The sequence below is a fragment of the Mytilus edulis genome, chromosome 3 (genome assembly GCF_963676685.1).
Source record: "Mytilus edulis chromosome 3, xbMytEdul2.2, whole genome shotgun sequence".
Taxonomy (NCBI): domain Eukaryota; kingdom Metazoa; phylum Mollusca; class Bivalvia; order Mytilida; family Mytilidae; genus Mytilus; species Mytilus edulis.
Window position 1 is genome coordinate 45,089,040 of NC_092346.1, and position 262,415 is coordinate 45,351,454.

The following is a 262,415-nucleotide window of genomic DNA, read 5'->3' on the forward strand; positions in this document are numbered from 1 at the left end:
TTTTTAATAATAATTGTATCTTTACATAATACAATTGTACCCATATACCCTTTGGACGAACGTACGGACGGATGGGTAGAACGTTAAATTCACGTGATACCCCCGCTCGCATTATCATAAATGATAAATTTGTGAAGGCCTTAATGCAAGGCTAAGAACTAAATATTCAAAATAATAGTAACCCTCAAACTCCTTAAAGTATGTCAATGAACTGTTGTCATCATGTAAACCAGGTGCTCCGCAGGGCGCAGCTTTATACGACCCCAGTGGTTGAACCCTGAACAGTTGGGACAAATTTGGTCAAAATATTCAAGCTTGATTCTATCTGAATTTGGATTATGATCAAATTTTTGACATAACATAGGTTTTTGTCACAAAATTAATGTGGTCAAAGATCTAACAAATCTATTGCACAGTATTTGGACCAGGCAATGCTCGGACTACAGATATAAAATAATACATTAATTAAAAAAAAGGAACTTCAATGGACATTGGCAACGGAGATTTCTTTATCAAATGACGAAATCAAAATCCCAAACACATCAAACGAATGGAAAACAACACTAAGTCTTGTTGATAACATTTTCGAAATTAGTAATATGCAGTTACTTCCCCTTAAATCGTATCTCAAGCATATTTTTAAAATTTGATGATATGATTTGTTTTTGTGTATAAACTAACTATCTAACATCGTTAAATTAATTAATGAACTTTAAAACAAAAATATTTAAATTAATTATTTAATTTTGTTTGGATTTATGCAAATACAAATTTGATATATTACCGTATTTTTAATAATAATTGTATCTTTTCATAATACAATTGTTCCCAATTACACATTGGACGAACGTACGGACGGATGGGTAGAACGTTAAATTCACGTGATACCCCCGCTCGCATTATCATAAATGATAAATTTGTGAAGGCCTTAATGCAAGGCTAAGAACTAAATATTCAAAATAATAGTAACCCTTAAACTCCTAAAAGTATGTCAATGAACTGTTGTCATCATGTAAACCAGGTGCTCCGCAGGGCGCAGCTTTATACGACCCCAGTGGTTGAACCCTGAACAGTTGGGACAAATTTGGTCAAAATATTCAAGCTTGATTCTATCTGAATTTGGATTATGATCAAATTTTTGACATAACATAGGTTTTTGTCACAAAATTAATGTGGTCAAAGATCTAACAAATCTATTGCACAGTATTTGGACCAGGCAATGCTCGGACTACAGATATAAAAAAAAAACATTAATAAAACTAGAGGCTCTAAAGAGCCTGTGTCGCTCAACCTTGGTCTATGTGAACATCAAACAAAGGAAGCAGATGGATTCATGACAAAATTGTGTTTTGGTGATGGTGATGTGTTTGTACATCTTACTTTACTAAACAGTCTTGCTTCTTACAATTAACTCTATTTATAATGAACTTGGCCCAGTAGTTTCATTGGAAAATGTTAATAAAAATTAACAATTTTTTTGAAAATTGTTAAAAAATTACTATAAAGGACAATAACTCCTTAGGGGGTCAATTGACCATTTCGGTCATGTTGACTTATTTGTAAATTTTACTTTGCTGAAGATTATTGCTGTTTACAGTTTATCTTTATCTATAATAATATTCAAGATAATAACCAAAAACAGCAAAATTTCCTTAAAATTACCAATTCAGGGGCAGCAACTCAACAACAGGTTGTCCGATTCATCTGAAAATTTCAAGGGAGATAGATCTTGACCTGATAAACAATTTTACCCCATTTCAGATTTGCTCGAAATGCTTTGGTTTTTGAGTATTAAGCCAAAAATTGCATTTTACGAAGATTTTTGTAAAAGATTACTAAGATTTACGAAAAATGGTTAAAAATTGACTATAAAGGGCAATAACTCTTTAAGGGGTCAACTGACCATTTTGGTCCTGTTTACTTATGTGTAAATCTTACTTTGCTGAACATTATTTTTTTTTTTTTTTTTTTTTTTTTTTTTTTTTTTTTTTTTTTTAAATTTGATCATACTTTATTGATAGTTTGACATTTGTTAGTGGATACATCAAATACCGGTACCTTATCCTGGCCTCGTTAACCGTTAGTACCATATACAAAATGTAGTCAATTTGGTTAGTATTTGTTATTTTTTTAATTTTTTTTAACTGTAATATATACATTTATAAATCATTGTAAATTATAATATATCCAACTAAAACATTATCAACACAGAATGATCAATAAATCTGAATAGATAAAAAAAATAAAATATAAAGAATAAATAAATAAAAATCACAGAAATTTGGAATTTTGGAAAAAGGAAAAAAAAAAAAAAAAAAAAAAGTATATTTTACTTACAGCATTCATAATGTATCTTGCAGGATTTATTTATTATTTGGTTTTTGTCACAAAATTAATGTGGTCAAAGATCTAACAAATCTATTGCACAGTATTTGGACCAGGCAATGCTCGGACTACAGATATAAAAAAAAAACATTAATAAAACTAGAGGCTCTAAAGAGCCTGTGTCGCTCAACCTTGGTCTATGTGAACATCAAACAAAGGAAGCAGATAGATTCATGACAAAATTGTGTTTTGGTGATGGTGATGTGTTTGTACATCTTACTTTACTAAACAGTCTTGCTTCTTACAATTAACTCTATTTATAATGAACTTGGCCCAGTAGTTTCATTGGAAAATGTTAATAAAAATTAACAATTTTTTTGAAAATTGTTAAAAAATTACTATAAAGGACAATAACTCCTTAGGGGGTCAATTGACCATTTCGGTCATGTTGACTTATTTGTAAATTTTACTTTGCTGAAGATTATTGCTGTTTACAGTTTATCTTTATCTATAATAATATTCAAGATAATAACCAAAAACAGCAAAATTTCCTTAAAATTACCAATTCAGGGGCAGCAACTCAACAACAGGTTGTCCGATTCATCTGAAAATTTCAAGGGAGATAGATCTTGACCTGATAAACAATTTTACCCCATTTCAGATTTGCTCGAAATGCTTTGGTTTTTGAGTATTAAGCCAAAAATTGCATTTTACGAAGATTTTTGTAAAAGATTACTAAGATTTACGAAAAATGGTTAAAAATTGACTATAAAGGGCAATAACTCTTTAAGGGGTCAACTGACCATTTTGGTCCTGTTTACTTATGTGTAAATCTTACTTTGCTGAACATTATTTTTTTTTTTTTTTTTTTTTTTTTTTTTTTTTTTTAAATTTGATCATACTTTATTGATAGTTTGACATTTGTTAGTGGATACATCAAATACCGGTACCTTATCCTGGCCTCGTTAACCGTTAGTACCATATACAAAATGTAGTCAATTTGGTTAGTATTTGTTAGTTTTTTTATTTTTTTTAACTGTAATATATACATTTATAAATCATTGTAAATTATAATATATCCAACTAAAACATTATCAACACAGAATGATCAATAAATCTGAATAGATAAAAAAAATAAAATATAAAGAATAAATAAATAAAAATCACAGAAATTTGGAATTTTGGAAAAAGGAAAAAAAAAAAAAAAAAAAAAAAGTATATTTTACTTACAGCATTCATAATGTATCTTGCAGGATTTATTTATTCAAATATTTGCGTACAGGCAATAGTTTAGAGGAACATACATGTAGTTATAAACATCGACTAAAACATCAAGCATATATATATAAACCAACATATAACAGTATCAAATCATTAAACATAGGTGGTGATGTGGATAAGGAAAGAAATGTACATAAAAATAATTCCGGTACATGATGCACCATTTTTTTGATAATCAACCTAGTCTTCTAAAATTGGAAGCCAGGGGTCCCAGCAGATATTGGCCATATGAAAAGGTTTTCTTTTAAAAAATAAATTCTTTTCTAATGCCAAAGATTCTTTGAGGTAGTTTTTAAGTCCTATAAAATTTACCTTTTTTTCACATAGTTTGGTTCTGTAAATATAGAATTTTGTCAGGAGTATTATTAAGTTTTTTTTCATATTATTTCCGTTGTTACCTAAATTTCCAAATAAAATAATATCTATATTAAATGGTATCAATATTTGTGTTTGGTTATACATCCAATCACCAAGTTCAATCCATAAATCTGAAATTTTATGGCATGTCCAAAATATGTGCTCAGTATCTTCAATAGCTTCATTACAGAAAGTACATTTATCTGATTGTTTTATCTTAATTTTAAATAAAAATTCATTTGTGCCTATGATTCTGTGCACTATTCTGTACTGGAACCAATGAAGTTTAGAGCTTTTTGTGGTGTAGAAAGACATATTATGCACTTTTTTCCAATCAAAATTTTTTTTTAATCTTAGAGACCATTTATCTTCACAACTAGGCCTTGTACTACTTTTTTCTAAGAAAACATTATACATATCTTTTGACCCTTTATTTGACAAAAAAAATGTTCTAATATTATTTGGAAGAATTGGTCCATGAACTTTATTAAGATTTTCTATAGAGATATTATGTTTAAGAGAATTTTGATATGATTTTATTGCTGATATAACTCCATTATAAACTAGAAAGTTAGATTTAATTTCATAAATATTTTTGCATTGCTCAAACGACATTAATTTACCCTCATTATCTACCAGATCATTAATCAATAAAATACCGTTATCAGCCCAGTCTTTATAGAACACACTTCTGCTACCGATTTTAATATTTCCATTATTCCAAAGTGAATCTGTTAAAAATTCTTCTTCATTTTTTGGTTTAAGTTTATTTAGCATTTCTGTCCATGCTTTAAAAATCTCTTTCCAAAAGGGTTTTTTACATTTGTTTGGTGGGCCTAGAAATACTAGTTTTTCAATATCAATATTTTCTGTGCTTTCTATAAGCTTTTTGAGTTTTGTATTGTTTTTTAGCAACCGTCGGACCCACGTTAATTTTAACCCTTTTATATATTCTTCAATATCTAACATTTTCAGCCCCCCAAATTTATGTTCCAGACATAATATTTCTCTTTTAATCTTGTCAGGCTTGTTTTCCCAAATAAATGAATAGATTGTACGAATAAGTTGTTTAAGAGTAGTATTGCATGGTGTTGGTAATGTTAAAAACAGATGATTTAATTTTGAAATAATTAGTGTCTTGATAATTGTTATCTTTCCCACTGGAGTAAGTGTTTGTCTAGACCAAATATTGATTATATTTTCAATTTCTTTTATTTTAGGATAATAATTCAAAGATTCCATTTCTTGCAAATTGACAGAAAAGTTTATTCCTAATAGTGTAAACCTACTGGAACCCCATTCCAATCCCCACTTTACACACATGGTGTCTTGACTATATTTTTTCTTTCCTATCCACACCACCTTTGTCTTGTCTAAGTTCATATGGAGACCAGACATTTCAGCATATTTATGTAATAAGCGGAGAGTTGCGTCAAGGCACTCTGGTGAACCGTCAAGAATAATTGATGTGTCATCAGCATATTGAGAGATCAAATATTCAGTATCATCTATTTTAATTCCCTTTATATCTTTATTTTTTCTAATTAATATTCCAAGTATTTCTGCACATAAAAGAAATATATAAGGTGATAAAGGATCCCCTTGTCGACAACCTCTTTGAATTTCAAAGAATTCAGATAAAAAAACAATTTTGAGAAACTGCAGAACTTATATTTTTGTAAAAGGTTCTTACCCATTGTTTTATAGAGGGGCCAAAATTGAAAAAGTCTAAAACGTCTTCAATGAAATTCCATGATACAGAATCAAAAGCTTTTTCAAAATCTATGAGAAGGAGCAGTCCTGGTAAATCATTTAGTTCTGTATGAAATAATATATCGTAAATAAGACGAGTATTCTCCCCTATAAATCTACCCGGAATAAAGCCAGTCTGATCACTGTTAATAATTTGAGGTAGAACTAATTTTATACGCTCAGCTATGCAGCTTGATGCTAATTTATATGTGGTATTTAGTAAACTTATTGGTCGCCAGTTTTTCATGAATTGTCTCGGTTTATCTCCCTTTGGTATACAGGTTATAATACCTTGTCTTTGAGTAATTGATAATTCCCCCTTTTCGTAACCATTAATTATAGACCGAAATACAAATTTTCCTATATCTATCCAAAAAAACTTGAAAAATTCATTTGTGAAACCATCTGACCCAGGGCTTTTTTCATTTTTCATTTTTCGCAAAGCAGTTGTCAATTCACCATAAGTAATTTCACCCTCCAAAGATTCTCTAATGGTATTATTTATTTTTTTAATATCAGTATCAGGGATTTCATTGTTTAGGTTAACATTATTCAAACTTTCTGTTTTAGTATATAGCCTTTTGTAATAATTGTTTGCTTCTTTTAATATTTTATCTTGCTCACTGATAGTGTCCCCTTTTTCATTGACTAATTTTGGAATAGTTTTATTTATAAAATGTTTAGTTTCTAAATTTAGAAAAAAGTTTGAAGGTTTTTCTCCTTCTTCTATCCATTGGATTTTGGATCTGATGTAGGACCCCCTCATCTTTTCTTGTCTTAATACTTTTAGATCAGTTTTCTTTTTTTCAGTTTCAATAAATATTTCTTCTGTCAATATTTGTTCTTCTAGTTTTTTAATATCTTCTGATAGTATTCTTTCTTTTTTATCTTTTTGTTTCTTCCTAAAAGAAGCATATGAAATTGATTTTCCTCTAATTTCTGTTAATAAAGTTTCTAGAAAGAGTTGATCGTTTATAGTAAATTGAATTTCTAAGTCATTTATCTTTGCTAATGTTTCTCTCTTGTATACTAGTGATGCGTATTGTTTCTTTAACTTTATTTAAAGTCTCTTTAACAGCAGCTGAATATTCAATGTCATGTAAAAGTGAATTGTTAAATTTCCATAGACCTTTACCAATTATGAAGTTATTCATCTTTAAATGTAACATTAATGGGGAGTGATCGGATCTATAACTGTTGAGAATGTGTATATCATGAACATGTTGATTAAGGCCTTGCGATATTAAAAAGAAATCCAATCTTACTTGTTTAATGGGATTATTTTTTCTCCATGTAAATTTTTTTAGTTCAGGGTACAATTCCCTATAGGGATCTGTTAAATCATAATTTTCTATTATATTTAAAACTTGCTAAACATTATTGCTGGTTACAGTTTTTCTCTATCTATAATAATATTCAAGATAATAACCAAAAACAGCAAAATTTCGTTAAAATTACCAATTCAGGGGCAGCAACCCAACAAAGGGTTGTCCGATTCATCTCAAAATTTCAGGGCAGATAGATCTTGACCTGATAAACAATAATACGTCATGTCAGATTTGCTCTAAATACTTTGGTTTTTGAGATATAAGCCAAAAACTGCATTTTACCCTTATGTTCTATTTTTAGCCATGGCGGCCATCTTGGTTGGTTGGCTGGGTCACGCCACACATTTTTAAACTAGATACCCTTATGATGAGTATGGCCAGGTTTGGTTTAATTTGGCTCAGTAGTTTCAGAGGAGAAGATTTTTGAAAAAGATTACTAAGATTTACGAAAAATGGTTAAAAATTGACTACAAAGGGCAATAACTCCATAAGGGGTCAACTGACCATTTTGGTCCTGTTGACTTATTTTTAAATCTTACTTTGCTGAACATTATTGCTGTTTACAGTTTTTCTCTATCTATAATAATATTCAAGATAATAACCAAAAACAGCAAAATTTCGTTAAAATTACCAATTCAGGGGCAGCAACCCAACAACGGGTTGTCCGATTCATCTCAAAATTTCAGGGCAGATAGATCTTGACCTGATAAACAATAATACTTCATGTCAGATTTGCTCTAAATGCTTTGGTTTTTGAGTTATAAGCCAAAAACTGCATTTTACCCCTATGTTCTATTTTAAGCCATGGCGGCCATCTTGGTTGGTTGGACGGATCACCGGACACATTTTTTAAATTAGATACCCCAATGATGATTGTGGCCAAGTTAGGTTTAATTTGGGCCAGTAGTTTCAGAGGAGAAGATTTTTGTAAAAGTTAACGACGACGGACGACGGACGACGGACGACGGACGCAAAGTGATGGGAAAAGCTCACTTGGCCCATCGGGCCAGGTGAGCTAAAAAGGAACTTCAATGAACATTGGCAACGGAGATTTCCTTATCAAATGACGAAATAAAAATCCCAAACACATCAAAGACATCAAACGAATGGAAAACAACACTTGTTGTTAACATTTTCGAAATTAGTAATATGCAGTTACTTCCCCTTAAATCGTATCTGAAGCATATTCTTAAAATTTGATGATATGATTTGTTTTTGTGTATAAACTAACTATCTAACATCGTTACATTAATTAATGAACTTTAAAACAAAAAATATTTAAATTAATTATTTAATTTTGTTTGCATTTATGCAAATACAAATTTGATATATTACCGTATTTTTAATAATAATTGTATCTTTTCATAATACAATTGTACCCATTTACACATTGGACGAACGTACGGACGGATGGGTAGAACGTTAAATTCACGTGATACCCCCGCTCGCATTATCATAAATGATAAATTTGTGAAGGCCTTAATGCAAGGCTAATAACTAAATAGTCAAATTAATAGTAACCCTTAAACTCCTAAATATATGTGAATGAACTGTTGTCATAATGTAAACCAGGTGCTCCGCAGGGCGCAGCTCTATACGACCCCAGTGGTTGAACCCTGAACAGTTGGGACAAATTTGGTCACTATATTCAAGCTTGATTCTATCTGAATTTGGATTATGATCAAATTTTTGACATACCATAGGTTTTTGTCACAAAATTAATGTGGTCAAAGATCTTACATTTCTATTGCACAATACTGTGCAATTGAAGATTTCTTCTTGAAACTTTTCAAAATTCGAAATTTGAAAATTTTTGAAAAAAAAGGAAGCCCTTCAAAAAATGGTAAACCACACCCCCCCCCCCCCCCAACTTTTTGAAACCCCCTTGGGGCAATAACCCTTCAACCCAATCCCATGCTTTCCATTGCAGGATTGAACCTTGTAGTACAATTTCAGAGAGATCCATACACTTAAACACAAGTTATTGTCATGATTGTTTGGGAACTATAGAAACATGCTTCTTTTTGGCCCCTAATTCCAACATATTTTGGGCATTTAATCCAAAACTTAATCCCAGCCTCCCCTTTGTTATATGGTACATTGTGGTACAATTTCAGAGAGATCCATACACATAAGTTATTGTCTTGAAACTAGAAAAATGCTTGTTTTGACCCCTTTTTGGCCCTTAATTCCTAAACTTTGGCCCCATAACCCCTAAAATGAACCCAAACCTTCTACTTGTGGTTTTAAAGATTGCAGTATGATTTCAGAGCAATTAAAATACTTCTACACAAGTTATTATCCTGAAACAAGAAAATGTTGTTTTGGGCCCCTTTTGGGCCCCTTCTTCCTAATCGGTTGGGACCATCATCCCCAAAATCAATCCCAACCTTTCTTTTGTGGTATTAAACCTTCTGAAAAAATTTCATGAAAAACTATTTATCTATAAACAAAAGTTATTATCCGGAAACCAATGTGTCTTCAGACGACGAGGACGCAGACGACGACATCATACCATTATACGATCCCAAATTTTTTTTGGGGTCGTATAAAAATGTTACAATTTTGAAATTTGCTGAAAGCGCAGCAACGATTTTATATAATGTGCAACAAACGTTACTAGCTGTGCATGTCTTATTGCTTATCAGTACAAAATCGACATTAATTTCTTATAAATAAATGCAAGAATCAAACAATAGTACTTTAAGAGGATATCCGACACAAATTAATGCTACAAAAAGGCAGAGTTATCAGGATAATATAACACCATAGACATGTAATAAGTTAAATAACTCGCTGCTGAGCCTCTACTGATCCATAGAGTTATCAGGATAATATAACACCATAGACATGTAATAAGTTATATAATTCGCTGCTGAGTCTCTACTGATCCATAGAGTTATCAGGATAATATAACACCATAGACATGTAATAAGTTATATAATTCGCTGCTGAGTCTCTACTGATCCATAGAGTTATCAGGATAATATAACACCATAGACATGTAATAAGTAATATAATTCACTGCTGAGCCTCTACTGATCCATAGAGTTAGTAAAATACAGACTGAGAGGGGGTGAGTCCCAAGGCTCATGAGTCGTCCTGAATATGCATGGCATAATTGCCACTTGATTTACCATTGCTAAACAATGTAAAATATGCTATCAGTAATTGTGGATACTTCAGAATTTTTTATTTAATGTCTACAACATCGGCATCAATTATTTCCCATATTCACGATACCTGTTCTTATAATAATTGTAAATACCAATTTACCATTCCAAGCAAATTCCAATGACTCGATTTTGTGACACCAAACATGCCTTTAAAATCGGGTACCACGATTTCCCGAGAACTACGAGAACAACATAATATCCCGAAAACAAGATTATATATCCCGAGAACAAGATTTTTTATGGTTTTATATGTGTTTTTTTTGCTTAAATAAGTGTAACAGCATACAATAATTAAGGTTTATGGCGTTCATAATTAATAAAAGTACACGCAATCTTCAGAAAATAGATTTTTATGTCTTGTTACTTATATGCAAATTCCTTGTTGAAAACAATATGGCGGACGTTATATTTTGTAAGGTAGATAACTCGACTTGAAAGCAAAGTACTGTAGTACTGTTTGCTCACTGAGGATTTTGTGTTGTAGAATTTCGTTATTTGTGATCTGGTGCATTTGCAATATCTAATTGTGATCATTCTGCATTTGAACTGTGTTGATGCTATTTCATTAATTCTAATGAATGAATTTATGATTGACTCATTGACATAGTACCACAATAAATAACGTATGCTTCTCTTTGGATATATAAAATAAGAAATATAGAGATCAGATTATTTATTTGAAGTACAAATCCAATGTATACAATGGTATAAAATACAAGAAATTTAATGTTTAAAAAAAAAGTGGTACAACATATAATTACATGGTCTTTTCAATCATAGTAACATAATTTGTTTAAGAAATCTTGAAATTATAAAAGTAACATATCAAACAAACCATTCAATTATCAAAATTCCAAAATAAGATATTCAAAATTTGCCATTTTTTTTTTTCTTAAAATTTTATATGTGTTCTCTATTATTTTTTCCCTAAATATCAGCACCTTTCTGTATAATAAACATAAACATATATAAATATTACATAGCAGTACCGTACATAGTCTTCAGAAATATATACAATAGAAACCAGTAGTTTTGTTTTCTTATAATTGTCAAAAGAGAAAAAAAAAAGGTTTTTGTTACCTCTGGTCAGCCAACCCACATTTGTATACTAGTAACACATGTTTGATTCGTTAATAAATAGAAATCTCAATACAAAGTGTTCTTATATATATGGATTCCATAAATATAAACAATAATGTTATTTACAAAGAATGTTAAAGAACTGAAAAGTATGTCTATGTACAGAAGGAAATAAAAGTCTTGTGTATTCTTATAATCGTGTGTATTATCTTTTATTTTAGGGCTGTATTATACACATCCAACTGAATCTAAATCTAAATAACAATAGTGTATTATGATGTAATACGCAACTCTTTAACATTATAATATATTATAAATGTATTTATTATATAATTGTGTTATACTTTTATTTTAAATATAGAATTATTTACATCCATGAGTTTGATTCCTATCTTTTGCGAAAATAATTTATTTTATTTAAGAAAATGTTAAAACTACAAAGGTACCCTGCACAAGGCACGGGCATACCTTATGAAGTCCGCGACAATTATTTATTTTATTTAAGAAATTTTAAAACTTTAAAGGTACCCTGCACAAGGCACGGGCATACCTGATGAAGTCCGCGAAAATATTTTATTTTATTTAAGAAAATGTTAAAACTACAAAGGTACCCTGCACAAGGAACGGGCATACCGTATGAAGTCCGCGAAAATTATTTATTTTATTTAAGAAAATGTTAAAACTACAAAGGTACCCTGCACAAGGCACGGGCATACCTTATGAAGTCCGCGACAATTATTCATTTTATTTAAGAAATTTTAAAACTTTAAAGGTACCCTGCACAAGGCACGGGCATACCTTATGAAGTCCGCGAAAATAATTTATTTTATTTAAGAAAAAACCTGATGCAGTTATAGAAAAAAATGAGGTTGTTCTATTCCCATTAGGTTATTTTCTATTCCCATTAAGTTATTTTTCTGACAAGGAAACAAAATCAGTAAGCTAATACATGGTATAAAGTTTATGACAATACAGATACATATTTAAATAATCAAAATTGTTCTTATGGTTCTGAACTGGTCTTTGTTCTTTTGAATGATGTTGTTCTTTCATTGATCTTTCGTTTTCTCTGACCAATTTTCTTTCCAAGTGACCTGGGTTTAATTACTGTCATTTTCCCATCGCTGGAAATTGACACTTTGTTGTCTTTAGGGACAAACCTCCTAAATCTGTTGAACAGTCGTTGGCGCTCCTCGCTTGTTTTGTTAATCCAAATAGTTTTGGAAATGGTAAAATGTTGGTGTGTACTAGCCAAAAGTTATACCATTATTATTCAAGAGAACAGGGTAGAAATTGGATAGAACGTCTGTTTTCCCTTTTACGTAAGTAATCATTCTTGGTTTGTATTTCTAAACGTTTTGTATTTCTGAAGAAATCTCGGTCAATAACATTGTAACTAGTTCGGACTCTATTTATACTATTTGTAAAATTTACAATTAATTTATGAATTGTAAATACTGTTCAGATGTTTATCATTCATCAAAACATTATTAACTAATCTATCTACTAACTGTAATTAATTAAACCGGGATTACAATAAATCTGAATTAATCTCAAATGATTATGGAAGTGTGCCCTATAATCAGTGTCATAAACCATTAGACAATTTCAAATAAACATGTGTCAAAGTCAGCTTGCAATACTCTCTGATGCGTATATAAATGACTGTAAAACCTAAGAGTGTCATTCAACTATTTATGGTCTTTGGTCGCTTATCTTAAATAGTTGAATTTTGGAAGCAATTTCGTAAATTTTTGTAATTTTTTTTATAATACCCTAAAAGAGTTCAGTTGCCGTTTTGGAAAGAAAGTATCGATATTTATAAATTTATTTACATCTATTTGAAAAAAAAAATATATAAGTATATATTTGAATAAGTGAGTTCCGTTTTTGAAAATTATTTTTGTTTCATTCTTTTTTTGAAGTGTTTAATTGAATTACAAATTACCATTTTATAGAGATTATATTTTACATTTTATGAAATAGTTCAGATAAATTTTTTAAACAACTATATTTCAAATTCCTCTTTAAAAATATATATTTTATTTTATTTAATTGTCAGTAAATTGAGCAAAAATATATTAAGTTCTTCATATCCGCTAATATGTTGAACGTTTTAGTACTCGGTCATAGCTATGTTGAACATTTGAGGCGTTTGTGCGAGGATAAAGGGAAACCCCACAAGTGGGAATACCCTTCCAATGCTCGTGGAAAAGTTTCGGTGCAGATGCATGGCTATCCGGGTGCTACTATCAAAAGGTTAATTACTGAAATTGAATCAGGCTTATTTGTACATTATGCGCCTCATGTTGTCATATGTCAAATTGGCTCAAACGATTGCAGTAATTTACAATTTGATGAGACTGCTTTCGAAAAGGACTTAAATACTTTTATTGGAGCTTGCCTTTCGAGGGGAGTTGCAATTGTATTCATGTCCGTTTTGCAGCGGTCTAGATTTCGCGTCCGACTCACTCCCGAAATATACAATGCCCGAAGAGACGTAGTTAATCGAATGATGTTGAACAAAGCTGTTCAAAATCCTTTAGTTTTCTATTTCAAACCGGTTAATGTATATCGAAAGGAGTACGAGGCGTTAGACGGAGTGCACTTCACGGAGAACGGGTACCGGGCCTTTCTTCTCGCTCTGAAAAAATCACGCAGTTGGTTTATTAACCGTGTTAGTAAGCGAATTGATTGATCTTTTTAAAGCGACGTTCAAATGACAGTCAGTAGGATGTGAATATGTTATATATGCTGTAAATACGCTTTTAATTTTTTTGTATTATTTATTTATATCGTAAGAGTTTAATTATTATTATTGTTGGGTAATAAAAAGTAGAATTGTATTGCATTGTGTAGCGTTTGTTTGTTTAATGTATTGCACTGTGTAGCGTTGTATTTACTGTTTGATTAATGTATATTTATAAATTTATTTTTTTGTCATTGCTTGAACCTTGAAACTCATGTCTTGTGATTTTTTGTAATGCCGACTATAACTAATAGTATTAAAATGTTATAGACCTGAATTGGTAATAAATTAATAATCTTATCTCTAGGCTTTGAATATACATGTCATAAGTGGATATACTAATTAACAAGTTATTGTAAAAGTTGGTGGACACGTGCCTGTAATCGTTGTTAATTGGAAAGATCATAGGTCATAATAAATATATCACAGATTACTTACACATAAAATATTACTCCTAAAATAGATACAAATCAGCACCAATAACACAAAGGACACATTAAATGCCATTATCGAAATATATGTAAAAAAACAAATGCCTACCTTTTCAATGATTTTACCCCGTCGAACTCTTCATTAGTGAAACAACAATTCTCACATAGAAAAGACAGGTTAGCATCAGACCATTTCTGTAACAATACATCACTCATGGGTACACATTTGGTATGGACCCATTTCTCACAGCCAGTGCACTGAATTGCATCAATGACACAATCATCAGTACATTCAGTACATTTTATACACGGATATTTCATTTCCTCTGACATTTTGGAAGAATAAGCACCAAAATCGTAAATTACTTTTTATATGCAAAATGTTACTAAAATAATACCAAGCCGTTGTCTTCATATTTCTTTGATGAACAAAATTTGAGAAAATTGAAATTTTTGTATTTTGTATTAAAACAACACCAAGCTTTAGTTTAAAAGGAGATATTTGGAGAAAATTGTCCAGTAATTACAGCATTTAATAAGAAAACAATATAATTACTAAGATTTTGGATCATTTTGAAAACATGTTATTTTAGTAAAAACTTTGACGAATCATAATTTATTTCATTTTATTAACAATAACAATAACGATATAAATAAAATTTATTAACAATAGAGACATATAATTAATTAACAACAATCAGTTTTATATGAATGTTTAACATTTTTTTTTAATAAAATCTATTTTTTCAGTACATTTGATACTTTTCTTTTCTGTCAGTTCTTCTAAGATCTTCTAATACTTTGATTTTCTTAAGTTGTCTACCTTTAGAATGTCCGCCATATTGTGTCAACAAGGATTTTGCATACAAGACATAGAAAATGATTTTTTGACCTGAAATTGCATTTTTATTGAATAAAAACGAGTATTATCTCTTATTAATATTCTTTATTATTGTAAAAAGTAGTAAAAACACAATAAAAACACCTATAACACAATTAAAAATCTTGTTCTCGGGATATATAATCTTGTTTTCGGGATATTATTTTGTTCTCGTAGTTCTCGGGAAATCGTGGTACCGTTTAAAATCAACCAAAAATGGGATGCAAAATGTCACGGCCTTAGAATAAACGATTAAATGACAATGTTAGGAAACTAAAACATGGAATATGGGATAACAACATGTTTTTCTTTTCTATCAGCATGTATTTTCTTTCCAAATGAAACTCTTCAATATTAAATGCTAATCCATATCATAATTTAAGATCAAAACCAATTTTGATATAAATTTCCAAAATGAGTGGAACTTAAAATTTTTTTTAACTTAAAACTCGAAATAATGAGATTTTTAAAGCCGATAATTTCGAGATTAAATGATTTGAAACGTTTAGTTTTTAAAAGTTTGAACTTTTTAGCTTTAGAAAGTAAACTTCAAGTGACAAGAGTGCACACTCTTAAATGTCTCGCCTTCTTTACTAATCATTGATATTATGTTGATAGTCCTAAATAAAAAGTGTATTACAACTGTCACATAACTTAACATTAACCAAGAAAACTAAACATTGACCAATGAACCATGAAAATGAAGTCAAGGTCAGATGAATAATACCAGACAGGCATGTACAGGTAAGAATTCTTCCATACAACAAATATAGTTGACCTAAAGCTTATAGTTTAAGAAAAACAGACCAAAACACAGAAACTTAACACTGAGCAATGAACAGAGAAAATGAGGTCAAGGTCAAATAAAAGCTGTGCGACTCACATATAGATCATAAAATATTTCCATACACCAAATATAGTTGACCTATTGGATATAGTATAAGAAAAAAGACCAAAACTCAAAAACTTAACTTTGACCACTGAACCATGAAAATGAGGACAATATCAGATGACACCTGCCAATTGGACATGTACACCTTACAGTCCTTCAATACACCGAACATAATAGACCTTTTGCTTATAGTATCTGAGATATGGACTTGACCACCAAAACTTAAGCTTGTTCACTGATCCATGAAATGAGGTCGAGGTCAAGCGAAAACTGTCTGACTGGCATAAGGACCTTGCAAGGTAAGCACATACCAAATATAGTTATCCTGTCACTTATAATAGGTCATTTCTGGAATCATGTCTTTCACCGGAAAAGGTTGTCAAATTTTTGTCACATGACAGATTGGTCTGAAAACGGTATCCCGAAACTGGCCTATAAGAGAGAATTTAACCTTACAAAGAATCTTAACCTTTTTTTTTCAAGTAGTCACTGAACCATGAAAATGGTGTCAAGGACATTGGACATGTGACTGACCAAAACTTCGTAACATGAGGCATCTATATACAAAGTATGAAGCATCCAGGTCTTCCACCTTTTAAAATATCAAGCTTTTTAAGAAGTTAGCTAACGCTGCAGCCGCCAGATCACTATCCCTATATCAAGCTTTCTGCAGCAAAAGTAGCAGGCTCGACAAAAACCATGTTTAATCCACCATTTTCTACACAAGAAAATGCTTGCACCAAGTCAGGATTATGACAGTTGTTTTAGCTTCTGATTTTGCCAATTGATTACAGACTTTCAATTTCTTATTTTCCTCAGAGTTCTGTATTTTGTTACTTTACCTTTTGACAGGTGCTTTTTTTTTAGCTTACAAAGTTGCAACTTGATTAGCATACCTACTCCTAGCATTCTGTAATATTAATTACAGACAAGAAAGTAAAACCATCTTATATGCTGAAGCCCATCATGATTGACAGGTGCTTCATATTAAAGACAAAGATAGTACATGTATATAATAAAGTGCCTAGAAAGAGGGTACTAAAAGGAAACATCAATTTCTTAAAACGAATTTTACAGCATTGGAATAATGTATTCCTATTATGTCCCATCTACAATAGAATAGTGTCATTGATTATTTTCTGTTTCTTCTTACGTTGTGCTAGTACACCAGTGTCCCAGGTTAGGAGACTGGTGAGTGCTCACAAACATGTTTAACCAGACTAGATTCTGTATGTGCCTGTCCCAAGTCCGGAGCCTACAATCTAGGTGTTGTTGGTTGATGTGTAATGAATTAGTTTTTAGAATTCTATTTTACCATTGTTTCTCACCAGGGCCTCTTAATAGTTGCTTTTATCAATGTCCTCTGGAGGATACTAGTCTCAATGGCACATCACATTAGTTATATATTTGGCAAACAAACCACATCACATTATTTCCATATTTGGCTATTTGGCAATCAAACCACATTACATTATTTTTATATTTGGCAAACAAACCACATCACACTATTTCCATATTTGGCAAACAAACCACATCACACTATTTTCATATTTGGCAAACAAACCACATCACACTATTTCTATATTTGGCAAACAAACCACATCACATTATTTTCATATTTGGCAAACAAACCACATCACATTATTTTCATATTTGGAAATCAAACCACATCACATTATTTTCATATTTTGCAAAAAAATAAACCACATCACATTATTTTCATATTTTGCAAAAAAATAAACCACATCACATTATTTTCATATTTTGCAAAAAAATAAACCACATCACATTATTTTCATATTTTGCAAAAAAAATAAACCACATCACATTATTTTCATATTTTGCAAACTAAAAACCACATCACATTATTTTCATATTTTGCAAAAAAATAAACCACATCACATTATTTTCATATTTGGAAATCAAACCACATCACATTATTTTCATATTTGGAAATCAAACCACATCACATTATTTTCATATTTTGCAATTTAACCATATCACATTTTATTTATATATGTACCAGTACAATTTTCTGTGTAGAAAACCAAACGATATATCAATTTTTTAGGCCTGGGTTGCATCAAGTTTGAAATTTGAAAAGTTGGTCTACAGATTTTTTTTAATAACTTGCACATCATTTACTTAAGTGTAGGGAGTTATCACAGCTGATCACAGCTGGACAATTTCAAGCCACACTTTTAAGTAAGATAATACTGAGAGCTAAAACACCTGGTGACAACCATGGTTAACTGGTATGATCTTATGTTTTTATTTTTGTCGAAACAAACAATATGTATTCTAAAATCGAAGATAAATTTATTCTCTTTAAAATGGTAATTAAATTAAATATTGAACACAATATATTTTGAGAGGATATTTCATGATTTGTATAAAGTTAATTTTCAAATATGTCTAAATTCATGTCTTTTTACAATAAATCAAAGAAACAGCTGGCTGTAGAACTCCATCATTTCCTAAATAAAAGCACCATAAGACCCAATGGTCCAAATCCAACATTGATTACTTGACAGAGAAGTAGTGCTTCAGTGACTTCATTCCTTTGGGTGGAGTCTGAAATTATACATTTCATAATCATTAATAATAGGTATGGTTTTATTTCTACCATTAATATGTTAAATAAGTCACACAGGACATGCAAGAAGTGGAAAACAGTTTTCTAAATATAAGCAGAACCTAAATTAATACATAACAGTAACACTTGATCCAATTTATTTTAAGTTATACATAACCTATTACATGTATATAACATGAGATGCCCAAATTGCACCTTTTTTGAAAGTTTTCATCTACATTTAGTAATGATCCAGACAAAGGTTTCCGTTCTGTGATTTTTTAATTATTATTTTGTAGATGTATCCTTATTACCAGATTACTATATAGTTCCACCAATTTAATTTTGAATCCATATTGAATCATAGAAAAATGGGTTTGAACCAACCTCCAAAAGATCCATGGTTCTGTCATGAGGAGTACACAAATTACATCTATGCTTAACATGCTTAAAATTCACATCTTTAAAAATCGAATAACAGATGTTTTGTTTTATTTCTTCAAACATTTAGAACAATTTAACAGGAGTCCATGCTTACAATTTTTATTTTCAAGAAATGAATGCTTGTTACATTATAGAGCATACTTTATTTGCTCATTTTCAAAAGATGACTTTTTATGGACGTCGCATGGAGAAGTTTCCGTAGATTTTACTTTTTTCAGAGAATACTCAATCTGTTGCAGGGCTCACACTACTTCAGAATTATAGGGAGAAGTGACTTCTCTTTTTGAAACTGTTTTAAATGTATGAAGCTTCATTCTTCCAAAAAATATATATATGGTGAAATTGATAGCTATTAAACCGAATTTCCAAAAATGACCTATTCAGAAATTAATTTCAGACAGAATCAGTTTATGCTGATGTTTTTATGCCCTCAGTAAAGCACTGCATAGATATATTTGTGTATTCACTACACTGTACACCAGTAACACTGATCCCATGCATGGACTTACTACTTTATTTCAAGCAACACTACAAAGGAGTTATGTGTTGTATTATATGTATATATATGTTACTTGTATTACTTAAATGTTTTTTTGGTACGTCTCTGTTAAAGTTTGACTGTATTTTCACATATAAAAATTTGAAGGAGTAATTTTAGTCTGTGTGAATAGATATCCTTACAGTAAAACAAGTTTATAGTTTAAAGGAAGACATATCTCTCTGTACACTGACACATCAATATAAAGTGAAGTCAACGAGTTTACTTTAACAAGTTTGTTTTGGCTGAGAAGAAGCAAAATCAATTTTAGTCTTAGATTTCACAATGCTGATTGCAATCAATGAGTCAATGCAAGTTATAAGCACCCTATAACTGGCACAGGATCATTGATGTGATTTGATACTTCTAAATCTAGTAAGTACAAATGTACAATGTAGTTGTTTTGCTTGTTGAAAAGCATTCAAGGTTTGTTAAGAAGAGTTGGGCATATGAAATTAATTTTGGATTTGTCGAATTTACTCCTACCAAATCAATTGAAAGAAAGCTTTTCAAATTTGAACTTTAAGCCAGCTATTTCTTAAAGTGGATTAAAATTGACTCCAGTCAATAAACACCACATATTTAATGTGCATGCTTATCTAGCACTTTAAAATTTAAAATAAACACTACATCTAAAAGAAACATGGAGAAGGACAACTGACAGTGGATTAAGAGCATGGGAAAGACCTGGGGTGAAATAAAGAAGATTGCAAAGGACAGACAACAGTGGAGAGACCTGGTATCAGCCTTATATGCCAGCCAGAAAGAAGAGGATTAGTAAGTTAGTTACCTCTTTCAGTTTCTCAGCAGTATCATCGTCTTCTTCCTGTGAATTATTTCCTCTAATCCGACAAGGTGAACTCAATGTCGTGTCCTCCTTTAATTTACTTTTCTTATTAACTTTAGGGGAATTTAAATCCTTTTTGAAGGCACTTGTGTCCTGAGAAATACTTTTAGTTTTACGTAGCCTGGGAGAACCCAAATCTTTCCTTAAGTTCGGAGACTCCGATTCCTTCTCTAAACGTTTTTTTGTTAACCAGTCCATTTTAGATTTTTTGGGACTGTTCTCTTTATCACATTTTTTGAAATTGACATTAATATCTCTGACTGTTCCCTCTTCAACCAAATTTGGAAGATTGACTGTTGGTGAAGAGTTAAATAGTTTTGTTTTAACATGTGAAGGTACTGACTTAGGCGTAGCAGCTAGCGATAATTTTGATGGAGAATTGTCAGTTGTTGATTTTTCTAGTAAAACGGAACATCTCTTTCGTGGGCTTCCAATAGGGGATGCCATTTTACTCGTTTGTAACCATTTTTGTGGATTATCATCACATTTCCAAGGACTTCTCATTACATTAGTAGTAGATGTTGACGGTTTATTTGGACTAGACAAAACAAAGTCTTGATCTCCAATATTGTGTCTTTTTCTTGGATTGTCATCCTCTTCATCGTCACACACTAATTTTCTTTTGCAGCTGACTCTTGTCATAGATTCCTCGTTACACGTAACCAACACAGACTTTGATGTACTTTGTGAAATAATGTTATCACATGAGTTATCTATGCTTTTAGTACTTTCTGTCACATTAGATTTGTTATCTAGCTTGTCAATCTTATCACAGGTTGCTTTTTGAGCACTTTTGCTCAGGAAATGAAGTATTGATGGAGATACAGTCTTAGGGGTACATGGTATTTTATTTGGTGTTATTTCCACATGTTGGCTTGCAGATATACCTGAAAAGACAAAGTTAAAAGTAAGTCAATCATCTACACGAATACTACTATGTTGGATTTTTTTATAATGAAATTTATGCACAAAAAAAAATTCATTCCCCCAAAAGTCATTCTAATTTGTAGAATAGAAGGTCTTTTATTTTCAAGGTTTGAAAGCTTTCCAGAATCAAGAATAATTTACAGTAAATTTACTGTGAACATCAGACTTATTATTACCAAGACATTATAAAGATAGCATTGTTAACAAAATCACAAAAATCCTTTTCAAAAGTACAATCAATTTTATTAAATTTGTTGTTAGTTTTTCTACCAGATAAAGATTACCTATTTCTCTGTGAGTTCTTTCAGAATATCCAGTTACTTCCCTTGGTAACCTTGGTTCCAATCGTCTGTTCAGTCTCCATATTCTCATTGTATTGTCGTCTGACAAAGTTGCAAGCTGTAACAGCAAGATAAATTTTATATAATATGTTGAATTAAGAAAAGTAAAATGAGGCTAAAAAGTGGAGCTTGTTTTAAGCACTAAACATTTATGTATATGTGATTGGAATACAATACAATCTACATTAAACATATTCTCTGATTTTAAAAAAAATCTAAAATTTGTGTCTTCAAACTAATTCTGCATTGCATTTGTCTTTCCAAATTATTTTTGAATGCATTCCACATAGATACATCCATATTACTTCAATCAGTATCCTTTAAAATGTATTTGACAGATTATATGTTACAAACTTCAAGTCAAGAAGCCTATGCACCACATTTATGATTCACGTTTTCTAAGTTTGAACTATGACTTAAAGATTTATGTGTAAACAATTTAGGAGTATAAGTTCTTATTTCTACTACTTTGAAACTTGTTTCCAAGTATGCAAATACAGACGGGTGAAACTAGTGGAGCAGAAACTTCTTACCCTTCCCAAGCACTGGATTTCACCACTTGTATTCAATCTTCAATTTTCAGAGTAGTGTTATGTAACTTTTTTCTTAAGGCCATGGTGATGTATGTTTTTCTTCTACTTGGTGTTTTTAATTGCCAGTTCAACATTTTCTAATCTGTTTTGTGATTTATGAATTACTTGTTCTTCTGCCATTTAGTTTATGCTACCAAAGACTTACCTTAGTGAAATCATTGCAATTCCATGAAACGTCTGTTACTTCAGCATTGTGACCTTTTAGAACAACAGGACTTTCATTTGGTTTGTCAATCTGAAATCATATCAATGTTCAAACTTCAACTTATATCAATTGGTATATGATCTAATGTTTATAAATTATACAGAATTAGATCAATCTTAATTTGATATATTCAGAACAAATCACTCTTCTTTATTATTTCCAGACATTTAAGGAACAAATTTATAGGGTTTTATGTTCCTGGAATTTATTTTAAGAAGAATGTATAAATATCATGTAATTTTGGTTCTTGAAGAAATTTAAGAATATATATTATGTTCCATGTGGCACACATTACTGTAAATTCAGAAATTTTTGAGTTTATTTATTATTATGATTTTGTCATTTAAGACTTATATATGATTTTAATTTTTACTATTTTGAGAAAAATCCTGTCTAATTTATATAAAATGTTTCAAAATGCAAGTTTAAATTATTGCGTTTACAACTCTGTCGCATTTTTCGCAATAATAAAAACCTCGCAATAATTTCTGACTTCACACTACAACAAAACTTTGACTTTTTTGGCTTAACCTTCAATGATATAATATTTATATGCATGAAAATGAGAACGAAATAAATGAATCACTAGGGTAGGTTCTGAAGATGATGGTTGAATGAAAAACGTTAGCAGTTCAACTATTCATTTACTGTTTGTACCTTCCAAATATAGGCCATTTCATTACTGGATCCACTAAGTAAGAACTGGTCATCTGGGCTTATTGCTGCTTTTACATAAAATGACTTGTTCTGGTGTCCTTTAAAATGTGCCACTGAAAAAATAAATCAAATATAAATTTTAAAATATGTTTTATTCTACTGGAAATATCATGTCAGTATATCTAGATCGTTTTTCAAACAACACAAACACTAGTTTAAAATTGAAAACAAAACTATGGAAACTGTTAAACAAAACTTCCATAATCCAATTATCATTTTGATCTTATCAACTCAATGTGACATGTAATAAAACTATAGATATAATTGTCTGCATAAATTTATGTGAATGATAAACAATGGAAACAATAATGTTAAGAGTATTAATGTGATTACTGTTACAAGAAATACAGGAATGGATACCTACAAAAAATGACATCAGAAGTGAGTCCAAATCAGTATAAAGCTGTGTACCTTACATTTTTTCGTTCAAAAAAAAAAACCCCACTGCAAACAAATTTTGAACTACATAGAGATGCACAACTTCATTATAGGTACAATCGTTAGTAAAATTCCAGATTACGGTTGAAAACCGGCAAAAACTTAGCAAAATTTTTAGTAATGTTCCAACATCCTTTTAGCAGAGCCGAGACAATTCAAATTGTTTTTTTTTTTCCAAGGTTTAAAATATTCTATTGGCCTAATTTAGAAATAAGTTTATACCTGGTTTAGGATCTAGAGAGAGAAGGTTATACTGGTATACTATATCATCTGTACAACTTGCAAATAACTGGGTACAACTGGAATCTAATACCAGACTGGAGTATCCTATAATAGACAAATCAAAATCTTTAACAGCTAATGAAAAATTAGTGACAATGCATGAAATGAATATGATATAAATATCAAGTACAGCTCTCAAATAAAATTGCATAGAACCTATATTTGACTTTAATTGAGGGCAATTTAAGTAACTGCATTTCTGTATATAGCAATTTGACCTACACTAGTCATATTTAAACAAACTTACCATGTGATCGTTTATTTACTCCACTGTAATTAAATGTGTGCTTGGCCATTGGATCTGGTATACTGGAGCTGTAATTTTTTCTTAAATCCCACATTTTGACACACCTTTAAAGAGTTTTAAAATATATCTATTATTATGGCTGAAAAAAATAATATTAAAATCTTCTGATCTTACACTAATGTACTTGTGGTAAAAGACACTCATGCCACCAGATAAAAGTCAAGAAACAATCCAAACATGGACCCTTCCTCATCATTAATCATCCATACTGAAGCTATTTTAACTAGTTTTGCTTTGCCTTTTTTGTTAATTTCGATACAACAGTTTTCACCCATTGCTATTTAATTTCATCCAAAACACAGAATTTTGTATCCACTAAAATAAGTCCTAAATAACCATTTTTTGTTTCCTGAATTTGCTATGAAGTGGAGTTATAAATTGTAAAACAAATTGAAAGATATGTTTATGTGTTCCCTACGTTAAGAAAAAAAAGATGAAAAGATTCTTCTCTCTAGTTATTCAAATCAATAATTAACTATTTTTTTTTTTTATACCAACCCATCAACAGCTCCTGCAGATAATAAAGTCATGTCTGTTTGGTATACTACTATAGTCACACTTTGTTGGCTATCCTACAACCAAATATTTTACTGTTTAACAAATAATAAAACATCTTTTCTATAATGGATAATGGTAACTAAGTAAGATATATAAACATAATAAATGCAAAACAATTATTTTCGTGAAATAAAGAATAATAAATTTAAGAAAATTTGTTGAATAAATGTTATCTGAACAGGACATGTAACATAACTGAATTGAAATAAAATATTATTGTGTACCTTTGTAAGAATTGTCATCATGACATAAAACTAAAGTGTTTTTAAGCAGTCACTGAAACATAAAAATGAGGTCAAGGACAACTGACATATGACAATATGAATACTTCAGAAACATCCATATACAAGATATGAAGCATCTAAATTTCCTGTATCCTAAAACAAATAGTTAAAGCCATCACAAATCTATACCTTGTCTGCTGCAATTATCTTAAGAGGTGAGACAATAATAAAACAAGTAAAACTGTGAGCTTCTGCTCACTGATGATACCCCCGTCCAAATGTGTTCGGTAAACAGGAAGTTGTCGAGTGATTAATCTGAAAACGCATCACAAGGTATAGCTGACTTATATCAAGTCTGAAACCAAATATCAGAAATCCTGGTAGTGTAGTTCCTGAGAAAAATGTGACAAAAAATATTCATGGGACGGACGGACTGACTGACAGACTGACGGACTGACGGAAGGACAGACAGAGGTAAAACAGTATACCCCCTTTTTTTCAAAACGGGGGTATAATGACTATTTTAACATGAAGAGCCTTATGAACTTTTTGTGTTTATGTCTCTTAATCACAAAGGAAGTTGACCATACAACAGTTCACAGTGTTTATACTTACCCTTGATGGGCCCAGTTTTGATTTCTTTTTGGCTTTCAGTATATGTGGAACAGAATGTGCATTTTTGATGACTTGTACAGGGGAGGTATACAATCCTAAAATATAACATATATTGTATCACAAGAGTGCACATGCTGAAATGTCTCGCCTTCTATACTAATCATTGATATTATGTTGATAGTCCTAAATATAAAGCTAAGCTTTATTACAACTGTCACATAAACTTAACATTAACCAAGATAACTAAACAAAGACCAATGAACCTTGAAAAAGAGGTCCAGGTCAGATGAACCATGCCAGGCAGACAGGTACAGCTAACAATGCTTCTATACAACATATATAGTTGACACATTACTTATAGTTTATTAGAAAAATAGACCAAAACACAAAAACTTAACACTGTGCAATGAACCGTGAAAATGAGGTCACGGTTAAATAAAACCTGCTCGACTGACATAAAGATCATAAAATATTTCCATACACCAAATATAGTTGACCTATGGCATATAGCATTAGATAAAAAGACCAAAACTCAAAAACTTAACTTTGACCACTGAACCATGAAAATGAGGTCAAGGTCACATGACATCTGCCCGCTAGACATGTACACTTTACAATCATTCCATACAACAAATATAGTAGACCTATTGCATATAGTATGAGAAAAACAGACCAAAACACAAAAATTTAACTATAACCACTGAACCATGAAAATGAGGTCAAGGTCAGATGACACCTGCCAGTTGGACATGTACACCTTACAGTCCTTCCATACACCGAATATACTAGCCCTATTGCTTATAGTATCTGAGATATGGACTTGACCACCAAAACTTAACCTTGTTCACTGATCCATGAAATGAGGTCGAGGTCAAGTGAAAACTGTCTGACAGACACGAGGACCTTGCAAGGTATGCACATGTCAAATATAGTTATCCTATTACTTATAATAAGAGAGAATTCAACATTACAAAAAATTTGAACTTTTTTTTCAAGTGGTCACTGAACCATGAAAATGAGGTCAAGGACAATGGACATGTGACTGACAGAAACTTCGTAACATGAAGCATCTATATACAAAGTATGAAGCATCCAGGTCTTCCACCTTCTAAAATATAAAGCTTTTACAGTGAGTTGACTATAGGTGTTACTGTAAAACTTTTTTTTTTACCTAAAATTCTAAATCAGTAAAAGATTAAATTAAATATGTATTACTATGTTTGAAAATTAAACTGTTTTTACACACTAAATGTTTCTTTAAAATTCTAACCCTTATACATAGTATTGTCCAGCTGCCAGTGAAACAAGAAATAGCTGCTCAGGTGTTTACAGTTTAAATTTTCAGAGGGATATGTTGTTCTTTTCTTCACATGACCCTTCAAGATTCTCATTTTGGATTATTATTTGCAATATTTTAAATCTTTTGGTGTCATTGTGTGTACAATATTGGATTTATTTTATTTGAATTCACTACTCAGATTTTTTATAGCAATTTTTCTTCTTAAAATGTGATGTGTTTTTTTCAAGATTTTATTGTCATGAAGGACATCAAGGAGGAAATAATTCATTCAAACTGTTTTGTTACATATGATGTTGTACATGTAAAATTCGAAAATAATTTTGGAGTATACCTTGCTGTGTTTTTTCTTTAAAATCTATTATAATATTAGTGGGACTTTTGTGCATAAAATGCTGTGTTTGCTCAAGGAAATTCATATTTTCATACGATGGGATTTAGTTATGTTAAAGATTAAAAAATTTCAAAACTGGAATTCAAGTAGGAGATATAGTTTGAGTTTATCCAACATGTTTCTGTGGCTTTAAATGTGATTTTAAAAACATTCATTATTAATTTGGGATCTATTACAAACTTAAGATGATTTACCATTTAAATGGGATCTTGGAAATGAAATAAAATGTTGAATTAATGCAGTGGATATAGTCTAATCTAGTGATAAAGTGAAAATGAAAGTAAAATATTCTAAAATATTCCTAACGTGAGGAAATGTTTTAAGTGAATGTGAAATTGGAAATAGTCATTATAAAATTCTGGATCGAATATTGTTTGATTTGGAAATTTATAATAGGAAATAAAATCAAATGTTTACTGTGGATATAGAAAAATCAAGTGATATATAGTAAAAATATAAATAAAATATTACAAAATATTTGTAAAGTGAGGATAACTATTTGGAATATAGTAATGGAAATGATATTTTTTTTTTTACAAGATTCTGAATTATGTATAGATTCTGCACCTGTTAAATTAGGATGTATATCATGGGAAGTTAATCAGAATTTTATACTATGGATTTAGAAAAAAATCTAGTGAAGTAGTGAAAAATGAATAAAATTGGGAATTATTTAAAAACTTTGGAATTCTGGATGAGATGTCAAATATTAGTGTAAAAAAATAAATGAAATTGTTTATTCAAATATGATTTTGATGTTTCATAAAGTGAGTGAAATATTACGATTGGATTATTTAGGGTATTAAACACTGCAAGATGAAATGTAGTGCATTTTAGGCCATGCAATTTTAAATAAACTGCAAGAAAATAACATATATGATATAGTCATTCTTGTTTGGCTTGATTACTCCTAATATTTTGAATGACAGTAAAATAAAAATCTCTCAATAGAATAATCCTAGGTAAGAAAAAGTTCAGGAAAAAGCATGCTGAAACTTTGGGTTAGGTGAATAAATTTTTTTACAGGTAGCATCAAGGTAGATTTAAATCTAACAATACCAACTGGTCAATTTAAATGTCCCTATTGTATTGTCAATTTTAAAAACAGGTTGAGCTATAGGTAAAGTTTTACAGTAACACCTATAGGCAACTCACTGTAAGAAGTGAGCTAACGCCGCCGTAGCCGCCGCTGGATCACTATCCCTATGTCGAGCTTTCTGCATCAAAAGTTGCAGGCTCGACAAAAAATAGTGAAAATTGTGCAAAAAAGACTTTGTTGTAGTCTATAAATATTTTACAATAAAAAGTGACAAAACAAGACAGCTTCAGACATTAGGATTTTGTAGAGATACATGCATTGTTTTTCCTGTTACAGTTGTTATTTATACAGTGTAGACTTAATCTAAAGCACCCTTAAGAGGCAAGCCTGAAACTGTTTGAACAATAGTGTATGTATACAAATGTATATTTCTCCTGATTTAGTGTTTATAAATCAAAACTATGTATAAAGCAACTGGCAAATAATATTTAAACAAATTATTAAATTGGATTAATAATAATTACTTTAAATATTCAGGTATAACTTTAATTTTACACATGCAAAAATGATTATCATGCTTATTATTTATGTTGCATTTAAAAAACCAAAATGGGTTTGGTTGGAAAAAGAATGCAATGTTGTTTTTTTTTATAGATTGACAATGGCAAGTTTACTTACAAGCTTCATAAACTGTAAGAAGACAAGGTAGCTGTTTCAGATTTCTATGTGACTAAAATAGTCTAAACTAGCTATTTTTCTAGGGATGTTACAACCTAATTTGCATCAATGTTTACATAATTTTAGGGACCTACAATCAACCAATATTTTATATAAATAGTCACCTTTCTTGTTACATCTTATATCCCATATCATCACATGTCCATCTCTAGATCCTGTAGCAAAAACAGCTGTAAAATAAATTCAACATCATAAAATTAAACTTTTTAGCAAAAGTAATAAATGATAAAAAGTCTAATTGAAGTTTTAAACAACATTTTGATAAGAATCACACCTTATAATTTTCACAGATATCAAGAAAGGAACCATTATTTTTGTGCAAGAACATAATTCATTTGTGATATGATTCAATGAGAATTGAAATATATAATGAAGCACATTGATTTTAGATAGATTTCAAGAAGTCAAAACAGCCACTTTATAAGAATAACCAATTCAATATGTTTGAAAACACAGCATTATCATCATGATAATATCTCCTTTTCTCAACTTGACAAATTCCTTGTGTTGCTAAGTCTTTAGTTTTCTATGTTGTGTTTGGTATTTTTATTTTTTTTTCTTTTTTAGCCATGACTTGGTCTGTTTATTTTCGACATATGAGTTTGAATGTCCCTCTAGTATCTTTTATCCCCCTTTTGAAATCATTATCCCTGTCAGAGCTAGAAAGAAATCATTTTTGAAAATGAAGTGTTAATAATAATAAAAGGTTTATCTTTGACAATTAAGAATAATGACCATAAAATAACTGTACCAATATATGTATTACTAAATATATTGTCATTGGTAACCATAATATTTCTGTTAATTATTGCCTTTAGTTAAAGTAACACTTACCTGGATCATTAGTTTTGAAATTAACAGATCTAACACTGCTTGTATGACCTTGAAAACTGTTTAGCTTTTTGGCAGTTGGAACATCCCATAATACAACAGTCTGGTCTCCTGCTGCTGATAAAAGCTTGCTATCTCCACCCATCCATGCCAGGTCAAATATAGCATTACTGTGAGCTCTCCAATCTGAAGTGTACATTTGTTTTATAACATTTTGACATATGAACATTGCAATGGAATTACTTGTCATAACTTTTGAATTTAATCAAACTGTTTTTATTATTCTACTACAAACCAAACATTTTATAACAGGGTAATAACATGAAAAGAACCAATGTTACTGCATCATATGCACATATTAAAATATTTGAAAAAACAAAAATGTTGAAGAGTTCATCAAACAAAAACAGGATCTTAAGTATAGCCAAATCTGGACAAGGGATCCGAACTTGAATGAGGGAGATATATATTCCTTAATTTGAAATGATTTTTCAACATTTCATAGCACATGTAGCAGCAAATTTCAAGCAATATCCATATTTTAAAAAATGATTTAAGAAGAATCTGTCTACATTTTTTTGTATACCTGTAGCAGTTTTTTTGTAGTTGAAATAAATTTGTTGACATCTTAAAAGCAATTCAAATATAATGAGTCGATAGTGTGGAAAGTTATAAATAAATCAATGCAAATGTATACTTCATAAGGTAAGATTTATTATACTTGCATCGACTTGTTTCTAGAAACAAACCTTTGACAATAGCTTCCTGTCCATATTTGTTTGTGTTGTAGATGACCACATAACCATTCTCATCAACTAGACCAAGGATGTGTGAAGAAGACTTTTCTGTAAAAAGTAAATGTAAATAGCTGAATAACTCATTTGTTAAAGAAGACTAATTTTATATACAAAAATATAATAAAAATGTGTACAAAATTTATACAAATTTTCTTTTTTATTACAATAATTAACAAATAAACATATATACTACAGGTTAAAATATAAGCAAATCATGCTATTTAACAATCTGCTTCATAAAAGGATTTTAAGGTGTGCAAGTTTCACAATAAAATACTGTCGTAAAAAAAATCAATGCTCCAAAGGAGGTTGTATGAATAATAATATCATGCAAGATACAGTCACTTGCCTTTAACATTCAATTTCAGACCCTCCAAAACCAAATGATTTCAATTTGTTCAGATCCTGGCCACATGAGATTTCAGAATTAGAATTATTCAGAACTTCTTTTAAAAGGTCACCTCCCTTGAGCGTTAAACTTTTGATACTTTCTAAGAATGCCTGCTTAGTATAGGTTTGACTGTACATGTATATGCAAATCTGGTGAGCAATTTTGCATTTATCATCTCAATAAATAGATATAGCTGATTGGATCTTACCTTTAGAAAATTCACATGCCAATGGTGGTACAGATGACTGTAAAAGAAATCACAATAAAAAACTTGTCCCAGAAATAATACATGTACAGTAAACAAAGATATACAGTTAACATGGTTAACAACTACCCTCATAACAGGTTTCTTTCGATCTGTGTATACAAATTAAAGAATCGTATAAATCGCATCACAAATTTTGACGCAAATCTTTCATGTCCAAAACAAGCTACTGGTAGTTCATGCATGCTTCAAAAACTTTGCATTGGTATTAATATGTGAACAAAAAGTAACTAAATATTACAATCTACTAAAATGTCATAAACTTCTTTGTCACGTGATGAAACTATAGATTTTTTCAATTAATTCTAGTGGTTCCCAAATTAACAAGTGAGACTGCGAGCTATTGCTCACTGATGATACCCCTGCCGAAATATTTCGGAAAACAGGAAACTGTTGAGTGGTGAATCTGAAAACGCATCACACAGTATAGCTGAGTTATATAAAGCCTGTAACAAATTTCAAAAATCTTTGTATGGTACGTTTGTAGTTCCTGAGAAAAATGTGACGAAAATTTTCAACTTAGCTATCATGTGTAAAATTGGTAAACCGGAAGTTGTTGAGTGATGAATCTGCAAACGCAGTACACTGTATAACTGACTTATTTAAACCCTGAAAACAAATTTCAGAAATCCTTGTATTGTACGTAGTTCCTAAGAAAAATGTGACAAAAATGACGGAAGAATGGACAGACAGAGGTAAAAGAGTATACCCACATTTTTTAAAGCGGGGTTATAATAATTTTGTACATGTACACTACAGTGGCAGTTCCAGGGGTTGCAACCCCCCCTTTTTTTTGGACGATCAATGCATTTGAATGGGGACATATAGTTGGAACCCCTACTTTTTAAATTTTAATGGCTGGATCCGCCCCTGATGTAGCTACTTACCCCTTCTTCTTCACCTTCTATACCATACTCATCATACACAGATGATTCATACTGCTCCAATAGTTGTGAAAATAAATGTGGAGAGTAGCCTGCGGGTAAAAATATCATTATTTGATCTTAAAGAAGAAATATGACTTCCCAATATTTCAGAATTTCTCTTTCATCATTGTTCATATATATTAACTGCAGTATCACATTTCATATTTGTCCAAATATTTGCTTATATTCATGAAACTAATAAAAACTTTACAAAATGTAAAACTTTCAGCCAATATAAATCTAGATTTTTCAGATTTTCAGGTGGTAGTGTGGTCATCTATGCTAGTGTTTACCGTTTTGTGTCTACAATTTCTTCACTTTTGGTGTGTACCACAATGTAAAAATTGTGTACAACAAAGAATTGCTAATAAAAATGACATATGTAAACTTTGCAATGTTTCTATTTGACTTTTGATTATAATACATGTATTTCCTTAAGTATCAAATACACGAAAATATACCTTACATGTAGGTGGATTTGATTATTATTTATATGTCCACACAACTATGACAATTACATTGTTATATATTTCCTAGTATTGTTTGTGCTAGTTATTTAATGTATACAGCTTCTTTTATTATTATTAAATCTCATAGCTTGCCTCAATAGAATGTATTACATGTATGTTTGAATTGAATGTTTCATTTTTATAAAGACAAATATCAGCAGATTTTTTTCATGTAAGGCAAAAATTCTCAAAGTGTTGCATTCTATATGCATGATATGTATTCCAAACCAAAAACTCTCAACTCTAAAGATCATAATTTATTTTTATATGTATCTTATTTTTCTCTCATTAGATTCAAAACCTACATATTAACAATGTCAAGTTCTCCTATGAATATATTGATATTATATATATTTGCACATGCATGATCTTTGTACCATTTTGACAGAATTTTATAGCAAAAGACAGTTTTGAAATTGAAACTTTTTCAAAGAGCTCTTTGAAAAATAATAAATTATTGCAGTCAATATGCTAATTTTTTAGACATAAATAAAAGTGTGCTGCTCATGTTTCAAGTTACATTAATATTGTGCTTCACTTTTCTGTTGTTTGTTTATATGTTGTCTCATTGATATACAAGGCATATTCTACATGTACACATGATGTACATCAAACAAATAACTTGATATCTGACTTTTTGTCAATCTAGTAATAATTTATTGGCAAATAATGACATTTTGTTGATCTTATAGTATCACTGTGTAATTCCAGTTTATCCAAACAGTACATGACACATTGCTTTTTTACATGCGAGTATTGGTATGTTCTATTTAACATTTCAATCACATGCAAATAATGACATCCCTTGTCCATGTATTTTTCTTTACTACATTCTTCATTTAAAATATGCAATATTGCCTTTATTAAATCACAATCTTTATGCAATACTTCAAACACTTTATCGTTATCAATCCTTCTGCAAAGAAAGCCTTCATCCTCTAAAGAAATCAACACTTCTTGAACACATTTGCGTAAAATTTTTGAGTCAAGCCTGTTCCTTATAGCCTCCAAACTCTCTAAATTTAATGCTACATTTGCAGTTATTTCTTTAATTTCTGATGATTGTAAGTATCCATACAGTGTGGTTTTTACCTCCTTCATATCATTTGTATTTAAATCATTCTCATCAGCTTTACTCATTAACTTTTTAGCAACTTTCCACGGTAGTTCAAATGGTTTATCATATTTCATTTGGTACAATTTAGGTAATTCCATCATTCTAAAAACTTCCAGCATTGGATCACTTACAATTTGATGACTTGCTGCTACAATCTGCCTTTTATCTCGAAATATACTTATTTTCCCACGTATTTGAATAACAGACCCTAAAGTATATCCACTGAATTCTTCAGTTGCGTTTGTATCTAAACATTTGAATTTACTCTGTAATTCAACTGGAAGCTTGCACATATCATTTCTAACATTTTCACAATGCTTGTCCGAGTATGAAAATTTCCAGCAACTACAGGAAATTACACCAGTACCATCATCAACTTCATACATGAAACATTTAGAATTTTGATCTACTTTAACTATCACTCCTACTACATCTATTTTGTATATTGGATGATTTTTATACATGTATGCTCCAGGGAACATTGGATATTCACTCATGGACAAAATATCACAAACGAACATTTTATTGTATGTCTGGAAATAGAAATCCAATCCCCAGTTCTCTTCTGAGTAAAATTGTAAAGTCCTGCTATCTTTTGAGCCTGGTGTATCTATTATTGATGCCATTACAAAAGGTAAATGGGTTTATGTTGTAATCTAAAACCAATTCTGAAAATATATATTTAGGTTCACTTCCTATATAGCATCATTTCCAGCAAAATACTTAAAACCAGGCATACATGTCATGCAGCAATTAGCCAACACTGTAAATTGTGATATTTTTGTTTGAATAAATAAACATGATAAATGTTTAAAGTTTAAAACATGTTGAACTAGTTTGATGAAATTATTTTCTGTCATAATAAATGTTTTAAAAGGAGCACAGGATACTTTTATACATGTACAGTACGCCCAGAGAGTATGTAATCGCGAACTCTAATCACCAATTTCCGAGTGTAGCGGTGTGACACCGCGAATCACGGATTATACTCCCAATTTCCTCTTAAGATTCTCTCCCAACACTGCGTGGCTGTTTATTGGTTTATTGCCCATCGGATGTACTGATAATTAATGACGCGTGACAAATATCATTAGCCAGATTTATTACCTTTGTACATTTAATAGATCTTGATTACACCTGTGTGCTTTAAAATACGTTATTTAAATGTCCTTTCATTGTCAGATAAAAGTGTGACATTTTTATTTAAAATAAGATAATTATTCTTGTATGTATATGTTATGACATACAACGTACAAACGTATAAAAATACGAATAAAACACTTATTTTGTATTTTCATTATAGTCCGATCAGGTCATAATTTTTGTTTTTTCAACAAAGACGATTTTACCACAATTAGAACCTTTTATGACCTACTCAGTGAGCAATATTTGGTTCATTAATAGTTCAATATTATATAATTAATATCAACTGGCTTATAACAAAATGATGTTTTTTACGGTAATATGTCCAATCTAAATTAAACCCAAGAGTTAATTTATCGGATCAACAAGTGAACTCTGTTACTTTTAATTTATTTTGAAATGTAAAATATTATGTTTCACTACCTCGGTAGATTACCGACTACAAATATTTGAATTTAAAAAAGAAACTGTAAAGTGACAAATAGTTTTGTATGCAATGTGGCAGCCCTATATTCATAAATACTGAGATACATTCGCCGCCCAGACACAACACAATAATCACAACCTTTAAATATTTAATTATATGGAGAAAAAAAATCATGTGTTTTTATCCATTATGATCTGTTATTGATCTTTAATTATTTAAAATAAAATTGGATTGGCGCAATCCGTATTTTACTGCTCATTAAAAGTCCTCGGCAAAATATAAAAAGAAGTATTTCAACAATTATAAAATAGAATATTTAAATGAAATTATATCGTGTTCTACAAGAAAGAAATATGTAAAAAAAAAAAATGTGGATCGGATTTTTACGATCGGCAAATTTGCACAGAGGATCTCTACCAACGCCCATCAGGAACTGAACGACATGCATCCTGTTTTCATCTACCATTAATATATAGTGTTGACTATGGACGTATAAATAATGTCCGGTTTTATGTCCTCTGTTGACTGAGAAACGTAAAAATAAAAGGCTGATGTTGGTTAATTCAGAAAAGGAATACAATTTAGAATCCGGTTAATCAATTGTAAAAGTACCTTCTAGAGCCTCAATCTTAACGCACACAAATTTATGTCAATCATTACAAAGCAAGTTTAAACCTTGAATGAATTTTCCCACGGTTATCCAGAAAGGTCACCTGAGTTTACTGTTACATGATACTATTTCCCCGCCAAATAAAAATCTTGTGGACAAAATTGATGTCACTATTTTTAGCATTCAATATTGTGAGCAAAGTCAAGTTCAAGTTCAACTACGCACTGTTGATCACTGGGATGCGTATCGTCTTCCCACGGCAATTAATTGCTTTAAAAATATTTAAAGATCACTGTTCTAAATACAACACAAAAGTTTACATTCATTGTGCGTAAATGAATATTATGCAACGACGAGTTGATGCAGCTATAGAAGTATTCCTGTTGTAGCTGAAATGTATTATTTATCCTAAAGTAATGCTAACAAATCGTGAAGAGAAAATGCCGTAGACTTATTAAGCATAAGGAATGGTGAAAAGTATTTTCTTTTTTTCTTGCATATACAAGTTTTAAGAAACATAATTTTCTTTCTTTCTCACATTTTATACCTTCAGCGTTAATTTCCGTTTATTTTCACGCAAGTATGTCTCTTTTCGTAAGTTATATAAATTACCCATAAAAAAACCCCGAGGTCATAATCAAGTATAGACTTTTTTTTTATAAAACTTTAATGCAATTGAAAGCATTAACAACAACCTTTTGCTTTTTCAAACTTTTATTTTGTAATCGTAAAATGGAAATGGCGTAGACTTATTAGCATAACAGATAGTGAATAATATTTTCTTTTTTACTTGTATAAAAAACTTTGAGACATGTCACTTTTCTTTAAACTACCCTAATTTATTCAGCGTTAGTCTCCGTTTATTGTTACACAATTATATCTTTTTTAGTAAATTAAATATTTATTTACTGATAAAAAACGGAAGTCAAAATCAAATATAGTTGTTTTTAAAAATTGATTTAAATGTACAGAGTAATTAAAAGAATTAACAACAACGTTTTGATTTTTATTTTAATCTTTCATTTGTTTCAAGCAATCAGATATAAACTGATAATCAATAGACAGGAAATACAATTGTTTAATTACATTAGAAATCTCGCATACCTTGACTGTCGCGTGCCGGCATAGATCAGAAGGATTAGGGCAATTTATTACCTGGTGTGACACCGCGTCACTCCAGACTGGGAGAGATGTCGCTAATACAATAAACAAAAGGTAACGGATTTACGCGGAAGTCGGAGGGAATACTCCCAAATTTCTCCGAGAATTTAGGGAGTGATGTTGGAGTTTCCTGGTGTCACACCAGGAAAAAACTCGGTGTATGGAGTTTGGGATGGCTTTCGCGAAAATTGTACTGTATAGTAAAATCATTGTATTCAGCACAAGTAAAAACTTTGTGAATCTGTGTTTACAATAAAAATCAATCATCTTAGTATCAGTCTCTGTACCCTGACACATATTTTTTTTTAATACAATTCTTTTTTGATGTGATTTCAAACAGTAAATCAAAGAGCAGATTGCTCTGAGGGATACGATTGCCGTTGTTTCATTGACACATGTATACATGACGTAGCTGGATAATATTATTTTCAAAACTAATTCAACTGCACATGCAAAATAGTTACAAAATAACCAATCCCGGATAAAAGTGTATGAACAATGTAATTAGGCCTATTCTGTTTTATTTTTGTACTATCAATTCCAAGTTTACTTTCCACAGCAGTCACTGAGACTCAGAGTGAGAGAAGGTATTTCACTTCGTATCATCACCTATTTTCCTACGTTAATTCTAGGAGGAACCCCATTTCTAACTCTTTTCAGATAGGTTTTTCAGTATAACAAGCTTCTGTCCAAGTTTGGTAGAAATCCATGATAGTTCAAGAAAGTTATTATAAAAGTTTCAAAAACTTTAACCAGAGTGAATATTTGTGGACGCTGCCGCCGACGGAATGTAGGATCGCTATGTCTCGCTTTTTTGACTATAGTCGAAGGCTCGACAAAAATTGATAAAATCCCCGACTTTACCAGACTTCACAAGATTTTATGTATTTTGGTAGAATCTGACTGAAAAACTATCGGGTCTGCTCAATAAATTAACCACATAATTTTAATTGTAAATAAATACAAGTTTTATCAAAAAGTAGATATATTTCGTCATTTGAATTGACCAAAAAAGGTGAGATTTATTTGGTGTAAAGCATTTTAAAATGGTTTGTGAATTTGGGAATGCAATTAAAGCCATTCTTTTAATACCTCGTTTGCTTTCTGTACCAATCTATGATGAAATGAATGCAATAATAATATATATTTAAAGTGACAGATTACAAGTTAAATACACTGGCATCACTTCAAAACTTAGTTTAAATTACACCCTTTTGTTGATCTTATCAGAAATTATTAGAAGTACATTTTTAACACCTGTTTGTTTCCATATTGTCTCTTTAATATCTTTGATCTGATGATTAAATCGGCTGCAATTAGGTAGTGTCAAATTCCATCAATATATATATAGCAAAATTTTAAGACTTTCTGGAAGTCATGATTATTTGGACTATAGCTAGAAGCAGGGGCAGATCCAGCCATTTTAAAAGAGTGGTTCCACCTATATGCAGGGATCTCCATGGATGAAAATTGAACGATGGAGGAACTTTCACCATTACAAACCGTGTCTATGCTGTACAGTGTAGCGCGATCGGAAGTATTTTATCCCTCCATACAAGGAATGGTGAACATGCTAATTCATTGCTTATTACTGTGCTTATCCAGTGACCTTTGGGGTATCACAATAGCAATGGCTCAAACAGTTTACCAAATTGCAGTTAGATTTCTTCTCCAACTAACTGATCAACTGGTAAAATATTTAAGCAGATTGCTCAAGTGAAATGTTGTTAGTATGAAGTGAGTGCTGTGAAATCAAAAGTAATACTTACCATCCAGATCCAGTTAGTTGATATCCTTGTCATTTGTTTCAAACACAAAAATGACTTACTATAGTATGAGTCACTGAATAAGAAGGTCTAATTTTGACATGGAAACTTCTATCATAAATAGATTTTATAAATAAATAGTTGAAAACATTGTTTTGTAAGTCTATAATTTATAGCTCCGTTTTCCAACAACAAGTTAGTGCATAATTGTAATTTGGATTTTTTTTTCTAAAGCAATTACTTATCTGCTACCATTAAAGGGAAATAATTTACATTACTGAAAATCAGCAAAATGTTGTCACAATTTTTGTCTGACAAATATCAACTTTCCTCATTTAATTTGTTTGTAACATTACTTTTATGATTATTAAACTTTTATCCTCTGTTTTGAAAAGAAACAATGAAATTTATCTTTAAGATGATTAAAATTTTGAAAAAAATTGTAGGCAAAGTCAGAAGCCAGGTATCATTGATTAAAAAAATGGAAAACAACACGTTTTATAATTTATTGCGTCCGAAGCGCTTTTCTGGATTTACCTTCATCAGGAACGCTCAAAGCCAAACATTTGAAATCCGAAGATGTATAAGTACTGAAAATCGTTGAAGAGCTTTATGTCAAAAATACCTAAAATAAATAGCCAAATTCGTCTAAAGCCAACTTTGCCTGAGGGAGTTGAAACCTTAGTTTCATAATAATTTCAAAATTTATAAACAGACAATTTTAGTAAAGTTTGTTAAATCATGTCAGTACCGAAGCACTGACTACTGAGCTGAGGATACCCTCGGGGACTGATAGTCCACCAGCAGAGGTATCGACCCAGTGATGTAAGAAAATGGAAAATAACACGTTTTATAATTTATTGCATCCGAAGCGCTTTTCTGGATTTACCTTCATCAGGAACGCTCAAAGCCAAACATTTGAAATCCGAAGATGTATAAGTACCGAAAATCGTTGAAGAGTTAATTTTTTAGTGTACAATAACTCAATAAAAATTATTTCCCTTTAATGCCAGCAGATCAGTAATTTGTTAAGAAAATATTATACGAATCATAATTACACAATAACTTTGTCTTAGAAGACAAAGCTATAAAATATACATCTACAAAACAATGGTTTGAACTATTTATTTATAAAATCTATTTATGATAGAAGTTTCCATGTTGAAATTAGACCTTCTTATTCAGTGACTCATACTATAGTAAGACATTTTTGTGTTTGAAACAAATGACAAAGATATCAACTAACTGGATCTGGATGGTAAGTATTACTTTTGATTTCACAGCACTTACTTCATACTAACAACATTTCACTTGAGCAATCTGCTAAAACATTTTACCAGTTGATCAGTTAGTTGGAGAAGAAATCTAACTGCAATTTGGTAAACTGTTTTGGCCATTGCTATTGTGATACCCCAAAGGTCACTGGATAAGCACTGTAAGATTATATATATTTGAATTTTCATTATAGAATTAGAAGTATCAATATTTTTATTTATTGCCGTTTTTAACCATTCAAATGCCAAGTCTTCATGGCCCTTAGTCGAGAATGACCAAAAGCTTTCATGAAGGTCCCCCATGTAGATTTCTTGTATTTTTGGTAATTTTTATGGGGGTTAGAAATCATATGATGTGGAGCTTATTTTTCATGGACACTGTCAAATTCAGAACCCATTACCGGTATGGCTGATTTGCTGTAACAACAAAACGATTCGTACGGGTTATGGAAAATGTTAAAGAGATTTGTAAAGCAAACGTTGACAAACGAAAAGGTTTTTAATGACTTTATCTGGCAAATTGATGCTGTGCAACATGCATCTTTCGAGTCTGAATAGAAACCGAAAACGCGGATGTATCAATTTGATTGTAATATGGACCATAATTTGGTATTCGGCCTTTGGTTTCTTTTTGTATCCTTTTTTATAAGTTCTAAAACTGTAACTTTTATTCTGTGGGTTGTGTTGGTGTTAGAATAATATTAATGGAACAATTGAGTTTTTCAAGAAAAAATTAATACATTTTGATTCACCGTTTACGTGACAGGAAACCACACAGGAAACCAATCTTTATTTTCTTTATTTCGTGACAGGAAACCACACAGGAAACCAATCTTTATTTTCTTTATTTTGCACAATATATTTCTAAAGACATAAATGAACACCATTACTAGTGTTACTTGCTTCATGTTAATATTTAAAATCTATTTTCAATGTTAAATTAAAGTTTTTTTTTAAACGCGACAGGAAACCAGGTCAAACCATAAGAAACCGAAAGCATTTTTTTAGTTTTATTTTATTGCAAAATCTGCTTAAAATAATCTGAACAGTATACTTTTTCTTAAAATCCATCTTAAATGTAACAGTATTATAAAACTCCTAAACATGTGCTTGTTTTGAAAACAATTAGTACAATTTATTCAGAAATTTCCATATTTTCTTCATTGATACAGGATACCATAATCGTTGTATCTTGATGTTTTAGCCAAAAACATGTATTTATATTTGGCTTTGAAATTCCAGTTATATACAATTTATTCCAAATCATTGGCAATGTAAAATTCTTTAAATCCAGTAAAGAAAAAAACTTTTAACTTGTAATTAAAATCTTTAAAATAGGCACCATGTGATATTTGTGACCTGTACACCATCTACATGGTTTCCACATTTTAACCTACTTTAGTGGGCTAAATTCAATAAAGTACTTCCTTTCAAGTCATGCATGGTAAAAGTTTACTTCTCCTTTGACAAGTTTATTGCGTTTCTGAAAAGTGTTTGCAGAACATGAATAAAAACTAGAGGCTCTAAAGAGCCTGTGTCGCTCACCTTGGTCTATGTGCATATTAAACAAATAACACAAATGGTTTCATGACAAAATTGTATTTTGGTGATGGTGATGTGTTTGAAGTTCTTACTTTACTGAACATTCTTGCTTCTTACAATTATATCTATAATGAACTTTGCCCATTAGTAACAGAGAAAAATATTTGGTAAAAATTTACATAAATTTACCAAATTAATGAAAATTGTTAAAAATTGACTATAAAGGGCAATAACTCCTTAAGGGGTCAATTGACCATTTAGGTCATGTGGACTTATTTGTAGATCTTACTTTGATGAACATTATCGCTGTTTACAGTTTATCGCTATCTATAATAGTATTCAAGATAATAACCAAAAACAGCAAAATTTCTTTAAAAATTACCAATTGGAGGGCAGCAACCCAATAACCAGTTGTCCTATTCATTTGAATATTTCAGGGCAGATATATATTGACTTAATTAACAATTTAACTCCTTGTCAGATTTCCTCTAAATGATTTGGGTTTCAGAGTTATAGGCAAAAAACTGCATTTTACCCCTGTTCTATTTTTAGCCGTGGTGGCCATCTTGGTTGGATGGCCAGGTCATCGGACACATTTTTCAAACAAGGTACCTCAAAGATGACTGTGGCCAGGTTTGAATTAATTTGGCCCAGTAGTTTCAGAGGAGAAGATTTTTGTAACAGATAACTAAGATTTACGAAAAATGGTTAAAAATTGACTATAAAGGGCAATAACTCCTAAAGGGGTCAACTGACCATTTCGGTCATGTCGACTTATTTGTAAATCTTACTTTGATGAACATTATTGCTGTTTACAGTTGATCTCTATCTATAATAATATTCAAGATAATAACCAAAAACAGCAAAATTTCCTCAAAATTACCAATTCAGGGGCAGCAACCCAACAACAGGTTGACCGATTCATCTGAAAATTTCAGGGCAGATAGATCTTGACCTGACAAACATTTTTACTCCATGTCAGAGTTCCTCTAAATGTTTTGGTTTTTGAGTTATAAGCCATAAACTGCATTTTACCCCTATGTTCTATTTTTAGCCGTGGCGGCCATCTTGGTTGGTTGACCAGGTCACGCCACACATTTTTTAAACTAGATACCCCAAAGATAATTGTGGCCAACTTTGGATTAATTTGGCCCATTAGTTTCAGAGGAGAAGATTTTTGTAAAAGATTACTTAGATTTATGAAAAATGGTTAAAAATTGACTATAAAGGGCAATAACTCCTTAAGGGGTCAACTGACCATCTTTTATATAAGCTTTGGATTTCAAATATTTTGGCCACGAGCATCACTGAAGAGACATGTATTGTCGAAATGCGCATCTGGTGCAAGAAAATTGATACCGTTAATGTTATTGACTTATTTGTAAATCTAACTTTGCTGAACATTATTGCTGTTTACAGTTAATCTCTATCTATAATAATATTCAAGATAATAACCAAAAACGGCAAAAATTTCCTCAAAATTACCAATTCAGGGGCAGCAACCCAACAACAGGTTGACCGATTCATCTGAAAATTTCAGGGCAGATAGATCTTGACCTGATAAACATATTTACCCCATGTCAGATTTCCTCTAAATGCTTTGGTTTTTGAGTTATAAGCCAAAAACTGCATTTTACCCCTATGTTCTATTTTTAGCCGTGGTGGCCATCTTGGTTGGATGGCCAGGTCATCGGACACATTTTTCAAACAAGGTACCTCAAAGATGACTGTGGCCAGGTTTGAATTAATTTGGCCCAGTAGTTTCAGAGGAGAAGATTTTTGTAAAAAATAACTAAGATTTACGAAAAATGGTTAAAAATTGACTATAAAGGGCAATAACTCCTAAAGGGGTCAACTGACCATTTCGGTCATGTCGACTTATTTGTAAATCTTACTTTGATGAACATTATTGCTGTTTACAGTTGATCTCTATCTATAATAATATTCAAGATAATAACCAAAAACAGCAAAATTTCCTCAAAATTACCAATTCAGGGGCAGCAACCCAACAACAGGTTGACCGATTCATCTGAAAATTTCAGGGCAGATAGATCTTGACCTGACAAACATTTTTACTCCATGTCAGAGTTCCTCTAAATGTTTTGGTTTTTGAGTTATAAGCCATAAACTGCATTTTACCCCTATGTTCTATTTTTAGCCGTGGCGGCCATCTTGGTTGGTTGACCAGGTCACGCCACACATTTTTTAAACTAGATACCCCAAAGATAATTGTGGCCAACTTTGGATTAATTTGGCCCATTAGTTTCAGAGGAGAAGATTTTTGTAAAAGATTACTTAGATTTATGAAAAATGGTTAAAAATTGACTATAAAGGGCAATAACTCCTTAAGGGGTCAACTGACCATTTTGGTCATGTTGACTTATTTGTAAATCTAACTTTGCTGAACATTATTGCTGTTTACAGTTTATCTCTATCTATAATAATATTCAAGATAATAACCAAAAACGGCAAAAATTTCCTCAAAATTACCAATTCAGGGGCAGCAACCCAACAACAAGTTGACCGATTCATCTGAAAATTTCAGGGCAGATAGATCTTGACCTGATAAACATTTTTACCCCACATCAGATTTGCTCTAAATGCTTTGGTTTTTGAGTTATATGCCAAAAACTGCATTTTACCCCTATGTTCTATTTTTAGCCGTGGCGGCCATCTTGATTGGTTGACCGGATCACGCCACACATTTTTTAAACTAGATACCCCAAAGATAATTGTGGCCAAGTTTGGATTAATTTGGCCCAGTAGTTTCAGAGGAGAAGATTTTTGTAAAAGATTACTTATATTTATGAAAAATGGTTAAAAATTGACTATAAAGGGCAATAACTCCTAAAGGGGTCAACTGACCATTTCGGTCATGTCGACTTATTTGTAAATCTTACTTTGATGAACATTATTGCTGTTTACAGTTGATCTCTATCTATAATAATATTCAAGATAATAACCAAAAACAGCAAAATTTCCTCAAAATGACCGATTCAGGGGCAGCAACCCAACAACGGGTTGACCGATTCATCTGAAAATTTCAGGGCAGATAGATCTTGACCTGATAAACATATTTACCCCATGTCAGATTTCCTCTAAATGCTTTGGTTTTTGAGTTATAAGCCAAAAACTGCATTTTACCCCTATGTTCTATTTTTAGCCGTGGCGGCCATCTTGGTTGGTTGACCGGGTCACGCCACACATTTTTTAAACTAGATACCCCAATGATGATTGTGGCCAAGTTTGGTTCAATTTGGCCCAGTAGTTTCAGAGGAGAAGATTTTTGTAAAAGTTAACGACGACGGACGACGGACGACGGAGACGACAACGACGGACGCAAAGTGATGGGAAAAGCTCACTTGGCCCTTCGGGCCAGGTGAGCTAAAAATAATTAAAAATTGTGACAAAGATACCAACTTTGTACATTCCAAGTGTAACGGTATATTAACATGTATTTTTTATTAAATTATCTTTATTCACCTAAAATATCCAGTAATATATACTGCTGAAGCAAAATCAATCCAACGAGCATCGGACCAATGATAAGAGACGTAATGTCGATTGAATTTTCCAAGGACCCTTTACATCGTTATCTGGAAACGAAGTGTGCTATAACGTCTGTCAAATCTGAAATCGATTTTGTCAAGTCATTGGGCATTTATTTTCACACAAGATCGTATGTAACATTATGCACATAGGAAAGATAATAGACCCCCGGCGCAATCTCTTTGAAAATTGTATTTTCCTTTTTTAAATAAGACAAAACAAGTCTACAGATTATGTTTGCTAACATCCCGTTGGAAACAAAAACAATGTTTAGACCTAGTATTTCATATATCTGGCCGTAAGGGCGTGATCACATGTTAGTCACATGTTTCACGTATGACCGGAAATGATTAGAACTTAACCACAAAAACAATTTTAATAAAAAAAAGAAAATAACTGGACTTCTGTTGCGTGTGAAATGTAACGCATAACGATAACGTCATTTTCTAACTTAATTATTACGAAGAACAAAACTAGAATGTAAATCATCTCTGATTTACCTGTTTGAACATCTCGCGAGAGTTCATATTTGCATATTGTTATAAAGAATTCTATTACAACAAAGCAGATTACATCATCTAAAATTTGCGTTACGAAATTGGAAACCAAAGTAACGCTAGTGTTCTTACACCTGCTACAGAAATACTTATATTGTAGTTCTCTGCATTTTCTTCTGACTATTCTTATTGGTCGATGTTCTTTATTATTTGAAAGCAAAAGTTACGAATTTGCCGGTGACGATTATCTATAAACCAGTCAGCGTTATGCACTTCGGAAGCGAAAAAGTAACGCGAGAAACGACACAAAAATACAGTCGTATAATCTTTGAAATTTGTTAATTTCAAATTTTTTTCTAGGAAAGAGTAGCATACACTTATATGTTGATAAAAATAAAGGCATCTTTAGATGTAGTTACAACTTTTCTTACAGTAATACTCATTTTTATCACTTTTCTATCGTTATAGGAAACGAGCCCAATAGCAAATTATGGTCCATATACGAAATGAATTCGGAATTACGATACGATATTTCTTTACAGGAAATATTAAAGTTTTTACTTTTAAGCTTTTAAAGTAATTCTAAATTATCATTACCATGATTACAGCAGTACTCAAGTTATTTGCGATGAAATAATATTTACTGTTTTGCGTCTTATTTTGTACTTCTCAAAAAAGGAGGATGCTGATTGCGTAAGTCAAAATAAAGCACGTGTTGGACTTGTTAAACTGTTTTCTTTGTAACTGGATTATTCAATTTATTTATCTAATCTAAATTATCATAATCATTTGCTGAAACTTAGTTGATTAATTCGACAAATGGAACGTCTATCCTCAGATAGTATTCTCCTGTCTGGTTTGTTGGTCTACCTGTACAAGCTCAGGTATATGTGATTAGCGATCTTAATCCGGATATCCCTCAGGCGTTAGAACTGTATTGAATTATAACATAAAAAGCCTAAGGGTTATGCAATTACATGCATTTGATTATAATTTATAAAAAAAATGGCGTCGGGCTACAAAAAACGATGAAGTTTTGAACAATGGCGGAAGACAATTTAACGATGGCACAAGACAATTTAACGATGGCGTGAGTAATTTAACAATGGCGCCTGTCATTGTTAAACAGGCCATGGAGATCCGGGCTGCTATATGTCCCACTACAAATGCATTGATTGTCCAAAATAAAGAGGGGGAGTCAAGAGGTGCTGAATCTACTAGGCTTCAAATTAACTGTGGGTCTCAATGCATGTAAGATACGTGGGATTGCGGATTTTTTGTAAGTGTACTATGTAACACATGAAAGTCAAATTATTGTGCCGTGAAAAGAGGAAATGAAGACTGGAAATTAAAAAAAAAAAGAGAATTGCTTACGTACATTGTGAAAGTGTGATACAGGAATCTGACAAAACAGTCAGCGGGATCTGGGATCAGAACCCCCAATGAGACACCCTTAACTTGTACACGACACGTCCAGCCCCATATTTCTAAAAATTCTATAAACTAGATATTAAAATAGGTGTTGGAAATCACTTCAGTCCATGTTCTCGGATCGTAATTTTGCATTTTTCTTGGCTGAATGTACTTTAACGTCTGGTTTCATTAACTTACATTTTATTCCTAATTTTCGACTAGTTTCTAAGTGTTTTAACAGCATTTTCTCTAAAAACACTTCCCTATCTCCCGCCAAATATTCGTTGTCTGAAAAATGTTTGTGAGCAAATGTTTTAACGTAAAAGCTTCTATTTAACACAGACAACATACATAAAAGAAAAATAATCACGGATTGTAAAACCGGAAAAAATAAAAACACACATTTTTCTTTATTATTTGATGTTTTTCAACTTTTTTACGTCATTCTCTAAATAAATAATACAGTTTTTACTCGATTAGAAAATGTGTTTCACTGGTGAAAGAGATAAAAGTAAGAAATTGAAAAAAAGGGGGGGTGAATGTTGACTTCCGGCCAACAAGAAGGATCGAGAACCAACGTGAACCAGCAGGCAAAATCTGAACCCATCAACATCATATTTGTCAATATTTCAACGGTTTATACAGTTTAAAGTAAACTAAAATGAAGGGCAAGGCAGGACCTTCGAGTAATTCCTCAAGATCTTTGTACAAAGACAAAGAAAAGCCAACTCAAATCCGTTACAGCAATATAACGGCAGCAAAGGGTTTGTTTACATTAGTTACATTCTTCGAATACACTTTATGCCAAAAGAATAATGACTTGTTTATTATAATCAACAAAGAGTCAGTAAATATTTAAGATAACATGTCTAAAATATCTTTCTCCAGCACATTTTTTTTGCAAGGAAAAAGTAGAGACGTTAAAAATGTGGGACTCATGGTAGATTTCTTTTGTGTCTGACATTTCTTTTTCTTCTTCTTCCATATAAGAGTTGGGTTCCTTGAATGAAACGTTTAAACTCTGCGGGACTACGCATGGTGACATTACATATCTAGTCCCCTAAGGCTATATACAGTATTTACAATAAAATCAGGTCCTCATTTAGGAGAGGTGTGTCATAGACCAAAGGTGATCAGGTTGGGGACAACCCACCAAATGGGGAACTGTTCCCCAAATGAGTAACAATCCCTCATTTGAGTAATCATTTTGTAGTGCTAAAAAACAAAATTTTCTGAACCGAGTCTTTTTTCTTAAAATGGCACATATTCATGAAAAATGCAGCAACTTTTCTAAAAGATGATTATCCTTATCTTAATTTACTGAGAAGAGACAAGCCTATGAAAAATCAGAAAATTTGACTATTTTCTAGGCTTCTAACTTTTTTAAAACCCACAATAAAAATATATTTCTTTGGGAGAAGTTGTTCCATTTTGTAAAAATTTGTGCCATTTTACCTAAAAAGACCTATTTTAACCCTTAGACTGCTACGTACGCGCGACTATTGTCGTTCCGATAAGACAGTCCGCTACTGCTACTCGCGACTATAGTCGTTTTCCCTAACTCCTTTGTTTACACAGTTACCATGGAATGGGCGGAGCCAATATTCATGAGATTGGGGCAGTTTCGACTTGTATGGATTCTGATTGGTTAAAAATCTGCGTTCTTTCGAGTGTCTCTTGACTTTTAATCAGGTATAAGCGATAAAACCGAAAGTGAAAATTTTTGATGAAAAAAGTGACAAAATGGCGGACATTATTTGGAGAAATGGCCAACACGTTCAGAAGTATTTCAATGATAACTATTTAACAACGGCGGCCGATTAAAAGGATTTGGACGAGAACCGAAGATATAATAGACAGAAATAGAAACATTCTATCAAAACTGCAAACAGGAGACTTTTAAAGCGAGAGTTACGGGGATTCCCAGACCTTGTTCAAAATGGATGACATGAAACAGGATTCACGATGTTTATCATTTCGCCTTTCAAATGTGAATCAATATTGACTGACATCGATAGACCCGAACTTTAAGTTTGTCAAGATTATATATTGATGAAAGCTTTAACAATGAACTTGTCGTATAAATATATTTGTACATGGAAGTGAAAGTCGGCACAGTGAAACTTGGAGGAAAATACCGGAAAATATTTGCATAAAAAGGCCGTTGGTCTGAGAAGAAACTCTTATTTTTTGATTGTTTACCTCTATTTGCACCTGTACAGGTAAAAAATGACCCAAGATTCACACAAAAATAAAATAAATAAAAAATACAGAATCTAACAATACTTTTTTAAATAACTTTTATTGATGAATATTCAATATTTACAAAGATACAGCAATTGTAAGTGAACATGTTTATTTCATCAGTGATTAAAATTTTACTCAGCATTACACAAAAGTACAATAGAAATCAATGCAGCAGCCTAAGGGTTAAGAAAATTTAGTTTTTAGCATTATGAAATGATTACTCAAATGAGGGATTGTTACTCATTTGGGGAATAGTTCCCCATTTGGCGGGTTGTTCCCAACCTAGTGATGGTTTTGCAAATTCTGTTTGGTCAGTTGTCACTAATAGGGTCTGCTTCATTCATCCAAGTTATAGCTTGATGTGATGTCTGAATTCTTGTTAGAATGTTTTGACCAAAAATGGCAGCTGATTTCTTAGCAAATGAAGCAGAGCTGCCTAGACATGTACCTTCAGTTCCAACTGAGCTCACCCAGCTAAAGATGTCTTTGCAAATGAAGTCCTACCACTGACTCAATCACTCATGTCAATTCTAAAAGCTGTTGTATCCTCTTCTAACAGATGTCTATAATTTTGACATTAAATTGAGGTCCATCCTAATTAAGTACTGACTATTGTCCATTTGACTTCTATATATTTGCAGAAAAAAATTCTTAAAAATTCATTTTTGTCGAGCCTTCGACTTTAGTCGAAAAAGCGAGACTAAGCGATCCTACTTTCCGTCGTCGGCGGCGTCCACAAATATTCACTCTGTGGTTAAAGTTTTTGAAATTTTAATAACTTTCTTAAACTATACTTGATTTCTACCAAACTTGGACAGAAGCTTGTTTATGATCATATGATAGTATCAAGAAGTAAATTTTGAAAAAATAAAATTCCATTTTTTCCGTATTTTACTAATAAATGGACTTAGTTTTTCTGCAGGCAAACATTACATTCACTCTGTGGTTAAAGTTTTTAAAATTTTAAAACTTTCTTAAACTATCCTGGATTTGTACTGAACTTGGACAGAAGCTTATTTATGATCATAAGATAGTATCCAGAAGTAAATTTTGTAAAAAAAAAATCCATTTTTTCCGAATTTTACTTTTAAATGGACTTAGTTTTTCTGCAGGCAAACATTACATTCACTCTGTGGTTAAAGTTTTTAAAACTTTAATAACTTTCTTAAACTATCCTGTGTTTGTACCAAACTTGGACAGAAGCTTCTTTATGATCATAAGATAGTATCCAGAAGTAAATTTTGTAAAAAGATAACTCCATTTTTTCTGTATTTTACTTTTAAATGGACTTAGATTTTCTTCAAGTTGCATACAGTCGGCAGTTAAAGTTTTCAAAACATTTATTAGATTCATTAACTATCCTAGATTTTTACCAAACTTGGACAGAAGCTTCTTACAATCATAAGATAGTATCAAGAGGAATATTTTTTTTGATTTTTACCTCATTTTTGTTGCGCCTGCGATTTACAGCAAAAGTAGGCGAGACACTGGGTTCCGCGGAACCCTTACAAATTTTTTATAATTAATATTTTTTTCCTCCATGTATGTTAATATATGATATATACAAACTCTGACTATCAATTTCATAATTTTGGGTCTATAATTAAAAAAGTTTCTCATTAGGTCTCTATGTTAATTTTATTTTTTGAAGTCTTCATTATCTGATGGAGTAAGTATAAGTGGTGTAACAGCCTTCCAATCAAAACAAAAACAACATACATGTGCTTTTAATGTTTGTTTATTTATACCATGTGACTTTGCTGATTAGAATATATAGATGACCTTAACTGACCAGCAAACAAAAGATTTCATGTCATGTGATTGTTTTAATTGTTCTATATATGATAGGATTCTGCATTGTTCATTTTTTGTTTAAATAAAATAGATATAGTATAAACTATTAAAACAGTACTCTATAGGCATAGGAAATGAAAATAAATATTGTTTTATATGTTTACCTTCATATGTTATGTTAGTGGACATGAGTTATGACAGGATTTATCAACTTTTCATGTTTAATTTAATGGCAGGGAAAAAAAACATTACTTAGGCTTAAATTAAAATATTGTTTGTTTGCCCTTTACCGACCGACCCTTGAAATTCGTTCCGCCTGAAAATATTTTATTTGTATTTACCAGCAAGATTTTATTTTATTTTATTTTTTCGTTCCTACCAAAAATCTTATATTTGTATTTCCCGCTCAAAACTTTTTTACCGGAATCCTCGGGTTTTATCTTTAATGTATAAGGTTCAGTCCGTTTGGTATCACCTGAGCGTTTGACATGAACACTTGCATTTGAAGTTTCAAAGCATTTGTTTGAAATCGATGTTAAACGCTTCCTGAAATCATGATATGACGTACGTTACTCTGTACCTTTATACTTAAAGAGCAGGGTTCATTTACAAAAAAGTTCGTTTGATACAAAATTATCAACGTGTGTACAAACTAATTTGTAAACGGACGTTGTATTCCATGTAGGGATGGCCTTTTGTGATCCGCAGATCAGGATGATTATGTTAACGATGCCGCTATATTATTTATATCTGACATGAATCAAAAGTGACAAAACCCTGTAAAGTGGAGAATATCTGGCAGTAAAATCGCCAAGTAGTCCATGCAGATCATTTATAAATGCGATGTAAAATACGCGACAATTGTCAGAGTTTTAAGTTTTGTAGCATTTTTTATTTGAAACAAAGGCACACACGAAATTTTTAACACTCTATGGACTTTTTCTACTAGTAATGTATGTCTGCCCGGACATATCTTACCAGTACAAAGTTATCTTTTACTGAAATCCTTAAGGTAAGTGTACAAGGTACGTAGTACAGAATATAAATGCAAGTTCAAACTCTTCAAAGTTCCAGGCATATAAACGTTGAAGATATGTGGCACAGCTCTATATTTTGATATTTGAAAACAAAATAGTAGTGCATATGAATTAGCTTCACATTCTCTGTAATATTTTTATTTTTCAAAACTAATAGTCCTAGAAATTTATTTGCAAAAACAAAACGGACAAAAATGACATTATGCAGATTTTGTATCTATAAAATAAAATATTATACCTACCTGCCTACCCATGACAAATAATATACCGAGCCAAGTTATTTTTTTTGGGAAAAAAATAAAATATCTTACCTACCTACCTTCCCTGTTTCAAAACATAGGGTCGGAAAAGGGCAAACAAACAATATTTTAATTTAGGCCTCACATCAATTTTATTTTTACGGCCATTCATAATCCTCAGTCTCATCTCCATCACTAGAATCATCCATTTCACTCTCAGATTCAGAATCAGATTGAATATGTATAACAATTTTTTGAATTTCTTCCTGAATTGCATCATTTTTCCAATAGCTCGGTTCAATAATATTTTTAACATGATCACATGATTTTAACCACTTAGTTCTATCAATTTGTTCACATCCTCTTTGAATAAGTGATTTAACATCATTAAGTTTAAATGTTGAATTTTCTTTACCAATAAATCCTTTCAAATCTCCCCATATAAGTTCAATAGGGTTTAAATCACAATGGTAAGGGGGGAGTCTAAGTATGTCATGTCCTTTCTTTTTAAGGAATTCGTCTACTTTATATACAGGGGCAATTTTCTTAGATTTTATTATTTCATATAACTTTGGTTTTGTAAACTTGCTATCAAATTCGAGACCATGTTTATTTAAAAAGTCTTTCATATCGCCTTTTCGGGAGTTTGATGTTGGATCTTTTGTTCCATCAACACGAACACTGTGGTAGGATGCATTGTCCATTACTATAAGACTTTTTGGTGGCAAAGCGGGAACTAGCTGTTTCTCAACCCATTGTTCAAATACTTTGCCATTCATTTCTGTGTGGTAATCTCTTCCATTGGTGCTCATTCCTTTGAACACTAAATCGCATCCTTTTAAAAAACCTGTTTCACAACCAGCATGTAATACAACAAATCTTTGCCCTTTACCCAGAGGAATTTTTCTATTTTGTGATTCATCAGGACTGGTCCATTGATGTGAAGTAGTATGATTGGTGTCCACCCATGTCTCATCCAAATAAATAGGTGTGTACCCTTTTTCGCGTTTTATTTTAATTGTTCTTAAAAACTGTATACTGTATATATGATGTCTTTCCTTTCGACAAGACCTTTCCTATTTTTATCGATTTTTTTATATCTTAATCCCAATCCATGTAGGGTTTTCCATAACTTATACTTCGATAAAACAAGATCATGATCTTTCTCCAATATATTTTTCAGTTTTTTTAATGTAACACATTCATTTTTTCTAAATTGCTAATGAACAATAGTCTTTATCATGTCTTTGTCAAACTGGTCAAGGGTATCCTTTTTTGGTGCAATTTTTGAATTTTGATTTTCTCCTGGCCTATTATTTAATTTGTTTATAAAACTTTCACTTATCTTTAAACATTGTGCAGTTCTTTTTGTGATTTTATTCCAGGAATGAAAAGGAGCTCCTCGCTTTGGCTCTGCATCAAAATAATTATACACTTTTAGGATTATATCTTTTTTCTCTTTTGAAATTTTGGGTGGCATTGTAATTCCTTTATTTTAATTTTAGTAGGGGAGACAATTGTTAACAATAAAAAACTGAAAGATTTTTTTCACCCACAAAGGTTTTTATTAAATGAAACAATTTGCTACTTTCAAAATATGAAGTTCCTTTTTCCTTTTTTTAAAAACCATATTTTATTATTTTCTTAAATTGTTTACTTCCAAGATGTGCATTTTGCACATTGATAATAACTAAATGTATATTAAGTTTAGTTCGTTTTTTAATAAAACTTTTCAGAGCCTCTTTGAATTGGTTATATGAAACTCACTATGCTAAAAGCATGAAAAACTTGTGTATAGTAAGTTTACTTATAAAATGATTTAAAAATCAATAATCAAAACTATAAAGTGATGATCATTTTCATTGGTGTTTTTCAATATTTAAATATACAAAGTCACATGATACAAATAAACAAACATTAAAAGCACATGTATGTTGTTTTTGTTTTGATTGGAAGGCTGTTACACCACTTATACTTAACTTACTCCATCAGATAATGAAGACTTCAAAAAATAAAATTAACATAGAGACCTAATGAGAAACTTTTTTAATTATAGACCCAAAATTATGAAATTGATAGTCAGAGTTCGTATATATCATATATTAACATACATGGAGGAAAAAAATATTAATTATAAAAAATGAATTTTTAAGAATTTTTTTCTGCAAATATATAGAAGTCAAATGGACAATACTGTAACTTGAGAAGTTGAATTGAAAGGATTTTAAGACACTTGACCTGATTTATGCCATGCCTTTGACCTTTCAAAACAAAATATGTTATGTGAGGTGCTTCTTCTTGCCTACGGTTCTTCATTTTCTTCAGTTAATCTTTTCTGTAGTTTACTCTTGTATTGTTGAATTATGATATGCTTAATTGATAGGAGGAAGAAATATTTCAAACTGTTTCTGACCTGCTATAAAGAAAATATACTATAGTATTATGATGATTCCTGTCTGGTTCATTTTACAATTGGAAACACTCAACTTAAACCATTGTAGAAAAGTAATTTATATTGGGACATGGCATAACAGACCACGAAGTAAAAAATTAAAAAAAGTAATGTGCTAACACCTACATTTTCCAACAGAGTTCTCATTACAGAAGGCAAACTCGAATACTCCACATGTTGATATCAAAGTGATATCTTCTAAAGTTTAAACTAGTACCTTCCTCAGTCACACTTGAACTGATTGCACATGTTGAAATGGTATTTCAAAAATTAATATAATTCATAGAAAAGATGACAGGAAGTACTGAAAATATAGACAGTGACAAGATTACAACATATTTGAACATACTCTAAAGTGCGTATGTTTTAACATATGTAGGACTCCAAAGTGTGATGGGGACGCTAAAGTACGATGGTCACGCTAAAGTGCGATGGTCTATGCTAAAGTACGATACCTCATGCTAAAGTGCGATGGTATGGGAAAATATAGACGTAAAAACGTAGTTTGATTATGACGATAACAGTCATTTATATTAACTAAAAATTGAACACACCAGAAGATAAATTACAAATATATATTTAACACCTTTAAAACCAAATGTCAATGACTAGACTATTTTGTACCCTTTTGCCATCGCACTTTAGCGTGATATTCCATCGTACTTAAGCGAACACACAACCATCGCACTTTAGCGTGAAACACCAATGTACTTAAGCGTAGACGATGTACTTTAGCGTGACCATTGCACTTTAGAGTACCATCGCACTTTAGAGTCCTACACATGTACCAAACAAATCTCTAAGACCTGAATCCCCAGAAAAAGATGCATACTAAGATTTACCCATACTCCTGACAGCCTATTTTTATAATTTTATTTTTAGCTGTAGCTGATGCTATCAGGACAAGTCTTGGTCCAAGGGGAATGGACAAAATGGTGAGTTAAATATTATTTATACTACATGTAAGTAATACAAAACTTTCAAGTTTGATGCATTTCCATTAAACATTTTTTTTTAGTGAACATCTTTAACACGTTTATGGGCAAGGTCAATTCTGTTCCCATGTTGAGCGAGTGGTTGGAAAATTGTGATGCTATCTTGCTTGAATTATTTATGTATTTTATAAGGAAAGATAAAAAAAAAATATATACATGTATGTAGATAGTTAATATCACATGATGAAAGAGTACAAAATTTCAGAAAACTTGTGAGTAATATCAAGACTTGGAAAAGTGTACTGATTGTTGAATAAATCAATTTTCTTTCTTTAGATACAATCTTCCAATGGAGATGTAACTATCACTAATGATGGAGCAACAATCCTGAAACAGATGCAAGTTCTTCATCCTGCTGCAAAAATGGTATATTTATATACATGTATTATGAAAAGAACATAAAATTATTCATACTTTTTGATTCCTAAGGTTTTTTTTAGTGTGTGGAATTTTTTTTTTTTATTGATTGAAAAATGAAAGTTTCCTTACAGAGAAATAATTTTGTTTTTAAAAAGTCTTAAAGGATATTTGGAAGTATTATGGTATGATGATGTCTATCTGTCCATCAGATCTTCTAATCTATGGATGTAAGCCCCATTTGTCAGATTTGAATATTTGGGGTCATTTCAGAGTAATGGGGTAATAGCCTCAGATCTAAGATAATATATACATATCTTTTTATGCTTATATCCCAGAACAGTTTTTTTATTGAATTCCCACACTGCAGAACAATTTCTATGTTATGATGACTATAGTTGTTCATGTATTTTTGTCGAGCCTGCGGCGGCGTTAGCTAACTTCTTAAAAGCTTTATATTTTAGAAGGTTGAAGACCTGGATGCTTCATACTTTGTTTATGGATGCCTCATTTTACGAAATTTCCGTCAATCCAATGACCAATGTCCTTGACCCCATTTTTATGGTTCAGTGACTACTTGATAAAAAGTTAAGATTTTTTGCAATGTTAAATTCTCTCTTATTGTAAGTAATAGGATAACTATATTTGGTATGTGCATACCTTGCAAGGTCTTCATGTCTGTCGGACAGTTTTCATCTGACCTTGACCTCATTTCATGGATCAGTGAACAAGGTTAAGTTTTGGTGGTCAAGTCCATATCTCAGATACTATAAGCAATAGGTCTAGTCTATTCGGTGTATGTAAGCACTGTCAGGTGTACAGTGCTTCCATACACCATCAGGTGTACATGTCCAACTGGCAGGTGTCATCTGACCTTGACCTTATTTTCATGGTTCAGTGGTTATAGTTAAGTTTTTGTGTTTTGGTCTGTTTTTCTTATACTGTATGCAATATGTCTACTATATTTGGTGTATGGAATGATTGTAAGGTGTACATGTGTAGCAGGCAGGTGTCATTTGACCTTGACCTCATTTTCATGGTTCAGTGGTCAAATTTAAGTTTTTGAGTTTTGGTCTTTTCTTCTAATACTTTATGCAATAGGTCAACTATATTTAGTGTATGGAAATATTTTATGATCTCTATGTCAGTGGTGCAGGATTTATTTGACCTTGACCTCATTTTCACGGTTCATTGCTCAGTGTTAATTAAGTTAAGTGTTTTGGTCTGTTTTTCTTAAACTATAAGAAATAGGTCAACTATATTTGTTGTATGGAAGAATTCTTACCTGTACATGCATGTCTGGCATGGTTCATCTGACCTTTACCTCATTTTCATGGTTCATTGGTCAATGTTTAGTTTTCTTGGTTAATGTTAAGTTTATGTGCACATGACAGTTGTATAAAAGCTTTATATTTAGGACTATCAACATAATATCAATGATTGGTAAAGAAGGCCAGACATTTCAGCGTGTGCACTCTTGTTTATATATTATATATTTTTTTCATAAGTGAGTTTCCGTATATTTCAGTTGGTAGAATTATCAAAGGCACAAGATGTAGAGGCTGGTGATGGCACCACATCAGTGTGTGTTATTGCTGGTAGTCTGTTAGATGCTTGTCACAATCTCTTGGCCAAAGGTCAGTTTATTTCATTTATATTGTTGCTAAAATTGACTTAGTACTGTATTTTTAAAAAGAATGAGCAGAAATCAAAAAAAATAGTCAAACAATTCAATGAAATGCATTTACTGTTTGGTAAAAGATATATATCATTACAAGAAAGTACAGTATTTTAAAAATCCTGCAGAAAAGAGCACTTCTACACATGGGATGTCAAGTTAAGATCACAATTTTAACAGACTTTAAAAAATATGGTTCATGATTTGGGATTAAATGTAGGGACTGAGTAAAGAGTATAAAATAATAATAAATATGTAAAAACTTTTTTCTTCTTATACCTTCAGGAATCCACCCTACAAGTATATCTGAGGCATTCCAGAAAGCTTCAGACAAAGCTATCAAGATACTTCAGGGCATTGCTACACCAGTTAAATTGTCAGATAGAGAATCTTTATTGAAAAGTGCATCCACGTCATTAAATTCTAAAGTAAGTAATATACAAGACGGGGACCATGCTGTGCGTTGCCAATGTCGCAATTTGCGATTTTTTGATCTGACGACTAAATACGGCTGCTGGCGATATTTCTGGCGCCAACATTTTCTTATGTAAAAAAAATCATTTCTTGACAATATCGATCTCCATTTTAATTGGTAAAAGTTTTAAAAAAAAAGTAAATTTTACACAATTTTACCTGTCGACAAGTTTATGACTTTGTTTACGACCCCAAGCTAATCAACAGTTACAACAGGTGTCATAATCTGTTGTTACAGGTATTCCATTTATCGGACCACTGGCCTGTCAAAAACTCATTTTCAAGAATTTTTAAGAACAAAAAAATTTTGCTCGCTCGCCCCATATTTTTTTAGAGCAAATGTCCGAAGAACTATTTATCAAATTGGTGTGGCCTTAGTATTACATGTTAAATGATGTAAAGTGCAGGCTGAGTGCATAAATTTTTTTAATTAATCATAGTTTAAATTTTTGTAGAAGAAATAAAGACTAGCTGGTTCTAAAGTTTGCTCCAAGTTTTAAAACTGGCGATTTTTCTGGCTTCAAATTTTTGGGAGCCAGAGCAGCCCCTGCAAGATATTATTATTTTTTACTGTGCTGGATTCAAAAGATTTGGCAAACATAATGTTCAAAGATAAAGTGTCATTTCTCAGTTTGATGGTAACAAAAGAATACAAAATATATAGAAGTTTAAATGTCTTGTCAGAAAGTTGAGCTTTAAAAAGAAGATATCAGATGCAACACTTGAATTTTGTGTTATTATGATTGCTAAATAAGGATACATTGAATAGTTAGTTTAAATTCCAAGGTTTAAGAAATGCACAATCCAAAAAGAAAACCGTAGAACAAACTTTCCAGACATGAAACACGTACATTCTAAAAAAGAAGACGTATTGAAGCTTCTAACTGTCAGATTTTACAGTGGTTGGTTTTAAGAACAAAACATAACTTAACACACCAACATTATCAAGTGTCGGTAGAAACAAACAATATTGTCTTTGAATCCATTAATTTTAGTAAACATTACTGCACAGTATATTTTACTTATTCTACCAAGGAAATAGACTCATATGATTATCATGAATGCAACAAATACTTGATTTTGTCATAGGTGGTTTCTCAGTATTCAAGTTTGTTGTCACCAATAGCAGTTGATGCTGTGATGAAAGTAATAGATCCAGCAACAGCTACCAATGTTGATCTTCGAGATATTAAAATGGTGAAAAAGTTGGGGTAAGTATGTTTGTTTCTGATAATAAATTTCTGATAATAAATTTACTTCCTTGAAAAGTGTTATCTTTTAACCTTTCATAGTGATCAATTTAAAAAAAAAAGTTGTGTTTATACTCCTTGAAACATTTGTAAGAGGCTAGTTTTATTAGTTTCCGACTATGAATTATGTCTTTGGAGTGAACTGTTTCCAACTTTAATGTCTTACAGTCGAAGGTAACTTAATTTTGTTTCTATACCCTCCTTAAAATTAGATTAATATCCTGGACAAAACCAGGAAAAACCCTATTACTTTTTGTTGCAAATGAGTAGGAACCCTGATGCATGTATTTAGTTAACTATTACATGTTTGCTATATGAAGAAATTTCCAGTGTCACACTAATTCCTGGATTTTCATTTCTAAGAACATGCATGCCTTCTTAACCATGATATCTTCATTATTGTGTAACCTACTCAAAAGTTGAATTTGGAAAAATAGTTACTTATGTTTTGATTTGTTTATATTAACAAGTTTTTAATTTTCACAGATCTTTGTCTTTTGATTGAACTTCCCATCTCACACACTTGAATATTGTTATATGAATATAAAATACACAATAATGATTAAACTTTTTTATCATTAATTTTCATAACAGAGGAACAGTAGATGATACAGAGTTGATTGATGGATTAGTATTCTCACAGAAAACAACTGGTGCTGGTGGACCAAATAGAGTGGAAAAGGCAAAGATTGGTCTAATTCAGTTCTGTATATCACCACCTAAAACTGATGTAAGCTTCAATACAAAATATACCACAATCTGCTAGATTCTATGAACAACTACTAAAACATAACATAAACATAACGTGTCCAATGTGTGAGGATATAACTAAAATCCTAGTTAACCAAATGTATTGATCTTATTGTGTGTTCAATATAAAAAGATGTGGTATGATTGCCAAGGAGACAAATCTCCACAAGAGACCAAATGACACAGAAATTAACAACTATAGGTTACCGTACGGCCTTCAACCATACCTGCCAATTGTCTCGTTTTGAGAGGAAGACTCCCGCGCAAACAAAGAAATTGCAGAAATCTTCCTGTGCGGGAGTATAAAATCTCCCGCTTTTGGATATTTTGACCTAGAATAACCCGCGTTCGTTATTCTCTTGCTTTTTCATTACTTTCAATAGAAATAAACAATCAGCGATCATTTGAAAACTTTGGTCAGTAGTTTTCATGTTCGATATATAAGTAATTGAAATTCAGTTCTGCTATGTCAACTCCAACAAGATAGAGGTCTTTGTCTGGACCAAGCGACAGTGTATTAAAAGAAGTAATAGGTAACTGCAAATCGAAATGTCAAGCAGATTTGAATGAAAGATTTTAAATTTTTACGACCAAGTTCACTTGGCAATGAATCTTTTAGCACATCATGTTCAATCAACTTTTCGATTTCTTCTGGTGGTATGTACAATGTTTGAAAGCATGCTTAGTGTGAGACTCACAACAAAATCAAAACATGGAATGTTATGAGTCATGAGATTCGGAGGTATTGAAAAAGGCTAAAATAAAAACCACCTTGTATAGATTATAACCAAAAAAAGAAATAAAGTATATCTATTAACTCCTATTGGTGTTTTGTAGATGACTACATAAACAGTTCATACATATATTTAACTTCAAAATGTCGTTTGTGCAAAATCTCCCCCTATGAATGTTTCAGAAGTTGGCAGGTATGTCTTTAACAAAGAGCAGAACCCATACTGCATAGTCAGCTTTAAAAGGCCCTGCAATGACAAATGTAAAACAAATTCAAACGAGAAAACTAACAGCCTAATCTATGTTCAAAATAATGAACGAAAAACAAATATGTTACACAGCAACAAACGACAACCACTGAATTACAGGCTCCTAACTGCACATTTCTGAATTTACCTTTTTCAGGTAAAATTCTGGAAACCAAAAATCTATATAAATGCATGATGAGTTTTTTTTCAAAAACAGACTTAAAAGGAACAGCATTAATCATCTAATACCACTTTCCTTGAGGAAATTCCCAGATTTATTATAGCACAGAACAGAAATTTCATTGTTAAATTATAAATATTAAAAAAAAAAAAGCACATTATTAGTGACCACATCTTTTTTAATTTTAATACAAATTAATCAAAAGAACAATGTTGCAACTTATCTGTTCTGTAAATTTTAATTTGAAAAATTGCTATAACTCTTGACTGGCAAAAAAGGACATTTTCAATGGAAAAAAAAATACCAATTTTTTTGTCAATTATTCATGGAAAAGCTTTTAAAAAATGTAAAAGGTTATCACATAGTAGTAAGGAAAAAACAAAAAATAGTCCACAAACCATTATAACAAAAAGCTATAATTATTTTTTTTATTAATGTACCTAGTCTTTAAAACTTAAAGTGACCTCAGTTCTATACAGACTTATGCAGTTTCTTCTCTACTGGTTGTACTTGTTTTTTTTTAAATTAAGTATCCTACCTACAACCATCAATTAAGCTTATCTGCACATTATCATGAAGTGATCTATTGACTCAATAAAATACTGAAGACATTAATTTCAGTATAATCATACATTTATTCACAGATGGACAACAGTGTTATTGTATCAGATTATACACAGATGGATAGAGTTTTACGAGAGGAAAGACAGTATATCTTGGATATTGTTAAAAAAGTAAAAAAGGCAGGCTGCAATGTTCTGCTTATACAGAAATCTATTTTAAGGTTAGTAATTCAAAGTATAGAAAACATAATGTTGCCAGATTTAGATTAAGGAAATAGTAGTATTGTATTGGAAGATATGAGGTTATCAAATTGCAAATTGATGGTCACTGAGTTTCATGCACTGGTGTCTGTGAACTGATTGTGACTGTTGAATCCTAAATTGGTATCTGCAAATACTTTTCTCACCTTTCTAATGCAACAGAAGGAAAACTTGCTAAATCATACATTATAAAATCAGTCTCATGACATCTGTAATTTTGTGCAAAATTTCAGACCATCAATCTTTGAAAACATGCCCTGAAATGTTTTTTTCAAAATCAAATCAAAACAATGTTGTATTAAAATTCGACTTGACAAACTATAAGTATTATCTTCTATACCAGATGTTACTTTTACAACTGATCAAGAAATTTCAATAAAGAAATGAAAGAACAAATGTTCAGTTTTTCATTCCTGTTACATTTGATAGTCAAGTTCATAAATTGTATCTTACAGACATCTGAAACATACTGTATATAAAACTTACACTTGATTATGAATTTTAAATGTTCTATTTTAGAGATGCTGTTAGTGATTTAGCTCTACATTTCTTAGCAAAGATGAAAATTTTAGTTGTTAAAGATATAGAAAGAGAAGATATTGAATTTGTTTGTAAGGTAAGACATTGATTTAAAAGAGACATTTCATGTTAGAGGCCTAGCAATGGACTTTATGATCTGAATGATCAATAACTTTTTTTGTGCATTTTCAAAATCAGAAAAGAAAGGATATTGGGTGGATGAACTTGTGACAAAAATCTCTTGTTATATTTGTGAAAAGTCAACTTTCATATTAGGATACCTATATTTACATTCTAGTTATATTTTTCAGTCAGTAGGATGTAAACCAATTGCAAGTATAGACCATTTCTTACCAGAGAACATGGGTAGTGCTGAATTAGTGGAAGAAGTACAGACAGGATCAAGTAAAATTGTCAAGGTAATTGTACTGTACAAAATTCTCTATTTTCTTGTAGCAACAAAACTAAAAAAAAATGATACATAAAAAATAAAAGGATATGGAGTAAATGTACATGGGACAAATCGCACACAATACATAGAAAAAATAAAAATTATCAATGAACAGGGCTTTTATTCCTGTTCTTCATCTAGAAAAACTGGGTATAATATTAACAAAGTACACAAAGATACACATGAAAAGCTGTCATACAATATCAAACAAAAGGGAACTGTGTTATGCTACTGAATTGATTACATTTAAAGTATAGATGTTTTTTATGCCCCCGCCGTAGCAGAGAGGGCATTAAGTTATACCCATGGTCGTCTGTTCGTACGTACGTCCCCAAATTGGTTTCTGTTCTTGCCTCAACCAAATATTATGAAACTAATACACAATGCTTATCACCACAAAACACAGATCAAGTTTGAATTTTGGTGGCCTCACTCTAACCGTTCTAGAGTTATGCCCCTTTATAAATGTAAAAATTGCAAAATTTTTAGTCTGTTCTCTAACTTAAGTTTGCCTCTACCAAATGTTATGAAACTTATGCACAATGCTTAATACCATCAAATACAGATCAAATTTGAATTTTGGTAGCTCCACTCTAACCGTTTCAGAGTTATGCCCCTTTATAAATGGAAAAATTGCAAAATTTTTAGTTTCTGTTTCCTTACTTTAGTTTGCCTCAACCAAATGTTATGAAACTTGTACAGAATGCTTTTTACCACAAAATACAGATCATGTTTGAATTTTGGTAGTGTCAATCTAACTGTTCAAGAGTTGTGCTCCATTATAAATAGAAAAATTACAAAATTTTTAGTTTTCGTTCTATTACTTAAGTTTGCCTCAACCAAATGTTATGAAACTTACACACAATGCTAATTACCACAAAACACAGATCAAGTTTGAATTTTGGTGGGGTCACTTTAACCATTCTCGAGTTATGCCCCTTTATAAATGAAAAAAAAAAATGCAAAATTTGTAGTTTTCCTTCTGTAACTTAAGTTTGCCCCAACCAAATATATGAAACCTATACACAATACTTATTACCACAAAACTCAGATCAAGTACAAATTTGGGTAGCTTCACTTTTATTGTTGTAGAGTTATGTCCCTTTATAATGTTGTATGCAAACGGGCATCATCTGTGTCCATGGGGACACATTCTCCATTTATTTATTTGTACGTAACATTAAAAACCTATTCCACATTTTCAAATATAATTGTGTCAAACCTCTGATCTGAAAGTGTGATATTTTCAAATAAAGATGCAAAATAAGAATGAAGACAAAGTATATTTTGAAACGTACCAACCAAGCTATTTAAATTATTATCCTGAATACAAAGTTTAAGAAGAGTGTATATGTTTGGAAATCATTGCAAAGACAATTTGTACATCATTAGACGGCTATCTATAAGTAGAAAATAGTAAATGATTTGAAAGGAATGCATCGATTTAAATCTTTTTTCAGATTACTGGAATGGCTATTCCCGGGAAATGTGTCACAGTACTTATGAGAGGATCTAACAAACTTGTGCTAGAAGAAGCTGATAGATCACTCCACGATGCCCTGTGTGTCATCAGATGTCTTGTCAAAGAAAGGTATGGTGAAGATAATAAATATAATGGTTTTTTAAATCGTCATGAAATTATGATTTGCCAAATGAATGATTACTGGCTGGCAGCCTGAAAAGCTTTTTAAGAAAATTTGAGTAAGTTTAGTTTTATTTACCAGCTATGAAATTTTTTTTCAGTACAGTGATTCCAGTGCCAACAACATGTGTTAGTTGAATAATTTCATCGAAGACTCGCAGAAACATGTCATTGCATTGAACACACACACTTTGTATAATACTTTTCTTGCTATTGCTAATATAAAGAGTATAGGCATCATGTTTTGGTCGAGGTTAGAAATATATAAACGGCTTATCTAGTCTGTTTTATTGGACTGTGTCCATTAAATAGAATAAACAATATAAAAGATCCTTATAACTTTTTGATAAGAATTTGATAACAGATGAGTTGGCTTGACTGAAATATACCACAACAATTTTTCCTTAAGTATGTATTGTGTTAATTTCAGGTCCATTATTGCTGGAGGTGGAGCACCTGAAATAGAACTATCTCTACAATTGATGGAATATGCCAATACCCTGTTAGGAACAGAACAGTATTGTTTTAGAGCATTTGCTGAAGCATTAGAAATCATCCCATTTACATTGGCTGAAAACGCCGGATTAAATCCCATTGCTACAGTTACAGAACTCAGAAATAGACATGCTGAAGGAGAGAAAACAGCTGGTATTAATGTCAGAAAGGTATGTACATTTAAATTAATGGATTTTCAAGACAGGTGTATTGAAGAAAGATTTTGAGTTTTATATTAAAGTAAGAAGATGTGGAATTGTTGCCAATGATACAGCTCTCCACAAAAAAACATAGAATTTACCAAATATAAGTCATCGTACATCCTTTCACAATGAGCAAAACCAAAACAATGTAGTCAGCCTCAAAACTTCCTGAAATGACAAATGAAAAACAATTCATTCAAGGAAACTAGCGGCCTGACTTGTGTAAACAACAATGTGATGGCCATCTCTAGAAATCTATCTCCACATTATAAATAAAAACAGGATTATGATATACCTTTGCTGTACAGATATTTATTGTTCAAATATTCAAGAAGGGACTATTATTTTTAGACAAATGTATTGCGTTTTAGCCTCATACTGCTAATTAAACTGATCATTAGTAATAGTTATACTTTATAATTATTATTGAAACTTGTATTAAAGCATCATCATCTTGTATGTGCACATAAATTTAATTCCAATTTCTGTTTCTACAGGGTGCAATTACCAATATCTTAGAAGAGAATGTCCTACAGCCACTTCTTGTATCAACTAGTGCCATTCATTTAGCATCTGAGACTGTAAGAAGTATCATGAAAATTGATGATATTGTAAGTATATAAAATAGAAGATACAATAAGATTGCCAATGAGTAACTACTTGATTTCTAATGGCATAGATTTAAGCTACTAAAGATCACAGTATGGCCTTCAACAATAAGCAATACCTACATTGTATAAGCAGCTACATAGTTGTGACAATTCAAACAAAAATAAATTAATAAACAGCCTGATTTCTGACAGAAGAAAATTAAAAAAATAAACAAATATCACAAACAGCAACCACTGAATAACAGCCCCCTAAATGGATAGGCACTATATAATTTAAATGGTCTCATAATTCCTATTTTCATTATCTGCTTCATATTAGTTTCTTAAAACAGATATTGCATATTTTGCCTTCATATTCTTGATCCTATTGATGCCACAAAATAGTATTGAATTTATTTGTGCTGAGGGCTGTTACAAGTATTTGGGGTTGTGGGAGTGGTTTTCTTTAAGCATGATATGAAATTTTCATTTAATAAACTGAAACCACCCACATTTCATTAGTTTTAGTGTCTCGTATCACCCAATCTAGAATCCTTATTATTCCAAACATAGCAATGAAAAATAGTTTATAACAATTTATAAATTTGAAAGTAGAAGCTATAAATTAGAATTTATATATGCTAAATGTTTATGTTTCAGGTGATGTGTATTAGATAATCATCTTTTGGACCATGCTGGTGGTATATAGATACATGTGACACATAGGACACTCATCTACAAACTCTGGTCATAAATCTATCATCCACTAAGTGTTCAGGACAAAGCTTTTTATATACCCTTTATTGATGTGATCTAATGATAATTTAAAATAAAACTGGTACCCTGTGTACTCCAGTTGGTTATATTTATTTACAAAATCAATTTGCTTTTCCAGTCTGATACATTGTGAATATTTCACTTATAAGTATTAAACATTGAATTTACATACAGATTGGATAACTTTTTTCTAATCAGCTGGAAATTAGCATGTGGCTTTAGTTTTATTATGGAATAACAAACTGTATATATTTAATAGTTACGGGAAATTTGACTTGGTAGTCAATACAATGAATCTGTAAATGTGAATTTCTTTTGATAAAAACCGAAAAAGAAGGTAATGAAAAGCAAAATTGCTGTTTTATTTACTTCTTTAATAGTGCTATATAAACAATACTTGTTCGTTTTAAGTATCCATGTTAAGAAATGGGCATTATGAACAAATTTTATTAAAAAAGAAGAAGGAAAAGGCTCAATTTTTTCAGTTAAGTTATTTACAGTGAAATCTTTTTACAGAAGCTTATGTATGGACACGATCAGATCTTAAATTATTATTACTTAGTAATTGTAGATTCCTACACAAAAGTTCACTTTAAACAAGTTTCACACAAATGTATGTCTCAGATTCCAACAAACTTTTTATATTTTTCTTTTTTTGATGCAATTCACATGATATTTATTATTTGTAATATACAAAAAATGTGTGAAATAAATTTTTGTACTGAATTTTGTGTCTGAATTGTCTGCCTAATATTCAAAGCTTTGTAAACATGCAGAAAGATGGTCATGTCCTTAATGTTTCTTTGTGATTTCCATTCCATCATTTATCCTGATTTTCCATTGGCATTCAATAATTCCAGGACCTTCGTTCTGAACTGCCTCTATTACAGGACCTACCTATTGGATTTATTGTTAATTTCTTCTCATCTTTAACATGCATGAAATATTTTCCACTGGACTTTAAGCAATCAATCTACTCCATCAAAAATCAATCAATGTGAAACAGAAAGGGATTTATTTCTTCTGAGTCTGAACCTTGGTTTCACATAAATATTTATTACATGAATTGGGACAAGTAATTAATCCTAAACCTATTCATTTTAAATGTAAACAACCCTTACATTGTGGATGCACTTTTAAAGCATTGATTACATTCATTGTATCAAAAATATGAATAAAAGCATATAATGTGTATATATCAACGAGAGAGCAATCCAACAACACAAATTAACAACATCTATGTCAATCTATAGCTTTTAACAAAAGAAGAATGTCCTTACAATATCTAAGAATAAAAGGTTATTAGCAAAACTAGATAGCTGTCCATATCACATTCTTCATTAACAATTGTAATACAATGTACATGCTGAGAGTATGAAACCAAAACCTTAAAAAAAAAAGATATTTTGCTGCTTATCTGCCAACTGCCAAGTGTTAATGATTTTGTCCATGTAGGTTGATATTTCGTCTATAAACTTTCTTTGTAAGCAGGTACATTGAAAACTCCACTCAGCAATAAGTCTAGAAAACTGGCTATATGCATTTGATGTTAAACTGTACTTCATTACAGGATTGTATAATAGACCAGTAAGATAAAAGGTGTAGGATACACAATTACTTTTACTGATATAGATTGATATTAAGTATGGGAAGACCTAGTTTAATAATAAGTTCAAATAATAAGTTCAAATTAGTTTTGAACTAGCTTTCAGTAACTTAGACTTCTAAATGGTACTTTGTTTCTTTCATCTTTTTGTCTATAGTGTTTTATGTTGAGCTAGGGATAGTAATCCAGCGGTGGCGTTAGCTAACTTCTTAAACCTTTATATTTTAGAAGGTAGAAGACCTGTATGCTTCTTACTTCATATATAGATGCTCCATGTTACAAAGTTTCTTTCTATCACATGTCCATTGTCTTTGACCTCATTTTCATGGTTCAGTGACTACTTGAGAAAAAAGTTAAAATTTTTTGTAATGTTAAATTCTCTCTTATTATGAGTAATAGGATATATTTGGTATGTGTGTATCTTTCAAGGTCCTTGTGCCCATCAGACACTTTTAACTTAACTTCAACTTCATTTCATGGTTCAGTGAACAAGGTTAAGTTTTGGTGGTCAAGTCCATATCTCAGATACTAAAAGCAATAGGTCTAGTAAATTCGTTGTATGGAAGGATTGTAAGGTGTACATGTCTAGCTGGCAGGTGTCATCTGACCTTGACCTTATTTTCTTGGATCAGTGGTCAAAGTTTTTGAGTTTTGGTCTTTTTTTAATACTACATGTATATGTAATAGGATAACTATATTGGGTGTATGGAAATATTTTATGATGTACATGTCACTCAGTACATTAGGTTTTATGTGACCTTGACCTCATTTTCACGATTCATTACTCCGTGTTAAAGTTTTTGTGTTTTGATGTGTTTTTAAAACTATAAGCAATAGGTCAACTATATTTCTTCTATGGAAGAATTGAAAGCTGTACATGTCTGCATGGCATGGTTCATCTTAAAGTTTATGTGAAAGTTGCAGTAATTAAAAGCTTTATATTTAGGACTATCAACATAATATCAATGATTAGTAAAGAAGGCAAGACATTTCAGCATGTGCACTCTTGTTCTTGCTTTGTGTCAATTTGATGAGCCGAGCCTTTTTATACGACCGCAAAAATTGAAAATTTTTTGGTCTTATATTGGTATCATGTTGGCGTCAATGTCGTCCGAATACTTTTCGTTTTCGCACTCTAACTTAAGTAAAAGTGAATAGAAATCTATGAAATTTTAACACAAGGTTTATGACCACAAAAGAAAGGTTGGGATTGATTTTGGGAGTTTTGGTCCCAATATTTTAGGAATTAGGGGCCAAAAAGGGGCCCAAATAAGCATTATTCTTGGTTTTCCCACCATAACTTTAGTATAAGTAAATAGAAATCTATGAAATTTAAACACAAGGTTTATGACCATAAAAGGAAGGTTGGGTTTGATTTTGGGAGTTTTTGTCCCAACAGTTTAGGAATAAGGGGCCCAAAGAGTCCAAAATTGAACTTTGTTTGATTTCATTAAAAATTGAATAATTGGGGTTCTTTGATATGCCGAATCTAACTGTGTATGTAGATTCTTAAGTTTTGGTCCCATTTTCAAATTGGTCTACATTCAAGTCCAAAGGGTCCAAAATTAAACTTAGTTTGATTTTAACATAAATTGAATCCTTGGGGTTCTTTGATATGCTGAATATAAAAAAGTACTTAGATTTTTGATTATTGGTCCAGTTTTCAAGTTGGTCAAAATCAGGGTCCAAAATTAAACTTTGTTTGATTTCATCAAAAATTGAATAATTGGGGTTCTTTGATATGCTAAATCTAACTGTGTATGTAGATTCTTAATTTTGGTCCCGTTTTCAAATTGGTCAACATTAAAGTCCAAAGGGTCCAAAATTAAACTAAGTTTGATTTTAACAAAAAATGAATTCTTGGGCTTTTTTGATATGCTGAATCTAAACATGTACTTAGATTTTTGATTATGGACCCAGTTTTCAAGTTGGTTCAAATCAGGATCCAAAATTATTATATTAAGTATTGTGCAATAGCAAGAAATTTTCAATTGCACAGTATTCAGCAATAGCAAGAAATCTTCAATCGCACAGTATTGTGCAATAGCAAGAAATTTTCAATTGCACAGTATTGCGCAATAGCAAGAAATCTTCAATTGCACAGTATTGTGCAATAGCAAATATTTTCAATTGCACAGTATTGTGCAATAGCAAATATTTTCAATTGCACAGTATTGTGCAATAGCAAATATTTTCAATTGCACAGTATTGTGCAATAGCATGAAATATCTAATTGCACAATACTGTGCAATAGCAAGAAATTTTCAATTGGAGTTATCTTTCTTTGTCCAGAATAGTAGCTGAATCAACTTAAATCATTGTTTTATACATTATACAATGTATATTCACTTTTACTACCAACTGATAAATTAAAACAATCTTTACTATTCAGTGATAGCAAGCACTTTATTTTACATTTTAATATTTTAGGATGTATTAAATGAGTAGTTATTGTTGCAAACTCCATTAGAAATTTGAATTGAGATCAGTTTTGGAAAAAGGGAAAGGGGGATGTGAAAAAAAAATGTGGGGGGGGGGGGGGGGGGGTTAACTTTTCTCATTTCAGATTTCTTAAATAAAAAGAAAATTTCTTCAAACATTTTTTTGAGAGGATTAATATTCAACAGCATAGTGAATTGCTCATAGGCAAAAAAAATATTTTAAGTTCATTAGACCACATTCATTCTGTGTCAGAAACCTATGCTGTGTCAACTATTTATCAAATCCAAATTTAGAGCTGAATCCAGCTTGAATGTTGTGTCCATACTTACCCCAACCATTCAGGGTTCAACCTCTGCGGTCGTATAAAGCTGGCCCTGCGGAGCATCTGGTTTAAAACTGAATTTATAAAAATAAGAAGATGTGGTTTCATAGAGACAAAATGACATAGAAAATTAACAAGTATAGATCACTGTACTGTCTTCCGACAATGAGCAATACCCATACCGAAGTCAGCTTAGTTTATTCTTACATTGTACTTTCAAAATATGTGTTTTAACACTAATTCGAGTGACTAGCACATATCCTGTAGAGATTCACTGACTTTCAGAAGGAAAACATAAGTTAAAGTTGTCATTTATTTAATTTGTATTAAGAAAATCATCTCTGATACAGATCTGGATTGGCATGTAAAAAGAGGGGGCAATAGGGGGTCCGTTAACATGCTAACAACACCTTGATTTTGGCAAAAACAGTTAAACAACAAATGCAAAAGTGCTGATAACAGTTAACAAAGTGTGTTGAACACAGTTAACAGTTTAAATTTATCTTAGATAACAGTTAACAACACCTTGAAAAGGGCCAAAAACAGGTTAACATAAAAAGGTATTACCCCCAACCCCTTTTCTAAACAGACATTTATGATAGGACATGTATCAGAGATCCACACATAAAATGTTGGTCATGTTTACTACTATTTACATATAAGCTGTTTAAAAATATATTTTCCCCTTGTAAATGTTTGACAGTAATAAAAATAAATTGGGTCACCATAAATGACCTAAAATTACCCATTCTTTCACTTAAATTGCTAGTTCAAGGTCTCCATGACAACATGCAGAAAGTCTTTCATAGAGCAAAAATGGAATGGATATTAAAAGTGGGTATCTTGTTTGATAAATTTTTTGAAATTTAAAAAGGAAAGACCATTAGAAAGTTTTCATAGTAAAGTCCACGTCTCAGATACTTTAAGCAATAGGTCAACTATATTTGATATTCAGAATGAAGGTAAGGTCTACATGTCTGACTGGCAGGTTTTACCTGACATTGCCCTCATTTTCATGCTCCATTTGGACTCATTTAGTTGATACAAAAAGATGTGGTATGATTGCCAAGAACCAAATTTAGTTTTTTTGTGGTTTTGGTCTACTCAGATTCTATCAGCAATATAGCTATTATAATTGTATGGATTGATAGTTAGGTGCATGTGTATATGTACGTCTGGCAGATTTCGTACGACCTTGAACTAATTTTCATGGTTCATTGGCCAATCTTAAGTTTTCATGGATTTGCCAGGCAGTTTTGTGTTTGTCTTGTTTATGAAAACATCTTAATAAACAAGAAAATGGGAGTTTATAATTAAACAGTTTAATTTTTCCTGCTGAAGAATGTCTAGAATATTTTTCTAACACTATATATGGCTCAGCTGTGACAAGTTGCATTATTGCACAAAATTGATATGGTTATCTGACTAGTGTGGCTATAGGAATATGTTAGAAGGTAGAAAATGTACAAAATCCATATTATGTTACTGTGAATTCATTATTACTTCGTTGAACTTGGATACCAATTTTCATGGATCCAAGGTACAGGTGAACCACAAATTAACATGTTGAATCTTCAACCACAACAAATTTTCTATAGGTTTTGCATGCAAAGATTGACAAAACCAGGAAATTAAATATCCACGGAGGTGCAAGTTTTCCTCGATACACAAAAACAAAAGAATCCACAGTAATTTATTGTCTGAAGTTACATCCTTGGCCTAATTTTCAGGATTCAATTAAACTAGAGTTACTTGAGGTTCATTTTTTGCAAGAAATAGGTCAGCTTTATTTGAAGAAGAGAACATTGCATCTGATAGCAATCATATGGATGCCTTCAACTTTTATCATGTCAGCTTATAAATACATGCATATGTAATTAACCTGTACCAACAAACTGAAAGACAAGCAATCCAGAAGACATGAAATATGGCCAAACCACACACATCTATTCACATGTAAAAAAAGAATCCAACTTGAATAAGAGAAATTCCAGTGCACAAACATTTGTAAACAATGGAATGAGGATGTCAATAACAATGTTTCTTGTCCTTTTTTGTGAAGTGGGAGAGGACACAGTCAGTTTAAAATTATTTGATTTTTTTTTCGGTTTTTATTAACTTCATCCTTTTTGATGAAACGCTGGAGTTTGGTTTTTTTGTTACAATTTTTTTTCTGATTACTTTCACTTAGTAATGATGCATATAAAACAAACTAAGTCATAAAAATATATATTTTTATCAAAACATTAATAAATTTCAGCCATATTTTTCAAATACCTGTTTACATTCTTTTATAAAAACATAAATAAATTTTAACCATTAAAATTACCAAGTATACAATCTTTCATAAAGCTAAGGTAAAGTTAAGCAAATAAATATTCAATTAAACAATATGCTGCCTACTCTGTAAAAACCATACATAACAGGCATACTAAAAGCATTTAAAACTGATGAGTCTTCGCACTAATGAGTAATTTTAAATGACCTATATTCAAACGATTGTATATTTCTTTCATTTTTAAAGTCACAATTATCAATTCTTGATTTTTTGCTTCCTACTTTTGAGAGCCATTCCTTCCTGTAAATAGAAAGAAAAAAAGATCTTGGTCACATGAAATTACGTAAAAAAAACCCAAATAAGTTGTCATCACTAACCATTTTGTGAAAAGCTTATTTAACAAAAACATAATACTCTAAACAAAATCAATTGCTAGCAATAAGATTGTGTAAACATGAATGATTTATTTTGTAATATTTGATAAAAAAAATATGTCCTCCAATGTCCTCCATTTAAAAAAAAATATGATCCCCTGCACCAGATTACAATGTATGTTCTGCAAATTGAAATTAAAATCTATTTACAAATAGTCAATTACATACATGTACTTGTTTCTCTACTTCAACAATTAAAATGATTTTGTATTTATTATGAGCTTATGAAATGAAAATTTACTCCTGGAAAATACTTAATATTTCTGTAAATTTATGAATTATCTCCCTCGTTGAGAATGTGAAATCACTTTATTTTTTTTAATTACTTGTTTCTGACTGTTTAGCTTCATGTATGTATGTACGTGGTTGTCTTGTCTTGAACTTCGACTATTATAAAAGTGACAGAATTTCAATTTTTCTATATATGACCAATATTATTAATTCACAGTATGTGTAAAGGTCTTGTAAAGGTGGTACATAACACTACAGGGAGATAACTCTGTAAAAATCAGCGAACTTTTTTACCATGTTCTATTGTTAAGGAAATATTAAGCTTCTCAAAGATCAAAATTAGTGTTTGTCAAACTGCTATATATATCCAATGAAATTTTTCCAATAACATGTGTGGTTCAAGGTTTTTGAAATTTTCATATCTTTTTCAAAGGGTCAATATAAATATTTTATCAAAATTTAATAAAAATTAAACAAGCCAAATCATTTTAGTCAAGGTGTTTGGTACCACCTTAAATGTATACTTCTGAAAATAAAGACCTAAAAAATTCTGAAGCCCTATCTGAAGACAAAAAAGGAAGGAAAAATACCAGATCAATTCCATCTAAATCTTTTGTATAATTACTTTCATATAAGTATTAGTTTACTGTGTTAAGTATGTGTATTTTCCAAAACCTGAAGCAATAAATTGTCATAAGACAATTGAAAAACTTACATAATTTTCATTTTACTTTCAGTCCCCTGGCATTGACCCTGCACAGTTCCTTGTGATGTGTTTTTTACCCATCCAACTATCCCATGTGACAGTGCTGTCTTCTGAGTATTCTGTTAAAAATTTGTACATGTGTATAATTGATTAAGCTTTATACATATTGTATTAAATATAATACAAACTTTTTATCAAACAAGACTTACATTAATCATAAAGGACAGTAGAAATTTATAAACAGAACCCTGCATAAAACAGAAACGTGTTTATTAGGTAAACTAAATCCTAACAACATGACAACATTTGAATATTCTTTGGTAGTTCAACCTCCGTAAAATGAACACAGGTTGTTTTTTTAACCCATAAAAAAATATTTTACCTATTGGATTGTGTTTATTTGCTGAAATTTCAGTTTTTAAACTGTAAAGCTGACAGAGAAAAGTAGAAATTTAATCTAAATCAGTGATATATAAAATATATATTTAAGCTTGAATCAAATATTTTATGTGACCTTTATTTTTTGGCTAAGCATTGCACTTACCTTTCTGAAAAAAACACCTGGAAAATTGAAAGATATATATAGTTTATACAAAAATTTGGCTAATTAAGTCATAGGTTGTATTAAATGATATGCAGAGTCAACCACCTTATATCTAAAGTGGCATGAATGTTAGTTAATCTGCATTTCATGTTTGCTTTATATGCTTTAATTGTGCTTATTAATTGCTGTGCTTGATAACATTAGTTATTTTGCATGATGTGCTTTATGTTTTATGTGTTTTATGTATTGTGCTTGTCAATGCTTGTCATGTATGTATGTCGGATAAAAGCTCTACAGAGCTTATGTTGTATTGTTATATGTATAACCGACTTTAAATAAATCTTTTATGCTTTTTTATGCTTTACGCTATTGTCATTTTTGGCAATATTGAAGCCACACAATATGCAATACACAGTATTAAATAAAGCAATAATTTGTTGGAAACACCAGTAATAGAACGTTAAACAGATTATCAGGTTTTCTTCATAAAGATATTGTAAAATCAGCCACTCGACACAATAAAAATTATATGTAGCATTTTAGCTAGTTTTATTTGCTCACACACCAAAAAAGGTTCACATTGTGGTTCACGGCTGATATTTTCTTACGATATCAATGTGTAGAAAACCTGACAATCGTAACATATTAATGGCTAATGCATTCCTTGTAAATGTATGTAGCCTGTAGGAATAGTATTTCCAGCAACACTTTACTTAGTTAAATAATAAATTATATACGGCGAACAGACTCTATGGGCGAACAAACTCAGGGCGAACATGTTATTAGGGCGAACGTTCCCGATACCGCCAATATATGAGGTTGTTTCAAACACAAGCCGTTACAAGGGGACTGTCCATTGCCAATATATGAGGTTGATTCAAACACGACAAGCCGTTACACGGGGCCTGTCCATTGCCAATATATGAGGTTGTTTCAGACACGACAAGCTGTTACAAGGGACAAGGGGCACATGTCCATTGCCACTTGTATATTTATTGAGCTTAAGCTGTTTCCTCTTAAATTGAATATTTTAATTCATTTCGCTAAATTGATAAAAATACCTTGAACTTTTCCAAAAACCTCAAAGTCAACAGAAGTTTTACTTTCTGCTTTTCCACCGGTGGCCATTTGTTTACATCGATACGAGTTACGTTGTAAGAACTTTTTTGATTGGACAAATTTGTTTTAGACTGGTTAAACTAAAGTTAAAATCCTACACCAGCTTCAAACTTTTTCTTAGTATCAGTAGAATTGAATCTGTGAAGTGTAGATTTCTTAGAATCATGAGCAACAAGCAGCATGTTGGAGACCTACCATTTATTGTAATAAGTATACTTATGATAATATTTATAATATTTATATTGCTGAGAGGGTAACACACAGCACACTACCTTTTTTCATTAGATAAAAAAAATAAAATTAAACAAACAAAAGAAGGGAGTGGGGCACAGGCACTTCTAGGCTGAATTTATATAAAAGCACAGTCGCTTGAATTTTAGTAATATATGTATGAAAAAAAAATTAAAAAAAATATCACTAAAATTCAAGCGACTGTGATAAAAGTAACATAATAAATCAGAGATTTAGACTCATGTCTGTGATGTTTTTATAGATATTTATAATTACACCTGTCCAAAAATGTACTACTAGAAGGAGATATTCCTGTAGTTGGTGATCGCAATACTGGTATACCAGTATTGTGCACAATACTGGTATAAAAATTTTGTACCAGTATTGTGATTTTTTTAAAAAAAAACAACAATACTGGTACATTATTGATATACCAGTATTGTAGTTGTATTGTAGACTATATTTTAAGGTGTATGATGTACCAAGATAATTTTAAGTGTATTTTTCATTTAGAAATATTTCCTTTTTGAGTTATATATATTACATGTATTATGTAAAGAAATTAGATAAAATCAGGATGAATTATATTTTATTCATATTAATCTTATAGCAATGATTGACATATAAATAATAAATGACATAAACGACATTGAATACATATGATAAAGTTAGAGCACTATCATGACTATAACAGTTGTTCATTATAAAAGCACTAAATACTGATAATGTATTGTCTATCTCACTCAATAATTACACTGGATACTGTTCAGAAATATGGGCTAATATGTTGGTGAATATGTTATCTTTACTTGAGCCCCAACGATCTCTCCACATTCTTTCATCAAGATAGTTTGGAAGAAGGTCTAATGATACACCTTTCATTACTTTGAACTTATATTTGGCCTTAGCCCAGTACGATTCAATGGCTTGTGTGTGCACCCCTGTTTCAGGGTCAACAAAATTCACTGAATGGTTGACTGTTGCATGTTGTAGTTTCAGATCTCTTTGTATATTGCAGTAAGCCTTCCACTGGTCTGAGTATATAATGGTACCAGGTTTCACTGCCTTTTCAATAATGGGTAATAACGTAGCTGCGTCTCTCTTCTCTACTAATTCCATGTAAGTAATGGCAGGTTTGAATGATGTGTCAGCCAGGCCAAATACCCATAATTCTTTCTTAGGTCGTCTACCTCTGTTGTATTTGGACTTGTGGTTGAATAGGCTCTCATCAATTTGGACCACCACTCCAGGTCCACCAAGTTCAATAGGTGTGTTGAGAAGCTTTGTGGAGCAGACATCACGTAGGTACTGATACATTTGTATCACAGTTTTTTCACCTATATCAACTTGCTTTACTACTGTATTTACTTTGCTTTCTTGACTCCATAAGTATATAGCATACAACCATTTATTAAGAGTGACCTTGGATTTCTCAAAGAAGGACCCTGTACGGATGGTGCGGTATGTGTGGCGTTTTTGACATCTTTGGTTGGTGCATCTCCATCCAAAACCATCTGATGTTGTTGGTCTAGCAACTAGCTCCATTGGTTTGGTACAGCATGTACAATTACATGAGTCTGCTAATAGTTTGTGGCTTTTCAAAAAAACACAATACTGGTACAATACTGGAATACAATACTGGTACACAATTTTTATACCAGTATTGTGCACAATACTGGTATACCAGTATTGCGATCACCAACTACAGGAGATCCGATATTTCATATTTATTATAAACAAAGTCAGATATACTGGTAGTTCATTTAATAGTAATGGCTGATTTGATGCAACCACTTGATTAATCAATGACCTAGCTGGTCTCACTAATTTGCAACAAGAAGAAATTTAAAGAAAAGAAGTGACAAGAAGGTTCAAAATGTTATTTGAAGAAAAAAATTAGCAACAAGAAAGTTTCAAAACCAGGTTTAATCCACCATCTACATAAGTACCAAGTCAGGAAGGTATCATACAGGTTCGTTCGTGCCCAATAAACTTTCGCACCCTACACATTCGCACCTCGCACATTTGCACCCAAGGTCCGTTCGCACTCTACACGTTCGCGCCCAATTATAATTCAAATTCCAGTTGAATAATTGGAAAATCATGATTGTTGTTATTAATTGCTTTGGTGTAAGTAAAACATTCAAGATTTTAAATGAAAAACACAAAAGATTATTGTATTTAACAGCTTGGTCCCTTTATCTGAAAAATAAAATATTGCAATACACTATTATAACGAAAACATGATAAAATTTATTCAACACACAAAAAAAAAACGCAGTCAGAATCTCACTTTATTTTGAAACAAGTCAATGAAACAAAGTTATAGCAATACACTAACCAAACATGATTAAGAGTTATTCAACACAAAATAAAACGTTGACAGAATCCCACTTTATTTAGAAAGGATTATTTTTTTTTTAACAATACACTATCCAAAACATGATTAAGATTTATTCAACACAAAAAAAAATGCTGTCTCACTTTATTTTGAGACAATGATAACAAATAAAAGAATACACTTGCCAAAACTTGATTACAAATCTGTAGTTATTAAACACAAAATCAATTAAAATTGGGCACGAACATGTAGGGTGCGAATGGACTTTGGGTGCGAACATGTAGGGTGTGAAAGTGAAAGGGGCGAACATGAGTGGGTGCAAACGTGATTGGGCACGAACGGACCCGGATTCAGTCAGGAATATGACACTTGCTGTCCACAACAGGGAGTTTAAAATTGGTAATTGAATTATGCAAATAAAAGCACATGGCAATTACTCTTAGTTTAAGACCATGTGTGAGGAGCTATTCAATTGACTAATTATTTCACTAAATGACCATAAAGAATTGAGAAAAATGTCTTAACAAAAAGAATAAAAGAATGACATCAATGTTCCATTTTTAGCAACATAAACAATATTTTGTGTTATTACAAAGTCTTCATGAAAAGCTTCTAAACATGCTAAATAAAGGCAGATACAACCTGATGTTGATATTTTTTTTGGGAAACTACTTGCTTTGCTTGGGCATTGCATTGGAAAGGTAACATTGCAAATAAAAACAAATGTGTGTGGCTTCATATCAATAAGGTACAAACATTCATTTTCTTTTGTACATAAGTGAGATACAAAAAAACCCCTAATAATCAAAGTAGTATTTCTTAACATTTAAAGCAATGTTGGTTACTTTCCTTTTCAGTGTCATTGAGATCATATATTTGGCAACTGGTAAATGCCAAATTTATTATCTTGACACATCCTGAACTATTTTACTCGATATCTTTCAAGGTATCCTCATAACACATTATAACATATAATTCAGCTAAAAAACCATGGGAACAAGTAATAGATTATCTTGGATTAGGACAATTAAAGTGAGAGCAAGTAGAACATGGAAAAGACCTTGTACCTAATTAAGAGACAAAAAAAATATGTGTTATTCAGCACAAGAAGGAAGATGATAGGTAGGTAAGCAGATACAAAAGGAAAATATGCATGTCACATTTTTTATTCAATACTAAAGTGTAGACAGTTTAGAACCTCTATTTGGAAACAATTATTATCCTGACATATGACAATGTTTTTTCTCCTGAAAGATCAAATGTTTTTTTGTAATATAGATCTTGTTCTACTATTAAAAGGTTGCATGCTTATGGCAAGTAAAAATTGAATAATGTCACTAACACAGAAAACTGGAACAATATTGATGACAAACAGAACATATATCTTGTTATATCTTTTACAGATATTCCTATGGGTAAAACAAATAAATTGTGATGATGTCCACAAAACTTCTTATTGAAATTGAAATCTATGGAATGAAACATCATATTTAGCAGTCAACGTTTCACTTTACTTTAAAAGTAGCAATAGTGGGTGAATATATATATTTATCTGATGTATCATTCATTTATTTTCAGGCTTTTAAGTACAAAAGATGGAGGTCAGATGACAAAAGCCGAAAGCCGAAAGGATTTTGTCCTGAAAGATTTCTGAATCCACTGAGCCATGGACTGACCAGTTGTTACACATGTGTCAGTATGCATTTGAAATATGATAAAGATATTAGTGTCATCATTTGTAGCCACAGCAACTACATATTTGAATAAGTAATGGTAATTATGGCATGAATTTATTCTTTGAAATTTTTTTCACATTATTAATTTTGAGTTATCTCCCTTTTGTTATTGAGTCAAAAGCGTTGAATTTAAGCATTTGCATAAAAAAGAGGCAGCAATCCTAATGAAATTTTAAAGTCATCTTCATGTCATTGTATGTTTTTGAATGATAGACAAGTATCTGTACAATGTATAGGTCAAGCAATAAATTGTCTACACCATAGTATCAGTGCTTATCATTTTTTCCAGCATTTTTACAGTTATTGTTTATGTGATCTAAAGTTTGGTAATATAAATTTTATAAATTGTATAATAGTTATACAGATATTTGTTGATAAACAATTATTTTTTACATACAACTGTAGTTTAATTGAGTTCAATTAGGTTTCTTTTTTTGGCTTATATATCATGATTTACAAATAAAGGTATATTAAAACTAGTAATAATGTTCTCCCCTTACTTTTTCATTGTTTACATTTGTTAATCTGTCTTTTCTTTAATTTTAACCTCAAGTTTTTAGAAAGCAATGGTGCAGGATTACAATAAAACTTTGAATCAGAAATTTTTCATTATATATGTGACATATAGCTACTTCCTGTTTGATCATACTAAATATTTTTTGATTTGCTGATTTTTTGTCACACATTTCTCCAGTACTCCACTGCCATGAAACTTTATAACAGTCTTGCAACTTGTGAAGTCTACTTTTCTTTTCTTTTTCATGTTTTTATAATACTGTAAATTCATGTTTTTATTATTGCGTAAAAATGTGACAGGGTTATCATCGCAATAATTAAAACTCGCATTTTGAAATTTTTTACATGCATCAAACAGGATTTTTCTGAATATCGCAAAAATTAAAATTGCATTTTAGTCTAAAATGACAAAATTGCATTAATAAATGCACACAATTATTTCTGAATTACAGTACTCTGGCTATGGATATCCCTGCACTGAAGAAAGGGGTATAATTTTCTTAGAAACCACCAAAAAAGGCATTTTGAAATTTGGAAGATTCATGTGGCAATACTAGACTGTGTTATGCTTTCAACATTCAACACTCATCAACTTTCTGTTACTGTGCTTTGTCAATATAGGCTTTGGGGATATCACAATAGTAATTGCTCAAACAGTTTACCAGATTGCCAGTTGAATTCTTCTCCAAAAAAGTCTGATCAACTGGTAAATTATTTTTACAAATTGTTTCAAATTGTCTTGACAGATCCAAAAAGAACTTACAGGTTACCACTTATGCTGACAAGTTCAAATTGTTAATTTATTTCTGGCATTGTAGGTTGAAATAAAGGGGGATGGGTGAACAATGCACTCATGGAGCTGCAGTGAACTGGGTCTCGCTGGGTGTAATATCTAGAAGATGCTTTATATTAGGTAAGAGTTGGTCACTGCTTCCATATATTTTTAAAAATAATCACTTTTCATTTGTTTTGTGGTAAATGTATCCTAATACACTATGGAATTTATCCATTTCAGGAGCACATACTGTCTGTGATTAAATGTTGAAGACATCAATATCTTAGTCAAATTTTCAGGGAATATATTTAATTGAGACAAAGGGTCTTAAAGATCAAGAAATATACATTTTTTACAATATTTTACTTATCAAAAGGCTTAGTTTTCTGTAGTCAACTACCACTTTTATTTCACAGCAGCAAAAAGTTAGACAATGGGTTACTCTGAACCATTTTCAATTTAATGTGTGTTATTTGTCCAAACTTTAATAGAAAGAGAGAAAGTTAAAAAAAAGATAAGATCTCCAGATAGTTTGACATGGCCAAGTCTGATGAGTAATTTCCCTTCTAGATGATCTTTACTCCTTTTTTTGGGGGTGTTTTTTTGCAGAATCAAAAGAAGTTTAAGAGAAACTGTAAAAAAAATTAAAAGATATGCAATTAGGTCAACATGAGTGTAATCTTCTGTGGACTCCTTACAGTTTTTTGTGGGAAACTATATTGGTGATCATGGTGATTGACAGAAAGTGTCAATAGCAAAAATGATCAGCAAAATAAGATTACAAATAATAAAATAATAAAAGGATTATTTCCCCTTAAATAATAAATTTGATCAATTTTATAGTTCAAACTGATATCTTAAAAACTGTAATATGTAGAGTGAAGACTGAAACTTTGAACAGCAATATGACCCGAAACCCAGGATGACCAATGAGTCATTATTAAAAAAATTGTCAATCAATTCCTGCAAGGAGTAATTTTACTCATATTTTAATTTTTTCTTCCATTATTTTGTTAACTATAGTTGGGACCCAAAAACTCATTCAACAAAAATTATCTGGCTAAGGAAGATTTTTAATTATTGTTTCATTCAAAACATACATTTTTCTTTCTTCATATCAATTCTATGCAGGTGAGTAATACAGGCTAACGGGAGACTCTAATTTATTTATAATAAGCAATAAATAAAGCTACCTATGTAATGTTGTTATGAAACCAATAAGACATATGTACTTTAACTATTGTTACACATAAGTGCAAATTAAACATTATTTTTACTCTCAGTCAATATAAGAGGGTATGGAAGGGGTCTTTCGTTTCTGTATTCTTTAATTTTTTGGTTCATTTTTTCTGATTCATTACATTTTTTGCCAAAGTTTTGCATTTTATTTTCTCTATTCTTCATTGTTTTGTCCTTTTTTTAGGTCCAATTTTCTGGAGATTAAGCTCTTTATACTCTTTTCTATAAACCTCATTCAGACTCTCAGGTTTCCATGGTGAGTGAAAGGTAAAAAAAGTCTGTACTAAAAAAAGCACACAGTTATTAATTCAGTTTAAGTACCCAAAGTTACATACACAATTGCTCATCCTTATTATGTGCATTTTACAACAATAATTTTTTACAGACAAAATTCATCAATGAAGTAGATTTTGAAAATTGCCACTTCTAATGCAGGAAATTATCATATCTCTTGAGATTATATAATAAGCTCTCAGTAAACATTTTCGTTTTTGATTAAAATTAGTCAATATTTGCATCTATTATTTAAAGTTTCATCAAATTCACATCAAGTCGTGAGTTTTTATACATTTACCAAAGTGTTTGGATAGAGGAAAACAAATAGAAACCTTTTATCCTCTTGTTTAGTAGTCATCTAATTCTGATCAATGGTCGTGTTAATTCTGTCATCAATATACTTGGTCATAGTATGATGGATTTTTTTGTATATCGGTCAATTAATTAAATTTAATTATTGGAGATCGATTGAAGTAGAAGTATTTGGTTGTTTTAAAACCCCTCACTCATAAATCTTCAGTTACAGAGAGTTTATTGCATTCAGTGTATTGGTCCCATTAATTTATTTTTCTTAGAGTCCCTGACCTATGTTTGATAATCAAAAGTAAAATCATAAAGTTGTCTTCATTTAGAATTCAGTTGTCTTTTACTTATGCCATGACAGATCCAATTGTACTGTTGCTGTACAATTGTATCTAGTATACATGGTTGAAAATCATAAGTTACTATGAATTATAATCAAAATAGCTCTTTCTGGGGAACTTTATTTTAAATTTTATTTAAACTTCTTTTAGTTTTAAAATAGCTTCTAAAACTACAGTAATTTAAATACAACAGATCACATGTGAGAAAATTCTTAAATTTGCTTTTGTGCCTGTAATGGAATTATTCTGTACCCAAATTCATTACCAAATGCTGAACCAAAGAATGTTCACATCCAAGACTACTTTTTTTTTTGCTCTACAGCATATCTTTTTCATTATTTTTTTAAGGTTTTAAAAAACTTTTTTTTAGTACAAGTTAAAATGAAATTAGAAATAATAAAATTCAGAGTTAAATAAGTAATGTATTGATTATGTACTTATGAATTCTGTTTGATGAAATATTTAAAATCATCCTGTTGACATCAATAACATAGTTAACTCTGGAAATATCAAAGTTTGTCTTTGTAAATACTTTAATTAAAGTCTGACATTTAAATATATATAATTTCCAATTGAAAAAGGGCTTTTCTGTCCAACAGAGTTAAATTTTGAACATAGATACCTGTATTAACATATTCTATTCATTAAATCATATCAAACTTGAATCCTAACCAATTGGTGGTCGTTGAGTTTTAAATCTTTAACATTTCTAATCTTGTTACAGTAATATTGTTTCTGAAAGATATTTTTTTCCATTTTACACCCGTTGATATTTTTACAAATATTTAATTAAATCAGTCGTAAACCATTTGTAAGTCAACAAAAGCGGAATCTGTTTGTTCATAGATTTGCACTAGGCTTGGTATTCGTTGAGTATTTGATTGTTTTATCAATAATTGAAAACCAAATATGATAAAGTGGTGATATTGTATATACCAACAGGGAGAAATATAAGAATGTATGGAGGTACTAGAATGTTTTGACAAGCAGAAATCTTGTCAAGGAATTAACCTAAGCAGTACAGAAAAGGTAGGAATTTTTTCTTTTCTCTCTCATTATACGGTTATTATATTAATGTGTTTAGGAAACAATCTCAATCTTGTGTAGTATTGAAAGATCTTCAATTTAAAAAAATAAATTTATCCTCATTTAAAGTTAACATGTTTTATTAAAGTATATTTCTATTTTATTAAAAACAATAATCTAGAACAATTTTCACTACACATCCTTGTGATATTTTGTCTTCATTGGCAAGTGTGTTTCTATATATTAAATGGAAGATGTGATATGACTCAACGAAACAACTCTCCAGAAAAGACTATATGACACAGAAATTAACAACTATAGGTTGCTTTATGGCCTTCAACAATGAGCAAAGCTGATACCATTCTGTCTGTTTCAAATGTTTTAAATATCTCTTGAGAGAACCTTACAAATGAATGGTATCTAACTTCACAGATATGTTTTTATGAACAGTTAAAACAAACTTGGGTAATAATGGTTAAAGTGAAATTTAAACATGGCAGCTGTGTCCAAAAATAGCAATAAAATAGATAGAGGATACCAAATAGATAGTTAAACTCATTAGTCTAAGACTTACAGGCATGGCAAAAAATGACAAACAACAGTCTACAAAACACAGAAAAACTTATGACTGGGCAGTATGAACCCCAACACAAACAAGAGTTGATCTCAGGTGCTCCGAAGGGTAAGCAGATCCTCTTCCATCCGTAGTCTACGAAACACAACACAGAAAAAATTATGACTGGGCAGTATGAAGCCCAACACAAACACAAATTTTCAAAATGATGACTTCAACTTCACCACTTAGAACCCTTGGTTTATTACTATCTTACTTAAATATTGAGTTTTTCTGACTGCCTTAAATGTAACCCAAACCTAATTGTGGTTGAAATCCAGAAGATTTGTAAACTATCCAAAAAATCTATATTTTGAACCTAATTAGAGGAAAACTGGCATAGCTTTGAAAGAAAAACTTCACAAATCATCAAGTTTTACTTTCTCTAACATATCACTTCTCATCTTTAAAAATAGTTGACTTAATACATGATTCTACTCCTTTAGGATTTTATAGTTCATTAATCAGGTTAAGGTTTTCGTTTAAGGAAGTCATAAGTTTAAGTTTTTGTCGAGCCTGCGACTTTAGTTCCAGAAAGCTTGACATAGTCTGTGATCCATCGGTGGCAGTGTTAACTAACTTCTTAAAAGCGTTATATTTTAGAAGGCGGAAGACCTGGATGCTTCATACTTTGAATATAGATGCCTTATCATGGCTTATGTTACAAAATTTCTGTCAGTCACATGTCCACTGTCCTTGACCTCATGGTTCAATGACTACTTGAAAAAAGTTAAGATTATTTGTAATGTTAATTTCTCTCTTATTATAAGTAATAGGATAACTATATTTGGTATGTGCGCAACTTGCAAGGTCCTCATGCCTGTCATACAGTTTTCACTTGACCTCAACCTCATTTCATGGATCAGTGAACAAAGTAAAGTATATTTGGTGTATGGATGGATTGTAAGGTGTACATCTTCAAATGGCAGGTGTCATCTGACCTTGTCCTCATTTTCATGGTTCAGTGGTTATAGTTAGGTTTTTTGTGTTTTGGTCTTTTTTTCTTATACTGTATGCAATAGTGTACTGTATTTGATGTATGGAATGATTGTAAGCTGTTCATGTGTAGCAGGCAGGTGTCATCTGACCTTGACCTCATTTTCATTTTTTGTCAAAGTTAAGTTTTTGATTTTTGGTCTTTTGTCTAACAATATATGCAATAAGTCAACTATATTTGGTGTATGGAAATATTTTATGATGTACATGTCAGCCTCAGAAGGTTTTATTTGACCTATATCTCATTTTCACAGTTCATTGCTCAGTGTTAAGTTTTTTGTGTTTTGGTCTGTTTTTCTGAAACTATAAGCAAAAGGTCAACTAAAGTTGTTGTATGGAAGTATTGTAAGCTGTAAATGTCTGTGTGGCCGCAGGTATCATCTGACCTTGACCTCATTTTGGGGGTTGATTGGTCAATGTTAAGTTTTTCATGGTTAAGTTTGTTTCTTAGATACTATAAGCAAAAGGTCAACTATATTTAATGCATAGATTGATGGTAAGGTGTGCATGTATTTCTCATCTGACCTTGACCTCATTTTCTTTGATCATGTTAAGTTTTATGTGATAGTTGAAGTAAAACTTTATATTTAGGACTATCAACATAAAATCAATGGTTATTAAAGAAAGCTAGACATTTCAGCGTCAATGCACTCTTGTTGTTTAAGGTAATTTTCCATGAAGTTGAGGTTAAATCAACATGAAACATAGTACACATGTTCATTATTATGATTTTTGTCGAGCCTTCGACTTTAGTTGAAAAAGCAAGACATGGTTTCATCAAGTTAACATTACATACAGTCTGCAGTTAAAGTTTTTAAAACATTTATTAGATTCATAAACTATCCTGGATTTTTACCAAACTTAGACAGAAGCTTCTTACAATCAGAAGATAGTAGCAAGAGGAATATTTTTATTGATTTTTTTCCCTTATTATTGTTGAGCCTAGCTGCCATTAACAGCAAAAGTAGGCGAGACACTGGGTTCCGCGGAACCCTTACAATTTTTTTTAAAATATGCCTTTTACAAGGAAATTTGGCAAAATAGGGAGGGTTTACCATAGAACCCTATTTTATTTTATTTGCAAATGATTATAACTTCAGAACAGTTACTGATAGACACATGGGAACATATGGCCTTGAGCATTTTTTTAATTTACAAAAAAGTCTTAAAAAATTGGAGAATCTAAAGAATTGAAAATGTCTGAGAATGCTTGAATATCATGTAAATGGTCATAATTGCTACCCCTTACACCATAAATATTCCTGTTTGTCATACCAAGATAATTGGAACTATATTTAGAGTTAGTCCCAAGGGGTCATCTCCACCCCTATCATTTAAATATGTTCTTATATCTTGTAAATGGTTACAATCCTCACCCCTTAACCAAATATATTTTCTGATTTGTCATGGCAATATGATTTGAATATTATACAGGGTTAGTCCCAAAGTGTCATCTCTACCCCCTGTATTTTGAATATGTTCTTATATCTTAATAAGTGTTACAATCATTTCTTGTTTTAGTTGAATTTTGAATTTATTCATTTCTGTTTGAGAAAATTTATCATGTCTATACCAATAATATTTTGCATGAATCTCAGTTTTTGTAGAAAATAAATATTAAATTGACGATTTGATAACAAAAAAACAGATTATTTAATTCGAGTTTTTATGCAGTTTCTGTTGTAATAAATTACCATTGCAAGTAATAAATTACCATTGCAATATTTATTACATTTGCACAAACCAAGTTAGTGTAAAATCAACAGGTGAAATTGGCAATTAAACTGTCTGTTCTTTGAAATGAGTCAAACTATGAAAGTCTTTTTTAAGTTTATTTTCTTGCTTCTACTTTAATCATTCTTTTGTTAACAGCTCATTTATTAAATTATTTTTGGAGTTGTTCATAGCATATTTTAATATACATACAAAAAAAATCTTGAATAACCAGAGTTGGTCCAAAGTTTTAACCATTAAAATTTTGCATAGAATTGACACAATTGTGGTATTTTGCCAATAGAGATATTAGTGCGAACCAGCAGATTTGATAACAACTGATGTTAAAAAGATTTAGAGAACTGTAAATACTATATAAGCATTTGAAAAAAAATAAGTACTTTTGAAAAAAATGAAACACCAAAACTCTCAAGGATGTACACCTCTGAGGAGCCAAAAATTTCTAGAATTAAACTTTTTTCTAAACCTGATTTTGGGTTTATATGACTGTAAAAAGATAATTGGTGAAGAAAAAATCATATGGTGGTGTGCTTCTTTTTTGGATACGGCCCTCTGAATGTACCCAATTTTGATGATTTTTCCATTTTTCATCAATTTTTACTCATTTTGGGGCTTTTATGGTGAAAAAAATCACAGTTCCACAATTAAACTTTTTTTCATACTCTCAATAAAGATGGAGGGGACCAATCAATAAATTCAACTCCAAAAAACTATAGGTAGGTGTTAATATAAGAAAGCTTTATCATATTTTATGCTTTTTCGTGTCTAATTTACCATTTTGTCAATTTGGTAAATTTGTGATTTTTCTCTGTTTAAAGAACAAAATGCATATTTTTTCAACTTCCTTGTTATAAATGATTGAAAAAAATACATATCTATGAAATTTGAAAAAAAAAGTTATATGGGATGTTTATGTTTCTGGTAAAGTCATTTTTGCACCCCTCACCCATTTTTCTCAAAATTTTACTAAAAAAGACTGACTTGATTAGTAATAAAATTTGAAAATTTCATTACTCAAAAACTACTAAATGAAAATACACAATTCTTTCAGAAAGTTAAGTTTGATTATGATAATTATCAAATACATTGCTATTTTCCACTTATATCACATGTTTTGGAAATAATTCCAGAACGAGATTTCAATGAGACTGAACGAGACTGAAATGTCAAAAGAATACATCCTTAAAAGAGAGGTGAAAGATACCAGAAAGAAATTCAAACTTATAAGTGAAAAAAGAACAACTGACAACACTAAGGCTATAAAAGAAAAAAAAATCAACAGACAAACGTACATAAGTACACAAAACACAACAGCAGAACACTAAAGACTGAGCTACACAAACCCCTAGAAAAATTTGGGGTGATTTCATGTTCCCTGTGAATAAAAATTCACAACAACAATTGAGTGGGTTAAAATATTTGAAAACCTTTGAAATAATCTTGGTCACAATACATTAAGGACATAAGTGGAAATCTATATAAAGTTAACAATCTGACAACCACTGCTGTGCTGTAACTGAGTTATCTTGTTCATCGGTCAAAACTCTTTAGATAGTCAACATTTATCAAAATTTTTGTTTGCACTTGGCTTAAGTACTTTTGTCTGGACAATTATCATGTAAACTGAAAAGGAGTTGATTTTTCCCATTTTACCACGAAATTTTAAACGATTTATGAAATTATTTATTTTTTTATAGGTTTTGACTGAAATAATTTTATTTGGTCACTATTAAGCTCAAAGGGATAAAGTAGCTAATATTGCTAAGGGTATTCACTGTATTCATTGCCAGTCCTTTACAAACTTTTCTTTTTTTCATTTCTCCTAAAAGTCATATTGATTAAATTATGAACTTAGCATTCAGAAGAATCTTATTGAAACTTTCATATCAAAGGTATATTCTATTCATATTCTTGATTCTAATTATTCATATTCATATCTTTATATTTTGTATAAAGTAATAAGGCCATTTTTGCATAGATGATCTCTTATGAAATATAATGATATGGTTCTTTACAAACTGTGTATCATGGTTTTGGCCTTAGAATGAACTTTTTAATTTGTACTATGTTTTTGTCTGTGTGAGTGTCGAAAAAAAGGGGGATCTTTCATGGACTTGTACAATGTTTTTTTTAAATTGAACAGTGAAATGTTGGTGTAGGATATACCCTAAAATAAACAGCAACAGCATATTTTTAATGTTTGCTTGATTGTCAAGTTTGTTACAGACATCAAATTTACTGCTTTGAAATTATAAGGTTGTAAGGATAAGTATAATAAAGCTAGAAAGTTTAAATGAGCATTATATTATAGAATGTCTTTTCAGTCACGAAAAAAAATCAAAACAAAAAACATATTATACTCTTCCTAGTTTGCTTAGGATTCTGTCAATTGAAAAAGGATTTTATCATGAAATATTTGAAACCAGTTGAATCACACTTTGTGTTAGATGTTAAACAACAAAACAACATTTTAAGTGTGAACCATTTATGTTGCATTAAGTTGAATAATGATGACCAGTTAATTTGAACAAGCTTAAAATTAAGATATTGTCGGAGCCTTTTTTGTTTAAAACCTGTTTGTTTAAAAATATCAATAGATCTGCCATTGTGTTAATTGTAATGTTAATATTTGTGTGTAGGATGATGTGAAGCTGGACCGCTATCAATTTCCTATCAAATAGCAATTTTCACTAACGTAGAAACTTTTTTAATATTGAAAAATCATTATTCAAGATAGTTTTTTAATGATTAAACATTGATCCTCATGGTACCGGGTAGAATGCCCGTGATAAATTACTATTCTATAGAGAACAATATCCTGCAGTTCAGTAAAAGCCAATCTAGTTCACTTTTCTATAATATATAATGGCTGATTATAATACTTGTATGAGCAGTATTATAGAAATAAGATGTTTCATATTGAACATGCAGTGCTCTTTTTTTTTTTTAAACAGAAAAATAACATTTTTTTCATTGACAGAGCACTTGAAACTTTTTATGTAAATTGTTATTTAATTCTATATAATGGCAAACAATAGATATATTAATTTCAATAAAGATGATAAAGAAAAGAAATGCTCATATATTTCTCATCAATATAATTAGTATTTTTCCAAGTATAAGTGGACGGGGCATATAGAGTTAGCAGTAGTCTTGTTTGCTTCCTTTGTTTTAGATCTGTCAAACCAGCTTTTAATAATCTTCATCATTTGATCTCGGGCAATCATATGACAGCTCCTAATTTTTATGTACTATTTAAATGGTATTTCACCAATTATAATCATTTTAGACAACATTAATTTTCTCACATTTCTTTCAAGACTGGCTTTTTATCTCTTTCCAATTACTTTATTCCTTCACAAATAAAAACTGGCTGCTGTGAATATGTAGCCAAATGTGCTGAAAGTTGTGTTAAACACCAACAATTAATCAATTTATCTTTTAGACACATCATCTTACTATTTGAATGAAATATAGATGAATATAATTTTGTCTGATCATTTTGAATTGATGATGCTCAAGCTCTTGCAGCCAATAAAACCCTGTTAAAAAGTACAAATAAACTGTTTGAAGTAAATCTTGATACAATTTACTTAACTCTGGCTCGATCAGCCTTTTGGTCTGGACATAATAAGCGGCATATCTTATCTTCCTATTACTTTGACTTTGTTTTGGTCCTAAATATGAATGTTATGAATGTTATATTTGCCACTGAACTTTAAGCATCCATCATCAAATAATCAAACATAACATGAGTGATTGTTGGTGAAATTTCTTTTGACATCACTGAGATGTTGTATTAGTGTTTTATACCACACAGAAATTATCAAACAGAAGACTAAGGAAGACGTTTGTTTTGTAAGAGGTCTTCGGCTTCCAGGAGTCTTTAATTGAAATATTGTTTATATATATGAACAAATATGATATAAATGCCAATGAGACAACTCTCCACCCAAGTCACAATTTGTAAAAGTAAACCAGTACTGGTCAAAGTAAGGACTTCAACAGCGAGCCTTGGCTCACACACCAAACAGCAAGCTATAAAGGGCCCCAAAATTGAACAGTGCAAAATCTTTCAAACAAGAAAATCAGCTGGCTAATCTAAATAAAAACCTAGAAACGAGAACAACTTATGAACCACATCAACAAACAACAACCACTGAACAACAGGTTCTTAGATTAGAACAGGTACATACAAAAGCAGCGCGTTTAAAGGTTTTAACAGGCACCAACCTTCACCCTAACATAGAAAGACACACTATAAAATATCAATTGAAATATTGTTTACCGGTATGTACAATTTGAAAAGTTTATCAGATTTTGAAAAAGTAGTTTGTAAATGGTAATACATTTTTAAATACTAAAATATCTTTCAAAGGTTAACTAGAACAAGGTATAGAAATATTGGGGGGAAGGGGTTGTTTGATTTTGTTCACTAACATAATCTGTCAGAAAGGAGGGAGCCTTACATTTAAGACCTGTGTTTCCATTATGCCATACCAACTGAATGTTGAAGATCATTTGCAACAATTTCTTTCCCCAATCCAACAAATATCTTTTTCTAGTGGCAGTCCAAATTGCTCATCCCCATTACGTATGAAATATTTGTCACTGGACATTATGAAAGCACAATTGATCAATTAATATATTAAAATATATGTCTTATGAAAAACATTTTTAAAGATTATATTTTATAAGTGTATGGGGACCTTGGGCGTAATTTGAGATAGGTATTTATTGAATGGTTTGCCGTTATCTGTTAAAGACCAGTGTATATATTGTGCTACTGGTGAAAGAATTTTAAACTGTCATTTTATTAAATGTGTTGAAATTTTTTGATAATATATTAGTACTTGATTTTTGTGATTTTTATCTTGTAGTACCCAAATATTTGAAGAGGACCGCTCCTACCTAGAACGATATCAATTTCAAGGGTACACTTTCAATAGAAAGTAGGTATTAATTTAAATATTACTTCAATCTGAGATAAATACCCCTATTTTTTTCACTACTGTGTTTTTATTAAAGAAGATAATGATGGACGTGTTACCATTATCGATAAATATCAGTATTCAGTACGAATTTCTATATGGAAGCTTCTATATTCTGCTTGAATAGTAATTTAAAATCCTATTTTCGGTTACAGCTTAATTTTAGTTAGACAATGAATTTAGACGAGTTGGTTAAATGGAGTCGACCACAGCTCAGTAAATATACCTATATTGTATAGGATTCTTCTTAAGTTTTTTAACTTTTATCAGTGACAAACAATGAAGCACAAAAGGACTTTTAATAATTTCTCCTTTCATATGTGTGAGGCTTTTGTGTATTGTAGAAAATGGTAGAAAAAGTAATTACTGCAGTTTGGAATAATGGGACTAATAATAAACAGAAGTTATTACAAGAAGAATAGAAAATTTGTTGTCTGTGGTCTATATGGAAAGCTATGGTAAGTCAAATATATATTTTATTTATAAAATAATATTAATTCAAATTTATCCTTTTTATAAAACTATAAGGTTCTTAGGAACACATGGAATTAATTTATGTCTATAATGTTTGTAGTTTATATTGAAACATAGATATCTATGGATTCATTTATTTTAGTGGGTACCAGAGTTTTATGGATTGAGGAGACGTTGAAATTTTAGATATTAAATGATTTTACAAGTTTGCCGAAGTCATTTAAGAAATTTTAATAAACTTATGCACAACATATTCGACAACACCACAATATCTTTGTGCATGAAAAGCCTCACTAATTTGGTAATGACTTCTGACATCCAATGCAACACAAAGTGTATATGTATAGTACTAATTACAAGCCTATAGAAAATTTCAACTTTGTCATACTATGACTACAAAATCCACAAAAAAGTGCCCCTTAATCTGAATAAATTAAGGTATTTGATATAATAGCTAACCTATTATAAGTATCATTATATATTTGCATTTATGTATATAGAGTTAAAACAAAACTCTTTCATTTTCATTTTGGCAGTTGCGTTTGTACCATTCAAGAGAACTCAAACTAAAAATAGAAATTTAGTCACATGTAATAATTGTACAACTAAATTATAAATATGAAGTCAATTGTATTCACCATTTAAGAAATTTTAATAAACTTATGCACAACATATTCGACAACACCACAATATCTTTGTGCATGAAAAGCCTCACTAATTTGGTAATGACTTCTGACATCCAATGCAACACAAAGTGATTTTTTGAACATTTTCCAAATGGAATCAAATATTTACATTTCAATAAGGCAAGACAATGGGTTTTCTGTTATTTTAAGATTTTAAGAAGTTAAACACTTTTGCACCTTTTAAGGTAAATTTTTCATGAAAAATGGCCTTACAATTTTACATGTTTTTAAGTCTTGTACTACTTTTTTTAATTCTTAGTCAATATATTATTATTCACTGTTGCAAAATAAAAGTAAAAGTGTCCAACTGTTTACTCTTACAATATGAATCAAGGATGATGTCATTAAGCCTTATATCCAATGTTATATACATATATATAATTTATATATATATATACGTAATTCAGCATGGGAGATGAAAGGAGAAAAATCAAAGAAGGGCAAATTTTAGAATAAGAATTGTCATTTTGAATTTGATTTTTAAATCTTTTTAAGTAAGGTAGGACAGTCAACTGATTTCAGTAAATGTTAAGTTTTATTCAAAATAGATTAAATTTCATTAATACAAGATTATACTTTCTTTTTATTTTACTGTGCTTATCCTAGTGCCTTTGCTCTTTTACAATACTAATTGCTTAAATATGTTACCAAATTGTATTTTGAATTCACCTAACAAATCTTATAGGCATGGAAGTGTGTAGTCCCTCTTATTTTACTCCCCAGACTGTTTGGTGCATTGATGTCTAATTTGACATTTTCAATGTTTGTAAAATTCAAAATTTAAAATGTTTATTATAAGAACTGGATGTGTTTGTCTGCAATTACATTATGATGTATAAGCATTCACAGACCACACATTGTTAGTATGAAGCATATTTGTTCGTGACTTACAAAATGTACATCAGTCATAACTTCCATTCATTTCATTAGAAATGTATTACAATCATTATTTCCTTTCACGTCACAAAAAATTTAGTACATGTGGACAATACAAACTTAACTTTTATTTGCTATCCTCTTCAAAAATGAAACCATGAATTTTTTATTGAATTTTTAAAACATTTGGTTATTTATTAAAAAAAAACACATTTTCATCGAACAAAAGTACAGGGATTGTTAGAGTATTGTTACAACTTAATGTATGAACTGCATCAAATAAAAATTGACATTTGAATACCTTATAATTACATCTTACAACTTATTTCGTGTTGAAAAAATCTCTGCAAAAAATCTGTAACAGTTTAAAAATTGAATTGGATAGCTATTAGAACCCTATAAAAAAAGAACTTTTGATCTAGAGTCTTTTCCTTCACAATTGATTGTTCCAATATCAATCAAAGTCTTGTGCATGTATATGTATACACATGCATAAGGTCAATTTCTATTCGAAACTGCTTTCATTCTAAAAGTTATGCTAAATTGATCACCAAGTTGATAGTGGGAATAAGCTTCAAGCAGGGAATTCATCCAAGTCAAAATTACTGAATGTGTAGCATATATTTGTAAATAAAGATTCCATAAATTATTTTAATGAATCCAATTTTGACTAAGCATATTTTGTTTAAGAAGTTTAATGTCTTGACTCTTATTATATATTTTATTTAATTTAACGATTTTATTGATTTGGATCATATAAACTGATCACACTCCAGATAAACCATTTTGTTTTGTATCCCATTTAATTATATATTGTTTATTTCACCTTGATGACCTTAGTGATAAATAATTTGAATAGAATTGACTTTGAGGAATACAAAAATTGACTTGTATTTAATACCATTTAATATAATAATGTTTTTCTTTGACCTGACGTTTTATAGCGTGTCATGAAAGATCTATAATAATGTGTTGATAATAACTTCTCCGTAGTTACCTTGACCAATTAGACAAATATCTTTAGTGTATTCCTTGGCATTTGAATGAAATTTTTATATAGTTAATCATTGTTTGGAAATGAAAAAGAAAACATATTAGGTTAATGAAATTTTGTTTAGATTTTTGTGTTCTTGAATGGTGAAAAATAATTATGTTCTTCGTACTACAGACCATGTGAACAGTATTTTCTGCTTTCTGTTTTCTGTCATTGTCTTTTTTGAAAAAAATCTCTTTCCTTAGTTTCCTCTATAAGACCCCCAAAAAAACAATGACCCTGTCTGTTAAAGAAACTAAGTGGTAAGATGCCAGTTTTTGTTGACTTTTTTGCAGAAAGCTCGACATAGGGATAGTGATCGGGGGGCGGTGGTGTAATGTTAAATTCTCTCTTTTTGTAAGTAATAGGATAACTATATTTAGTATGTGTGTACTTTGCAGGGTCCTCATGTCCGTCAGACAGTTTTGACTTGACCTCGACCTCATTTCATGGATCAGTGTACAAGGTTAAGTTTTGGTGGTCAAGTCCATATCTCAGATACTATAGGCAATAGGGCTAGTATATTCGGGTTAAGTTTTTGTGTTTTGCTCTGTTTTTCTTAAACTATATGCAATAGGTCTACTTTAGTTGGTGTATGGAATGATTGTAAGGTGTACATGTCTGGCTGACAGGTATCATCTAACCTTGACCTCATTTTTATGGTTCAGTGGTCAAAATTAAGTTTTTGAGTTTTTGTCAATTTTTCAAATACTTTATGCAATAGGTAAACTATATCTGGTGTTTGGAAATATTTTATTATCAATATATGTCAATCGCACAGGTTTTATTTGACCTTGACCTCATTTTCACAGTTCATTGCTAAGTGTTAAGTATTTGTGTTTTAGTCTTTTTTTCTTAATTTATAAGCAATAGGTCAACTATATTTGTTGTATGGAAGAATATTCAGCTGTACATGTCTGCCTGGCATGGTTCATCTGACCTTGACCTCATTTTCATGGTTCATTGACCAATGTTTAGTTTTCTTTGTTAATGTTGAGTTGATGTGTCAGTTGTAATAAAGCTTTATATTTAGGACTATCAACATAATATCAATGATTAGTAAAGAAGTTGAGACATTTCAGCATGTGCACTCTTGTGTTGATTATTTGGAAAATGGCTATGCATAGAAAAAATCTGACAAGGCAGAAATTGGATAAAATTTTGAAATCTACCTTGTCCTTTTGTCTGACTGTAACAATTTCTTATAGGAGTTATTGCACTTGAATTATGAGTTTTACTAAAAATATTATTATGTTTTGCCTCTTATCTTGTAATCTATTATGGAGATAACTTTAAAAATAATAATGATTACCTACACAAAATGAACAAAGAGATTTTAGTCATGAGAAATAGTTTATTAGTCTCAAACATTGTAGACTAAAAATATATTCCATAACTTCAATCTATTTTTAGTTGAAGATGCACATAGATCCAGTATTGCCCTTTAAAGCATCTAGTTTTCAGTTTCATATACATTCTAAAAGTTTCCAAAAAATTGCACTTCATTAAGATCATTTTAAAACATGGTGTATTAATAATTCATTAATCTATATTATACGAATTCTTACTTCCATGTTTTCATTCATAATCAATTAATGGAACAAATTTATGACGTGGAGTGAAATTTCAATTAAAACACACTTGAAACGAATATTGTTATTTGTGAATGAAAATATTTTTATAATTGTAAATGCTCAAAAGAGTCCTTTGACATTGTAAGCATCAAATTTACTGAAATATTGAGACTACTTTAGTATGCATTATAGGTGACTGAATTACCTATTCTTTTTTTGAAGTGATAATAGATACAGTCCTGTATACTGAATAGTTAAAAGTTTGGAATTTGCTTTTGAAAATCCAATTATATATGTGCATGCAATTATCAGCAGACATATAAATAATGCACTTAATTGCATTTTTAATTATGTAAAATGGAGTTAATTGCCTTTTCTCTACTTTTCGATAGGTTTGTCAATATCTACGTAATTAAACTTTATTTGTATAGTCCTATTTCAATCGTTTTAGCTGTTTAATACCAATTGTATGATAATCAGTCTATTTTGTCTCTGTATATATGTTTGTATAGAATTTGCATAACCAACTTTTAAAATGTATATTCTGGAGTATTTGAATGCATATTTAAAAAGGCTATATTGTTGTTTCATTTAAGAACTTACATATAAATTCTTTTAATGTAAGTATTGTAATGAATGTTGTATGATTAAAAATAGAACATTAGCCTCAGACTTTATGCAAACTTTTTGTATATTCAGACTACATGAATGATTTGTGAACTGTTTGACTAGCTAGCCTGACAGACTGTCATACAATTTTTGAATTCGATATTGGTTGTGTATAGCCTCTTTTTAGAAAAAAATGACTGACACTACAAATGTTTTCCTAGCAGGGTCGTGAGCCTATGGTTAATAGAGAAGACTGCTTTATAAAAAAGTCATAGATACTTAATTAGGGCACACTGAATGGCGGACACCCTATAGTGATCATTCTATCTGTCTATGTCTGTCTGTCAGTCTGTATCAAATTGTATCCACTCTTTATCTAGAGAACCGTTATGATTTTAAAGTTTATACTTGACATGTTTATTAACCAACACCAGAGGTTGTGTCATAATGTATGTACAGCTTCCTAGGTCAAAGGTCAAGGTCAGAAACTTTGGTTTCATTTGACAACCCAATGTCCTATGGTAAAGATTGGGTCCAATCTATATCTTGAGAACCGTTTTTATTTCAAAATTTATACTTGACATGTATATAAACCAACACCAAAGGGTGTGTCATAATTTATGTACAAATCCCTATGTCAAAGGTCAAGGTCAGAAACTTTGGTTTCAGTTGACAACCTAATACCCTACAGTAAAGATTGTGTCCACTTTATGTCTTGAGAACCGTTTTATTTGAAAGTTTACACTTGAAATGTATATAAACCAATGCCAAGGGATGTGTCATAATTTATCTACAACTTACAAGGTCAAAATTCAAGGTCAGAAACTTTTGTTTCAGTTAACAACCTCATTTCCTATGGTAAAGATACATTTTTTTATCACACATTAATCCCAGCAGAGCCCACAGAGATGGATCCTATCAATGATATTTATCATAGGTACAAGCATATTCATCTTTAAACATACAATCATACACCTTAACTTGTAGGCATTGGTTGAAAATAATAACAGTAACATATGAAAGCATATATGAAACACCATTTTGTTTTCTTTGTTTTCAAAACAGGAAGATGGAGAAATGTACCGCGAGAGAATTTGTCCACTTTGTAAAGCTGGTCTTGGGGATGTGTACCACTATATATGTATATGTACCAATTATAAAGTTAAAGATTTAAGGGGGAAGTTCATACCTCCATATTATTTAAAATATCCAAATGTTAAAAAAGTACTGGGCATGCTTAAATATTGTAATAATAATGTGCTGTCTAAGCTGTCAATTTTTATTCAAAAGGTAGAAAAGATGCTTGTCTGATTTAAAACTGCAATAAACAAAGATTTATCTCTGAAGATGTATAATTTAAAAATGTATACTGTATGTATTATGAAATATGTTGTGATCTATATTGTGCATAATATGCTCCTGTTACGCAGTCTTCTGCGGCTGAGTTTTCTTTAATAAACTAAACTAAACTAAACAAAACAAAATTCCAAAGAAACTTATTCCATTACCCTGGATATGTTAAGTTTTAATAATCAATAAAACTTTAATACTTGTGAGTGGTCTGATTATTTTATGTAAATATTTAAAAGATACCAATTAACTACTCTTTAAACATATGTAATGCATAAATTATTATTTATATGTTATACAATTAATGAAGCATGGGCATTTTAAAAGATAAGATTCATATGACCCTAAAAAATATAATAGGATGATTAATTTATGTAGGACAATAAATAAAACGTAGATATTGAAAATATTAATATCTATCTTATCTCAGGGTATGCCGAGACTACTTGGAATCAGATATTCCGGATTATTGGTTTAGTGATAGTTTCTTCATTCTAGATTACAACCAAAAGAGCTGCTGTCAATAAAAAATAGAAATATTGTGATAAAATTAAAATGTTTATCAACTTCCATTGATAAAAGCTTGCATAATGTCCAGTTGCAAGTATTTCATACTTATTAAGGACAATATACAAAATTCAACATGGACAGTCCTGAAGAGTTACAGTAATTGTGATTTTCATATAAGCACCAGTACATGCAGCATATTATATAAAACATGGTAGAAACCTCAAGAAATCTGCCAAAATTATTGACCAGTATAACCTGCAGGACATTTCCATGCAATATTTTGCCCAATATGAAAGAAAATGGAAATAATAATCTCAATATAATACATTGCTTAGAGATGGTTTTGTTACCTAATATTTGAAAATTGGCAATGCAGTAACTATTAGATATGATGTTTAATTATCAAAAGATCAGTCTGAGCAGCTTATTAATTTGAGAATCTAATACTGTAAATTCAGAAATTATTGCGATGTTTTATTATTGCGAAAAATGTGACCATGTTATAATCGCAAAAATTTAAACTCGCAATTTGTAATTTTTTATATGAATTCAACAGGCAATTGTCCATAGGAACTCCCCTTATGACTAAAACAATGCCACCTTTACTATAAAGTTTCGTGAAGAATTATATCCTTAAGGAGGCTCAAGGGTATAAAAATTTCAGAAAAAAATCAAACATTTGTTTTTTCATTACAAATTTTATTTATTTCCTTGTGTAGTTGTTACTTTATCATATGGTAAATAAATCATTCAAAACAATCGATTCGTGTTGGCCTAAGATGACTTTCATCATTGAAAAAGTTCCAAAATATCTCCCTTTGGTGGAAAAATGCCATTTTTTGGCTCTAAAATTGAAATATCTTTTTCAACTCATCGGTGACCTATCTTTTTTAATATGATTTCCATATAAGCTTTACTTAAACTAAATACTTGTAAAATTTTAGCGATTTCTGTAATAAATTTCTTTTTTTTATTTCGATATTACCTTTATTTCTCCTATTACTTCAACAGAAAAAAAACACCTTTACAAAAATGTATGCTTCTTTCGAAGGCAGATTGTGAGCGCAAACGAACGGTGACCCCACTTTTTTATTTTATTTTTCTATTAACTATAAGATAAAGTTCATTTATAGAAAAATATAGAGAAATCCTATATAAATGATTTAGACCCGCGAACCCCCTTAAGAATGGAAAGTTGATATCCACTACTGTTTTATTCTAAGGTCAAAACAGGGCTATGTGCAGCATATTATAAACAAAATTAATATCGGTTTTGATTTACCCGATTTCCTCTGACATTGCTGTTAAAAAAAAATCAGAAATACATCTATTTGAAAACACACTACTTTTAATGCAAGATTTTTTATTTGATGATCATTAGAAAGTTTTGATGGATAAAAGTACAGCAGTACAAATTATTTTGAAGATGTACTATATATGCAAGACATAGTAAAGCTCATTTATATATCATTTATCACTGTTATTTAAACGAGGTTAACCTAACTACTATATTTTCATTATATTAATGTTATAAATGAACACAGTGAAGTGGGGGTCTTTTTTCAGATAGGACAGTTTATTTTAACATTAATAAGAAAATCCTGGGTACAAAAGACAAGAATTAAGTACCTATTCATGGTAACATAAGCTAATTAACAGGTTGAAAGAAGGTGAAAATCTACTTTGTCAACAGATATAATGACATTCCATGGTCCCCTAACTCTAACATTTTATTGGATATAACTAAAGTATAGATAACCTGACTTGTTCATCACCTATCATTTCAAAGTTCAATATTAATTTTGTGTATTGGTTTATCCTATTAAAATATGAACACTTTCTGTAAAATAATATCTTATGGCATAGTTTCCATTTAAAGTTAATACTCCTTTTGACCATAAAATAAGAACAAAAATAGTTCAAGTGTCCTTAAGGTGGTACCCAACACTTTAGCTAAAATTAATTTGGGTCGTTTAATTTTCTTAAAATTTTGACAAAGTATTTACTTTGACCCTTTAAAAAATATAAAAATTTCAAAAAATTTGAACCAACCGTTTTATCAGAAAAATTACACTGGTTATATAGCAGTTTGACAAACACTTATTTTGATCATCGAGAAGCTTAATATTCCCTTAACAACACAACGTAATTAAAACGTTTAGCTGATTTTACAGAGTTATCTCCCTGTAGTGTTAGGTACCACCTTAAGTGTCATATGTAAATTGATCATAAGGTGTGTTGGATTCCTAAAGTCTGGGTTATACTGCAGCTTTTTCATAATTTTATCCATCTTTTATGTAGTTATTTAGAAATACAGAGATGTGGTATGATTGCCAATGAGACCAATATCCACTAGACAACAAAAACTGAGAATGGTTACACCTATAAGACACAAGACCAGGCTGTTAACAAATTAAAGGCACTGTACAGACTTCAACAATGAGCAAACTTGATGCTGTAGTGAACAAATTCCATACTGAAATGTATGCTATTAAAGGCCAGACATGTCAAAGTGTTAAACAAAAATATAGCCAAATTAATTGTAAAAACAACAAAAGAAAATAACAAATAAAACAGAGAACAACCTGTAACCACCAGTGAATTACAGGACCCTGTCTTGGTACAGGCACATTTAGAATGTAAGGGGTGATAAATGTTTATATACAATGCTGCACATCAATCCATCAATATATTGTCCAATCAGATCTCATAAAAGACAATGATCTTCAATTCTTCATAAACTTGTGAATGGATTTTATAAAAACTGAGAATGAATTTTTAGTGTTTATGATTTCATTATGCTGTCTTTTTTTATGTCCCAATACTAGTATTCATAATATATAAGTTGTATACTTGTGCTTCACACATGTAAAATAACCTTTGCAAGCAAATTTTGAATGGATCTGGAGGACCTATTGCATGACATTGTTGTAAACATACCCTGTTTTTACATGGACAATCGATATTTCTAGCCCTTCATCAGTCAACTAAATATCCAAAATATTACTAAATGATTTACTCAATTAGTGCTTATTCTGAGTTTTTGTGAAATATTTGTCACTGGACACTGGTTGTTGATGTCTTGACTGATGCCACTAATCTCCTTTAATTCATATTTGCATATTTAAATACTTTTGTCATTTACTGGAACTAATTTGTACAATACAACAAGGCATTGTCAGACTTATTTCTGTCTTCTTTCCAGTTCTCTAAAAATTAAACTATCAAAACTTGCATAGCTGGAATATTTCACTTATATTTGGATGGTTGGAAGAACATTTGTTTTAGTCAGGCAGTTTTAAATACTGATAGACTATAACAAAAATACCTCAACATCTGTAATACTGTGGATTCATTTATTTTCGTGGGTATCAATTTTCGTGGATTGTTGAAAACTTGCATATTTGTGGATATTTGATTTCGTGGTTTTGCCAATATATGTAGATAAAGCCTATTGCAAATATGACATTCGTTGAACATTTGAATTCGTGGTTCACCTGTACCCATGAAACACACGAAAATTGGTATCCAACGAATAAGAATGAATCCACAGTACTGTAAACAACCAGATGCTTTAAAAACATGAGGATGCTGAACACTTTTTATTTTTATATGCTTGATGGTATCAAATTTGACATTCTTTAAACACATTTATTAAACAGATTCATCTTAATTCCATGGTCCTCCTTGTTTCTAAATCACCATATAGTCTTACAGATAACTTGAAAATCACTATTAGAATTTTATGAGGGAAGGGAGATAACTCTAAAATTACTTTTTTCAGGTATTTGGTTAACCTGATTTTAGATATGTAATACAGATTCATTTAATTGATTATTTATTTGATTTGTTTGTTCAGTGAGATAACTTTGTGACCCTGTCAATTTCTGTCGGATATAAATTGGTAGAGCTTGATACCTACAAATCTAAAATGGATTAAAATGGGGATTGGTTGTATGTAAAAATGAAGAATAATCGATTTTGAAAAAAAATGGGATTTGGAAAGATGACATTTAGTGATAGATCATGATTTTTTTAGTTCTAATCTTAATCCTTGATCAAGAGGTTTCAGCATGACTTTGGGGTTTAAACTGTTGTCAATTTCAACTTTAAAGATATCAAAAGTATTTGAGATTCAATGCTAAGCAATATTTTTACTGCCCTTATGAATAAAATATTGTCATTAATAAAAGATCCTAAATAATATTTCTTTTCCCTGCATTATGGATAAAAACATATTGCCAGCAAAAGCATTCTTTTCTCGTGGATGTTTGTCTTTTTGCAAGTGGGTGTGTTCTGTGTTTTAAATGATTTTGTTGGCATGTCATTGATATTATACCACTATAAAATTGGCTTATTCTTAGAAAGTTATTCTTTAAATTCCCAGCAACAGATTTTTCACAAAGTTCTTTGAATCATCTTATATGTGTGACATGTACCTCAACTCCTCATAGAAATGTTCTCCTTTTCCCTTTACATTTGTCAAGTGTATGTGTTGATTTTGTTTGTGAACTTATATACCAAATTCGTGGTTTTCCATTCATAATCTCATGTTATAATTAATTCTCTTTTAATTATTTCTCGAATAAACAATTAGAAATAGGAACTTTTGTAACCTGCAATGCTCAAGTCATTGCAATACTTTTGGTCATATTTTTTCATTTCAATTTTTTTAGAGAAAATTTCTTTGAAATATTTTAAAATACCTGAAAAAAAATCAAATATAGTTGGCTTCCTGCAAGATATATCTTAAATTTGCATCCAGTAATTGTAGCAATTTAAATATTAGTGTTTTTTTTTTTAAATTGTAAATGAAGTTTTTTTTAATGAAATTACAAACAAAAATTTGTCAATTCCAAATTTGCAAGTCACCCAAATACATCTGGTTCATATTTTTTCATTTGAATTTTTAACAACTATTTTAAAGCCTGATACAAGCTGATGTTAAATATTGAAAGAAGTCAGTTATAGCTGTTTTATTATACAAAGTTGATTTATATATGTCCAATAAAAGGAAACTTATATTGGGGACACTTCTAAAGAGTTTTTGTATGATTGTATGGTTATGCATATTTATTATACAGTTTGATTCAAGTTTTAACATAGTATATAATTTTTGGAACTTTTCCATATTATCTTACAAATATCAAAATAGATTAAATCTTACAAAAATCAAATAGATAAAATGTTAATCTTTGTCACACATGTGTCATACATATATAGTTGTGTCAGAAAAGGACAATACCAGGGTTGGCATTACGTAAAATTGCTGAAAAATCAAGAGACTTACTGAAGTTAAATGGCAAAGGCAAACAAAACAATCATTCAAAGCCAAAAAAACTATTAAATGTACCTGTATTTACTGTAAAAGCAAACATAAGTAGAATTTATGATGGTCTAAACCTTGTGAATTGTAAATACTTTGGTTCTATGTTGAAGACAGCCAAGCAACTGTGAAGAACAGCTGTTTGAACACTACTTCTTTTGTAGGCCCGTAGCCAGGAATTTCCAAGGGGGGGTTTGTTGGACTCACAAAATCGACTTTAACAGTCACAATTCGAACAGAAAATTGACTTTAACAGTGCTTATTTGTTTTCAGGGGGGGGGTCGTCCGAACCCCCCGAACCCCCCTGGCTACGGGTTTGTACTGTCCCATATGAACCCCTCCTCTATTTTCTTTCTTGAAAAGAAACAAGAATTGGATGTATTTAAAAAAAAATGAAATGTAGTGAAACTTACAACTCCGCCCAACCCTTCCCCCAAAAAAAGAGAAAGATGCAAAAGAACAATAAAGAACCCAACATTTTCTATTTAAGTGTGCTGTTGATTATTTTTTCTGGGAATGTAAATAATTAAGCTGAAATGATGACTTTATGAAAGTATGACATATACTGAGAGTGTTATAGTACACATTGGTCTGCTGTACAAATTATGCAGATAAGAATAAGAAGATGTGGAGAGATTGCTAATGAGACAACTATCTAGCATAGACCAAAGAACAAAGTGTGAACTACTAATTGGGCACTGTATAGACTTCAATCAATAGTAAAACCCATTCTATATAGTTATCTAGGAATGGCCCTTGGTATGAAAAAATGTTCAGAGGAGAAAACCAACTGTCTAATTAATGCCAAAACAACAGACAGCAAACAGATAAGACACAGCAAGCTATGAATTACAGGCTCCTGACTAATGAAGGGAACATATGGAAGTCAGTTTTTTCTCCATTAGTGGAAAGGGGAAATAAGATTTTTCATTTATTAACACAAGTTGTCAAACTATAGTAACTTAATATTTGTGGTAATCAAACAAACAAAATAGCAAAATCAACTTCCCATGTGTAAAAGATTTAAAGTTAAACAAGATTCCATTTAAATTTAAGTTAATTGATACTGAGTATCTATACCTATCACTTAAATCAGACCAAGTATACAAAAGTACACAAATTAATTTTCTTAAGTTCTACTTTAAGAAGTGGTATTGTATGTTTAATTTTATGTCTTTGATTATTTTCAGGTATAAATTGCAGTACTAATGGGACCAAGCTATTGAACAGGAAAAATTGAGTAAACAGTTCTATCAATATTAACACAAATGATATTTAAAGTACCAACGTCAGTCCTACTAAGGCGAAATAAATCAGTAGTAGAATTAATAGAAATATAAAAGTTGACATTAATGATATGATATAGTTGACATGAAAAGAAAGATCATCCCATTATACAAAATAGGGGTGCCATACCATGGCTGAAACTATCAATTGGACTATAGAAATACCCGTGTTTACCTTGGCAGTCATTGGACTGCTAGTTAACCTGACTTCACTCTTTTACAAATTGGTTCGGTCCTTTTTATTACCAAAGTTGTGGAAGTATTCATTAATTTCTTTGGATGCCGCTCATATTTTTTTAGGCGTAGGATTAGTTTTACATTTAATTTATAAAATAACAAATATAGAAATTATTTGTAAATCAATATCATTTTTCTTACAGTTTGGATTGTTCGATTGTGTTAGTGGGTATTTAATTGCTGGAGTTATTTTATTAGGTATATACAATCCAGGAAAGTCGTCTAACTTATCATCCTTTCATCGAAATGTCTTTCTTGTTATATTTATACCACAGAAAATCGTATCAATTATTTTGTCATTATTACCACTCACACCAGTGTCGTTCTTTAATTTTACCTCGGTGAATGCAATTTCTTGTTTGAATATTGAGCAGAAAGGAGAAAAAGCTTTTTCTTACGGACTTTTATTAGTGTGTATTTGTTGGATTGTAATTTTTGTGGCACTTATCTGTTGTATTATTAGTGCCGTAAAATTATGGAAAGGATTTAGTAACAGAATTCACTCAGCCTCACCGAACGTTTGGCAAGCACAGCTCGTTAGCCAAGGAAGACAAATTCAGAAAATTTTAATTATCGAAATATTTGTTTGGATTATAACTTTATTAGTCTTAACGGTAATCAATTATAAGAATACAAGCAAGTCATTGAGTGCAAGTGCGGCAGCATTGATATTATTGGACATAGCTACGATTATTCATGGAGTTTTGACAAACATTGGAAACAGTATGTGGAGTATATGTTGTTGTACTTCGTCACAGACAATAGAAGAAACTCATCGTAAACTTAAACAACTTGAACTTGTCAGACTTGAGGTAAGTTATATGTTGATCACCTCAAACTCATTAAAACATGACAATAACATTATAAAAAATCATGTATGTATATAAATACACATGGAAAACTTTCAATATATGAAAAATACAACATAAAAAGGCATTTTAACTAAATGTTAAGTTATTTGCACTCAAAGTCCTCAACATGAAGTTTTGAAACAAATGGGGGAAAAAAAATTCTGGTTTGTAATAAAACATTTATGATTGCAATGTACAATCAGGAAAAGAATATATAACCTGGGAAAAAAGTGGTTCAAAAGTATTTTTTGAAGTGCTTAACTCATACATACTAACCAAAATAATAAAAAAATGAAGACTTTAGTTTTGACTTTGTCAAATGAAACTTGAAAAAGTCATATGTTGTCACGATCAAAGTTTCTGTTGATTGGGTTAAAAAAGAAGGGGGAGGTATTCTGAGTAAAAGTGGCTACAATAAATAAAATGATCACATAGCTATTTTACTGTATCTTCTGTGTGTTCCATTTTGAGGACAAAACCTGCTTTGAAAAAGATACAAATCCAAGACAATCTGATAGAGATGACATATTCCTTGATAATAATTCAGATATAAATAAGTACCATTCTTATTCATAGTATATATTTTTTAAATCTTTTGATTAGATAGGCATCTAATGTACTAACAGTGTCTTTAAGTCCAGTAGATTTTCTCTGACAAAATGATTATAAAATGGTAAACATATTTAGGAAATTTCAAATTTAACTTTTTTTTGTGTTGGTTTTTGGTGTTTTAACGCCACTTTTAAGCACTGCATTAAGGCTATTTCATGGCAGCTAATTTTTTTTAATTATTTTTAAATTTAACTGAAATTGTATTTAAGAAATGATCACATTCACATACAATGAATTATGAATGGTCTTTACCATATTTGAATCTATAAAAATCTTATGAATATATGAATTGTTCTTTTTTAATAAGTAGGGATGTTTGTTTCAACTGTTTGACAAACAAACATATATTGACAAAAGAAATTAATGATGGTTTTATTGAATTCTAATAGTAAATGAAAAAGTTTTTGACAGGATAGACTCATCTCTGTTATTATTTTATTTCATAAATACGGAAAACTGGTAAATTCAGTTATGAATTGTTAAATTTCCAAATTATTTTTTTCTTATTTACTGCTTCATTTTTCTAAGAGTAACAAGATGTTGACCTTTTATTAAGAAAATTTCGTTTTAACAATATAACTCGATTATATTATATATGATTTTAAGAAAACATAATTGAACATAGATTACTGTTTTCATAAGGATTACAAATCTTTTTGTTTATTTTTGTTACAGAAAATTAAAATTTCAATGTTGCAAGAAAAACACTCCAGACAATTTATATGGCTCTTTTATCTCAGGAACTTAAACAAATTTCATATTAATAAAATGGTCAAATATTAGTCTATATGTAATAAAGCCAAGTTCAAAAGAAAACGTTTTTCACACATAATGAAATGAATTGATCTGTTTGAATAAATTTTATAAGAAAACATAAAGAAGTCGTATAGAGGTAGATACGATGTTTCACTTCATATTGACTTTCCTTTATATAAGTATAAATATAGGTAACTAGTTACCGTAATGACTTATCGGCTATTCAATCTTGACTAATAAACAGGTACTAAAGTGATCAAGCATTGGAATTTATCTTTGAGAAAATCTACAAGGCTTTTACATGAAAAGTTTTCCATATTTGTGACATGAAAGGTTAAACTTAAGTCTTTATCTGTACCCCCACTCAAACATTCAATATTTTGTAACCATATTTATTTATTTCTAACGAGCAATTGTAGATTCACCCCCATTCTATTAAATGTGTTTTAATTTCTCCTGGAAATGGAGTGATACTTTCACCATTACTTTTGTATTAGGTTTTAAGATCTCTTTACTTTACCATTACACTAAATATGATTCAAATCGATGTCATCTATGTAAAATGCAATCAGGATTTATAAAATTTTAATCTAATTTTGATGTTATGCTTTCAATTTTAAGCAGAAAGGGAAGATTACCAAACAATAGTAGAAGTCCTTCTTGTATTTTAATATTTGCCTGCATTAGTTATTAATTTGATGGCTGCAGATTGAGTTTAGAACTAAGTAAAAAGATACCTGCAACAATCAAAACATACCTTGATGATGACAAATATAGAGATGCATTACTTTTTTCGCATTTTTACTTAAATGTAAATAGAATTTCAAATTTTACGGTAAGCATTTTTCATTGCTTGAAATTACTAAAAGAATGCATAGGCATGATAACATGACAAGATAGTCTAATGTCTGCACTTTAAGTCATTATATTGTGCAACCAGAGCTAAATTGATTTTACAAAAATGTATTGAAATTATCTGTAACTAACACCTGTCTTTTGGTTTTAAAAAAAGCTTCTGTCCAAATTCTAAAAGAAACCATAAAGGTTTGACAAAGTAATAGATATCTCAAAAACTTTTAACACCAAATTGAACCTAAATGTGGACACTGCTGACAATGACAAATCTAGGATTACTATGTCTCGATTTCACAACATAAATGTTGCAGTCTTGACAAAAAAGAAACAGTATATATCAATGATACAGCAATCCATTGATTAGAAGCAAAAAATAAAGGACATCCAGAGATCTTTTATACAGTCTGGTGTCTACACTATTTCAAGCTCTGAGTTTGCCCAACTGAAAAAAGCTAAGAACAAGTCTATTAGACTTAATCAAAGATCTGCTATCACTACCAAATTCTCCAAATGACCAGAAATGTTAAGATATTTATCACAATATCAATTCTGAATGAACAAGCACTCTCAGACTAACCAAAAGCATTCAGTCATTACATCCCACTGACAAGACTATAAGCATGCTGTTTGAAAGGCAATGGGCTGAAAATAATAGTTTTAAAAAAAGCCTCCTTAGAACATGAAGAATAAAGAATTATAATTTTATGTTTAGATGAGAAGTAAGGCAATGCAAATACGAGCAAATTTCAATAAGTCCCTTACTTTAAGAAAATATATATTTTCACATTGACCTTTTTGTTGGTCTTTAATTTAGGCTAGTAGGCATGGGAAAACTGTACCCAAACTTGACAAGTATATGAGCCCAATATTTAATTCAAACACAACATTTTGTTAATATAAAATTCTCCTATTCTCCAGTATTGTCAATATTGATCTGTAGGAAATATTGAGATTTTTATCAACTTAATTATCTAATAATCCACGGACAAAAGTTATAAATTTTTATTGCAACATAATAGATGTATTTTTTTCTATTTTCTATATGAAGGTGTTATTGAATAATTAAACAAATATCAGATCACTCATATAACTCATTAAGTACGACTCGATCTTGATTTATGATGACGTAGACATTGATTATTATATAATAGCGGCAATTTCAGCTTTGAATTATTGAGATTGTTGTTGACTTAAACGGTGAGTTCCGAGTGACAAGTAGGAAAAGCATAGACTTTTTTGTCACACGCAGAGAATAGAACAATTATATGACAATGTATTCTAAATATTAATTTTATATGAAGGATGCAGAAAATCTTAATGTCTTTATTGCACTAATTTATTTGTTAACCCCAATTTTTTGTTACAATACACTGCATTCAACAGAAAAAAATGAATAGTGTAAGTTAAGCCATCATAAACAATGTTTGAAGTGCAAGTTTTAAATAAAAATAGATCAGTTTTAAAGGTTTGAAAATTCTCAAAAACATTGCCACCCAAAATATACTACCCGGTACATGTATTATAATTGCAATAAAATGGATAATAAATATGTGGAATGAATCAATGAGCACTTTTGTTGACTTTGGTAAAAGAGGGACGAAAGATACCAAAGGGACAGTCAAACTCATAAATCTAAAACAAACTGACAACTCCATGGCCAAAAATGAAAAAGACAAACAGACAAACAATAGTACACATGACACAACATAGAAAACCAAAGAATAAACAACACGAAATGATAAATGGTAAATGATGATGAATACGTTTTTTTTATGGAGTTATCTCCCATTTTAGGATTAATTTGTAGTACTCTTTCAGAGTTTAGATTTTTATAAATGAACATAGAAAACAAATTTGGATGTTTTTATTTTTTTTTTATTAAATCTGATTTTTTTATAAATAAATTTCACTAGGCTGAAATAAGTGCATGGTGTTGAGAAATCTGTTTGCAAAGATTTGAAGTGATATAGGCAAATGAACTTGTGAACATTTGATTTTTATTACAGTGAGTTGACTGTTAGTGTTGCTCTCCACCAATTGCAACTCATTCAAAATTTTGACCCAATTGCAATTTGTTTTATTAAACCAAATTGTTCAACTAGTCAGAATATTGAACAAATTGTTCAGTCAAATTAAATGTGAAAGTGCAAGGTGATTAAATAATACATACTTACAATCCTATAAGACTTTAACTCCACTTTAATGATGTTGTGACAAAATTAGTTTATCAGTTTGTATCTATATATTATAGTCACTTCCATGCTGAAGAGGAACTGTTTATTTTGAATTGCTATAAAATTGTCCAAACTAAGCTTTCATATAGTTTTTCTTTCTAAAAGTATTCTATATTTATAAGAATCAAATATCATTTTAAATAAAACATCATATATTCAGTAAAATATGTGTGAAATAACAATATGCTATTGATAAGTTTTCAGGGGAGATAACCTAAAATATTATTCTTTTGAATAAAGACTTTTTGAAAGAAAAGTTATTATCTCCCCCATGGAAACTTCCTACAAACATATATTGCAATTTTAAACATATTTTACTGAATATGAAATGTTTTAATTCACATAATGTCTGATTCTTATAAATATAAAATTGAGAATGGAAATGGGGAATGTGTCAAAGAGACAACAACCCGACCATAGAAAAAACAACAGCAGAAGGTCACTAACAGGTCTTCAATGTAGCGAGACATTCCCGCACCCGGAGGCGTCCTTCAGCTGGCCCCTAAACAAATATATACTAGTTCAGTGATAATGAACGCCATACTAATTTCCGAATTGTACACAAGAAACTAAAATTAAAAAAATACAAGACTAACAAAGGCCAGAGGCTCCTGACTTGGGACAGGCGCAAAAATGCGGCGGGTTAAACATGTTTATGAGATCTCAACTCTCCCCCTATACCTCTAGCCAATGTAGAAAAGTAAATGCATAACAATACGCACATTTAAAATTCAATTCAAGAGAAGTCCGAGTCTGATGTCAGAAGATGTAACCAAAGAAAATAAACAAAATGACAATAATACATAAATAACAACAGACTACTAGCAGTTAACTGACATGCCAGCTCCAGACTTCAATTAAACTGATTGAAAGATTATGATTTCATCATATGAATATCAGGCACAATCCTTGCCTATTTTAGGTTATCTCCCCTGAAAACTTATCAATAGCATATTGTTATTTCACACATATTTTACTGAATATATGATGTTTTATTTAAAATGATATCTGATTCTTATAAATATAGAATACTTTTAGAAAGATAAACTATACTAGAACACACCCGTGATATCGCGGGTACGGTGACTGAATTAAAGTATAGAACTATGCGTATTATCTGATAAAGTCATGCCGATTATAAGATGCACAGTTTTCTCTGCTTTAAAAAGCTTTCTGTTTGAACCCGTCGACCTTGAACTTATCAATTATTGGTAATATTAATTATTTGGAAAACAAAGTGCATGGAATGGAGTATTTTTTAATCAACAGCATTGTCCTTTATTAGTTATTTGATCTTTGATTCGCTGTTTTACATCATGCCGGCTAACAAATTGAAAACTGTACCTATACGCCTTAATTTAAGTCCAAATTTTTAGTATTCGTATTGTCATCTTAGAAAGTCATACTGATTAAAATACTACAATAGGGAACAATGTGACAATGGTTGAATTTAGTAGTGTCAACTCTGTGGTTATGACCCGTGTATATATAGCAAAATCCTAAATACACCGGATGGTGGTGCGCCTGTTAGATGCGGAACGTACAGATAAGGTAATAGGTAACAGGTGAATATACTATTGGTATCGGTATCGGATTCGACCCGGAACTTGTTTATTATTGGCAATATTAATTATGTGGAAAACAAAAGGGTCTTGAGTGGTGTAATTTTTTAATCAACACCAATGTCCTATATTAGCTATATATAAAGTTGAATTCTTTGATTTGCCGTTTTAACCTGATGACGGCTGACAAATTGGACCTCGTCATTTTAGTATTATAGATGAAAGCTTAGTTTGGACAATTTAATAGCAATTCAAAATAAACAGTTCCCCTTCAGCAAGGAAATGAATATAATATAATTATACAAACTGATAAACTAATTTTGTCACATCATCATTAAAGTGGAGTAAAAGTCTTATAGGATTGTAAGTATGTTTTATTTTATGACCTTGCACTTTCATGACTTGTCTGTGGTATTCTACAGCAGTTGGTTCAAATTTCTGACCAGATGAACAATTTGATTTTATAAAACAAATTGCAATTGGGTCAAAATTTTGAATGAATTGCAATTGGTGGAGAGCAACACTAACAGTCAACTGACTGTAAGGAGTCCTCTTGTCATGCTTGTTAATAATCAAACTGCCAGTATTATCAAATATTGTCAAGAATGATCAGAAAATATTGATTTTCACACCTGCCTACCCTAAAAAACAGTAAGATATTGACATTACATGTCTTTTGTCATCTGTCTTGTTCTGAAAGTTTTATTTTACGTGGGACTATTTCCAATACCAAAGTTTGAAGTTTGTCACTGAAGGAAATACAATATTTTCCCATAATTTGTTATCATCACAACATACAAATTATTCAATTTTCAGTTTGTCAACCCGTACCATAAAGGCCATGTAATTGAGTGTATAATGTAAAATAATGGTGCCTAGAAACACCTAAGATATATGTTTATAATCCAGATATTTTTTACTGCAATAAAATGTAGCATTAATTTCCTAAAACTGTCAAATTCAAAGGAATATTTTTTTTTCAACCTTTTTTCGTATGCAACCAGATATGGCGTACTATGATTTGGTGGTATTACACCTACCAAGGGCAAAAAAAAAAAGGTCTAAAAGTTTATTTGATTTGATTTGTTTTTTTAAACAAATTTTCATCCATTTGATTTTGCAATACATATATGTCCCATCGTGAAAAGAAATTTTTATAGATGAAACTTCTTTTGTGCTTTATATTATACAGTTCAAAATTAAAATTTTTAAAAATCTTCTACATTGGCAATTTGTCAAATTTTCACATCAGTTTAAATTGTTTGTAAAGACTTTTAACTTAAAACTTTCATATCAATATCTAATAGTATTGTCGTCAATTATATCAACATCAGTAAATTTTAGATTTATATTGATCTATCATACAAATTGATGACCGAAAATTTATAAATTTTAGTACTTTTTGTATTTGAAAGGCGTACCTCAACAACAAGATTTCAGTCAAGGATATGTATATGTTTCCCTACAAAACATTAAGCTTACTTCAGATTCAACTTTATTCAGGTGTCATTAGTTAAATATTTAAGGAAGCATTCAGGTTAAATCTTTTAAATAAATATTTCTTAACTACAATATTATATTTAAAAATAAAATGCTTAACTTCAAATCCATGTATTCTCTGACTGTTATAAAGTCAATTTTAGAGGGATCTGGTAGAAATGTTTGTTCTTTGACTTATTGCAGTAGGTCAATGTTCATATTTGTAAATAGCTATACATAACATATAGAAATTAAGCAACCATGTGTATGTGGATACACAATAAAGATCATATTCAGAGAACAGTGCCCTTAAAATGTATAAAAGATGATAATCAGTCCTTTTATATTATCCTTTAGTCCTACTCTTAATATGGGTTGACTTGTGACTGTAAAATTATGCTTTATGGATTTTCTTAATCAGTTGTAACTTTATGTTTCTTCAAAGCCCCTTTTGTAGGTATGGAAAGTATGTTTATTATGGGAAACTCAAAATATTAGTCAAATAATTTCATTTAAATCATGCCAGTCTAATGAAGTATAAATGGATACACAGTTTGCAGAAATTCTATTTTACTATTCACCCCTTCTTCCCTATGCAGGGGGTATAATAATATGGTCTATTTTTTTAATTTTCAAAATACATACTTTGAATTCCACAAGTCTGGTTTCTAATGCAGTGGGTATTAATGATTTAACATTCTGAACATTAAAATGCTTTATAAACTTAAATTATACAATTACTTTACAAATAATTTTTATGTTACTGATCTATAAAACATTCCATTTGAATTCAGAGGAAATTTTAATGTTGACTATATTACTGTAGTGATATCAGATAGAATTATTTGATGACAAAATTGATTAACTTTAAACTGTCATTACAAACACTTATATTGGTAGTCATCAACAAATTTGATAACAAATATTAAATAGAAACTGAAAAATGTGGTAAAAACAATTGCAAAGATCAAAATTATGACACAAGATTGACTGACAAAGTAACAATTTAACATCGTAAAGTGTGCAGTAGCAAATAGAAAAACAGTTTGGTTACTAACAAGCTTTAAACTATTTTGAGAAACAAGTATGAACATCACTCAAAACCACAAAATAAGTTTAAAACAGTTCAGGAAGGTATGGACATAATCAACAATCAGAAATCATTGGCAAACAGACAAAACACTGCACAGGCTTTATATGATACCATCTGCTTATTAACAAACAAGCTACAAAAAAAAGTAGATATATTGTGTTGAGTTTGTCCATCAGTCTGTCAATATGATTTAGAACTTACATCTTTTTAATTGAATACTGAATGGATTATGTGGAATTTGAAGGATGAAATATAGATATTCAGTTTAAAAGTTACGTTGAAAAAAGTAACAGAAAACACACACATACACACACATGTAGAGAGTTAAAAAAGAGATACATGTGGCCTTGCGGTCTTATAACTTTCAAGCACAATTTTAATACTTAGACTCAGGAATCAACCAATCAAAAGACTGGATTTGGTGTTTCCAGGACAAATTTTGTACTCCAAGTACTGAGTTAAGTTTTATGATAAGTTACCCGGACTAATACCAACAAAATGATATGCTTTAACAAACAACCATACACACAAGAAAAAAAAAATGTCTGCAAACTCTATAGAAATAAATCTTTTTACATTATCAAAAATGTTAATTGAGCTTGTGATGTAATGGCATTATAATCTTTATTTAATTCTAGGCTCCAGGAAAACTAAGATTAAGAGCAACATGGAATGTTGGGAAACATCATACCAGACAAGGTCTAATGAAGGTGTATGGACCCAAACATGTCAAGTCCTGGGCCCAGGAGATAGTAGTTCTGGGCATGTTACGTAAAATACAGCATGCTAGTTTGTTACAATGTCTTTGGACCAGTAGTTCTAATCCATACTATGAAACTATGACGCTGATCACTGGAGAGATAGTCACAAGTGACTCTAGGTATGTAACATTGAAAATAAATATTTTTTTTGATAGAAAAAAACGAAGGTCTGGAGAATCTAGTTTATGACACATGTAGAAGGGAATACTTAAATAGGAAATGTATTCATAGTAAAACTAAAGACTACAAGGGTTCTATACATACACTTGTTCAAATTGTACATATGTACTATATGGACTTAGCACTTTTGTGGTAGATGATGCTTAGACTACTGAAATGGCCTTTCAGATTGTTTTTCTGTGTGAGCCTCTGTGTGAGCCAAGGCTCGGCGTTGAAGGCTGTACATTGACCTATAATGGTTTACTTTTTTAAAATTGTTATTTGGATGGAAAGTTGTCTCATTGGCACTCACACCACATCTTCCTACATCTATAGAACAATAATTTGAATTTCCACACAAAAAAAAAAACCTCAACAAGAGTTTCAATATTTCATACAGAGAGTACATAGAGGAGTTGTATACCTATTTATGTTAACATATTGTATCCTTGATTTTATGATTTCAGAATTATTTGTCTTGAGTTAACTAACAGTGGAACACTGCAGGAGTTGATCAGACGACTGGAATCACCACTTCCAGAATCTTGTCAGCGAATGATCATTCATGATGTGGCCGAGGGACTTTATTACCTTCATGATCAGAATATACTTCACAACAATCTGAATTCATCAAGTATATACCTCAAAGGATCACTTCCAGTAAGATATTATACTATTAGATTGTATAGGCTTTACTATATATATGTTTTCTTGGTTATCTGTAAATAATTGTTAATTTTAGAATAAACTATTTTTTTTGGTTATATTTTTAACAGAATACACCGAAATGAAGAATTCTTTAAATGAATGTTTATCTTGACAATGTTTCATTTTGGTTTTACACAAAATCAGCTAGTTTATAATTCTTTAGAAACTAAGACAAAGTATAACATATTCTTAAGATGGAAATATACTTTTTTGCTCTTGTCTGATGAAATTTTTCACTCTCTATCTTCATTTTATGCAATTCTGCTAGGGAGATTGACTATATGTCCTCTAAATAACTATTCATTTTATACCTTGAAGTCCTTTGAAGGATATAGCCATATATAAATCAGATCCAATACCATATAATTTAAAAGATAACATATACAATTTTATAATCTTATGATATATATTGAATATTATTTTAAGAATAACACGTTTTAAATGATGGCAAGGCCTTAAGAGGATATATACAGAATTATCTTTAGCATTTCTCTTTTTAATCTTTGCTAGTTTTTAAGTGGTTTTAAATGCACATATACATGAAGTAGTTACTTAAATTAAAGTTGAATTTCATAAAATATTTTTAAATTAAAGTGTTTAAAAGTTAATTAGGAAAGTAAGTACTGAAACTAATTCTTGAAGTTGTACTCTATTCCTGAACAAATTTAAGTGTTAATAATAAAAGTTAAAAGTACATAATCTTAAGAATTTATTAGTTACTTGTTAAAAATGAAATAATGAAACTATGTAATATTGAAAATTAACATCTAAGTGATAAAAGCAAAATTCAATACAATCTTTCAAACTTTTTGATCTCTTGCAGCGAAGTTTATAAGTGGACTAAAGAGTACATGATTGATTTGCAATAACATTTGATATAACCTATTCTTTTACTTAATAAAGATTTAAAGTAGCAAAAACTGATACCTGGCTTCTCATGACAGTATAGAAATATGAGCTTTAAAGTAATAGATGTAATTTATTTTTGAATTAGGGTTCCACCGAGGTATCTATTGTAACACATGATTGACAAATTATATCTTATAGCATGTAAATAATTTCTGAAGAAATTAACAATTTATTTGCAGATTATATTGAATTTAATGACAGCAATTACGTTTGAAAATAACCATTTTATTAAAATTTGAATCCGGTTTAATAATGCACTTATATTGTTTATGGTGATTTATTTTATAACTTGATATGCATGTGTGTGTTAAATCTATCTAGAACTTTGTGTGTATCGGAATGATTTGACATTTTAATGTCTTGATATTTGATCCATTTAAATAACTCAATAATTATCTTTGGCAATCTAACATCATAATGTCTATCAGCTTGATTCTTTTAACATGAAATTGCATGTTTGTCTATTTCTTTGGTTTTCTCAGTTATTTCCCCTTGTTTATTTTTTAATACAATGCTAACTTAAATTTTTTCTAAAAAAAAATTAATGCCCCCTTCGTAGCGGAGGGGGTATTAAGTTTTACCCTTGTACGTCTGTAAGTACTTACTTCCGTCTGTCCGTCCATCTGTATGTAAGTCCCAAAGTTTGTTTCTATTCTCTAACTTTAGTTTGCCTCTACAAAATGTTATGAAACTTATATACAATGATTATTACCACATAATACAGATCAAGTTTGAAATTGGGTGGCGTCACTTATAGCGTTCTTGAGTTATGCCCCTTTATAAATATAAAAGTTGCTGAATTTTTCATTTCCGTTCCCTAACTTAAGTTTGCCTCAACCAAATGTTATGAATCCTATATACAATGCTTATTATCACATAATTCAGATCATGTTTGGATGGCATTGCTTTTACTGTTCTTGAGTTATGCCCCTTGATAAACATACAAATTACTGATTTTTTGTGAAATCATCTTAAAATGGTCATATGTAATTAATTTTGAGGTTTCTCATAGTATTTAGTTGTAGGATTTTTTTAGTTTAATATCTGTATTGGTAAAGAACTTAAATTTATAATTTGTACTTAAAATACAGGTCTCTAAAAAAAATATTCTGAAGATTGATAAAAAAAAATAATGAAAAGGTGAGATAACTTGTGTTTTTGGATGTAGGAAATGTCTGACTTAATCTGTTTTTGTTACATTTTGAAGTCAGGGCAGGTACCAGTGTATATGTATGGCCAGGTGACAAATCGTGTGCTACAGGTACTGGATGCACCTATAGACATATACAAATTATATAGTGTCTCCTAATATGCTTATTTATTACATATATGCATCATATGATTATAGTATTCATGAAATATAGGGATGAATTGGTACATTCAATTTTAAATTTTTTTAAATTCCACAAACTTTCTTATTATTAAAAATTCCATTATTATATACCTCAGTTATATACATTGACACTCTATTCTTTAAGACCTACTTTTGAAATATAATCCCTCACTATATTGGTTAAAGGTGCATTATAATATTCTCTTTATTGGAGGAGGGTGTTTTTATAGAGTCTCAATTTAAGCTTGTTATCTTAGATGCAGATTTTTTTACTTGAAAATATGCATATTTAAAAGGTTTCAATTGCAATATACATGTATGAACATGAAGTCTCTTGAAGAGTGTTTTCTATGGTTTTTACCAGGCAATTACCAATAAGGAATTAATTTTAATACTAAATTTCTTTACCTATTTAAGACTGATGACTATGATTTATTCACCATTTCACTAATTTTACAAGTGACAAAATTTATTTTGAGTATTACTCTGAGTAACTTACTGGTCCGAGACCACAATTGTCGTCCCTTGATTTTCGTTGTTCACAAATATAGTCCCTAGTGTTGACAGTGGGTTACTTGCCATTAATTTTTATACCCCTTCCAAATTTATTTCTCCATGTTTAATGCCTCAATTTGCAAGTAGGGGGGTGAAATTACACTGTAAAGAAATTTGGGTCCAGAATTTTAAAGGAAAGTAGTGATTTGGTCCAGCTGAAAAAGGTTTAAAATTAGCACTTCAGAAGCTGTCAAAAGATTTCAAGACGCCCTAAACATAAAATTGTCCATATTTTGAGTTAGAGCCAATGAGGTTTTCTATAATTTTGATATAAATTGTCCCAAAAGTAGTACAACACACTGTAAAAGTTTCTTTGAGAAAGCGCAGGTGGGATTTTTTTTATTTTCATTTATGTTCTAAAAGAAATGCACTACGAAATAATTGTGGTCTCGGACCTACTCCCTTATACATTTTTCATCGCTGAAATTAAAATGTTTGTTTGAAACACAGGAAAATCATCCAAAGATCGCAATAATAATAATAAGGAAAACTAAGGAATGGCTGTAGCTGTAAACATAGCAGCATTATACAATGTATATAACATGATAGCATTTATTTTTTATTACAATTATAGAGAGGCTTAGAATAGATTGCCTTTATTTAAGAAAAAATGGCCATTAACATAATGTACTTCAGCATTTTTCTAAAATGCTTTTTCATAGTATGCAGTATATATCATTTTTTTTTAATTTTCTTGTATCAATGTTATATGTAATATAGGGATGCTTTTATTGTGTTTGAGTTTTAAACTTTATTACTAAATCTAGTGATCTTCTTCTTATGACTGTTATGCATCCATAAAAATAATTATTACTTGTTAGAATTATTTGGATTCTATGCTATCAATTACACATTAAATAACTTTTTTTGAAGACATTTCTACTTTCTAACATTTTAACATACGCTGTAGTGATGCAAGATATACATGTACCATAGTTTACAACTGAATCCATACATGAGTTTATCATTATATTGCAAGTTAGAAATTCTAACAGAGAAAAAAATATCGGAGAAGTTATAAAACCAAAACTAGAGGTAAACATCAGGTGAATCTACGGTAATGTTATGTTAACATAGCTATATCACCGGAGAAAATAATTTTTGTTTACTAGCAAATGTTTGAAAATAAAGTTCAAATTAAAATAGAATAAACAAGTTACAAAAAAAACAACCCAAAAACAAATGTTTGAATTTGGTTGTAAGGCTATTGTTTCTTATGGTTTAGTTCCATATTTACATGTACATAATATGAAATCACTTTTCTGAATTTGTTGACGAAATGTTTTATGTTTTACAGAGCATGGTAATGAGAGCAGCCATAGGAGACTTCGAGGACACACAGATATTTGGAGCAATGCAGCAAACCAGTAGCCACAGTATCAGAGACAAAAGGAATTTCTTCCTTCCAGATATTAGGTCTTTTGCTTTGATCGCCTTGGAAATTATATCAAATATGTGTGAGAAAAAATTTGCCACATACCAATATGAGTGGGATCAATATATTAACGAAAAAAATGTACATAACTATCCCCAGACATTTTATGATGACTCAGATTTTGAGGATGAATTCTATAGGCATAAACCTCATGGGGTACGTTCTCCAGGAGAGGTGATCGAAGATTATAAAAGAACTAGGAGTATGTCACCTGGAAGTCGACCTCTGTCAGCACAATCATGTAGAAGTCAGAGGTCAAGGACAATGTCACCTGACTTATCAAGGTCTAGACATTCCCCAGCTGTAACGTTGTTTGGAAGCCGGGAACCTAGTCCTGAACCCAAGCCTAAAAGATCAAGAAGTAAATCACCATTTTCACGAAAACATAAAAAGAACCGTGCACCAGATCCATATGATTTGAATCTTGCTGATTCGCCAATTGTGTCTGAAAATGAAAAACAAAGAAAATCAAATACACCTTCCAAACAGAAAAATGCTGATGCATTTAGTCATTCCAAACCTCAGGGTAAAACAAAATTGAAGAAAGTTGACAGTAAAAAGTGGGTGATTTCTAAATTAAAAACAATAACTGGATCAGAAACTGCTGTATCAGCATTTAAACCAAAGACTAAATCTGAACATTATGATTCAAATGATGAAGTGTCCGAGGAAGACATTCAGACTGTCCGCCAAAAACTTCATAAGAAAAAAAGAGGTGATTCTAAAAATTCAATGCAATATGAAAATGATCATGCTTTACATAAAAGTTTATCAAACCAAAGTAATCATAGTCTTCAACAGGCAGCTCATGGTGACCTTCAAAGAATGTCTTCAGGGTCAATTGATCCCACAATGTATCAGAAAATGTCCAAAGAGGACAAAAGGTTATATCATAAAATGCAAGCACAAAATGAGCAATCTCAATATAGAAGTATGGCAGGAAATAGTGAACAAATGGTGCATAGAACAATGTCAGGCAACAGTGAAAATATGATGCATCGAACTATGTCAGGCAACAGTGAAAATATGATGCATCGAACAATGTCGGGCAACAGTGAAAATATGATGCATCGAACAATGTCGGGCAACAGTGAAAATATGATGCATCGAACTATGTCGGGCAACAGTGAAAATATGATGCATCGAACTATGTCCGGCAACAGTGAAAATATGATGCATCGGACAATGTCAGGCAACAGTGAAAATATGATGCATCGGACTATGTCGGGCAACAGTGAAAATATGATTCCTCGTAGAATGTCTGCTAACAGTGAAAATATGATGCATTGGACAATGTCTAATCACAGTGATCAATGGAGTATCCTTAGTGATATGGAATACCCAAGGTCGCATGGGCTTAGAAACACAATATCTCAGGATTCAAGGGCATCGTTATGGTCAAATTTACCACTTCCTGTGGAAATGATTGAAGAAAACAATAATCATTTGGATGAAATTATAGACTGTCTTCCTGGAATGGCAGAATCTGTAACTTTACAAAGAAAGAAAAATTCTCAAAATAAAGAACATTTAGTTATAAGAGACAAAAATCTAAGCATGTTAAGGCAAGAGTATTGGAAAAGTGACGGACCGGGCACTCAGAGGTTTGAGCTTGTTGATTATTATGACGAGCTTCAAGGTAAATTTGTAAAGAAAATGGCTCCTCGTCCATTTTATCGTTCATCTTCAGGGTCAAATATGCTTCCAAAATCTGTTCACCGAACATTCTCAGGAACACAAATATTACATCGAACTACTTCTGGTTTACAAGAAATAACTGAGGCTGTTGAAGTTTCTGACAGTGATAATGAAAATTTCAGACATGACTTAGACTTGGCCCGTAAAGAGTTAAAAAGTTTGGGCCATATAATTGAACCCCAGGTAGACAATACAAATGAAAATACCGGTAAACCATTTCAGAAAATTAAACCAGTTTTTATCAAGGAGGATTCTGAAAAACCAGAAGAAAAGCCAAAAGATGTAATCAAACCAAAACAGCCAAAGAAAAAACGGTCAAAATCAGCAGAAAAGGCTGGAAATACAAGACCAGACGAACAAAATGAATCAAGGTTAATGAGAAGTGAATCTCAGATAAAGAAAGCAAGAGCAACCTTACAAAAGAAATTGACTAATAGGGGTGGAAATGTGCCTGTAATTCCACTTTCTGACAGAAGGGAAAAGGCAAATCTACAGGTTAAATATGCAAGTGTTAAAAAATTAAAAACACAATCAAATGGTGAACATGGTGAAAACAAAGAAAATGGTAGCACTGATCAGAATCATACTGTCGTGAATATGGAGGACACGAAAGAGCAGACATCAAATCAATATGAGAAATTCAAATCTGGAGTGCCGCGGTATTCAAGTTTTAGTAGCAATGATAGTGGTAGTAGCATTGACTCAAGTGTACGTGTGAGAAAAGCTAACGTTTCTTTAACAAGCGGTGAATTAACTTCATTGTCATCACAAGCTGATGTTGACACTGATGGACATACAACTGACCTTGATTTGCCCTTCAAAGAAAATCAAATGAGAAAGAAATTGCAAATGCAAATACAAAGTAAAGCTAGGATCAGTGATAGTGGTTTTGACAGTGAAAGTAGTGAACTTTCTTCTGATTATTATCGCAATCATAAAGGAAAGAAAATTCAAAGTCGTTTACCAGTTCATCATGAAAAGAGTCAAGTAGGACTCCAGGTTGATGAATTACCTTTTGTTTCTGTTGATTCAGGAAAAATGAATTTTTCAGAAACTGCATTTGTCCTTACTGGATTTGAAAACAATCATATTTTTCCTGATCAAAATGATATTGATGAAGAAATTCTCCCTGAAAATGATATTATGCCTAGTAATTATGAAGATGATTTACGACCCATGTCTAGCATGTCTCGTATCATAGAAGTGACATGTGCTTCACCAGAAGATATTAAGGACTTGGAAGATGAAAATGAAAAAGGCTTGTCATCAAAAACAGCCAGAAGTGGAATAAAAATGTCAGATTCAAGACCAAAAACTCCATCTCATAGTTCACGTCCAAAAACTGCAGGTTCATTAGGTTCTAAAGAATTGAGAGGCCCAAATGTATATGCTAGTCCAAATGTTGCTGCTAAAAGATACAGAGAACTTACAAAGAAGGGTGTTCCATTGAGAGTTTCTACCATAACTTCAGATTCACCAAAGTTAACAAATAAAGGTCAACCAGAGGTCATGTTGAATGAAACAGAAGACTCTGGCAATGTTACAGATGATCAAAAGCTTTTCAATGATTTAGAATCACATGGTTTCTTCAAAACAACCAATCCAAATACACTAAGTCCTCCTCATAAACAGCATCGTAAATCTCGAAAAGACCAACCAAAAAGGAAAAAAATAAACAAGTGGAAATTGGATGATATTATTAGAGAAATTCCAGAAGAATCTAGAAGTCCAAGTTCAAGCAATAGGTCACCTAATCATAAATCATTTTTTGATGACTCATTTCACAATCAGTCAGGAGAAGAGGCCATGTTGAATCAACCACATACATCTGAAGATTCAGAAACAGCTAGTGTTCAAAATAGTGCTGTGAACTCTATCCCCTCTTCAGGGGTACCTAAACAACATCAGCCATCAGTGGTTGTTGATGCTGAGTTATATATAGACAGGGTCTATTCTAATAAACCTGCAGAAAAACAAAATGGACAAGTTCAGTTGAATGATCCTGATTTTGATTCTCCGTTGAATTATGAGCGGGTATATCAACCCATGTCAGATATGCCCTGTATGAATGAATACAACGAGAATGTTGACTTGGATATTGATGTTCCATTGTTAGACGGAATGAATGAAAAACATGTGATTAATTGTCGGAAAATGACAACACAACTAAATCTTGTTTCGTTCCATGACCTTCTTCCTGCTAACCTGGAGAACTTTACGACACTGAAGACTAAACTGCAGCAGGGTGGACAGCTTGGAAACATTGGTACACAGGTATGTTTAGTATGGAGTTCTCTTTTATCAGCCTTTAAAAAAACATTAAATAATTAAATATTAAAGCATGCCGGTCTGTCCTTTCGATAAACATTTGTATCCCTAAATTATCCCAACTTAAAGTTGGATTGGACTGACATATGAATAAAAGATGTGTTGTATACATTAATGAGACAGCAACCCAAATGACATAGATAGTGAAAATCTTGTGGGAAAGATGGCATGATTACTGTCTTGTGTAGATGACTTCCTCAAATAAAATTTATTGATAGGTTCACTTTGCTTTAAAAAAGTACCTGTTATGAAAGATTATTTGCGAAACTAAAAATTGCTCTTTTTTTAATCTGAATTGAAAGAAACATGACGTTTTTGTTTGCTTGTCATTATGAAAATTTTTATGCTGGCCAAATAACTTTGACTGATAATGACACTTTTAAAGAGAAAAAAGAATATTTTTTGGTGTTAAAAAAAAGAAAACCATAACAGATTGTAATACTAAGCTATGTGTACTACATTTCAGTGTTCTGCTATATTCAGAAATTTCTGATTTAAGGCATGTAGAATTTCATAACCGAAAGGTAAAAGATAAGATTAGGACCTTGAGCAATTGGTTCCATGTTTACTGAAAACAGACAAGTCATTCATATTTAGTTACAGAATACTATAAACCAACTTATTTCTGAGAGCGATTTATTTTTCACGACTTTCGCGATTTGAAAAATTACGCTAATATAAATTGTTGCCAATATGTAAATTTTGGATCTTTCCTTATTCAGTGGCAGATCCAGAAATTTCCATAAAAGGGGGCCCACTGACTGCCTAAGAGGGGGCCCGCTCTGGTCATGCTTCAGTGATTCCCTATATAAGCAACCAAATTTTTCCCTGAAAAGGGGGGGCCCGGGCCCCCCCTAAATCCACCTCTGTTATTAATCAACTTCGAGTAAACTAGAAAATTGTGAAATAAAATAGAAAGGGTAAAAACGCGAAATAAAGTATCCATGAAAATGATGCTCAGATCACACCTTTCTTTAATTTGTACACCGATCCAATATTATTTTCAAATGGTTTAGTAATCCCTCATTTTACTTTTTGAACATGAAAAGACAACAGGAAGAACAGTTTAATCTCATCAACGGTTTTTGAATGAAGCATTTAAAATATGTATTGAAACTATTGTCCATAAATTGAAAACGTTAATGCCTATTGATCTGTTAGGAAAGGCTTCATTACACAGAAATCAATGAACGAATGATGAAATGCATTCCTTTCATTATATTCATTTAACTAAACAAAATGCTGAATAGGGAGTTTGAATTGATCAATAAAGTTTTTTGTCTGAAAATTCATTCATATTTCATATTAAACAACATGGTGTTTTTACTCATGATTACTTCAATATTCAATTAGAGTAAGGATTGGTTTAGTTGCAAAACATACTGAATATGACTATTGTTTTATATCAAAAGTGAGAACAAATGAGATTAAAAGCATGAAAGCAATCAATCAAATATCACAAGTAAAACAACCCTAATTGACAAAACGAATGAAGATAAAAGCAACATCAGTTTTATCAGATTGTCTTCTTGTAAATCATTTATGCATAACTGTATCAAATACTTTACACAGTCACATACACTTTAGAATAGCTCTGCAAGTAAAACACATTTCTGGGTTACAAACTGAAATGTTTTAAACCCCACTTTTGATTGATTGATTTTTTGGTGTTAATGCCACTTTCAGCACTATTGGCCATATCATTGAGTTTTTATTGATGTTGTCTTAGTTCAGAGAGAGAACCACAACCTTTGGCAATCCTAGACAATTGAGATATGAATCAAACACACCTGCCACAACTCAGTGTTGACAGACTTGAAGTGGGGCCATATTTCAGTCACCTTGTCCATCTAATTGTCTGTTCATATGTTCCTTCAATAAACATTTTTCGTTGGAATTCACTTTTCTCAGAAACTACTGCAAGAATGACTATACATTTGCTAAGCAGTTCAACAGTGATGAGTTTTAACTAGTATGCCTTTCCAGTTCTGTCAGTTACCAACTTCCTAGTTAAAACACTACAAAGCACACATTTTGATACAGAAATCATACCAAAATTCCAGATTACAGAGACAGTCATTTTTTTTTTATCAAAAGATATAATTTTCAAATGCTTGTATTTTAAAGACAAACACATGATGTTCTTCATTTTCATTTACTTTTCATGTATCATACATCACATATTTGAAAAACACCATTTAAGAGAATGTTGAATTTTTTTTTATTTCATCAGGAATCATCCTCAAGTATACATCAAAATAATATGTCTTTGTTTTCCTATTTTCAGCTGTTGGAAATTATTCATAGTTGTTGGCTGAATGAGTTACCTCCTACCTCCTTTGATCTGGTACTACAACTGACAGATCCAGTGACAGAAACAGAGCTGTAACCATAACAACAGTTTTCTGACAGAACTGAATATTTGTAACATAAGTTCCAAGTTTAAAAGAAGAATAAGAAAAAAGTTTTCATAACTATCACTTTAAATTGGACAGAATTAACTGCAAATGTTTTTATGGTTTCATTTGAGAACTTTAGAACCAACACTTTTGCATTCGGAACCATTTGCAGTGACCGATAGTTATGTATATCATTGATTCATTAAGAAGCAGTTCATAGAACCAGAGACATGTATATGTCTCTTATAGTACTGTATGGTATAAAATATTTCATGCATTTGTTAATACAATAGCATTTACATTGTAGTCAAAATATTTTTGTATATTGCATTTACTTTCCAATCCGTCCATTATACATGTAGTTGAAGGTCAGTGAAAGGTCATATATCTTTTTTTATGTTTTATACAGCATTGTGAATATTTAATTAAGGAATTGGTGCCAAATAAGAATCATTTATGTATTTAATTATCATATTAGTCATTTTTTTCTGTTTTTGATTGTTGTTCTGTTGTGTTGATTTTTTTGACTATAATGTTACTTTTTTTTGTCTTTTTTTCTAATGTTATGTATAATGGTTTAATTAGGTTGTAAAACATTAAAAATACAATTATATTTATAGTGGTCTGGATAATGATTCAGAATATATTATAATGAAAAAGGGTTGGAAGTGGCGTTAGATACCAATCAATTTCCTGAACTTCAATCTTTAAGAAAAGTTGAATTATTTTCTTAATTTTTCTCAATTACTTAATTTTATAAATGAAAAGAAAAGAGGTTCCAAGGACTTGACAATCCTTTCATTTTCAAATAAAACAGGAACTTCCTGACAACATTTAGTCTTGTTGACATTTACCTTACATTTCCTTTTATTTGTATGAAAATGTCATGAAAGGGACTGTACTGATTCCGTCAGTTCATACAAAGGGAGAACTGTCGGTCTTTCAACAACAAATAAACAAAATCATTTAGTTGAAAGACATTGCATGACAAACAGTAATTAGTGATTGGGTTTTCTTCGTACTAAATTTTACATACTAGTCAAAGTGACCTTTAACATTTGAATCATAAAGAGAGTGGGTTATTATTTTTCTTTCTAGATATTTCTTAATTACAAAATATAATTATACTCTTTATTATAAAATAATCATGATATACTACCATGTAGACCTAGGTTTGGTCCATCTATGTACTTGTTGCCTTATCTGAAGTTAATATAAAATCTATTGAACTTGAAATAATAATCAGAGAAATGAAAATTATCGAAAATCTGAAAACAACCTTGAAGGTTTTAATAAACTTTTTTTTGTTTCTTCAGTATGGTTTTACGTTCAATTGATTAATGATATACAACTAGAACCTTTGAATTATAATAATATTTGGTAGAGTAACCTCTCCTTTGAAATTTTAAATTGAATGATAGTAATTATCAAAATTTTAGGGCTATTTTCATAATGAATATGTTTGAAATACGTCTTCCATTTACAATTTAAATGTCCTTGTACGTTTGATGCTATTGATATGAAGTTTTCTAATGTTCTGAAAATAGAAAGAGATTTTGAACTTACTCCAAGACAAATACTAGAAGCTTACATCCATAATGACTTTTATCAACAGTAGTTTAAGTCAACATGAAAATTCAATTAAAACTTTAAAATTTTAAAATTTTATATAATTGGTTTAATGGAAGAAGTAGATTTAAACATAAGTATATTTCTGATGTGTGAATGATTAATTTCATAAAAATAACACTTGTGTGTTGATATAATGCATTTAAACATTTAACTTAGCAAATAGACATGTACACCACCCAAAACACATAAATTTCTTCATGATATTTTATGTCATATAAAAATAGGTTTCCAGTGGTTTGTTTTATGAAAGATTGAGATTTCATTTTTTTTTCAACTTATGAAATTACAAAACATTTAATAAAAGTATTAATTTTGGAACTTGGGTAAATTAGAGATGCTAATTTTGACAACTTTTTTTTGCCTCGAAAAACCACTTGAAACTCTTGTAATTGTTTTTTTCATTTTTAATACTTCAAATAATAATTTTGACAAAAATTTTAATATCAGACTTCATAATATTTTCCCATATTTTCTTAAGTGCTCTGACAGATAGTGAAACTTTATACAAATTGTGATGCAGTTTAATTGTATGTAACATAATATCATGTCATATGTATCTGATACAAAAAAGATATTTTTATAGACAATAATTTTAATTCATAATAATCTGTGATAATTTATAGATTTGTTTACAGTTGTTGAAACATTCATTAAATATAAAGTAATGTTTTAAGGATTGTTTCTACGCCAACATTTGAAAATTTTAATTACAATAGATGATGATGATAGATATATAAGAAGATGTGGTATGAGTGCCAATGAGACAACTCTCCATCCAAATAACAATTTGTAAAAATAAACCATTATAGGTCAAAGAACAGTCTTCAACACAGAGCCGTGGCTCACACCCAACAGCAAGCTATAAAGATTATTTAATATCAAGTTGAAGGTAACATGCATATTGAGGATATGTTAGTAATACATGAATATGAACCTGCTTTTGCACTAGATAGACTATGTTCTAAAATAGAATAATACAGGTGACAGTCATTGCAGTGGACTTGAGTTGGTGTATTATAGGTAAATTTTCAGCACTAAATTGTGGACACAGAAATATGTCTAGCCTATCAGCAGAAAATTCAGAAAAATTTAATCTGATGGACAGCAATATTGTCACTGGACCATGACATAGAGGGCACGGCCTAGAAATAGTCATCAAATTGATGTGTACTGATAGTTATGCAACTTTAAAGAAAAATATCATTATTTATTACAAGTAGTTCTTATCAAACTAACTTAAGCAGAAAATTTAACAGATGTTGACGCTGTTGCCTTCTTCATTATCACCAGAAAAGCAACACCTATGTCTTATGGGCAGTAACTTTTATCCCAGGTGAGATAAAAATGGCAAAGTAGACTTGAAACTGTCTATATAAGAAAGAAGATGTGGTATGATTGCCAATAAGACAACTCTCCACAAGAAACCAAATGACACAGGAAACTAACAACAATAGGTCACTGTACAGTGTTTTTAATCTTAATTGAGGTAGTAGTTATCCTGAACAACAAACATGACTCATCTACAACTTACTTGAGCTATTACTAAGTATTGGGCAGAATCTACTGTAGAGATCTCATGAAGATCAATTTTCTAAAGACAATATATTGTTGAAGACCCACTGGTGGCATTTGGCTATTTTCTGCTCTTTATTCGGGTAGTCATCTTCGCTAGCCAAGGGTTACGATCCACTCCCGCTCTCTTCAGACAGAAGAGAGCGGGAGTGGATCGTAACCCTTGGCTAGCGAAGATGTTGGGTAGTTGTCTCAGACATATTCAACATTTCCATTCTCCATTTTATTACTTTTGCAAAGTTCCAGTACACAACTAGCTTATATTATTATGTAATTTGATCTCAGCAGGAAGGCAGGGGAGAAAAGTGGGTCTCTTTTTTTTTGTGTATTCAACTCCAAAAATCTAAACCTAGATACTTACAACTCCCAGAATGAAGTTGAACACATCTTGTAGTTGCACCCTGCTATTATAGAATGGTTTGAGAATTTTTTTCTCATTTGTCCAGATGCATTTTCCTATAAGCTTATATTTTTACACCATTGTTTGATGACATCATTAACACCATCTGAAATCCAGTAAATATATTCATAAAAAGCACAGAGGAGCAAAGATTGAAACAGCCTAAACAATCAGCTGACACAAAAATACATCATATTTTACCACCAGTGTTTACTCAAAATGTTAGAAGACAATCATATAAGTATAGTTTTAACAAATGGGTCTAACAATTAAATTAAGAAAAAACAAGAATGTGTCCTATAGATGTCCCACTCACACTATCATTTTCTATGTTCAGTGGACTCTGAAACTGGGGTAAAAACTTGTCATTAAACTAGAAAGATCAAATCACAGGAAAAATGTGTACAAGTTTTCAAGTTGATTGGACTTCAACTTCATCAAAAACTACTTTTACCAAAAACTATAACCTGAAGTTGGACAGACGGAAAAATGAATGGACACACAGACTGAAAAACATAATGTCTCTAGGTGGGGCATTATAAAAAAGATGGACAAAGAGGAAATCAATAAGGCCAACAATAATTCAACATGATAGTGATCCTGAAAAAGAAATACATCTATTGTGGGATTCTTAACCAAACTCAGGAATTCGTATAGCCATAATAAAAATGATTCTGATTCTTACAGTTGTATTGAAAGGGAGATAACTTCAAATACTAAAAGAACAAAAATCAAAAGTCTATTAAAGGTTTAATCTTTAAATCATCTCCTTGAATATAAAATATAACAGCATTTATCAACTTCTTTCCAATAAATACATTTGGTCATGATATTAATGAATCAAACTACCCTTGACACAAAATGATAAATTTATTGCTCAATTTCAATCCAGTGTTCAACAATCAAATGTAAATAGTAAACAATTTTTTTTATAATTTAGTCAATAATGCCCTTTTTAAAGAGCTAGAACACTCAATGAATCAAATGAAATTTTGTACAGCAAATATGCATTGATATTTTACTACTAGAATAAAAATACAATATTAAATGAACAGTAAATGTTTGTGTTTTCTATAATTCAGATCTGTTTCAATATACTAACTACCGGTAACTGATGCCAGATTAAATATACAAAGTTCAAATAAAAAATAATAGTACATTTTGTATCACTGACAAAAATATGGTGGTTTTGTTAAAAATTCAAAAAGCATACTACAATGTAGCACTAAAATGTAAATTCAGAAAACATGCTTATTTAATAATTATCAAAAATTCTCACATGATAAAACAGAATAACAAAACAATTTAATTGTGCTACAAATTTTTCTGCTATCACATTTATAAACTTTATATCACTGTTGGTTTGCAAAGATTTATACAATTATAGGCATGCAACTAATTCCACTTATAAAATATTTTCTCAATCCATTCAAACTGGCCTCCTTAACAATACTAATATCCTCATAAGCTGCAAATATTACATATAAATGCATAAAAATATACAAAAGATACAAAGTAAATATAAACATATAAAATTTGATGATGATATATACCAGGAGGTAAACAAGTACATACATAAAATAAAAACAAAAAAAACTTCAGACCTCCAAATTATTATATTGAGGGGGGTAGAAGGGGTTCTTATCCCGAAATACTGGGCTTAAAAACATGAAATCCCAAGGTCCTGAACTTAAAGAAATTTAAATCCTGACATCCCAAAAATTCAAAAAAAGAATTCCCGGATCCCAATAGGACCAATTCCGAAAGCCTGAGCTTAAAAACACCCAAACACAGAGTCCCGATAAAGGTCCTACCCTCTATATTGAGATATATTTATCTTACAAACTAACACAAACACATATATACATAAAATGGGACCACATCATAAATCATATTGCACTTATGCTTTGATAAAAATATCAATCAATTATTATATATGTAACATTTATTTTGTTATTTAATATCAAATAATAAAATTGAACATATAAAAGTAGAAAGCACTAGGTTTCCATAAAGAAAATGGCAAAAATAATTTAAGAACTTACAGGTACTATGGTAACTGCAAGCTTTTCAATTTAAATTAAAAAAGTTCTGTGTGCCACATGATCAAAGATATGGGAGGTGGTTACTTTCTATCTCAACTTCTCTGTCTTTCACATTCAAGTTTTTGTGTGTCGGAATCTTAACTTTATATCAAATGATAACAGTCTAAGCAGGGGACGTAATGATGAACCTTACTAAATTCATCTTGTTCCAGAAAGTTTTAAATTCCGTGCTTGAACTTTGTACATTCTACATTCATGATGAGAATAGATCTAATTGAGGGGACTTACCAGTAGTCATAGATATAAAGTCTATTTCATCCAGATTTTTTAATGCTAAAGGAGGTGAAAAGTTTTTGAATTTCTTACAAAAAAGTTTTTGTAAATAAGTTACTTTTTATTCAATATTTCAAATTCCCCTACACTCCCTGAAAAAAACCATCTTTTGATCTGTCAAGAAGATGAATCAAAAGAAGATGCTTTCTTTTTAGACAAAATAGGACTTCTAAAATAAGATTTTATTAAGATGAAGTCAGTCATATAAATCGTTCTAGTTCAAACATCAATTTGTCTGTAATATTAAAGGTCTAAAGAAACCAAAATATGCTGTTCGAATAAATATAAAAATAATGACAGTCAAAATGTTTCATGCGTATATATCTATATCTAAATGCCATGTATCAAATAAATATAAAAGTAATAAAAAATGTAGATAATGATGGTATTTTCTCTATATCACTCTTTTTAACACAACAGTAATATTTTTTCTAACTAAAGTAGATGATACCAATGCGCTTTTAACAGTAGCTTATAATATCAAAGCACTTGCATTTAGATGATTGAATGTTGGTTGCTTAACTCCAATGGCAAATATTTCATGTATGTTCAGTACAAACTACTTTTAAGACATTGTTATACTATGCTTCATTTTTTCAAAAGATGAAAAATTTCCATCTATTTTATTCTTTTTTTTATATATTTTATTTTTATATTTGTTTATTAATCTTTGTCCTAAAGACTCTTTTGACCTCGTTCTTCACTTTATTTCTATTTGACTGTTACAGTAGTATTTCTGCACCAATAGGCCACTTCAACAGAGAATCTTTTCTTAGAACTAAGAACACCACGACTGGTCTTGTTGACATTTCCCAACATACCACATGTACATGACTTTATTTTTAGCATTAAGCCATTTATACTCCGTATTTGCTTTGTCTGGTTTCCAATGATGTGCTTCATGCTGAGTCTAAAAATACAAATTTTTTAAATTCAACTAAATAAATTTTTGCTACCAATCTTCAAGTAAAATACTATTAAATAAGATCATGTGTTCTACTAACTATATAAATTTATGACCAACACCATGTGTGGGCTGTTTCATAAAAATTATATGGTATCAAGTTACTATAAAAAAAAAAATGGGTCAAAGTCTACAATGGTGCGGTTATTTTTGAATATTTTTTCATTAAATAATGAATGAGTTCAAAGATCTGAGAAAATGAGAAAAAAAAATCATAATGGCAAGTGCACAACTCCCAACACATGTGCAATCTTCCTGTGAAGTTTCGAGGATTTGAGTTGAAAGCTGAATTGATTACAAAAAAAGAGGTATGCTTTTTCCTTGATGACTAACTTCTTGAATATTTTAAGAAGTGTCTAACAAAGGGATATAATCTTGTAACTATGCAACTAGGCTGTTAATTTGCTTTCAATTCAAATGTACTCATTCTGCTGATGGACAGATTAGTCATAGACATGATTGTTACTCTAAATATAAGTAGCAGATGTGTGTTTTACATAAATAAGAGAGCAAACTAATCTAAAAGATACAAAACTAAAATTGACTTCTAAATTCTTCATTTCCCTTCAACCTTGCACCTATACACACACATATGCGCAACTGGTACATTGCATAGAGGCAACAATGACTTTTGAATACATCAACTTTATCAAAATCTAATGAAGTGCAATAATTTAGGATAACTGAGGAGATGAAAAACATTAAATTATTCATGAATTTGACAGTACTTACCATATTGAAATAAGGGAAGACCCTTCTGCATCCTCTCCTATTCATATGTTCCTGGTAGGCAGCTTTAAGAATTTTCTTCAGTTCTAATGTAAGGCACTGGCTGCATAATTGGCATTTCTAAGTGATGTAAAAAATAAATTCTTAGAAATTATAATACAGTTTGATTTAAGATAAAAAATAGTTTAAGCATTTTCCTTAATCTCCCGTGTTTGTAGAAAACAGTCAAATCCTAGTATTCTCACTGTCTTGTGTTGCGAAAATGTACATAATGTTTGTTTTATATTTTTGTGTTTTATTCAATACGGGAACATTCTGCAGTAGATAAAAACATTTATAACAAGTTTGGGCCACTGGCTTCATATACAGTTTCTATGTCATTTTTCTAAACAACACAGTAAATAAGTAATTTTTCACTTTTAATCAATCTAATTATATCCATCGATATTTTGTATTTACCTCTGGCAAACAATTATTCTGACATTTTTTACCACTGCACCAATCAGGAAACACAGCAATGTCTCTGTTAGAGGATACCATAGCTCTCTCATCTTCTCCACTAAAATACAAAACAATAGTACAAAAGATTAATCTACTGCCATTAACTTCAGATTTCAGTTAGATAAATATCTGTATGATTCCCAAAAATGATTTTGGCCCTACTTTATACCCAATATATTAATTCAAATAACATTAAGGTCAAGCATAAAGATTTTTCGGTGAAACAAAGATTATTAACAAGTGAAAAAAACCTGTACATTACAAACTGCCTAGGCTTAATTTTTGTTTTCGTTATGCTTTAATATAAATATCTGTTTTAATTCAAACTATTGGCCTATACCCCACATCACCTTTTTATGTATAAACTGTTTAATATTGGTTCATTATACATTGTAGTTACAGTTTGACATAATATTTTTTAAGATTGCACTCTTAAATTCTCAACAATTATCCATGAAATAATTCTATGTCATACAAAGGGAGATTAATTTCGCATTAAATCTTAATCGTTTCAAAATATTTAAATGGCTTGTTTATGCTATACCATGCTACTTGAAGACAACATTTATTTACATACCTGTTTTCAAATGGACTAGTCACAGATCTAGCTATTCCAACTAAACTCAATAGATTAAATATCACATGCTCATACAGCCGAGTATTGGCACTGAAATGTGCAGATGATAAATTGGGAGACATGTTTGCCTAAAACAGAGAAAATATGTTACTTTAGGAAACAAATTATAAGATATTATCTACTCATCTGGAATATGCATTCCAGGAAAGTGACATTATAAGCATGACATCAGTTTAATCATACAAATAATATCAGGGATACTTTGGCAAAATATGCATAGAGCACAAGGTCAACCAAATAGTTCTTTGGAAACAAGTACAGATCTTGAAAAAATTTGAAATATTTTTGATTTTTAAGCCAGTTTTACCTAAAAGAGAACTTTCTCCTAAGTGATACAAACAGTATATTGCATAATGAAACATTTCACTTGTTTACTTTTTTAACATTAAATTTTTTTTTCAGAATGCAAGTATCTTGGCACACCTTATTTTTAAAAACCTAAACTGAATTACATATCCAGTGTGACGTATTTTACTTTGCATGCAGGTACAGCAAAACCATAAATTTATTATATTTTATAATAACCTTTAAATATCAAATGAATATGCTTAAAAATAAGTCTCTACACTAACGCACGAGTTTCAGCTGCTTTATAAAACTTCTATACTTACTTCCATTAAATAAACATTTAAATCTTCATCTAACACAAAATCAAATCTCATCATCTCAAAGAAGTTCCTATACAAAATAAACAAATTATTTTTTTTTAACAATGGCTGTCTTTTGATAAAGATTTCCTCAATTGTTTTGTATTATTGTAAATATGGTGTTAATAGTAACATTTTTTTCAAGTCTCTGATATATAAATAGTTATAATACTTAATTTTTTCATGTTCTGGTTGTTTAAACAAAAATGAGAATGGAAAATGATAAGAGGAGTCCTTCAGCTGGCCCCTAAACAAAAATGTATACTAGTTCAGTGATAATGGACGTCATACTAAACTCTGAATTATACACAAGAAACTAAAGTTTAAAAACTTGATACACTGAATAGTCAACTGTCTATAATTGATGACTCCTTTTATTTATGAAATAAATGGGGAATGTGTCCATTGTACACAGTTGATGCCCCCCTTAACATATAACATTATAAAGGATCATAACTCAAGAACAGTAAAAGTCATTAAGTGATGCTGCATAAACTTGTACTTGATCTAGGTTGTGTGGTAATAAATGTTGTGTTTAAGTTTCCTAACATTTAGGTGAGGGCAATCAAGTTAAAGAACAGAAACATTAAGCTATTTTTCCATTTGGTTGAGGCAAACAAAAGTTAGAAAACTGAAATCTTCTTATATCTACTCAATTGAAGCATATGGCCTTTCAATGTACTTATTGCTATTCAGTACCTGGAACTTCTGTATTTTTTCAGTATGTTTATAAAATTGTGTTCTTTTTGAATGGCTACTGTGGCAACTGTTTCTCTCATATCCATCCACATCTTCTCATAATCTAAACCTTCAAAAACAAATAATTTAATGGTCATTAGGAAATAAAGAAAGAACTGTTTGGTACTAGAACCATTATTGAAATCATTCTTGGCCACTCAAAACCTGAAATAATATTAGAATCTAATTGTATATTCAAAATATAAAGACTATAAATTTATAAAAATTGACAGAAATGGAAAGTTAACAAAGTAATGCTGAAGGGAATGTTTGAAATATTTTTCTTGAGGCCTGATGAATAATAATATCTTGTATAAGTTGTATATTTTTAATTCTTTTTTTTCAAAGGATGACATAGACCACAGTAAAATAACTGGACTAAAATTAATTTGTCTTGTTTAATTTTCAAAAATTTTGGACAAAATATTTACTTTGATTCTTTAACAAAAATATAAAAATAAAAAAAAGACTGTAACCACACACTTAAACAGAAAATTTCATTGGATATACAGCCATTTGACAAACATTTATTTTGATCATCGAGAAGCTTTATACTTCAACAACAGGGCCAAGACCCCGCTCTTCGTTGTCCACGAATATAGTTCCCTTTAATTTTTTCTTTATCTTTTTTCTTTTCCTTCCTCATACATTTCTTAGTTTTTCTGGAGTGGAAATGAAAGAAGAGTTCTGAAATAAACTTTTGGATGTTTTGTTTTAACTGATTTTGATATGGAATGAGTGATTAGGCCAGGTGCAAAAAGGTGATATTTACAGTTTTCAGAACATCTCTTGACTTGTCCATGTGGGTATGGATGTGTATTGGCTAAATTTGTAAAAGACAGCAGAGCAATCTTTCTGAATGTTGGATATATTTTTGGACTAGAACTGTACTTTACACACACACAAAATTTGACAAAAAGATTAGGTGCATTTTTTTTAATGAAACAAAACGTTATAAAAAAACTAATAGAGAATTTAATTGTGGTCTGTGGCCAACAAAATGTTCAGTTGATTTTTTTACAGAGTTATCTCCCTGTAGTGTTATGTACCAAGTTTACAGAGTTATCTCCCTGTAGTGTTATGTACCACCTTTACAGAGTTATCTCCCTGTAGTGTTATGTACCACCTTTACAGAGTTATCTCCCTGTAGTGTTATGTACCATTGGCATGAATAACATATACCTTACCTTTACTCTTAAGGTACATGCTGAAAGTTTCTTTAAAAGAGAATCCCAAATCTGTGTAATATTTCATCAAAGATGGCATCTACAAACATTTAATGTATTACTAAATATTAAAAAATTGAGCAACACATTTTATAAAAACGGAATAACTAAAGTGTTTTCTGACATCTATTAGGATGGTAAATACATACTACTTGTACATATACTTTTTTGTCTGAATACATTTTTGGAAAAAAATAGCAAGAACGTGGTACAACCATTTACAGAAAAGCACCAAAAAGAGCCGAAAATAGCAAACATATATATATATATTTGCACACAGAATTTTTAAACTGTTAACAATTCCTCATAATAAATGAACCACATAATTCTAGCAAAGATGGTACACTTCAAAGAGATATGCAGACACACACAAAAAAGAGACAGAAAAACTTAGTTTTTAGTAACAAATTTTTAATATTATATGTGCAAATATAAAATACAAGAGTACACACGCTGAAATGTCTCGCCTTCTTAACTAATCATTGATATTATGTTGATAGTCCTAAATATAAAGCTTTATTACAAATGTCACATAAACTTAACATTTACCAAGAAAACTAAACATTGACCATTGAACCATGGATATGAAGTCAAGGTCAAATAAAGCATGCTAAGCAGGCATGTACGGCTAACAATTCTTCCATACAACAAACATTGTTGACCTATAGCATATAGTAGTAGAAAAAAAGACCAAAACTCAAAAACTTAACTTTGACCACTGATACCATGAAAATGAGATCAAGGTCAGATGACACCTGCCAGCTAGACATGTACATCTTACAATCATTCCATACACCAAATATGGTAGACCTATTGCATACAGTATAAGAAAAACAGAACAAAACACAAAAACTTAACCATAACCACTGAACCATGAAAATGAGGTCAAGGTCAGATGACAACTGCCAGTTGGACATGTACACCTTACAGTCCTTCCATACACTGAATATACTAGACCTATTGCTTATAGTATCTGAGATATGAACTTGAACATCAAAGCTTCACCTTGTTCACTGATCCATGAAATGAGGTCAAGGTCAAGTGAAAACTGTCTGACGGGCATGAGGACCTTGCAACGTACGCACATACCAAATATAGTTATCCTATTACTTATAATAAGAGAGAATTAAACATTACAAAAAAATCTTTTTCTTTCAAGTAGTCACTGAACCATAAAAATGAGGTTAAGGACATTGAACATGTGACTGACAGAAACTTCGTAACATGAGGCATCCATATACACCGTATGAAGCATCCAGGTCTTCCATCTTCTAAAATATAAAGCTTTTAAGAAGTTAACTAACGCCGCCGCCGGATCACTATCCCTATGTCGAGCTTTCTGCGACAAAAGTCACAGGCTCTACAATTAACCACTCCTGTTATACACCATAAAAACAAATTGTTTTTTCTTGGAATACATCAAAGACTTTCATTCACTTAGTATTAAAATACAATAAGCATTTTAATAATAAAAAAATGGTTTCTTTAAATATAAAACTAGCTATGCGTCTTTCATATTTGAAAAAAAATAATAATAGATAAAACATAAACACTAAGAGACTGCAAAAAAAAATTTAAAAGTATCATAGTTTTGAAGAAAATTGTCTTTAATAAAAACAAATTATCACAAAATCTGAGAACTCATAAAATTTGTTTCAGACAATCATACAAAAAAAAACAAAAAAATAAAAATCATTAAGGCAATAGTTCCTTGACTGTAACCCTAATCATACCTGCCATACAGGTATATAGTCATCATCTACCACATACTTCTTGGTATCATAGGGATCAAATGGATGGTAGTTCTTGGTACAGAATCTGGCAATAAACAATTGAAATCATTTCTTAAGATAACATGAAATCTACTAAATTAGTGTTTTTTTAGAGTATGCAGTTAATTTTAATATTTGAATTTCAATTTTTTTCTTTACCTTAAATACATTTGCTAATACTATTTTTTTTTCAAATTGGAGACACAGAGCACTAATGGGAGTTAAAATTAAGAAATGTTTTATTGAATTTATAGTTGGTTTTAAGACCTTCAGACTTATTTATTCATTCACATATTAGTTGACTTAAATCTGGTTTTATGTAGTAAATTCCTATAATTATTACTGAGGGTTATGGGCTTCCCGTCAACTGTGGTGTAAGATTGCTATTTCAAAGAAAACAAATTTCTTATTTTAGTATTAAATTTTAGTTTCCTGTCATGTCTAAAAGTCATGGAACCTTGTTTACCGGTATGAACAATAGCAGACACACAGCTTAATTTCAATTACTTCCCCTTAAAGATATCTGACCTTAATTATTTGTTGCATGCAACTTTAGTGTGGTGTATTTCCCTATAATCAGTTATAATACGAGTTTTACAAAAATCAAAATGGTTCTTCCTTCAAAAAAGAGATGTCAGGGTATAAGAATACCCTCAGAGTTGTTTAAAAGACAATGCCTTAAATTACCTCTGAATTCAAGGTCAACGTCACCTCAGCTTTAGTTATAGCTCCAAACTTCAAACAGAATAGCTGTTGTTTGTCATTATAGTCAGATAATAAGAAATTATCCCCACATTTATGGTGCATGGACTAATAGAGTTAAAATTGATTATGAAGGGCAATTATAGTGCTGTTACCCGACTTTTACCAAAATTTTGCTAAAAATTAAATACAAACCTATACAAGGCTTCATCGTCTACAATGTATACTCTCAATGGGTCTATTGATGTGATAATAGCATATATTCCTATGTCAAATTTCCTGTTGAATAATATATGATAGTACAATAAATTATTTAACTTACAGCGTTTCAATTCTACTCAAAGTTCTTTTTTTTTACAATCAAAGATCAATAACTGTTTAATAACCAAAAGAAATGAGATAAAATAACAAAAAGGTGATTTCCTTGTTCTATCAAAATATTTCTTAATCTATTACACCACTGTCCTAGGTAAATTGAGGGTTGAGCCCCAGGGGTTGAACACACACACATATGTTTAACCATAGATGTAATACCCATGTATGGTTTAACCAAGACATATTCTGTATGTGGCTGTCTCAACTCAAGAGCATATAAAACAGTGGTTGCAGTTGGTCACTGTCCTATTTGTGTTTTGTTTGTTATTTTGTGCATAAATCAGGTTGCTACTTTTCTTTTTTGTTTGAATTGTTGTTTCATTTTTTGTCATGCTTGGGCCTTTTAAGCTGACTTTATGGTACAGGTTTTGCTCATTGTTGAAGGCTGTAGTGACCTAAAGTTGCCTAACATCTACATCATTTGGTCTCTGACAGATAGTTGTCACATTGACAATCATACCGTATCTTCTTATCCTTAAACCAGGTGCTCCGCAGGGCGCAGCTTTATACGACCGCAGAGGTCGAACCCTGAACAGTTGGGGCAAGTATGGACAAAACATTCAAGCATGATACAGCTCTGAATTTGGATTGTGATCAAATTTTTGACATTACATGGTTTTTTTTTACACAAAACAAATGCCAAGATTTTACAAATCAATTAAAGATTTCTTCTTCAAACTTTTTAAATCTAAAATTAAATAGTTGACACAGCATAGGTTTCTGACACAGAATGAATGTGGTATAATAAACTTAAAAGGTTTTTTTTGCCTTTGAGCAAATCACTATGCTGTTGAATATTAATCCTCTCAAAAAAATGTTTGAAGAAATTTTCTTTTTATTTATGAAATCTGAAATGAGAAAAATTTAACCCCCCCCCCCCTTTTTTTTCACATCCCTGTTTCCCTTTTTCAAAACTGATATCAATTCAAATTTCTAATGGAGTTTGCAACAATAACTACTCATTTAAATACATCATAAAATATTAAGATGTAAAAAAACTGCTTGTTATCACTGAATGGTAAAGATTATTTAAATTTATCAGTTGGTAGTAAAAAGTGTATATACATTGTATATTGTATATAACAAAGATTTAAGTTGATTCTGGACAAAGAAAGATAACTCCAATTAAAAAAAATTCTTGCTATTGCACAAATAGGATATTTCTTGCTTACTATTCTGGACAAAGAAAGATAACTCTAATTAAAAAAAAATTTGCTATTTCACAATATTGTGCAATTAGATATTTCTTGCCATTGCACAACACTGTGCAATTGAAAAGACTTGCTATTGCACAATACTTAATATAATAAATTTAGATCCTGATTTGGACCAACTTGAAAACTGGGCCCATAATCAAAAATCTAAGTACATGTTTAGATTCAGCATATCAAAGAGGCCCAAGAATTCAATTTTTGTTAAAATCAAACTTAGTTTAATTTTGGACCCTTTGGACTTTAATGTAGAATTTGAAATTTGAAAACAGAACCAAAAATGAAGAATCTACATACACAGTTAGATTTGGCATATCAAAGAACCCCAAGGATTCAATTTTTGATGAAATCAAACAAAGTTTAATTTTGGACCCTTTGGACCTTAATGTAGACCAATTTGAAAACTGGACCAAAAAAACTTCAATAATCAAGAATCTAAGTACATTTTTAGATTCAACATATCAAAGAACCCAACCGATTCATTTTTTGTCAAAATCAAACTAAGTTTAATTTTGGACCCTTTGGACCTTAATGTAGACCAATTTGAAAACGGGACCAAAAGTTGAGAATCTACATATACAGTTAGATTCGGCATATCAAAGAACCCCAATTATTCAATTTTGATGAAATCAAACAAAGTTTAATTTTGGACCCTTTGGGCCCCTTTTTCCTAAACTGTTGGGACCAAAACTCCCAAAATCAATACCAACCTTCCTTTTATGGTCATAAGCCTTGTGTTTAAATTTTATAGATTTGTATTTACTTATACTAACATTATAGTGCGAAAACCAAGAAAAATGCTTATTTGGGTCCCTTTTTGGCCCCTAATTCCTAATCTGTTGGGTCCTAAACTCCCAAAATAAATACCAACCTTCCTTTTGTGGTCATAAACATTGTGTTTAAATTTCATAGATTTCCATTTACTTAACCTAAGGTTATTGTGCAAAAACCAAGAAAAATGCTTATTTGGGCCCTTTATTGGCCCCTTATTCCTAAACTATTGAAACCAAAACTCCCAAAATCAATCCCAATCTTTCTTTTGTGGTCATAAACCTTGTGTCAAAATTTCATAGATTTCTATTAACTTAAACTAAAGTTATGGTGCGAAAACCAAGAAAATGCTTATTTGGGCCCTTTTTGGCCCCTTATTCCTAAAATGTTGGGACCAAAACTCCCAAAATCAATACCAACCTTCCTTTTATGGTCATAAACCTTGTGTTAAAATTTCATAGATTTCTATTCACTTTTACTAAAGTTAGAGTGCGAAAACTAAAAGTATTCGGACGCCGGACGACGACGACGACGACGACGACGACGACGACGACGACGACGACGCAGACGCCAACGTGATAGCAATATACGACGAAAATTTTTTCAAAATTTGCGGTCGTATAAAAACTTCTGGAATGAGTAATAATGCAAAATCCCTAACATATACAAAGTAAGTCGTCCTGATTGTGCATGAAACATTTGCCACTGGATGTTCAGCAAACAGTAAACAATCAATGTACTAAGTAAACATATTTCAATTAATCTGAAGACTGAGTGAAAATCCACTAATTCTGTTCATTAAGAAAATAATAAAATAAGTAAATGTTACATAACTCTTAAAACATTGTAATGTTAAAAGATTTAAGTCATCAATTAAAAATGGGCAAAGGTCCACAATTCTTGACAAACATTAAATTCAATTATCTCCCCTTTTTCAATCTTTATAGAGCAAGTTCATCTAATGAGAATTAACAAACTAAAAATTATACCTTCCATCTATCAACAGAGGTTTGTCTATATACTGTTGTACAAATGATCCTGTACTGCCTAGGTCAAGTTCTAAAATTAAAAATAACAGAATTTTAGGAAACATCTACTTGAAAATGGATCTATTATATTTTGAGGTATAAATTTGCAGACCAAAGCATTAGGTCACAAATTTACATGCTACAATGTCTACATAATATTTATTTCCAATGTTTTGTGCAAAGGAAAATGTTTAAGCTTTTACCGTTAGTCTTCTTTATCTTAACTCCTCTGTGTGTGTTCTTCTTCTGTACCCACATTTTATTGGGATGTCTTTTAGTCTACAACATTAAGACAATAACACTTATACTTGTATAAAATGTGTTGTTTGATACATTTGAAGGTTGTATGATATAAAATACAAAAGATATACAAAATTAAGGAGATGTGGTTTAATTGCCAATGAGATTAAATGTTTCTTGGGACGTACATTCAAATAAGCACTACTAAATATAATGTGTTCTGCCCAAGTATTCCACTTTGATATATGGTGCCAAGAGTGCATTCTGTTTTAATGGGGATTGTGGTGTCTGAATGAATTTTTTACCCAGTAGTCTTTAGCTAGAGGTTATAGGGCAGGGTTAAGATCTCACAAAATATGTTTAACCCTACCACATGTTGCCCCTGTTCAAAGTCAGGAACCTCTAACCCTTGTTAGACTTGACTTTTTTTTTTCTTGTTTTTTTTCCCCCTAAGTGATGCAACATGTTCATATCTATTACCAAATAGAATAAGTGTCAATGAGATGACAACCCAATTAACAAATATGCTGATATCAAACCTTTACATTTAGAAAAACAGCAGTAATAACTTTCAACAGTACTTTGTTTCCTATCTTTATCAGCATGGAACTTACATATGCTAGGAATTTCTTTGTCTCTGATGGAATCTTGAATGCCTTTGGAATGAAAGAAGTGTTTGTTGTAGCTAAAAAAACTTTGTTTGAGATATACCCTGATCCTGGAAAGTGGTTAATCTGAAAAATAAGACATTTTAAAGGATTTATTCTTACAATAATTTTTCAATATGACTATTAGCAAAACAAAATAAAGCTTTTTATCTGTTATCTTTTAGGAACTGAACAGATGCAATATATAATTGTGTTAGTGTTATTACAGATATATTCTAAAACTATATTTCAAGTTGTTTTTAAACTACATTGTACCTTAGTCCCTTTTTGCCAGTTCAATTGCAATGAATTGTAAAACTTGTTTTGTATAAAACAAAGCTCCAGTTATGATTCTAGATTATCTAGAAATCGGTTTTTCTGATAGTTGGTGTTTTGCCTTGTTTACAAAATTGTTTTGAACCCTGATTCATTTTTGTTTTATTGCAAATGTTAATGCTCCTTCTTTCTATAATAGTATTAAAACAAACCATCCTTTCTTACATAGACATATCTGTTATCCTTTTTTCATCAGTGTATACCATATCCACATTAAGATACCTTTAAAAGAGTACTTTTATTTGTATAATTTACAAAAGAGTATTCCAGTCATTAAATGTCTTTTTACACAATTACCTTTTGATGAGGTTTTGCAGTTGAAATCTTTTTGGACAAACTTTCAAAAGGGTATTCATGTGACCAGAGAACATCCCAATCTGACTCAGCATCACCTACAGCATAACCTATTCTGTCAAAAACAGCAAAAACATGCTTCAAGTACCCACTGTGTTTCTACAATACAAAATATAACATACGATATTTCTTCACATACAACTGATTATGGTAAACCTACATATACTGTTAAATTTGATCAATAGACTGAGAATCAGAGATAGGTATAATTCTCAAGTTCATCTTTAAATTAATTTGACATTGAATTAATGATGTTACACTTCTGTTTTATACTAACTTATATTTATTTACACAGAAACTTTAATTTAAAATTAAATGAACAAATCTCAACTTTTTACAATAGACATATAATACCAATAAATTTGCTCTTTTTCTGAGTCTTGACCAAGCAGGGTAAGCAGTATATATAATTATTATTTCATCCATTTTACCTTAATATACTAAAAACAATTTTTTCAATATTCATGCTTTTTCATTCCCATTTATAAGCTTACATTTTTGCCTTCTATCCATACAATGGGTTGTTTGGAAGCATATTTCCCTTCTTTAGCCTCCATTGTTGGTGTTAGGTGTGCAGCATAGTCCTCCCTCATCTTATGGAGTTCATAGATGTTTAGTAATGTCAGCAAAACACCCAAGGTTAATACAATTATCACAACCAATGACAAAGGTCTGGATATAAGACCTCTGGTCTTAGGCTTCTTGAAGGGATGGTCATGTTCCTACAATAATATAAGTATTCTAAATTTTATACCATATTTCAAAAGCTAAATTAGGATTGTAGCTGGAAAATCTTATATTCAAAATAAACTTTCTTATGAATAATAAAAAAATGATTGGAATTGAAATAGGAAAGCATAAATTTCGTGTTTCTCAGATCAAATTTGTACCTTTTTTAGTACTTATCCAATTTTGGAACCTGGGTGTACTGTGGATTCATTATTATTCGTTGGATACCAATTTTTGTGTATTTTGTGGGTACAGATGAACCATGAAATTAAATATTCAAATAATTACAATTTCTTATAGGCTTGTATACACATATTATGGCAAAACCACAAAATTTAATATCCACGAACATGTTAGTTTTCCTTAGTAATCCACGAAAATTGGTACCCACGAAAACAATTGAATCTACAGTATGTAATCTTATATTCAATTAAAAAAGTACTTCAATTTTTTAAGATATATAATAAGAAGAATAATGTACAATGTATAGCTAATCGTGTTAAATTATAAGACTTGTATGTATATTATGTAATGCTATACAGATAAACAAACAATTAAGTTAAAAACTTAGATTAAACTATGTTTATCTATGTTCCAGACCGTATGAGTATTTGGACCGTACGCGTACGGTCTGGACCGTATGCGTACTTTTTCAAAATACGCATACGGTCGGACCGTACGCGTACGGTCTGACTAATATTAAGAAGTTGGTCAAGTTTATTTGATACAAATGTATATGGTAGATCAACATAACTTATATCTGAAATTAATATAAAATGTTCAATAGTAATTGAAATAAAAACTTTTCATATTATAACTATTTAAAAAAAATCACGCTTATTCAATCTGTTAATCTCCTGTATTTAGCATGTAAGTAATTCATTAATAGCAGCCCAGTAGGCTCATTGAAATTGAATTCATCGGAAGTAAACATAGAGTGGGAGAACAATTATAGTTTTAGAATATTTAGGAACTTTACAAAAAAATGCATATGCAAAGGAACATGCATGATCAAAACATGTTAATGTAAAAAAAAAAATATGACGTTCTCTGTGGAAACCAGTGTCACCTTGAGTAACAAAATAGAATTATCGGATAAACAAATATTTAATTTCAATTGTTCGCTTATTCACTTTATCCATCTAACTGTAATTATAACAATTTGTATAACGAAAAATAAAGATTTTGATAAATGTTTGTTTGAATTTAACCCATATGATCCCAAAACAAGTATGGTCAGCTGGACCGTACGCGTATACTCATACGGTCCGACCGTACGCGTATGGTCCGACCGTACGAGTATACGTATACGGTCCGGACCGTACGCGTACGGTCCAAATACTCGTATGGTCTGGAACATCTATACACACGATATTATCATGTATAGTATTTCTAGGTGTGCACATATATTGTTCTGCTTTAAGTGAATATCTGAATCGATGCATGAATGCATGTCACGTACTGTATCCTGTTGTATTGTATCTTTTTTTAATGTTATTAGTTAAGATTTGTTTCGCCACCAAAAGTAAGATATTAATTATGAATTAGATTAGACACAATTTTATTTATTATGTGATGCAATTTTTATAATTATACCTTCAGTTGTATTGCAATTTTTCAATAGTTAAAAGATTCCAGGGAAAAGGCTATTATAATTTGTATCATTCAGTCAACTAGCAGGGTGTTTAACAGCCCTGACTACAAATGACATCTTGCACCATCATTATAACCTGTTGAAAATTTGAGAATAAGGTAATTTGTCATTATTCTAAGTTCATGCTGATTTATTTTTTTACACAATTTAAAGTTACACGATACAGGTAATGTATCATTCAATATTATAAATCTTTTAAACTTTTTCAGAAATATCCCCCCCCCCCCAAAATGTGAGTAACGTAGTTGCTTACAATGATAGTTTCCTTATAACCTATACAACAAAGCAGCATTACTCCTGTCAAACTGGTTGATTTCCATGGATTTTTGAACTGGTATAATTTCAAATAAATCTTACAAAGAAATGAACGTGAGAGAGTGCTTTGAAGACTGAAGACAGGTCAGTCAGATGCACAGATGGTCTGCCCGGTATTTCTATTTCCACTGCACCGTGTTGTGGCATTGGAATTGGGGTATAAGTAAAATTTATAACATATTGTTATAATAATAATAATAATAATAATAAATTCTTTATTTAAAGAGGGTAAACTCAGTCAGTTACAATAAACTAATCTTCCCTGAGGCCTTCAAGACTGTTATGTACAGTCTTGAGTCTGGTGAAAGATTCTATCATTAATTGCAAATAGATGGTCAATACAGTCATGATAGTTTAGTTATCCCTTATATCTCAGGTATTTATATATATGTTACCATATATTTTAAAATTAACTGTCATTCTTTTTCAAACAGATGGAAGCAGCATATATAAGATATTTACATAAACAACACTGCAAATTTGAAGAAGATCAACAAACAGTTACAGAAATAGAAGAAGGAGTTAAATATATAGTCAATGCAGTACTGAAAAAGGTAGCTGCAAAAAATTCAATATTTGAATTTTCAAAGTTTATTGAAGCTGGTAGCTTTTATGAAGGGACTAAATAAAATTGAGAATGGAAATGGGGAATGTGTCAAAGAGACAACAACCCGACCAAAATAAAAAAACACAACAGCAGAAGGTCACCAACAGGTCTTCAATGTAGCGAGAAATTCCCGCACCCGGAGGCGTCCTTCAGCTGGCCCCTAAACAAATATATACTAGTTCAGTGATAATGAATGCCATACTAATTTCCAAATTGTACACAAGAAACTAAAATTTAAATAATACAAGACTAACAAAGGCCAGAGGCTCCTGACTTGGGACAGGCACAAAAAATGCGGCGGGGTTAAACATGTTTGTGAGATCTCAACCCTCCCCCTATACCTCTAACCAGTGTAGAAAAGTAAAAGCATAACAATACGCACATTAAAATTCAGTTCAAGAGAAGTCCGAGTCTGATGTCAGAAGATGTAACCAAAGAAAATAAACAGAATGACAATAATACATAAATAACAACAGACTACTAGCAGTTAACTGACATGCCAGCTCCAGACTTCAATTAAACTGACTGAAAGATTATGATTTCATCATATGAACATCAGGCACAATCCTTCCCGTAAGGGGTTTAGTATCATACCATCATAACATATATGAGAAGAACATAACCTGTGTCATGCCAACAACTCAACCAAATGAATTTGATTTTACAGTTATATTGAATCATTTATCAACTCCTGGAGCAATACGAATTGCAGACGGATGTTCACCCTGATACAAGAAGATCTTTTAGAGGATCAGCTTGAGAATTATAAGAAGTGTTGTGATAGGGAAAATATGCTACATGTGGAAACCAGATGCTCCGCAGGGCGTAGCTTTATACGACCGCAGAGGTTGAACCCTGAACGGTTAGGGCAAGTATGGACACAACATTCAAGCTGGATTCAGCTCTAAATTTGGATTGTGATTAAATAGTTGACACAGCATAGGTTTCTGACACAGAATGAATGTGTTCTAATGAACTTAAAATTTTTGTTTCTCTTAGAGCAATTCACTATGCTGTTGAATATTAATCCTCTCAAAAAAATGTTTGAAGAAATTTTCTTTTTTATTTATGAAATTTCAAATGAGAAAAATTGAACCCAATTTTTTTAATCACATCCCCCTTTCCCTTATTCCAAAACTAATCTCAATTAAAATTTCTAATGGAGTTTGCAACAATAACTACTCATTTAAATACATCATAAAATATTAAGATGTAAAAAAACTGCTTGTTATCACTGAATGGTAAAGATTATTTTAATTTATCAGTTGGTAGTAAAAAGTGAATATACATTGTATATTGTATATAACAAAGATTTAAGTTGATTCTGGACAAAGAAAGATAACTCCAATTAAAAAAAAATCTTGCTATTGCACAATATTTTGCAATTAGATATTTCTTGCTTACTATTCTGGACAAAGAAAGATAACTCTAATTAAAAAAAAATTGATATTTCACAATATTGTGCAATTAGATATTTCTTGCCATTGCGCAATACTGTGCAATTGAAAAGACTTGCTATTGCACAATACTTAATATAATAATTTTAGATCCTGATTTGGACCAACTTGAAAACTGGGCCCATAATAAAAAATCTAAGTACATTTTTGGATTCAGCATATCAAAGAACTTCAAGATTTCAATTTTTGTTAAAATCAGACTAAGTTTAATTTTGGACCCTTTGGACTTTAGTGTAGACCAATTTGAAAACAGGACCAAAAATGAAGAATCTACATACACAGTTAGATTTGGTATATCAAAGAACCCCATTTATTCAATTTTTGATGAAATCAAACAAAGTTTAATTTTGGACCCCGATTTGGACCAACTTGAAAACTGGGCCAATAATCAAGAATCTAAGTACATTTTTAGATTCAGCATATCAAAGAACCTAACTGATTCAATTTTTGTCAAAATCAAACTAAGTTTAATTTTGGACCCTTTGGACCTTAATGTAGACCAATTTGAAAACGGGACCAAAAGTTAAGAATCTACATACACAGTCATGACAGTTAGATTCAGCATATCAAAGAACCCCAATTATTCAATTTTGATGAAATCAAACAAAAGTTTAATTTTGGACCCTTTGGGCCCCTTATTATGTTGGGACCAAAACTCCCAAAATCAAACCCAACCTTTCTTTTATGGTCATAAACCTTGTGTTTAAATTTCATAGATTTCTATTTACTTATACTAACGTTATGGTGCGAAAACCAAGAAAAATGCTTATTTGGGTCCCTTTTTGGCCCCTAATTCCTAAACTGTTGGGACCTAAACTCCCAAAATCAATACCAACCTTCCTTTTGTAGTCATTAACATTGTGTTTAAATTTCATTGATTTCTATTTACTTAAACTAATGTTATTGTGCGAAAACCAAGAATAATGCTTATTTGGGCCCTTTTTTGGCCCCTAATTCCTAAACTGTTGAGACCAAAACTCCCAAAATCAATCCCAACCGTTCTTTTGTGGTCATAAACCTTGTGTCAAAATTTCATAGATTTCTATTAACTTAAACTAAAGTTATAGTGCGAAAACCAAGAAAATGCTTATTTGGGCCCTTTTTGGCCCCTAATTCCTAAAATGTTGGGACCAAAACTCCCAAAATCAATACCAACCTTCCTTTTGTGGTCATAAACCTTGTGTTAAAATTTCATAGATTTCCATTCACTTTTACTAAAGTTAGAGTGCGAAAACTAAAAGTATTCGGACGCCGGACGACGACGACGACGACGCCGACGCCAACGTGATAGCAATATACGACGAAATTTTTTTCAAAATTTGCGGTCGTATAAAAATAAGAGCACAATTTTGGAATTATCTTTATGGAATTTGTCAGAAAGAACCTATAACTGAAAAAAATCTTACTCGAGGTCTTCTTAGAATTAAGGCTTGTAGAAGAAGGAAATTTGAGCTTGAATACATTGAAAATGCTGGGTTTTCTGAAATCCCAGGAACACCAGAATCAAAGGAGATTGTCCCCAGAAAATCTATACAGATAGGTATTGATCTTATGCTTGGAATAAAGCATCCTGATATAAAGCAAATTCTGTCAGATGATGGAGTCCCTGAAAAATGAAAGAACATTGTGGCAAAAGAGGGTTGCAATCTTGTTGTTAAGGGTTGTTAATCCTTTAATCCTTGCTCTACATGCTGGCAAGTCTGCTTAGCATGCTGTGAAATGCAGCTTATGAAAGATATTGGTAAAAATCATAAAATTTGTTACAAAGTTTTAAAATACCTGCTTACACGAGAAGTCCGTTCTCTGGGTAAATGCACAGGTTTGACTTCTTATGTACTGAAAAATGCTTTTATGTTTCATGCCTATGAAGGAAAATGTGAAGACAATTTAGGGAAGTGTACAAATGATGTGCTAAGTTCCCTTGCTTTAAGTTTTAAGAAATACTAAATGCCATGTTTCTTATCTAGAAATCTCAACACCTGGGGTCCAATTATTAAATTTCCAGGTCTGCTTGAAAAAATAAACCATGAAGAGTCAGTTGGTACAGAATGGTATGCAGTTCTATGGCTAGAGTTGTGGAGTCAAATTGTATTAAAGGCTGCAAAGATGATAGCAGGAATAAAATATGAAGAATTTCAAAAGGTTGAAGAGAAGTTTGCTTACATGAAAGAATATATGATGAGCCTTATGGAACGCTATGCCACAAGGGAAGGACTGCATCAATTACCCATACAACCAATAACAATGCCAGCAGATGTTACTGATGATGAACTAAATGCAAGATTCAGGTGGTATATAAAACGTTTGGATGAAATTTTTACGACAAAATTTGAGAAAATTCTTCTATAGAAAACAGCAAAGAATATAAGCCATATCAAAGTATTCAAACAAGGAATTTATGTTGTAAACATTATCTTTAATACTAAACAAGAATACCTGATGGTGCTTTCGGGACTGCAAGATTGAACAAATGTTAAGTGTGAACTAATACTCATAACTTCAAAAACCCTGCTGTTACCTTTGAATAAAAGACAATTCAATATGGAAGAAGACAACAGAAAGTGGAAAAATAAACTTCACGAACTTACCAATATTTAACTTTGTACCATATATCAAGAAGCTACTATTTGTATCAGTAATTGCTAAGAAAAATAGGTTGATATCTTGTTTAACACATGAATCAGGGTAGAGAGCATACATGTATGCTTCAAACTCAAAGTATTGCAGAGTGACCATGTAAGTGTTGTGTATTAATTAAGCTTTATTCCTGGACCAGTTTAATATAAATGGCAGAGGAGTGTGTACTTAAAAAAATTGTTGATAGACAAAATAAAAACCTCTGAATTGACACATCTTTTTGCATTCCTACACACTAGCTATTAGGAGCGATAAGAATGAAAGATCACCATGAAAGACACACACAGACATTTAAAGAGTATAGAAAGAAACAATACATACCATTAGCAGTTTCATGTTGATCAAAATAATTAACCTCTAAGTAAACTAAATAACTTCATCAATAATAATTGATTCATATACTTGATTTTACCTGTTTCTTCATCTTAGAATTAATAAAGGCATTTAGGTCATTATCAAGGTAATGCATGTTGAAGCAACATATTTAAGTCAATCACATTCCTTTTAGTTACATATATTGTATGTAAATAAATTGACAATTCACCTGTTTCACTGCTTATGATACTATATATTATTATAAGATAAAAATTTAAATAATCAATCAGGTCAACACATAAAGATATAAAAGTAAGAGCAGAATTTGAAACCGTATTGAATATTTTCAACCACTATTGATTAATTGATTGGTTGGCTTTTAGCCCATTTTCAGCACTATTAGCTATTTCATGGCTGCCACTTTTTATTGGTGGAGGAAGCCAGAGCGTCTGAAGAGAACAATATACCTTTTGTGGGAGCAATGACAATCCTGATCAGTTAAGATTGAAGTTGAAACTTGCCTGTCTCCTGCAGGATTCAAAATTACAACCTTAGTGTTGACAGACTAGTCATGCTATTGAAACAGTAGTTAAGACAACTAAGACCAATTGACCTCAGAGGCTCTTAAACCTCTATAAAGATACTTTAGAATGATTATTGTTTGTTTACCATCCAGTGGCAAATATTAGACGGAAGCAGTTTTGAATAGTATTGATGTTTCTAATTAGTACATTCTTATACTTTTCGTTAAGCTAAGCAGTAAATGTTTCAGTCTTTCCTTCTAAAGTTTTCATACCAAAACTACATGCAATAAAGTCTAAAGAACATGAAAACATACAAAATAAGGAGATGTGGTATGATCCACCAAAGTTCAAATACAGTGCTAAATTAGATTGATACTGAAAACACAAACCACAAGTACTGTAAGTTAAGAAATTAATGCGTGCATTTATCATTGCGATTTTGCCATTTTTGACTTAAATGCAATTTTAATTATTAAGATTTTGAGAAAAATTCAGTTTAATTCATATACAATATTTCAAAATGCAAGTTTAAATTATTGCTTTTACAACTCTGTGGCATTTTACACAATACTAAAAAAAACCTGGCAATAATTTCTGAATTTATAGTAGTAGTATACATCTTAAACTTGTAAACTGAGCTAATATAATACGAATGACAGTAGATTTACTTTGTCATGCATGGTCATGCATGGTCATGTCTGAATTTTCAGAGAAATAAAAAAATGTAGGTCTCTTTGACTTTTTGTTCCAATTAACTCTAAACATTAAGGAGGACCCACTAAGGGGAACCATAACAATTATTTGCTTAGCCTAACAGCAGTTATTTGAGTGACATATTGACACATGACAACACCAAAACAGATTCATCTTGAACTTTAAATTTAAGATAAAAAACAATTGATCACTTTAAATAAAACAACATTTAAAAAAAAATTAAAAGGTAAAAAAATATTCTAAAGCAAAAGACTGCATGCATTTCATTTTCATAGAAAATGACAATTTGATGATTTTGTAAATTCTAATTTATAATAACAAGGAAATTATTTTTGACATTCCTTTTTGATTTTATAAAATGAATTTGTAAATTATATCTATCAATAGTTAAACATAAGGAGAAAAAAACACTTTAAATAAACTAATCATCTGACAGGAAATGATTTGACTGTTATAATCAGCTTCTGCATACAAATATGATGTTTATTATGTTTCATAAGACTCACTGCCGGATGAGAATAAATATTAATAAATCTAGAATTAGAAAATATTTACTGATTAATCATTATAGTCCTAATGAATTTTACCTGAAGCATAGCTGTTCCAGATTTCCTATAGTACAGGTCCATTTCTCTAGTGTCATGTTAAATCCATTTGGCCCTATAAACAATTGCAAAATACAAAAAAGCATTAATAAAGTTTTATCATATATCATGCATATATATATATATACAAATTTCAAAATATTTTAGTTAGTTCATTTAACCAAAAAAAACAAACTCTATTATTTGTACTGATTTATTATAATACATTAATAAATAAAAACATGATCGAGTGCACACATTGAGATCTCTTTCCCGCTTTACTAATCATGATTGAATTTTAACATTGAAAGTTTTAGAACTGAAATGACAATAAAACAAGTGATATGTATGCGTATGTGAGTCAAAGGGGAATAATCTTCAATTAGATAAGACCTTTTGCTACATGTTCAAAGTGTTAGATTATTAAATATAAAGTATAAACACAGATTAAATGAACTCAGACATTATAAACCAGATACATGTACATCTACCCCATTATATTATTTAATCTGGTATATTTGTAAGACTCAGATCGACGTCCGGTCTCTAATCGATGTCCGTTCCTCAAATCGACGTCCAAATGAGACGTCATAATAAAATAACATTCCAAATCGAAGGCCAATTTTATGCCTATCTAATCGACGTCTATTTCTTGGCATTTTCTAATCGTCGTCCGATTTTGAGCATTTCTAATCAACGTCCGTTTTGGATACAGTATACAAAACTGAACTGAACAGCTCGTGTTTATCTTTTAAAACAAAACAGTTATGTTTTTCTATCGAAAGGAGAAATGTCCACAAATGCGTATTTTTAGGAAATATCCGAAATTTGAACCTCAATTTACTTTAAAAGTAGCTCATGAAGGTATATTTCTTATAACATATTTGATTTAATCAGGTAAAAAATAGCCTACATGCAAATTTTCATCAAATTTCAATATTGGGTCAAAACTGTATGGTATGCCATTAAAAAGAAATGTGTGTGCGTGTGTGTTTTTTAATTTGTTACATACATGTACTACACTAAGTATGTTAACAGGTTGTAATATCAATTTTTTAATTTTAGAGATTGGTATGATTTCCAGAGGGACGTCTATACACCAGAGTTCAAATGAAATGGATGTGAGCAAATTGAATTATAAACCACACGGCTTTCAACAATGATAAAAACCCATAACGCAAAGGCTTTAAAAGGCCACAACATAAAAATGTAAACAATTCAAATAAGAAACTTTACGGTCTCATTTATAAAGAAAAACAACTCCGGAAAAAAAATATGACAGACATAAACCATCGAAAACCAATGCACTGCAGGCTCATACATAATATGTTGGGGTTAAACATGTGCGTGAGCACTTAACCTAGAACAGTGGTGCAACCGCACAAGATAAAATCATTATGCCAATTTCTTGTGTTCACGTGTGTAAAACTCAGAAATTTGTTGAAAAAAAATTATAATACTCTCAAAACAATTGGTTGTGCTTCTTTATTTTGTCTATTTATGAAAACTTAATAAAGCTTCTAGATGTCGTTTGGTTTTCTTTGTCGTTGGGTTGCTTACTCATTTCATACACTTACATGCAGTCACATTGGACGTCGATTAGAGAATCAAAATATTGGACGTCGATTTAAGAATGTGACGCCAGATTTGGACGTCGATTTGAGGAATGGACGTCGATTAGAGGTCGGACATCGATATGAGTCTAACATATTTATAAAGAGTTTTATGTATTGACTTACAAAAATGTAATAGATTATTCAAATAATAATAAAACAAATATTACCAGTGAAGTAAATCCTAACATACATCCTGTTTGACAAAAACTAAATAAATCTTTATTTTCATTGTACATATATCATGACCTTTCATCATGACATTTTCTATTTTTCTTTGCTCATTGAAACAGATAATCTGTTAAAAAACTTAAATTTAACTGATTTGAATCAGTCATGTAAAACATTTACAATAACAAAATATCTAAGAGAATCACGATTTGTACTCACTGCCATCTGAAAAAGTTATAAATAGCGTTCTATAAAATTATAGTTAGAAATTATCCAGTGTTTCCAAACTTTATCATTACTAATTTAGTGGAAAAAATTACTACATATATATATATTATATCTAACAAAGTAATTTCTGACTAAACCATGGTGAATTGAAATTATTCTTAATACATCTTTTAGTTTATTTTCTCATTGATTCATGACACTCAGATATCTAATAATTCTATAAATATAACTAAAAAATATAATTAACAATTAACATGATTAAGAGCACAAAGTCTGATAGCATTGATAAATGTTAAAAAAAATGTTAAAAATAAAAGAAAATTTGATAATTTACAAAAAATGGTCAGTATCTTCAGGTACATAAACTAAATGCATGCACAATGTATGTTAATGTGAAGATCCTTTTTTTGCTGAAGAGATTAAGAAATTAGCATTTATTATAATAAAATTGAATTTAAACACCAACATAAATTTACCAAAAAAGAAAAGAGAGTTCAATGATCAAAAGATCCTGTGAGTTAAGCAACTGACTTCTTGTTCAACAGTGCATTTAGATATTTCTTAAAGTATTTTTTCCAATTATCTATATTGTGTAATTAATACAGGACAAATAGATAATGAACGTGTAAAAATTACTTCCATGTACAAATGTATCTCCCTAGATCTCATTAATCATGTAACAATGATTACAATATGATTAAATGAGTAAAAATACATTTTTAAAAACTTTTATGAGACACCTTTTCAATGTAAATCATGTCAACTACCTTTGGTACTTTGATCATGTGTGTATGGTCAGACTTTATATATATGGTCAAAATACTCATATGGTCCAAAACATTTACATGTATCCAACATTACCAGAGACATATAAATACATTAGTATACTTTTTTTCACAAATGAAGTATTTAAAAGATTTTATGTACATTGTAATGCATATAAAAAAAGCCTTCACATTAGCCTTTACTATACATATATTTTGTTAATAGAGCATTCATATAAGGTTTATAGTGTTTTGTCTAAAGCAAAATAGCATGTTGCAGAATCATACATGTCCCTTTCAGGGTTGGCAAAAACCCGGGTTTTATGAGTATTGCCCAGCCCAGTGGGAAATACTGGGAAAACCCGGGTTTTACTGGGTTTTAGTGGGTAATACTGGGCAATACTGGGTAATATAAAATACTGGTCTGAATTTTATAGAGTATTCAGTGATAAAACACAAATGTTATACATTCAAGATATATATAACCTTTTTTGTTTGTTTGGATTGGTAAAACTGTAAATATAAAGCAAAAATTGTTTTTTTTTAAATAACAATAACTCCTATTAAGGAATAACAATTACATGTACATGTAAGAAAAATTATATTTACATAATGTCTATGTACTGTCACTAATTAGTAAATAATTATTCAGATTAGAATGCAGATTTGTTTATGTAACAATAATCAGCCCTTTCAATTCTATATTTGTTAATGGCATGACCCCTTAGGGTGTTTATTTAGCAATATGAATGTATAACATTTGAAATAAACAATTCACTAAAACATTGCAATATTTTTTTTTCTTTCAAAGTATGGATTAATATTGAAACAATGCTTGGTAATTAACAAGGTTTCCTTAAATGTGCAAATCTTGTATTTTGTCTATATAGAAGGGAATGAAATTGAATTTTTCATTCTTTTAGAAATGACTGTCAATGGTTATTCCGTCCGCAATTTATGGGAAAACTAAATATAAATTTAAAACCATATTGAAATTGAAAGTACACATGTAAGATAAAATATAACATGTCATTTCTTCTTTCACAAATTCCAATTTCGAAGAGATATATAGCGAAATCTGTTTTCTTTTATTGTGCCTGTGTGCATCATTCAAAATTAGAGAATGTAATTTTGAAGTATCAAGTCTCAATTCAAGATTATGAATGAATAGAATATAGAATTACGGGGGGGGGGGGGGGGGGGGGGGGAGGGGTAGGACCTTTATCGGAACTCCGGGATCGGGTGTCTTTAAGCTCGAGATTTCGGGATTCACCCTTCCGGGATCCGGGAATTCTATTTCCGAATTTCGGGTAGTCAGGATTTAATTTTTTTTAAATTCAGGACCTCAGGATTTCGTGTTTTTAAGCCCAGGATTTCCGGACCAGGATCCCTCCTTTCCTCCTCCCTCTATTATGGTTAAAGAAAAGAGGTCAGGGAAGTTCTGTGATACTTTTGATATTTAGTGAAATGAGAGGTGAAATGTGTTCAGACTATTACATTTCGATTTAAAAAAAAAAATTTAACCCAAGTTTACTGCAAGGGGTGTTTTAACAACCTCGATAATTATCCATGAGGATCTCGCACTCTGTCAGCTCTAGGTTTTCACCTAGTTCATGATCATACAAGAATTGAGAAGCCTGTGGTTTACTAGACTTATAATATGAGACTTTGGAGTTCATATAATTTACATTCAACGTTATTTATCGAATATTTCAAGGATTTTTGACTATCATTGTTGACCCCCCCCCCCTCCCTGGCCCCAAATTGATTGGATAAAATGAATGGATTACCGCCCCTATTTCAAACTAAAGTCCTATAAACCCCGAATGCACATAAAAGTAAAAGTCCAGCCCGACTTTCGGAAAAAGGACTGGTGTAGATTTCAGATTGATTTCCAGAAATAGAAATCATACAAAAATGTTTCACGCAAATATTCATCTTCAGACGTATAAAGTTATACAACGGTTACTAGCCGGTCTGGATTGTGATAAAAAGAAGCGCATGCAATGCATAAAATATATAATGTCGTGGCTCAGGGATGTGTTGAATTATAGAGATGCTTATGCGGCACAAAGATAAGATTAATTTACCCAAATGTACTAAGAATTACCACACAACTTAAATTTACTTAAATATTGATTTGTTATCCTGTGCCAGACAGATGGCTGATATTCTGAGAAAAGACCTTGATGAAATGAAGTTTTATGGGAACAAAGATTTTGAAAACACGTCACAGTGTTTAGATTTTAACAAAAATAAGGCACCAAGGTCGAAAATAGTTCTAGTTCATAATGAAGAAAATGTTAACCGTTTTCTAGCTTGGCGATCTCCGCACGCACCCGAATATAATAGACAAATACAATACAATACAATAGTACACAAAACGTAACAAAGACCGAGCAACACAAACTCCAACAAAACAGTATATATTTCATACAAGTATAGAACTATATGAAGCGTCTTAACTGTTGCGGCGACGTCAATAACGTTGTCGTTGTTTTTTGTTTTTTTTTACACTCAATATTCAACTTTAACAGGGTATAGCTTGAAAAGTAGCACGGTTGCTAAGGACTTTCTTTGCACCAATCGATTCCTCAGACATTTTAGAATCGTCTCATAAATTAAAAAAAAAAATCGATTGTCTAATATAATAGAAAATCTTGGAAATGTAACAATTCCTGCCGATTTCACAATTTTCCCTATATATCCTTTGTAATTTTGATGTATGATGCTGTTAATTTCAACACCTCATATATCAAAAACGAAAACGGTTACCCCCTTTTATTTTATTTTCCGATTTATTTTTACAAGCAGAATCTACATGTAAAATTAAAAAAAAATCCATTGTGTAGTTTAATTACGTACACTTCGCCTTAAACAGCTTCATGCTCAATGGTTCAATCCAACAATCAAATAATTAGCTAGCCCTCAAATGAGCGATACTTTCTGAGACGTGTGCAAAATAAGTTAATTTTGATTTTGAATAGGTTTGACTTTTCTGTTTATGTCCCTTTAAGTCGTGCATTTACATGTATAACATTTAATTCTATTGATAAAATGAGACACTAATACTCCTACTCCCCTAGTCAAATTTGACCTTAATTAGTTTTTAATATTCTTTTTTATTGTTTTTTTCATGTAGTTCTTCATTTGGAGGTAGAGTTATGTCCCTTAGTCTGCAAGATTGTTTTTTTTTAAACTAAAACGTAAGAAAGTCTTATTTTTATTATATACATGTAGGCTTTTTAATCATGATTTAATAGCATTTAGTTGTCAAGTTTTTAATAGTTGTCTTTAATAATTCAATCTACAGAACATGTATAATATAATGACAATGGAAATCTCATCATGTCTGGTTTTATTTCCTTTTAATAGAAACAATATTTATAATAATAGTGTCTACATGTATATAAAGCTAGGAAAAACTAATTTTTGTTATGTGTTTTGAGCAATTGAAAGTTCATAATGTTAAAGTAATATGAAACCTCAAATTAAAAAAAAAATATGCATAGGTTTTTTATAAATAAATGGATAGTTTACATTATACCAATCTCCGTACAGCGCTCGTTTCCTTTCCGTATACTTAGTACACTACAATACATATTTAGTGTAGTGATATGAAGTAAGTACGGAACGGATGTGAGCTCTGCGCCGGAGATTGACATTATACATGTACAACTTATGTATATACATGTATATACTTTTTTTCTGAGGAAAATTCTTTAATTTGTCCATATTTAGAAGAAGTTTACTCATTTTTAATTGCTTGCTTCCAGGAAGCAATTTGCCGACAAATTCTCCAAATAGTGACCTGAGCGTGACCCTCATCATTAAAATCCGGTGATCGCAATACGCATGGATCTGTCATTAAAATAAACAATTATCTGATTATACATGTTAAACATGTGCTCAATACCCATGCTTTTTGTTATTTGTTTACCATAAGGTGGCAATCAGTCAACTTCGGCTTCAAAACACAGCATTTAATGAGCAGCAATATTTGTTAAATCACAACAGACAGAGAGAAAAAAAATTGACGATTATACGATATATTTGCATAAAAAATGATAAAATCATGCACAGAGAACTAAGTTTATGATACATACTAGTCCAAATAATTATGACGTCGTAGGAAGGTGTCCCAGAAAAAAATTAAAACAGCCTTGCCAGACATCATGAATCCGGGTTATTCGCGCCCATTCACGTTCGCACCCACACATATTCGCCCCCTTTCACTTTTGCACCCTACATGTCCGCGCCCAATTTTAATTGTTTTGTTTAGTAATCATGCAAGTTTTGACAAGAGTATTCTTGTTGTCAGTCATCGTCTTAAAATAAAGTGAGACATCATTTTTTTTTGTGTTGAATAAATCTTAATCATGTTTTGGATAGTGTATTGTTAAAAGAAAATGTAATCCTTTCTATCTGTCAACGTTTTATTTTGTGTTGAATAACTCTTAATCATGTTTTGGTTAGTGTATTGCTATAACTTTGTTTCATTGACTTGTTTCAAAACAACTAAGTGAGATTCTGACTACGTTTTTTTTGTGTGTTGAATAAATTTTATCATGTTTTGGTTATAATAGTGTATTGCTATATTTTATTGTTTAATTGTTTCAGATCAAAGTTACCCATCAGTCAAAAACAATTATTTTTTGTGTTTTTCATTTAAAATCTTCAATGTTTTACTCATACCAAGCTATGAATACATTCAATATTTACACCAAAGCAATTTAAAACAACAATCATGATTTCCAATTATTCAACTGGAATGTGAATTAAAATTGGGCGCGAACGTGTAGAGTGCGAACGGATCTTGGGTGCGAACGTGCGAGGTGCAAACGTGTAGGTTGTGAAAGTGTATTGGGCGCGAACGGACCTGATACCAGACATCATAATCATTTGGACTACATGTAGATATATACATGCATTGGTTCAAGAATTGGATAAACATTATTTTTTACCACTCACTCGTTTCTTATGACTTTTTAACAGTAGCCAAAATTACCCTTTGATGTCTGACGGTTAGGGAAATAGTTCCCTCATAATATTTATAACCAATTTCAGGCATCCCTGTGATTGAATTACCAGTGATACTGAAACTCTGATAGTTTGTAAAACAGTAATCTCCCTTAGAACATGAACTTCACTTAAAACTGGTATCTTATTATGACATGGATCTGTGCAAGTTTACATTTGATTTGCAATTTACCTCTATTATTTGTACAGTTTCTTTCATAACAACAAATGAGCTCAAATATTTTCAATCAAATTTTTTTTGTTTATAATTCCAAACCGGAAGTATGGACGAAAGATACCTCCATCCAAGAGAGTACTTTTGGAGGCTGGGGTGGATGAACAGCAATATAATGTATCTATTTATCCAAAGAGTTTGATAAAGATCACACACATAACTTACAACAGGTATCAGGTATTAATCACCATGATGTCACCATTTACATAAATGAAAACAATGGTTTGTTAATTTAATTATTTTATATTAAGTCACAGTTTAAATTTCCCCCCAAATTCGTTCAGACGTGTTTTTGTTTACGTTACCATGTAGATAACCTTTTAATTACTCAACCGAAACGAACAGGTAGCATGAACCAAACAACTCTGAACATCAAATAATTAAATGTGGAAATGTTTTAATAAACAAAAACAAGTCAACAGTATTATATTCAAATAAATTGGAATTAATAAATTGAAGTTAACTTTGAGAAGAGGTAAGATATTAATAATAGCCATTTATATAATGTGTGAGGTTTCATTTTGAAATAATACTTTATAAATGTCTCCTTTTCTTGTAAGGTGAATAATAATTTGAAAATTGTCTTAGAGTGAGCACTGTAAACAATATACAGTTATCTTGTTGCAATGTTTTGATGCATGTAAACTAATCATTCTAATTAATACACAAAATAGCATTTATGCCTACTGTTACTTTCAGATCTGTATCTGTATTTCCCACTTCTGTAATATGATGATTTTTAAAATATGAATTTAATATATAATGGAAGAAGATGCTTGAAGAATTTAGGAAAACTAAGCCATACATGATTACTGTTGCAACTGCCAGGATAAAGGATTAATTGTATGATTTAGATTACCTCCAAAAACAATACATTTTGTATGTACATCTTCCTTTGTTAAACTACATAAATATACTTATATTAAAATTAAAAAAAAAGAAGGAACTGAGCATGAACTAAATATATATATGCATGTATATATATATATGCTAGTCCTTTAACTTGTTCTTTAACATACATGTACATGACATACACAATGAAATATGACTTCGCATTCTTATTCCTTTTTTAGTGTTATAAAAATGCTGATATTTACTTTTATCTAAATGTATAAATATAGATAAGAATGAGAAAACATCTGTAAGGAACTTATATATGTTTCAAGTGGCGAGGAGTTGTCTCTGATGTTGTATCAAATGCATACATTTTGTACATGTATACTCAAACATACTTTAATTATTTTTTTTCACAGGCCAAGAAAACTAAGCTGACATCATGCCAGGAACTTTCCCAGTGGCCAGTAAAATTCTACACAAATATGAACAAGATAGAGCTTACAGATTACACAGACAGAAAGTTAGTACAAGTATACATAAAAAAGATACAAATACATGTACATTCCACAATACTCTTGACTTTTTCATTAGATTTTTTATTTTAAGTGCAAACTGAAACAAAATGTATTTTCTTCAAAGAGACGAAAAACAATCAATTTAAGATTATGACACAATCCAAAAGTTCCCAAAAAAAGACACATGAAATACTAAGGCAAATTAAAATTAGATTTCTATAAACATGATTAATCTTGGCTTTTTATGTGAAAATATTTACAATGTCCTCAAGATGGTTTATCATCTTTAATGACAAGTGTGTTGCAGTTCAAATGTATATATAGAATGGCATATTCATAATTTTGACAGGTCTTTTTCTAAGACCAAAAAAATACTCTGATAGTGTTGATTGAAACTCTTGAGTAAAGGGTGAGTTGAGAAGATGATAACACTTTTATTATCTTTTGAATGGCATCAAACTTTGTCACGACACTGCTTTTATAGCTACAATATGGTTTGTGTTTTGCTCATTGTTGATAGATATACTACTGTCTTCATCCTGGTCTTCTTGCCTCTGCTGAATAGTTGTCTCATTGGCAATCATACTCAATATTTATATACAAGACTCCAAGAATGTTTTAGCTAGTAAAGGTCACTGTTAATTTCTGTACTTATAATGACACTTTGACAGCTTTAATTAGTATTTTATAAACAGTAAAATGACTTGTTTACTGAAATAAACTTTACTTTATATAAGCTTTACTATAGAAACCATATAAAAATGAATTGAATTTTAATGTGTCTGTTTACAAATACACATAGATGAATAAATCACACTGTTATCTTTTTGAATTCAAATAGTTTTCTTCTAAAGTCAAATTATGTTAGGCACAATGGTTTAAACGACTTAAAAACTGACAACTTATTTCATCTCAGTTCAAAAGTTTACAATTCATTAGATATTAAAATCCTTTTTGAGATAACATATATTTGAATACTAAATTCAATACTGTATGTATCAGATTCCTTTACAAAATTAATTTGAACATGTATTCTGATTTCTGAATGATCAATTGAAATGAACATCAAAAGAATATATATCCTGTGTATAGATTTTAATTCGTCTGTATTGATAAACATTCCAAATAATTTCATGAAAAGCCATTTATTTGAGTGGTCAGTGTTAAAATGTTTACTGCAGGCGTTTTTAAATATAATTCATAGTATATACAAGTTTGCTAATATTGCCATTATAGATTGAAAATTTAACTGTACATGTAAATGACAAAAGGTAGCTTTTACAGTCATATTACCTGAGGTTAAATTATTTAATGTAATACCTAGGAAAAAAAATATAACAAATTTAAATCCATACACCTAACATTGAAATGATCTACTTCAGAGAACATGGTCATTCCTTTTATTTTTATGGCTTCAGGTTAGCATAAGAAAGAAAAATGTTCAAAAGTTAAGAACATCTCCACTTATTGGAATTTCCAGTTACACTTCTTAACTCTGTTTATATATTAAGTCTAATTGAAATTCAAACTAATCTTTAGATTGTCAAGTTTTTTAGTTGATCAACATCAGTTTAGCACACCTAGATGCAAATTCCAGTTCAACATATTAGTTTTTTGTTGTTGAAAATAAGGTATTCTTTCTTTATCAAACTTAGGTTCCACTCTATCAAATTTTTAATTACAATGTAAAAATGGTGAAGATTTCATACATGTACATGGCCAATATACCCTAGCTTTCAAGAGACTTTATAATGGTGGGTCATTTCACTTCATTTCACTTCATCAAAACTACCATGACTACAATCAATGCTAAGTCTATGGTAAAATTTATGTAAAATATTCAAGTTTCAATTAGAATGTTTTTTGTTAAACATGCATGTATTCTTCGAATACAAAAAGTATCATAATCAAATTATCAATAAATTTCCAACATTGAAATATTCTTAGGTATTAATATCATCATTATGTAACAAATTACACTCTCCATGTAACCATCACTAATAATTCATAGAGAAATTGATTTCTATATTTTTATGTATTTAATATTTGATAATGTTTACATAATAAGATGAGAACACAGGATAAATATTTAATTAATGTTATTTTATAATTATCATTTAGTCATAACACACCTTAAGGGGATATTAATTAAACAACCTCTTACAGTTTATTTATCTACTGTTCTCTATGCAACATTTGTTTTATTTCAAAATCTGCATGCTTTCTTTTCAAATTTTCATGCAATTGCATTTAGTTTAAATGAAACATCACAATTTTGTATGCCTGACATTGTTACTTTGTAGCTGCGGAACCGTAGCTTTAGGTCCTTATGTGGTCCGCAAATAGTCAAAAAATAACACAAGGACCTAAGAGCTACGGTTCCGCAGCTAGTTACTTTGCTGCTTTAAATTGTTCTACTAAGAATTAGCATTCATAGGTTTGTAAAAATAGCATGGATTTTGAGGTTAATTATTTCTGAACACGTGTTGCTAGGTAAACTAAATGTGCAACAGTAAAATCTACATTTTACGAAGGCCAAGCTTAAAATACAATACAATAAACTCCCACATGTATTAATGAATTAGACAGCAACCATACAACACAAAAAACAAAAATAAGCAATTTATGGAACATGCCATAGTCACTTATAAGTATTTACTGTGTCATCTTTGGTTCAGTGTCATCCATAAAGATATTAGAGTGAGCAGTATACAAAGACTGGATTTTATGGTTAATTCTACAGCTTAGATTAGGCAAAATGATAGCAGAAACAAATATTTTATTGAAGAATGTATGACTTGAGAAGCTATGAAATGACTAGTCACAATATTTTGGTAAACTTTCTTTTTTTTGTCCTCTTTTGGAATACCTTATTTGTACTCTTTTTGATTAATTTATTTTGTACTCTATTGGAATACTTTTTTGTACACTTTGAAATACAAATTTTAACCCTTGGATAATAAGTCAGACTAAACAGTGAACTTACATGGATTTAAAAATTTAATTTCTTCCCACAAGTTTGGAAACTTTATAAATTTTAAATGGTTCAATCTCAATAGACCACAAAATGTACAAAAAGTTAATTACTTTCTTAAATAATGCATAGAATTTTATCTTTTTATGATTCTTGTTTCTCGCTTGGTGATTAATAAATAATATTTGCATTACTTATTAAATACCTTTGATACAGTTCAAAGTTTTCAGGTGATTTTTATTGACGAAAGGTGTAAATAATTTATTCGTTCCCCGATCATTCTTACAGCTTGAGTGTCAATGCAACGACTAACAAACAATATCAAGACATTCGATTTGTAAATCGATGGACATTTTGGATTTACTGAGTTGTTTCCACTTCATATATAATCTCATTTTAATATTCTGTTGAAGTGTTACTCAAACACGTTAGATAAATATGCCTTGATGCATTTTAGATATGTTACATTTATCAATGGTAATCAAAATTTGGCATAGTTAATGTGACATTACCATGGAAAACTTTCTGTATTGCATGTGTATAGGTTAAATTCAAATAATATAAGAAAATAGAACTTTTTAAGGGTAGGGTTTAGGTATTTAAATTCTAGAATGTGAATTCGAAATAAAGTGCACTTTAGCAACACATAGACAATAATGTAGGGTTGAACACAGCATTTTCCCCATAAAATGTCTTTAGATTTTCAGTCCATTAGCATTAAAATCATTTTCATTCGGTTAATATTCATATTAACAGTACAAAAAATGTATCAGTAAGAACCTTCGAATGAGTTTATACAGAGATTTATGTTTACATTGGGGATAAATTTTGTTTCGCATAAATTCCTACAGAATATATATATTGGAATTAAAATCTCTCTGTCTGTCTCCCCATCATTTTTCTGTGTAAGTCATTTCAAGTTTTGAATGTCTTTATCATGTTAAAAGCATATTAATCGTATTATGTATAAATGTTGACCACAACAATTGAGATTAAAATGTCTGTCTGCCTAGTGCCTGCAAGGTAAAGGTCAGAAAGTTAGTTCAATAATACATCCTAAACTCCAAATAAATAAAGATGTTTTTTGTTAAGAAATTTTGAATGTCATTAAGTAAAATGAAGGATATTAATGATACTTGGTGTTAATGTTACCCATGATGAACTACCAGAGGTTGAGTCACCAATTACGTTGGAAATTATTTCTTGAAGGTCAAGGGAACAAAAGTTTACATCCCCATATTCAAATGAAAAAAAGTTGTGTCCAGTACAGAACTTTTGAATGCCTAAAGAATATAAAATAATGTTAGATATTATTGTTGCTCCCCACTTGACAATGGCCATGGTTTGAAGTCTGTCTGGAAGGTCAAGGTCAAATGAATATCAGGGACTGTTGATATCATTTTGAAAGCTTTGCTTGTAGTACACCTAGTTTCCATTATTTATTTTTTATACATTTTATGTTTTTACTTATACACACCTGTCAATCTCTTGTTGGAGTATATCAGCCCCAATATCGGCAGATCTCTACAATAGCCAGTTTTCTGTTAGGAAGTAATTGAATGGCAACCTTTCAAATATCATTTAAATTATTAATTGCTATCTTTATTATTATAACTGTCATTATTGACAAATCATTTGAGCTACATGTATTTTGACTATTAAATAACTTTTGTATGTAAACAAAATCTCTGTTAACTTTACGTAGCTATATGAAATGGACATTTTATGCGGAAACTATCATTTAATTAATTGTAATTCAAATATAAAATCATTTGGTAATGGGAAAGTTATAGAGGGAATTTGACTTCATCAAAGAGCAGTTATGTCTTGTTGGAGAGATTAAGTGCAACTGGTCGAATCTTGTTTCTAAGGGATGTGGCTATGCCTAATAACTTTCACAGACTAATTGTACCATGTAAAATAACTTCTTATAGAAAAATTGCATGTCTTATTACAAAATTACACATAATAATCATAATAATTATTATTTCATATTTTTTAGTTCTGACATGATTTAAATCTCATGAATTCACAATTTATAAATAAAGATATATTTTTTTTAATCCTAAGGTTCATCTCCATCAAGTGTAAGCGTACTGAAATTATTTAAGTGTTGGTCCTTTTTAAATTTCCTGCACTAGATGTTATGTAGGTTTTAGGTTTTCCAAATTTTTTGGATTTAAGTATGCATTAACAAGTTTAAATACAAGAAAGTGTACAGTAAATAACATTTATTTATAATATACTTTAAAATGATGAACATGTCATCAGCTAGTAAAATTTGTCTAGTAATACAGTTTAATATATGAAAATGACAATTTATTTATATGCATGGCTATCCAACTTGAAATTTATAATTTGATTATTTCATTATTGTTTGATATCACTAATGGAAACATGTGTTGAAATCAGTCCAAGCGGTTTTTTTTCTCACTTTGATGAAATTAAATGTCAGATATAAACTTAGCTATTGATATTGATATAGCGGACTATTCAGTATGGGCTTTGCTCATGGTTGAAGGCCATAAGGTGATCTATTGATATAGGAAGATGTGGTTTGAGTGCCAATGAGACAACTCTCCATCCAAGTCACAATTTATAAAAGTAAACCATTATAGGTCAAGGTACAGTCTTCAACATGGCGCCTTAGCTCACACCGAACAGCAAGCTATTAAGGGCCCCACAAAATTACTATTGTAATACCATTCAAACTAGAAAACTAACAGTCTTATCTATTTTAATTGTACCAAACCTTCACCCTTAACTGAAACAATAGTGTAACATCACAACACAGAAAGACACACTATAAAATATCAATTGGAATGGCTTAACTCAATAAAAAGACATAGTAACACAAATGAACATACACTCACTGAATGCATACATTTGATCTATGATACAATGTAAATACAAAGTTAATAAAAAGAAGGGATGAAAAATTAAAGTAAAAGCATTATACCACTGTAAAATGCTAAACAAATAGTTGTTTATTTCTGTGTCATTTAGTCTCTGGTAGAGAAATTCTAATTGGCAATCATACCACATCTTCTTTTTATATAAGATATGTGTGCCATATTCACAAATGAAAAGTTTATAACTTACTTTATACAAAAATTATATAGGAAGCATTCATGTTTACATATATAGTAAAATATACTGTCAGGTTTTACAAGTTTTCACACCAAATCTAAGTTTCTTAATAAATAAAAACAATTAAATTATCATGGTTATAATTTAGACAAATAGGTATGAGGACAGCAGTATTCTTATCATTGTTATGATTAAGTCTTGAGTTTTTATTAAATGTTGTTATAAACTTCTGTTCCGAACAGTTAAGGAGTAAATTTGCATTGAAAAAGACAGATTTTTCCCCCATATAAATATCACTGAAAGGTAAAGTATATTTTATCTACAAACCAAACATATAAATTGACAAGCAAAAATTTATGACTTTTGAATATTTGCATTTTTGTTTTTAGTGTCTAATTCCAGAGCTTAGTGACTCTATTCATTAACAAGTTGCAATACATATCTTTATATATGGTTTATTTATTTGGATTTCCATTTTGAATGTGATGTTGAAAAATGAAGCTCTTTTAGGAACTTGAGCTATTTTTTTGGATATATCTTTTGCCTTGAATTATATATAATTTGATCTTTACCTTGGTGACATTTTATTTTTAAGTATCTTTAGGTAAATGCTGTATCTAGTGCGAAAATATCAAAAACTTAGATGCATCAAATTAACAAAATTTTAATTTTATTTCATCTCATTAAAAATAATGAAATTTCTTTTTTTGGAGTAATTTTGAAATAAATTTCATTCTCCAGTTTTTATAGACTTCCTGATGTTTGATTATCTGAGATATAAGATAAGAACAATGAATTTTTCCTGCTGTGGTTATCTAGGTAGTTAAAACGAAGACTCATATATTGATTCATACCTCTCATAACTATGTTCCGTACATGCAAAATTACTTAAGATTTAATATTTGCCTTTGTTGTAAAATTTCTATATAACCTGGAAAGTCCTCAATGAATAAGAATTGTTAATGCAGTTTCTATTGATTACGTATGCATGCTTCTTTGTTGATTAGTTACACCGTCTATTTTGCATTTTTCATCACATTGTAGATTTGTATGAGTAGGCGAAATTTTAAATGGCATGAGCAATTGTACTTATAAGTTTACCTGAAGTAGTTATATATGCAAACTATTAAATCTTTTATTGTCCATTATCCAGATGCATTTCAACCTTCTCAAGATCCCCCTATCAAAGTTTCTGTTGCAAAAGTGCTTTACGATAAAAATGGCTAGACATAAAAATTTTGAAGAAATCATCCCTAGTTTGCTTATGAAATTGAAAATATGAATGAAACAATACAAACAATTTGAGCTTACAGGTTCACAAAAGGTATACTTTTGCGATGTTTATAATACAAACGTTTATCTTTTACAGGTATCCACCATAAAACCAAAGGTAGCAACCAAAGGACCAAGGAAATATCCTCATCTTATTCTCAGCTTAAAGAAAATACAGGTAAACCAAGGGTAGCAACAACAAAACTTAACAATTCTGTATTTTAGTTATGTCTCTAAATGTAGCCTTTTTGACTTCTAACAAAAAACTCTACTAAAACTGGCACCATAGGATGTCTTGAACTGGCAGGGAGTTTTAACTCTTTAAAGTGTGTTGGTGGCCACATTGTTACTTTGAGATGAAGAACAGCAATAAATGCAATGTTTCATTTACTTTTGATTTTATCCAGTGGTGTAAGGATTTTCATGCCCCATTTATGTTTTTATGCTCCATTTATTATGCCCCATTTATGGGCATTATGTTTTCTGGTCTGTCCATCCGTCTGTCTGTTTGTTTGTCCATTTGTCTGTTAGTCCGTTCGTCCTGCTTCAGATTAAAGTTTTTGGTCGAGGTAGTTTTTGATGAAGTTGAAGTCCAATCAACTTAAAACTTAGTAAACATGTTCCCTATGATATGAACTTTCTAACTTTAATGCCAAATTAGAGATTTCCTCCCATTTTCACGGTCCATTGAACATAGAAAATGATAGTGCGGATGGGACATCCGTGTACTAATGGGACACATTCTTGTTTCTCATGAATTGAAACATCATTTCCTTCTTTTCAAATAATAACAGAAAGTTTATGTTGGTTATCTTCAGAAAACACAAGAAGTCAGTTTTACTTACATATAACAATCAAATTATTTTCTCATTTCTCTTTCATTATAAACTCACTGATTTATAAGTAGGCAGATGAGTAAAATGTTGTAGAGTAAAGGAATGAGGACCTAAAATAATAGGGAGGTGATAGAAAGATACTACAAAAAACAACAATCTGATTTGAATCACTGGCTAAATAATAATCCTGTCTTATCAGATGCATGTTTAGGCAAAGACATGGTTTGTTGCCTTTACTGCAACATTCTTTTTTTTTAAATCAAAATTAAGCACTTATCCCTTTTAAAAAAAATCTAAACTTCTTCTTGGTTTTCTTTACCTCAATCTTGCTCAGTGAATAATTCAATTATAATACACCATCTGTCTAAAAACTAAAACCAACATGTATTTATATACAGAAATTATCATACAATTAAAAAAGACCACATTAATATTTATTCAGAAAATAATGATTTAAAAGCAATTATATTTTTTTGAATTTTAATGAAAATTTTCATAGATTTGAACCTGTATTAAAAGAATTGAACCGTGAACAAAACTAATATAAAGGTATGCCCTTAAGTAGTGTGGAGAAACATAAATATCAATTATGTTATTTTAATTTTCCATTTTGTATTTAAAAATATCAAAAAAAAAATCCTTTTAGTCTGATATGAACAAGAGAAAGAAATAATGTCATGTAATTGTTGTATTTACTGATAATAGTTGTTGATTGCTGTAGGAATTATACATGAATTCACAGTGTGTGTTGTAGTAAGTCGTATCGACTTGTTGGAGGTATTTAAATCTCCTTGGATATATCCCAATCTATAATGAATGTCCGCCACAGGGAGTAATTGCTTTTTACATTCTCCTGCAGTTAATTACAATAATGTTTTTTTTCTTTTCTCCGAGTTCAATCATCCATGACATGGTCTATTTCTAGCAGTCTTATGACCGATTTTGGATTGTAACACTTGCAATTACTTAATGTTAAATGTTTACTTGTAAAAGTGAATGACTTAGTAATTAGCTGACTTATAAACCTTTAAAAGACCTTAAATTTTTTTCTAAGGAAAATATGTAAGCCTTGAACTTCAAAACGTTTAAATAGTATAAAGGAAAGTTTTTTGTTTTGTTTTCTTGTTTATTTTTGTTTCTGAGGATAGGGTTTATATATCATATTACAGGATATTTTTGTATAAGCTTGAAAATCATTTTTTCAAAAACAATTAGATAATCTCTCTTGAATACCTTTACATGGATTATTAATTGTATTTATCTCATCTTACATGAATTTCGACAAACTATTGCATGGTAGAATTAAAGAGATTAATTTATAATGATACAATTACAATAACCAAAAGCCATAGGTTTACTATTAGAATACAAGAGAAACACATATAGGTATTAACTTTTAAAAAACAAAACTAGAAAATGTTTTCTTTTTAGTAATTTCTTGATGTATTTTAGAAAAAGAAAGCTATCCTTGATTTGGTAAAAGTATGTAATGCACTTTTAGTTTTTTTGCCCCTCAGTTTTTTATGTGACCCCATGTTGTCAGTATTGCCTTTCCACCTACCAGTCTGCATATTCCAATTTATTTTATTTTTGCACCTGCTGCTGCTAATATCAGCAGCGGGCTTCAACTGTTATCCGTGCGTCCATCTGTTCCTCTGAGACACATGTACATCCCAAAATTTGTTTCCTTTCTCTAACTTAAGTTTGCCTCAACATATGACATGTTTATGATGTTAGTCAACAAACCATTTGGTGAAATTTTAAAGGGTAAACAAGTTAATTTATCATACTTTTTTTCTATAAGTATGGTGATATAAATCAGTTATATATATAAACCACAAATTATTTTGGGAAAATACTAAGGGCAGGCAAAACACCCAGTATTGTTGATCAAAATATATTTTTACCATAGTAGCATCATGTCTATTACCATGGATGTATTTAAGTCAATATACTACTTCCATGGGATAAAACAAACATTTGAAAACAGACCTCTACTTATTTAAATCTAAAAAGACTTATGTTTAAACTTTTAAAGTGCATTATTGAATAAATACTCAAATTTTAACTATTCAGTATTGAATTGCTCAACAAAATGAAATTCAGAATAATTTTGAGAATATATAAGAACATGTACAAACTAATTATCAAAGAGTTCTCACTATTCATGCTATTTTATTGGAATTTATTACTTTAACTATGAAAACAAAGCATCAACATTGATACAATTGTTATATGAAATATGAAGATAAATTTTCAGCCATTGAAGGACTGAGATAAAAATTTTAAATATATTATCAATATTAAAATTTACTCATCTTATTCAATTGGCCAATATTCTTTTTCAAGTTTCATGGGGTAACTATTTTAATTCATCTCTTCTAACTAATCAATGGGTTAAACAGTTCAGCTCGTTAAAAGCTAGCCCAGTGTATGATATAATGATAAAGGTTGTTGTTTTCTTTCTGACCATCCTTTTCTGAGGATTGACTTCACAAGCAAATTGAAATTAATTATAGATTGTCTTTATGATAGAAGTTTGAAGTCAAGAGTTTATATACTGGTGTGGCTGATAATTAAGGGTTTGATTTTGCTAATCCTCATGTGCAACATCAAATGTTAAATAATTCAATATCAATTATAGATTGTCTTTATGATAGACATTTTCATGTTAAAGTCAATTACTTTTTTACACTGGTAGGCCTCAGATAACATGGTGTTTGATTTTCTTATCTACCTTTGAACACAGAGTAAATAAACTCATTATAGATACATGTACCATGATTAAAGTTTTGTGCTAGACACACATTTTGTTTATATAAGACTCATTGCTCAAATCTTAAAAGGTCATATTAAGTGAGAAGTATAGTATTGGAATTTGTTTTTTTCAAAATATAATGCATTCTGGGTAATTATATTCAAAAGCATACACCAAAAAAATTGTTATCAATTTCAAACATTCTATATAAGCAATTGTAATTAAACCAATGACTAAAACATTATTTTCAAAGAATAAATTCATCTTATCTGCCTCTTATGAAAAATTCTAAATTGAACAAATCTTATTTGTAGCTTGAAGAAGAAAAACAAGCAGAAGTAGATCATGAAAACAGACTGCTGCTCCATAAGATGACAAATATAATGAAAAACAGGGCTCAAGTGGATAACTGGAATGAATATGAACCCAGAAGGTAAATAAATATTTGGCTGTATTTGCTCCAACGGGGAAAATAGCTCTATGAGTTACCTGTGTCATGCACAACTGAAATAAAACTGAACTAAACTTTACAAATCCCTGTGTGTTCCATGGTGTCTTTCATGGGCGTAATTGGTGAGTATGCAAGCAGTGCTCCACATTCAATTCTCAAGATGCTAATTCTATAACACAATTCAGTGTCCCAATGAAATGTTGATAGGCTTACTAAATAAAGTAAAATGACAGTCACTCGACCCACATTTCATGGTTCACTGATATTAAAGATTTAGGTTAATGGTTAGTTTTGAGATGAATAAGTGATAAATACTCAAATAACATGGTGCATGGTTTCTTAGGCCAACATTACGGCAGTGAATTACTGGGTAGATAAAGTTTTGCATCTAAATTCAATTCCCACATACTAAGTGAATTATCAATCATAGATCAAGTTGTAAAAATGTACACATTGGAGTATATGTCTTATTTATATTTTACACAATTTCTGGTCATCATTTTTCATTAATTTATATATCTATGTTTAATATATTCATCCTCATTCAGAAGGTAAGTCAACAATGAAAATATAGATGAAAACAATATAGATAGGTGTGTGGAATTGTTTTATTATGGGTTAGGTGGTGTTTGGTGGTGAAAGATGTAATGATTGTAAGGTGTAGATGTCAGTCTGGCTAGTTATATATGACCTTGAATTTATTTTTGTGGATCATTGATAATGTTAAGATTGTACCGTACGTTTTAATATAGAATGAATCTAATAGTAAAGCACATCAGACATTTCAGTGTGTGCATTCTTGTCATAATTACAAGTTAAACATTTTTTTATCCTTTGGAAATTTAGTGTTTATTGTAGATATTTGATTAATTTGTTCAAATTCTTTACTACTTTTATGGAATCAGGGTTGAACAAGTGCTTGCCATGTTATTTTCACATTTCTCTATAGATAAAGACAGTATGTTGACCGATAAACATTTTGCTGTGTTGTCTGAATGTTTTCATATTGATGTTAAGCTCACGTCTTCTTTCATTTATATGTATTGAAGTTTTAGGATGAATTAAATGATTGATGTCAATTTAAATCCCATCAATTGCAATGTCGATTACCTATTATGGTAATTCTTGTTTCTGATTTTTTAAAAGAACTGTATGGTCCTAAAGGAATCATTTAATGATTTTTAAATTGCATTTTCCTTTCAACTGAATAGCAAAGATGTGCAGAAATATTTTATAGTACAAATAGTTTAACTTTGAAATAACTTCTTTTCTGATGTTTTTTTTTCAGTTTAAATTATATAGCCAGAGAAAGGCATATAAGAGATATTCAGTCTGAGAATATAGGTATCGCTAAAAGACTTGAGAAAGCACAACCTGTGATAAAGGCTGATGATTTGGTTTGTATTTAATAGCAATTGTCTTATTTCTTTATAATAAAGAATAGGTTCTATGATTCATTGATTGTCATGAAAATGCATGTAATATGTGCCACTGGACATTAAAACCAACAATCAAATAATCCAAATAAAAGAGAATGGTGTTGGACGGTATCAAAGGGACATTGAAACTCTATAAGTCGAACAACAAACTTAACCATGTCATATGGCAATAAAAAGACAACAAAATGACAAACAGCAATACACAAAACACAACATAAAAAAACATAAGACTGGGCAATATAAACCCCACCAAAAATTGATGGGGGATAAGACACCCAACCCAAATTTTTCAATGTCAAGTTTTATTTAGCTCCTTTATATTGATTGAAAGCAACAATTATTAGTCAGTGTTTTATGGTCATCAGCATAGCAGACATTACCAATTAGTGTGTCCTCCATTTCTGTAATATCAAGCATGAGAACGTTTATAATTATCCTGAAATATATTTGAAATGGTTTTGAAAGAAAGGGAATTTGAATTTTCAAAAAAAAAAATACTGATATTTAAATGCCAATTATTATACCAGTATGTTATGATATCGAGGTTCTTTATGCTTATTTTTATCTTAACCTTCAACATTACAGGAAAAAGAATATCAGCACAAAAGATATTTGCAGAGTTTATGGAATGAGAATGCCAAAGACTATGAAGAAGTGACACCTCGTCATCACAAGTTTAAAGAACTGAAAGTATGATATTTCAACAGTATATTTGATATTTAAGCTTGAGTTCTGTGATCATCATTGTAGAAATTTTCCCATTTTCAAAGGGCCTGCTACACAGATTTTTTTTTAAGTCAAAACTCACCACATCTACAAAATACAAAAGCATTGTACCTCTCTATTAAATTTTTCCTAAAATATCAGTGTAAGTTTTTATGAAGAAAATAAATATTGTTTGTATTCATATGTGACAATATAACATACATGTCAATGTAACCAAGGGCAAATAAAATTTACTAAAAAAGTTCTTGTCAATAGTGAATATTTTCAATGCAAACTCACTATCTGAACAGAGACATCATTCCCAGATTAACGTTAAAAAAAAAGATCCATAAGAATAAGTGAGGTGTCAGGAGGCTTGACCCAAATGACTTGAAAAAAATAATGCAATACCAATGTGATGCACTCATGAGATTTCTACTTTTTTGAAGGACCATTTTAAGAGTTTTCCAAATTTTTTCTTTATTCACATAATACTCAGTAAGTCTGTTAGTTCATTTCAATAACAAAGACTTTATCAAACATTTTTTTTATCAAATGGTTGCAATATATAACCCTTTTAATGTTACAGAGAAGTAAAGATGGTATAGAGGGTGAAGATGATTATGATGAGGATTTTGAGGATGATGATTCTAAAAGTAAAAAAAGGGAGAAACTTCCTCCACTGGTAAGTTCCTAGTAAAAAAACAAACATACCAAATCAAATTAGAAGATGTGGGATGATTGCAAATAAGACTACTATCCTCCAAAACACTGAAGAGCAACGATATAAGCTACTGCAGAACAATGTATGGCTTCAACAATGAGCAAAATGTATACTTTATAGTAATTTATAAAAGTCCCTGGATAACAGAATGTACAACAGAGAAAACTATCATTCTTATTTGAGATTCAATATACATATCTTCTTTTACTTTTTCAAATTGCTTCAGAAATTGTCAAAAACTTATAAAATTGCTTAGGCAAAAACGTTCTTTTCCTTAATTAGCATTTTATAAACTATTGGGGTTACAAGAAAATATGTGGATATGGTAATGAATTTTCCCCAAATAAAGATGTTCAAGTCTTCAGAAATAAGGAAAGAAGAAAAGTTTTATAACCTCATCAAAGAAAAAAGTAGTGAAATTTCACACGAAACAGTATTGAAGTATACATAGATATTTCCAATTTCATTCTAATTCATGCATACTATTACATGTATTACACTAGGTGAAACGAAGAGTAAGCCATGTAAGCATTGAGATGATATTTCAAAAGTTTTTGGCATTATTATTAATTTTAAATGTACTTGTACATGTATTGTATTCCATAATACATTGTTATACATGTAGTAATGTGAAAACTTTGTAATGCACATGGTAGAATGCTTTAAATGTTTATTAAAGTGATTCAGTTACAGGATATTTCAAAGAATGTTTATGACAAAGTTGAGATAGAGGTATCAAATTTGTGTAAATAAGCATGGTAGGCAAGAACAAATTTAATTAACTTCCCTTAAATGCAGTAAGAATCACAGAATTGATTTTCAGACATTAACAATAAATAAAATCTTGAAACGGTAATCAAACACCGGCTCCTAGCAATTAGTTATCTTTAAAGATGATATAATGAATAGATTTCAATGAATATTTAATTTAAATGATTGTTTTGATTCTAGGATATTTATAACTTTTTAATGGCAAGTAATAATTCACAAGGCTGCACTCAATATTTTACATTTCAGATAATTTATTAGGTAAAGTTATCAATATCTTAAAATAAAATTTGAAAGGAATTTATTCCTGAGATCAGATATATTGATTGCCTCATCTAATAATAAAGTATTACCGGTACACCATCTTTTTTTATGCCGCATTCTATGGGCATTATGTTTTCTGGTCTGTGCGTCTATTTGTCCGTTCGTTCGTTTGTATCCCACTTCAGGTTAAAGATTTTGGTCAAGGGTATTTTTGATAAAGTTGGAGTCGAATCAATTTGAAACTTAGTACACATGCTCCCTCTGATATGATCTTTGTAAATTTTATGCCAAATTAGAGTTTTTACCACAGTTCCTAGGTCCACTGAACTTAGAAAATGATAGTGTGGATGGGGCATCCGTGAACTAGGGACACATTCTTGTTTACATATGGGGTATCCCTTAATTTGATTTCAACTCCATGAATTTTGAACATGCATTGGTGGCCAATCGGCTGTTGTCTGCTCTATGGTCGGGTTGTTGTCGCTTTGACACATTCCCCATTTCCTTTCTCATTTTTACTATAAGAAGATAAAAAAAAAACTGTTACAAAAATAGATAATCTTTGATAAATTTGATAAAATGACAGGAATATAATGAGCACATGCTTCGTTATTAACAAGTCATATTGTAATGCTGTGTATGAGAGTTGTAATGGGAATGACAAAATAATTTTTTAGTGTCAATTTTTTTTTAAAAACATTGAACCTTCAATTTTTGCCTTTTAACTAACTGGTTTGAGCTCAAACATCACTAATCTATGTAAATAGTGTCCTCAATGGAATGTGATGGTATCGTTTTGTATTATGTTTTTTGCTGTTTTAAAAATTGTATGCTGTGATATATTGGGGAGCTGCAATTGAAACTAAAATTTCACTGAGGTCACAATTTAAATTAGTGAAAATGCAGTAAACATGGTAAACCGCTAAGAATATATACATACATGAATAGTCAAAGAGGATACTGTTTGACACTTTTTCATTTTTTTTAATGTGTGTGTGTGTTTGTTGATGTAATAATTTGTCGATTTCAGACTGAGGACAGGACCAGTAAGGTAAACAAAATCACAATGTTGTCACTTCTTGTTAGTTTATTTAGTGTTTCCCCCAAAGTTTTTTATAGCTTGAAAAAACAGTTGCAGCTTTTCTAGAAAACCATAAACCAAGATTCAAGATTCAAGATTTACTGATAGACAGTGGTGCATCATTTGCAGTGATATATTCTGGTTATGGTTGTATAATAAACCAGTACTGCCATGAAGTAATGTCACGAAAGACTTGTTATTAAAGAAATAGAAAAATTTTGTACCAGTACATAATATAACTACATATACAATGTATTGAATTTGTAAACCTTATGAAGGCAAACTTTTTCTCTGCATGTTTTAAACCAAATTTGGAAATTTTTGGACCTGACTAGATTCATATGCTTTTTTCAATGGTATTCTTTACCTTGCTTCCAGCAAATTTTATTTTAGCCCTTTATTACTTCTTGGGGAAACACTATATAATGTTACCTGATATTGCTTGACATATATCAAATGTTGGCTTCTTACTTAGACACCATCAAATTATGTAACTTTTCTTTTATAGCATATGTTAAGCTTTGTCAGGAAACATTTTAAATATTTGCACTGCTAGCTTTGCATGAATGTTGGCTTTGCAAATAAATGATAACATAGTTGTTGCTAATATTTTTGATATTTTACATTTTAAAATGTTAGAATATGGACTAGCACTGCATGTAGTTTAGTAAATTATCACACAGGTAGAGATTTTAAAAGATTTCAGATCTATGTAGAGTTACAGTGAGTTTTTGGTATTGCACATACCTTATAGTATATTTGTTTCATATTGTTGTGGACTTATCTTGGCCATCGTTTACATAAATCTCAAATTCATAAGCAAGGGCCTCAGTGGCCGAGTAGTCTAAGTAGTTACTACTGAAATCACTAGCCAGTCAACACTGAGGTTTTGAGTTTGAACCATGCTCATTGGTTTTCTCTGGGCACTCTGGCACTCCATAAGAACCATCAGGGATAAGAGCATCTTGTTTTTTTTCATCATGGATATGTGCTTTGTTATAAACATGTCACAGATACTTGTATTTTACACTTACTATCCTGTAAAATTAAATCACTTGCTTTTGTTTTAGATGCCAATATGCCTTTTACTATCCATACTTTTTAGAATATGCCACTAATGACTAGTGTGGAAGGAACCCTCTAATAAAAGGACCACAGCTTATAGTCCAGTCAAACTAAGATTTAACCTCAAACTAATTGCAACAGAAGATGTTTTAGTTCTAATCTATAGCATTATGCCCTTTATATACACAGAAAAAAGTCTCATAAAATCTAATTTGAGGAAAACTCAAAATCAGTATTTTTAATTTCCTATGGAAATTAACATTGGAAGGGGAGATACCTCTTGCAAAAATGAGTCTTTTTTTTTGTCAGTTTTTGGTTGTTTTTCTTGAAATTTATGTAAAGTATGATACTTTGATGGGGTTATAAGTTTGTATTTGACTAAATTATATAATCTTCTGCTCATAAAATGTACAAAACCGAAGTGTTATGGGTAGTTTTATTTATTTTCGTGCATTTTTCATTAAAGAAATTGCAAATTTGAAGCTTTGTAACCATTTTGAAAAAATAATGTGAAAATTTGGTAAAGTTTATATCTGTATATTATATTTTTTCAGCAACTTACTTATCTTAAGAAACTTTAACCACAAAAAGAAGAATACATGCTTAATTATTTTTATTAAATTTGAGATTCTTTACCTTGACTTGTTGAAAAATTCAATATATGGTCAACTAATGAATTATGAAATCTAGATTATAGCTTGATAAAATATATGAAAACACCTTTAGAGTTGTTTGTTATACTCTAAAGACCGCTAAAAAATCAAGAATCAGTACATTCTGATGAATAGAAGCGGTAAAGTTATAGATATGTATCAATTTTTAACCGGATTTTTGTGACAAAAATGTCGGTTATTGATTTGGGGATGTACGGCGGGCGGGCGGTCGGGCGGGCGGGCGGTCGGGCGGGCGGGCGGGCGGGCGGGCGGGCGGCAATCAAATGTTGTCCGTGCATTAACTCATGAACCGTTCAACCAAAGCTTTTAAAATTTTAATATGTTATTACTGACAACTATACGAAGGTCAAGTTCAATAATGGCGATTTTGACTTTTACCGTTCATGAGTTATGGTTCTTGAAAGATTGAAAAATGGAGTTGTCTGTGCATTTACGCATGAACTGTTCTACCAAAGCTTCCCAAATTTTAATATGTTGTTACTAATGACAGAATGGAGGTCAAGTTCAATAATGACGAATTTGACTTTTACCGTTCAGGAGTTATGGTTCTTGAAAGATTGAAAAATGGAGTTTCCAGTCGTGTCCGTGCATTTATGCATGAACTGTTCTACCAAAGCTTCCGAAATTTTAATATGCTGTTACTGATGACAAAATGGAGGTCAAGTTCAATAATGACGATTTTGACTTTTACCGTTCAGGAGTTATGGTTCTTGAAAGATTGAAAAATGGTGTTTCCCGTCGTGTCCGTGCATTTTCTCATGAACCATTCAACCAAAGCTTTTGAAATTTTAATATGTTGTTACTGATGACAAAATAGAGGTCAAGTTCAATAATGATGATTTTGACTTTTACTGTTCAGGAGTTATGGTTCTTGAAAGATCGTAAAATGGTGTTTCCATTCACGTTGTTGCATTTACTCATGAACCATTCAATCTAAGCTTTTCAAATTTTAATATGTTGATACTGATGACAAAATGGAGGTCAAATTTGATATTGACGATTTTCACTTTCACCATTCATCAGTAATGGTTCTTGTGATATTGCCAGGACACAAATAAATGTTAATAAATCCGGTTTGCTGTCGTTGTGACAGCCTCTTGTTAGTGATATTTCTGCCTTTTTTTGCAAGAGTTATCTCCCTTTTCAATGCAAATCTCCATAGGAATTTTAAATGGTGATTTTTTAGGTCTTCCTCAAGTTAGATTTTATGGGACTTTTTTCTGTGTATATTTGGGGTAAAATGCTAAAGATTAAAACTTAAAAATCTTTCAGGTTAGGGTCAAATTTATACTAGATTGACTGGACTATTAGTGAGCAAACAGCACAGTCAAAAATTATACTGTCTTAAAAACAAAACTGTATTTATATTTCAGTCCATAAAGTACAGTTATAATCCATACACCAACAAAACTTCTTCCAGCAATGATAGCTTGCCTAGGATCGACAGCAAAAAGGTAAATAAGAAATCGGCAGAAATTAGAATGGTGGCCCCTGTCAGTTAATTAACGGACTTTGCTTTGCCTGACTTACACCAGTATTAACTTTATCATCAAGAGACATAATTAATAACAACCATATGTATATTACTAACTTCATTTGCTAATGAATGTAGATGATTTAACCCTGCAAAATAATATTACTTGCTTGTTAGAATTTTATATATTTTTTGTTTTATGTGTAGAAATTTTGCATAATGTGAATTCATTTGTCCCTAATATCACTTGTCTAACAGAAATCTTCAGAAGAAAATTTTCATAAAAAAAATGATGTAATTTTGTGATTTACAAAAGCATTTAATTGTTTTAATGTACTCTTTCTGAACATATCACTTTCATAGATTTGTCGCCTGTGTAGCACACAACATATTGTTTACTTTTCACTTTTGTTGTGTATCATTCTCTGTGACAATAATTCCCAAGCAAATTTATCATAATTGCTATTTCTTATTGTATTTAAAATGTTGTAATTATGTAAAACTTTCAATTTTCTATCTTTGTTAAAAACATTTGTTAAATATATGGAAGAAAAAAATAATGACTCCTCTCTCCCCTTTTGACTATATTTAAACTTGCATGCCTTGTCTTCAGCCAGCCGAGTTTTGCACTTTGTATATTTAGTAATATGTGCACCAAAATCTCACATTTTCTTTAAATCTGGTGTTCTCTTCACAATTTTTATATCGAAATATATTGCTAGCAACAAATAAGATATTTTAAACCTAAATATTGATTTTGGTTAAATGGGTTCTCCCATAGCGATCAAAGGATTTTCAATGTGTTTCAGATAGGACAAACAACTCCACTTTACAAATTTCTCAGTACTCAGAAACAATCAAAATTGAGCAGATACTTTGATAGGCAATGATTTGGTCTAACTCTTATTTTCTATTCTTAAGGCTTTGAATTTATGAAATCTGAAACACTATTGTCTGCATTTTAATGTCGGAGACTTGGGTCAAAATGTTCAGATAGGAAAATGAAAAACATGGCTTTGATAAAGATTAATTCACATACATTTGGCAATGGGTTTTTTCTTCATATTTTTCTCATTTTATAATAAATGCTTTAACATCAAAAATGTGTGAATGAAATAGTTAAAGACAAGGTGATATTTAACCATTACAAGAAAAAAAATATGTCATCTGATTTTATTACTAACAAATATGCTTGTTATGCTTCATTGTTTGTTTTATGCTAGCATGTAATGGCATGGCTGGGCAGTGTTAATATATTTGTATATTTATATATTTTGTTTTATTATTGTGATACTTTATGTTTTGTTTTAAGCATTGTAACTGAGCATGAAAACATTATTTTTATAGGCTGTTTACAAATATATTCATTTAAGTGAAAGGTTGGCTTTTTTGACAAAGAACAAACATTTTGGGGCAAATTCAGTTGTCAAATATGCGATTGTTTTTATATGGAAACTCAGAAGTAATACTTTGTTTATTTGAATAAAATATAGGACTTTCAAAAGGTGCATTTGAATTAAAGTTGTAAAGAAAAAAAAGTGAGAAAGACCTTTCCAGCTTTATGATAAGAACGGTCTGTGTCATTAATTTTTCGCAATCAGTTCTTCATCATTTCTTGTAAATACTTTAAAATTTAAAAAAACTTTCACAAAAAAATTGCTTGATTTACAATAACATGTACCAATATATATATATAGTTATAATTTAGTTTGTGAAGGATTATGGCTGGTAGATGTTTTGTGAATGGCAGTCACATCTTAAATTTTGATCTGTGAATTTAGATATATAAATTATAACAATCTCTATTTTACTCCTGAGCAGACAGAAAGAGAAAAATTGTTCATGTATTATGGAGATGCTCCCCCTGGTGATGAGGTAAAGTGGCAATGCTTTGTTTATACATGCTGGATTGTGGTATTTAGACATTTAGTCTGTGCTACTTTTACCCCCATTTTAAACTTATCTTTATCAACAGTATAACTAAACTGTATTATTTATATCTATAAATTAACAAATTTATATCTAGTCAGTTATGGAACAGGATCAAAAACACAACTTTTTCTCACAACTGACAAAACCATTATGGTCGCTGGACATATAAGATAAACTGTTTTTGTTGAAACTAAGAATTGTTAAATGATTTTAGCTCTTTAATTTTCACTTAATTACCATGGTTTTACATTAATTCTTGAAATATCAAGTTATACTTCCTTATTGTCTTTTTAAATAAACCCTGCAAAAAGCCATTGAAGGCCATTTTCTATGAAGAATCCGTGATTTAGGTATGCATTAAAAAAATGTGGTTGGTTAATTATTATAATTCCTTTATAGAGTAAATAGGCCATCACAATCCAGCAATCGCAACTGCCAACACAAATTTTAGTTCACCACAAGCTTTGTTGTTCACTATTTTAAATAAAAAGGAGGTTTCATTTTCAAAAAAAGGTTTCTATGGTTCTGATAGTTACATTCAGACATTTTACTTTTCTTCAACCTTTATATCACCAATGTGCACAGTTGACTTTTATATATCCATGTGTGTGTAGTCTCACAACTGTCTTTATGCATGAGACTACAAAACATTTAAAACATATTCACTAGATATGTACCTTGCATTTAGTTCTTATTTTCTGGTATTTTTCTTTAATTCTATTGCCTTGTATGTTCTTGCTGAATGTTTTAATTTCTTGTCTTTTTATCTTGTGTGGCATTATCTGTGATTTTTATAAACTGTTTTCTTTTTTGCATGTATAAGGTTATATTTCTACAGTTTACATGTTTAAATTGTCCATTGACAGTAAGTCTATTATATGGTACACCATTTATTAAGAGACACTGCTGTGTTTCAGGAATACTTCACAAAAGTAAGAGTTAGCTAAGAATAAGCATGTCTTTTTATGATGAAAGGACTTGAAAGCCACTATGAGGCTCCCCAAGCAATTTTTAAAGGGGTGTTCCAACCCAGGAGAAAGAGGGGTTCTAAGTATATGGCCCAATTCAAATGCATTGATTGTCAAAAAGGTGTGTTACAACCCTCAGACCCCCTGGATCCACTTATTTAAATTGAATACTTTCAGTAAAAATACTCAGGGATGTCGGTGAACTCTATATAATGCTTTTGTTATATATGCAATTATTCCTATATAAGCAAAGCTATCACATAAGGCATCACAATCTTGTTTTAATTAATACTTGATGCTTTACTTTTATAGTACGTAATGCATTTTTTTGTGATATATTTTGTGCCAAAAACTTTTCTTATTTTATATCCCATATTGGTTTAGAGGGTTTTTGTTACACAGTCTGCACCAAAATCCTTTACAACTACAAGTCTGAAAACCAATATGCCAATATTTTTCTTAATATGTCTAAACAAAGTTTTCTGAATAAATTTTACTTGTCTGGGGCATCAGACTATTGATAATGGTGCAGACTGCTGAAGTTGTGAAGTAATATTTGTGCTGTTTTTTGTATATTTGTTAGTCAGCAACTATAGCTATTATTTGCTGGTTTCATTGAATCTTCTGTACTTCAGTTCACTAATTTTTTTTTTTTTAATTCCGTATTTTATCATTTTCCTACAACTAAACAGTATGGTCTTCACTATATTGAATAAAATAAGGAAGTTGATTACAAATTTGTGATCTCTGCTCACTATTTTTCTGGTATACATTGTAAACTTGTTTGTTTGTCTATATAAAAATTCATAAGTCAATGAGAAGGCGGTGACTCATTGATGTTTCTCACTTGTTATTTTATCAATCTGTATAATAAGTACTGTATATATGATTATTGTGTATATCCAATATATTGTTACTCTATGTGTTGTCAATATAACGTGTGTGTCTTTTGTTTTTTGTATTGTTATCAATATTATAGCATTCTTATGCCATCACTTGGCGTCCGTCGTCTGTCGTCCGTCGTCTGTCGTCGTCTGTCGTTGTAAACTATTTCAAGAATCTTCTCCTCTGAAACTACTGGGCCAAATACTTTCAAACTTTAACTGAATGTTCCTTAGGGTATCTAATTTATAAATTGTATCCGAAGTTTTGATCTATCAACAAACATGGTCGCCATTGCTAAAAATAGAACATAGGGGTCAAATGCAGTTTTTGGCTTATAACTCAAAAACCAAAGCATTTAGAGCAAATCTGACATTGGGGTAATATTGTTTATCAGGTCAAGATCTATCTGCCCTGAAATTTTCAGATGAATCAGACAACCCGTTGTTGGGTTGCTGCCCCTGAATTGGTAATTTTAAGGAAATTTTGCTGTTTTTGGTTATTATCTTGAATATTATTATAGATAGAGATAAACTGTAAACAGGAATAATGTTCAGCAAAGTAAGATTTACAAATAAGTCAACATGACGGAAATGGTCAGTTGACCCCTTTAGGAGTTATTGCCCTTTATAGTCAATTTTTAACCATTTTTCGTAAATCTTAGTAATCTTTTACAAAAATCTTCTCCTCTGAAACTACTGGGCCAAATACTTCCAAACTTTAACTGAATGTTCCTTAGGGTATCTAGTTTGTAAATTGTATCCGAAGTTATGATCTATCAACAAACATGGTCGCCATTGCTAAAAATAGAACATAGGGGTCAAATGCAGTTTTTGGCTTATAACTCAAAAACCAAAGCATTTAGAGCAAATCTGACGTTGGGTAATATTGTTTATCAGGTCAATTCTATCTGCCCTGAAATTTTCAGATGAATCAGACAACCTGTTGTTGGGTTGCTGCCCCTGAATTGATAATTTTAAGGAAATTTTGCTGTTTTTGTTTATTATCTTGAATATAATTATAGATAGAAATAAACTGTAAACAGCAATAATGTTCAGCAAAGTAAGATCTTCAATTAAGTCAATTTGACCAAAATTGTCAATTGACCCCTTAAGGAGTCATTGCCCTTTAAAGACTTTTTTCACAATTTGTTCATCATGTTGACTTACTTTAAAAAATCTTCTCCTTTGAAACTGCTGTATCAATTTCAGCCAAACTTAGGCTAAATGAGTTTCAGAGTATCTAGTATATTTTATTTCCTTGTATGTCAAGAAACATAGCTCCTATGGCTAAAATAGAACATAGGAGAAAATGATTATTTTTTTTGGCTTTTGAAGAAAATAGGACGATCCAAAAAACATTTAAATAAATTGAAAAGCCAAAATAATCATTGATGAGAGATTTAACCAAAAGAATTAAGGTGAGCGATTCAGGCTCTTGAGAGCCTCTTGTTACTATATAGTTAGAAAAATTTGTATTCAGAAGGAATAACCATGTGAAATTTAAACAGTCATTGCCTTATATTCACATGAACAATATTCAATTTACAGCAATATACCAGTATTCATTTGTTATTATTACAGTAGAGTTTATATAAACATAACAATAATAGTCTAGTTTTTCATTTTTTATCATGTTATTTTATACTATTAAAAGTATTGCAATGCTTCTAATTTTGTTTTTATCATTTTGTTTATTTGCTGCTTGGAATATTTTACACCTTTATTAGAAACATGTAAGATTACCTGACATGAGCAAAAACAAAAATGGTTCTTCTTCAAAATTAACAGATCCAAAATCTAAGTTGAGTTTAGAGAATATAAAGTCAAATGAGCTTATTTCTTGCAATGGCCAAGTTCCTCTTCACGAAGAGTCTGATGACATAATAGTGATACCAGTTGGAAACAAAACAGCTGAAAGTTCACTCTCAGCCATTACAGAAGCTGAGTGTGGCGATCCTTTAGTTTCTCATAAAAGTCAAAACAGTTGCCAAAGTGAACAGATTTCTAATGTGAAGTCATTGTCTGCTACATATGAAAATGGACAAAATGGCTGTCAACAGCACAGTTCTTTCCAGAACCTTAGCCGTAAAACTGCAGATGGTTTGCAACAGGAAGATAAGATTGACTATGGTTTCAGTAGTACCAAACATGTTAAAGACTGTATTGATGTGACAACTGTGTCCTTAAATCAACATCCATCTCTTGACAATGGTGGAATAAATCCATCTAAAGTCAAAATGTCCAAGAAATCAGATGAAAATATTTCTGTTGATAAGCAAGGAGAAATTCAAGATACCAGTAGTCTTCCAAACTGTATTCCTAGTAAAGGTATTGGTGATGGAATGAATTGCATGTTCTTACCAGGTACCCAGTCCTCTACTAACACCACTTCCTGTGATCAACATAAAGGTGATGGGACCACACCCATTAGACCTAATTGTACTAACAACATACAGGCAAGATCAACTGTGTTTGGTATTTGTACTGTATTTTTGTATCTTTTGAATTGTCAGTAGTCAAAAACAGCCCAAGTTTGTGTGAGACCATCTTGTAAATGGTTCAATGAGCAAACTGAAACTTTATGAATACCACTTATTATAGGCTAAAAAGATTGATAAAGTTCAAATGAAAGGTATATGATATTTATAAATTTTGTGGGGACCAAAAAAAAACAATGCATAATTATAATCTAGTAAAAATAGAATCATTTGTAAAAAAATGTATACCTAACCTTTATTGCAACATATTATGCTGATGGACATGCCATGGACTGATTTTGACTACTGCCACATCGGGCTATGGTAGTTCAATGCAGATATTGTCTAGAAAATTCTTTCTCTATCTTTCAAAACTTTCTTGCAACTTTATTTAGATTGTATTAGAAGCCATTTGAAAAATTTGAAAACGAAATCAGATAAATACAAACAAGATGTCAGCTGAAATAAGTTAGTTAACTTAATCATGTCTGTTATTTTCATGTGACAGCTTACTTTTTCAATGGCATCTGTCGAAACATAAAAATAATTGATGAATTGTAAGAAAATTCATAAGAGATCTCAGACCTCAGACGTCTTTATCTTTAAACTTGAAACTACAGTTTTATACTGAGTTTTTTCCTATCAAGAAAAAAGTAAAACTCAAAACTCTTTGAAAGTGTTGGTAATTAGGAAATCAAACAAAGAACTCACCATAGCTCACCTGCATATAATTGGCCGTTTCAGAATCTAAAGCATCATGGGTAATTTCATTGTTCGTACCCCAAAGTGAAAATAACATCACGTCATTGGTTAAATTTCCATTGTTTATGACATTTTAAACCAATCAGGACGTTTTGGTGTAAACTTTTGAAAATATTACCCAGAATGCATTAGATTCTGAAACGGCGAATTATGATATGGCATGTGTATACACTTGGTGTACATGCAGTTGTGCAAAATATGTATTGTGAAAGTGTTGACAACTTTTTTGAAAATTGTATGGAAAAGAGAGTCATCTATGTTTAAGTTTAAACTGTTAAGGAAATTGGGAGTTTATCTTTATGACAAATATATATAAAAAAAAAAAATGAAGTACAAACAATTTAAATGAATGCATCACCTTAAAATATATTAGAAGATAGATTTTAAAATCATTGCTATATCTTCACTTGATGTTTCATTGGGAGAAGACTCTCTTGGCTGTTGTAACTACAGTATTATTGTAGTGAAATATCTATTGTATGATAATGTGTCTTATACTATCAAAAATCTCTTTAAACAAAATCTGCTTTAAGAGCATGTAAGTGATAAAGTCATGTTTTTGTACTGACTCTTCTTTTTCATTTCCTTTCATGTACATAATATACTTCTCTTTGGAGATATTTGTTCTTTTCTTTAGTACTTTTTAAGTCTTAGTTACTAAGTATTTCTACTCAATTCCTTCTTTAATCATTGTATTTAATACATGTTTAGACTTTGATCAATATAAAATATTGACATTGCAATGTATTTTTCCTACCTAAATAACAGGCTAACACCATTAACATCTAGGAATAAAACTATAACTTTTTAAGTAAGCAAACTGTATAATGATTCCCATAGAAAGCATCTACACAGTATTATGTCCTGTTACCTTAATTCTTGGAAAGGTGATATGATAATCTTAGAATTTAGTCTGAATTGTTGAAAAAACTACAAGACAGTTTTTATGTCTTTTCTGTCTTAATGTTTGAGTAGTTTATTAATTGATTGCCAAGAGGCACTTAGCAATGCATGAAAACTAAAGACACTTAAAAGTGAATTTATGCAGATTTATACATCACCATACATTACATATACTACAACCTGGTTGGAAACAATTTCCGCCTTAGTAACATTCATTTATTAACCCTTCTGTCATATGACAAAAAAATCCCATGATAGTTAGAACACTGCTTTAACAACAACGGTATGCAAAGTTATTTTGTTTTGTTCCATAAATAAATATTAACTCGGAGGGATATTGCACACTGGGTTTCAAATTTTGGAGTTTATTCTAATAATACATTGTTTATGTTATTGTAGATTAAAACAGGTTGTTGTTTGTCATTTTTTACATGTTTACACATTCTTGTCTTAAATATGCATGTAGTATTTACCACTGAACATTAGACAACTATCAATTGATCAATAGTTTTCGGTTGTAAATAGTGAGCTGAAACAGTGGGTACCAGTTTTCGTTGATTGCAGAAACCTAAAATTGTGTGGATATGTGATTTCGGGTTCTGCCAAAGTCTGGATACAACTTGAAAGAAATTTGGATTTTGTTGAACATTGAAATAGGTGGTTCACCTGTACATTAAATTTTAAAATATTATGAATTTTATAAGACAAGATATACTTTTCAGATGAGTAGTAGAAATTCCCAAGCCGATTCAATGGTAAGCTAGACATCTTCTAGATTGATCTCTAGATAAAATAAAACCTCTGAATTCTGATAAATTAACAAACTAGATGGATGTTTCTATCTTCTTATATGAATATTTGTTCTAGATTTCTTCGTTAATTTGAATTTTGAAATAAAACATTAGACTCTGAGATATCTATCACTAATAGATTTTACTGTTTTTTGTTCAGATTTGTATATTATTGTTTTGGTAAGTTTAGGGATGTGAATCTTAGATAATAGCATGTGGATAATACATACACACTGTCACATATAGTTCTAAAAATACAAATCTTTCAGTATATTGAATATTGTTATTCTATATAACAGAGAATACTTTTTTCAGAGGATAAACTTTTTAAAAAATCGCTAAAGCTATTTTAAAGAATGGATAATAAATGAAAAATAGATTACTTTAATTGAGTTAGACTGTTGCAGATGATATTCATAGACTTATTACGAAGCAGTTTCAAGTTCAAGAACTTTCTGTTTCGAAAATGATTTGATTTAAATTGAAAACTTCTAAGAAAATATATATATTGAAATCAGAATTAAAATTGTCAGAACTAGAAAGTTTGTCGTAAGTCATGTACACCCCTACTATGATTTCAAACATGGATGAAATCATAGGATAATCTAATCTATTCAAGTTACTGATATCTTTTATTTACAAAAAAATAAGTTAAATATGCATGGCCGATTGTATATACTATGAAGGAATAATTTACTGACATGTCAATAGAAATATTTATGATGAGTTGGATTGTATTGGTAAAAAATATAAATGAACACAGTTTCATAGCTAATAAAATATTTTAAGCCATCATACAATGAATATTATATCCTGAAGTAAACATACAAAAGAAAACCATGGTGTTAAATTGTAAAAAAATTATATTCCATTAAATTAAAAAAAATATTTATTACAATTCTTTTTCAATACTTGTATTACAGTTTAAATTTCAGGGAAAAAAATTACATACATGTTTGATAAGTTTTAAACGTGTTTTATTTAAATCCTTTGCATTAAAAAGTTTACGTTTCTACTATATTCACAGTTTAACAACGAGTCTAAGAACTTAATTGATATATTTTGTTTCAGAATGATAGATAAAAGATATATACACTCAATTGTGTCACAGTTGTTCCAAAGCAAATGATAATATTGACTTCATTATTGACATATATTATATTGACAAAAAAATCATCAAAGACACGAGACTTATAATTGATTGTGTCTGACAGAGGTTTAGCCAAAAGTTTCAAGTCGAAACATTACCACATCAAATAAAACGGATTACAAAGTACATTTAACACTGGGTTTTTTGGCTGTGGACTTATATCATAAGTTAATTTTGCTTTTGAATGGTTGTAGACACAATTGAGCATAACTACCAGCATATCAGAATTAATTATTACTATAGCTGACTATTAAACCACTGAATGTCTTCACTTTAGTTATATCTTAGTTAGCATGTGTGAAACGCTTACATTTTCTTTACTTTTCCTTAAATTGGTATATCTCATTTCCATGAAAAAAATCATTCAATATTGTATTTAAAACAAAGATCTCTTGAAATTTGAATTAACCTAAATATTGCTTTAACTACACTCTAAGCTGTTCTCTTATAGCCGATTGCATTGAGTGTGTAGGTAAATCTTTGGTTAGCTTGCTTACTAGCTAAATCATGAAGTCATTATATATTAGGTAAGGTATACTACCCTCTTTTCGAATTAGCCTAGTCCTACAGAAATATAGATTGGTTATCTGTCGTACTAGTCTACTCTTAAAGGAGGGTAGTTTACCTAACCTAATAATGACTTCACATTTCAGCTTGTAAGTGTACTACTTGTCAATCGTTGCTTAGGGAATGTATAATAGGATTCTGAGCAGAATTGCTACAAAGACCTTCACTCATACATGAACCAATTAAAAGTGATACATGTTACAAATCATACATATAAACCATCTGTAAATTGTAAAAGTTGACAACAATAGCATGTTATATTAACTCATAAATAACTTGTTAAATTTAAATGTAACAGGAAAAGCATATATTTGCAAAACAAATAGTGAAATAAAACATTGAACTTTTTTAAAATTTCATTGAGATGAAAGAAAATATTTGTATTATGTTAAAATTGAAACCATAAATCCTGGTATTTGAATGCTCACTTTAATAGAAGTTTTCTTTTATAGAGATGTCAGTTGTCTTTTTTATGATGATTTTGATAAATTGTGAACAATGAACGTTGCCAATTCTATATATGAGCATGCATCAGATAGAAATCCACTGTATGCAAGTGCATGTATAAGACTTTTATTGATTATGGAACATTAAAATACAAAATAAAGGACAAATTTATGTCCGTTTTGTAGGGTTCTTATATTAACTCATATTTCGAACAGTTTCAGACTTTGCATAGATTTTTTTCAACCAGAATTATGTACGGTTAACAGATGAATTTGTATTCATCTGCATAAGGTTGACTTCTAACAAATGTAGCTCATATTATGAAATGAATAAAAGCCTAAACTGAATTCAGGCTTTTATGTTATTTGTAAACAATGGAATTTGTTTATTAACAGCACTAATAATTGATATCATATTTTGAAAGTTATATAGAAAACAAAACATACTGTTTATAATGCCATTGCATGTATAAAAATTGTGAATGTCATTATACAGGATGACGATGAAGTCTCACCTACAAATCCAACAGATAATGACTGCAAACAGTTGTTTAAAGTTGCTAAACAATTAGGTAAGTTATTTCCCTTGTAAAAAAGGCATTTTTTATAGAATGAAGGTAAGGATAAAAGTTAATTGTCTCCCTTTTTTAGAGAAATAAATCTGTTTCTATGGTTACAAGGTTTTATCAGTGAAATATTCCAAAAACAAAAAAGAATGTACATTTGTGAAACACAACTTGATAAATAGATGAACAGTAAATGGTACAGATATTACCAAACAGGTGTATGAAAATTCAATTCATCCTGGATTATTCCCCTTTTTGAAGTTATTACAAACTGCTTAGTGAGGAGAACTGAAAATAGATATACCACGTGTAAAAATTTAGGAGTTATTTGCATCATTATTTCAGCTAAAGAAATGGACACAGCTTGTTTCATTGAACTGTTTAAGCAATCAATCATAATGGTGCTAAAAACAAATAACAAGTGAGAAACATAAAGTATGCATTTTATATTTCTTCATTTGAGATTTCAGTTAGAACATCTCAGAAAAAAATACCAGAATTTTATTTCACCAGAATTTCATACATGCTTCAGAGTTTCAAACTTGAAATAAGACCACAAATCTGTTAACCAGAGAGACTGAAGATTATTTAATCACTAATTTAAGTGATAATACATATCCATTCTATAAGTGAAAAAAAATCCATGCTTTAATTTTCAGCTGCTCCACCTGATGTTATCATTAAAACATTGGTAAAGAAGACACCCAAACAAAGACAACAGACAAAAGAAAGATTTAAAGAAATGTATGATCTGGTAAGAATGTTACATTAGAATAATTGTTGGTCCAGTTATCTTGTAAAGTTATTATGTCCCCATTCTAGTAGTTATAGCAAAGTGATAAACAATAGGTGAGGGGGAGGACAGGGGGTACCCTTCTCCCTTTTCCCACCCCTCTTCTCCTTTCTCCTACCCCTCTTCTCCTTATTTTTTTTTTTAATTTACCGGAAAAAAGAGAGATATTTTATTTTTTCATATTTTATTCTTTTCTCCAACTTTTTCTCCTTTCTCCCTACCTTCCTCTCCTTTCTCCTACCCCCTTTCTCCTTTCTCCCACTCCCTTTCTCCGTTCTCCTACCCCCTTTCTCCCTGTCTTCCTTACCCCTGTCTTCCCCCTCATAGGTTACTAAACCCATTTGAGCTATTGGGTTTACAGACCGCTTTTTGTCAGTTTTCTCTCTTTTTACTTATTATACCCCCATTTTTGTTGTGTGAGCAATATTGCATTCACCTTGTCCCTCCTACTAATGTTTCAGTTCTACTTTACTACTGAACTGGCTTATTTGGCATCAGTTTGACAGCGTGATTTGTAAAGTGATAAGATTATTCAGATCTGTCAAACACCTACCAATACTTAACGTTTTCCACTATGTTAAATGTATAAATTCAGCAGCTTGGCAGTAATGAATTGTAATCTGTGAGCACTTCTTGTTTTTAGATATTTTGGATTATGAATAAGTGTATGCTTAGCACAAACACATTTGCAACTCCTTGTCTTTTTAAAGTCATAACAGATTGGGAGACATTTATGACAATTATATGCATACAGATAACAAAATTCAACTGGAATGCCTCTATTTATGATTCTTTTCCATACTTCACATGCTGATTTGAATTTACTCTGAAAGCTGAATGATATAATCTTTATTTTCTGCTATTTGTTGCAATAGCTGCAAATACAGATATAACTAATGGGTTTATAAAGACATTAATGGATGCATTTGACTGATATTGCCCATAATCCATAATTTAAATGCATCCCAGCGCTTTCAATAGCTGTGCTTTGAAATAATTTTGAGACCAAAATAAACCATTCTAATTTTTGTATAAGGATACAGATATTTCTCTGAATTAGTTTCCAGAATAAATGGAAGTACTTGTCAGAACCATATTTACTCATACTTGGCACTGATTTATGTATGATGATATCTTTTGTTTGTTTTTGTAGGAATTAGTCCCTGAATTAAAAGAAGGACTTGGACCTGAATGGCATCTTTTGATTGATGCTCTTTTGACTGACAGCACAAGTTCTGGGGCAAAAAAATTACATGATGCTTTAGAGGTAAAAAAAATTCACAAAGAATAGAATGCTTTGAATAAAATTAGTTATGAATATTTCATGGACATAGTGCTGTTAGAGTTATCTTTCTTTGTCCTTTTGTTTTGTCTACCCAAGCTTTCATATAAAACTATATAGAATTGATTGGTTGTATTATAAACTGATTATGGTCTAGAAAAGGACAAATATAATTTTAATTCTCATAATCCATATTGTACTTACATTTTATTTCAATATAATTTTTTTATAAAATGTGAGTGTTTTCTGTTCCTTATAATGATATGTAAAAAAGAAAGGTTCAACATTTAAAAAAAATTGTTTTGCAATGTCTTTTTTTTTAATAAAATATCTATAAATACCTAAACATGTATAGATCTATATGATCACAACCTGAATTTCACTTGAATAAGTTTTTGTTATCTATATTACAGGAGGGTGATTACTCACAGACAGTAGAGATTTTATGTTCATCTAACAAAAGTGCAATGGCCGATCTTAAAGAAAGTTATAAAAAAGGTAGGTTTGGTGTATAATTTGATGCAGATGGAGGGAAATCATTAATCCAATGACAAAAATAGTCTAAATACATCCAGAGATCAATAGATACGGCATCTAAACAACTTTTTTATGTTCTGAAACATTCTGAGTTTTGATAATCATTAATAAGTGCTTAACATCCAATGGCAAATACTTCATGCATACAGTTAACTCTCGTTGTCTCGAACTCGGTTGACTCGAAATTTCGGATGAGTCGAAGTTTTCACGTGGTCCCGAACTTTGTTCTATATAAATGTATGTAATTCGACTCCTGATGAGTCGAAATTGGATGAGTCGAAATTTCGGTTGAGTCGAAATTTCGGTTGAGTCAAACTAAATTTATGATCCCAAGGTGAACAAAAGCATTCAAAATTCATTATTTATCTCGAACTAATACACATATGTCAAAACATGACATCCGGCATTTAAATGGACTGAAGAGTTAATCTGACAATACACGTGTAATTAAATTTCCAGTCACTGACCACTGTATTGATTTATGACATGCTATTGCCACGAGTGTTTACCTAAGATTATCTTTTATAGAATTTTTATAAATAATTAGTGATACATTGTTAATGTTCATGAAAAAGTATTTAAAATGTTTATAAAACAATTAATTGTGATTAACACTAATGAGCTTGGGTGTGTATAAAGTAAGGATTATGGCTTCCGTTGATGATCACCTAAAAACTACTCAATCGGCGTCTTTAATCTTGTATTTTCTTTTGAAAAGAAAGAGTGAGATAAAACAAAATGAAGAGGAATCTAAATTTTCTAAAGTCTCTTGTATCCGAGAATAAACAATTTTGTCAACTATAAACGACCTGAATAACAAAACTATCGATTGGAAATTACTTTCTCGGATAAAAGCCATAAGAAAAAATTGTAACTGAAACAATTGAATAAGTAAAAATAATGTTATTATAATAATGAGAGACCATGACATACAAATACATCGATCTGATATCAGAATATCGATCCCCTTCCCATATTCACACGGATTTATTTTAGCTTTACCAAGCTAAGCAAGAGTTGTGTCCCTTGTTCTGTCAAACTTCCGGTTTTCGTTTGAGTCGAACTACGTGTATCTCGAAATTTTTCTCTGGTCCGGCTGACTTCGAGATAACGAGAGTCGACTGTATATTAAGGTGGTACCTAACACTACAGGGAGATAACTCTGTAAAATCAGCTAAACGTTTTAATTACGTTTTGTTGTTAAGGGAATATTAAGCTTCTCAATGATCAAAATAAGTGTTTGTCAAACTGCTATATAACCAGTGTAATTTTTCTGATAAAACAGTTGGTTCAAATTTTTTGAAATTTTTATATTTTTGTAAAAGGGTCAAGGTAAATACTTTGTCAAAATTTTAAGAAAATTAAATGACCCAAATTAATTTTAGCTAAAGTGTTGGGTACCACCTTTAAGGGAGAGCGTATATTGGTAAGATTTGAATATGAACCCTTCCTTACACTTGACTGACAGCTGAGCTGGAATTTAAATGCACTAGTTCACAAAATAACATGAAGATGTCATATGATTGCCAATACTACAACTCTCCAACAAAGACCAAATGATGTGCAAGTAGACAATTTATCCTACCCAGACACATTCTGATAATGTACTCAGCAGTGTTTGATCTTACTCCTAATGATGTTGGTGCCATCATTTTCAGTCATTTGTCTGAGTCATGCTATAACTAATTTCAAATTAGAATAAATATTCAAAAATAAGAGATTTTTTAATAAATGATTAAAAGTTATGTAACAGTTTAAAATCAAAATATAAACATTAAGGAGATGCTAGTTTAAACAACAAAGCCTCAGCAGCTTATGTACACAATAAAAATATCATTTACAGTAAAAAGAGCAATGAAGTAGAGAACAATTGATGATCTGAAATACACTTTTGTTGCGTTCTAATATATTTTACGTTTTATTTTACAGAGTATGCTGTAAGCTTAGAGAGTGATATAAAGGACAAGACTGATGATCCTGAACAAGCATTACTGCTTATTTTACAAAAGGTAAAACTGGTTTTCCAGCATGCCTTTAATAGATTTTGACTGAATTCATTTCTCATCATTCATTGAAAATTCAGATCAACCTTTCAAAACAAAGTTTAACAATCCAATTATTTGTCATAGAATGACTCTCAATAAATTTACCACTGTTATATATAACAATTGACAATAAAAAAAAATCTGTATAGTACAATCCAGGATAATATGGTGTACACCTCGTTGAATTTTTACAGAATATACATGTTTATTTATTTAATATGTTTCCATTTAAATGTAAATTATATAACTTTTTTTTTTAATCTAAGTTCATTTTTGTTTTTGTTTTAGGGTTTAAAAGAAGATTCAGGAAAAGTTGATGAAAAAACAGCAGGAAAAGATGCAGAGCAATTAAATGAGGCAACTAGAATTTCATTCATAAATTGCTTTATTTTTCTGTTTTAATGCTAGGAGATTATTGCTGCTCTCTTTATATAATTTTTGCTATGTATAATTTTTTTTAAATCTATGTTATGTTACACTTTTTAGACTTATAATTGGTATATTGATGGCCATCCAAGATGGCAGCCAGATGCAGGATATATGTTTTGTATATATTTTTTTCTATTAATCAATCCATCATCCGCAATATCTGATGAAAATTTTTTACTGAATTGTTTGAATCCCAGATACAAGATAAAAAATGTAACAAAGTTCCTAAGAAATATCAATATTACTGGGAAATTGGGAATTCATTAATTTTCCTGGTGTACCAATTTTTTCATAGATTGCAAAAAACTTGGGAGGATATGTTCTTGGATATTTGATTTCCTTGTAATGTTAAAAGTCTGCATACAAGCCTCTAGAAAATATGTACTTTGTTGAACATTTAAGGAATGACTTTAATATTTTTTCTGTCTATGAAGAAATAACATAAAAAATTGGGTGTACACTGAATAACGCGCGTAGCGGGTTATTTTACAGTGTGCACCACATTTTTATGTTAATTCGAATAGACAGAAAAAATATTACAGTCATTTCTTATAATTTAATTCTAAATTCCATTTTAAACTGTAGAAAACCTTGCAAAAACGTTGATGACATCACAGTCACATGACTAAATTATGTCTATGGTCTGATAACAAAATAACGTCAGCCAATCAGAAGACGTGTTACATCCAAAATTAAATTATTTTAAAATATGTTTGACATATACAACAAAATCCATAAAAATTGGTATGCTAAGAATAATAATGCCAGAGTGTACAGTATGGATATTTTGCTCTTTTTTAATACCATGCTTAGAACTTCAATTACTCACATCTTCATCTTTTGTCTTAACTGCTTAGATGCCACATTGGCAATCTTTATACCACATCTCAACATTTTAAATATTCTAAAATCCACTGTTTTTAAAATGCAGTATTTTACAATTAAAAAAAGGGATTAAATTAAAAATTTATTTAATAGACTGGAGAGGGGCGATGGTCTAGTTCATCAGGGAAGTTTCTAAAGTTACTCAGTACTAAAAGTTTAGCACATCTGAGAGTAGTACTCAATCTATATACAGTGGAAACAGGAGGGAGAGATGCTACTGATGATATCAAAAAGGAATGTTCTAAGAATTATGCAGATGCAGTTGTAACATTGTGTATGTACTATTTATTTTATTTTTCAGTGCTATTTACCCCTGTTTTCTTTTTATTAGAAAGAATTCTTTCAAACATTAGTACAGTACACTTATCAGCTTTTTGAAATGTGTTTTCTGCTGGAACAATATAACTATTTTCAGTAAATGGAATTCAATAAAAAAAGTTTAATATTTATTATATAATGTTCTCTTAGGCTATTGATTTTCTAATAGATCAAGTCAGTTTATTAACTAAATCTAAATAATATGGAGAGGCAAAAGATACCAAAGAGACATTCAAACTCACACAGATGTTGTTAAGTTTGTAACAATGGATAGATTTATATTATTATTTTATTTTAAATGCTAGCAACCTTACCTTGAATACTTCAGGAAATCATCTTATATGTATTAGTTGTTCTGAATATTTTTGTTTGCTTTTCTTAGTTTACTTACGCCACATAACATATTCTCACTGTAAATCACTCTTTCTTGATGTTTTCTAACAAATGTAAAAAATATTTAGATAGCAGTTTGTAGATGTACTTTGACATATTAATACATTTTCAGTTATTAAGGCAAAACGGTTATATATACTGATCTTATTTATTGTGTTTTGTAGTGCAACAAGTGAGAGGTGCTGAGACACATTATGCTGATCAGTTGTTTAAGAACATGGGACCTACCAACCCTGTCTTTATTGATATATTAGTCAACAAGAATGAGGTAAGGGAGATAATCCATAAAACACTAATAAGTCTTTCTAATGATCAAGCAGAGGAACCTTACTTAAAATAAAGATATGTAACTTAATTAATCTTTTAAAACATAATGTATCACCTTAAAGGTGTGAAGTTCATAAGTCATGTTCAGTGTATTGACCAGTCTGTAATCTTTCTTTTGAAAGCAACATGCTTTGCAGAAAAGTAGCAAGTACTGATTTTAAAATATTCAGTTTGACCTAACCTTATAACAAAACTATAACTTTTGGTGAGCACAGTACCATAGGACCAAATGATCAAAAGAGATCATGAAAATGAAATTGTATTTCAAAGGAAATCTGATTAAAAAACAGATTCAGTGTCCAGTCTTTGCTTACAAGGATATGAAAATGCCCCATTCTACGTTTTGTTCTAAAAATCTTTCAGGATCATTTGGTTTATCTGTATAATACACACCTTCAAAAATTTTAAGTCTGAAACTTTATTGACTGATATATAAAAATCACCAGAATAAAAAGTAAAATGGAGTGTGTCAGCTTCTTGTAAGCAAAGCGTGAACACTGTTTCTGTATTTTAATCAGATTCTTCCTATGGTGAATTTAGAAATTATGAAAAAAATGAAACAAATTGATAAAAAAAAATACAAAAAACGCTTAATTTGCAATTACAATATGATTTTGAGAGAAAAATATTAGTGTTTTCAAATTCATTTAAACCACTGTAATTTTTTAGGGTGACATGGCAGCAATCAGAAAAGAATACAAAAAGAAATATGATGCTGAATTACCAGACGATGTAAAACACAAGGTCAAAGGTCACCCAACAGAAAAAATCATGGTGGAATTGGCAGGAAAATCAAAAGGGGGAAAGGTAAATCTTTATTTGTATCCCCAAACTGAGTTTCACTTTACCCTTAAAACTCGGAGGACTAGATGCCTGGAAATTACAATACTGTGGATTCATTTTTTTTGTTGGATACCAATTTTTTATGAAATTTATGGGAAAAGCAAACCAAGAATTTATATGTTCAATGAAGTATAAATTTTCTATAGACTTGTATGCAGACTTTGGCAAAACTATGAAATCAAATAATCATTGAAATACAATTCTTCTATGATCTTAGAAAATAGGTATCCACAAAAATAAATGAATACACAGTAATAGGTTTTTCTTCTTGGGATTATATGAAGAAGTTATATGTTTCATACGTATACAAGTGTTAAAAATGATAAAAATCTTATGTGACTGCATTTTTTTCTTCTTCAGTATATGAATTTTTGTAACTTTTTTACATTTCTTGATTTAGTCTGCAATTTTAATTGTGTACACTAAGCCTCAGGTAAATATTCAAAAACAATTTAATAATATGGTGGAAGTAGTATTTTTTCAATTTCGATTTATTGACAATTTTAGATTGATGAACAAAAAGTAAGTTGGTGTTCTAAAATGGTGTTTTATATTTTGTGGTGTGATTTTATACTTATGAAAAATGTGGTTTATAATACTTTGTGATATGGTTTTAAAACTAACAAAATATGGATTGTTCTAAGTGCCTGAATTGATTAAACTGTCATATAATTGGTGCTATGATATGGTATATTCAAGCTACTCCTGACCATGTGATTGACTTGTATAAATAGTCAAATTATCTTGTGTTTGATATCAGCTAAAATGCAATTTAGTCCAATGAGCTGAGTTGACCGAAAAGTCATATGATTTAAGAATTGGTGTTGATAAACCAAAACTTATTTTATTCAGAGTTGGTGAATTGATCTATAAGATTTGGGGATATACTATCAACTACATGTATCACTATATTCAAATCAGCTGGATTGCCAACCAATCAAAATTTTGTCCTTCAGTGTCATTTTTCAAGTATTGCAAGTTTTGAATTTTTGAATGCATTTATTATTAAGATTTTTGAACTATGGACAATAGTGAGAAATTAAGTATTGTGATCTCAAAGAGAGTTTCATACAAACAATGCAATCAAAATGTAAAAGTACATTTGATCAATTATGAATCATTGCAAATATTTCTAAATTTACACCGCCCTTCGGGTGTTTTCTGCTCTATGGGCGAGTTGTTGTCTCTTTGACACATTCCCCATTTCCATTCACAATCTTAAAGTATCAATGTATTCTTCATACTTGTTGGTACTATATTCCAAGTGTGGATTAACATTCTGTTCTTTTGTTCAAATTCTTACCAGATGGTCTTATTTATATATTCAGTCATGATGACGTTTTGACATCAATATATATTTCTAATGCTGCTTTCGTAACATTTTTAATTGATTAACATCTCTATAAGCTTAAGCTACTGTGTGTTGGATAACAACTTTTTACTAGAATAATCAACTTCTATTTTCAAGGTATCAGTATATTATATTTTCAAATTCCTCTTAAGGTGGCTCCGGACTATTCGACTGCTCATAATTTCATGCATGAATTACAAAATTTTTTGTCGTAAATTCAATATAATTTTTTTTTAAATATTTTGATTGATTAGAAATGTTAAATCATTGAAGTTATGTGACTAATAGAATATTTTCGTTATTATCCGTATTTGTTAAGGTTCAAAATGACATTTCACCTATTTTCCCCATTTTCCCGCCAAAATTTGGGTTTTAAGGCAAAATATAGTTTTTTCCTTATCGGTGACCTATGTTTTTTATTGGCTCATTCTTTGAAGCTATATTCCAGCTTTTCATATTAAAGTTTTGGGCGAATTGTCATAGAATGTTTTTTTGATATTCCGATAACAATATGTCAACACCTCTATTTTCCCTATCATTTCATTGAAAAATGGTCCCTTATACATACCTGTTTAAAAGTAAAATTTTGAGCTTAAATGGTCCGTGACCTCCTATTTTTTTTAGTCCAATTTGATTCATTTTCTTTAAAGAATTAAATAACCAAAAATATGGCACTTCTGATAGAAACTTCGAGCCACCTTAAACTGTGTATTAAGGTAAACATGGATGAATAACAAGTTATCAATTTTAAATAATTTCAATGTATGAATATTTCTTTGCAGGAGTTGAAATTTACACATCCAACAACATTTTTTTTACAATTCACCAATCTAACATGATCGTAAAATAAGTAGAAATTAACCCCTTCATGAAAATTACTTGTATATATTTTCTAAAACTTAATTTAAAGGTCACTTGTTATCATGAGGTCATATCAAAAGTTACCTCATCCAACAAGTACAAGTCATATTCCTACTTACCGGTAGTTTTTTGTAACCACCAGTCAGTTCAGTTGTAAACTTATCCAAAGCTTGAAAAAAGAAGTGCTAGGGGGTCAGTAATACACAGGTTTAATAGCTATAATTAAGTGGAAGGACCTATCCTTGGAATAAAAAAGATGCTTTCTGAGCAATATTGGTTTTTAATCCGAAAAAAATAACTAACCAGGCATGATGGATAAGGATTTTTTGTTGTGAGGACATGTGGTACTGTGGAATCATTATTATTCATTGGATAAAAATATTCATGGATTTCATTGGTAAAGGTTAACCACAAATTTAAATGTTCAGCAAAGAACAAAAATATATAGGCTTGTATATAGACCACGAAATAAAAAATGGAAAATGATACATATTTTCCTTAAACAACAAAAAAAATGTAGGTACCCGAGCAAATTATTGAATTCACAGTATGCAATGCATACATTTATCATTGTAAATCTTGGGCAGTGAACTTGTACTTTGAAAATGAGATTAATTAATTCAGATCCTGTAAATTTTGTTTTTAATAATAAATGTCAGGGAAAAGTGTTAGTTTTGAGTGTTTTGATGTTCATTTTGTTGCATAGAAGCATTGATTTTCTCAATTTATGTTACTGTCAGTAATAAAAATAACTTTTTAATTATTTTAAAAGCTCAATCATTATGATAGGGAGTAAAAGTTGTCGCATTAATTAGGAAGTCTATTTTATCTTTTGCCATAACTGTCACATGTTAAAACCAAATCTATAGTGACATATTTTTTTCATTCTTTTAAATTCATGATTGTTAGTCTCTACTTTAATGACTTTATTAAGACTTTATACATTGAGAAGAAAAGAAGGATACATTTGGTTGATAATAAAACAAGCAAGTCGTTGTCTAATTGGCACTCAATACATCTTCTTCATATCTATTTTAGCTGTATGCAAATTATTTTTCAAGATTCAAGATTCAAAGTTTTATTTAGAGTCAATATTCAATAAACTACATAACACAAGCTCTAGTGAGCTTTTCAAATCGACTTACATGTAATAACAAAATACAATACACACACACAATACAAAAGTAAGACTGATTCTGAAAATGTTTCTAACTGGTGGGAAAATCCTTTCCTCTTTTCATCATTTTGTATTTGAATGGAGATACAAAGGGAGATAATTTAATTATTTAATATTTTAAGGGTCAGAAGAAAGGTTCAACAACTGCTGCTCCTCCACCTTCCAAGAAACCAGCAGCAAAGAGGCCTGCAGAGAACCAGTCACAGAAAGGACAGGAAGGGGAACAAAAGAAAGATAACCCATTATCTAAACCTACACCAAGAGTTACTGCAGATGCTAAACAACAGAAAAAAGATAAAGAAAAGAATGCAGAGAAAGAAAAGAAACAGAAAGAAGAAGAACAAAAAAATAAAAATGGTACTGTACAAGCATCTTCTAATTCTGACCCTGATGAAGATGTTTTAGCACTATATGATGCAATGAAGGGACTTGGAACTGATGAAGATGCCATCATTGAAATAATACCTCATAGAAGTAATAGTCAGCGACAGACGCTGAAGAAAAAATATAAAGAGAAATATAAAAAGGTAAATTGTAATCATTATAAAAGATAGATGGAAATTGTAATCATTATAGAAGATAGATGGACATTGTAATCAAAACTGGTTTTTTTTGTCATTTAAAAACTCTGCATTTATTGAAATTAGTTTAAGATTTTAAGTAGTTAACAAACTGTTTGCACCTGTCCTAAGTCAGGAATCTGATGTTCAGTAGTTGTCGTTTGTTGATGTGGTTTATAAGTGTTTCTCGTTTCTTGTTTTTATGCCCCACCTACGATAGTAGAGGGGCATTATGTTTTCTGGTCTGTGCGTCCGTTCGTTCGTCCGTCTGTCCCGCTTCAGGTTAAAGTTTTTGGTCGAGGTAGTTTTTGATGAAGTTGAAGTCCAATCGACTTCAAACTTAGTATACATGTTCCCTATGATATGATCTTTTAAATTTTAATGCCAAATTAGAGGGTTTACCCCAATTTCACGGTCCACTGAACATAGAAAATGATTGTGCGAGTGGGGCATTCGTGTACTGGGGACACATTCTTGTTTTATATAGATTATACCGTTGTTTTTCCCGTTTGAATGGTTTTACACTAGTAATTTTTTTTAGCGCATTATAGCTTGCTGTTCGGTGTGAGCCAAGGTTCTGTGTTGAAGATTTTTACCTTGGTCTATAATGGCTTACTTTTATAAATTGTGACTTGGATGGAGAGTTGTCTCATTGGCACTCATACCACATCTTCCTATATCTAATTACAGTATATCATGAGTTAAAGAAAAAGAATGTTTTCAAATTAAATTAAAGAATGTATTTCGATGGCATGGTTGACAATGAACCATCCAGTAACATCAAGAGTTAGTTCTAAATCATAAGAACAAATTACCCAAAGATTTTTAATTACCATAGAGTTCTTCCTTTGATTTTGAGTTTTTAATTTGTAGGATTTGGCTAAGGAGCTGCAATCTGAGTTGACTGGAGACTTTGAAGAGATAATATTGGCCTTAATGATGACACCTGTAGAGTATGATGCGTACTGTTTACATGACGCTATGAATGGTATGGGAACAACTGAATCAACATTGATTGGTATTATCTGTACAAGGAATGCTAAGGTAAGGGTCAGGATGACCAATATTTATTTGAGGCCATGGACATTATATTTACTATAATGGCAATGATGGTTGTGTACAAAAGGGTCATAAAGAAAGATAGTTTAAGTTCAAGTTTTCCTCCCATAAATTAATTTAGCAAAACTTAACCTTTAAAACTTTTAAGAAATAGAAAGTGCCCTGTCTTAAATTGAAATACATGTAAAAATCCTGAAGATATTTATGTACATATTGAAATGCTGAATAAATTCTTTTTCAGTTTTAGTTAAGTCACATGAAAAATATTTTGAAACATCAGTTAATATAAAAAGAAATACCATAATAATTTAGCCACTCTTTTTTTCAGGAAAAGCAAGCAATCAAAGAACAGTATAAAAAAGGTAAATTGAAGTCAGAGTACAATATAGTTAGGGATGTAAAATTGTAAATGGTATATTGTAAATGGTATATTGTAATTTTGCACTTAACAGCAACCTATAATTGCTAATACCTAAATTCTCAAGACAAGCTTTGTTGAAAATTTTTGTCTGAAATGTTAAAACCATTGGTATATTTCAGACCATAGAAGGTATTAATTTGAAATAAATTAAAAATCTTACACACAAAAGAGTGCCTGGAGACTACCAATCTCAGACAATCCAAAAATAAAATTTCTTCTTTCAGATTTGCTTGTCTAATAGAAAAGCTTACAATAGATTGTCTGTGATTTTGATTGCAACATTCTTTGTTCTGTTTGGTTTTTTAAATACCCATTCAAGATTGAAATTGATTTAAAAAAAAATCGACTTGTGGGATGAAGTCAGACAAAGGAAGAAAAATTTGACTGCAACTTTAATAGAAAGCAATAGCTAATTGGGTTGAAATTGATTTAAAATAGATCAAGATGCAGTTTCCAACATAAGACAACTGTCTTTGCAATTTTTCAATTTCTAAATTCCTACTAGTCTAGACATATTTAACGGGTTAAGATTCAACCTACTTCTCTTCATGAGAACAAGTAAGATTGTATGTGAAGAGGAGCCAGTCAGATCGTAACCCTTGGATAGCAAAGATGGTCTTGACAAGTTATGAATTATTTATTAGATATCAAAAAAGATCTGCCATTCACTCAAAACTCCCTAAAAATGATAAAAAAAAACATTAAGATATAACGAAAGATTAATCTGTTTCTAGGTTTTTGACTTGGGCTAGGTACATGAATATATGCCAGTGCTAGCATATTAGATTAAAACATTGAGGATATGTATAGGAAATGCGTTTTGTCCTGTGCTTAAACCCATCATGGATATTTATAGGTACTGGTACATGAGGTATGTCTCAGGTTGGGGTTCGTGTTGCTTATTCTTTATTTTTGATTTATGAGTTTGACTCCCTCTGGTATCTTTCGTCTTTCTTTCTTTAACTTATTTCTATGTATACTACAGTTGTCTTTTGTGTTTCAGATTATTATTTGTATATCTTCTTTGCATGTCATTCTCTGTACCTTTTCATAGATTGTATTGGTTTTTGTCCAGCCTGCAACTTTTGTTGCAGAAAGCTCGACATAGGGATAGTGATCCGTCGGCGGCGGCAGTGGCAGTGTTAGCTAACTTCTTAAAAGCTGTATATTTAAGAAGGTGGAAGACCTGGATACTTCATACTTTGTATATGGATGCCTCATGTTACTAAGTTTCCGTCAGTCACATGTCCAATGTCCTTGACCTCATTTTCATGGTTCTGTGACTACTTGAAAAAAAAGTTAAGATTTTTTGTAATGTTAAATTCTCTCTTATTATAAGTAATATGATAACTATATTTGGTATGTGCTTACCTTGCAAGGTCCTCATGCCCATCAGACAGTTTTCACTCGACCACAACCTCATTTCATGGATCAGTGAACAAGGTTAAGTTTTGGTGGTCAAGTCCATATCTCAGATACCTTAAGCAATAGGTCTAGTATATATTCGGTGTATGGAAGGACTCTAAGGTATACATGTCCAACTGGCATGTGTCATCTGACCTTGACCTCATTTTCATGGTTCAGTGGTTGTAGTTAAGTTTTTGTGTTTTGGTCTGTTTTTCTTATACTGTATGCAATAGGTCTACTATATTTGGTGTATTAAATGATTGAAAAGTATATATGTCTAGCTGACATGTGTCATCTGACCTTGACCTCATTTTCATGGTTCAGTAGTCAAAGTTAAGTTTTTTAGTTTTGGTCTTTTTTTTCTAATACTAATTGCAATAGGTCAACTATATTTGGTGTATAGAAATATTTTATGATCTATTTGTAAGTCACACAGATTTTATTTGACCTTGACCTCATTTTCACGGTTCATTGCTCAGTGTTAAGTTTTTGTGTTTTGGTCTGTTTTTCTTAAACTATAAGCAATAGGTAAACTATATTTGTTGTATGGAAGAATTGATAGCTGTACATGCCTGCCTGGCATGGTTCATCTGACCTTGACCTCATTTTCATGGTTTATTGGTCAATGTTTAGTTTTCTTGGTTAATTAAGTTTATGTGACAGTTGTAATAAAGCTTTATATTTAGGACTATCAACATAATATCAATGATTAGCAAAGAAGGGAAGGCATTTCAGTGTGTGCACTCTTGTTAGAAGATATATATTGTTGTTTTTGATAAACTGTTACATGTATAACCAATATAAACTTATTTGTAGCCTATAAGAAAGACTTGGAGAAGGATGTGATAGGTGATACCAGTGGAGGGTTCACTGCTCTCCTGTTGGAGCTACTGAAGGGAGAGAGAGAACAGGGAACTTCTGTTAATCAGAAACAGGCACAGGAAGATGCTAAAAAACTTAGTGGCGTAAGTGTAGAAATAGAAATGCAATTGTGTGGTTAAAACAGAGGTAGAAGATATCAAAAGTAGATTATCAATATTTATAAGTCTAGAAGAAACTGAAAACAACATGGCAAAAAACGAAAAATATTATACAGTGTAACCTGTGTTATCCGACACTCTGGGGGACCAGAAATATGTCGGATTAAGCAGGGTGTGGGAATACTGAGTATTTTTCTGCAAGAAAGGCATATTTTGTGACCATGCAAATGTGTTGGTTAAGCAGGATGTTGGAATTCTCATGTGTCAGATTGGGCAGGTTACACTGTATCTGAATGAAATCTCGACATCTTGACAATTTGATATTTTTCCATTCTACTAACTGTACCAGCAAAAAAATTAGTGGTTTAATATTTGCTTATTGCAAAAAATCTATACTTTAAAAGTAATGTCATCTTATTTTAATCTGTGCATATAAAATATCATTAGACAAGACATTTTTGAAATAATGTAAAAGCAATGATTAAACTACTTTCAGCTTAGAAATCAAATATCTCTGCATCTATTAAGAACTGATTTTCATTGTGTCTCTCTATTAAATAGTTTTAATTGTCTTGAATATAACATTTTACAAAAATTAGTTCATCAGTTTCTAGTAAAATTTTATTATGCAATTTTATTTTGTCTTGTTTTCTTTTAAATGACATCTTGACATTTTGGTTTAATTGAGTTCATGTATCTGAATCAGCAAATATTTAAATTGATTTTAACACATTTTTTTTTTTTATTTCTTCAATAAATTTCAAATTAACCTTTTGATATTTGCGTATTTGATAGAAAAAAATCTTTATGGTGAGATTTGGATGATAGTTAATGCCATCTTTAAGTATTTTGTTAGTATATACAAAATATCATTAACCGAGACATTTATGAAAACTCACACAGCTATTGCAAAGGTTAACTACTTATCGTATAAAAATCAGATCTATTCATCCACCAAAAATAAAATTTGTACTGTGTTCGTTCCTCAATTAAAGAGTTTAATTTGTCTTGATATAGCATTTTACAAAAGTTATTCCATATTTAGCAAATTTCCGTTATAAATATTTCTTGCTGATTATTTTTTTAAACATTTTAATCATGCTGCCATGATAGGATGAAGAGGTTGAGGTTGAGGTAGGTAACATGAGTTGTGTAAAACTTTTCTGATATATATTTTTTTATTATTGATTCAACTTTTGATTGTTTCTGTGAAAAAGTTCTCACGTTTCGAAATTTGTTGTTTCAGATTTTCATGATGGTAATTAGTTTCAGTAAACCTTAAAACTCATAAAAATGTGTACTCCTTTATATGTTTTAATACTTGATTGTGATGTTCATTGTTATTAGTTGTCATCTGTATTATCTCCCTTCACATAATGTTGAACCTTTATATGTATTAATTCATGTATAGATGTTTATTAAAAAAAACTAAACTTGATCCATTACAGCAAATTAAACTTTTTTATGGTCCTGCCACTTTATGTTCGGAGCCATATATTTCTCCCCATGTCGGTTATACCGTAACTTTTGCCTTCACATATTGAACTGTGAGTGTGCTTTGATGAGTTACAAATTAAGTTTACATTTGGTTCCACTCAACTGATTCTTGACAAAAGTTATGAGCTTTGGACTAAGAAATTGGGAAAGGGAGCCATTTGTGTTGTTCTGACACATCTAGTTTCAGCCATCACTTGTCTGTTTAGTTGGTGTTTATATGTATTACAAAATCTGTATGACCTCATGTTTTTATAGCTTCACATTGTACATATGATAGATTGTATCAGAATAAAAACTGTTTTAATTAAATTCAAAGATTATACTTGCCATTGACTCTTCATTTTTATTTACAAAGTCAAACATATCCCAATTTAATTTATGTAAAATTGAGAATGGAATTTATGGGGAATGTGTCAAAGAGACAACAACCCGACCATAGAAAAGACAACAGCAGAAGGTCACCAACAGGTCTTCATTGCAGCGAGAAATTCCCGCACCTGGAGGCGTCCTTCAGCTGACCCCTAAACAAATATGTATACTAGTTCAGTGATAATGAACGCCATACTAAACTCCAGATTGTACACAAGAAACTAAAATTAAAAATAATACAAGACTAACAAAGGCCAGAGGCTTCTGACTTGGGACAGGCGCAAAAATGCGGCGGGGTTAAACATGTTCCATGGATTTAATTTTACCAAAGTTTTTGATAAACTACATCTATGAAATTTGGTCCAATTAACATGTATGGATAATAAGTCCAAAGACAAAAATTAAAAATGTTAGAAATTTATCTTTATAGGACAACATTTGAAGGGCAATAAAGCCATCTTAGTCTGAAATAATATCTTTTGTCTAATTTAGACTAGGCAAAAAAATAAAATCAGTAAAAATTGCTTAAAAATATATGGTTTTGATTGTAAATTCTTGATTGTTTACAGCAATCATTATTTGGCTTCTAAAACACAGTTTTTGTAGTTAGTTTTATTTGTAAGATGTAGCATGTATATTTTTAGATATTTGTGAATATTTATTTTTAAAAAATTGACTAGTCATTGATAAAATTTAATTATGTGTCTATTTTCTTTGAACAGAATGGAAAAGAGAAGAAAATAGATTTAAACAGCAAAGAGTTTGTAGAAATTATGACTAAAAGAAACAAGGCACAACTGAAAGCCACTTTTGAGGAATACAAAAAGGTATTGTGTCTATTTATCTATATTCTAAACAGTCTTTGTCTGTGGTATTTGTTTCTATAGATAAGAAGATAAGGTATGATCACCATAGACCAAATGATGTAAAAGTTTTTTAAAACAACTATACTGCTTAGTCAGCTATAGGTTGCATTTCTGTAAATATTGACAATGCAATTTCCCATAGGAACTCCTTTTACGGCTAAAACTGGACCACTTTTACTATGAAGTTTTGAAAAAAATCTTATCCTAGAATTGAAAGTTCATATGCACCACAATTTTTTTCAAAGGTCAAAATATAGGGCTGTGCGGCATATTTTCAACGTTTATATGCCCTGAACTTCTCAGAGTTTAAACTTACACTAATTTTCTTAACTACCCCTACCTCGAATGAAAGGTTACCACAGATTTCAATGTAAACAATATGCACGTGTTTATTTACTGGTAACATTCCCAATTTCTGTCTCTGCGATATGGAACACAGAGAGCATAACTGGGAACCAGTATGTAAACAAAATTATTTTTCTATGAATATTCAATTACTCCCCAAAAGAGGCGTGTTTTGAGAAACAGCTGTATTTACAAAGTGCAACCTATAACAGTCCAAGAAATGGAAAATGGTAAATGGTTTTTGCTTTGGGTTTGTCAAGTGTTTGTTTTTTTTTGTACACTGAATTTGCATAACCCTGACAATAGTTTAACACATTCTATACATTGTTGACAATAATCTAAGGCATTACATCTTGTAAATTGTAATATTCAATATCACATTATAGATATATCAGAACTTAACTGTATTTTTAAAGCCTATAATATATGAGGTTCATTATTTTTTCTGCTCTGTATCTTTCCAGCCTGTGTTTCTGTAAAAATCTATTTTTTAAGGTAAATTTATGCTTTGCTTTTAGATACTGTTTGTGGTAATGTGCAATTACATAAACTTGAAACCTAGTACATATTTTCTGTATTAAGTGAACTGTTTTGATCCTTATTTCACAGTTTGTTTAATTTTGATTGAAAGCAGTGACATATTACTCAAATTACTTTAATTATTCATGGACACAAATGTTGTTGCCAAAGAAAGCAGTATTATACATATGTTTAAGATACCACTTGGTTAGTACTCCTTTTTCTAGATTGATAATCAGTCCTCAAATGTAGCATTCACTCGATAGCAGTGCTTCAGAACTGGCAATATTTAAATGATTCATGATGTCTGTAAATTTTCCTTTCTATACACTACACAATTCTTCCGTCTCCAATTTTTCTGTGTACAATATACTTGATGTATGAGAGTAAATGTCATACATTTTTTATAAATTTCATTTCAGTTTATGAAATTACAAAAGTCTGATATACCACACACAATATTGATCATAGTCTGTTTAAAATATTCTAATTGACAGGATTATATTTCTCTCATCATGATATCTAACATCAGATCTGGTATATAATGAAGCTTGTCTTGTCGGTTGGCTGCTTTAAATTGTACAATTATTACAAACAATAGATCCATATAACAAGATACTAGATACGAGAGATAGTTTTGTCACGAAAAATAAGTGACATGAAAATAATTGGTTTTGTGATTTTACCAGTGAAATAATCTTAGTTATGACATCATGTGGGTTTTTTTTCGTCAAGAATTGAAATAACATTTCCAGGGATGCTGTCAAATAGATAATGTACAGTCAATAAATTTTCTGCAACTGTGAAAAACATTTTGTCATTATTTGTTTAAAATTGTATCTAGAGAAAGTGTTGAGAAATCTCTTTATTGTAAGATATGTAAGGCCTTCAATAGAAGAGTCTGTAATAGCCGACTATGTGGAATGGGTTTTGCACATTGTTGAAGGACATACAGAACCTTGTTGTAAACTTTTAAGTCATTTGGTCTCTGGTGGAGAGTTTCAATTCATGAAAAACATTTGTCATTATTTGTTTAAAATTATATACAGGGAAAGTGTTGAGAATTTTTTTTTTTATTGTAAGATATGTAAGGCCTTTTTTTCTTAATAGACTAGTCTTTAATAGCTGACTATGCAGTATGGGTTTTACTCATTGTTGAAGGCCATACCATGACCATAGTTGTAAACTTCTATGTCATTTTGTCTCTGGTGGAGTGTTGTCTCATTGGCAATCATACCACATCTTATTTATATATACATTGTATATCTAAATCACTTTTTTGGATGCAATAAGTGCATGACCAGAGATGAGGGTGTAAAGGGTTATTTTTGTGCAACTTGTTTTGCCATTTTTATTTCACGTGCAGCCATGAAAAAGGTTCGTTATTCACTGTGAAATCGGTAAAAAGATCAACGTGCAAGATATTTTTAATTGTTGGTTCATCATGAAATGGCATTTTTTTTTCACGTTCTTCCGTGCTGTGCAGATACCCCCTTTTTACGCCCCTCAAAGATCATTATTCCATTTTGTATTCCTTTACAAAAAAGTAATGAATAACTATTCTATATTAAAATATTTTTTTTTACTATACTGTAAAGGTGTTATTTCATAAAGGAGTGACATTTATTTTCTGTTGATAAAGACATTTTTTTTTTGTCTCATGTGCAAGGAATTTGAAATATGATATTAATAATCTTTTATCATGCCAGAAACATATAAGTTGATGACAATTTGAATTTAAAAGGTCAGTCTTTGTATAAAATGTTTTCTATTTTTGATTTTTCTAAGCTTTGAGAGTTTCACAGAGGAACCCTTAGATACTCCCACAACATAAACCATTTATGTATTATTTTATTTTGGTTGCAATTAATCAGTTTCATCAAGATCTACTCTGGATTTATTTATTTTCGTGGATTAAGGAAACTTACATCTTTGTGGATAATTTCATGGATTTACTAAGGTCTGCATACATGCCTATAGAAAATTTATCATTCATTGAAATTTAATTTTTGATTTACCTGTCTGTATCCACAAAATCCACGAAAATTGGTATCCAAAGAATAATAATGAATCCACAGTATTCTTTTATTGTGGTTGCAATTATTCAGTTTGATATGAAATTCATCAAGATCTATCTTTAAAAAATTAAGGTACAGGAATCAGTATTATCATCACGATTCAGTTGACTTTAGCAATTTTTTTTAAGCGTGTCTTTAATCTGAGATATTTGATTTTACAGCTGACAAAATTTTAAATATATCTTCATTAAATATAAGATGTAGTATTCTCATATCTGAGTGGCATCAACAAGAAGATTGGAGACGAATATATCTTATTAACACATATTAAGTATTGTGGATTCATGTATTTTCGTGGGTACCAACTTTCATGAATTGATTCTATGGAAAATTTGTGTTTCACTTGTATGGTTGTACCCATGAAATCAACGAAAATTGGTATGCAACGAAAAATAATGAATCCAAAGTAATAAAAACTATTTTATCTTTTCTCTTGTTCTAATAAGAGCAATTAGTTTTGATAAAATAGGAATAGCATCATTTTACGCAAATTTTCCAAATGCAGTGACACTTTCAGAAAATGTTTATAGTTATGGGTGTGGAATGAAATCTTAATTGTTTCTGTTTTAATGTCATCAATTTGATAACCTATCAATGCATTTGTATGGCAATATGAATTGCAGTCCTATCTTGTCTTTTTCTGGTTTAATTACCAAAACCTGAACTTTTTTGCTGATAAATGATAACACTTCTATGTAAATTAAAATGTAATTTACCACTTGAAAGAAATTGGTTAATGTATGTATGGTTTCCTCTGTAATGTATAATCTTTTGAAAAGCAATTTAAAACTTTTCAAAGGTAATTCCGTTAAGGAAATTGTAAGGTTTGTTCTACCAAAATTAGAAATTGTTTCATATAAATGATGAATAAATAGGGTTCTTGACAACTATTACTCACATAAGAGAAGTAAATAGCAATTGAACTAGTTTGGGTTTTTTTCTATTAAAAATCATGGTTTCTGAAGAAAGGATAGGTGTGCAACATATATTTGATTGGACAGTATTTGACAAGACTCCAGCATAATTTGCCATAAGTTCGATAATGAAAAAAAATAGTATTTCTCAATTAACTGACTTAATATCAAAATGTCTTAGACCTGCACAAAAAATGTGTAAAAGTGGTTCTATCTGCTGATGATCAGATTGATATCACTTATTAACCTTTCACAAATACTGCTGATTTCTTTCAGTGTTTGTTAAGTTTGAGCTTAGAGTCCTGTTGGTGGCTGGACTACCAGTGTAGTGTTTTGTTTTGTAATGTACTTTTACATGTGGTATTTACAAGGCTAAAGGGGAGGTAATGTGTACACATAAAACTTGTTCCATCCCACAACATTTTGTGCCTGTACCAAGTACTACAATTTTTTAAATGTAACATTTATTAGATGTAATGGTGTCTGAATAAGAAAACTATTTGAAATTTTCAAAGCTTAAAAATATAGACACTCTTTTTCAGGTTACCATAAGTTGATTATAACATTTTGCTTTTTAACAGTTGAGTCAGAATTGAGTCTTCCTCTTAAATGTTTTAATAACCAACTGTTATAAAGTATATTGAAAATTTAAATTCTGACAGCCTAAAATGAAGTACTTAAATCTTATTATGGAAATCTGTACTGAATATTGATAAAAGTTAAGTGCTCAAACTATTCTATTATTCAACAAATTATCCTAAAGAATTTCAGGAATTCAGAGGCTTTAATGAAACCCTTTAGAGGTGACATTTCTTTAATTGGTTATATAGTTTCAATATTGTATAAATCACTGTAATGTTTATGTCAAATGTTGGTTCTACAATTGTCAAGAATATTGATCTTGGAAGCCCACATAAAAATCAGCACTTTATTAGCTTCTAATGTGAAATTAATTGTAATTGAATGGCTGAAGCTGTTCTTGTTTTTGTCTTCATTTAATTAATCTAAACAACTTTGCATTTCTTTAGTGTGGGTCTCATATGAGTCTAAGCGTGATGCAGGATTGCAGATTTTTTGTAAGCGTGACACGGGAAATTACAAAATAATGAGAATTGCTTACGTACATAGTGTAAGCAGGATACGAGAATCTGACAAAACAGTAAGCGGGATCCACGATAATTATCCCCCCCCCCAATGAGACCCCCTTTAGTGATATTAGTTAGATTATCAGGGGCAAGGACATGCCATTGATTCTTATAATTCAATCTGCCATTCCTCAGTAAACATTTATTTCCTTGTGTTCACTGTTTTGTGTAGATTACATTTCACCAATTTCAACAATAGCTCACCTTTTGACATTTTTTTCTCTTGAGAATATTTGCTGTAATTGAAATAGTTGTCTCCTTCAGAAAAAGAACTCATTCAACTATGAAAATAGATATCTGCAAGGAAATTGTATTCATATAACTTACTAGTATGATAAAAGCAATTTGACTGACAATTATAAATTACAACACTTGTTTTTAAAGGTAGCAAGTGCAAATTGGCTTCTGGTAAATTGAAACCTAAGAAATTGATGCCTCTAATGATATATTTTTTTGAAAGAATTAAGATTAACAAATTAATTGTGCGATCTATTATTGCAGTAACATATAATCTTGCTGCACAATCTTATTGCAATACAGATACAGTGTACAAGCTTTGCTTATGAGGATCTGACAACACTTGTTTTATTCTTCTGTAACGGTAATTTTATACTTCATCAGCCAATGAAGTTTTAGCCTTCAATTTTTTGAAGGTGTGTATTCATCAGACAAAACCAGAGGATCCAGAAAGTTCTCAAAAACAAAAAGTAAAAGCATAGCATTTTCAGATTCTTGAACCATGCACAACCATGGTAACAGAACACACCAATTCATTTAAAAAGTCAAGGGCATTAATATAAGATCATTAGAGCTTAATTCTTATATTCAAACTTATATCATATTTTTTAGTGTGCTTGATCATTGTTATAAAATGAAAAGACTGATGTTTCAGGCCTTCTTCTTGTTCAGAGATCATAATATAGTATACCATAAGTAATAAAAAAAAAAACCTTTAAAAATTAATGTTAGGTAAAAACAAATGAGGTGCTTCATGGCTGCTATGTATTAAGGAAGATCTAATAGTCAGAAAAGGTGCATGATCTTTTATTATATGAGACTTTCATAATAATATCTTTATTTCCAGTTAATGGGACATGATATTTACCAAGGAATAGCTAATTCTATGTCTGGGGATGCAGAAGATGCTTACATAGGACTTGGTATGTACAATTTATTAATTATTTATGGACAAAGGAGAAGAATGTAGATGGGGTCAAAAATATTTTTTAATACACTGTTATAAAAAAATGCCCATTTTGTTTTAAATAAATAGCCATTGATTACAGCTAAATACATAAGTGGCGAAATACACAATCTGCAAAGAAATTTAACTCCTTGGCTGTTAATTTATATATGGTGAAAACTGTCTAAAATGAACCCTTCAGGACTAATTCTACATGTGTTTTGGTTTACACAGGTTATGTGAATGCAGAATATCAATGTTAAGGTTTTCGTACAAGTGTTTCCTCTAGGCAGGTTTCCATTTAAGGCAGGTTCTTTCTAGACAGATCACTCTATAAAAGGGAAAAAAATATCTAAATGTGCATTCTTGAGCTGCATATAATCAACAGAAGAAAAAGAAAAGTGCAAGTGTACTTAAACTCATGCAATACTGTACGTAAACCAACTAATTTTAACAAAGGATTATTTACGTAAGTGTTACATTTTATTGAATAAAAAATTCAGCAAATATGTCTGATTGCATCTTTTCTTATATAAACACATTAACACTGTTAAATGTTAAACAGCATAAAAATGATCGCCAAAAGGTCAGCCGGAAAGATCTCCCTCAACGTGAAAGTAAAAAATCCCAGAAAATGAGTTGGTTTATAGTAAGTTTAGATTACACGTAAGTTTAAGATATAGATGTAGCATCAGTGACATAATTATCATACAACGATCATTCATAGTTTGTTTTTCTTATAAAAGTGAGACAATGTGGTATGATTGACAATGAGACAACTTTCCACAAGAGAGCAAATGACGTTGGCAACAAATGAATGAGCCCAATACAAGCTTGGTTTATAGACTTTCTATGTCTTTTTAAAAAGAAAAAAAAAATTCACATTTGTTACAAATAGATGAAATAGACCTGCATGTCTGATAGGGGAAGATATTTTGCATTTTTTATTACAATTTATGGCAGAATGGCAGCAACTAGTCTTTTAGTTTTAATTCTGTTCAGGAATTTGTTTTAAAAGCAAAATTGCTCATGTTGGTTTAACATGTTTAATATGAAGTAGTTTCCTAAACCATGCTATTTATCTAAGTAGTTTTGATTTTAAAGTAACATTTTTGACCTTCAAAGAACTAAGATCTAATAGACCGATTGTAATGGAATACGGATAAAGTTAATATGTTTTTTATAATAAATATGTCTCTTAAGGGACGACATCAAAAGATCGATGTAGGATAAAAAACTTAAATCAAATAGTTTGGGGGTGGGGGGGGGTCGACATTGCTGCAAGTTTTGTTAATCTAAAATCGATTTTACATATATCCCTATTGGTCAATCAATTTTTCCTAAATTAAGTTAAAAGGGGGGGGTGTGGGGGTCAGTGAAAAAACTATGTGAATTAAGTTTTTTATCCTTCATTGAACTTTTGATGTCATCCCTAAGGAATCTATATTATGGATGTTATATTTTACAGTTTGTCTATGTATAAACATGCTTTTAATCAATGCAGAAAATATAAATTTTCATTGTGAGGAAGTTAATGTTTCTAATATTTACATTCACTAGCTATGTGCAAATATTGAAGGACATTAAGTGATGAAATATTTGATAAAATTCATATGGTATAATATTGTTATGTCTGGATACTTAAAACAGTTCAATATTGAGTAGACCCAAGGCTATCATTTTTATAGCAATTTCAAAGGTCAAAGATAGTCAGTATTTGGCAAGATATGTTAATATCTTAGTTTTAATTCAAACCCTCAAACCAGTTCTATCCCACTTACCTTTCTAACTTAAGTTTCAAGTCTTTCAGTCTAAGTAGGCCTTAGATGGATTCAGCTATTCTTTTAAGATATTTTTGGTCTTCAGTTGTTTCGGTTCTTATGAATCCTTGGCTTTCAATTATTTAGCTTGGCATGATAACTCCGGAAGGCAAATCCATAAAAGCGCTTTGAATGCATAAAATTGATATAATGTGTTGTTTTCATATTTACATCACTGGGTCAATACCACTGCTGTAGGACTTATGATGATCAGTCCCTGAGAGTATCATCAGCTCAGTATTCGAAACTTTGGTACTGACATGATTTATAACAATCCTTTCTTAAATTGTTAGTTGATAAATTAAAAAAATTAAGTTATTAAGGTTTCATTCTCTCTCAAGCAAATTGGCCTTTGATGGATTTGGCGATTTTGTTAGGTTATTTCTGGTCATATAGCGCTTTAATTGTTTTGATTCTTTTTGGATCTTTGGCTTTCAAATATTGGACTATGAGCGTTCCTGATGAAGATTTTTTTGAAGTTTAAAATCTAAAGAATGGAAACATATCAAGAATTATTACATAAATGTATTAAAGAATAAGAAAATAGATCTGTGTTAATACTTATAAAGAATTAAAACTGATATGTTCATTATATCTTGAAAGAGAGAGAGACTCAAATAAATCTATTCATGTCAACTCTATCACATATGACAACTAATATAAATCTTTTTAAAAATAGTTTTAAAGTAGCTTAAAAAATCTCATATAGCATAAAATCTTCTTTGTCATCAGTTTCAAATTAATTAGAAGCAAGCTGATGAAAGTCACTATAATGACAATTAAGCTTTTGAAAAATGATTGAAAGGTTTCTTAATACTTAGAATTGACATAAACAGTATTTATTTAGGACAAGGGTTTTTCCATCGTTGCTTGAGTTCGTTAAATATAGTCCCTATGCAGTAGGAGGCTATTGCCCCCATGGTATCTTTCATGCACAACATTGACTCAATCTGAGTATTATTTATGTAAGACTATCGTGATGTATTAGTGATCTATTTCGTGTTTGTTTATCCTTAAAGTTTTATACATGTTGAAGGAACATAAAATTCCTCATCACACTTTCATCGCTTGTACTACTGTAGACACTGCACATAATGAATATATGTTTGGTTAACAGCTGTTGTTCTTTATGAGCACTTTTGAACCTCTCAGACATCTTCTTCCTGTTTGAGGATACTTTGAATATTTTATTATGAAAGGAATAGTCCAGTAGATCTAGCAGAAATTGGACCCTAACCTTAAAGTAGTTGCAACAGAAGACTTTTAAGTTTTAATCTTTAGCATTATATCCCAAATATTCACAGAAAAAAGTCCAACAAAATATAACTTGAGGAAATCTAAAAAAAACAACTTTAAAATTCCAAAGGAGATTTGCATTTAAATGGGAGATAACTCTCCAAAAAAGGCAGAAATATCAATAAAAATTGATACAAAATTATAACTTTACCGCTTCTTTTCAGCAGAATGTATTGATTAAGAAATAATTCATGGGGGCTTGAATATATCGTGATTTTACCACGGGTTGGCCCTTTATGACAAATATTTTACCCCTGAGCGATAGCGAGGGGTAAAATATCGGCATAAAGGGACAACCCGTGGTAAAATCTAGATATATTCAAGCCCCAATGAATTATTTCGATTCTGATAGGACACATACGGCAATTCTTTTGGATCGAAGGCAAATATTTGCCGTTCCCATAAATAAACGCACTAATAAACTAGCGTAAAAGAACGGAGCAAACTGCATTAGTGACATGCTTAAACTATTTAAAATAATGTATTTAGACAGTTTTGGATGAATTTGAATGATAATTTATTTATATGTCTTATATGATGTACAATAAAGGGCTTTTGCCACATTTTAGCATCATTTGTGTATGTTTCCTTGTGATGATTTTCGGATTCACAAGCGTGTATTTTCCCGTAAAATGCTTACATTCTAACGTCATTGTTCTATGACGTCGGGTATCTCATTCATAAAAAAGCATATGACGACTTGGGAGTACAATCGGAACAGCACTGGCAATATATTCATATTTTACCACGGGTGTGTACTCAAAGCGTTTGAAGGACGTCATGTTAGAATTCTTGATATTTTAACTGTCTTTAAAGTATAACAAACTACTCTAAATAAAGGCAACAGTAGTATACCACTGTTCAAAACTCGTAAATCTATGGACAAAAAACAAAATTGGGGTAACAAACAAAAACTGAGGGAAACACATTAAATATAAGAGGAGAACAACGACACAACAATAAAATGAAACATACACAGAAACGGACTAAACATTATACAAAATCCGATGAGAATAACAAATATAACATCAAAACCAAATACATGGATAGAAAAGTACCGTGACACGTCTTATAGTAATGTGAATTCACACTCAAATATAAGAGAAAACAAACGACACAACGGAAACACAACGTTAAAATGTTACAATCACAGAAATGAACATAATATAACAATGGCCATTTTCCTGACTTGGTACAGGACATTTTTAAAAGATAAAAATGGTGGGTTGAACCTGGTTTTGTGGCATGCCAAACCTCACACTTTAATGGCAATGTTAAATATAACATTGAAATGACAACATAATATTACAGGACTACAATACAAATAAATGAAGAACATATTAGACAAAGAAACACATGATTAATAGATAACAAAAGGCATCAGGTTTAAAATTCAATATACCAAAAACGCGCCTCGTCCACACAAGACTCACCAGTAACGCCCAGATATAAAAGATCGAAAGTGAGAAAAAGTACAAAGTTGTACAGCACTGAAGATCAAAAGTTGAAAAAGGTTGTGTCAAATAAGGCTATGTTTTTTTAATGCTTGGGATAAAAACATCCTTATTATTTAGAACAATTTATGCTATGCAAACAGTAAATTTTATCATATGAATATAAAAGATATACATAATGAAACTGAAGTATTAACTAATTACAGAAAACAAAACCCGAATACATAATGCAAAGATCAACACAGAAAAATAGACACACCCAACTAAGTCCAGGCCTCTAAATCTGTTTTCATATCTTTTATCAAGCTTGACTGCTTCTACCTAGATTTCGTAATTCGTTAGTTGACCATTTATTAAATTTTTCAACATTTCAAGGTAAAATATCTCAAATTTAATAAAAAATAATTATATATATATTCGTTTTTTTTGTAATTTAAAATTTCGTAAAACAAGGTAGATGCTGAACAAATATAATTTCCAGATATAAACAATACCAAATTTTCACATTATTTTTTCAAAATGGTCACACAAAGCCACAAATTTGCAATTTCTTAAATGAAAAATGGGCAAAAAAAAATATATTCCCATAACGCTTTGTTTTTTTTTACATTTCATGAGGGGAAGATGATACAATATTGTCAAATACAAACTTTTAACCCCATTAAAGGATCATGCTTTACATGAATTTTTAAGAAAATTTTAAAACCAAAAACTGATAAAAAAAAAAAAAAGACTCATTTTTGCGGAGTTATCTTCCCTTCCAGTGTTAGTTTCCATAGGAAATCAAAATTGCCCATTTTGAGTAATCCTCAAGTTAGATTTTATGGGACTTTTTTCTGTGTATTTTAATGCTATAGATTAGAACTAAAACATTTTCTGTTGCAATTAGTTTTAGGTTAAACCTTAGCTTGACTGGACTAGAAGTTCTTACGTGCTAGTGCTTTCAGATTTGTAAGACCCCTACTTTCTGTTTCGCAATACTTTGAATTAAATGCTTAGAACATAAACATGTGCATTCTTGTTTGTGAAAATTGACTAGACCAGAAATAGGAAAGATTTGTAGTGCACGCTTTAATATGCATTTGATTACCTTCTGGGATTTGGATTAATTCCTGTTAGTTCATTAAAATATAAAGATTTTATATTACCTGTTATTCTATACAAATAATATAATATCAAGGTTTATGAAGAGTTTATTAGACATTCACATGTTTTAGCTTTCGTTTATTAATCTTTCTCATAGTTTTATTTCTGTAATACAAATTAATGTCACTTTCAGACTATGATAAATTGTGGTTGAGGAAACATTTATGTCAAGAATATTGAGAAATAAAAGTTCGAAAAGATTAAAGTGTTTCTTCAATTGCAGCTATGTTTTGATTTACAAGACACATTATACGAAATGTGATATCTAATTGTCTATTACTTTCGAAGGACATTATTTCCCTGTAGTCTGCTCTTCAGGATTGGTTAGGATTTTTTACATTCTCTGCTGATAAATTTTCAAATTGTACATATCAAAAATTAAGACTGTCAGACAAATTTTGATATTCTTTCAGGAGATTCGTCCGTCTGTCTGTCTCTCCCGCTTCAGATTCAAGTTTTTGGTTGAGGTAGTTTTTGATTAAGTTGAAGTCCAATCAACTTGAAACTTAATACACATGCTCCCTTTGATATGATCTTTCTAATTTTAATGCCAAATTAGAGTTTTTAACCCAATTTTACGGTCCACTAAATATAGAAAATGATAGTGCAGATGGGGCATCTGTGTACTATGGTCAATATGGACATTCTTGTTTTATTATACTGCTTCCTGGGGCATGCTTATGTATTTATACATCTTTGGTCTTCTTTGTGTGTTATGCAAAAATTTATCTAGAAAAAATGCTTCAAACAGAGAAAGTTCATGTATAATGTGTGTCAATGTTTTTTGTCTGAGCAGTTGTATAATAGTGCACCCTGTGGAATTTAATCCATTGTCACAGTCATGTTTTATGTATTAAGTCGCGCTATGAATCTAAGTAGGCTTTTATTTCTAAAAAAATTCCTGAGGACTTAGTTTAATCTCTGCTTTTATCCTATTTAACATTTCCAAAGCATAGCAGGAAAGACATACTTATGTTTTAACTTTATAGCATTTAACCCTCCCCAGTGATTTTAAAATGATTTCATTCTCAGTATTTTGCTGTTTTCTTCACAACACATGCATGATGTGATATAAGCAAAATGGAAGATTTGATTTGAATTTTGGTGTTTTATGCAACTTTTAAGCACTGTTTTTGGACTATTTCGTGGCGAACAGTTTTTATTGGTGGAGGAAGCCCAGAGAAAACTCAAGCTTCCATAGGAAAAAATGACAATCCTAGTCAAGCACAATGATTATTTGATAGAAGTAGGACATCTAGAGCAAGTTGTGGATTAAACAATTTAATGGACAGTGCCATCTCTCAAGTTATATATATGTTTAAGCTTGAGTGCAGCCAATTTTTTTTCATCATCAATTTTGATTTTAATTTCAGCTTTAGAAAATTCATTAAAGGTTAATAGAAAATATTAATAAGTAGATTTATATTTTGTTTTTCAGTAACTGTTGTAGAAGACCCAGTAGGATTTTATGCTGATAGACTGAGTAGAGCCTTCAGTGGTCTTGGTACAAATGACAGCATGTTAATCAGGATTGTTGTATCAAGATCTGAGGTAAGTGTATGCAGGATAAACTTCGTATTTAATCTTTAATTATGTGTGAACAGAAAGAAAGTTCTATCATTGGCCTTCTTGTACTTTAAAGGTAAGGTTGAGTTTCATATAGGTCTATAAGGGTTTGGACATCAAGTATGAAAGTAGGCCCTTTTTTATACCCGCACTGAATAAATTCTATACCTGGTGATTTTGATAACAAAATAAGAAATGTGGTATGAGTGCCAATAAGACAACTCTCCATCCAAGTCACAATTGGTAAAAAGTAAATCATCATAGGTCAAAGAACAGCCTTCAGCAAAGTGCCTTGGCTCACACAGAACAGCAAGCTATGAAGGGCCCATATAATGACTAGTTTAAACCATTGAAACAGAAAAATTCAACGGTCTAATCTATATAGACCTGCAATATACAAGTGTAAAATTGAGAATGGAAATGGGGAATGTGCCAAAGAGACAACAACCCGACCATAGAAAAAAACAACAGGAGACGGTCACCAACAGGTCTTCAATGTAGCGAGAAATTCCCGCACCCGGAGGCGTCCTTCAGCTGGCCCCTAAACAAATATATACTAGTTCAGTGATAATGAATGCCATACTAATTTCCAAATTGTACACAAGAAACTAAAATTAAAATAATACAAGACTAACAAAGGCCAGAGGCTCCTGACTTGGGACAGGCGCAAAAATGTGGCGGGGTTAAACATGTTTATGAGATCTGAACCCTCCCCCTATACCTCTGTAGAAAAGTAAACGCATAACAATACGCACATTAAAATTCAGTTCAAGAGAAGTCAGAGTCTGATGTCAGAAGATGTAACCAAAGAAAATAAACAAAATGACAATAATACATAAATAACAACAGACTACTAGCAGTTAACTGACATGCCAGCTCCAGACTTCAATTAAACTGACTGAAAGATTATGATTTCATCATATGAACATCAGGCACAATCCTTCCCATTAGGGGTTTAGTATCATACCATTATAACATATATGAGAAGAACATAACCCGTGTCATGCCAACAACTGGTATTTGAATAAATGTGTTTTGTTCCGATGCAAAGACCCTATAAGTGAATCAATATTAACGCCAAAATATGCAATCTTTAATCTTTAACAGTATCGTAATTGTATCCTTTCTTAATAAGTCTATTCAAAGGTTTTGTAAGTTTCTGAGGTAAATAGTGACACCTTTGTGCTTTATAAAGAATATTTCCATAAAAAAATGGATGTGAAATACCTGAACGTATTAGAAGTCTGCATGTTGAGCTATATTTATGAATGATGTCCTTATACCAATGATAAAATTAGTAAATGTTTTGACTAGTTTGTGATATCGAAAACCCTGGTGTAATAATTTTTCAGTAATACATAAATTTCTCTCGTTAAAATCTAAAACATTGTTACATACACGAGCGAATCATACAAGTTGAGATATATAAACACTGTGTGCATTCATTTCCAAAAATCATTCCATTATTTGAAGTCTTCAAATATGTTTTGCGTTTACTTTTTTTGTATATTCATATTTTGTTAAATGGAGTTTCTGTTCTTCTAATGACATACATGTTCCTCTCTTTCTAGATTGATTTAGCAGAGATTAAAGTGAAATATAAAGAAGTGAGTGGAAAGACATTGAGATCATCAATAGAATCAGAATGTAGTGGTGATTACAAGAAGATATTATTAGAAATTGTTGGTGAATAATCTATTGAGAGACATTACAAGGATTATGATGGAGTATATTTAATGATTTTATCTGTGATATTATTTTTACAAGGACACTCATATCATATCATATGATAGTTTTGAACAAAATGAAATAGTGTTTTTTCCCCATTTTTTTTCTTCAAATTTTTTACTTTTTTATTTATTTCCACATTTTTTGTTCGACTGACCCAAAAAAAAATCATACCATTTTATTATTTAAAATAGTCTATGCTTCAAAGATGAAAAAAAAGTTGTCTCATTGGCACTCAAACTAAATCTTATATATATATGTATTCTTAGATAAAAAATAAAATCAATTGCATATTTTTTTTTCAAATTGCATGTTCAAAATGATTTTTTTCTTAAGTTGAAATTATAACGGACAAGGAAGATCATGCTTTATTCCTTTTTAATGTTATTTCATCTTAAAAACATATTTAGTTGTACCACTGTATTTTCCTTTTGAATACTTTTATATCATTGGTTTAAATACATCAAAGTGCTAAGCTGTGATAGAATATTACTTTGAGAGTTATTTATATAATATCTTTCATCAAATTATGTATTTTATGTAATTATGCTCATAAATCCATTGAGATTCTGTATTAAAATGTATTAAAAGTAATCCTTTGCAAATGAGACTAATATGGACTTATTGCTAAGTGTCATTTTCCATTGATGACAACGGAGATGACATAAGGCTTATATACAGAGTGGGAAACATGGTATTTAAGATTATATTTTCAGTAGTTTAGCATTTATATCAATGTGCAATACTTTTAACTCTATTCTATTTCTACATTTAATAACTGGTATTTGTGATGAAAAACATACTATCACAACATTTTTAAGAAAGGTGGAGGTTCAAATTTTTTCGGTTTTGCCTTGGAATTGATATGATGGAATGTTTTTTTGTGAATTTTGAGAAAGAAATGTTCCTTCCTTAAAGCCAATTTTGCATTTTTCATTGGGGATTTTATTTCCTAAATAATATCTATATCCATGAAATTAGCTTTTTAAAAACCAAACCAAAAATTACAATAATCTGTTAACCAACTATTTTAGAGCAGTTTATTTTTTGCTTTTCTTGAGAAGAAAATTGAAACAGATATAAATTGTCATGAGAATGTCAAACTTGTCTCCACCTTTAACAATGAGTGAAACCCATACCTTACAGTATGCTATGAAATGCCCTAACATGACCAAGTCTGAAACAATTTAAACAAGAAAAACAACAACCTGATGTTGAAATAGATACAGACACAATTTTTGTCGAGCCTGCAACTTTTGTTGCAGAAAGCTCGACATAGGGATAGTGATCCGGCGGCGGCGGCGGCTACGGCGGCTACGGCGGCGGTGTTAGCTCACTTCTTAAAAGCTTTATATTTTAGAAGGTGGAAGACCTGGATGCTTCATACTTTGTATATAGATGCTTCATGTTACAAAGTTTCCGTCAGTCACATGTCCAATGTCCTTGACCTCATTTTCATGGTTCAGTGACCACTTGAAAAAAAAGTTCAAATTTTTTGTAATGTTGAATTCTCTCTTATTATAAGTAATAGGATAACTATATTTGATATGTGCGTACCTTGCAAGGTCCTCGTGTTTGTCAGACAGTTTTCACTTGACCTCGACCTCATTTCATGGATCAGTGAACAAGGTTAAGTTTTGGTGGTCAAGTCCATATCTCAGATACTATAAGCAATAGGGCTAGTATATTCGGTGTATGGAAGGACTGTAAGGTGTACATGTCCAACTGGCAGGTGTCATCTGACCTTGACCTCATTTTCATGGTTCAGTGGTTATAGTTAAATTTTTGTGTTTTGGTCTGTTTTTCTCATACCATATGCAATAGGTCTACTATATTTGTTGTATGGAATGATTGTTAAGTGTACATGTCTAGCGGGCAGATGTCATGTGACCTTGACCTCATTTTCATGGTTCAGTGGTCAAAGTTAAGTTTTTGAGTTTTGGTCTTTTTATCTAATGCTATATTCCATAGGTCAACTATATTTGGTGTATGGAAATATTTTATGATCTTTATGTCAGTAGAGCAGGTTTTATTTAACCGTGACCTCATTTTCACGGTTCATTGCACAGTGTTAAGTTTTTGTGTTTTGGTCTATTTTTCTTAAACTATAAGTAATGTGTCAACTATATATGTTGTATAGAAGCATTGTTAGCTGTACCTGTCTGCCTGGCATGGTTCATCTGACCTGGACCTTTTTTCAAGGTTCATTGGTCTTTGTTTAGTTATCGTTAAGTTTATGTGACAGTTGTAATAAAGCTTAGCTTTATACTTAGGACTATCAACATAATATCAATGATTAGTATAGAAGGCGAGACATTTCAGCGTGTGCACTCTTGTTAATCAGTTAAATATTTTTTTAAATAAATTTACTGGTTAAAAACTTATTGTAGGTATTTAAACAAATTTCTTTAAATGTTTATGCATTTTTGAAGATCTTCACTGGAATGTGATTTTTATGGTGTACCTTTTTCCTTTTATTTAGCTTTGAAAAGAAATAAGTTTACACAAGATGATATATTTGACTTTTTCATCCATTTATTTACATTACTTATCATGTCTTCAATTTATATTTGTTTATCTTTGCAACATTTTATAGATTATTTCTTGCATTTACTTGTTATATTTTTATTTTAAAGTTTTCATATACAAATTGTTTTTATATTGCAATGTATAAGTATTATAAGTATTTATGTTTCATATTATATTTATCATATACAATGTATCATGGGTTTTTCCAACATTCTTTTATGACCAAAATGAAAACACAGTAATTGTTTCAGTTACTCACAAAATGTTGACTTTGCTTAATGCTGAACTTAAAGTTTTATACAAATATTTTAAACAGTATCCTTTCAAAAGAATCCTTTCATTGTTATTCAGTGAAAAACAATAGCATGTTATTTCTTTTATAACAAGTTACATAAGGGAGACAATTTTCTTGTTCTTATGATGATCTGCAGAGCTTAAGTGATCTCCCCTTTGTAACATAAGTTAAGGTCGATTACTTATTCTAGTGCTTTTTATCTCTTCTTTTTTATTTTTATTTTGAAAGAATATTGTTCTTGAGAGATTTATTTTATGATGGTTTCTTAGTTTTATCTAGACCCTATAAGATGCAGTACTTTTTTAACTCATGTCTGAAAATTATCTCCCTTGTTGGAAATAATACAGCTAAACTACTGGTTTACTGCACCGCAGATGAGAATTCAACTCTTTTTTTATGCCCCACCTACGATAGAAGAGGGGCATTATGTTTTCTGGTCTGTGCCTCCGTTCGTCCGTCCAGTTAAAGCTTTTGGTCGAGGTAGTTTTTGATGAAGCTGAAGTCCAATCAACTTGAAACTTAATACACATGTTCCCCATGATATGATCTTTCTAATTTTAATGCCAAATTATAGTTTTGACCCCAATTTCATGGTCCACTGAACATATAAAATGATAGTGCAAAGTTCAGGTTAAAGTTTTTGGTCAAGGTAGTTTTTGATGAAGTTAAAGTTACATCAACTTGAAATTTAGTACACATGTTCCCTATGATATGATCTTTCTAATTTTAATTCCAAATTAAAGTTTTGACCCCAATTAAACGGTCCACTGAACATAGAAAATGATAGTGAGAGTGGGGCATCCGTGTACTATGGACACATTCTTGTTTTACCATATGATTAATACAACTTATTTCTGGTCTATTATTTGTACCCTTTATTTTTTTGAAATAAAATATATATTCTTGCACTTTGTTGTCTTTTGCCATCTTGAAAAACAACTATAACAATAAACAAACAAATGAACAACGTCTATAATTCAGTATTGGTCACCTTTTTGTCTAACTGAAAACAAATGCATTGATTTAATCTTAATAATTGATTGATTGACTTTTGGTAGTTTAACACCCATTTTAGCAGTATTGTGCTATTTCTTGGCAGTCAGTTTTTATTTTGTGGAGGAAGCCAAAGTGCTCAGAGAGAACCACTGACCATCCATGTGAAAACTAACAATCCTATTCAATTATGAATGGAGTGGAGCGCACCTGTTACAGACAGGATTCAAATCACAATCTGAGTGTTGACTGGCTAGTGATACAGTTGTTCAACTACTTAGACCACACAGCCCTTTTACTAATTTTTTTAACGAAAATTAAGAATAAAGTGATAACTTGTGTTTTATTTAATTTGTTGTTTTTTATTTATGACGTTTGGTTTGCTCACTTCTTAAATTTCTCTTTAATTTTTGATAAGCTTTTTCAAATAAATGGTAATTAATTGTCCTCCCCCTCTCCCAAAAAGTAACTATTTAATTGACTTCATTTTCCAGCATCATTGATAATGTTTAGTGATGATTATACCAAAATTAAAACCTTGATCTAAATAACAACATTATACAATTCAGTAGTATTAAGAAAAGCATGCACACCGATTTAATTTCTACACTCAGTTTATTTTCGATTTATGATTTTTTTACTGTTTCTCTGGTATGTTTCGTCCCTCTTTTGTTAAGCTTGTGCAGAAAAATTTGAAAGGACATTTATTTCTTATTTTGATCAATTGAAAAAGGGTGAATAATAATGCAATACTCCTACCTCGCTTTATAATATCCTATTTGCTACAATTTGGGTACAATAAAGGATCATGATATCCAAACATAACCAGTGGTAGGATATTTGGCCATATTTAATATACGTTTTTGCATTCATAATAATGAATCTCTAAAATAAAATGAATGTCTTGCTCTGTACAGAACCAACTTCTTTTGTGGCATCATTTATCAAATCTACTAACTTGAAATTTGATGTCTACATTATAAAATTTGATTGGGAAAAAGTAAATTCATGAAATTCTGAATCCAGAGGAATTTTAAAAAAGGAAAGTCCCTTATCAAATGGCAAATTCAAAAGCTCAAACACATCAAACGAATGAATAACAACTGTCATATTCTTGGAACTTATTCTTAGGCATAAAATATGCTTCAGTTAAAAATGTTGAATGCCAAACTAAGATTTTACCTATTTAACAATCATAAATTCTCTCATTTCACCCTCTCGCTTTGTGAATGAGTTTTTCAGCAACAAAAAAAACGATTTTCAAAAAAAAAAAAATTCTGCAATTTCTCGTCACTTATTTGTTGTATATCTTATTTGCACAAACCTTGTGTATCTAGTTATCATTTTATTGGGGTTAACATTATATTTATGTTTCACTAATTCAACTAAAGTGCTATTTAAAAGTAACTTTAGTGCCCCTATGTTACATAATGTCAGAATTTATTTAAATCACTTATCAATTGACTCACTATTTAGCGAAAAACCACAAACCAATCCGCTATACATATAGAGCCTGTGTCCAATCTTTACTTTCAATAAAATAGGGACGAAAGATACCAAAGGGACAGTCAAACTCATAAATCGAAAATAAACTGACAACACCATGGCTAAAAATAAAAAAGACAAACAGACAAACAATAGTACACATGACACAACATAGAAAACTAAAGAATAAACAACACGAACCCCACCAAAAACTAGGGGTGATCTCAGGTGCTCCGGAAGGGTAAGCAGATTCTGCTCCACATGTGGCACCCGTCGTGTTGCTTATGTGATAATAAATCCTGATAACTTTTAGTTGTAATTTCTGTTGAAAAGACATTTCGACAAGATCTGTAAGGTTTTGTTGAAACAATACACATCTTCAAAAATTTTAATGAACAGAGTTCTTTAGTTGATGTAATATTTATTAGAAAAGAAGGTAAGAACAGAACTATGTCGGAACCTTTTTAGGGATGTACACAAAATATCACAAAATCATAATTTCATAATGTTCTTTTTAACATCTGCAGAAAAAAACATAATGCTTTTACAATATTATAAGCTATTAAAAAACATGTACACAGGGCGGGGGAACCTCACTGCACATCATACAAAGAACTTTAAACTCTTAACTATGTTAAGGTGACTTATTGTTATGGTAAAATAATTTAAATATTATTGTAAACATAAACACATGTTCCCAATATAACAACAAACCCATGTGCTATCGATAGTTAATAAATACATATGTACTAATAGCTGAGTAATTACTGAGCTTTTAGCAACCAAAATAAGCTGCCTAGATTATTAGGCAATTATTACATCAGCTTACTGCTTACATATTCACTATTGATAATATAGATTGTGCTGTATTCATGTGGAGATAACATACTGATATAGTGAGCTTATACAAAATACTCATCTTGATATCAGGATATACCAAATTACCTAGCTTTTGTTATTTAGAAAAACGTCGAATGAAGGACAAAATTAAAGTAGGCAACTAGGCCAAACTTTTTATTGAAATACCTACCTGATCAAGTATTGACCACATCATTGTGTTTTTCTAAATTAAACATCAGAAACCCACCCTATCTGTTCTCAGAAAACTTCAACAACACAACTAAATCATTAGCTGGTGAATTTGTTTTAAAACATCTTCACCAAGAAACAAACTCTATTGAACTTTGTGGTGTAACATTATTTCAAAACCCTTTGTTGAAAACTTACGACAACTCGATAAGAATTTTCAACACGGCCAAATAAACAGATCAGATTACAACAATCAATGGATTGTAGTGTCACACACACAGAGCAAATAGGCAAACCCCAAACATGGAATACGCTTTATCAATGTTTGAAGAATGTACTGATGAATTTACCTAATGTACAACAGGTAAATTGGTATATCCTGATATTCCAAATGGTTTTATTTGTAGAGATATCAAAAACTAGAGACGATAATAAGAACTTAATGTAGAACAGGTCATACCCAATGGATTGGAACATTATCAGAAGGCAAGATGGAAATGCTTTTGACAGAGATGATACAACTAGCCTGACCTTGCAAGGGCTGTATAACCAGTCAATGTCGGTAAAAACTTCCATTTGTTGTACAGTAAGTCTGTCTGATTTTAGACAAAGTCGAAACTAAAGAATCTCTAAATTAATGTGTTAAAGAATAATGATATATTACTGTTTAATATAAATCATCACAAAGCTACACAAAGCAAATTAAGTCTTTTAAAAAGACATCAGTAGATTACAGTGAAGACAAGATCTTTTACGGTAGGAACGAATAATTAGTTACATCACTGTGAAAAAAAGGAATACAAAAGTAACACATATGGAGCAGGATCTGCTGAACGTTTCGTAGCACCTGAGGTTTTCTATTTTGTTTTTTTCATAGAATGTTGTTTGTCTTTTCATTGTTTTTCGGTTATTGGTTTTGTTGCCATTGCTTCGACCGACAAGTTTGAATGTCTGTTTGGAACCTTTCGTCGTTTCTTTATTTCAAACTAACACCAGTTTGCAGCATTATGCTAAAAATTTCTTCCAATCCATATTATGAGACATTGTATAAAAGAAGATCCTTACTGATTACCAAAACAGATTTGGAACAAACCAGTTCTATGGAACTATTAAACTGTTACCATCAATGACATTGTGGTTGTTACATATTAACAACATTACAGAGTATCGTGTCTCCTCCTTTGATATAAGACTTTAAACGAAACGAATGAAACAATTGTATTTTTGAAAAAAATGGTTTATTTACTTCTTTCACAAATATCATTACTTCTGATTTTTTAAAGTAAACACAAAGCTGAGACATTGTGTCGTTGGGTTGCTGTCTCATTGACTTACTTTCCACACATTCCTTTTTATCAAATTTTGACCACTGCATTTTCGTTGTATCTTCAACCAAATTTTAAATATCTATCAGAAGTAGATAGTATGACCAAAGACAGATTCGTCTATGTTTAACGAAAAATTAAAAAAAATAAATACTCTGTTTATTTATTTCATGATTTTTTTTATAATGATTGTACAAGTCAGATCAAAAAATTTGCGACATAAATCTTAGCACAGTCATCATCTGTTTGAAAACTTGTTATTAGTAATTGTCCTTCTTCGTTTATAGTTAGACACCTTGGAGAAAAGACACCCTCCTGTTCACCTATCAATGTAAGGAAGTCCCCATTTGATGAAATGATGTGTATTGTTTTGGTTAATAGATCTGAAGTTAATACCAGGTCGCCGGTGGTCACAATATCACACGGAGAAAATTCTAACGTTGAATTGATGATATTATGTCCTTCATATATCCACTTAACTTGAGCACGTGGATGACTTAAACCGTACTCGTACTCGTACACAATTACTATTCCTTTCCAGCTAGTGACAGTTTTACTCTGAATAACACAAATATCACCATTCCATTTTGTAGTAATCTTATCGGGTATAGTAAAATAATCACTGTCTCCCGGGATGGAAAATTCCTGAACGTGGTCGCTCTTCAAATCAAAGATTACTATACCAGTTTCCTGTATACCGGTCGTATTCATAAATCCTACAAACAATTGATGATTTTCATCCACATGAATTCCCCTAACTAGTCTAGGTGATAAAACAGACTTGAAAATGTCCTTTCCAGAGTCGGTTATATTATAAATAACTTCTGAATCACCATATGAGGCGAGTATAAGATCATCGTTAGTTACTGTTATATCAAATACACTCACTTCAATACTTTTTCTGAACTCACATTTAGAATCTTGGAAAATAAACTGCTTCAAGGAATTATGTCTTTCATCGGTCATCACATAAGTTCTATTCGTAAGTGTTTTTAAGTTTGAAATATCTAGGTTTCCTGTGTCATAAATTTCTGTTATTTCTATCATACGTAGAGCCTTCTTCAATGGTCTAATGTTGAACTTGATATCTATTTCTGGTTCTCCTAGTGTTAAACACGTTATATGTTCTTGTGGTAATTCCTTAAAGTATTTTTCTGGTAATTTATAATCAAATTGTTCTAAAGTGTTTAAAACTGAAGTTGCATCACATGAATCTAATGCGTCATCTGCATCTGCTTTTTTCTCTTTTATTTCGTTTTCATATTTCTGTAAACTTGCTTCTTCTTCGGCAAATGATGTGTCATCATATGAATAAATGTCATCAAGTTCCTTCATAAGAATTGAAGCATGTGCAGTTATAATTTCTTTTAATGCTTTTTCCCTTTCCAGGATTTTCTCTTTTATAGTAGAATAGCTGTTTAAAAAACGTTGTTTTCGTTCACGTTGCTCAGCACAAAGTGAAAGTTCCATCTCCACTGAACCTCTGAATTTTTCCAGTTCAGAATTCTGTTTGTGGTAAACAAAACCAATCCTCACTGCTTTATGACCACTGTGTTTTTCAAGAATACATGACAAACAGATAGGCAGTTTGCAATCGTTACAATAAAGACAACATTTTTCATCACAATGGTAGGTACACATAATTTTCTCAAGATTTAAATTTCGTATTTCACTTTTTGCCTTCCTTGTCCCTAAACGGTTTAATTCAATAATAGTATGCAACTCAAATCCTTTAAATTTTGAGTGTGTTATTGTTTTGCATTCTGCACATAACATCAAGTCACAATTGATACATTTCCACTTGATTTTATTTGAAAGCTCACATACATTACACATAGACATGATCTGAGCCATATTGTACTTGTATCACTGTAATAGGGAAGTAATAAACCACACAATCTAAGAGGCAGTCCAGGGGTTCATCATAAACTGTCTTGACATTGCTGCCAATAAACTCATCATAGATAGCAGGATTAAATTTTGTCAGACAGGCCTACACATTAAGAATTAAGAATTGATTATTAAATTTATTTTTGACGATTATTATATCATACTTATACCATTTATAAAACCTACTAGTGTCAAAACCCAGATATAATGTACCTTACTACTTGTGTTTATATACATGTCATGAAAAAAGTCATCTATGGGTTTGTAATCAATATAGGTGGCACGGTAGTATTTCCTGGCCCATAGGGATAATGATAGCCTTTTTAGAATTTTCACCACTTTCTAACACTGCAAAAAAATCTACATTCACCCTTAACTGAAGTACTTTCATTTTACTATTCAGAAATGAATTTGAATATGTATCATGACCGTTTACTTTTTTTGCTATTTTTAGAAACCTAAGGCCACTAGTACTTTTAGGTCTTTTATGGTGCAGTGAATACAAAATTAAAAAAAATTCTCAAAAATTCATTTTCATCTGTATGTAAAATTATTTCATATTTTTCTACACCTGATTCATCCCTCAGTTTGGGAAAGTATGTTCAGTTGATACTGTATTTTTTGTCCAATCACACTGTTTAGATACATTTACCTAAGTAGGGTACACAAAAGAGCAACCTAAATTCTGGAATGCAAATACTACCGTGCCACCTATAATAGTATTTCGTTTCATCTAAAAAATATATGAAAACAAAATATTGCTGTTATTAGGTCTTTCCACTTTTCTGTGGAAAGACCTATTGTATTTGTTCTGATTATTATTAGGTCTTTCCACTTTTCTGTGGAAAGACCTATTGTATTTCTTCTGATTATTATTAGGTCTTTCCACCTTTCTGTGGAAAGACCTATTGTATTTCTTCTGATTATTATTATTTTTTTTTTTTTTTTTTTCTTCCGCCTAATTTTGATATTGCGACAAATGTTTGTTTCTCAATATGTCGCTTAGATATTTTTCATATTGTATCGTACAGTTTATGCGCTTTTACATTTAACCCTGCTAAGCCGAACACTTTTCTTTGTAAGAGTTATCTCCCTATTCACTGTTTATCATCAGAGTGCATCTCCTTCGTAACAAAAAAAGATAGCGACAAAATTCTTTTTACAAATTGTTCGTTACATCCTAAGGAAAATTTGGCTTATTTGGATCGAAGCGATTCGATGAAATTTTATAGGAGTTATCTACCTTTACAAAATTATTTTCTCAATATGTGTTATTAACTAATAAACCGTCAACCGTATAACCCTGGAATGTATTTATTTGAGATCCCTAGGCCCTTTATTAGAAAATGGGGTCAAGGTCAAAGGTCAAGGTCAAGTTCTAAATTCGGAATTTTCCATGTGTTTGCATTTTCTCCAACCCTTGAAAAGGTACATATTAAAGAACAAGTGCAAAATGATTGCTATATAGTTATGAAGATATGTTACATTTGGTCTGATACAATTAAATAGCATCTAATAGGAGTTAGTGCCCCTGAAATGTCTTGATATGAGGTTATTTGATTATAACTTCAACTAAGTCCATTTTAATGGCATTTGACCTTGTGCAAAAGGTTGGATGACAAATGACCTTGAAAAATGACTACCGGAAGTGACCTTGAGAAAACCGGAAGTAACCTTTTTTGCAATTTTTTCGTATAAAAGTACTCAGAATCCATATATTTTGTCATATAGATACATAAACTTATTACTGAAGACTAAAAATGACTTCCAACAAACCGGAAGTGACCATGTATCTCCCATTCTTAATACAAAAGTATATAGAAACTATATATTTTTGGAATCAGTGTGAAAGAAGCTATCATATTAGACCGGAAGTGACATTCATTTCACCGGAAGTAGCATATTGTCTCCTTTATATCACTTAAAAATATGTTTAAACCATTATTTATCGTATCAGTATGAACAACTATCTTCTTATCAAAATTTCTTTGATATGGAAAGACCTTCAATTGTTCTCTGAACAATTGGTTTTTAATTATTATTATTTTTTTTTTTTTTTTTTTTTCTTCCGCCTAATTTTGATATTGCGACAAATGTTTGTTTCGCAATATGTCGCTTAGATATTTCTCATATTGTATCGTACAGTTTATGCGCTTTTACATTTAACCCTGCTAAGCCGAACACTTTTCTTTGTAAGAGTTATCTCCCTATTCACTGTTTATCATCAGAGTGCATCTCCTTTGTAACAAAAAAAGATAGCGACAAAATTCTTTTTACAAATTGTTCGTTACATCCTAAGGAAAATTTGGCTTATTTGGATCGAAGCGATTCGATGAAATTTTATAGGAGTTATCTACCTTTACAAAATTATTTTCTCAATATGTGTTATTAACTAATAAACCGTCAACCGTATAACCCTGGAATGTATTTATTTGAGATCCCTAGGCCCTTTATTAGAAAATAGGGTCAAGGTCAAAGGTCAAGGTCAAGTTCTAAATTCGGAATTTTCCATGTTTTTGCATTTTCTCCAACCCTTGAAAAGGTACATATTAAAGAACAAGTGCAAAATGATTGCTATATAGTTATGAAGATATGTTACATTTGGTCTGATACAATTAAATAGCATCTAATAGGAGTTAGTGCCCCTGAAATGTCTTGATATGAGGTTATTTGATTATAACTTCAACTAAGTGCATTTTAATGGCATTTGACCTTGTGCAAAAGGTTGGATGACAAATGACCTTGAAAAATGACTACCGGAAGTGACCTTGAGAAAACCGGAAGTAACCTTTTTTTGCAATTTTTTCGTATAAAAGTACTCAGAATCCATATATTTTGTCATATAGATACATAAACTGATTACTGAAGACTAAAAATGACTTCCAACAAACCGGAAGTGACCATGTATCTCCCATTCTAAATACAAAAGTATATAGAAACTATATATTTTTGGAATCAGTGTGAAAGAAGCTATCATATGATTAAACCATTATTTATCGTATCAGTATGAACAACTATCTTCTTATCAAAATTTCTTTGATATGGAAAGACCTTCAATTGTTCTCTGAACAATTGGTTTTTAATTATTTTTTTTTTTTTTTTTTTCTTCCGCCAAATTTTGTTCTTGCGATAAATGTTTGTTTCACAATATGTCGCTTAGATATTTCTCATATGGTATCGTATAGTTTATGCGCTTTTAAATTTCACCCTGCTAAGGCGAACCATTTTCTTTGTAAGAGTTATCTCCCCTTTCACTGTTTATCATCAGAGTGCATCTCCTCCGTAACCGTAGAAAAATGTGACAAATTTATTTTATAAAATTGTTCGTTATATCCTTCGCATGATTTGTCCTATTTTAACCAAAGCGATATGAACACTCCATATGAGAGTTATTCCCCCTTTTGCATTTGATATTAGTAATATGCATTTCTAACTGGTAAACCATAGGTAATAGAGACCTAGGGTCTTTTGATTTAAGGTCCTTGGTCCAAAAAGATGAAAATTAGGTCAAGGTCAAAGGTCAAGGTCATATTATAAATTTTGGCTTATTTTCACTTTTCTTCAAAAACCGTATAACATATCGACATGCTATTTTTACTAAATTGTTAGTAACGACATGTCGTAACTTCATAATTTTGGTTGAAAGGGTGCGTAGTCAATAAATGGGAGTTTTTAGCCCCTTTCATATCTAAAATTATGCGTAAAGTGATAATAACTCATTATCCATACATATTAGAGACCTAGGGTCTTTTGATTGGAGGTCCTTGGTTTGTGACCTTGAAAATAAGGTCAAGGTCATAGATAAATTTGACGTTCTAGATTATGACCTTTGCTTAAAATTCATATCTATACATCATAAAGCCATAGGAACTGACATTTTAGACTGATTTTTAATATTTTAATATCGAAATAGTTATTTACTGGTGGAAAGACCTTCAATTGTTCACTGAACAATTGGTTTTTAATTATACTTTGTTTTTTGTTATATGATTGATTAAACTGACAAGATTGTGTTCAATAATTATAAAACAAGTAAAATAGAAATAAACTACAAAGGAAATTCAAAACGGAAAGTCCTTTATAAAAAGAAACAGATCTGGTTTAGTTTAAACTGTAAGAGAAAATATCGTTAAATCAAATGTTAAAACATATCCATTTACCTTCAGAATAATCATATGTAGGTGTCTTATATCAGATAAAATAATTTAGAAATAAATATATGGACGCATTTGACATGAAAATAAATAACACCGAGAAACCTTCATGTGTAGTAAATAAAGATAAACAATCATAAAGTAGCAGCACACACAATTCTGTTAATCATACTATTAAGATATTAAGTGAATGATGAAGGGATAAATTCAGTAAAAAATCTCCCATTGACTTTAATGCTTATCTATGTATGGAATTAAATTTATACCTAATTACCTTTAGAAATTAGAAACTTTCATATATCATTCATGAAAGTACAAATGTAGCCCTATCTTTTGCAACAATAAAAACATAGGGTCATACGGTATTTTTGGGCATTCACATGCATTGGCCATGTTTACAAACAATGTAGATTCTCACTGAATTCCTATACTGACCCCATTACTTTTCAATCCTGTAGTAAAAAAAATAGTACATTCAGCATTTTTTTTATCAACTGATCCATCTACCAAAAAATATTTTATTACACACATTATTTGCCAATCAGAAGAGCACATGACTTCAGTTTTATACAGGAAGCTCTCCCACAAATGGGCGGTCCCTGATGACTTAGATTTATTCACTGAATTACCCCTGAAGAACTTGGTCATAGGTAATACCGCAGATCCTGATCACTTTTATAATCGCAACTGATATCGACATTGCTATATTAAAATGATTTATGCATACGAAGATATAAAAAAGAAGATGTTGTATATGATTGCCAATGAGACAACTGTCCACAAGAGACCAAAACGACACAGACATAAACAACTACGGAACACCGTACGGCCTTCAACAATGCACAAAGCCCATACCACAATTAAGCATAGTTTCCTACACATTAATAAGTACAATTTAATAAATAACCTTACGTTGATGTATACATTTGGGATGGGTACATAACATAGAGATAAAAATTAGTTGATCATCTTTTATTGGTTGTAATATCATTTACGTATTCTATATCCTGGATAGCATCATGAATTATTAAAGTATCGTTCCAACCTGTGTAAACAAATTTGTTTTCAGATAAAACCAAAAATTAACCGGATTGAAATACTAAGTGAAATAATTCGACTTCGTATATTTTGTTAACAATATACCAGACAGATTGAGATGTAATGTTGGTTTTTTTTTCAAGAATTTGATCAAATTTAAACGCATAGACATACCATTTTCTCTTTTTTATCCTGCTTTATGCAGGGCATGATGTCGGCTGATTTCTCATTTGTCAACTTCAATGTCATTTGGTCAATGCTGGAAAGTCTGGTTGGCAATCCTACCACATCTTCTTATTCTTTTATGTAAATGTAAGCGTGATATCATGATGGAACGTTGTAACTGTCAAAATCCATACATAGCTTCACATAATGCATTATATGCGATATCCTTTCACGGAATAATACATGGCTTGTAGAATGCATCTTTCCAATTCAACTTGAAATAAAGGAAACTTCATAAACAGTTAAGCATACCTCTTGACTGAAATTTAAAATTGACCTAGAGTGTCGATTCAGAATAAAACTTTCCGACAAAAGAGATGTTTTCAGCTTCCCAATCGTGAATTTTAACAAATCTACCAAACAACATTTCAGCAGCGCCTGTGTAGGGATTATATAATATTCTAGGATTTGCATCTCATATCATGATTTCCTTGATAAAAGGTTGCTGCTCACAAGAACGATATTAAACTAAGAGAACTTGAAATCCTCCCATTGCAAATTTTACATACACCATTAAAAAAAAGAGGGGCCAAAATATCAGAGAGACATTCAAACTCATATCTCGAAAATAAACTGACAACGCCATGTCTAAAAAGAAAAGACAAACCCACAAACAATTGTACACAAGACACAACATAAAAAACTCATAAAAAACTAAAGATTAAGCAACACGAACCCCACCAAAAACTAGGGGGGATCCCGGAAAGGTGAGTATGTTCTGCTCCACATGTGGCACCTGTCGTGTTGACAGGTCACTACAAACCCGGTAAACATCTAATTCGGTAGTTCGATTTTCCATTAAAACTTCGATTTTCCATTAAAACTTACCACTTTCGCATTTAGATGTTTATATTTAAATCCTATTTGGAGGAAACCATTTTGTGTCTTTTTAGAACTTTAGATAACTTCATTGTATCTATATCCACTAAAACACGAAACGAATCGACGACCAACTGTTATGGTCTTCGATCGACCGGGTGGTATCGTGAAAGCAATTTTATATAATTCAAACTGCAAAATCTAAACTATGGGCTTTTCAAGCAATCTGTTTAGTATATGATCAAAATGAATAAAGGATTTAGTATATATGATCAAAATGAATAAAGGAAGACCGATGTGGAGAAAAAAAATTGAAAATGAATTGAAAGTTTTCGCAAAAAAAGATAAAAAATTTCAGTCAAAGACTGGCCCTTTCAAAGAGGTATCATTTTGTTTTAATAGGAACCTCCATAAAGAATCTTATACAGACAGTGGCTGATAATAGGTAAATCTCGATCTAAAAAATGATGAGCTTATAAACTTTATTGACAAGGTAGTCTTTTAGATTTGACGTTTTTGCTAATAATTGCAATTCCGAAGTAACTAAAAGAGTGAGCCAAAGTGAAAAACAAAACAAGACAATAATTTTGGACCTTAGAAGATACTTTCAGATTTAACCTATCCGATAACATTTTTATGATTTTTTGCCCTTTTTTTTTTTTTTTTTTTTTACTTTAATTCAGGATTAATTAGTTGGTAGATGATAGAGTCAAGACGTCATTTACATTAGGTAAGTAAACAAAGTACCTTGAGTACCGTGAGGAGGTTCAATCGGAAGTTGGTAAACTGGAGGTTGGAATTTATACAATAGCAATTAGAAAACAGCATACAGTATCAAATTATATTACACCTGAAGTGATATTTTGTAAAACAGAAGTAGCAAATTGTTGTTATCATTTCAAGCAAAAGTACATAGAAATCGTTATGGTTTTAAATGTATTATTTAAGCTTACATATCACAATGAAAGTAACTTTTTAAGACCGGAAGTAATACATTTTTCGCTGTTTCGAGTAAAAATATATAAAACGTTATATGTTGAAAAATAAGCTGTCATTTGATTAAACTCGAAGTAGCTGGTCATCCCTTCTATTTCAAAAAAAGTTCAATATTTATAAAATTTAAAAAAAATAAAGTTTTATGATAAGGTTAGAGAATTTTTAGTCCGTTACACACTTTTTTCTTAACTGTTTTAAAAAAATGAACTTTTGTTAATATCTTTATCCAAGCTTAATTCAACTTAAATCGGAATGTAGGTGGAATGATATTCACTTGTTCTTTGAACAATTATTTTTCAGTTATAATCGTTCTTGTTGTAGTTTACTATGACTTCATAGTGGATAAATAAAAAGTACTGTATTAGCTAATAAATATACAAGATAATGAAGAATCAATAAACGATGAAAATACATATCAGATCAGTGCACGTCAAGAGATCAATTTTGCAACATAAATCTTAGCAGATTCGTCTTCGGTTTCATCACTCCCTATTTGCAATTGTCTTTCTTTATCAATATTCAGACTCCTGGGGGAAAAGACGCCCTCTCGTGTTCCTATAAATGTAAGGAAGACTCCATTTGTTGAAAGGACGTGTATTATATTCGAATAGTAATCTACAGTTAATACCAGACCAGCGCTGGTTATTACAATGTCACTCGGAGAAAATTTCCTCACTATGTTTATGTCCTCGTGTCCTGCATATGCCCATTTAATTTGCCCAAGCGAGGGGCTTATATCATACGAAACTATTTTTCCATTCCACGTAGTGCTGTTTTCATTCTGAATAACACAAATGATGTCACCATTCATGTCAGACGCAATTTTCTCGGGTGAACAATTCCCATTACTGTATGTTTTGAATACAAATTCCTGATTTTGGTCGCTTTTCAAATAAAATATTTCTATACCACTTTCCATATTGATTGAATCAATAAATCCAACATACAAAGTATGGTTTTCAAATATATTAATACCCCTCACCTTTCTCGGTGAAACAATAGATTTAAAATGTTCCTTCCCAGTGTCAGTTATACTGTATATTACTTCTGAGTCAATATCTGAAGCGAGAATATTTCCTTCTGTTGTAACTGTGAGATCTAATACAACCAACTCAAGGCTTTTCACGAATTCACATTTACCTCCCCGGAAAACAAACAAATTGCTTGATAGTATAATCGTTAATGTTAGTCATCATGTAAGCTCCACTTTCAAGTGTTTTTAAGTTTGAAACTATTGTCTCACTTGTGTCATATTCATTTCGAAAAAAAACCCAAAGTTTTAATTTCATTGATGTCTCACACATCAGAGTTCATTGCAAAACTTTTTGTAAATGTGGGTTCTCAATATGCTGTAAATTTGTACATTTTTTTAAGACTTCTTCAGTAATTGCGACTAAAATTGATATTTTGTTTAGTAAAAAAAAATTATGATATGAATATCTCGATATCTTCCTTCCGGTACAGTTTACGTAAAAAAATAGGTTCAATATAATGCATCGAAATTAACATATGGAATTAACAATTTGTGAATTCTTATCAATTCTAAAGAACTTCTGAAATTAATTAATTCTATGAAGTTTTGTTTTCCTAGAATTGAAAGTTCATATGCAACACAATTTTTTTCAAAGGTCAAAATATAGGGCTGTGCGGCATATTTTCAACGTTTATATGCCCTGAACTTCTCAGAGTTTAAACTAACACTAATTTTCTTAACTACCCCTACCTCGAATGAAAGGTTACCACAGATTTCAATGTAAACAATATGCACATGTTTATTTACTGGTAACATTCCCAAGTTATGTCTCTGTGAGATGGAACACAGAGATCATAACTGGGAACCAGTATGTGAACAAACTAAATTTTCTATGAATATTCAAGATCTCCCCAAAAAGAGGCGTGTTTTGAGAAACAGCTGTATTTACAAAGTGCAACCTAGATAAGGTTTCAAACAGACACTAAATTTTCCTCAAAAGTATGCTATTTTTGACAGGAGATTTTTCCATTGAGGTAAAAATGGTTATAATCTTGCCACAGTTATTGATATAAAAACAAATTTAGTTTAGAATTAAAACACCATCAAATATATATTCTTAAATGAGCTGAAAATTAAGATTAATATCATATTCTCCAATTTTAAAACAACAGTTTTTTCATAAATAATTATTTAAAGCATTTATAAAGAAAATGTTTTCCTCAAATATTTTTCCAAGTATTATCGTCAACGGGGCAATATTTGTTTAACTGCGTCAACAGACAGTTACTATTTTGTCCAGATCCATAATGTCAAGGAATCGGAAGCTAGATAAACCAAACATGAGCGTTAAAACATAACACTTGTTCTTATCAATATGCATTTTTAAATGTTCGTTTAATACGATAGTGACGGATAATACTTCGTGGACCGTGAAAACTGTATTTTGTTATCCATTAGTTTGTTGTGTTTGAGCTTTAGATTTTGTCATTTGATAAGGGACTTTCCTTTTTAAAATTTTCCTTGGAGTTCAGTATTTTTGTGATTTTGCATATTTCCCTCAAAGGAACAAAGATTGCAATTATAAATCAAAGAAAAGATTCACAGATAAAATAAGTACCAGAAGTTCCAATGCCAACTAAAAATGTCTGCTTTACCAACTAAAATCCTCTTTCGCCTATTGTTCCTCAGTCCTAGTTTAAAACAGGAGTATAAATCCATGTTTAATTCTTCTGACATCAGACTCGGATTTCTCTTGAACTGAATTTTAATGTGCGTATTGTTATGCGTTTACTTTCCTACATTGGTTAGAGGTATAGGGGAGGGTTGAGATCTCACAAACATGTTTAACCCCGCCGCATTTTTGCGCCTGTCCCAAGTCAGGAGCCTCTGGCCTTTGTTAGTCTTGTATTATTTTAATTTTAGTTTCTTGTGTACAATTTGGAAATTAGTATGGCGTTCATTATCCCTGGACTAGTATATATTTGTTTAGCGGTCAGCTGAAGGACGCCTCCGGGTGCGGGAATTTCTCGCTACATTGAAGACCTGTTGGTGACCCTCTGCTGTTGTTTTTTTATTTGGTCGGGTTGTTGTCTCTTTGACACATTCCCCATTTCCATTCTCAATTTTATTAATTGTATGTACAAAGTTTTCGATGAAATTAGAATAGCATTTCGTCTAAACAAATGTCTGGTACGTGTTACAGGTACGCTTTTTATGTACTTCAATTTGGAATTTTAATTTTTAGTTAACTACTATAACGGCACTAAATAAGTTAAAAAATGTTTTTGAACCTTTCAAATACTAAATAAGAAAATTTCAAAAGTTGATGAAGCAATGTATGCATTACTTTGAATATACATTTCAATATTTCAAATACAATACAAACACAACTAAATTCATTTAACAAGTACAAGATACACTATGAATTGAACTTGTTTTGATAATTGCAGTCAAACATTTATTATTTGCAGAGCAGGCTCGGATCTCAAAAGGTTATGGTGTAGATTGTAATAAATTCGCTGATAGGACTGTGACGAATTATGTTTCATGTATTTCATGCAGGAAAGCACAAAAGATAATTTTTAATGATGGTTTTCCGATTTTATACTCGCCTGTTGCACTCTCACTTAAAACAGATTTAGTAGGAAGTTAATTTTCGTCTTAAAGTTCATAATGTATAAACTTAACAAGATTATTGTGTGAATAATTTATTATTTTCCCCTGTACCAATATGTCTTAAATTAATCGTACTTAAAGTACCTTACACAAGAATAGATATGTTAAGTTTCCCACGACAATAGTCTAGCTCCAGCAGCTTTTTTAATTCTGTTTTTGGATAGTGTAGACTGTTCCTGGTTGCACCTTACTATGTAGGCATATAATCCAATCGATCTGGTCAATTAATTTAAGCAAATCAACCATCCTGTATCATCCCAAACTGATTAAACAAATGTATTTGCAGATGAAGACGAAGACCAACTAGATTAAAATTTCATGTGAAAAAAAGCAACTTCGTTAGGTACATGGTAAAGACGAGTCAAACTAGGATGTAATATATATTTTTTTTCAAGAATTTTGTCATTTCAAAAATTAATTAAAAGACATACTAGTAATATATTCTCTTCCTTTGTGCTGTTTTATATGTGGCACGATGTCTGTTTAGGTGACATCAAGGTAGGTGTGATTTGATAGGATCAAAATCTACGGTTAAGTTCAATAGAAATGGACTCACCTCTTAAATATTTGATAGGAAAGAAAAGCGTTTATCGATAGCTTCATTACGTACTCTTTTGGACAACATTCCACGAACTGTTATGTATATTGTTTACTTATACAAGCACCTGATATCTTTCCTAAAACCTTACATTGTGCATCTTATTGTCTTTCAAAATACTAACCAATGCGTTATATTTTTAAATCAAGATTTGTTAATCCAAATGACCGATTATGTACTAAAACTAACTGGTTTGTCTCGCTTTTGATAGATAAAAAAGACTTGCTACATCAAAATAATCTGGGAAATTATGTCGTCTTCGTTTGAAAGTATGATGGACTTTGTTTCTTAATTGGCTTGATATTCCATTGAAAATTACCACCGCATAATTTAGAGTGTGTACATATTTGAATCTAGCTTGGACGTAATACTGTTTTGTGACTTTTGAGGAGTTCATGATTTCTTTTTCAAGGGTTATACTGTTTAAGACGGCCTGAACAATTGGTCCGCGATCCATTGAAATGCCCACATGGTGTCTTAAAGGCGATTACATATAATTTCTGGTCCAAAATCAGTAAAGCAATCCTTTATATTATCAAATGGTCACCAAATCAGAAACTAAATGTGTCTGTCAAAATGATGATTATTGCAAAAAAAGGATATTGAAACACATGAAGGAAAATTTAAAGAAAACTATGTTATAGAACCTTTTTCATTTTGATGAAATCAAAATAAAATATGCTACATTTAAAATTCATTTGTCAGTCTGTCAGAAAGTATTGTATGTATGGCTTTTATGGCAATTCTAACATGGATAAGTAAACATGTAGGGTTTCGAAGTCCCCTCTAAAAATCCTCTTTAAATTTGTATGTAACAACTTTTAGACGTGATGCCGTAACGTTACTGGGCACATCATCCTTAGTTGAAGTAATATAGCGCGTACTACATTAGTACAATGGTATACGGCATAGTGCCCACTATGGTGGCATATTCATTCGAATATTATGTTGATCAGTTTGGGGTGGATCCTGGGCTTGTTTGTAAATTTATCGTTTTTTATTAATCGTGAAAATTATGATAAAGACAGGATTCTCAAGGCCAATATTTGCAGTGATATTTTGCCCAAATAAAGGCATAATTGCCCATACTTATATATTGAAAATTGGTCAACAACTATCGCCTATATTTACAATATGTTTTGTACGTTTGTTTAATTATTACTGTAATTTTTTATGTTATATTAGGGTAAACGTTAATCATAAACAATTGACACATCATACACATATAATGTATTTAACACATTCTAAAAGTGCATTTAAATTTACATTTTCTAAGTTCATACTTTCATAATTAGATGATAGAAGTCAAATATGATTAGGGTCTTTCCGTTTTGAATTTTCGTCGGAGTTCATTATTTTACGGATATTACTTTTCACGACGACGATATCACCAACTGTACCTAGGCATTTAAAGATAAAAGGCAAAATCAACTTGAGTCTTATTCACATTGTTTTTGTTTTGAAATAACTAGTCTATAAGGTAATTTACAAAAGCTGCGTTTTCTACGGGTTTTACAAACCCGAGGATATGACTAGCTCGGTATAGTCAGCATATTTGTGATGACACGATGTATAATCAATAACAGTATTTTGCATTAAATTGATTGTTTAATAAATATACTCAAAGGAACTCAATTTAACTAAATCCCACACAAACAGCAGAAGCTGTCCTTTTCTACATTTAGACCTTACCAATTTTAAAGGGTAACTCCATACTACAATTTACGACAAAATAAGACGATCTTTTATCTCTATTGTTAATTTTCCTTTTTCGATGTCCTTTGGCTCCATCACACGGTGTCTTTATATCCCAAGTCTTTTGTTATGCCCGTGTTTGTAGTGATGTTATAGATTTAAACAAACGTAATGAATGAATCACTGGTAAATTGTGAATTTAGGGATTTCTTTACCATAAACTACTTAAAGCTATTACTAAATTCTTACAAAGATACAACAATTTGATTAGTAAATTTGGCTGTACCTGTAAGAAACTTATAAAAAAACTGTATTTCACATCCGAAATGTTTAGGTAATATTGTACTAAAAGCGCAGAAATCACTATGTGATCCGTGTAAACTCCTTGAACCTTTAAACAATCTTATCAGTAAAGGTTATCTACCAATGTTTATCTTTGAATATAGTTTACATTCAATTTGGCACTAATAACGATCTTGTCATCAGCAAATTAAAACTTTTCTCGTTTTCGGTTTTTTTTATATAGATTAGACCGTTGGTTTTCCCGTTTGAATGGTTTTACACTAGTACTTTTGGGGCCCTTGATAGCTTGTTGTTCGTTGTTAGCCAAGGCTCTGTGTTGAAGGCTGTACATTGACCTATAATGGTTTACTTTTATAAATTGTTATTTGGATGGAGAGTTGTCTCATTGGCACTCATACCACATCTTCCTATATCTATTAACTAAATTTGTACTATTTTCTAACGAAATGTATGAATAAACATTCACATTCATTTTTCTATATAGAGGTTAACTCCTAACTATCCTACTACCTATCGATACATTTATTTTTGGCATTGCACTAGTCATGTCTTCTTTGACTGTCCATGACGTTAAAGTAATAAATCCCTTGGATGTGTTTTAGTTGATTTCAGTAACTGCGAGAACTCTCAATTCATTCTTTCTTTTTTATTTGACCTGTTGATACAATTTGTAATGCTTTTTTATTATTGCATGTTTACTTAATTAGGGTTATATATCGTCTATCTATATATTAAAGTATATACCAGCTTTGATATACATTTGAATGTTCACTTCTGTTCTATGAACTATGAGCAACAGAAATATTTAGTTTGTAAAAAATATTTCCGTTCTCGATTTACACTGTATGCCTAACAACAAAATAATTTTCAGTTACTGTATACAATATTATATTTGGCGGAATTTTGCTCAATTTTGTTTTTCTGAATTTGTTTAACTTCTAACCCTTAATTCAGTAGTTGTCATTTGTTGATGTGGTTCATAAGTTTTTATCGCTTCTCGTTTATTATATAAATTAGACCATTGGTTTTTCCGTTGGACTGATGTCATTTGTGGGGCCCATTATAGCTTGCTGTTCGGTGTGAGCCAAGGCTCCTTGTTGAAGACCACACTTTAACCTTTTATGGTTTACCTTTAAAAATTGTGACTTCAATTAGAAAGTTGTCTCCTCGGCACTCATACTACATCTTCTTATGCCTATTAGCCGTTTTTGGCACGATATTTTTGAATTTTTAAATTTTAGGATGAATGATGAAAGAATGATAGGATGATACTTTATTCCCTTTAACCAGTTAACAAAGGTACAAAAAAGGAAACATTATATTTAACTTATTGGTATTTGGCAATAACTTTCAGATTGAAGATTCCTCAATGCATTTCAACTTCGTACTTTATTTTGGCCCTTTTAGGATTTTTATTCGAGCGTCATTAGTGAGCTTTTTGTAGGAGTATCGCGCGTCTGACGTACAAAGAGATTATTCTGGTATCTATGGTGAGTTTATATATCAACATACAAGGTTATACACGAAGTAAATTTATACAAACATTGACAAAACACAAAAATAGAACAAAAAACAAAAGAAAAAAAAATCCCTAACAATTGCTTTAGAAATTAACGTTTTATTTGGCCTTTCAACTATTTTGATTCGAGCACCACTCATGAAATTCACGCATTTTTTAAGGTCAATTCGAATATTCCGCGTCAATATCAAAATCTACAATCGAGGACATCAACAGTAAAACATCTCTTTCTTATCTGTCTGATCGATTTCCACCTTTTCCCCATTAGAAGCAGCGTACCAGGAAGTAAAAGAAACTTGGTCTCTTTTTATTCGTGTGATAAAAGATCCTGTCTGTACACTGACGCAAGATTTTCTTATTCGGATAAACACATTGTCTTTAAATAACCATTGGATATCATTTCTAATGGCATAATTGGCATCTGCAATAACATGTTTGTTTTGATTTTCCTGTTCTTGGGTAATGTCTTCTGCTCGTGATTTCACTGAAACGGTAATAACAATAACTTTTCTGTCACTTGAAATTAACAAAACATTGCAAATGACAGTATTCTCACACAAATTGTTATCTTGATTTTCTAGAATGTCTTGTCAAAACAATAATCTTTTAAGGAAGAAGGTATTGATAAGCTTGGACAGAATCGACAAAAGAAATGTCCATTGATGATTTCTTTAAAAAAAAAAAAAGAAAAAAGGAAAACGTTTGTGTAATCCAGAGAATTAATATAAAAAGCTAATGATTATATATGTTTAGTTTTCATATTAACATAACATTTATCATCATTATTCCCAGACAGTTAAGATATCAGACAATACAATAGAATTAAAATAATTCATATGCTCGAAACATATAAGTGATTCAATAAAATGTGTTCTGTTCAAAAGATTATCTGTCATGAAATGTACCATAAATTGTTTACTACATGTATTATATTCAAATAATTAATGTCTATGATAGATCTAGAGTTATCAATAATCTTGAACAGAGTAAACGTTTCGTCTGTAGGATAAGAAAAAAGACATTTTTGTTGAGGGGCCAACTAAAGACCGCCTCTGGGTGCGGGATTTTATCCTTGCATTGAAGACCCATTAAGGGGTTGGCCTTCGCTTGTTTTCGTTTCGATTTCAATTTTATTTAAGCTAGAACGATTAACCATATTTTTTTTATTATGAAGTGACAGTATAATTTGTGTGGAGATCGATTTCATCGTTATTTCCTTAAAAACATGTCAGAATTAGTTTTCAAATTCCGTCTGTATATGTAAAATATCCATGCAGATTGTATGTTATTGCATATCATATTAACTCAGATTCATATACGTTGTTGAAAGCATTGTCATTAGTATTAGTGAAACTTCAAGCATCACGTTTTTGCAGATCTTGGACATTTATAGTTTAAAATTATATGTCTTTTTCTAGTGAAACAATGTGCACATCAATCAGACCTTCCTTTCTCTGTAGTATTTATCCTGTCAGTTACAGAAACAAAACATATAATAGAATAAGGAGTGTTGAATGAACAGAAATCGCCAATATATAAAGGTGGAAATTTGAATCTTTAAGAATTGTATACTACTGTTGCCTTTATTTTCAAGAAGAAATCTGCTAGTAGGGATACACTATGTGTTTGTATTGTATTAAGTCAGTCTAATAAAATATATACAATAAAAAGCCCATTATTAAAAAAAAATATTATAACATTGTCAAGAGAAACATTCGACCAATCTCTCTTTTCTTTCAGATTTTCATACTAATGTAGCCATTTTTGACATTGCTGTATACATAGCGCAAAATACCTGTAGTTTTGAAGAGGTTATTTACGTTAATGTTGCCATTATGAATTATTCGTTTGATCCTGAAAAACGGTTTGAACGAATACCTTTCTAAAGAATTGGTTTTTTTTTTCTTTTTTTTTTCTCATGAACCATCAAGTGGACTACAATAATTGTCAATCTTAAGATTTTAATTGAAAAGAACTACGGACGTGAATTCGTGTATTATATGAACTAATTCTAAAAAAAAGTAACCTCATATCAAAGTTTATGAATAATACTTACTTCGTTTTGTAACAAATATTCTTGAAAACTACAACATTAAAACGTAAAATACATTATAAACTATACTACATACTAACTAAGCAAGTTATTGTGATAAGTGCATGGTAATTACATGGATACTACCCCCTCCCCTAAACATGTCAATGTGCTACATAGGTATGAAAACAAATTTGAAGTTTTGTCTGATAGTTGTGTCTGATGTTTTCATACATGAAATACAAAATATATTGATTTTATTTTACCATACAACAATCCTCTATGCTGCTTAAACAAGTTAATCATTGAAAAGACATCGAACAATGAAAAACAACCTATTATCGATAACAATACGATGACGCGTAGGTCAAATGACATGTACGTGTGTATTTAAGAAAGCTGCAATTGCTTGAATACTACAACATTGTCCTTAATAAATTGCCTTATGCGATACAACATCGTAACCAACCCAAATCACATTATCTTGCGATACGACATTTGAACTTATCTAGATATGATATCGATATCTTGAAAACTAAATGTTCACCCCGCATTTCTGAATGTTACACTAGTCTTACTTATTTATTTGTTTGAATATCCCTTTCGTTCGCCTCTTTTTTTTTTATCAAAGTTGTGCACGATGTAGACTTTTCTAGAGTATACTTACATATTTAGATATGCAATTGAAATTTGATCGACAACGATTCTATCTGACCTAACAGCACTTTTTAATGGTGCTTAAACAAGAAAATATTAAAAAAAATATCAAACATTGTAAAACAAAAGTCCTATGACGATAAGGTTAACTGGTAAGTACATGTGCATTTCAGTAATCCACAATTTTAGAGAATTATACAAATTCTAAACATGTCACGAGGTTTATAATCAGTTATTAGATATTTAATTATACAATAATTTCCTTCATCAGGTGTTTCTAGTGAAAAATTGATAGTTAAAACAATTCATAAACGGAGAGAAACCTGTGACCACGTTGTATATGATTCAATTATAGAGCTGTAATAGAATGCATAAAGTTGTCATTGGTAGAGAAAATTTAGTAGACAATTTATTGGTAATGGACAAGTAAGGAATGTCATTCATTAAATTGGAGATATTTCCAGTAATCAAATGATATTAAAAACGAGATTAATATCCTAAAAACCTGTCAAAATCGAAATGACAAGCTGAGCACAATAACCTGAAGTAGAGGTAATAACAATTTGGCCAAGTGTAGAATCAATGATAATGTCCTTGAAAACCGTAACTAGAAAATAGCTAATACTCATTTCACAAGATATTTTATTATATAAAGACTTTTAGTCTTTCTGACAACAGTATATATATCTTCGGTATAGTATAGCAAAGATATTATTGTAACTGTATGCGTATGTTTTTTGGACTAAATGTTACAGATTTCCTTATGTATGCAAATTTAGCTTGCTATAAAATCAGGTTTACTCCATCATTTTCTGCATAAGAAAAAATCTGTACCAAGTCCGGAATATGACAGGTGTTATCCATTAGTTTGATGTGTTTGAGCTTTTGATTTTGACATTGATTATGGACTTTCCGTTTTGAATTTTCCTCGGAGTTCAGTATCGCTGTATTGTTGTATTTTTTATGTGTACAATATTATTTTATGTTAATAAATTTTTTGTTTCGAATTATTAAACGATGCTATGTGTCCATAAGACACGATGCCCCGCTCACTGTATCGTTTCTGTACTTAGTGAACTGCGAAATATGGGTCATAACAATGAACATGAACACTAAGTTTCAAGTGTGAACACATTTGATAGTAAACTACTATAACTCAAAATTTTAATCAGGTATTACCAATGTCATTTTAACTGATCGGGCGGAGCTTACGTTTTAATTTGCATAAGGACAGTCTATTTGAAGATGTGTGTGATAAGGATGATATCCGTTATAATTATTACTGATTTCTAATCACCTATCAGTGTTATCAAAGGAATTTTAAAAACAATGACTGGACACTTCATTGATGTGTTTATCCTAAAACACCTATCTATAGATGAACTGGTTTATTGTGAGCGAACGGTTAATCTCCGCCCAGTCAAGTGAAATAAATCGAGTAATACAGGTCGGACGCACATAACGTAAACGTAATGACCCATACTATCGTATTAACAGGTATAATAAGTTTCAAGTTTACGTGAACACATTTCAAAGAAAAAAAAAACAAAACTCAAAAATTTAAAAACGGGTACAGATCGGACGCATATAACGTAAACGTAATGACTCCTACTATCGTATTAACTACATTTACTTATTTTCTTATTACTATATTTTTAACCCAATATTCGTTTTTTTTTGTACACTGATTTTTATACATCTGAAATTGCATATATTCACTGTCACAATATTATTGGTCGGTATTGATCAAGTTTGCTGACGTACTTACATTCTCAATTAAAATCAAATGGGCATTTTATTTAGTGAAATTGCATTTAAGAAATATTGATTTTTGGTCAGCCAGAATATATTAATTCAATTTAAAACAAAAATGTGAAAACATCAGATAATCTTCTCAAATGTCAAGTATGTTTAGCGAAAAGAAGTAGAAATAAATGAGTTCTATTCTGAAGTCATCCAAACACAGTTTCCACTTTTCGTTTTATAATTAATTTAAGTAAATACAAAAAGAGATTGTTTTTGACAACAACCACAAAGGAATCGGAAGGCTTGCGTGCCTGGAGATGGTTGCGTGACTTGTTTGATATCAGTGATGTTGATATTCTTTACGCTATGCTAGTAATTCTGAAATGAGTTTTAATTGAATTAAATTTCTCATTGTGCTGCAATCGTTAAGTTTTAAGCAATAACCAAGACATTTTATGCCGTTGTTAACAATTACATGGTAATTGTAAAGTTTGAAGAGAATGTTAGGCAATATAAACAATCGTTGCATATATTTTTATTAATTTAATCGAACACATTAAATTGATGATTCCACATTTACTATGGCAAAGTGTCCGTTAAAAAACTATCAGAATATCAAGAAAGGTATTATAGACCGGATAATCACACATTAATGGATAGTCTAATGTAGAATATAAACAACTTTATAAGGAAGTTATAAAATAAAGAGTTCCAAGTTGTGAAGTTGAAATCATCTTTTCGAAAATTTTACGGACGCAATCACGAGACGCTTGACCGGTATGTAATGTCTGTTTCGAAAATAAATACGGTTATGTTTCACTACAATTGTATCATCCTTTTCCCCGAATGTGACATGCCGAATTAGACTTACAACCAGGTTTATACTTTCATAAACAACACGACGGGTGCAGCATATGGAGCAGAATCTGATTACCATGTAGTGTTATGATAACGGTTGTTTGTTAATTTTGTGTTTATCTTTTTTTGACACGATGTTTTGTCTTTTTTTTCCATTTAGAAGTTTGAATGTCCCTTTTTGTATCTTTCGTCTCTCTTTTATAACGGACAAAGGTT

The 262,415-nt window shown here is 30.7% G+C and overlaps 8 protein-coding genes across 33 annotated transcripts; 3 read left to right on the forward strand and 5 right to left on the reverse strand.

Annotated features, from left to right (window-relative positions):
• Nucleotides 1-18,548: 18,548 nt before the first annotated feature.
• LOC139514277 (denticleless protein homolog) lies at nucleotides 18,549-47,872 on the reverse strand. 2 transcript variants are annotated; one of them, XM_071303287.1, is made up of 15 exons: nucleotides 47,747-47,872; nucleotides 32,502-32,590; nucleotides 31,558-31,594; nucleotides 30,911-31,006; nucleotides 30,165-30,347; nucleotides 29,435-29,500; nucleotides 25,863-25,957; nucleotides 24,964-25,037; nucleotides 24,406-24,509; nucleotides 24,099-24,203; nucleotides 23,379-23,491; nucleotides 22,662-22,751; nucleotides 21,867-21,981; nucleotides 20,599-21,542; nucleotides 18,549-18,825 (listed from the first exon to the last, which is right to left on the reverse strand). In XM_071303287.1, exons 1-15 carry the CDS (start codon nucleotides 47,790-47,792, stop codon nucleotides 18,775-18,777), a joined length of 2,208 nt encoding a protein of 735 aa, XP_071159388.1. In that variant the 5' UTR covers nucleotides 47,793-47,872; the 3' UTR covers nucleotides 18,549-18,774. The 2 variants fall into 2 exon arrangements, with proteins under 2 accessions (XP_071159388.1, XP_071159389.1); XM_071303288.1 differs by having other exon boundaries at nucleotides 32,502-34,834; nucleotides 47,747-47,835.
• Nucleotides 47,873-48,080: 208 nt separating this feature from the next.
• LOC139514280 (T-complex protein 1 subunit delta-like) lies at nucleotides 48,081-68,209 on the forward strand. Its single transcript, XM_071303295.1, has 14 exons — nucleotides 48,081-48,312; nucleotides 56,200-56,252; nucleotides 56,589-56,678; nucleotides 58,198-58,306; nucleotides 58,633-58,775; nucleotides 59,911-60,032; nucleotides 60,666-60,801; nucleotides 62,627-62,766; nucleotides 63,326-63,422; nucleotides 63,637-63,744; nucleotides 65,237-65,367; nucleotides 65,849-66,083; nucleotides 66,614-66,727; nucleotides 67,367-68,209. Exons 1-14 carry the CDS (start codon nucleotides 48,210-48,212, stop codon nucleotides 67,382-67,384), a joined length of 1,599 nt encoding a protein of 532 aa, XP_071159396.1. The 5' UTR covers nucleotides 48,081-48,209; the 3' UTR covers nucleotides 67,385-68,209.
• Nucleotides 68,210-74,073: 5,864 nt separating this feature from the next.
• Nucleotides 74,074-77,211, reverse strand: LOC139514290 (acylphosphatase-2-like). Its single transcript, XM_071303308.1, has 4 exons — nucleotides 77,108-77,211; nucleotides 76,047-76,063; nucleotides 75,512-75,621; nucleotides 74,074-74,431 (listed from the first exon to the last, which is right to left on the reverse strand). Exons 1-4 carry the CDS (start codon nucleotides 77,172-77,174, stop codon nucleotides 74,317-74,319), a joined length of 309 nt encoding a protein of 102 aa, XP_071159409.1. The 5' UTR covers nucleotides 77,175-77,211; the 3' UTR covers nucleotides 74,074-74,316.
• A 935-nt stretch (nucleotides 77,212-78,146) lies between these two features.
• On the reverse strand, nucleotides 78,147-78,941 carry LOC139515275 (uncharacterized). The gene has a single exon (XM_071304840.1). It carries the CDS (start codon nucleotides 78,939-78,941, stop codon nucleotides 78,147-78,149), a length of 795 nt encoding a protein of 264 aa, XP_071160941.1.
• Nucleotides 78,942-81,373: 2,432 nt separating this feature from the next.
• On the forward strand, nucleotides 81,374-132,269 carry LOC139514291 (uncharacterized). Of its 3 annotated transcripts, XM_071303310.1 has the most exons (11): nucleotides 81,374-81,510; nucleotides 82,808-82,902; nucleotides 85,866-85,952; nucleotides 94,173-94,244; nucleotides 94,628-94,741; nucleotides 107,912-109,056; nucleotides 118,325-118,566; nucleotides 119,074-119,266; nucleotides 121,431-121,484; nucleotides 123,409-127,518; nucleotides 129,860-132,269. In XM_071303310.1, the coding sequence occupies exons 6-11, from the start codon at nucleotides 108,139-108,141 to the stop codon at nucleotides 129,959-129,961; spliced, it is 5,619 nt and encodes a 1,872-aa protein (XP_071159411.1). In that variant the 5' UTR covers nucleotides 81,374-81,510; nucleotides 82,808-82,902; nucleotides 85,866-85,952; nucleotides 94,173-94,244; nucleotides 94,628-94,741; nucleotides 107,912-108,138; the 3' UTR covers nucleotides 129,962-132,269. The 3 variants fall into 3 exon arrangements, with proteins under 3 accessions (XP_071159411.1, XP_071159412.1, XP_071159410.1); XM_071303311.1 differs by lacking the exon at nucleotides 121,431-121,484; XM_071303309.1 differs by lacking the exons at nucleotides 81,374-81,510; nucleotides 82,808-82,902 and having other exon boundaries at nucleotides 85,597-85,952.
• Nucleotides 132,270-134,306: 2,037 nt separating this feature from the next.
• LOC139514295 (probable tubulin polyglutamylase ttll-15) lies at nucleotides 134,307-166,587 on the reverse strand. 4 transcript variants are annotated; one of them, XM_071303337.1, is made up of 16 exons: nucleotides 166,563-166,587; nucleotides 158,371-158,443; nucleotides 149,326-149,553; nucleotides 148,775-148,930; nucleotides 148,109-148,228; nucleotides 147,458-147,533; nucleotides 147,216-147,285; nucleotides 144,065-144,148; nucleotides 143,129-143,213; nucleotides 141,357-141,435; nucleotides 140,131-140,239; nucleotides 139,396-139,462; nucleotides 138,725-138,852; nucleotides 138,106-138,205; nucleotides 137,650-137,766; nucleotides 134,307-136,863 (listed from the first exon to the last, which is right to left on the reverse strand). In XM_071303337.1, the coding sequence occupies exons 2-16, from the start codon at nucleotides 158,410-158,412 to the stop codon at nucleotides 136,732-136,734; spliced, it is 1,593 nt and encodes a 530-aa protein (XP_071159438.1). In that variant the 5' UTR covers nucleotides 158,413-158,443; nucleotides 166,563-166,587; the 3' UTR covers nucleotides 134,307-136,731. The 4 variants fall into 4 exon arrangements, with proteins under 4 accessions (XP_071159438.1, XP_071159435.1, XP_071159436.1 ...); XM_071303334.1 differs by lacking the exon at nucleotides 166,563-166,587 and adding an exon at nucleotides 166,356-166,461; XM_071303335.1 differs by lacking the exon at nucleotides 166,563-166,587 and adding an exon at nucleotides 166,265-166,452.
• Nucleotides 166,470-233,432, forward strand: LOC139514293 (annexin A6-like). 20 transcript variants are annotated; one of them, XM_071303313.1, is made up of 30 exons: nucleotides 166,490-166,567; nucleotides 167,651-167,754; nucleotides 175,183-175,263; nucleotides 178,994-179,112; nucleotides 180,419-180,527; nucleotides 181,155-181,259; nucleotides 181,864-181,959; nucleotides 184,061-184,081; nucleotides 187,224-187,304; nucleotides 189,146-189,199; nucleotides 195,973-196,005; nucleotides 198,701-198,776; nucleotides 199,430-199,524; nucleotides 200,717-200,830; nucleotides 201,259-201,343; nucleotides 203,312-203,391; nucleotides 203,716-203,784; nucleotides 204,835-205,015; nucleotides 205,617-205,720; nucleotides 206,449-206,586; nucleotides 207,130-207,144; nucleotides 210,134-210,538; nucleotides 211,445-211,615; nucleotides 211,959-211,992; nucleotides 214,275-214,423; nucleotides 215,552-215,572; nucleotides 217,027-217,131; nucleotides 223,256-223,331; nucleotides 230,509-230,621; nucleotides 232,208-232,454. In XM_071303313.1, exons 2-30 carry the CDS (start codon nucleotides 167,674-167,676, stop codon nucleotides 232,328-232,330), a joined length of 2,934 nt encoding a protein of 977 aa, XP_071159414.1. In that variant the 5' UTR covers nucleotides 166,490-166,567; nucleotides 167,651-167,673; the 3' UTR covers nucleotides 232,331-232,454. The 20 variants fall into 20 exon arrangements, with proteins under 20 accessions (XP_071159419.1, XP_071159429.1, XP_071159431.1 ...); XM_071303314.1 differs by lacking the exons at nucleotides 166,490-166,567; nucleotides 184,061-184,081 and adding exons at nucleotides 166,733-166,872; nucleotides 182,502-182,522; XM_071303312.1 differs by lacking the exon at nucleotides 166,490-166,567 and adding an exon at nucleotides 166,733-166,872.
• A 6,786-nt stretch (nucleotides 233,433-240,218) lies between these two features.
• Nucleotides 240,219-241,874, reverse strand: LOC139515276 (uncharacterized). The gene has a single exon (XM_071304841.1). It carries the CDS (start codon nucleotides 241,872-241,874, stop codon nucleotides 240,219-240,221), a length of 1,656 nt encoding a protein of 551 aa, XP_071160942.1.
• Between the last annotated feature and the right edge of the window lie 20,541 nt (nucleotides 241,875-262,415).

Bases quoted from the DNA above. Each gene is read 5' to 3' on its own strand.
- LOC139514277 (XM_071303287.1), bottom strand. From the start codon at position 47,792: ATGCTGTTAAAACACTTAGAAACTAGTCGAAAATTAGGAATAAAAT. The intron at 25,038-25,862 runs GTAAGTATAAAC...ATTTGGTTGTAG, and splicing joins CAAAACTGGGCCCATCAAGG to GATAGCCAACAAAGTGTGAC. The intron at 23,492-24,098 runs GTATAAACTTAT...TTATTTTTTCAG, and splicing joins CTCTCTAGATCCTAAACCAG to TGGCACATTTTAAAGGACAC.
- LOC139514290 (XM_071303308.1), bottom strand. From the start codon at position 77,174: ATGGCCACCGGTGGAAAAGCAGAAAGTAAAACTTCTGTTGACTTTGAG. The intron at 74,432-75,511 runs GTAAGTTTTTCA...TTCTATTTACAG, and splicing joins GAAAGTAAAATGAAAATTAT to GAAGGAATGGCTCTCAAAAG.
- LOC139514293 (XM_071303313.1), top strand. From the start codon at position 167,674: ATGCCAGGAACTTTCCCAGTGGCCAGTAAAATTCTACACAAATATGAA. The intron at 180,528-181,154 runs GTTTGTATTTAA...TCAACATTACAG, and splicing joins TGATAAAGGCTGATGATTTG to GAAAAAGAATATCAGCACAA. The intron at 196,006-198,700 runs GTAAGCTAGACA...GTCATTATACAG, and splicing joins ATTCCCAAGCCGATTCAATG to GATGACGATGAAGTCTCACC.
- LOC139514295 (XM_071303337.1), bottom strand. From the start codon at position 158,412: ATGGACCTGTACTATAGGAAATCTGGAACAGCTATGCTTCAG. The intron at 140,240-141,356 runs GTAAGGTATATG...TTGTTTTTGAAG, and splicing joins CATGTACCTTAAGAGTAAAG to GTTTAGATTATGAGAAGATG. The intron at 138,853-139,395 runs GTAAGTATAGAA...TCTCTGTTTTAG, and splicing joins TAAATGTTTATTTAATGGAA to GCAAACATGTCTCCCAATTT.
- LOC139515276 (XM_071304841.1), bottom strand. From the start codon at position 241,874: ATGGCTCAGATCATGTCTATGTGTAATGTATGTGAGCTTTCAAATAAA.
- LOC139515275 (XM_071304840.1), bottom strand. From the start codon at position 78,941: ATGGAGCTAGTTGCTAGACCAACAACATCAGATGGTTTTGGATGGAGA.
- LOC139514291 (XM_071303310.1), top strand. From the start codon at position 108,139: ATGGCTGAAACTATCAATTGGACTATAGAAATACCCGTGTTTACCTTG. The intron at 119,267-121,430 runs GTAAGATATTAT...TACATTTTGAAG, and splicing joins ACCTCAAAGGATCACTTCCA to TCAGGGCAGGTACCAGTGTA. The intron at 121,485-123,408 runs GTACTGGATGCA...TATGTTTTACAG, and splicing joins TGACAAATCGTGTGCTACAG to AGCATGGTAATGAGAGCAGC.
- LOC139514280 (XM_071303295.1), top strand. From the start codon at position 48,210: ATGAAGGGCAAGGCAGGACCTTCGAGTAATTCCTCAAGATCTTTGTAC. The intron at 60,033-60,665 runs GTAAGTATGTTT...TTTTCATAACAG, and splicing joins AAAATGGTGAAAAAGTTGGG to AGGAACAGTAGATGATACAG. The intron at 63,745-65,236 runs GTAATTGTACTG...ATCTTTTTTCAG, and splicing joins GATCAAGTAAAATTGTCAAG to ATTACTGGAATGGCTATTCC.